A 288,358-nucleotide genomic window follows, 5' to 3' on the forward strand; every position below is an offset into this window, starting at 1 on the left:
GTGTACTGTGCTGTGTATTGTACTGTGTATATGTGTAAACGTGGCAAACTGAAATGAATTTGTCAGCCTTTTTGAGCTTTCCAACTGACTTTATATCACCAGCCAAACCAACCGAAACAAGCAGACATAAAACTGACTTATGTCAGTTATACATGCATGATGCTTGATGCCACTCTTGTGCTTCTGTTCAAGTGTACCTAATGTTGTCGCCAGTCAATAATCCAGAAGGGGGTGTGGTTTAAATGGAAATGAGCAGTCTTTTTATAGTAATAATCTGCATTATTTTAAGTCAAGAAATTGACATGGATTGATCAGAAGTTGCTATATGTATTGTTTATTATTAAGTTATGCGTACTGTGGTGTGTACTGTACTGTGTATGTGTGTAAACATGGCAAACTGAAATAAATTTGTCAGCCTTGTTGACTGTATTTTTCTCAAAAGTACAGCTTGTAGTACTCAGCAGCTTTCCAACTGACTTTATATCACCAGCAAAACCAACCAAAGCAAGCAGACATGAAAAAAAACACACCGTCAGTGACTGATGCACAGTCGTGCCCACTGTCTTCTTTAATTCCCCATGTATGTTTTGAAACAAGTTTAAGATTTCAAGGTACATACTGTAATGTATTGAGAGGAGAGTCATGTTTTAGCATGCTTATGTCAGTCATACATGCATGATGCTTGATGCCGCTCTTGTGCTACTGTGCAAATGTACCTAATGTTGTGGCCAGTCGATGCAGGTTACCTTTACTATTGTCCGTGTCCTGCTAACTGAAAATTAACAAAATTCTTATATTGTAGGTAGCGCACCTGTTTTATTTTTAAGGGGGTCATGCTGTCCCAATTGAGTTGTTGAGTGTCTGCATAGCGCTGTGCACTGCACGTGTTACGGAACTAGTTTACCAAGTAAAAACTAGAGGCAAGCTGAAGAAAACCTAATAATGTGGAGGCATCGTGACAAACCCAGAGCCATTTTTAACTTCCCAATTGCACCGTGTATGTGAATGAGGCACCGCTGAGCTCCTTTGAGCTCCTCTGCAAGCAGCTGTACTGAACCTCAAGCAAAATTTCACATAAAACAAATGGTATCACTTTATAATAAGCTACACAAAGTAGGGTAGCTTCTGAGGAAGTAATGAAGAATGAGCAGAGTAGTTTTTGAGGAACTAAGGTACATACATTTAGAGTAGTGGTTAGGGTTGGTTCGTTACTCATTAACTACTTTAATTTTGTGTACCTTATTGTAAAGTGTTACAAAGAAATATTTTTGTTCAAAGGAAAATACATTTTTACTAAAATGTTTATTAAAAGTTTATTAACCCTTAGATGCATAAGTGGGTCAAAAATGATGTTTTCTTGAAATATCTTCGTAATGAAATTTTTTTTTATCATTTCATATTCCTGGTATTCCTCAAAAAACATCTTTTTGATATCATGCCAGTCACATTTTTAACTTACCTTTTATACATTTTAAGATTTTTTTGGTTTTGTGTTACTACCCCAACCTTCCACAAGTGGGTCAAAAATGACCTGGTCAGGTTGTTTTCTTGAAATATCTTCGTAATGAAAATTTTTTATCATTTCATATTCCAGGTATTCCTCAAAAAAACATGTTTTTGATATCATGCCATTCACATTTTTAACTTACCTTTTATACATTTTAAGAATTTTTTGTTTTTGTCTTACTACCCCAACCTTTCATAAGTGGGTCAAAAATGACCTGGTCAGGTTGTTTTCTTGAAATATTTTTGTAATGAAATTTTTTTTATCATTTCATATTCCAGGTATTCCTCGAAAAACATGTTTTTGATATCATGCCATTCACATTTTTAACTTACTTTTTATACATTTTAAGACATTTTTGTTTTTGTCTTACTACCCCAACCTTGCATAAGTGGGTCAAAAATGACCCGGTCAGGTTGTTTTCTTGAAATATCTTCGTAATGAAAATTTTTTAGCATTTCATATTCCAGGTATTCCTCAAAAAACATGTTTTTGATATCATGTCATTCACATTTTTAACTTAACCTTTATGTAACACACAAAGGATCCTCACATATTCCATTGTTGTACGGGGTCATTTTCTTTTTCAAAGATGTAAAAAAGTGAAAAATGAAGATGTTTCTAACATGAAATCATTCTTGTGTGGTCCTAAATATAATACTAAATATCATACAAGTGATTATTCCTAACCAAAATGGAAAAATTGGCATAAAAACGCATTGATTCTAGTATGGGTCATTTTTGACCCACTTATGGAAGAGTGTAGGGTCCAGTCACTCGTGCATCTAAGGGGTAAAAGGAAAAAAGGGGTAAAAGGTTTGTGCAAACAGAACAGAAGTTTTTTGTCGGGTATCACACATTGCAAATCCACATATTACACGGACTGCTGTGTATTTAGTATGGACTACAAAACACTGCGCTGCAAAAACAACATGAATAATTGCACTTTCAACATGTTATGCTATTCATTTTCACAATCACTGAGTGATTACGTGTCATTATTTCCTATTCAGTGTTATTTTCGAGACCTTTCCCTCACATCCACCAGTTTTTGCCACAAAAAGAGCCCTACTTTTTATTATTTTAAATGAATTTCTGAGTATTGAGCGTGATTGCAGGAGATTGCAAGGCCCTTGCAGGAGAGACCTACTGGTCAATGCTCATTAACGCTTGGAATGTGAAATCTCCCGAAACATTTACTGATGATTAAAACCAGAAATCAGAAATATGAAGATTGGGCGAGTCAGTCAATCAGCAGCAGTCTTACTGCTTCTTCCATTTAATTTGTAATAGTTTGTGTGGGTGTATTTTCATTTTATCATAGCAAGATGCTGATGTACACAAGTATTACATATAACATGCATTTACATTTTGGGTGTTGTTTTAATAAAAAAGTACATTCGAGCTTCTAATGCAACGGTTCAAATCCAGCCCATGAGCAACATCAGACCAGGCTTCACTTTGGAGTGATGAAGTTATTGAAGCACATTCCTGAAAAGAGTGCTCTTAATAGATAAAGAATCTTCAAATAACATTTTGACAGTAGTCTGTAGTCTCTCTGTGAAATAAAGGATCTTTGTCTAGCATTTTTGCAGTAGGCATGGTGCTGTCATATACAAGAACTTTAACTCGTGTTTTTGCCGCAGATCCCTGAAAACAGCAGACTATTTTTGTCTTGGATCTTTGGTGAGTGATCTTTGACTAGCGCCTTTGTAGTACCTCCTTAAAAACAGCAGAGCTCTGCTGTCACTAGAGCATCTTTGATCAACGTCTTTGTAGTATGTGCCTAAAACTCCAAAGTACTCCTGTCATATGGAGGATCTTTGACTCACTAGCATTTTTGCAGTAAATTCCTGAAAAAAGTAGAGCCTTCCTGTTATATAGAGGATCTTTGATGAGTGTTGTGGTCAGTCCAGAAAAACAGCAGAGCTCTCCTGTTACATAGAGGATCTTTGATCAGCGTCTTTGTAGTATGTGCCTAAAACCCAAAGTACTCCTGTTATATTGAGAATCTTTGATGAGTGTTGTTGTGGTCAGTCCAGAAAAACAGCAGAGCTCTCCTGTCACATAGAGGATCTTTGAGCAGCATCTTTGCAGCATTTGCTTAAAAACCACAAAGTACTCCTGTCATATGGAGGATCTTTGTCTGATTAGCAAGATTTCTAAAAACAGCAAAAAACTCCTGTCACTTAGAGGATCTCTGTAGTATGTGCTGAAGTCAAAACAGCATAGCGCACCTATATATTATATAAAGGATGCTCCAATTGCATTTTGTAGTAGTTCTTTGGAAACAGAAGAGTACTATGTCATATAGAGAATCTTTGACTATCGTTTCTTTTGTCGGTTCTTCAAAACAGCAGAGCACTCCTGTTATATGATGAGTCTTTGATTGGTGTTATTGTAGTAGGTATTGTGGCTGCAACATGCAACACCATTAAGTAGAAAATGCATGGGTCAGTCCGTAGTGGGAACCATACGACAACACTTTGTGTGTTGACTCCATCGTTGACATCTTTTCATGGGTTTTTGCTCTCTGCCGGGAGCACTTGTTTGCCTGTCAATCAGTCCCATATTTCCGGGGCTTATATTTGCAGAGCTCGCTCCCAATTAAACGGCAGTAGCAAAGAAGCGTGACATGTATCAAAAATAATGCACCGGCTGAAATGGGGAGGGAAGCTACGGCTAAATCTTTCATTTCGGCATGTGATGTGGACAGAATGAGGCGAGGGCCGCTCAACCGTGAGGGAAAGACAAAGCTTGCGTGGCCTCGTTGGCTTAGATGGATGACCTCCCAGAAAATAGCCAGTAGCCGGCTAACACGTACCGCTGTAGCCTTTGAAATCAGTCGTAAACCAGGTTAAAAGCTGTTTGTACATGCTAGCTAGGAGGCTATTTAATGAAGCTCAAACATTTTTTTTCCAGCACTATACAAACACAAACCCTTAAGCAAGTCAATTTAACAGAAATAAAATTGTGCTGTTTGGATACTCTGAGGGCACAAGACAGAAACCTTACCAGTAATCGGTTTTGTCATCCAAAAGCCCAATTCCCTTTTCAGGAACAGCGAGTACAGCAGCTGAAGCAGAAATAAAGACCATGTATGACAAACATCCTGATCGACATATTCAGCTTAATATCACAGGGAAAAACTAAATGATGTTCCTCATAATAAATAATAAAACATTTCGGTGGCGAGGAACCACATGTTTGAACTGATTTCACTCAAATTTCACAGACATGTACGTACATTCCAGGCCCATAAGGATGTTTGTGTTATAACCCTGAAAAGGGGGAAATATGTGAATAAGGATGGCCGGACACGATGTCTCCCTCTGGCATCCTCATCCAGAATGCTTTTATTTTATTTTATTTATTTCACACACAAAAAAAAAAAAACATGTATGTCAAGCAGACATTAGTCATTTTGTTTCCTACAAGTAGACCTGCACAGCAAATCAACAAGACAACAAACAGTGTCCCTTTATACTTTTTAAGACAACTCAAACACAAAATATTCGCATGTTATTTTAAAACATCCAAAGAACATGTACTGTACATGTCTACCTAAACAATACACATATTAAACATAAACCATCCCATTACCCTCCTAACAGACGTCGGTTAGCTAGCTTACAGTACCATGTAGCATCTACAACGTGGTACCAAAATATGTCTCAAAAAGTTTCCGCAATCCACCAAACATGCTTAAAAATGCTCACATGTTGCAGCTCAGCAATGAGTACATTTAATGCCAGTGACTTACCTGAAAAGGGGGAAATATGTGAATGAATGGCCAGAGACGATGTCTCTCTCTGGCATCCTCATCCAAAATGGAGTGCGGCCAAGAGCTCCCCCTTTTGGCCTTAGCAGACATAGGCAATCGATCCCCGATTAACTGATTCAGACTGCATTGTAAATCAATTATAAATAGAGGTGACCCTTTTTAGTAAGCACCTTGCAACACAAACAATATATCACATATGCCAAGTTTTGTAATGATTTTTGGAAAATCAGTGCAAAACTTTCCACAGAATTCCCGCCCATGCTGCGAACGTTATGGTGTTGTTAATAATAGCTAACATAGCTTAATAATTGCTTACAAATTTAATTCCACAGTCCATGTCACGCCCTGTGTGGGTTCGTGCGTGACAGTGTGTCTATGTTCTCTGTCTGGGCTTTGGTTTCCGTTTTGAACTCTTATTTTGTATTGGACTTCCTCTTTTGCCTCGTCTGCCTTCGTTGCCATGGTCACCCACACCTGTCCCTAATTTGTCCTCTATTTAGTTCAGGTGTGCCCTTCTCCCTTTGTTGGATCATTGTATTGTTTGTCCGTCAGCTACCTGAGTTGCCCTGTTTTTCTGTTGCTATTAAGGCACAGAATAAATATTATTTACCTGCACTTGGTCCTGTTCTCTGCATCCTGGGGTCGAACCGTAAAGCAATGAAGCCGAACCGCGACAGAATGATCCAACCATGTGACGACGACCTCGCGGAGAATGATTTTCGGACCTGGCAGCATCTCAAAGCCTTGGAAGAGGAGGAGATGGCGAGACCGCCATGGGAACTGGAGGAGATGGCGTGGTTTTATCCCGGACACACCGACGACACTCCAGACCGGCCGCGACGCCGACGCAAGCCGCGGCTCCGGAAGGCGAAGCCACGCTCGTTCTCCCCTCCATGCAAAGCCAAGGTGCACCCGCCCTCCTGCCCTGCCGGTCTCGACGAGCCCGACGGAGATCTCGAGTTCGACAAGTGGACCCGGCAGTTTTTCAAGGCGTTGGAGCGGACGTGTGCGATGTACACGCCGGAGGAGCTGGAGACTATGGTATGGGGGCCGGACTACACGCTAGTGCCGAGGGCTTCACGCGCTGCACACCCTCCGACGCGGCGGCGTCGCCAGCGCACGGCACGTCGCCAGGAGGTGTGGCCGCCCTCTTCCGCCTCGCCATGTCACGCCACTGCACAGCACTACCCTCTCGCTGTTGCCGAGTCGCAGCCCGTCGTGCGTTCCCCGACGGCTCCCGTGGCAAGTGGCGAGGCTCCCCGGATTCCTCCAGTCCCCAAGCCACGCAGCCCCAGGGGTTTCCAAGACCCGGCTCCCGTGCCAAGCGGCGCGGCCTCACAGATTCCTCCAGTTCCCAAGCCACGCAGCCCCAGGGGTTTCCAAGACCCGGCTCCCGTACCAAGCTGCGTGGCCTCACAGATTCCTCTAGTTCCCAAGCCACGCAGCCCCTGGGGTTCCCAAGACCCGGCTCCCGTGCCAAGCTGCGTGGCCTCTCAGATTCCTCCAGTGCCCAAGCCACGCAGCCCCTGGGGTTCCCAAGACCCGGCTCCCGTGCCAAGCTGCGTGGCCTCACAGATTCCTCCAGTTCCCAAGCCACGCAGCCCCTGGGGTTCCCAAGACCCGGCTCCCGTGCCAAGCTGCGTGGCCTCAGAGATCCCTCCCGTCCCAAAGCCGCGCAGCCTCAAGGTTCCCCAAAACCCGGCTCCCGTGTCAAGCTGCGTGACCCCCCGGATTCCCCCTGTGCCCAAGCCGCGCAGCCCCAAGCCCCAGCATTCCTTGGCTCCCGTGTGCAGCGGCTTGATGCTCCAGACCCCTCCAGAGCCCAAACTCCGCCTGCGGTCCCTTTTAGACCTGGTCCGGGCAGCAGAGCAGGCGGAAATCAAGACCCTCCTCCAGGTCCCCCTCCTCCCGTCCCTGGTTCCACGTCCAGCGGCAGACGGCGTCTGGGATCCGCCTTCGAGAGGGGGGGCTAGTACCACCTGCTGGGCTATGCTGGAAGCACAGCCCAGCCTGCCTATGGAGAGGGGGGAAGGCGCCACCTGCAGGGGGAGTGAGGAGGCACAGCCCACTCCACCTGCAAGACGAGGAGCAGGGCTTGCTGGAGCAGATGAAGAGGCTCTGGCTTGGACGCCTGCTGCTTTGCCGTCGCCGCGTCAGGGCCGGACGCCTGCATCTTCGCCGTCGCCGCGTCAGGGCCGGACGCCTGCATCTTCGCCGTCGCCGCGTCAGGGCCGGACGCCTGCATCTTCGCCGTCGCCGCGTCAGGGCCGGACAGCCTCTAGACTTTCTGCCGGAGACCTGGTTCTACACCCAGGGCGCCCGCCTGAGGATGCCTACCTCGCGCTTGGTCGAGGGCGCCCCCCGGAGGGTGTATACCGACCCAACCATTCCCTCCATCACTTGGAGGGGTCTTGCTGGTTCCGCCGGGCCTGCCGCCCCGGCCGGCCCCCAGAAGGGTCCCGTCTGCGACCCACCTCCGGTCCCCCCACCACCCATCCCTCTTTGACTGAGAATTGTTTTGGACGTCTGGGATCCGTCCTTGAGGGGGGTGTACTGTCACGCCCTGTGTGGGTTCGTGCGTGACAGTGTGTCTATGTTCTCTGTCTGGGCTTTGGTTTCCGTTTTGAACTCTTATTTTGTATTGGACTTCCTCTTTTGCCTCGTCTGCCTTCGTTGCCATGGTCACCCACACCTGTCCCTAATTTGTCCTCTATTTAGTTCAGGTGTGCCCTTCTCCCTTTGTTGGATCATTGTATTGTTTGTCCGTCAGCTACCTGAGTTGCCCTGTTTTTCTGTTGCTATTAAGGCACAGAATAAATATTATTTACCTGCACTTGGTCCTGTTCTCTGCATCCTGGGGTCGAACCGTAAAGCAATGAAGCCGAACCGCGACAGTCCATACTCTATAGATGCATGTTTGGACCATGTTTCATGTTCCAACATGCAACAGTTGCAGAGGAGAAGCGATTACCAATTTGCCATAAGAATATGTAATAATAAGCTGGTTGAACAGTACGAAAGTGACAGCGGTGTACTTTTTGGTGTATTATAATAATAATAATAATAATAATAATACATTTTATTTGTATAGCGTGTTTCAAAATACTCAAAGACACTTTACAGAAGAATGGAGTTGAATAAAAGCAAGTAAATAGAGGAAAAGATACATTAAAATACAACATTCATTGGTTAATACACAGTTAAAACATGAGAAAAAGCGAGGCGGGGCACAGCAGTAAGATATAAAAAGTTAGACATTACAAACAGATTTAAAGAGGTGGGTTTTTAGTTGTTTTTTCAAACTGGGAAGGTATCGTTACAGATTTTAAACTGGACATATTATATGAAAGAATCCCGCAAAACCGGCTGCTCAACAAATATTTCTTTATTAATATGATACGTGTTATCCAGTATATTTTTATTTAATAAAAGAAATAATTTTATTTATTTGACCTGTCAAAATATTTTCGGAACCTTATACCGTTTTAGTGGCGGGAAAAATGGAGCGCGGTTGAGAAGAAAAAAGTTGAGAATCTGTAGTTTGGGCTTCCTTTATCCCCCTACTTTCATTTCAATCCTGAATCAACCCTGACTCAACCCTGAATAATAATAATAATAATAATAATAATAATAATAATAATAATAATAATAATAATAATAATAATAATAATAATAATAATAATAATAATAATAATAATTAATCATTAATGCCCTGTGAACACAGCATTTCGTCTATGTACTGTTTATAGGACAAAGGTGGGCCGCTGACATTTTTTAGATTTTCAAGTGGGCCCTGAGTTGCTAAAGTTTGTGAACCCCTGGTTTAGAAGTTAATAAACAATATAAGAGCTGATAATAAATGGTGATATTGCCCACTGCCGAGTGCAAATATAGACTTCCGGTTTGTGCCGCCAACTTTAAAGGAGTTTATAAACAGCAATTTATCTTTTTTAAATGTCGGCTTTTAACATACAGCGTTGGATCCCGAGTCCGATCTGGAAGTAATAATAGTCAATAAACATTCTCTACAATTACTATATCGAACTTTTATCGAGCCATATATTGTTTATGGCATTGAAATCTGGGGGCACGCCTACAAAACCATTGCAAAACCAATTTACATGATGCAAAAGAGAGTAATAAGGAAAATCAGTAAAGCTGCTTACCAAGCACCAACAAGTCAATTTTTTTTAAATCGCAAATTGTCAAATTTTATGATCTAATTGATTTAAAAACACGCATATGATGTATGAGGTAAATAAAAACATGCTCCCAAATGTTGTAAATGAGGTGTTGTGTGCATGTATGTATATATATATGTATATATATATATATATATATATATATATATATATATATATATATATATATATATATATGTAGATATTGTAAGTATATTGTATTGTAAGTATATATGTGAGAAACAATAATGTTACATAGTATGCATGTCTGAAATAAATTGAGAAGAAGTAGAGACTCTACAGTCTGAAGTTTTTTTCTAACCGTGTCACAAATTACTGCAGGCACGTTATCAAATGTTTATTGTCTCACAAATTTGTCAATTATTTTATTGTCAACATTTTTGCTAGACCAAATAAACCTCTAATGTAGTAATGTATAATAATAAATGATATGTCTTTTACTGTGTTAAGTTGTGGATTGGTGTTTGGCGATGCCTTTCGGTGAACACACACAATTTTGCACTGTTGCATTCGTATTTATTTTACAGACCAAACATCTCAGTGAGTGTTGACTGTTGGTGCATAGTTGTTGTTTTTTTTTACCCAGATGGGAAAACTGGGTCTGTTTGACATGAGCAAGTTTGTTTGCCATTTATGTTGCTGTCACTTTTGACTAAATTTAGTATACGGGCTCGTTTGTGTTGATGGACTCACCTTGCTCATTAATATTCCGAAATGGGGGATGTGCAAGCATCTTTTTCCCTCCTAACTTCTACTACGTTACCTTGCATTGCTCTTAGCTGTGTGTGTATGCTATCTGTCCCGCCCCGACAAAGTGACTGTATGACTGGTAAGAGGTGTCACTGTGTTTTCCATTGTTCCATGAAGCATCTCGGTGCTGAACCAATGCACAGAGCAAAGACTCTTCCGGTGACAGACACACACGCACGCACATGGCAATATATGGAGGCGGGCAAAATTATACAGTTTTGTTTTTTTCATATGTTATGTGATTAATTAATTCAATCAATATAGCAAGATTTCCTGTCATGTTTTAGTCTTGCAAACATCCCAATTCATTAGTGGTAAGTATTTTCCATTTTATACTTTAAGTGTGTGAGCCATAACCGATCCATCATCTGTGTGCGCTTCAAATTTCGGGGCTCTACTCTTTCACAGTTTGTCAAAAATATATCTAGTAATAAATCATTGTTTAGTGGCTGTATCGTTGAATATGGCCTTGTATTAATTTTTAAAAAAAGCATATTTCAGTACATTTCTGTTTTTTGGATGCCTAAATTAAACATAAAATAGTAAATGAATTAAACACAAATAGAGTGCATTCAGATTTAAAGACGTGATGATATGTAATATTCTACAATGGTCACTAGGTTACATTGATGTTAATGTTAATGTTACATTGATGAGACAAAAGCCAATATGGTAATGGTAATGGTAATGGTAATGGTAATGGTAATGGTAATGGTAATGGTAATGGTAATGATTTTATTTCATTTGAACATGCATCAGATTACAATTGAATGCATCACATAATCAGTTCACAGTTCCACATGTCCAAAAGGAGTAGGAAGAAGCAAAGCTTATTAAATCCTACCCCTGCATCTGGTACTTTTACAATCAGTAACTGTTACATTTGTTCACTTCCTGCTTTCCATAATACAGTTTAAGTTTTGTTTTTTTTTTTTTTAATAATGTACCACATACCGAAGTACAAGGTGATATGAGCATCCAATGCCATAATGGGTACCATAGTAAGTGTCAATATAGTGATATATATAGCACATCATGACTGGTTCAAGACTCTTCATCCTTGTATTTAGCAAACATCAACTGCTTGTATTGTTTCTTGAATTGGCTCATCGTTGTGCATTGTTTGATTTCCTTACTCAATCCATTCCATAGTTTGATTCCACATACTGAAATGCTATGGCTAGCATAACGTAGTCCTAGCATAGAAGTGTTTCATTTAGTTCTTCCCTGAGATCATATCTCTCCTCTCTTGTCGAGAAGTATTGGATGACATTTTTAGCTAATTGGTTGTTTTTAGCCTTATGCATTATTTTAGCTGTTTGAAGATGAACTATATCAGCAAGTTGAAGTATTTGTGATTTTAGAAATAAGGAGTTAGTATGTTCTCTGTAGGCGGCATTATGAATTATCCTTACTGACTTTTTTTGCAGTACATTTAGCGAGTGAAGATTGCTTTTATAGTTATTAGCCCATATTTCCACACAATAAGTAAGATATGGTAGAACCAGAGAGCAATAAAGAGTGTGGAGTGATTTCTGATTGAGAACAAATTTTGCTTTGTTCAATATTGAAATATTTCTGGCCACCTTATGTTGTATATTTGTAATATGAGGTTTCCAGCTCATATTTTCATCTATTGTGATCCCCAGAAATTTATTTTCGTTCACCCTTTCAATGTCTAAACCGTCTTATGTGTAGACATTCTCATGTGTGTGTGCATGTTTGCAGTAATGAAAAGAAAAACCTGATAGTATACTGATAGCAACATCAGCGTGGTTCTGCACCACAGGTCATCATGTTAATGAATGCATCCACACTCCATGAGATCTGCAACTGCTTCTGGCAAGTTCCATCTGCCACAATAAAATGTACCACAGTCATGCAGCACTTCTGGCTATCAAATACATTATTCCAAATCAAATAAGAGCGGTATTATTTGCACAGGGCCTCCACTGGTGCACCGAGCACAATCTGTTTCATTCTTTTAAAAGTAGGCCAGCGAAACACGTTTGAAATTGGGATTAATTTTTCTCGATGTGTTGTCATGTTTTCATGACTGGCAGATTATCGCGGGCCCACACTTAAGCACCTTAACTTTGCTCGGGCAATTTAGCCGCATTATGAGCCTCAATGAACGCGAGATGGAAGGGAGTGTTGATGCATGAGAGGTGCAGCGGGAGCGGAGTCAGGATGTGACATTAGGCTTTGGCCATCATGCTTCTTCATGATGGTGCACAGCTGTAAAGCGCACACCACGCAGGCTTATCACCATCACGACACTTGGAATGGAGGCCGCTTCAGACTGCACGCCACATTTTCAGATATCCCATTCCACTCTGGAGTTAACTTGGGGAACATTAAGTACGGTACAGAGGTCCCACATGGGACTCACACAGCCAGAGTTTGAAAACCTGCATGTTTATTGGAAGAGGCTCTTAAATTGGGCAACCATAGCCAACCAACACTGAAATCACAGTGAGCTTGTCGGTGGGGGCTCACTAGACCTGTGCCGCGGCACACTAGTGTACCTTGAGAAACCGTCAGGTGTGCCGTGAGGAATTATCCAATATCACTTTTTATAATTAACATTTATTAATCATCATTTGCAAATATTATGTCAATAGCCATTATGTCAATAGTATACATGGACCCAAATATTCCAATTGCATTTGGTTTATTTGCTCAAATGGAAAGAATTGAACAGGGATGGAATATTCCTTTAACCAATCCGATTGAGGTATCTTGTACCCGCTCAAACGGAAAGTTGTCAGGGTGCCTTCTTCTTCGCGGTGTTTTTCTTCTTCTGTTGTTTATTGGCGGTTGGCAAGCAGCTTTCGTATGCATTAGCGCCATCTGTGAAACAGAATCTAAACCCTTCTATACGCCATTCACAAGTGCAGTTTTATTAAAAAAGAAAATATATATCTATATAAAACATGTCCTGAGTTTAATTATACAATATTAGCAAGATTGAATTTGATCTTTTCCTGTTTAAATTTATCCCGGGTGCGTTCTTTCAGCACATGCTCAGATATGACGTAACACGCAGATCCAGACGTTCTTCACTTTTAAAAATGGAGGCCAGCAATCGGCACTGGACTAAGCAAAGTTTGCTTTTGATTCAAACTAAATTTCAAGACTGGACAGACGAAAAACTGGCAATACGGAGTTATTCCAACAAGTGAAAGAAAAACTCGGGGAAGCTGGTATCACGTGATGTTGATGTTTACGTTTTTCTGGGCATGCTCTATTGACAATTTTGTTTGATTTTCACGGCGCATGCAGACAAGAGATTGGAATATTCCTTTCTATGGATACCATTGTTTCCCGAAAGGTCATTCGGAAAGAGAAAAAGTGGTGATGTAAAAACGTGGCTACTGTGGAGTGTCTGTGGTGTAAAGACTGGCAGAGCAATGTAATATTGGTCCGTGTGGCAACACCTACCTTGTTCCTCCCATAGACTTATTGATGCACGTGTGAGGTCGTGGTGACATTTTGGAACATTTTTGGTTAGTGGTGTGCCACAAGATTTTTACAATGTAAAAAAAAAACGTACCGTGGCTCAAAAAAGGTTGAAAATCACTGCGCTAGACCAAACACTAACTGCATCACGACAGCAAGATAAAAATGTCAGCACAACATGGCGGACAGAAGGCTTGCAGCAGCTTGAGAAAAGCAGAGAAAAGTGTTTGATTTTGCATCATTAGAACGTACCTAAATCTCCCTCAAGTGTTTTTAATCACAGCAAATGAAGACATCATCTGGTGCCTTGAACTGCCCCCCCCTTCCCCATCCTTCCCCTCCAGTACAAAGTGCAATCCCACCGAGCGCTTGATGCTCCGCCACAGGCGAGTCAGCTGTTGGCCTCTTTTTTCTTTCCTTTTTTTTTTTTTTTTAAATGGCCTACTTACTTTAGAATGGAGGTCTGTGGAACCTGGGGATGAAGACACCTGCATCTGCGCATGGCCTTAAACTCTCGTTGCATGAGGGAGCTGCAGCTGTGCGTACGTTTGGGCCACTTTGGACTCCCGTCACCGACACGCGTGGATGAGCTTTTAATGGCAGTTTGCTTCGTTTCACCAAACACGTCCTCATTATGAGCATCTTTTGACGTTATTGTTGAAAGATGGGACACCTGTCAGGGCTCTACATTAAAAACCAAAATGACTTGCCCATGGGGAATCCTTAAGGTGAGAACTACTTGCCCAAACTTGCCCCATGTAAAATAAAACGACTGCCATAATGATATCATCTCATTTTGTGGCATCACATGAGAATCTCAAATAAAGATGAAATGATTATCATTTCTTGTGGTTGTTTTCCTACATAGATCATGACGTTGCATGGAAATCTGGATTGTCAAGAGACTTCTAGGCACTTTGCCTTTTAGAAGTTGTGCACCACAATGAAACATTATTGAATAGACACATTTGTGTACTAGTAAAGTGTTTTTAATCCAGAAAAAAAATGCTCAATAGTCAAACAATAATTTGTGAAGCAAAGGTGAGAAAAATACACAGAGAAATGGAAGCGCTAGATTTTGTAGCTTGTGCAAAATCAGCACTTATTGGATCTAATCGGTGGTGTTTCATTGTGACCACTTCAAATTGTCACAGCAATGTGATTCACTCACCTGTGCCATCATTTGATTTGCTGCCGCTAATAAAATACTTGTTTAGGAGGCACTGGTTCATCACTTTTTGCTGTTTTCCTTCACAAGTTGTTGAAGAATTAGACCATGTTGGCAGGGACGCCATGATAGATGTTTTCCTAGTCAAACCATCGCTGATTGGTTGATCGCCAACAAGAACGGGTGTGGGTAAAACGCGGACCGCGGTCTAAATAAACGATTTTGATTGGTCCATTTCAAGATTTGCAAGATTTGGTTTGCAAATTACCACCGGAATTCCGCAGTCCGTGTTTTACCAACACCCAACAAGAACCGCGTTTAAAAAAAACCCTTGGCAGTATGGCATGCCAAAGTGCACTTGCCCGATGGGAATATCACTGATTAGATTTACTTGCCCCAATTTGTTTTAACTTGCCCCGGGCCATCGGTACATCGTTATTGTCCAGCCCTGCCTGTTTACCTCTTGTTCACTTTGGAAAAAAATAAAAAATAAAAAAAAAATAAAAAAACTGTTTTTAAATCATTGGCATGGTTGTCGCTATTTGTACATGTGTTTATGTGTTGTGTTTGAATTGAATTATGTATAAAAAATGTTTTTCATATTGTGTTAAAATCTGTACACCTGTTAAATGATGATGTTATTGCCCTTCGACAGGTGATACTCATCAAAACAAGTCGCCCCCTAACTCTGATAAAACATTCCACTGTTCTCAAATATCTTAATTTTTATTTTTCTGCACATAATAAGATGAAAAATAAATAAACAAATCAAGAATAAAGAAAATCAATCAGTAATAAATAAATAAATATAATAATAATAATAATAAAAACTTAAGAAACCACATATAGTTGGTGGGTAGACAAATTATTTTTTTCAGATTAAAATGAACAAAGCATTATTAGAGCCCTGTAGACATGACAAAACACGACTATAGTCACATTTATACTCTTTTTATTTACAACATATTGCGCAACTGCAGGGTCTTGAGACACATGCTAACTCGCAAACTAGAGAGCTAGCAATCTAAATGGTAGCCTTCAAGTTATTTCCTTTAAACTTAAATAGCCAAAAACTTACCACTTCCACATGGATAGGGAGGATAACTATTAACAGTTATTTAACCTTTAACATGAACATTAATCAAACGTAATAATTTTTTCTGGGTACATGATACCATACAGCATCCATATCAAACTTGCGCGGGACACACTAACATTAAACTTTCATATCAAGGCGGGGGTTTCAAACTAGTGTCCTGCGGGCCACATTTGGCGTGACCCTTGTGAGGAAAAAGTGGTAGAAAACAAATGACTGAATGAATGGCTCTGCTTGATTTGTGCATACTGTGACAGTAGTGTTAGCAACACTACTCGCTAAAATGCAAACATTATGCTAGGTTAGCTTATTGGCTGAAGAAAAACTAAATGATCAAACTTATAGCCCTCATGTTTGTAGCTGACTTTATATATTGAACTCCAGGCAAAGACTTTTTCTGTTGTTGTTTTTCCCTTATTGATGTTGCGAAATTCTTCAACTTTCAAAGACAGTCTGCTGTTTTCTGAAGCAATGGATGTAAACACAGAGATAGCATAAAAAAAGCCTCTGTAGTTTTTATATGTCATCTTTTAATGTCACCACAAATTTAAGATGACTTTTTATTCCTAATCTGGGAGCGTGAAGGTGGACTTTTGTCCTTGCTTTCATGTGTGGCGCCCGGCCTCTTTTGTAATAGCTTCTCTAATGTGAAACCAAGTTATCTCTCAAGAGCAGAGCTCACCTGGCTCCCGGGGGGAAATAAAAAACAACAAAAAAACACACACTGATAAGCATAATGCACGCCGTTTTAAAAGGGGGCTTTTCGTGGCTGCACAGCAGTAAACCCAAAAGTCACATTTCAGATGTATGATCCACCACAATGTCATTATTTTTATCGTTGATATTTCCTTTAATTTTCGGATCATTTCAAAGCCTCAACAAGCCACGGCGCGTCTCGGAGCTAATGTTTAATCTTCTTTTGACTTTATTGAGCAGCAAATGGAGCTGTGGTGATATTCCAGTGTGGGATCATTTATTAAAAACAGGCCATATATGAGCTGAATTTAATATTGGCTGCTTTTAATGTTGCTCCTTCATAAATGTTTATGACATGAAGAGCACATTGCTTTATTGCCCCTCGCGTCTCCAATGTGTCAGAATGAAGTTTGTGGGATATTTTTGTAACCTTAGATGGCTACTTTAGGGAGGGCAAAATATTAGGTATGATGCGGGGCTGCAAACGCCAGGAACATTAATAAAAATATTGTTGATTTAATACATCTCTGGTGGTGTGAGAAGGCGGGGAGTATTGTTTTGATGTATTTTTGTTGGTTATTTAGCAGGATTATGTAAAAATAAAGTACAGTATAGCTGACTTCCATGAAATATTCCGGATCTGGATGATCACTAAGACCTTGGGAAAATAATCTGTGGTCTGATGAGACAAAAAACTTTTTGGAAGGTGTGTGTACCATTACAAATAATGCCACATTTCAGAAAAAGGACATCATACCATGAGTAAAATATGGTGGTGGTAGTGTGATGGTCTGTGGCTGTCTGTGATAAATGGAACCATGAATTCTGCTGTCTACTAAAAAATCTGTTGGTGACCTCAAGCTGTAACCAACTTGGGTTCTGCAGCAGATCAATGATCCAAAACACACCAGCAAGTCCACCTCTGAATGGCTGAAGAAAAACAACATGAAGACTTCGGAGTGGCCTAGTCAAAGTCCTGACCTGAATCCTATTGAGATGCTGTGGCATGACCTTAAAAATCCCTCCAATGTGACTGAATGACAATTCTGATGTACGTAAAAAGTGATAATAAGATGAGTGAGTTCAAATTCCGCCACAGCGCTGTAAGAGACTCATTGCAAGTTATCACAAATACTTGATTGCAGTTGTTGCTGCAAAGGGTGACCCAGCCAGTTATTAGGTGTAGGGGGCAATCACTTTTTTCACACAGGGCCATGGAGGTTTCGATTTTCTCCCTTAATAATTTTTTTGTTTAAAAACTGCATTTTGTGTCCATTTGTGTTGTAACTCATATAACACAAATATTTTATATATATTTGTATATTTATTATACTTTAAGCTTTATATGATATAATGTAATATAATGTAATGTAATGTAATGTAATGTAATATAATATAATATAGCCCTGTGATTGGCTGTATAGTAATATAATATGTATTATTACATAATATAATATAGTATAATATAATATAATATAATCTTATAGTAATATAATATGTATTATTTATTTATATTCTATTTATTATATTCTCCCTTAATAATAAAACGTTTCGTTTAAAAAATGCATTATAATATAATATTTATGATTTATTTAGATTTATTATCTAATATTGATTATACTATTTTAAATTGTTTGATGATATGAAACATTTGAGTGTGACAAACAAAAAAATAAATCAGGAAAGGGCCAGGGGTGTTGTTTGGATACATTAGCATACAGTAACAAGAACAAAATGATCCAAAATGCATTCTGTGCCCGGCAAACACTCTTTTTAGTAGATAGATTGTTACTACTTAATATTGTGGTGTGAACAAAGTCATGCAAGATGCTAACTACCTCAGTCCAGCACCGCCTTGACAAAATTGTTTACATTGAGTTGACTGAGTCGACATGTGTCTACTGGCATGTTGACCCATGTGACATTGTCATGCCCGGTATTGAACACACCGCCGTCGCATCACGCATGTCTTGACGATGTTCGAAGCCGAGATATTAATGAAATGTGGAGATTGGCGTGCCGTCATGGTGGCATATGTCCTCTCTGTTCAACAAGCAGCCACTTTGCCAAAGGAGACGCTGATGCTGTTTTCTTTTCTGAGATCACCCTTTGAACGAGGTGTGTCACGCCACGTCGACCAACATGACATTTCTTTACTCGTGAAAAAGACTTTACATGATGGACACACTTGACAACTGAGAGTAAATACATATTTTACCAAACAGGTGTCAAAAGGAATCAATGACTCATAATAAGCAGCTTAGATGCTGAAGGTCACGAGTGTTACACTGCACCTTTTTGCACACTTTGTTGTGTAAATGCTGGCATTTTGTTCGAAGATGGCATTTTATTTGGACATCAAATGATGCCCTATGCCTATTTTGGGGAAAAAATAAACGCTGGCATATTAAAGTGTATTTGCCGATTTTTCTTGCAATTTAAAACTTAATTCCCTGCGACCCTCGTGAGGATAAGCGTTAGAAAATGAATGAATACAACTTAATTTGTTCTTATTCAAGATGCTAATAATGATAATTAAAAACAGCAATAAAAACCGAAAACATGAAAACCAAGGTAATTTTCCATAGGAAATAATGTGAATCAAATTAATCCATTCCTGCCGCAAAAAATATGAATAAATTTTTTACACTGTTTAATATAGTTTTTAATACGTGTGTCATAGGTTTGTATATATTTCATATATTGATATATTATACATTTTATTCATTCATTAATTTTCTACCCCTTATCTTCACCAGGGTCGCAGGGGTGCTGGAGCCTATCCCAGCTGTCTTCAGGCGAGAGGCGGGGTTTGCCTTGGACTGGTGGCCAGCCAATCACAGGGCACATATAGACAAACAACCATTCACACTCACATTCATACCTATGGACAATTTGGAGTCACCAATTAACCTAGCATGTTTTTGGAATGTGGGAGGAAACCGGAGTACCCGGAGAAAACCCACGCATGCACGGGGAGAACATGCAAACCCCACACAGAGATGGCCGAGGGTGGAATTGAACCCTGGTCTCCTAGCTAAATAATATAAAATAATATAAAAGCCAATATTTTGACCACAAATGCCACATTTATAGTGTTTATATAATATATATATTTTTTTCATACTAGAGACATTCAGTTCAATCCATTCATCCATTTTCTGTATGGTATGCTGGAGCCTACCCCAGCTGACATCGGGCGAGAGGCGGGGTACAGCCGAATCAAATCTTCCCGATCTCCTGACTGTGTGGCCGACATGCTAACTACTCATCAATTCGATTTGATTCCATTCCATCTGATTCCATTCCATTCCACCCATCCATGGGAAGGTGTGGGGGCGCAGACCGAAGTCCACAACCACTTCCTTGGTCTTTTTGGCATTTATGAGGGGTTGGTTTCGCTGGCTTCAGTTCACTAACTCCTGAATGAATTCTCTATACGGTCATCCCCGTCTATGATGAGTAAAAAAAAATAGAAAAGTGGAATAAAGCTTTATTCTCTGATGAGAAAAATGTAACCTTGACACTCCTGCTGGTGACCAACGTTCCTGGCATGACAAGGAGATCCCACCTAAGATGTTTCTTCAGGTAGTTCCCTTCCTGCTTTCTCCTCCATTGCCCAATCATCCAGTCCTGCCCCCCTTGTGGTTTTACCATATATTATGTAAGTTGGCTTGTACATGTGTATAAATGACATATTAAGGGCCTATTATTCGATTCCCTGTCCCTCACTGGCTTTTTCAACAGGACGCTCACTCTTTTGGACCATCCTGCATGTGCCCCTGATCAAAATCCAACCAAGAACATTTGGGGATGCATGGCAAGGGAAGTTTATAAAAATGGGCATCGGCTCCAGAGAGTGGATACCCTCCTTGAAGCCATCTCCACTACCTACATCTCCACAGGGGGAGACTCCACCTGTGGGTCTAAGTGCCCCCTAAGGTGACACTTTTTTTGAGGAGCATGAGGAAGCTCCCCGACGTCTTGGCATTATGGTATTTTAATGTTCCGCATTACTTATGTATCACCTTTGTCAGTGACAGAATTGGATGCTAAAAAACCTCCCATGTTGATTTAGAGGCAAATTGTCTCCTTTGGGAAAAATACATAATTATAAATAAAAAAAAGATCTGTTGTACAAGTTTAAAAATATCTAAATGTTACAACAACAATAAAACCCTCCGCATTTACTTTAAAGGGGACCTATTATGCTCATATTCGCACTTTGTATTGAATTGTGGACTCCTATAGAGCAGCTACACACAATAACCTGCACAATAAACTTGTTAGATCTTCCAGAATCTGCACCTATTCCAGCTGTATTCCACCCACGGCCCGCGTCCGGGCACACCAACTCCACTGTGATTTGTCACAAATCGGGGAGGAGGGCAGGCCTACAGCTTGTACCCGGGCACACCCATATAAGGAAGTCCGGATCACTGGGATCCGGCGGTTAGAGCCATCCCAAACTTCTTTAAGGGCTCACTTCTAAACCTTATCTGAAACTTTGGCATCGTTTAACATAAAAATGCAACATTCTAACTACATTTATAGGTCAGAAAAGTGAAAAAAGTATAATAGGTCCCCTTTAACGACAAAGATGCAACGCGTCTTAACTCTCATACAGCGTAAAAATATACCATCTTTAATGTAAAAGTATACAAATACGATAAGTTGTGCACTTTTTGTGCGATTTTAGTTGCCTATTTATCCCAAACTGTGACGTTCCGCTTTACCGTTCCACCCTTTATGAGATTTAAAGTACGTCTTTAACGCTAATGATGGCCAATAAGCTATAAAGGCACTGTTAGCTACCCTCGGCTCTGCATTGGTTTTGGCATCCAGAATTAATCCAAGCGTATCACGCTAACCGCTTGCCTCCCGACGGTACGAGCGGCCGCTCTCTGTACCAATTAGGAGCCGGTCCTGAGAGGAGCTCCTCATCTGCGATGTGCATCCTTCATGAGCTCGCAGCACGCGAGCCTTCCCTCCCCCAGTAGACCTTTACTAGGTAAGGCTTTTAACAACCACAACCATGCTAAAGTTCACATTTAGCTTTAAATCTGCATTTGGCTATTTCTCTTGCATCCAGCCGAAGAGTGTGCCAGCGGGGTTTGATTAGCATTCATTCATTCCTGTTTGATATTCATGCCGAGAATCAACAGTGGCTTTGTTTCAAATGCAACAGGGGACTCTAAACATAGGGAAGAAACAAAGCAAAATTTAGGGCAGCACAACAGCATACGCTAGTCATCGAAAAAACACTTATTTTGTACAATTTGGAATTTGGCCAACATTTTCTGAAGAAAAAAATTGTAGTTTTTACAGATACCAATACTCATCACATACATACATGTGTAAATGTCCCACTGGGTATATTAGGCGTCATCAATTTTTCTTGTGAAAGCTACTTTTACAAAATGAAAATGGACAAGAGTCATTTTTATAGCCTTTCTTTTCATAGTTTAAAGCCAATATTCTTTTTTTTTTTTTACCAGAACAAAACAAAATGCTGGTATCCACAACTCACCTTTTGTGTTTGTCAATGCATTTATTTCTAGTCTTCTCACATTATTAACTAAAAACCTGAATGAAAAGCAGGTTTATCCACCTCTGCCGAGTCGCTCCAGCCGCATCCGAAGCACAGATTCAGACGACTTTTTTTTCACACACACGTCACACATCATCTGGAGTCCGACGCAGCCCCGCACACAACCAAAGTTCCTCCTGCACTAACAGTGCTACATAGTGTCTGCATGCTCCCAAATTCGTATTGAGACAGTACTCATCCCCATATTTCCACCATATGTTGCTTATTGTGTGGAAATATGGGTAATAACTATAAAAGCAATCTTCACTCGCTAAATGTACTGCAAAAAAGGTCAGTAAGGATAATTCATAATGCCGCCTAGAGAGAACATACTAACTCCTTATTTCTAAAATCACAAATACTTCAACTTGCTGATATAGTTCATCTTCTAACAGCTAAAATAATGCATAAGGCTAAAAATAACCAATTACCTAAAAATGTCATCCAATACTTCTCTACAAGAGAGGAGAAATATGATCTCAGGGAAGAACTGAATGAAACACTTCTATGCTAGGACTACGTTATGCTAGCCATAGCATTTCAGTATGTGGAATCAAACTATGGAATGGATTGAGTAAGGAAATCAAACAATGCACAACGATGAGCCAATTCAAGAAACAATACAAGCAGTTGATGTTTGCTAAATACAAGGATGAAGAGTCTTGAACCAGTCATGATGTGCTATATATATCACTATATTGACACTTACTATGGTACCCATTATGGCATTGCATGCTCATATCACCTTGTACTTCGGCACGAGGTGCATTATTAAAAAAAAAAAAAACAACTTAAACTGTATTATGGAAAGCAGGAAGTGAACAAATGTAACAGTTACTGATTCAGCCGCTTTTAGCTGCTGCCTGATGGATGATCACATCGCAAGCCTCAAACTGTGGTTGATCAATCTGAGCACCCCTTGTAGCTGGTATACAGTAGAACATTCCAGAGAGTCTGAAAAGTGTCCTTTGTGTGTAGACAAATTCTGCTTTTCCAGTAAGCACCTTTGACAAAGTGATGAGATGCAGGGATGTGTGTGATTCCACTCAGCAGGTGATTGATTGATGCGGCTCAAACACTATTTAATCAGAGCAGGAGCCGGTAATGATAGAAAAAAGAAAACGTACCCCCCCTCCCTCTTCCCTTTTTCCTCCACCCCGTGAGACAAAAAGCTCACTCAATCACAATCAGACGGAGCTTAGCGCCACTGCTGGCCCCATTTTTCCAGTCTGAGAGGAAAGGAAATTACAATTTGGGTGGTACAGGTAGTAATGTGTCACTCATTGACTTTACTCTTCATTCATTTTTTTAAGCTAAACTGCAGCTGATGTACATTCATTTAATTGTTACATACATAAGGAGAATGGTACATGTATTTGGAATCCAATGTTTTAGTACAATACAGAGGCGTACTCATACATGGGAGCGTAGATATTAAGTGAGGGATAGGAGGTCTTTTTTGCACTTATATTGGCATCGTGAAAGAGTTTTTTTTTTTAAAGTTAATGAAATGTTATTTTGGATTTGCTGAGGTGTTGTGGTATATATATATATATATATATATATATATATATATATATATATATATATATATATATATATATATATATAGTATATATATGTACTGTAGTGCTAGGTTACCGATATATAATTCACCCCGGAACAATCGATAGGGGAGTGGTTGCCACCCTTAGGGGTGGCCGCGAGGGAGAGGGGTTTTCTCTTCCTGTTGTGGTTGCAAAGCGTACGGTTATGTCTCACGTAGCGAGGAGTGCAAGTTAATGTTTGTGAGAAGAATAAAGTTTTCTCCCAAGTTTGATACACCGCCTCAGACTCCAGTTCTTCGGCGCTTCAATATATTTTTTCATTTACTCTCATCTAATCTTTTTTATAAGTTTTTTGGGGAGAGAGCAGAATTCATGGTTCCATGGTGAGACCAGCGATGTTGTTTGGTCTAGAGACAGTGCCAGTGAGGAAAAGACAGTAAGCAGAGATGAGGATGCTGAGGTTCACATTGGGGATGACCATGATAGATAGGATCAGGAACGGACATGTCCAATTCGGACATGTCCAGAGGAGAAATAGTGAATATATTAGTAGAAGGATGCTGCGTTTAGAGCTGCCAGGTAGGAGGTGTAGAGGAAGACCAAAGTTTTATGGATGGTTTATGGATGTAGTGAAGGAGGACATGAGGGTAGTTGGTGTGAGAGAGACAGATGCAGATGGAGGAGATTGATTAGCTTTTGCAACTCCTGAAGGGAAAAGCCCAAAGAGAATGAAGAGAAGAATTCATGGTTCCATTTATCATAGCAAGTCTTTCTGGTCCTGAAGCAACAAAACAGCCCCAAACCATTGTACTACCACCACCATATTTTACTGTTGGTATAATGACACACATCTTCCAAAAGTTAAGACCACAGAGTATTTTCCCAAGGGTCTTGGGGATCCACAAGATGGCAAATTTGAGACGAGCCTTAATGTTATTATTGTTCAGCACCAGTGTTCATCTTGGAACTCTACCATGCAGGCACATTTTGCCCAGTGTCTATCTTATGGTAGAGTCATGAAAACCGACTTAAACTGAGGCAAGTAAGGCCTGTAGTTCTTTGGATGTGGTTGTGGGGTCTTTTGTGACCTCTTGGATGAGTCATTGCTGTGCTCCTTGGAAGATTTACCACTGTTCCATGTTTTTGCCATTTGTGGCTAATGGCTCTGACTGTTGTTTGCTGGAGTCCCAAAGCTTTAGAAATGGCTTTACAACCTTTTCCACACTGATAGATCTCAGTTAGTCGAGTTAAGTTATGTTCTGATAGGGGGCGATCACTTTTTCACACATGACTATATAAGTTTGTATTTTTTTCTCCATTTTTTTTCTCCATTAATAATAAAAAAGTGACACATTATTTGTTAGTTGTGTTGACATTGACTGATATTTATATTTGTTTGATGATCTAAAACATTTAAATGTGACAAACATGCAAAAAAACTAAGAAATCAGAAAGAGGGCAAACACTTTTTCACACCACTGTTTATATCTACACGTATTGCATTCCAAAATATCATAGTGGACCTTGGATCCTTCCATTTTCCACAATGTGGACCTTACTGGATAAATATGGATACACATGCGCTTAATCAAATCCTAACTGAACGTGATATATTACCTAATCACTCCTGCATCATCCGTTGTCTTTGAATGCAGACGCTCCGTACCTGTGATACATTTCCGAGAACATATTGTCCTCACTTTCTTTTTCCTGCTCCTTGATGATTTTGTCCAGATAGAACCCATTTGTTTTGAGCCGACTCTAACAGTCAAGCTCCATGCAGCTGCAGGCTTGTTGGACTTTTGTGGAGCAGAGACGATGCCTGCAGGAAGCTTCCACCAGGTTGGCACAGCGTGAATTGTTGAGTAATGATGGTGCCAGCAACAAAAAAGAAACAACGGGAGGGTTTGTCTTTTTTTTTTTTGTTTGTTTTAATTTTGGGCTGTTTTTTTCCCCCAGCAATGATAATGCAAGTTTTATCCTGTGGGCTTACAATAGTGTTGCTCACACTTCTAATGGGTTTGTTCTTGTGGAGCCGATAAGTGGAACCCCTTTGCCTCTACACGCCGCCGCCTCAAGCTAGCAATGCAGTGCAAACAGGAACATAATGAAGAGCATCTGTTGTCGAATGTCACCATCCCACCTTGATGGAGCGGCCCAATGAATAATAATGAAGGAGGGGAATGGCGTTCATTTACATCTTTGGGTTTTGGACACAGCATCAATTCGTAGTAGGGGTACAACAGTGCATGCATTGGGATTGCCAATAACATCACACGCCTATGCTTTGCTTTTCTGGTGAACTTCGTAAAGACAAGTGGAGAAGATGAAAGCAAAGTTATATTGAGGTATTGTGATGATAACATTCATTTTGGACTGACTTGTCCACAAAGGATGAAAGGGATATTGTTGTTTTATTTGAGGTATTGTGATGATAACATTCATTTTGGACTGACTTGTCCACAAAAAATAAAAGGGATATTGTTGTTTTATATGAAGATATGAAGCGGAATTACATCCTGTAAAATTATTTGCATTGTTTTTTTCTCTCTGGAGTATAAGTCACAGGAACAGCCAACCTATGAAAAAAAGTGTAACTTATATTCTGGAAAATACAGTGGGTGCAGTACTATAAATAACTAAAACAGAATGAATTAGACTACCTTGATGGTGTTAAAAATATACTATTACCAGGTCTAATTACGTAATTAATGAAGTTGTAGTAGTCGTAATAGTAGTTAAAAACCTATGATTTTATTTTTTGTGATTCTGAAATTGTTTTAAAAATAATCCACCCATTTTCTTCACCGCTTATCCTTATTAGGGTCGTGGGGTATGCTGGAGCCTATCCCAGCTGTCTTCGGGTACACCCTGGACTGGTGGCCAGCCAATCACAGGGCACATATAGACAAACAACCATTCACACTCACATTCATACCTATGGACAATTTGGAGTCGCCAATTAACCTAGCATGTTTTTGGAATGTGGGAGGAAACCGTAGTACAGCATCCTGACTGTGTGGCCGACATGTTAACCACTCAGTCACCATGCGGCCCTAAAAAAATAATCCTTTCATGAAAATAGCAATTCAATGATTGCAAAAACACGTACATTAGATGTGTTCAAGATTCTCAGCTGTCTTCAGAGTCTGCAAAAAACACGTATATTCGGTTCAATAATAACATTGCATTGTTTTTGTTTTTATTGATGTACTGTTTGGAAGATACGCATACAATTTGTGATTCACAGATAATACTGATCAAATACAGGAACTTTGGAGGTTGTCTCCTCAACTTTTTTTTCCTAGGTTGACGATGAATTATTTTTGACTAGTTGTAGTTCTGAAGTATGTCATATCATATGTCACATATCATATGTCATATCAGATGTCACGATATTACAACATGACCATAAATTGAAATCATGAGAATAAACCAGGAATTACGGTACATTTTGGTGTGCAGTATTTTTCATGAACTTAACATCATTCATTCATTCATTTTCTACCGCTTATCCTCACAAGGGCTGTGGGTGGTGCTGGAGCCTATCCCAGCTGTCTTCGGATTTGATACACTCTGGATTGGTCACCAGCCAATCACAGGGCACATACAGACAAACAACCATTCACACTCACATTCATACCTATGGACAATTTGGAGTGGCCAATTAACCTAGCATGTTTTTGGAATGTGGGAGGAAACCGGAGTACCCGGAGAAAACCCACACATGCACGGGGAGAACATGCAAACTCCACACAGAGATGGCCGAGAATGGAATTGAACTCGGGTCTCCTAGCTGTGAGGCCTGCATGCTAACCACTCGATCGCCGTGAAGCCCAACTTAACATCAGTTATCTTATATATTTTTTTATGGTGTGGTGGTGATTGAACAGTGCAAAACAAAAGGCAAGTTTTAAGTGAATTTTGACTCCCTTCTCAGGATTTTAGTCAGCAGGTTCAAGGAATATTTCATGAATTATTTCGTATTTATTACTTGAGAACACGCAAACTCAGAGATGCACAGGTGGAGATTTCAACAATGACTCCTGGCTTTACGGCCGACATGCTAACCACTCGTCCACCGTGTGACCTCATTACACCCCTAATATCCAAATCTCAATTTCAACTCTGTATTTATATTTAGTCTTTTGTTTATTCCTGCTCTCGTCATACTTGTAAATGCTTTTGGATTCCGTCTGCTGCTTTGGGAAAGCGGTGTCTTATTTGCCAGAAATGGTCTCTGTCTATAAATTACAAGCGTCGGACTGCATGTAAATCAAGTCATTTTTAATGGTCGGAAGGGGAGGGAGGGGTGAGCGACTGGCAAGCGCTCAATTTGATATTGATTACATTTCCATCTTGCAGGACAAGCTGGGGTATATATTTAATTCACCGTGTGTGTGAGTGCTTTAAATGATCATACTGTGTGTGTTGTTTTCTTTCCAGCCCATCCACGTCAAAGGCAACCTACTCTTACTTCTGGTTGCTTTCTTTCGACTTTTCACTTCCTACGTATTTTCCCTAGAGAAATTAAAAAACAATAAAAACTTCCCCAGCAAATATTGACAATCTTTGGGAAGAAATATGTGCAAAATAAAGCACATCTGTGTGTGTGTGTTGTTGGAGTGTAGCATCAGAAGGTGCAACAACACGTAACTCAACTCTTGGCAAAGTCACTGTGCCTATTTTTAGATGCGTTGGTTAATTATTCATGTCGTGTTTGCGGTGCATTGCCGGTGTCACGGTGGCAGGCGTCTTGTGTGACATCTTCACGGGGTAAGAGTGAAAGTGTCACTCATGTTGCTGTTATCGCCTCACCTGCTTTTGGAAGGGACCCAATATATGGATACATTTCCCTATAATAGTTTGTCGTAGTTTTCAAGTTGAAAACAGGCTTAGTACAGATATTTTGTACTTATTTGTTGTATTTTGTTTGCCAATGGAACTGCTGACTTGAAATACAGTTTGCACATTTACATAGACAACTCAATTCAGCCCGTTAATCCTGTTACCTGCACCGAGAATGTTTTTAAATTTGAATTTGTTTGTATGAATTACTTAATGCATTTATACTAACTAAACCGTTTTAAAGGCAAAGGCACAGCCAAGATTAAATAAATTGTATTTTTACAGACAAAGATGGCATTTCAGGAGGGTTTTTTTGCACTTTTGCAAACACTGTGGGAGAGTTTAGTAAAAATGCCATTATGTTTTATTTTAGTGGCATCACAAAGCAACAAAAACACCACAAAAGCAAGCTCATATTTTAAGCAGTAAGGTGAAATGTAATTAAAATATGCAGAATTTGCTGAGGTCTTTTGCTATACAGTGTTTTATTGTATTTTATTTCATTGTATTGGGGGGGTCCTTCAACACCCAAAACCACTGATTGACTGACAAAATACTTACAGTAAAATAAATAAATCTAGATAGCGATTTATACGTTTCATTGTAGGTTTTACGCTTTCTTTGTAGCACTTTGAGATTTCTGTAATGTAAAGTGCAATATAAATAAAATGTATTATTATTATTATTATTATTATTATTATTATTATTATTATTATTATTATTATTATTATTATTATTATTATTATTATTATTATTATTATTACGTATATGTACATATACACCAGAAATTACAGTAATTACTTAAGTTGCAGTACTTATATTATTTTATAATTTTGGGGGTCCTTTAACTTCCAAAACAAGTGACTGACAAGTTGATGGACAAATACCGTATTTTCTGAACTTTAAGTCGCTCCGGAGTATAAGTCGCACAAGGCCAGAAACATACACAAAAAAAACATACATAAGTCGCACTGCAGTATAAGTCACATTTTTTGCGGGTAATTTATTTTCCAAACTACTTGACCAAAACGGACATTACGTAGTTTTTGAAGCAGAGTTCTAACAATAAAAGAATAGAGAACAGGCTGAATAGGTGTAAGATATGCTAACACAATGGTTATTCAGCTACACAAAAAATAAACATGAACAGAAAAATTGTCCAGTGTTGATGTAACATAAACACTTTTCATTTATAAGTCACTCTGGAGTATAAGTCGCAGGAACAGCCAACCTATGAAAAAAGGTGCGACTTATAGTCTGGAAAATACAGTAGTTGCAGTACTATAAATAACTAAAACAGAATAAATTAAACTACCTTGATGGTGTTAAAAATATGGAATATTACCAAGTTTAATTAATTAATTTAATTAATGAAGTCGTAGTCGTAATAGTAGTTAAAACCTACAATATTATTTTGTGTAATCTGAAATTGTTTTAAAAAATAATTATCCATATTCTTTCCCGCTTATCCTCATTATGGTCGTGGGGTATGCTGGAGCCTATCCCAGCTGTCTTCGGGTACACCCTGGACTGGTGGCCAGCCAATCACAGGGCACATATAGACAAACAACCATTCACACTCACATTCATACCTATGGACAATTTGGAGTCGCCAATTAACCTAGCATGTTTTTGGAATGTGGGAGGAAACCGGAGTACAGTATCCTGACTGTGTGGCCAACATGCTAACCACTCAGTCACCGTGCGGCCCTAAAAAATAATCCTTTCATGAAAATAGCAATTCAGATTGCAAAAACAGGTACATGAGATGTGTTCAAGATTCTAAGTTGTCTTCAGAGTCCGCAAAAACACGTATATTTGGTTCAATAATAATATTGGTGCCTTGAGAAGTGTCCACGATGACCCCGCCTCCTGGCCGGTGTCAGCTCATATACGCCCCGCCTCCCTTTACATGGTAATTGCTGCAGATAAAACACTAAACAGCACGGGTGTTGATTGAAGGAAGGTGATTTCTTTCTCTGTTCAAGCACTCTGTGTCATCGTGACTTTATTTGCAAGCGACAAGCTTCTCTTTCAAGGTCGACAAGCTATTGTGTGATGTCGCTCGGCGTTAGAGTGACAAAAGGCTTTTAAGTTCAAATGACAGCATCATTCCGCCAATGTCATGTTTATCCTTTCAGGCTTTTTATCGCTAGTGGTGTACGGTAACGCAGATACTGCAGTCTGGTTATCTGACTTCACGTGACACGTGAAGTCGTAACATAACATATTTGATCAACAGGTTTGCCGGGCAGCGTACATGATTTGAAATTGACGATACAACCATGGGAGAATTCTGTACACCCGATATACATGTTGTATATTTCCATTTTCTACAAAATATTGAAATCTTATTTAAATTATTATGATATGATAGGTATGTTAAAAGGCGATATTTTAAAAAGATACATTGTCGTTTATTATCAACTCCTATACCTTTTGCAGCTAGCGGCACAAACCGGAAGTCCTTTTAAGTGCTCGCAAGTGTGACCAACCACAGCAGAGTGGGCGTGCCTGGAGCCGGGCCTTGGGTGGAATACATTAAAACAGATCGTTTTCGCAAAAACCACAAAATCCAAACAAATACAGCTGAATAGGTGCACATTCTGGAAGAACTAGAAAGCTTTATGTGCTGGTTATCATTTGTAGCTGTTCGATAAGAGTCCACAACTTGTCCAACAATAAAGGCCCCCCAAAAAGCATAACAGGCCCCAGGCCCCCAATGGAACATGACATTGAACTCCCATATTTATTTACTTTTTAAATTCTAAATAACTTAAGGTTGATCTGCCTGGCTACAAATGGCCTACAAATGGCCATGTATTGTAGCTTTAGTGACTGCAGCAATCAGCCCTTGAACACGTCCCAACTCGCATCCTCTCGTCTTCTGACCTTGAAGAGGTTGCGTTAGGTGAGCTCTTTGGAAATAGCTTCTTCCTGAGATCGGCATGAAATTCACCCTCCATGCCATCGGGGTGGGGGAAAAAGCCTCGGCCTGATCCCCTCTCGTGATCCGAGGTGGGAGGAGGCAGATAGCGAGCGGCTGACAACACCGGGGACTGGATGGCGCTTATTATCCTCTAGCACGGAAACATATCACGTCTTTGCCGGGGCACACACTGACCTCTATATTCCATCACTTAGCCTGCCCATGATAAGACGGAGGAGACAGCCCCTGACTTATTCATGCCAGGCCAATTGAAAGTGAATATGCGGCATGTCAGGGTCTCTGGGTCAGCGGTGTTGACATATGTCAGGTGTTCAATGAGAGTTGTGTTGATGAAGGTTAATCTGGACGCAAACATCTCTCTTCATTGTGATTGCCACCTTGAGTTGTTGATATATTGAACAAAAATCACTTTGGTTTGTTATACTGGATAACTGTTGTATAAGTCTAAGCTAACTTAATAATGTACCACAAGTTCTGTTCATTTCCTAAATGAATTATAGTTAATTTTATTCAATGGGAATTTGAATAAAAATTGCAAATTTACATTTTATGGTGATGTTATTTTTTTTTTTTAATTAAAATTGTATTTTATTTAGATTTTATTGGGATCAATGGTGGCTTTAAAAATCACGTTTTCATTTTAAACTTTTTATTTTGCAGAGATAGGGGCTTGCTATAAAAGTGAAACCAAAATGTGACATTTACATTTCACATTTAAATTTTATTGACTATCGCTCACTATGAAGTTGAAGTCAAAATTGTCATTTTAATGTATACCAATTGGCTATACAATTTTCATTCAACATTTAAATTCAATTTTGATTTAATAAAAATATGCTAGCAATTAAATTTGATTCAAATTTTCAAGAGAATTAAAATTGTGTTTTATTTTACAACCAATTGCTGTAAAATTTTTATTTTGATTTAACTGTATTATTAAATTTTGATTTAACTTTCCAGCAAATGCCATGTTCTCTAAAATTAATTAATCAAAATTAATTTAATTTCACATTTTTATTCAAATTAGAATGTAAAAAAACAGCCAATAATATTCTACGTCCAATTAACGCCCCTTTCTCTTTGTGCTTTTATGATCCATTGCTCATGTTAGCTTAGGCTTTTGTAACAGTTTTGTAGTAGCAACTTCATCTACTTCTGCAGGTGCTTTAAAATGTTGGTATGTAGTTGCTGTTAAACTCATGTTATCATGAGTCTCTTTGACCACATGGTCATTGATAAACAAGTATATTGCACACCATAGCAGCAACAGAACCAATGTTGTAACAGCAGTAAGAAGCAAACCGATCAGTCAGCATTAAAGGGGACCTATTATGCTTTTTCCACTTTTCTGACTTATGAATGTAGTTAGAATGTTGTATTCTCGTGTTAAACGATACCAAAGTTTCAGATAATGTTTGTGCATTTGGAAGTGAGCCCTGAAAGAAGTTTGGGATGGCTCAAAACGTAAAACTGCTCCTTTGTGATGTCACAGAAGGACGGACTTCCTTATATGGTTCATAGTTGGTAATGGTAATGGTTTTATTTCATTTGAACATGCATCAGATTACAATTGAATGCATCACATAATCAGTTCCCAGTTCCACATGTCCAAAAGGAGTAGGAAGAAGCAAAGCTTATTAAATCCTACCCCTCCATCTGGTACTTTTACAATCAGTAACTGTTACATTTGTTCACTTCCTGCTTTCCATAATACAGTTTAAGGTTTTTTTGTTGTTGTTGTTGTTTTTTTTTTAAATAATGCACCCCATACCGAAGTACGACGTGATATGACCATACATACGTTTTTTATTATTGTTAGTAGTAGTATTTTATTTATTTAAAAAAATATATTTTATTTTTGTCATGTAACAAAGTTAGGAGGTGATATGAGCATCCAATGCCATAATGGGTACCATAGTAAGTGTCAATATAGTGATATATATAGCACATCATGACTGGTTCAAGACTCTTCATCCTTGTATTTAGCAAACATCAACTGCTTGTATTGTTTCTTGAATTGGCTCATCGTTGTGCATTGTTTGATTTCCTTACTCAATCCATTCCATAGTTCGATTCCACATACTCAAATGCTTTGGCTAGCATAACGTAGTCCTAGCATAGAAGTGTTTCAAATGTACTTCTTCCCTGAGATCATATTTCTCCTCTCTTGTAGAGAAGTATTGGATGACATTTTTAGCTAATTGGTTGTTTTTAGCCTTATGCATTATTTTAGCTGTTTGAAGATGAACTATATCAGCAAGTTCAAGTATTTGTGATTTTAGAAATAAGGAGTTAGTATGTTCTCTGTAGGCGGCATTATGAATTATCCTTACTGACCTTTTTTGCAGTACATTTAGCGAGTGAAGATTGCTTTTATAGTTATTAGCCCATATTTCCCCACAATAAGTACGATATGGTAGAACCAGAGAGCAATAAAGAGTGTGGAGTGATTTCTGATTGAGAACAAGTTTTGCTTTGTTCAAGTTAGGAAGCACTTTGGTGTAGCGTGTGACCAATCATAGCAGAGTTGACATACCCGGAGGCGGGCTGGGGGTGGAATAAATTAAATAAAACCATTTTAGCAGGAAGCACAAATCAAAGGAAATGCAGCTGGAATAGGTGCAGATTCTGTAAAATCTAAAAAGTCTTCTATGTGGGTTATTGTGTGGAGCTGCTCTATGGGAGAAAACCAACTCAATACAAAGGGTCGAAAAATGAGCATAATAGGTCCCCTTTAGTAATGCTAATGCGAATGTAAACAACAGTACAGAAAGTGTAACATGCATGCCTTTCACACAGACACCTGAATGAAATGAACACATTTTAAAGCGCATGCAGAGGGAGATCTCCCTATGAATCTCCCTATCTCCAAATGTGAACTTCAAAATACTGTTTGGCCAACTTTTAATGGGTAGTTCATGAGTAATGTGCACGCAAACACACAGGAGGGAGTAATATCACTCTGCAGGAGGAAAGGTCATTTGTTGAGGCTATTAGATATCTGCAAGACAAACCAGTCGATGCTCACGCAGCCGCTAGGAACGAGCTTTACGGCTAATCGGCACACAGTTGCGTTTCTTCACTCAGCCCAAATGAAAAGATAAATTGCAACAAGAGGGCAGTCCATTAAATATATTGCAGTCATTGTTTTGTACATCAATACAAACAGATGTCTGCACGGTTGCATTAACTTCAGATGTTCTAATGACATTTTCATGCAGTTCAGTGGCTTGCTTTGCTCAACTGTAAAAAGTACCCAGGGCCTTGAACTGTACATATGCAGTACATCATGACTGAATCATATTCTACAATTTTTGTCATGTTTTCTCAAGGTAATCATACTCGATTGAAATACTGTATAATACATTATTTATTCTCTGTAGGCGGCATTATGAATTATCCTTACTGACCTTTTTTGCTTACTGACCTCTGTGCAATACTATGTGTATATTTTGGATATCTTGTATATATCTTGTATATATCTTGTTAAATTGTCTTTTTTACTCTACTTTTATATACTTTTTTTTAACTTGACTACTGCACTGAAAGGAGAAGCTCTCCAATCTCGTTGTACATCTTGTATAATGACAATAAAGGCCATTCCATTATAAGCCAAGACTTCCTGCTCCCTCGCTACTCTGTCCAGCTCCTCCTGGCGGGTTGGACGCCTCCCTGTGGAGCATCCAACCTTACCGGGGCCCCAAAGAGCTAATTTCTACTGCTTTCCTTTTAGTTTATTATGAAATACAAGGTTGTTTACTACCTGCCAAAAGCTTGCAGGCAAAAGTGTGTACAAACTTTCGATGGGCTGCACATTTCAGTTAATTTTTTTTTTCTAATTTTTTTGCACAAGATGCACCATATTGCTTAAGAAATCAGCTTAGACTCACACTGAATTATTTAACAGTCAACAAAATATTTTTGGGGTCTGTTTTTACCATGTCATTTCAGTGAATGCGGCAAAATGACACTCTGAATTCACTGCACATTGGTGAATGCGTGATGTGCTATCAGCCAGAGTGTCGGAGCATCTTCTCATGCCATCTGCCTGCATTTTCAAAGGTGCTAAAAAAAAAAGTATCATCCAGTATCATCCCCGAAATGAGCCCCCTTGAAAGTCACACTGGGCTTTCAGGGTTTTCTGAAGCGTAGCGAGTGCATCACATAATGACCAGTCACATCATTACCGTTTGGCGACTATAACATTAAGAGCTAGCAGAGCACACGTGGGAGCCAAGCCTGCTTTTCGGGGAGCTAAAATGGCTCGAACGATGTTTGAAATGACCACAGGAATATGCCTGAATGCTTTGCTGGGATTTGGAGGGAACACGTGGCCAGGTTTTGTGCCATGCAAGGAGAATTAGGCCAAATGTACTTGCTTTCAGTGTATTTTCCAGCATATTTAAATGTAGCAAATTGTACATCTGAGTTAAGAGTTACAAAGTGAGTGATGTTGTTATCTTCCTGTTTATTTACTCACACATACACACATTATAAAGCCGTTTTGGTGATGTTCGGAGTGAATGCATCTGGTGTTCTTGTCATGAGAATGGAATGGGAATGGGAGGAGAACTGGCGACTTGGCGTTGCATGGGCGTTCTATCGTAGTCAATGGGAATACTGGAAAGACATTCATTCATTCATTTTCTACCGCTTATCCTCACGAGGGTCGCGGGGGGTGCTGGAGCCTATCCCAGCTGTCTTCAGGCTAGAGGCGGGGTACACCCTGGACTGGTGGCCAGCCAATCACAGGGCACATATAGACAAACAACCATTCACACTCACATTCATACCTATGGACAATTTGGAGTCACCAATTAACCTAGCATGTTTTTGGAATGTGGGAGGAAACCGGAGTACCCGGAGAAAACCCACGCATGCACGGGGAGAACATGCAAACTCCACACAGAGATGGCCGAGGGTGGAATTGAACCCTCGTCTCCTAGCTGTGAGACGAGGGTTCTCGACCGCCATGCAGCCTTACGGGGGAGGACAGCGTGACTCAACATAAAACACGAGGAACGTAAAACAGGGCAAGGCAAAAAACTATTACAAAATACGTAAGTCTAACCACAGGAACTAATGCATAAAAGGGAACATAAACAAACCGCCATGCTGGCTAAGTCATATGGTTCGTGACAGAGCGAGAGTCAGACTCTGTGTGACTGTGTGGGGACGCTCCACTCTGCTTATTATTTTTGATAGCCCTACATATAATATATCAGTTATATTAAAATAAATGTGGATCTCTCCAATAAAAAGCATGTACTGTGGCAGGGCATATAGACAACCATACCCACTCACATTCATACCTATGGACAATGTGGAGTCACCAATTAACCTAGCATGTTTTTGGAATGTGGGAGGAAACCGGAGTACCCGGAGAAAACCCACACATGCACGGGGAGAACATGCAAACTCCACAACGGAGATTCGAACCCATGTCGTTCTGATCTCCTTACTGTGCGGCCTTCATTAAAACTAATTCCAAGTAAATATTACATACACTAATAATAATGTCTGCAGTGGAGAAATCCACAAGTCTTGAATGCAACCTTTCTTCTGCTGGTTGCCAATTAACCACGCCCGCCACCGCGTCCTGCTGCTGGCGAGGCGATGCAAAGTTCAGCATTTGCACCACAAAGCTCCATTCTCCGCACGCCTTGCCATCCAATGCAACAGGAAAAGGAACAAAGAGGATTGATCTCACGCTACCTGTTCCTTCCGTGTAAACTATTGACTCTCACGCCGGGCCACAGGTCACAGGCAGGAAATGTCATTTAGACCACTGAGACCCACTGAGTCTTGCTAAAAGCCTCAGCAACACTCTTTCTATTTCATTACTTGACAACCCTCATGTTTCAGTTATCTTATCAAGGGACATTACTGAAGAATAGTAAACTTGGAAATACTATAGAGTCATTGTACAGCTTATATGGCAGAATCAATGTATTACCCATGGAAAATGAGTCAACACACAGTCATTATTGACAGAGCATATTATTAGTACTTTGATTTTTGCTTTTCTTCACATTTTTGCTGCTGTGGGTTTTCCCCCCCAAATATTTCACCTTCCGTCTTAAAAAAAAAATCCACATAAATTTTCTTCAAGTAGTATTATGATTTTATTCCCATTGAAGTCTGAGTTATTCCCATCATATTGTATATTTTTTCCAACCACATTTTTTTTTAAATTCCAAATGTATTTTGTTTTGTGTTTCAAAATATTACAGCTTTTTTAAAAAAAAAAAAATATGAGGCTTTAAAATAAAAAAAAAGAGATTATTCTAAAAAAAAAAAAAATTCAATCCACTAATTCAGTGTTTCCGCTCTAAATTGGATTTTGGAGTGTAATTCTTATTCTATTTCATGAGGCTGTTTTTCATACCATGTTTGAAATGTATACAAGACAGGCGGGCGGTCCTTGGGTTCCAAACAACATATTTTTTCTTTGATAAATACACTCTATGTTCATAAAATTACATTATTTTCCCTCAGTATATTACAAGTTTATTCTTCCTAAATTGCAACTTTTTCTCTTAATATTTTGACTTTATTCTTGCATTATTACAGCTTTTTTTACATGCTGTTGTGTTTGTTGTCTACCATACCGTATCCTTGGTGTGTTCTGTGTCCAACTTCATCTTTAGTTCTTGAAACCATAATGGGAAATTAATGGTAGCTCTGCGTGGCCATCACTTGATTTATCAACATTTATATTTAATGCACCAGATGGAAATCTTTAGCCAATTCCCAATTTAATTTCCCTGTGTAACCTCAACAAAAATGTCAGGAAGGACACCCCCGCCCCACTCTCTGTATATTAAATTACAGAGCGCATGAATGTTTTATTGAACGAGAAAATATTGAAATTCCAACTGCCTCTCTCCAGTCGAGTTTGTTCTCGCAGTCCTGTGCTCTTAAATTGATTTCACGCTTTGTGGCTATCTGCATAGGAAATAATGTGCGGCGTTATTAACCAAGGGAAAGGGAGGAGAAAATGTCTCCTAAAGCTGCAAGAGCCTCCTCGCTTCAAATTAGCTTTGTTGTTGTTGTTGTTGTTGGTATTGCTGCTGTTGTGGTGTTTTAATGGCGTGTTTCTCCTCGGGACCCTGACATTTGAACAATCCCGGTCTTTACCGAGGGTGCTTGTGCTGTTTTCTTGCTGAGTCATAAGCGCTGACCTCAACATTGTTCCCACCAAAGTTCTCAGCCTGGGGAATGGGACTTTAATGGCGCCTAATCCTATTAGCCCAAACTTTCTATTAATGGCAATTGAAACTCTTTTAATTCTACATTTGCTCATTGCCTCTGCGGAGTCGCAATATCGCCATTAAAAGGTAGCAGTCTTTCACTTCTGGTAATACCAGTTTGTTCCTCTAGAGGCAAAAGTGAGTCATTAATATTGCATTCTGAACAATCCTTCCAAACCATGGATTGTGTTCAGTTTGGAAAATGATATCATTTGTCAGTGCCAATCATTATAAATTATATATACCAGAGGTCTCAAACACGCGGCCCGCGGGCCAAATGTGGCCCGCAGGACACTAGTTTGAGGCCCCCGCCCGTTAGTGCGGCCCACGCAAGTTTGATATGGATGCTGTATGGTATCATGTACCCAGAAAAAATTATTACGTTTGATTAATGTTCATGTTAAAGGTTAAATAACTGTTAATAGTTATCCTCCCTATCCATGTGGAAGTGGTAAGTTTTTGGCTTTTTAAGTTTAAAGGAAATAACTTGGAGGCTACCGTTTAGGTCGCTAGCTCTCTAGTTTGCGAGTTAGCATGTGTCTCAAGACCCTGCAGTTGCGCAATATGTTGTAAATAAAAAGAGTATAAATGTGACTATAGTCATGTTTTGTCATGTCTACAGGGCTCTAATAATGCTTTGTTCATTTTAATCTGAAAAAAATAATTTGTCTACCCACCAACTATATGTGGTTTCTTAAGTTTTTATTATTTGCTGTTTTATTGTTATTATTATTATATTTATTTATTACTGATTGATTGATTTTCTTTATTCTTGATTTATATATTTATTTTTCATCTTATTTTGTGTAGAAAAATATAAAGTAAGATATTTGAGAACAGTAGAAAATCGGAACCAAAGCAAAGTTTATTCATTTTTCTGTTTTTAATAAATGCGTTTTTTTTTGTTTTTTTTTTTGGAAAACCTGATGCGGCCCAGCCTCGCCCAGACCCTAGTTCCAGTGGCCCCCAGGTAAATTGAGTTTGAGACCCCTGATATATATATAGTGCAGCCCCAGAAATGTGCAAGTCTCACAAATTTTTGCTAAAAAAAAAAGTTATAATAATTTTCCTGGTAGAAAACTCACATCAAATTTATCCTAACTTGGAAATAATTCATAAATACATGATATTACAAGTAAAATGTATATACATGTACCAGCTCAAAATTTTCACATGTTTATTTTTGTGTTTTGCCAAGTGCCATACTTTGTTTGATGGGCCTTTAACGCAAAATAGTTGTGTGCTGCGAAAGTGAATTTTATATATAAGCTTAATAGCTTAGCTTAATAAATCTATTGTTTCCTTTGTTATATTACATTATTATTCATTACTGAGTACCTATACAAAAGCAAACATGTAGAAAAAGTTATTTAATCGTAACAAAAGGTGCTCACAGTGGAGAAAAATATAATTACAAAAGGTCACCGGGAAGCTAAAAGTACAAACAAAAGAAAAAAGTAGCAAAATAAAAAATACTAGATGTCTCAACTTCTTACAGGAAAAGTAGACGGCAAGGAATACATCTACACAAGACAAGGCAAGAAAAACAAGGCAACAATCTGGCAAGGAACAATCACAGTAGCTCTAATCGGTGATTGTTTGTAGGTGTACAATCCAACAACAATATAAACTAAACGTCGGATATCAAGAGTATAACACCTCCTTGTTTACTTCTCTGATGACCTTTTCAACATATTTTCCATGTGCCGTGTTGTGGATCGCTTTTTTGTACAAGATACACATTTGACCCTTCTGGTGGCTCAAATGTGAAAAAAAAATACAAAAAGTGCACTTACAGTAGATACAAGCAATGTATGAGCAAAACCCACAAACAACTATGACACACAGTTGTAGTGTAAAGCAAAAAAAAACTAATTAACAAAAGACTGAGCAAAGCCAAAAACAAAACATAAAGCACAAGCATACAAGGCAAGAGCTAGACTGGAAAAACACAGGCAGGGAACAGGGACAAGAAAGCAGTCCGGCGTCAGAGTGCAGTCAGGAGTGTGCTTAAGAAGGCCTCATGGGAAATGCCAAACAGGCAGCAGTGGCTCTGCCCAAGAACTCCAAAAAAAGGCCCAATGCAGAGCCAAAAGAGAGAGCAGCAGCACAGGCCACAAAACACAATTGTGACAATTATGTTCGAAAAACGAAATTATTAATGAAAAAACATGTATTTTCACATTGGTTAGGACTCAAGAATCAAAGCGTCTCATCCTTTGCAAGTTTCACAAGTTATATTCATTCATTCATTCATTTTCTAACGCTTTTCCTCACGAGGGTCGCGGGGGTGCTGGAGCCTAACCCAGCTGTCTTTGGGCGAGAGGCGGGGTACATCTATGGACAATTTGGAGTCATCAATTAACCTAGCATGCACAGGGAGAACATGCAAACTCCACACAGAGATGGCCGAGGGTGGAATTGAACCCTGGTCTCCTAGCAGTGAGGTCTGCGCGCTAACCACTTGACCGCCGTGCTAAGTCAAATATGTTTTGAGTTTATGGTTCCTTATTTAAGATCACATAGCATGGATGCAGCCAGGAAATCTGGTGCCTCCACTACCCCCACCTTTCCACTTATATGGCACCCCTGGCCAATATCACTCACTATAAATACATTGAAAAATGTACAGTACTGGAGGTAGCAGAGATGGGGATGCTGAGGTTCTCATTGGGAGTGACCAGGATGGATAGGATCAGGAAGAAGTACATCAGATGGACATTACATGTTAGAGGCCTTGGAGATAAAGTCAGTTATCGGCCAGACTGAGATGGTTGGGACATGTCCAGAGAAGAGATAGTGGATATATTGGTAGAAGGATGCTGCCAGGTAGGAGGAGTAGAGGAAGACCAAAGAGGAGGTTTATGGATGTAGTGAAGGAGGACATGATTTGCTGTGGCGACCCCTGAAGGGAAAAGCCCAAAGAGAAAGAAGAGAATAATTCATGGTTCCATTTATCATCGCAAGTCTTTCTGGTCCTGAAGCAACAAAACAGCCCCAAACCATCATACTACCACCACCATATTTTACTGTTGGTATGATGTTCTTGTTCCAGATGTAATGGGACTGGCTAAAGCGTGTATGTGTACGTTTTCTACTTGTACACATGCGGACAAACGACATTAAAAATACGTTTCTGATCAAAATCGTTACAGGTTTCAAAGTGGTATCGCCATCTACTGGCGTGGCATGCATATTACAGCGCCATGTGCACAATGCTATTGTGTCGATTTAACCACGGGCTACATAAATACCAGTAACAGTGTGTTGTGAGGAATATGGTAATAGTGACAATCAAGTGTACGACAGTGTCTGCAGTTTAGGGACCAATTGCAAAGGGAATATCGCAGAGCAAACCCAACAGCCATCAGTCAGCTTGTTGTGTTGCGTGGCCTCTGGCTGCAGCAGCAGAGAGAACTAATGAAAATAAAAGCCCTGACAGCTTGAGAGCTGGCAGCCACGTTCCTGGTAGAGGAAATCAAAGCTGTCATCTGAAGGAGCACTTGGGCGGCGGTGGTGATTGGAAATCGGGCACAGAGCTCCAATCAAACCTTTTGACCAACATGTGTCCATCAGTTTTAGCCCTCATCGACTTTTTGTGGGTATATTTTGAATTTTTCTTCTTCCTGAGCCGCCATGTTAACTTGTTGTTAGCTTGGCGGCGTGTTTATCTTTCTGTGGGATTTATGTAATCCAAATGCAATAATGTTGTGTACAGATGTAATGATAATTTAAAAGGCACGCTGTTCTATTTAATTTCATGCCAAACAAGTTAATGAGAGGGTCTAATCTCGGAAGAAGGCAATTACATTTACAACGAGTCCCCGCTTTGAACCACGACAGCGTTCCAATAATGACGAGCGCAACATCAGCCGCGGTCGACTCTCTTATGTAAGCTAATAGACACTAATATTGCACTGAAATAATGGATTAAGAATGGTAATGGTTTGATTTATTTCAAACGTTCCTAACAAAGTAACATGAAGGCGAATCATGTTTACACTTGCACGAGTCAACATTCCGAAAAAAGGAGTAAGAGCTCATTAAATCTGACCTCTTTGCCGTATTGCAGCAATTACTGATAGTTTGTTCATTTCCTGTATACTGGAGATAAAAAAGCAATATATATATATATATATATATATATATATATATATATATATATATATATATATATATAATTTATGATAATAATACATGGAAAAAAATTCAATAAATGAATAGAGAGAAAAGAGGAATACAATGAGTAAAAAAATGAGAAAAACATTGATAATGTATACAGTATACTTTGTGCTTCAAATTTAACTTTTCAAAAATATATTAACTGTATAATAAATCATCACAGTTTAATGCATATTTATCACACAAAAAAAATTCTAGCATAAAAAATGGTTACATGAAGTAAAATACAAAAATAAAGCATTCAGAAGAAGAATTTAAATATGGCATGTAGTATTCTACACTGGTCACTGGGTGTCAGTAATGTTACTGTAATTTTAAGTGAGACACACAAGCACCAGGCTTGATTGCCAGAACAACATGCTTCTATTGCAGGTTTGAAATATCGCACAACAGGCACAATAATCCCTAACATCAGCTTCTGTTGTGACCGTGACCCTCACCAAGCTAAAACTCAACTCTGAACCCTGACATGACTTCCTGTCTGACCCCCACTCACCTCCCCTGGTACCGTAACACATTTGCAGCAACACATATGAGCACAATCACGTGACCACAATAATAATGTCCTTATGGGTCATTACTAGAGTCAACTTAGGGGTGTTATGAGATGAGACCATGCACAAGATTGGATCAACACTTTTGGAGACAAGAAATACCAGTGATCTGATAATAATAGAGTTGTCAAAGGTAATAATTATTTTTTTTAATTACAGTGCATTTTTTGGGTAAAAACAGTCACACAGAGTTTGACGCTCTTTTAGAACTTTATTCTGATTTAAACACATTACACAGCAGTGCAATACCAGCACCATATGTGTTTCCAACTCACAAACAAGGTTTAAGATATAGTTGCAAAAGGTGATTAATCATGATTAATTAATTTGCAAACTGTGATTAATCAGATTTTTAAATCATTGACACCCCATATAATTAAAAATATACAGTATATATATTAATTCATTAATTCATTTTCTACTGCTTTTTCCTCACAAGGGGGTGCTGGAGCCTATCCCAGCTGTCTTCGGGCGAGAAGCGGGTACATATAGACAAACAACCATTCACACTCATATTCATACCTATGGACAATTTGGAGTCACCAATTAACCTAGCATGTTTTTGGAATGTGGGAGGAAACCGGAGTATCCGGAGAAAACCCACGCATGCACGGGGAGAACATGCAAACTCCACACAGAGATGGCTGAGGGTGGAATTGAACCCTGGTCTCCTAGCTGAGAGGTCTGACCACTATACCACCGTGCCGCCACAGTATATATATATATTTTTTTTTAATTAATAAATATTGAAAGACATTATTCTTTGTGTTGTCATTAGTTATTAGTAACATTTTAGCTTTTAGTAGTTACATTGTGCCCTTTTACTCATTTTTCCACCTTTACTGGGTTTTTAGTTTGTTTCTGCAATGAGACACGTTCCCCAGGAAGGTGAGCGTGCATTAGTGAGGTGTTACTCGCTGATGTCATTTCCAGAAATTATGCTTTTTCGCGTTGAGATCATCACAGCTGTAATTTCTGCAAATTTCCTGTTTGCTTTTAAAAAACAATGTAGAACATAATTACAAATAATATATAACACAGTATTTAAGCAAAGTTGATAGATCATGGCAGTGAGCCTTTAAGGGTGAAGTTGATTTGAGCATTGTTTAAAAGATAGTTAGATAGTTATCATATATAATATAATATATATATATAATCTTGCGTTATCATGTTGGTGTTTGGCAAGATGTCAAAGCACCACCAGAAAATAGAAAATTACATGGTTCGTTTTGCTTCAGTGACATTGCAGAGAAATTTGCAGGCCATATGTTGCCTGCAAGGAAAGACATCCCAATTTTCCTTGCACCAGTTTCTCCTGGGAATGCAGCGCTCAAAGTGAGAGGACAGCAAAGAAAGAAGCAAGAAAAAGCTAAAACGTTGGCCATAATGGAGCTGCTTTGTCCCCTGTAGACCACATAGTCACTGTGACTGACATTGGCCCTCGGCCTGCCATGTCTGACATAGCAAACTCAAGGTCGTACTGGATGGAATCACCAGCAGAAAGTTTCAAAAGACCTCTGCCAAGGCTGAAAATAGTTTGTTTGCTAATACATTGCCTCAACAAAAAAAATGCATAATTTGCATCAATATTTTTAAGTCATGATAACATCTTGGAATAATTGTCATTTTAAATTGGGCATTTTCACTGGGAAATTTGGTCAAGGTGGAAAATGAAGTTATCTAAGTAATTTGATTTTTTTAAATTACATTTTTAAAAATTATTTAAATAATTAATTTATTTGATTTTAACTTTTAATAGGGAAATCATCTTTCACTGTATTTTTCACAGCCCTCAGTACTTCAAGCAACATTTTCCTATCTCCTCAGTCAAATTAGAAAACGAAAAAAAAAACACAAGCAGTGACACAACGAGCCGATACAAATATGTATATATATGTCTATATGATGATGCAACTCTACAATAGAAGAGAGGATGTTTTGTGCAGTTTTAAGACGGAAAAAGGACCACAAAGTGGGAGAATTTTATTTTATTTTTATAAGAACTTGGCCTGCAACTTTCCCATAGAAATACACGCTGCACAGCAAACAGGAAGTCTGTGTGCCTTGATAAATCTGTCAAAATCACCAAAAATGGACAGTACTGAGAGGAACGGTTTTTGATATCACAACCATATCCTCATAAAATGGTGTCTTTTTTGTTTTTAAAAATAATCACATAAGAAAACATCATTTAGTTTATTCTCATTCCATTTCTCTACTAATCCAAACACTGCAATTACAACAATGGCATTGCACTGATTTAGAACAATGCAAATGTATGTACATGTGCCCTAAATATCATATCCTTTCCAAATGCCTGTGAGCAAGAAACAGATTGTGAGGCAGCTCCAAGGTGTCCACATTAAACATTGTGGTGTATTTAATTTCAAATGGAGCATGAAGTACTATTCTGACCCAGTGAAGCAGCATACAGGCTGGCCGACAACACGGAGAAGCCAATAAGAAGTGCAGCAAACAGCTTTGGACCACACTCACACAAGCTCTCACCTCCAACGCTCTCACCGCTGACAAGCTCACCACTGCAAGATCATTTACCGAGTGGAGGAGCCTGAAAATTACTACCTACTAATTCACGGCTACCAAAGTGCTCAGTTTGATATAAAAAAGCACTTTGCTGCGTCATCTGAAGCCGGAGTGAAACCAAGTTTTTGTGCAATATTTGAGTATCTTTTACCATTTTAAAATCAGCTTGTCAGAGGTCTTGCAGTACAACGGAACCTCATTTAGCATCATTAGTCCCTTCCTGAAGATCCTATTTTCCAATGTAAAGTGTGCTTTAAAACGTTCCTGGATGCAGACAGGGATCCGAATCACCCCCCAAATTTAATCAGTTCTTCCAGATAACATTCCCAACAATTCCTGAGAATTTCACCCAAATTGGTTTTATTTCATTTGAACATGCATCAGATTACAATTGAATGCATCACATAATCAGTTCACAGTTCCACATGTCCAAAAGGAGTAGGAAGAAGCAAAGCTTATTAAATCCTACCCCTCCATCTGGTACTTTTACAATCAGTAACTGTTACATTTGTTCACTTCATGCTTTCCATAATACAGTTTAAGGTTTTTTTATTTATTTTTTGTACCTCGTACCGAAGTAGGAGGTGATATGAGCATCCAATGACATAATGGGTACCATAGTAAGTGTCAATATAATGATATATATAGCACATCATGACTGGTTCAAGACTCTTCATCCTTGTATTTAGCAAACATCAACTGCTTGTATTGTTTCTTGAATTGGCTCATCGTTGTGCATTGTTTGATTTCCTTACTCAATCCATTCCATAGTTTGATTCCACATACTGAAATGCTATGGCTAGCATAACGTAGTCCTAGCATAGAAGTGTTTCAAATGTACTTCTTCCCTTCATTTGGAAATTCATTTCCAAATGTCTCTGATTATTTTCAACACAAACAAACAGATAAATGCCGGTGCTTTGCGGAAGTAATAATGCATATCCAATGAATCCGTCACGGTCACGCAATTTTGATAGCATGCTCATAGATGTCTAAGATGGATTTTACGAACTGGACTTATGCGTTATATTAATAAGACAATAAGATGCACACCATATTGTATGCCAAAGGTTGCCGACCCATCAATTGCGATTGACCTGAACAAGCCCAGATCGCCAGCCCCGGCCGAGTCCAACGGATGGTTCGCACATCGGCCAGCTCCAGCCGCGACAAAACTACCTCTCTCCTCTCAACTACAATCGCTCTCAGTGCAGCTCGGAGCAGCATCATCAGTCGGGAAGACTTCCTGATCTCTGGCCACCTCTTGTGTCTCTGGTCTGCCCCTGGGGCCACCTCTCAGCAAGATATGCCCAGAACACCTCACCAGGGAAAACCCTCCAGCAAAAATGGTAAAAACAGGGTAAAAGGAACCATGAGAACAATTAACAACCAATAAATACACAAAGATGGATCAAAGATGTATTTTTTAAAAACCTTTCTGAAAATATGAAAAATATACAAAAAGCCAATATAATTACATACAATTCTGTGCTTACATTTTTTGATGTACACATTAATCTTTCATTATAAAATAGAGAATGCAATTCTATAAAACTCATCATTCTTCATTCTCGTCATTCTTACAGTATTCTGGAGGATCGTAGAAGGTGCGTTCGATGACCATCAAAAAAAGTAGGTTAAATCGGAAAGGTGCATTCAGGCAAATCTTGAATAATAATCCTTTCTGAATGTTTCTAAAAAGCTTTTTTTACTCACAAACATTTAGAATTGAAAAATAAAAATATCATAAAAAACAAATCTTATTTTGAGCTGACTTTGTTTGTGTCAGTTTAAGAGGTCTCACTTGCTCACATTTTGGATTTGCTGAACGTTTGTGGGCAACTTTAAGAGCTAATATGCCAACAATAAAGAAAAATAGTAATACAAAAATATGCTTGTTGACTGTATTGCTTTAAATAATGGCCCAACGTTTTGAAATTGATATCCTTTTACATAAAATTTATAATGTAATTTAATGCGATTAATTCTGAGTTAACTGCAGATAAAATGTGATTAATCTCAATCCGATATTTTAATTGATTGACAGTCCTGTTTTTTTAATAAAAATTTGTTAGCTACATTGAGTTTTATATAAATGGGAATAAATATTGGAAATATGTAATATTGCTTTATTGAAAAAATAATATAGTTTTAAATCCCACAGTTTTGTATGTTTATGGTGTTTGCGACCTGTCCCACTTTGCTTCACGGTCCTTGAACACATCATGTAACTTTCTCCCATGCTGCATTTTTCTTTTTTCCTCATATTTGGTCCAAAATGCTGATACTATGTGAGAATACATAAAGGTAAGATTTGATGTTGTTATATTTGCTCGTTGCACATCCTCATGGTACTGTAATTCATGCAAGCATGCACATCAAACAGCAAAACAGCTAGCTAGCTAGCTAGCTACTGTATGTGGGAAAGTATAAAGGTAAGATTTGCTGACCATATTAAGTGCTAATGTGCATATTGGTTCGGTACACAACTTCTCTGAAAGACAAACTTCAGGCTGGTGGATGGTGACTTGTATTCATTTTGTCCTTTAAATTTGATGTTGTTCTTGTCATAGTAATACATAGTAATACATAATAAATATCATTAATTAGATTCCTGTAATGTACGTATGATTTTCTGATGTGTTGAGGACTAGCTAATGTCTGCTGATGCTAGCGCTGCTAGCCCTGAATTGACAGAACCTCCATCATAGCTGTCCTCGGTTATGCCTGCCAATAACTAGAAGTTTGTACCCAAATTTTAGCTCAGAGTTCCAAACAAAAAGTCTAAAAAAGGTTAGTTGGGACACTCAGGAGCCAAGATATCATCGATTGGATTACTTTGACACAAAAATGTAACGGCTTCCATATGTCCCCACGCATCTAAAGTAATGTGTCAATCCTGCTAATTGACTAGTGACTACTAATCAAACACTTACAACAGTTGCATTGCACTAATTTAGAACAAAGTAAGGGCATGTACATATTCCCCGAATATCATATCCTTTCCAAATGCCTGTGAGCAAGGCAGCCCCAAAGTGTCCACATTACACAGTGTAGTCTATTTACGTTGAAATGGAGCATGAAGTACTATTCTGACCCAGTGAAGCAGCAGACAGGCTGGCCGACAACACGGAGAAGCCAATACGAAGTGCAGCAAACAGCTTTAGACCAGACCCACACAAGCTCTCACCTCCAACGTTCTTGCCACTAACAAGCTCACCAATGCAAGATCATTTACTGAGAGCAGAAGCCTGAAGATTACTACCTACTAATATTCACAGGCACAAAATCTCTTTGTTTGATGGAGCAGATCACTTTGCTCTGTCATCTGAAGCCTGGGTGCAAAATATATAATAATATATTAATATAAATATATATTAATATATAGAATGCAATATTGAGTATTTTTCAAAATGTTTAAATCATTATGGGAACCTCGTTTAGCATCATCCAATCCATTCCTGAAGGTCTGACTAAAAAACGAAAACATACTCCAATCAGATCATATTGTTCCAGAAAAAAAAATGGAAATCCAACACTCAAAATGACTTTCGGTTCTGATTTAGTTTTGTGATAACAAAATGTTAATTTATTCCCAAAATGTATGTTAACGCCGTGAGACTGTCTCAATCTGCATCGTTGCCTGTGTGACAGTTTTGTTTTGTTTCAGTCTTAGTTTCTGCCTTCATGCCCTTATTTTGTATTGCTCTGTTCTGTTTTCCATTGCTTTGCATTATCTTAGTTCAGGTGTGCGCTCCTTTGGTTGTTGGTGCATTGAGCATTTTAGGTGCTGCATGCCAGTGATCCGCTTGATCTACACTCCTTTTGTAAATAAAAGAAGAGTTTTTACCTGCACTTGGCCGTCATCTCTGCATCCTGGGGTCGCACCGCAATGATGACATGCCGTGCCGTGACAGAGACAAAACTGTCACGGATTCATTTTGTATGGTGCTTATTTTCACTGGGGTCGCAGCGGTATGCTCGAGTCTATCCCAGCTGATTTCAGGCGAGAGGCAGGATACACCCTGGACTGGTCGATTTCTTGCACTTTGGAATTCTGGAATTGTACAATATTAATATCCCCCCCCCCCCCCCCCCCACACACACACATATACACCCACCTTTATTAGCATATACACCATATTTTAGCATATTTTTTTAGCATACCCAAGCAAAATTTTGCTGCATGCTTTGAATGGGATGAAGTAGTGCCATCTGGTGGACAATTTAAAAAAATATAAATAGAAGACCAGTAGTTAAAACAGTAAAACCTAACTGGAAGGATTGCCTTGGTTTATTTTCATATAAATGTAGTGTCAAAAATGATTTTCAATGTGACATTATTTTTTGTGCAGCTTGCTAATTTAACAAAATTGTTCATTCAAAAATGTTTAAATTTTCAAAATGTGCTCTGAATTTCTAGGGCTTTACAGGAGTAACTGGATTTGTATTCACATAAAGAACATTTTCTTTGTGCTGTGTTGCAACCAGTGTAAACGCTTTGAGGTGTGGAGGTGAATGTCATCTCATCCCTGCAGAATTTCACAGAAATTAGTAGCGGCTGAGGCGCCTCAGATCAATCAGGATGAAGAGGAACACACACACGTCGCTCGTCACATTTTAAAAGCATCGCCCGAGGCCCACTGACGAGACCATTTCACAGCACCTCCATTTGTCAACTGTCTTGACGAGAAAAGAGTGGGTCCAATCCCAAAGAACTGTAAAACACCTTCTTCAGTTAATACAAAACAATAAAAACATTCCCGCTGTGCTTTTTGGAGTCATGAGGCAGATAAAAATGCAGCAAACACTGTTATCCACCCGTCAAACTCATGGAGAAAAACAAGTTTGAGTGGTGCAAAGCCGACGTCCTTCCTGTCCATCGGTTGGTCTTGACATGTTTTGTCAGGGCCCCATTTGCAAACGCCTTTCTCTTTGCAATTGCTCCACTCAACACCGAAGCACTCAAGTATGCGGCCGTCAGAGTGACAGACAAACGGTACTTGAGCACAAAGTCTCAATAAAATGCTTGCTATGTGGGGTTTACTGGTTGAGGTGCTAGTGAAGATAATATCCTCACGTTGGAGGCTTGTTCGCAGATGTTCCAGGGTGGATCTTTCAATTGCATTTAATGTACCAATCAACTTGGGATTTGAACAGGACATTTACTGGTTCTGCCACGGGAAATTATTTAAATGGCAGAGCAACCAGAAAAAAAGGACAAAATACTGTGATTTCTCATTGACAGGGATTGTATCAGATAGGGATGTTCTGATCGGGTTTTTATGCTGCCAATCCTAATAATCCATAAGTGCAATTGGCCGAGACCAATGCAGATTTTTTTTACACAATTTTGGGTTCTCAAGAATGAGACTGGAACATTACTTTTATGATAAAGACAATGGAAAATATTTATAAATTGCAATTGGGGCATGTAGGCCACACAGTCAGGACATCGGGAAGACCTGGGTTCGATTCTCTGCATGGAGTTTGCATGTTTTCTCCGGGTACTCCGGTTTCCTCCCACATTCCAAAAACATGCTAGGTTAATTAGTGACTCCAAATTGTCCATAGGTATGAATGTGAGTGTGAATGGTTGTTTGTCTATATGTGCCCTGTGATTGGCTGGTGACCAGTCCGAGTTGTACCCAGCCTCTCGCCCGAAGACAGCTGGGATAGACTCCAGCATACACCCAGGGCGATGGAATATATTATTGTAATCTACTATTTTGGATACATTGTATGCTTCTGCACTCTGTGGGGATGCTAGTGGCCCCGCCTCCACCCACTGATACAAAAAGACTTTATGAACCAAAAAGCTCACTCTGTTCATGTTGTTGTTCTGTGGAACAAACATACCAAGGTGCTGAAACCAACCATCTTCTGTTCGCTCAATTTTAATATTTCTGGGGTCAACTACTCTATGTACAAACACTACACGGTCTCCCAAAAAAAAGGAGGAAACAAAACAGTGAGTTTAGTTGAACTTGATTCTACTATTTTAACAATGCACTTTTAATTCATTTTCTCCCACAAATCCATCAAAGTCCTTATCTTCTGTATCTGAATTGAACAGCAGAGCGATTTCGCCATCAAACATGCCAGGTTCCCTCTCATCATTGTCGGAGTCAGTCAGGTTGTCAGGTGGCTGTTCAGCAATGATGCCAAAGTTAGGACAAAAGTTAACGCAGATACCTTAGCCCTAGTATCCCCAATCCATTCACATACGATGGCGTAACTCGCCCGGCGCTGCCTCCGTGTTCGCCATCTGTCAACCATCATGCTCACGCCACTCGTAATTTCATATTTGGACGCCCTGTTTAAACAATGTCCAGCAGTTGGAGTTCTTTTATTAATCCTCCTGGAATGATGGCAAGCTCTGAATTAATTTGCTTCACTTGGTTTTTCACAGTAGCGGAGAGATAGGCGCAATGTTGATTTGCAGCCCGGGAGACGTGGCGGAGGTTAAGCCACTGTACGTAAGCATACTGTACGTATTGCAATTGTACAACTGTAATACATAACAGCTTACAACCATTGTAACCACATTTATCAAAATAGACAATGTATGAAATATACATATGAAATAGAAATAATGTGCGATGTTTGAACCGCAATGTAGCAAGGAGGCAACTGTGGGTTTGAGGTTCAGCAATAGGGTTAGCATTATTTTAAGCACACATATCCAAATATGGCATTTTCTGTGAAAAAATATAGTCCTTAAGAAAAGTGTCTTACTTAGGATTTATTTCCATTTATTTTTTTTAATAGAACATAACACCTCTTGACACTTCTTTTTCTCTGGGGCCGATTTATACATTTGATTTTTCTTTAAGTGTCTAATTCGTTAAGTAGAAGTGTCTTAACATGATGAAGGTCTCTATCTTCAACTCTTAATTAATTTCCAGAGCAGCCATCCATCCCCACTGTGCTGTAAAGAAGCAACCTGAGTTACATCCCGTGTCTCTTCTTATATATTTTCTCCCGACAACCAGTGTGTAGATTTTCTTTATGTCTGCATGATGAAATAGGCATCATACCAAAGCCGCCGTGTGCGGTCCAGTGATGCATCGCTGCAGGACGGATGAAGGTTAATCTTGTGTGCTCCCTCTGCATTATTTAGCAACATCTCTGTGTTGTATCCCAACCTACACAAAATAGATGAAAAAACACTACAATTTTTAATTTAATTTAATGAATATGCATTGTGTCAAATGACTTTGTGCGCTTTAATTCGAGTGTGCTAGCTATGGAATTTGAATTACTATTACCATTATTAGTAAGTACTATTATTATTAATGTACTTGGACAATCAAACAAGACACATCGCTTTAATTAACTAGGCGATTAAATGAGCATATAGTTAGCTCTAAAGGTGTTGTACCTTTGAACCCAGATAGCTTGTCCTGTGGGAGGTACTCCGGAAGTACGGGATAGCGCTACTACCTGCCATCGGGTCTTTGCAGCATCCTCGTTCGCCCGGCAATAAGTCAAGAAAAGTCAAGCCTCTGAACGTTGGCCTCCGCCAAGGTTGCCTTTTTCACAGATTCTGTAATATTCATGGACAGAATTTCTAGGTGAAGCCAATGCATCGAGAGAGTACAGTTCAGGGGGTCTTAGGATCTCATCTCTGCTATTTAAGGATGATATGGTCCTGATGGCCTCTTCGGGCTGTGACCTTCAGCGTTTACTGGGTTTGCAGCTGAGTGTAAAGCTTCTGGGATGAGGTCCTGCCCCTGGTGGAGGATTTCAAGTATCTCGGGGTCTGTCTCGTTCATGACTGAGGGAAGGTTGAAACGTGAGGTCGGCGACTGCAGCAATGTGGTTGCAGCGGACCGTCGTGGTGCAAAGAGAGCTGATCCAGATCCAGATGTCAATGGATGTTCCCACCCTCGCCTATGGCTATGGGCTTTTGGAAAGAACCAGATCACGGATACAAGTGGCTGAAATGAGTTTCCTTAAGTAGGGTGGCTGGACTCAGAGTAGACCTTGAGAGGAGCCAGTTGAGGTGGAGCTGGCATCTAGTCCAGATGCCTCCAGGACACCTTGGTCATGTGCTCAGTCGGGAGAAGGCCCAGGGAAAGACCTCGTACAGACTGGAAGGTTTATGTCTTACAGCTGGTCTGGGAGTGCTTTTGTGTCCTCCGGGAGGCGCTGGAGGAGTTGGCTGAGGACCGGGAAGCCGGGACTCCCCTACTGAAACTACTACTCGTGCAACCCGGACGCGGATAAGTGGAGGGAAATGGATGGATGAATGGAAATTCAGAGGCTGGGAGTGTGAGAGTGTTGCAGAGTGACAAGGGAGGAGGTGAGATAACCACATAAGCAATGAGGATTGGCTCAGGTTTTAGTAAAATTGCGTCTTCAGCGAACATGGACGGGCAGTTGTTTAGAGCACAGAAGCAATGAGAATTGGCTAAGGTTTAATGGGTGTCAGTGGGTGTTCCCACCCTCAGCTATGGCCATGAGCTTTTGGAAAGAACCAGATCATGGATACAAGTAGGGTGGCTGGACTCAGAGTAGACCTCGAGAGGAGCCAATTGAGGTGGGGCTGGCGTCTAGTCTGGATGCCTCCAGGACACCTTGGTGAGGTGTTCCGGGCATGCGTCTTCAGTCAATCACCCACTAATAGGGAACGTGAGCTGGGTTTAGACCGTTGTGATGATGTGTCGTTGCAACCAATTCTGCCAGTTATCAGTGAACTTGGGTGGGCGGGTGTTTAGAGCATGTCTAAAGTGCGATAGAGCATAGCGAGAGATGGCTAGTGAGGAGGACTCTAGAAGACAACATTTGCCAAATGGAAGTACAGACACTACTTTAACCTCGTTGATGTCAAAGGTAAATTGTGCATTATGTCCCCCCCCAAAAAATTTGTCCATGTCTTGTGTGAGCAACTCAAACCCACAGAAACACCAACTGTATAGTGGGGCGACTCCAATAAATGCAAACCTCTGTAATGGTACCCGTCGTTGTGTGTGTGTGTTACTTTTACTGGTAATTACTTACTTTTGTAGTGGAGTAACTCTAGTTAGTACCTCAGTTACTTTTTTTAGAACTAGTAACTATAACTAATTACTTTTTTAAAGTAACATGCCCAACACTGGTTAGAAAGCCCTTTCCCACAGATGCACAACACTCTCCTGTTGAAGCAAAAGCTAATCTGCTAACACAGTTTACATATAATGCTACGACTTCTACAACACAATAACAATGTTGCACACGCAACTCACGTTCGTCCGGTAGGTCCACAATTCCATTGTGCATCAGATAAGCTTTGCTTCTTCTAACTCCTTTTTGGACATGTGGAACTGTGAATGGTAACATGATGTATTCCAATGTAACATGCATGTACGTTAGGGTGCATCAAATTTGAATAGGAAATTTTTAATTCATAATATCAATTTGGCTGACATTCCATTTTTTTTCTAATGAACATAAAAATGTCTTTTGCAAAGTTTTGAGGAAATCCATTGAGATTTAGGGGTGCCACCTCACACATAAACTTTTGTAAAATTTCGGAAAATGTGCAATTTCTAGTCTAATTGCCAAAAAAATTGACGTGGAAATGTTGAGTACAATGAACGTCTATACAGCATGATTTTCTATAGGGTTATCAAAGGGGGCCCAGACCAAAGACCAAGCTGTGACTGCTAGTCTGAAAGGAGCTAGTTGTTGAGGGCAGCATCTTAGGAGAGCTGGTGGGTTGTGCTGCACAGTGACTAAAATAATAAATGGACAAGTGTATATCACATTATGTAGGACTACAGTACCACTCTCAATAAATATGAAGCATCAGTAATACTTTCTACACTATATTACTGTTGTTGATGTTATGCTTGCTCAGCTATTAGCTAACTGTCATTAGCAAACTGTAGCTAGCTAATGTTAGCTACAGTAGAGGCAATGAGCACTAAATACCTATAAATATGACTACAAATCATTCAAATTACAAAGACAAAACCACAGATTTGCTAGTAATATGTAATAGGAGTATGAATACCATCCAAAACATAAAGATCACCGAAGAGTTCTTGAGCTGCAGTCTTTGCTGACCTCAAATCTCCATGGCGACCATTGAACTGTTCACCACTTTATTCCACAAAAACAGATGTATGGTGGCACCCCTAAATATTTCAAAATAAAATTCAATCATTACCAAAAATGAAAATCAAAGCCCTAAATCTAAGCACCAGCCTAGGCCTCACACTACCTCACCAGCGGCATTCATTTTTAATGGGAACAAACTTAGGACCACAACTCAGGAACTGAAGATTTCGACAGCTTTGCGGGTGAGCTCATTGGAAAACGCTACCCAATTATAAATATGAAAATAAAAATCTGAAACCTAACCTTACCACACCAGCTGTTGAAAATGCAGTACCAAAAAAAGACGTTTGAAATGAAACCCTTATCCTAGCCCAAAAACCAATCCCAATCTTAACCCTAACAAAAACCCCTTCATCCGTCCATGAAATGCAGTGCATCTTATTACCTGTTACTCTAAATAACGTCATCTTTCTCATTAAAAAAGCTCCGGCAATAAGAGCTTCTCCCTTACAGAGGTCATTAACAAGCACTAACACAAGAAACCCTTCTTTTCTGTCTGTGTGTCTCTTTACTACAGCCCAGCCAGCTCTGGCAAAAGCAGTCTCCATGGAAACAAGAACATAACTTGGCAAGGCGATGCTGAATAGGATGTTGACACACACACACACACACAAAAAGAAGGCAGACAGGTATATATTTGCAGACAACAAAGAGTGGACTCACACATTGAATTGAAGATAATTAAGACCTCACTGCTCACACAACTGACCAGCCTTGGTACATGAATATTAAAAAAACATAACACAAAACTACATCCTTGCATTGACTCACCATGAATTAATTTCGTCCCAATCCATGCACAGCCTTTCATTTTAATAGAATATATTTTTCCAGTATGAAAGTCATCCCACATAAGTTGTGTTTCAAAGTTAAAAGGCAAAGAAAAATAATCCATTCAGAGCACTACGAGGGTTTTCAAGGGCTTGCTTTGTCATTTTCTCACACTCATTCTTCTCCTTGTTGCTCCTTTTATGAAACTCAACGTTGCGTTCTGCAAAAGTGAGAGGAAAAATCATTGCGGTTGTATGGGGAAACAAACACAGCTTCAGGTTGGATGTAGTGCAGGGGTGTCAAACATACGGCCCGCGGGCCGGAACCGGCCCCCAAGGAGGTTCGATCAGGCCCGCAGGATAATTTGAAAGTGGAAAAAATGCATAAAAGACATGGAATTAATATTTTTAATTCGCTGCAATTCATGGATTATCCGCTAAGGGGCGCACTCTTTCCATCAGAGTAGAAGACAAGCCGCATCACTGAGACAGACTGAAAACAGCAGACGGTATCAATGCGCCATCTGCTGCTTGTTACGACGTTGTTAATACCTTGGTCACCCTCATTAGCCAAAATGTCGTTATCCAAACGGAGAAAAGTAGATAAGGAGTGTAGAATTTTCAAAGAAAAATGGACCACGTCCTATTTATTTACAGAGATGCACGGAAAACCTCTGTGCTTGGTGTGTTTGCAACAAGTTTCGGTATTGAAGGAATATAATATTCGACGCCACTACGAGACTCATCACAGCGAAAAACTACCAGGGTACCCCAAATTAACAGCCCTGGCTGCTAAAATTTTGTGCATGTTTGGGACAACCTACCTTTGTGAACAAATTGTCTCAGTGATGAATATCAATAAAACAAAAATGCGTTCAAGGCTCACAAACAAGCACTTAAATGACATTCTGAAAGTGACAGCTAGTCAGGACATTACACCTGGTGTTGATGCACTTGTACAGGCCAAAAGATGCCAAGTTTCAGGAACAAATACAAGTCCAGACTAGACTAACACCTTTAAAATGCTGCCTTAGATACTGTTTGCATTGAAAGAATACAGCTCTGTGAAGATGAATCCTTACTGTGGTGATTTAAAAAATGTGCACTTTAATGTTAGTCAGCAGCTTCAAAACAAAAGTTGTGTGATGGAATTCTACTGTTCATACAACTCCATACATTTTCAGTATATATTGTATGTGTATGTATGTTTCATGTATGAAGTTTACAGATTTACAGGACAGGCGAACACTTTCTTCATTACACATTTAAAATCACTCTCCTTAGTTTGCGTTGGTGTACGCAGGGATTACATTTAGATTTTATATGCGTATGTGTAAGTGGTTTAAAAATCCCTTTCTTTAAAAGTCTCATTTAATCTGAAAGTGCATTACTATATTTTTCAGTACCAATTAAAGTTTTGTGCCTTTGTACAATCAGTGGGATCAGTTGCAATGCATATTTGTGAATGATAAAAGTAAATTGCACATTTGTCTAAGGAAATATGAGGTGTTTCATTAAATGTTTTGTAAAAGGATAGTTCATTAAATTTCAATATTTTCCTAATGTTCTTGTGCTTCTTTACACCAAAACAAAGGAAAGACATGATATTTTGGTTATTTATAGCAGAGTATGGTATAATTTTAATGGTCCGGCCCACTTGACATCTCCCTAGGCCGTATGTGGCCCACGATGCAAAATGAGTTTGACACCCCTGATGTAGTGGCTCTTAAAAGAAGAAAAGTTATCATTAAGGCCTCTACTCACGTTGAGAGTCTGCATGCACAAATGGTAATAATACTAATAATACTACTAATAATTCATTTACACCACGGTGCTATGAATCTAAATGATCTAGAGATGCAGGGCCTATAATTAGCAGCCAATTAGAACGGGGCGCACAAACACCTCTAATAGAATAAGCAGCGTTTTCAACGCAAGCCATCATTATTTCTAATGAATGTGTGAATGCACTTTGATGAGGCACAGCTGTGTTTTGTTTAGCACCAAAACGCGACTCATCGGCACTCGTTGCCATCGGAAAAATATATTTGTTTAATTTTAGCTCGTAGATGAATAAACAAGGCCACATCCTGGACGTGGAGTGATGCAAAGCCCGGGATGGTGAAAAGTAATCAAGACGACCTTGAGTTGATTTACTGCTGCTCAGGGACTGTAATTCACCTGGCGGTGTTCGCCATTGAGTCCTCCCTCGAGTCAGTCAATAATTTCAATTGACCAATTAGACTCCACGAATAGGGTTGACACTCGGGAATTACATGCTACACTCACGTAATGCATATGGAAATGTACTGCTGTACCACTAACAATGATAGAATCCAGTTCTTCTCAAATAGCGGGGCGGGGTGTGGGGTGCGGTGGACTGTGGGGGGTTGTGGGGTGCCTGAGAGGAAAGGAGGATTTTCAATATTAGTGTAGACCTGCCAACAAGTCTGAATTTGTCATACTCAGCGTGCAATTATATACGCTTCATTGCGCTCCATTTTGTAGCATTTTGCTGATTTCAGTAGTAGTACAGTCGTAGTAGTAATAATAGTCTTGGCTTTATTTTTAGAAAATAATGAATTAATTAGTCTATTATTAGTCAAAACATATTGAAATACCAATGATATGTAGTTTTCTGGTCTATAAGCGGCAATAATGACAGAAAACGCTGAGATTTTACCTTAACACTGCATGAAGTCAGGAAGTCAGCACTGTTGCCAACCTTTAACGAAGAAAAGTAACTAGTGGCTGCTGTAGAAGCCGCTAAATGATGTCATTGTCTAATTTGTGTATCATTGCACCCTGCAAAACATGCCACAAAAATGTCTTTAAAAATCTTTAGATTGGTGCGCCCATTTGGGAGCTGAGCACTTGCAAAATTTGGGGATGAGTACCGCCTCAGTACAGATTGGGGAGCATGCAGACACTAGCACTTTCAGTGCAGGAGGAACTTTTGTTGTGTGCGGGGGCTGCGTCAGGCACGGATGACGTGTGACACGCGGGCCCCCTGCAACCACTTCTGACTCTGTGAGAATGGTGGGTGCACGTCAGTCTCGGCACTTCCCCGTTTTAGTTGTCCAAAGAGAGTGCACAGCTGCATCTGCGATTCGGCTGCATCTGCGAGTCCAAAGGCACCGCATGCATCTGGCGGGGCCCAGCAGATGCCGGCAAACCTGCTTTTCATTCAGGTTTTCAGTTGATAATGTGAGAAGACTAGAAATAAATGCATTGTGTTTTACAAACAAAGTCCAACAGGATATAGCGAAAAATATTCACCTCCTCTCCCATGTGGAAGTGGTAAGTCTTTGGCTTCTTAAATTTAGAAGAAAAAGTTAAATGATTAACTTGCTAGCTCTTATTGTCGGTCTCCAATCTAAAGCATAAAAAAAAAATCATCTCAAAAGTAACACATTTTTTGAGTTTATTGGAAAAAGAAAGACATGTGGAAATACAGTACAGTGATCGCTCGTTAATCGCTAATTGTTAAACGGTCCCTGACTGGACAGTGAATTTCCGCAAAGTAAGATTTATAAATACAGTACATTTGTAGAGCATAGGATACCTGTTTACAACCTTCTAAATATAGTTTTCAACATTATTAGAGCCTTCTATACAAGAAATAACACCCCTATAGTCACTTTCATATGGCCTATTACGCAATATATTTATATTTATATATTACTAGGCTCCAGCACCCCCCGCGACCCTCGTAATGATAAGCGGTAGAAAATGAGTGAATGAATGAATGAATGAATATTAATATATTCATATTTATATTCATATTTACCCAAACATACCTCCAATTTGCTTAAATATGATACAGAAAATGGGTGGATGTTTTTTTTAGCAATAATAGGCCATATTCAACCACGAAACAGCATAATTCATTATTTATCAATTCATATATTTGTTCAAAACCTGTAATCATTTTAGCCAAAAAAATTAACTTGTTTTTAAAAAATAAACTAAATGAATTGTGTCGTTTTACTCAAATAAAACACAACTTAGAGGTATTTGCTTTTTTATTGGACTGTGACAATAAATATGTCCAAATGTTGTGACTTTTTACCCCAAAAACAAAACAGCAAAGTCATCAATCATCATGTTCATATGTTGCGCAACTCTGATTGTGCTATGTGAGTGTGGTGTGTGTCAAGGAGACTTTCTATCAAATTGGACTGAAAATGTACTGAGCTAACTCCAAATTGTCCATAGGTATGAATGTGAGTGTGAATGGTTGTTTGTCTATATGTGCCCTGTGATTGGCTGGCCACCAGTCCAGGGTGTACCCCGCCTCTCACCCAAAGAAAGCCGGGATAGGCTCCAGCATACCCGCTGTGAGGATAAGAATGAATGGGAAAACCCCCAAAGAAACTTGTTGTTTTTTAATGTCACAGCAACAATAAGTGCAACGTAGTCAAGATAATCATCCAAACACGGCAGGACAAAAAAAGTCCAAACAAACCTGCAGCTGTCTGGTTAAAATGCTGACAAATGGACACATCAGCGCGGCGCGCCGCCTCCATCAGATCAGCTCGTCCATCTTGTTAGTCAGCCGTCCCATCAAATATCTGCTAGCTGATGTCCTTGAGGCGGGTAGGAAGCAGCCAAATGACGGTGAGAGCGGCAAGGTGAAGCCATATTTAGAGTTCATTATCAACATGTTTATGTAATTATTTATGTGCTGATGATTTTGTAGTGCTCCTAAATAAAAAAAAACAACAAAAAAAAACAGTTTGCCAGGAGCGCTTGTGTTTCAAAAAGATGCTCTTAATGGCCAACAGATGCCATCTTTTGGCTGTGGCGATTTCCCCCCGAATTGGGGACTCATGACTCTTTCATGGGCTTGTTAAATAAATAAGGAGGGTAAATTGAGGCGCCAGCAGAGATGTGGGCCGTGGCACGGGGCCCGGCAGGAAAAACTGTTCTCAGCAGATTGCCTCTTTGGACCTGGTCCTGCTAGACCAACACCGGGCCAAGACTACAAAAGAAGACGGGAGTCAGGTGGTCACACAATACTACGCCATCCAGTACAAAATGTAGGATTTAGCAAGCAAATGTCATTATCACTTAGCTAAGGCTTGTTACTTTATACTGCCTTAGTTTGTTTATAATTTCCTGTGTGGTTTTCCTGCATTTGTGGGTTTTCTCCGGGTATTCCAAAAACATGCTAGGTTAATTGGCGACTCCAAATTGTCCATAGTTATGAATGTGAGTGTGAGGTATGTAGAGGTATATGCTTTTTATATGACAATAAATATGTCCAAATGTTGTGACTTTTTACCCCAAAAACAAACAGTAAAGTCATCAATCATCATGTTCATATGTTGCGCAACTCTGATTGTAAAGTCATCAATCATCATGTTCATATGTTGCGCAACTCTGATTGTGCTATGTGAGTGTGGTGTGCGTCAAGGAGACTTTCTATGAAAGGACTGAAAATGTACTGAGCTAACTCCAAATTGTCCATAGGTATGAATGTGAGTGTGAATGGTTGTTTGTCTATATGTGCCCTGTGATTGGCTGGCCACCAGTCCAGGGTGTACCTCGCCTCTTGTCCAAAGACAGCTGGGATAGGCTCCAGCTTACCCCCACGACCCTTGGAAGGATAAGCGGATAAACTTTATTTACACCAAGAAATTCAGTTTTTTCCAAGGTGTGTCAAAATGTTGCCTTCACTGCTTCTACTAAAGTGGTTCTACTGTGGTTATCATTGATGATGATTAAAATGTTAATTGTATCATAGCTGCAGTAAGTTGTCGTCTTCATTGCCATTATTCAACTTCAACTTCTTAGCATTTCCCCCAAATAGGACTGCTAGCGGCAGACTCGATCAGGTTGTCAGATTCGTTGGCAGTATGATTTGATTTTCAAGCTGATCTCATCGCTAAGTCGTCCCTTTGGACTTCTACTACTTCAAGTTATACATTGACTTGTTTCCAAATATGGGTTTATACATACTGTATGCGTATAAACACCACTTCAGATGAGTTAAGGGAGCAACCGGAGGTGTGTGTGTGTGTGTGTGTCTGTTGAGAATCCATCAGCCTGTTTCTGACCTAGAATTTTAACTACACATCTAATATGTGAGGAGGGGATGCTTCCATCGCTCCCCCAAGGCTCCAAACACACCAAGAATAGCTGCATCTGGTTTTAAGTCACATGACAAACGAGTGCTCTTTGATAGCAGTTTGGAGAGGAAGGGAAAAAAAAAAGGGAATGTGGGAAAAATCCCAAAGGAATCTGGAGACAGGACGAGGCAGAAAGGTTGCAAAAGGAATAAAGCAATCTATTTAATTAACGCGGTGAAGCGTCTTGTTTGATGACACTTTTAGACGTTTGCCTTGCACTTAATTATGTTGTTTTACAAAAAAAAAATGTTTACTCAAAAAGGAAGTGACTAACATTCACTCATCTGCACACAGAAAATGCTCATTATGTATTCACTCTTCAAGCTCTGTGATTGGCCAATCACACACGGCGACAGCCTCTCCTTAGATGGCGTGAACAGATACAGATAGTGGTGTACTTGCTCATCCCTAATATTTAATGTATTTAGCCTGTGATTTAATTTTTGTTTTGTTTTGACACTGCACTCTTTATGGTGACCTATTATAGTCATTTTTGGGCTTTGTATTGCGTTGTGGACTCATGTAGAGCAGCTACAAACGGTAACCTACACAGAGAGCTTTCTAGATCTTCCAGATTGCGCGCATCTTTTTCTGCAGGGTTTCCATTGACGTCCTGTCTGTTTAATTTACTCCACCCCTGGCCCCTCCTCTAGTTACACCCACTCCTCTGTGATTCGTCACACTCCCAAAGACGACTGAGGACTTACGGATATGTCGGTCTGTGTTTACCGAGTGCAGGCAATCTGCAGGAATCTGGCCCGAATATAGCTGGGATAGGCTCCAGCACCTCCGTGACCCGTGAAGATAAGCGGTAGAAAATGAATGAATGAATGAATGAAGCCCATCCCAGCTGATTTTGTCAGAGAGGTGGAGCACAGCCTTGACTGTTCGCCAGCCAATCACAAGCATAAGGCACACGGCGTCTAAGCTGCATTATTCATGATTACTTTTATTATTTAACAACAACTGTGTTCTTGGTTAATCAAAATTTTAATGCACCTTTAAGGAATTGAAAGTGAGGTTTCAGCTTTTGTTGGAATATCTTTGCGTGCACAATTATTCGGCAACACAAAGAAAAAAACATAAATATGTCAAAAATATGACTTTGTTTGCATTTTTAAGTCATAATGATAAACAAACAACACAAACTTTGCAAATAAATATTTCTGACATTTCCAAAAATAAATCAGTGACCAATATAGCCACCCTTATCTTCAATGACACGGAAAAGCCTTCCATCCATGGAGTCTGTCATTTGAGTCTTGATCATTTAAAGCGAGGAAAGCCTGATATGACAGCACTCCAGGATTGTGAATTCCTGGGAGCTTCACGTTTGATTTTTCTAAAAAAACATGCTAGGTTAATAGGCGACTCCAAATTGTCCATAGGTATGAATGTGAGTGTGAATGGTTGTTTGTCTATATGTGCCCTGTGATTGGCTGGCGACCAGCATACAGTGATGATAAGCGGCATAGAAAATGGGTGGATTGATGGATATTATTAACTATTAACTATATTTTAATAACTGATAAAAAATCCAAATGTTCTTTAGGATGTTGTCTTTTATCTATGTACCACTGTAGACTACACCCAGATTAAGAAATGCCTAAATATAAGATATCATTTTAAATGTACCTATTAAAGTGTTTGTATGTACAGAGTTCCTTCGTTTATCACAGGTGATAAGTCACTTCTAGCCTCAAACTTTGTTTGAATTGTAATCATCAATCTAGTAGTTTGGACCCAATAAATTATTAAGTGACTCTCGGGTATTCGCTCCTCTGCCGTGCTTCCTCCTGGCGTCTTTCGGCTGTAGTATCCTTGTTAAAACATACTGTATTGCTCCTGTCATCGTCCTCCTCCTTGAACCGAAGATTCATTTAGTTGGCAAACTGCTTCTTCTTCTGTTGTTTGTTGGCGCAAAGAAGATTGTTTGACAACTATTGTCGACTGTGTGTTGCTAATGAGCTACTATGGCAGGTAACCACACTGAGAGGAGGTGGAGCTGCACACGTCTTCAATACGGCTATACAACACCCTCTACTGGTAGCAGTAGTAAATACAGTAACAGAACACCAATAGATATAATACACCCCAAGGCGCAGAACACAATGCATTGATGAGACGACAGCCGCACAGGAAGTACTGTACAGAAACCAGAATAAAGGAACAATATACACTCTCCATAGTGATATGCCTATCGATACTGAAAAATTGCTAAGTTTAGCTCTTACCGGCTCTTTGTGCCCTAAAATGGATGCTTAATATTGATACTTTCAATACTTCAGTCAATCCAGGTAATGTTCGGCCGATGTAACGATGAGCGATCGTCGACAAAGCCATGTGTGAATTGTGTTTCTTATAGTAGTTCTTATTATAACATTAAGAATGACAAGAGATGTAATTCATTTATTCATTTAAAAATGCATTAATGTAACTAGCAATGTAAGTACGACAACAGAAAAATCATATAAAGTATGTGAAAAAGGTATTTTTAACAATCCAAAAATAATAAATATAATAAATAATAAATAAATAATAAAATAAATGATTATTACTTTTCTTTTCTTAAGAAAAATAATAATCATTTATGCTAAATGCAAAATACATGATTATTACTTGTCTTTTCTTAAGAAAAGTAATAATCATTTATTTTATTATTTATTAATTATTTATTATATTTATTATTGTTTTGATTTTTAAAAATACCTTTTTCACATACTTTATATGATTTTGATTTTTCTGTTGTCGTACTTTAGCTAGTTACATTAATGCATTTTTAAATGAATAAATGAATTACATGTCTTGTCATTCTTAATGTTATAATATGAAATACACTACTTTTGAAAATGTACCTGAGACATTAGATTAATTTGCAATAAGTATCGACTCGGAAACAAAATCAGTATCTCACATCACAACTTGTTTTATTATCATTATTTATTACTCGTTTTATTATGTCAACTATATTGGATAATGTGTGCGTAAAAGTGACTATAGGGGTGTTATTTTATGCCAGGATGTCTCTAACAATAAATGCATGTAGAAAGTCGGAAACTGGTTTTCAATGCTTTAACTACAAAAATATAGATTTTAAAAATAAGGGATGAATGCAAGGTCCAAAAGCATCAATTGCAATAAATAAGGGATCCATTTGTTGTTTAAAGAGTGTTTATGTAACCATAATAATATTGAAAATGATAATCAACTTGTATTTAGTGGTGAAAAAGGGTTTGTGTCTACGACTGACCCTGGAACTGATCATTTCTAATGTAATGAGTGTAAGTTTAAAATGAAGAAAGGAGCGGCGCGTGTTTAGAAAATTCCATAGATGTTTTAATACAACATACCATATTGTCAACAATTGAACATCAACAAGATTTTGTTAATTAAAAAAAAAACAAAAAACAAAAACAAATCTGCATATTACCTTTATTGCACAGAACAATTTGAATTTTATTTTCCATATATTTCTTTTTTTGTTTTGGGGAGTCTTTTTTTCCAGTAAAAAGTTGGCTTGGACTACATGTTCCATATAGTCCCGGGTCAAAAGGAGGAAAAAAACAGCATGAAATGGGAAAAAAAAAGACAACCCGAGGTTGACTGAGGAGCAAAGGACGCCGTGTAAAGTACCCACACCTCCAACAAACAAAGAGAGCATTCAGAAGCCGTGAGCTGCATCCACTCTGTTGTTGTTTTTTTTTTTTCTTTTCTCCTTTATGCAAAAGGGATTACACCAAAGCTGCTGCAGATTGCATCCACGGCTCAAACCATCTGTGTCACTGCCTCCATCTGCATATTCATTGGCAGCGCCCTTGTCCGTAATGTGGGTCCATTATCAAGAACTTTGCCTTCATCCTCGCATACGCTTGCAAAGGCCAGATGTCCACAGTGCACACAATACGCATAGGAGGTCCACCACCATACTGGACACGTTGTCTCCTCCCAACCTTTCACCTGTAAATTAATATTCCCATGATTTGATGAGAGGAGGGATATTTCATGAAACCGAAAAACAACAAGCTTGACGAGCACATTTAACCCCTAAAAATGTGAGCATTGCAACTATGACTCTTTATAGTCATATTGAACATAAAATATTATTCATATGATAATGCACGTTGTTTTTGATATGAAAAATGCGAAAAGCACCATGTTTGACAGCAGAACACATAAGTGCTTTCTTTTACTGACTTCAACCGAACATTTTCAGAATCCACGAGCGTGTAATCAGTTGTTGGTATTCAAATTTGGCAAAAAGTAACCCCCTCATTACTGCCTGAATGTTTTATGTACTCAATTACTCTCAACATTATATCATTTATTATTTATGTATGTGTATTGCATTTACGTTTCTTGTATTTATTCTGTTATATACTGTTATCTATTTACGCTGCACTCGCTTAACTTACTAAAAATAACAAAAATTTAATATTTGTTGTAAAACATTCTCTCAGCATAATTTATGCCAATAAAATAATACATTTTCGAAATAAACAATAAGAGAGAAGCCGTGAAATTCAAGGGATTACTGTATCACTAAAGAGATATATTTTCCCAATCCTGTGTGGACTTATGCAGTACCGATCAAAAGTTTAGACACACATTCCCATTATAAAAGCATGGGAAGGTGTCTTCAAACTTTTTAAATGTGTGTAAAGAGTGATAGGTTGACAGAGAGCGAGAGAGAGAGAGAGAGAGAGAGAGCGCTCAACTTGCATCACTGCCGATTTAGTTTTTCCAATCATTTCCAAAATAAGCGTCCGTTTCTTCTCAAATGTACTTTACTGATGGCGGCGCTGCTCCAGATCAATGGTTGTGACACTGATGGATCACGGAGCAATAATGGCCATAAAGTAGGACAAAGCATTCACAGTTCAAACATGATGAAGTGTATTGACGATGCTGTATAAATGTGCTCATCAGCCCATATCAAAGTAATGCATTTCTTGACATGTGGCCTCAAGGAACGGGGAGAAATATTCAAATAAAATCAAACAGCAAACGGCCAAACCATCTAGCTCTTGTAAATCTTCAAGCTTGGGGGTGTCATCAATTCTGTTTTTGCCATTTTTGAGCCACCGCAACATGGAGTGTTTATAACTAACATGACTTTCAATAAAAGTGGCCCACGAGCCGCAGCAGCCCCCGCTTTCGTTGCCTCACAACCACTTTTTCCTCAGTCAGTGAACACACCGGGAACCAGTTTTTGTCATTGAAAATCCTTTAAATCATTTTCATGTTAAACTTGCGTGGCGCGTCCACTGTGCTGCTGCTCATGCCGGCATCCGATTTGCGTGGCACGTACTCAATCTCGATGTTGTGCTTGGTGTTGCCCTTGCCTCTGCTCCACAGGAAAAGCAGCACCAAGCAGAACAAAACCACGCCCAGAAAGGAAATGAACCCCATTGTGGTGGCGATGATCAGGGTCTTTATGTCAAAGGGGAACGGGACGTTGGCTCGCGTGTCGTTGCCACCGGTATCCGCAGGCTGGTTGGAGATAAAGGCAAAGGTCTTGTTGGGCTGGAAGGGCCAATCGGGCGAGTAGCTGTGGATGTGCAGGTGAGCCAGGGCGGTGTCATTGCCGCCGGCGTTGCTAGCTATGCACACGTAAGTGCCATTGTCCTGGATCTGAGCGTAGCGGACCTCCAGGGTGCCATCGGGCAGCACAGAGACCCGTCCAATGGTTTTGGTGGTGATGAACTTCTTCTGCGGGGAAAGCCACATAATCACCGGCGCAGGATCACCGTCAGCCTCGCAGGAGAAATGAACAATGGCGCCCTCGTCAACAAACTGCTGCTGCGCCTTGCGATCCCTGATCCTGGACTTGCGACAGGTGAAGTAGTTGGGTTGCAGCACGTCCGGAAAGTCTTTGAATTCTTTGCCTTGGACAAACTCGGGGGAAGCGCAGGTGGGCTGCTGCCGGTTGAAGTTGAGCCTCCAGCGCCGCCGGAAGACCCACAAGAGGCGGCAGTCGCAGGCCAAGGGGTTGTCATACAACGCCAGAGTCTCCAGGTTTCCCACCGAATGGAACGCAGATTCTTCTAAAGTGCTGAGAGAGTTCCCAGACACATTGAGGATCTTCAGGTAGTTTAGACCGCGGAAAGAGTAGGGCTCAATCATGGCGAGTCGGCCTCCGACCAGGTGGAACTCCTGAAGACGAAGCAAGTCGTGGAGCCTATTCCCATCAATGGTGTGAATGGGGTTGTAGGAAAGATTGAGAAAGCGCAAGTAGACCAGGTGCCGCAGGGCTACGTAAGGGATGGTGGTCAGGTTAGCATTGGCGATGGTCAGAGAAGTCAGGTTTAATCCGTACAAGCAGTTCGGAGTCATTGTATCCAAATATGGCCAGTTGGCAATCTTCAGCACCTTCAGCCGGTAGAGACGTTTGAAGGAGTAATCCCGTATAATGTTGATGTTGAGGTGCTGCAGCCTGAGCGTGATCAGACTGTGGAGGTGGGTGAACGCCTCTGTAGGCACAGAGGACAGGTTGCACTTCTCAAGACTCAGGTGCTCCAGGCTACTCAGTCCATGAAAAGCCCGGTGGGAGATGAACACCAGATCGTTGTCGCCCACCTCCAACGAGCGCAAATTGTATAAATCCTGGAACATGTAGTCCAGCAGGATGACAATCTTGTTCTCGCTTATGTCCAGCTGGGTGAGATTGCTCAGGCCCGTGAAGACCCCGAGCTGGATCAGCTTTAGCTTGTTGCTGCGCAGCCCCAATGTCCGCAAGCCGTAGAGATTGTTGAAGGCGCCGGGTTCGATGGTGGAGATGGTGTTCTCACTCAGCTCCAAGTGCTCCAGGGTGGGGAAGCTGGCAAACTCGTCCGGGTTGATGGTCCTTATCCGGTTCTTGCCAAGGTCCAGCAGCCGCGTTTCTGCAGGGATCCCCTCTGGAACCGTCATCAGCTTCTTACGGTGGCACAACACAGAGCGTTCTTGGACGTTGCACTCACAGCGGGACGGGCAGCCAGTGGCCGAGCCCGACAGCACAGTGCCCAGCATCAAGATGAGAATGGGCTGCCAGCACGCCACCAGGAAGCTGTGCCCAGTCGCTTCCCGAGCCGCCATCTTATCGGTTACCTGGGGAAACAAGAAGACAACATGGCGTACGTTAGAAAACTACGGACAAACGGAGCACTCAAGTAGAACCTGAAAGAAGACTTCTAGTTAGTTTTGATGCAAAAGTAAGTAGTAGGTGTCTTTGGATCTTGTTTATGAGCACCAAATGTGTCTCCCTTATATGTTTGCTCCACTTTTGAAGCTGCAGATTTTCATGACATAACCTCCTGGACATGATACCGCCTCTGACCCACCCCTAACTGGATGAGCTGTAAGCATGATCAGGTAGTTTTTCTCCACTCTCCAGCATGTGAGTGTAATGTTAGCACTTTCGCTCACATAGCTATGATAGTGTTGCTAATGCTTAGTTCATCTTGTCTCACTCTTTAATGTCATATGTCACTAATATGATGCTGTTGGACAAGGGCAGAGTTACAGTGCATAATAAAAAAAGAATAATAAATAAAATAATAAAATAATAAAATAATAAAATAATAAAATAATAAAATAATAAAATAATAAAATAATAAAATAAAAACAAAAAATAAAATATAATATTATAATATAATATAATAAACATAAAAATATATATAAAATATAAAATAAAAATAAAATACATAATAAAATAAAAACACACACACACACAGCTCATTGGCATTAAAGCTAGAGACATACAAAACGGCTGCTCGTTGGACAAGGGCAGAGTTACAGTGCATAATAAAAAAAATAATAATGAAATAAAATAAAATAAAAAAAAAAAATATATATATATATATATATAATATTATAATATTATAATATAATAAACATAAAACATATATAAAATATAAACTAAAAATAAAATACATAATAAAATAAAAACACACACACACAGCTCATTAGCATTAAAGCTAGAGACACACAAAACGGCTGCTCGTTGGACAAGGGCAGAGTTACAGTACATAATAAAAAAATAATAATAATAATAAAATAAAAACAAAAAAATAAAATATAATATTATAATATAATATTATAATATAATAATATAATAAACATAAAAAATATATAAAATAAAAATAAAATACATACTAAAATAAAAACACACACACACAGCTCATTAGCATTAAAGCTACAGACACACAAAACAGCTGCTCGTTGGACAAGGGCAGAGTTACAGTGCATGAATAAAATAAAATAATAAAATAAAAACAACATAAAATATAATATAATATTATAATATAATAATATAATAAACATAAAAAATATATAAAATAAAAATAAAATACATAATAAAAGAAAAACACACACAAACAGCTCATTAGCATTAAAGCTACAGACACACAAAATGGCTGCTCCTAGCAGGGCTTACTAGACGCACTTTAAATGTGGTAAATTCCAAACACTACAATATATGAGTGTTAGTTCCTCATCAGTCCGTTTTATAGGTTAACTCCAAGAGAAAGGACTGTTATAAGACTCCCAGTTGCAAAAATAAAAAGACAAGACAGGAAAAAGATCCTGTGAATGCAACGTTTGAAAATCAAAGCCAGCAATCCACCTTGCATGGCACCATTATTATTGCTTTTCCTCAGGGCCATTTCTACTGCACACCTTGCAGGTGATCAATCAGCACCTGCTATCACCTTAATAAGTCGGGACTTGGTGTCGGGGGAGGGGGTGCAGCTGCAAGTAGAATTAACATTTTTCAGCCCGCAATCCAATTCCCGCTGTGCATTTTGGTGGTGTGTTCCACCGCTGCAGCCGTCTTACTTCAACTATGAATTTGATATGTGGTGAAGGAGAAGGGGCTGGGGTGGGGTGAGTTTGGGGGGGTTGGGACCGAAGCAGGAATAGCAGAAGGATGGGGGTGGTAAACATTACGTACAGAATGTGCTTTGGCTGACACTTGACCCATATGATCTTTTAACATCTGAAACAGGCCATTCATCACAGTGGAATACATTAAAATCTCATTTCAGTGGCATCTGTTAACGTATCCAACCCCCTGCAATTACATCTCCATTACATTACCACCAGTTGTGTGGAAATAGCCCCCATGGAATTAGTTGCATTGCAGAAAACTCTACTAAAGGACCAGTGTGACATTCTTGTGGATATTTTTCTTTTTAATTGTCATTTCTTAATTTGACACCATTTTCAGTGTATGCAGTTTCTTTTTATTGCATAGAAAAAGAAATGTTTATATTATCGTTGTTGCTAGATTTTTAGGTTTTTGATATTTTTATTTACATTGTGTTTGTAGATTAACATTTCAGAAACAAAATAACTACATGAAATAGAACTACAGAAATACATTTAATACAAAAGATGAGTAAAATTATAGGATAAAAGCACATTTTAAATAATATTTTTATTGTTGATGTCATTTCATAATATAAACATGTTTATAGAAACATTTTGATTTATTATTATTATATAAATTTTGCAATCACTTTTAATTTGTGTGTATCCTTAGAATATAAATTAAAGCACTAATTGTAAATACAAATATTTGTGTAAAAATACATTTTAGATCAGAACATTTTAATTTGATTATATAAATAAAAAAAAATTTGTGTAAAATATATTACTATTATTGTTGAATAATTGTTTTATGAAAACACGTTAAATCATTTTTATTGTGGATTTGTATACTGTAAATTTAAAATAAAATGGTGCAAAGATAAAATATAATTGAAATGTAATTGTATAATTATGCTGTAAAATACATTTTAAATAATTAATTTTTTTATGTTGTTTTATATCATTATTATGTATTAAATACATTTTAAATTATTTAAAATTTAATATATTTGCTACATTATCATCATTATTATTGTATATTTTAATTTTATAATTTTTATAAGGCCTAAAAACATTACAAAAACATAGAAAGCAGCAGTACACTAAGAAATATAAATACAAAAAAAATATGCCGTCACATAATTTGTTATTTTTACATTTCCAAAATGTGTAATTTGACAATTTTAAGAAACACAACACACAAGTATGCCAATTGTGGCTGCTAGCATTGTGCTAATAACTCGAACGACCGGAGAGCTCATGCGCTAAAAGAGATTCCGTTGATTATTAAGACGACAGTTGATGATGATATCTGTAATCACGTCATACTGACAGGACAGCCAATGCTTCCGGTCACACACTACATCACTTTTTATTTGCTAAGCCGCATCGATCGGCAGTAAAAGGGAGTGGCCTCGTCGCAGGTTCCACTCCATCAGCTTCTGTCCGGCCTTGCATATTGGCTACAAGTCAATCAGATGCTATTACGTCCGACTCCATTACCGCTGACACTGAAACTCAATCGGGGCCAATGACGGCGTGGTAATCCACCCTGCTGGTAAAGCTCCGCGCCTGCAAATTCAGCAGCTCGCGTTCCTCCACATGATCACAAGATAATGCCGCGGCTCCACCGGGAAGCCTGAGGCACACGAGCGCTAAAGACGGGGCGTGAAGAACGGCGTCAACAATGGCAGCTCTGTCTTCTTATTTAATGATTTAGTGCTATCGCTCGCTTGCAGGCACGTCCGATGAATGAAGTTCTGCCTTCCAATCAAACACCAGGAGAATACTGTTAATTAAAGGTGAAGAGAGACTTCCCTCCAAGGAAAGGATACGCTTCAGGAACAGTGAGGATGTGTTCACGTGTCGTACTCTAGTACACACATACGTAGAAAACAGCCATCACCCGCTTTGGTGAGTTTAGGTAGCGTTCACACTGATAACTCAGACAGTGTATGAAAACCGAGACATAGTTTTACCAATAATTTTCCATCAAAAAACAAACATGAACAATATATATAAAAATCAAGCCCAATTCACGGTACAACCAGTAGATATTGGTAAAGCAAACTGTCCATCACTCAAATATCATTCTCTTCAAGCAAATAATCTAATGAAATATATTGCAAATACTGAGTAATACCTAATGAATAAATAAAATGAAAAAAATGAACAATTTATTTGTATTTTATTTATTTGTTTCCAACCTGAACGAGCATCTATCAGTCAATGTATTTATTTCCTTCAAAAAGACACATTACTTTTCCCTCTGTGTGCAGCATTAGTAAACATCAATAGTTATGACACAAACTCCATCCATTTCCATCTTTTTTTTTTTTTGAGGCGGTGATATGAATCATCCGACAACAATAACCAGCAGCCAAGTGCTAAGTAACATATTGACCTGACGTCAAGCGGATTTCAATTTGCTCCATTCCGCCTGCTTTCCGCATGTAATTGTCCCACATAATTAAAGTGTAAGCGTGGGCTCTTCAAAGACTCCACCACTGGCCTAAGCTTTGGTTTACCTGTCATGATACATTACTTTCAAGTCGCGCTCAACGCCATCATTAAATACCTGTAAGCTTGTCGCTATCTATGGCACAATAGCGTTAAAAGCCTCTCAAGCTCATTGTCCTTCAGAGCAGCTTAGTCAGCTGCAAGGCTGCACTTGAATGGACTCACCTGTGTTTCATTTATCCTTTGTCTTACACACACTGAGCGTGTGCAAAATATGGACACTTCATTTGGTACACCTGTGCAATCTGGACAGGGACGGGGGACCTTTTTCATATGGGTCCTTACCAGGAATAGGGAATATGTATGCCGTGATTTAAAAAAGTCTTTTATCAGAATCAAATAAAAATGAAAATAAATTAATAGGTAATTTACCAGAAATAAATACAATTAAAAATGAAAAAAAATGTATTATTTACCAGAAAAATAACAATTAAAAAAATTAAAAACTGAATTTACCAGAAATAAACACAACTAAAACAAAACTAAAATAAAAAAAACTAAAAGTGTCATCTTTAGCAGATGCTTTATCTTCAACATTTATTCTAGCGTCTTCTCCGAAGTTTACTGCAGGCATGTGATCAAAACTGGTACTAACGAGCAAAGAACCTGCACAGGAAGTCAGACCTTTGCTGAGGTGAAGTGGAGGTGAGGTTAGGGGAGCAACATGTTGCATTGACATGGTGAACAGAGTTGCTTTCAGGACAACAGCTGGGCCTCGGTTGGAATTCTGCACCTTGTTGCACCAACCGGCTTCTTGTCCCGGATTAGGGCTTTGGTGTCCATCTGTCGGGCATCAGCTTACATTTAAGCTCTGCCATTTCACAGGCAGCCTCCAGCCAGTCATTCCACCAGGGAAGTAGGCAAGCTTAGCCACCGATGATACTTTGGGAAATGCGTCTGTGTTTCAATAAGAATTCCCAAAATCCAAACAAATTTATCCTCAGGATCTCAAAGCTGCACTCTTCAAAATCAATTTTCAACAATTTGAGCTATGCTCCATAAACAAGCAAATTTACAAATACAGATTCATATCTCACGTCTGTGGGTCATACGAGAGCTATACCCCAAATTCGATGATTACATCAAGATACCCATCATCGTGAACCATATCATCATTTTTAAAACAAAACCAAATATTTTCTAAATCCAATAACAACTTTTTGATCAAGGTTACAAAGCCGCATCCAGCTCATGATCTGATATTATCTAATTCATTATCAAATGAAACAATTTTTTATTAAAATCAACCACAATGTTCTAAGTTATGGTCCCGTTCTATAAATGATCTGTTACCAACCTGTTGCCAACCTTTAACTATCATATATTTGTCAACCATACCACTATAACTACAATATGTTAAGTATTAGTGTGGAACATTATATTTGTCTACAAATGGCTGAACTGTGAACAGCAAACTGACCTTATTGACCAACTTGGACGGGGGTCAATAACGCGAATAATCGTCAAAATCATCGTTGTTACTGTTCAGCTGTCTTGGGTTAAACATCCTTGAACATCCTTGAACAACCATGATAATGCGAATAATTGTCAAAATCATCGTCAAATGAAACAATTTTTATTAAAATCCAACACAACTTTCTCAGTTATGGTCCCGTTTTATAAATGATCTGTTACCAACCTGTTACCAACCTTTAACTGTCATATATTTGTCAACCATACCACTATAACTACAATATGTTGCATATTAGTGTGGAACAGCAAACTGACCTTATTGACCAACTTGGACGGGGGTCAATAACGCGAATAATCGTCAAAATCGTCGTTGTTATTGTTCAGCTGTCTTAGGTTAAACATCCTTGAACATCCTTGACAACCATGATAACGTGAATAATCGTCAAAATCGTCGTTACTGTTCAGCTGTCTTAGGTTAAACATCCTTGAACATCCTTGACAACCATGATAACGCGAATAATTGTCAAAATCGCCGTTGTTACTGTTCAGCTGTCTTAGGTTAAACATCCTTGAACATCCTTGACAACCATGATAACGTGAATAATCGTCAAAATCGTCGTTACTGTTCAGCTGTCTTAGGTTAAACATCCTTGAACATCCTTGACAACCATGATAACGCGAATAATCGTCAAAATCGTCGTTGTTACTGTTCAGCTGTCTGAGGTTAAACATCCTTGAACATCCTTGACAACCATGATAACGCGAATAATCGTCAAAATCGTCGTTGTTACTGTTCAGCTGTCTTAGGTTAAACATCCTTGAACATCCTTGACAACAATGATAACGCGAATAATCGTCAAAACCGTCGTTGTTACTGTTCAGCTGTCTGAGGTTAAACATCCTTGAACATCCTTGACAACCATGATAACGCGAATAATCATCAAAATCGTCGTTGTTACTGTTCAGCTGTCTTAGGTTAAACATCCTTGAACATCCTTGACAACCATGATAACGCGAATAATCGTCAAAATCGTTGTTGTTACTGTTCAGCTGTCTGAGGTTAAACATCCTTGAACATCCTTGACAACCATGATAACAGGATTGTTATAAGTTATAAATAAACGGTCTCTCAATCATGGTATTACACATATTATAGAGATCTGTGACACTGACGAAGTGTCAATTTTTTTAAGGCAGAATTTTGGAAGGATTTGCTCTTCAATAGCTGTGACTGCAGCTAAAGTGTCTTTTCAGCAAATGCTAACAAGCCTTGGTTTGGTTGTAAATAATAAAATGTTTTATGTGCTATGAAGACCGATGGCAACATTGCCGAGCCGCTGGGAGCCATCTTGATTTTAACAATGACTGGCATGGAGTGTCTCGTCTCACGTGGTTGCCAAGAAAAATGTCCTTTTTGCTTCTCGCGTTTGAAAAAAAAAAAGAGCAGTAAATGGTTTGGTAGAGGGAGCCAAGTGAGGCCTTTGTTTACGCCGTCGTTATCTTATTTATAAGCGTGTGTTTGCTGCAAGTAATCACTAAGAAACATGTAGAGTTAAAACGCTTGTTAGCTTGTTGATGAAAATCTGCCTGCTGGCTCGCTAAAAACATGTGAGACATGCTGACGAGGAAAGCAATGTCGTGTTTTAAAACCATCTGGGTCAGCCTTGCTTCCAACAGTGGAACCTCTGAAGTCCGTTACCCCTGAGGTCCGACAATTTCATAATCCAACTAACATTTCAGGAAAAATAGGCCTATAAAGTCACACAAAGTTACACTGGTAATAACATGGCAGATGTAGCGCATGCAGACAGATAACCATTCACACCTACTGGCAATTTACACGATCCAATTAACTTAATCTGCATGTATTAGGTCAGTGGGAGGAGGCCAGAGGGAGTGCACAGGCAAGAGCGATGGTGTGAGCATCCATCCAAACATTTGTACTACCACCAAGAAGGCTTCTGTACACATTTTCATAAAATGAGCCCAACAGTGCACAAGATTAAATTTCACAAGCATGGGGTCATTCCAAGGCACTTTCACCAATGAAGGTTATTAGTCTGACACACAATTGTGTTGGGGTGGTTCAAACCTGGGGCCGTTAACTCATTCAATGAATGCCATGTTGTTATGTGGTTCACTATGACCTATTATTAAAGAAAATATGCATAATTAAGTACATTGTGAGTCCAATGGTCGCTAGGTGTCTACCAGCAATGTGGCTGCAATGTTCAGTGAGACACACAAGCACCAGATTTGATCACCTGGTTGCAGGCACAATAATCCTTAATTCGGGCTACTGTTGAGGCCGTAATCCAAGCCCAGCAAAAAACTAAACTCTGAAACTCCAAAGTCACTTCCTGTCCGCCTCTTCACTCAGCTCCCCTAGTACCGGAACACATTTTAACATACACGAGCATGAGTCTATTTATGGTAATGGTAATGGTTTTATTTCATTTGAACATGCATCAGATTACAATTGAATGCATCACATAATCAGTTCCCAGTTACACATGTCCAAAAGGAGTAGGAAGAAGCAAAGCTTATTAAATCCTACCCCTCCATCTGGTACTTTTACAATCAGTAACTGTTACATTTGTTCACTTCCTGCTTTCCATAATGCAGTTTAAGGTATTTTTTTTAAATTTTTTATATATTTTTAATTTAATTTTTTTTAATAATGCACCTCGTACCAAAGTACAAGGTGATATGAGCATCCAATGCCATAATGGGTACCATAGTAAGTGTCAATATAGTAATATATATAGCACATCATGACTGGTTCAAGACTCTTCATCCTTGTATTTAGCAAACATCAACTGCTTGTATTGTTTCTTGAATTGGCTCATCGTTGTGCATTGTTTGATTTCCTTAATCAATCCATTCCATAGTTTGATTCCACATACTGAAATGCTATGGCTTTTTAACGTAGTCCTAGCATAGAAGTGTTTCAAATGTGCTTCTTCCCTGAGATCATATTTCTCCTCTCTTCTAGAGAAGTATTGGATGACATTTTTAGCTAATTGCTTATTTTTTAGCTTTATGCATTATTTTAGCTGTTAGAAGATGAACTACATCAGCAAGTTGAAGTATTTGTGATTTTAGAAATAAGGAGTTAGTATGTTCTCTGTAGGCGGCATTATGAATTATCCTTACTGACCTTTTTTGCAGTACATTTAGCGAGTGAAGATTGCTTTTATAGTTATTAGCCCATATTTCCACACAATAAGTAAGATATGGTAGAACCAGAGAGCAATAAAGAGTGTGGAGTGATTTCTGATTGAGAACAAGTTTTGTTTTGTTCAATACTGAAATATTTCTGGCCACCTTATGTTGTATATTTGTAATATGAGGTTTCAAGCTCATATTTTCATCTATTGTGATCCCCAGAAATTTATTTTCGTTCACCCTTTGGATGACATTTTTAGCTAATTGGTTGGTTTTTAGGTAATTTATGACTTATGTTTTTAAATTTTTTTGTGTGTCTGGAATGGATTAATTTGATCTGATATTATTTATCATGGGAAAAAAAACGTCCTCAGTTGTCATCCATTTTGGTGTGTCCTGTCATGATAAATGTATCCACCAAATGTAACAATCGAAGAAACATTGTTTCTCATCAGACATATCGTATTCATAACAATATCAACTGTGTTCTTTGTGTATTTTTATCACAAACCGTGATGATGTCATCAGCAGTTCACTGGAATTCTTTGCTAACTTACACAGTTACCCCACATCTCTTTACTATAATAGGCTATAGAGTTTTCTGTAAACATTGTTGGCTTTTATGGAAAAAAAATGATTGGATTTAATGTTTTGGTAAGATTTGGACCTTATGGATTAATTACATTAACCAAGGTTCCACTGTTTATATTTTTCCAGTAAAACATCTTTTTAGAACCCAGGCCGTTTGTTGTGGAGACAAACAGCAAGAAGTGCTCGTCAGCGGTCCTTCCAGGTATTATTGGCATGTGTCCCAGATATTTTATGTTATGCGCTCGCCGGGTGCTCATATTTGATTTGTTTGCACCGTGACTTCTTAAATCTTCCATTAAAAAAAAACCCAAAACACTTGTGTGTTCAACGATCCGACGTCATTCCCATTCAGGCGGGAATCCACCGACACTGAACAGATGAAAAGGAGAGATGAAGCTTCCTTGTGATGATATGGAGTATTCTACACTGGTCGCTCTGTGTCACTAGGAGTTACTGTAATGTTCAGTGAGACACACAAGCACCAGAGTTGATCACCAGAAGAATGTTTTATTGCCTGGTTGTAGGCACAACAATCCCTTACACAGGCCACTGTTACGGCCATGCAGAGCAAAAACTAAAGTCTGAACCCGCGACATCACTTCCTGTTGGTCCCTTCACTCAGCTCCTCTAGCATCGGAACACATTTCAACATACACAAGCATGAGTCTATTTATGTCTTAAATTGCTTATTTTCTGTTTTTTTTGCCTACTATTTTGGATATGAGGAATATAAATCTGACTATAGGGGTGTTATGTCATGTCTAGAGGGCTCTAATAATGTTAAAAACAGAATTCAGAAGATCATAAACAGACTTTCCATGCTATACAAATATTCAATTCATCAATAAGGAAACCGATTTCACAGATATTCACTTAGTACAGTGGGTTCAGGGTTAGGATTGGGGTTACGCAAACAGTGATGCGGCTAATTTGGGGTCATGTTCTGCTCTCGTGGCGTCTCGTGTGCTTCAGAGGAGTCACTTTGCAGTCATTCATGCACTCGCTCTCATCATCAGGGGTTGGAGCAGCATGAAATGTTTCTTTTTTTTGTGTGCTTTATAAATTAAACATTGACCATGACCTATAAATCTGGTATCGGAGGTATTGATATTTCAGTATTGATTCGTATAATATTACTCATTATGGAGAACGCGTGGAGAGGTGCCTGTGATGCGGCTTTCAAATTGAAGCCGATCGATCTAGTGGCTTTTGCTCAGCTGTGTCGGTGGAGTGGTGTTGGGAGGTCCGCTGTCGCTGGTGGGCTTTGGGGGGCTGGACTGCTGCGTGCAAAACAGCCTCGGGGGCTCATTGACTCGAGGCTGGGAGCGACAACAAAAGAAATCGTTGGCGTGTGTGCTGAGGGAATTTTGGGGCTGTTCGGTTCCGGCGAGGAATGTAACGATTGTCGGTGTTAATGATTAACCGCATTAAAACTCTGAACGCGCGGCACGGCGGTCGTGTGGTTAGCGCGCAGACCTCACAGCTAGGAGACCAGTGTTCAATTCCACCCTCGGCCATCTCTGTGTGGAGTTTGCATGTTCTCCCTGTGCATGCGTGGGTTTTCTCCGGGTACTCCGGTTTCCTCCCACATTCCAAAAACATGCTAGGTTAATTGTTGACTCCAAATTGTCCATAGGTATGAATGTGAGTGTGAATGGTTGTTTGTCTATATGTGCCCTGTGATTGGCTGGCCACCAGTCCAGGGTGTACCCGCCTCTCGCGGTAGAAAATGAATGAATGAAAACTCTGAACGGTTTGTATTACCGTTTCAAATTAAAATGAAAGTAATATCAGAGAGTAGTATCAGTACTTATAAACCCTTGACCACTGAAACTGTTCATTAGCATCCATGAGCTACCTTTTGTAACTCTTGTTTCTCTCAATGCACCAACTCCGATGTAAACAAAAGTTCTTGCTCACAAAAATGACATTATAAAAATACTTACTGTATTCCATACTTAAGAAATGATTTAAAATGATGCGTGAAGAAGGAAAAAGAAGCCAAAAACCTACCACTTCCACATGAACTAGGAGGAGAACTTTTGTTCACTCGATCATGACGGACTTCATGCAGTGTCATGTCTCAATAATGGAATTTACTAATAATGGATTCATTACTGACGCCTAATTGACGTCCGGCAATATATTTTGACTAATAATAGTCAAATTTTGACATACATTTTTGAATAAACCGCAATATTACAGGGGAGGCGACTGTACTAAATATCCCATGTTACGATCTTTTCATTTAATGGGGTTTTTATTAAAATCAGAAATAATAGTATTAAATAATAATAAAGGAATGAAACACATTGATTTCTATTGTTGAAATCGGCACATACGCACACAAACAAGACTTCTTGCCCTCCATCTTGAGTCTTTCATGAAATCTGTTCTGTTTAGAGGACAACCATGAAGGTGAAGTTCCATTAGAGAAAAGGCCAGCAAAGAATTTCATGCACTGTGGCGGCGTGAGCACACCTTCTACACGGCGAGGAGAAACCATTTTGACTCAACTTGGAAAATATGAAGCCTTAGTATTTTCCCAAACACTTGTTGATTTATGAGGCTAACATGTTGTATCAAAGTGCCACAACAAAGTCATTCCAATTTGCTGCTGGAGAATTTATCTCCTCGGATAGAAATGGGCTGAGACCAAAAGCAGTTTCCTCAGTGCCGGAGGGGCGTTTAAGAATCGCTCATAAGCCCGCTGAAGCTCTTCTGATAGATTGTGCTTCTGCACAATGACACAACAAAATGTGTGTGTTTTTTTTCTGTGATGGTTTATTATTTAACCTTCTACACACTTAGCAGCAGGTCAAGCTCACACATTGTGGTCCAGCATAATGAGTGTTGCCCCCCCACGGCATACGGTGCAAAATGTGACTCATGCTGACTGACTGTGAATGCAAGCAAAATGTTGAGGCAATCAAAGGCTTTGTAAATGAGTTGTAAGAAAGGCCACAGTCGGCTGGGCCATCGATTAAGAATGGATTTTTTTCCCCTGTAAAACACACTGCTGTTGACTTGGTCATGTCAGCGATACAACAGACAGAAACCACGACAGGCTGAACAAAATACAAGAACAAACCAGCCTGTAACTTTTTAATCCCCGGATAAACACACCAGCTAATGTGTTTTCACATACTGTATTTAGTAGATAAAATTCATTTTTCACTAACTGTAGTGCAATTATGGATGTGTCAACATGATTAATCGTCATTTATTAGTAAATTCCCTAACCACATTCCTATCGAAAAGTCCCAATTAATTTCAATAAATGAGCAAAATTACTATTTATAATCAGGACCTTGAAGGCGAAACAATTGCAAGTTTGGAAATAACTAAACAGCAGTTCCTAAAAATTGTGGTCGAGTGGTTAGCGTGCAGACCTCACAGCTCCGAGACCAGGGTTCAATTCCACCCTCGGCCATCTCTGTGTGGCGTTTGCATGTATGAGTTTTCTCCGGGTACTCCAGTTTCCTCCCACATTCCAAAAACATGCTAGGTTAATTGGCCACTCCAAATTGTCCATAGGTATGAATGTGAGTGTGAATGGTTGTTTGTCTATATGTGCCCTGTGATTGGCTGGCCACCAGTCCAGGGTGTGCCCCGCCTCTTGCCTGAAGACAGCTGGGATAGGCTCCAGCACCCCCGCGACCCTCGTGAGGAAAAAGCGGTAGAGTGAATGAACTATGGGGAGAGTGAACCATCAATTCGATAAGGGAAGGTTTTTGTGAATGTTCTGAACTTCTGTGTCAATGATGGTAATGGTAATGGTTTTATTTCATTTGAACATGCATCAGATTACAATTGAATGCATCCCATAATCAGTTCCCAGTTCCACATGTCCAAAAGGAGTAGGAAGAAGCAAAGTTTATTAAATCCTACCCCTCCATCTGGTACTTTTACAATCAGTAACTGTTACATTTGTTCACTTCCTGCTTTCCATAATACAGTTTAAGGTTTTTTTTTGTTTTGTTTTTTAATAATGTACCTTGTATCAAAGTACAAGGTGATATGAGCATCCAATGACATAATGGGTACCATAGTAAGTGTCAATATAGTGATATATATAGCACATCATGACTGGTTCAAGACTCTTCATCCTTGTATTTAGCAAACATCAACTGCTTGTATTGTTTCTTGAATTGGCTCATCGTTGTGCATTGTTTGATTTCCTTACTCAATCCATTCCATAGTTTGATTCCACATACTGAAATGCTATGGCTAGCATAACGTAGTCCTAGCATAGAAGTGTTTCAAATGTACTTCTTCCCTGAGATCATATTTCTCCTCTCTTGTAGAGAAGTATTGGATGACATTTTTAGCTAATTGGTTATTTTTAGCCTTATGCATTATTTTAGCTGTTTGAAGATGAACTATATCAGCAAGTTGAAGTATTTGTGATTTTAGAAATAAGGAGTTAGTATGTTCTCTGTAGGCGGCATTATGAATTATCCTTACTGACCTTTTTTGCAGTACATTTAGTGAGTGAAGATTGCTTTTATAGTTATTTATAGTTATTTATACATATGTATTCAAAGTAAATAAAAAATAACGGACTTGTTTCTAAGTAAATAAAATTCTTAAGGCAGACTGGAATCCTGGAACTCATGTCACAAAACCATTAATATTTTCTAATAAAAATGTAAATAAATGCAATCACTGATAAACACAGTGACTCAAAGAAGTAACAAAGTAAACCATTTTTTAAAAACTTGTAATGTTACGAGTCGGCATGGGCCGGGTTCCGGTTTCAAGGTACGATATTGTATATGATGGTATGAAACCACCAACATTGAATGTCATGTGAGATATGGTAGAACGTCAGAACCGGGCTTAGATGTCGAAACCACAGTTGTGAGCTTTCTTGTACCAGCACGGCCAGGCTGTACTGACATCCAACTTGAGGATGACAATTTCAGACGATGTTTACAGCTCCCGCTTTGATGTCATGCTATTCGCAAAGCTAATGCGGCTATCTGTGTAACCTTCAGGCTTCTCCCCATTTTCCCAGTTAGAGGCGTAGTTATTAGGACTTTTACTTCAACGAGTCAAAAAATGAGCTACATTGCGAGCTACTGAGAGACTGATGGTGACGTTGAGTGATTGCTTTATGTATGACCTCTGAGCAGCCACCTGGACCCCCTCTAACTTTAAGGGGGCGAGTGACGCCATTTGCAGCTGTGGAGTGATGGAAACGGCGGTGAGATTGTGATAAAAGGAGCAGGTGAGAATCAAAGGGCTCAGAGCGATGAAATGAAATGGTGTTTGACCTTGGCGGACGCTGGCATGGTGACGGCCTGCCGCTGAAGTGCAAAGTAGTTTTGGAACCTGTGAGATGTACTCAGCGGGGGGGGGGGCTAACAGGGGGTGGGATCAGGTGGGCGGAGGCCATTCAAGCAGTCCAGTCCCAACAAATAAAATAATATTTGAGCAGTATGCAGTGGAATGAGGTGGCATATGGTATCACTTTCACTGCGCATGAAGTGATTGCTCCGGATGGGAGGTAATGGGCTCTGTAAATTGCCAGAGCCGGCCGTATGCCACATTAAGATCCTCAGGAGTAATCTTACCCCATAACACAACCCTTCCCAACCCCTCAGCCCTCAACCTGGGCAGCATATGCAAATGAGGGATAAATAATTCAACTAGTTTAACATTTCCTCACACTGCAGGCCGCGCCATGTTGGTGGTAATATGTAAAAAAAGAGTGTAAAGTGCATTTACCTTAACTAGTCCACCAGCTGCTGCTGTATGCGGATGTTTTGGTATTGTGATATTACTATGATTAGACATACAGGCAGTCTTCAGCTTACTGCATTCCGTGTTTGATGTTTTATGATTAGGAACGTGTTCCCTTCAGTTATTAAAAACGGCCCATAAACACCAGACTCGCTCCAGAAGCAGTTACAGCACACTTGATGGCCGCGATCGTCATTAAGGATGACCATCGCACTGTAACATCTACCCAGACGTTGTAAGGATGATAAGTTGAGCATCAACAATGACTTTACTGCAGGGGTCTCAAACACGTGGCCCGACACTAGTTTGAGGCCCCGGCCTTAATATGAAAGTTTAATGTTAGTGCGGCCCGCGCAAGTTTGATATGGATGCTGTATGGTATCATGTACCCAGAAAAAATTATTATGTTTGATTCATGTTCATGTTAAAGGTTAAATAACTGTTAATAGTTATCCTCCCTATCCGTGTGGAAGTGGTAAGTTTTTGGCTATTTAAGTTTAAAGGAAATAACTTGAAGGCTACCGTTTAGGTCGCTAGCTCTCTAGTTTGCGAGTTAGCATGTGTCTCTAGACCCTGCAGTTGCGCAATATGTTGTAAATAAAAAGAGTATAAATGTGACTATAGTCGTGTTTTGTCATGTCTACAGGGCTCTAATAATGCTTTGTTCATTTTTATCTGAAAAAAAATAATTTGTCTACCCACCAACTATATGTGGTTTCTTTAGTTTTTATTATTTGCCGTTTTATTTCTATTATTATATTTATTTATTACTGATTGATTGATTTTCTTTATTCTTGATTTGTTTATTTATTTTTCATCTTATTTTGTGCAGAAAAATAAAAATTAAGATATTTGAGAACAGTGGAATGTTTTATCAGAGCTTTTATTGTAGAAAATCGGAACCAAAGCACTGAAAAAGTTTGTATATTTTTTTGTTTTTAATAAATGCGTTTTTTGTTTTTTTGTGGAAAACCTGATGCGGCCCAGCCTTGCCCAGACCCTAGCTCCAGTGGCCCCCAGGTAAATTGAGTTTGAGACCCCTGCTGTACAGTATAGATGAATGAATAAATATGATCAGTATTTGTAAGTATTGGGGTGTTAGAAACACTGCTACTCATACATATATCGGTATCGGACTCGGAAATTGAGACTTGGATAATATCGGCATCTCAGTTTTTTTTGGCAAAAAAAGCCAATTTCGGACATGCCTCACCTGTGACCTCCACTAAGAACCAACTGTTATCAAAAGGAAAATTGATTAGTCTATAATTTACATCCGAGGGACTCTACTTGAGCATAGATTAGCAAAAAAAAAAAAGGGGGTTTCCATTTTAAACATGGTGGTTCGCCATGTGTGGATACGTGACAGCCGTACTTCGTTATAAATGTCACACAAGTCACACTGCGATGGCGGCTAACATGACAAGACTACAAAAGAGAAAGGAATTATATTTTCAAAAATGTGCACGCACGAGCGTATCATCGGCCTTGTCAGCATGCATTCCCCTTTTGTGGCCACACAAAGAGAAAAAGACAAAGTCGTTCTCATTAGCGGAGGTATGAGTGGCACGCCGCATCGCACTCCTCCTCGGCTCTCTGCACGTCGAGCTTGGACGGCTATCAGGATCTAATTAGGTTCTAGAGTGCCGCATGCAGCAGAATCACTCCCAAAGATTCCGGAACTTTTTTGTGGCTGAGTGTTGACAAGGGATTTGCAGCGTCTTCGCCAATGCGGCGAGGTGACCTTGTCATGGATCCACTTGTGGCATGTGAAATACCTAGATCGTTTTTTGCCAGAGAAAAAAAAAAAAAAAAGAACTGGGATTAGCCTGACTAGCACGATTTGGATTCCTCTATCTTTACGACCTCCGCTACTGGGAGCCTGAGATAGGAAACGAGGAGGAGGATACAAGGACAGCTTAGACAAGACAATTTGCCTTTAATTGCTTCCATGTCCCGTGAGGCCTGTTGCTTAAGCGCTCCAAAAACTGTTGTTGTTTTCGTGCTCATAATCTTTGATTATATGAAGGTCAGCTTTTTTTTTTTTTTCTTTAACTAAGCATCTTATGACGGGGAATTTAGAGCAGGTGGAGATGAGACAGCGCAAGGCTGAATTGGTGAAACCAAGCTGGCCTTTCGCAGCTACTTTGCTCTCCAATCTTATTCATTCGTTGGCCTTTGAATTGGTTAGTTTTTATCCTTCAGTACAGCTTAGTCCTCATTTCCCAGTCTATATCAATAGTGTCATTATGCGGGGTTTTATCTGGCTAATTAAGGCTTCATCTTTCTGGGCGATCTCTCCGAGGACATGGATTAAGCTCCTATATCTCTGCACTGGAGCCACGGCGGGGTCGGCGAGGCCTGCTTGCTCCGCCATGTTGAATGTGGATTGATAGCACTGCTGCTGCTACTGTTCTCGTTTCATTTGACTTGAAAATGCAATTGTTGATCTAAGGAAGGCCCTAAGGCAGTGGCTCACAATTATTTTCTGTCATGTTCCCCCAGGGAACACATTTTTTTTCACGCAGTTCTTCAAAGTATGTTATGCATATTATTAGGAAATGATAATATTTTTGTATCAATTTTTTTTTTAAATTTACATTTAACTGTAGTTTGTGCACACCTGCAAAAAAAAGGGATTCAAACCAAATTGGATTGAACAAACTGTACCTATAGATTTGTCCCATCCATCCATCCATTTTCTATGCCGCTTATCCTTAGATTTGTCCTAATATCAAATATCATAACATCACTACTATTAACAAAACATTATTTTTTTAAATAGCGGTGGCTGAGAAGTACACAGTACAAAAGTTGCTTGATTTTGCCCTCGGATCATCTCTGGTAATTTTTCCGCACTTTCTGGTGATAGGAACAAACTTTGTAGCGATACTGTCATTTCAGGGCTCATAATGTTTTCTTTTCCCCTCATTGCCGCGCATTTGGTTCAACTAGCACGTTGGGTTGGGCGATATGTACCAAAACTTGTATCCCGATATATTTAGGTAGAATATCGATGTACAATATATACCCCAATATTTTGTCCATAAACTGAATTTAGACAAAAGTCAGTTTTATTAAAATGTTCATTCATTTTCTACCGCTTTTTCCTCACGAGGGTCGCGGGGGGTGCTGGAGCCTATCCCAGCTGTCTTCGAGCTGGACTGGTCGCCAGCCAATCACAGGGCACATATAGACAAACAACCATTCACACTCACATTCATACCTATGGACAATTTGGAGTGGCCAATTAACCTAGCATGTTTTTGGAATGTGGGAGGAAACCGGAGTACCCGGAGAAAACCCACGCATGCACGGGGAGAACATGCAAACCACACAGAGATGGCCGAGGGTGGAATTGAACCCTGGTCTCCTAGCTGTGAGGTCTGTGCGCTAACCGCTCGACCGCCGTGCCGCTAAAATGTAAAAAATCTTATCAAAATAAACTACTATATATTTTTTTAAATAAATATAGAACAAGTTCAATCTTCAGTACAATCATGCTGCAGTCATGGTCGTCTCTGCCGCAGAGTTAGCGCTGTTAGCACTTCCATCGCACGTTCCCCATGATGACAGACGGTAAGCATGGTTTATACCGTCTTTATACAGCAACCTTTATACTATCTTTTTCGCTCTTCACTCGCGATATGCAGCCTCTCCTCCTTTGTATCTCCGAGGGAAACACGTGTAGCAGCGTAGCGAAGGGGTGCTCAAAACTAACAGCCGCTCCCGAGTGTAAACAATGGAGCAAGCGGCAAGCTGCAAACGTAACAAGATGAACACCCATAAGGGGTCCATATGGCGCCAAAAACCTATAAGGAAGTCGTAAATAAAGCACTATTAAACACTACAAACGCTGCAGGATACACAGAGCTGCCGTAACTAGCTTGCACTCAGGCAGCTCCATCTTGAAACATGAGACCTCTGCATCAAATCCAATCTATGTCGATATGAATTATATGCTTGTTTTTGATATTTGGAATGCGGAAGGAATAACATAACAAATTGCACATGATCACAAGCTAAATTATACAGGCTAAAGTATACAATAGTAGTTACTCCAATGTGTTACAACCAAAAGACAACCTCAAGCAATGCAAATTTGACTATTTAATTATAAACATATTATATAAACATCATTTTAGCCACACTACAAAACCTTAAACAGCGTTTTTACGGTCTTGCATTTCTTTTTCTTGTAGCTCCACGGTGCCAAGCAAGCAAACGCCTCACCATGCCACCCTGTCAGCTCGATAACCTGAAATCTGACCTACCATTTCCTCTTCCTGCAATTTCCCTGTCTTCTTCCCACAGTCTAGTTTTTAGCCTCCCTGTCTTTTCGCCGCACGTCTCCACCGGACAAGGAGACATGAGTAGCTGTTATGGGTATTAAACAGGGAGCTAAACGGTCAGTTTTTCGTCAATTAAAAGCCATACGTCCTTTACATTACCCCCTAAAGCAAAGCCTTTGTGGTCCTGAATTGCATAATAAATGAAAGAGGAAAATGCAATTGAAGGGAGGTCGCCATGGACTTGAAACACGTCCAGATGAAGTTTTTAATCCAAGGTTCACTCTTTTACAATTTGGTGTATTTGAATACAATGGCTGAATGAATGAATTATGAGCGAATAAGCCTCTTTAAAATACACTTTAAAGAGGCTTAAAGTACACAACCGAATGTGATCCAATACAAAATATGCCTGCATAAAAATAATGGTCAATGAAATAAATCATTAAAAACAAAGAAATTGTAATAGGTAGGAACCTTGCATTTAAAAAAAAAATTGAAAAACATATCCATATTTTTATTGGTTGTTTCACATCTATTTTTTTTAAATAAAACTAACATTCAAGAACTCAATCAGTTGTGGTGTTTAGATTTTTATGTTGTTTTCATACTTTTTCCCCAAAACATAGTTTTTTACTTTTTCAACTGAATAACATACTAGTCTTAATGGGGACTACTCTTAATTTGGGATTTTTGGTCTTTTGGCTTATTTATTTCCATTGTTATTTATTTATTTATTTTTTGTCTATTGATGTTCTGTTTGCTAAGCGACAATTCTGATTACTTGTATTTCTATTCTGCTTGATTTCTGATTTATGCTTGTTTTTTTTCCACATTCCTTAAGCTTCCAAGACCTTGTTTTTTCAATGTAATAACACATTAATTAATTACTAAATGTGCAAAATTTGTGAAGTTATTACTTTATTATTGACTGTCCTTTTGTTTGCTTCTGTTCTCCAGTTAAGCCTGTATGCTGCTTTTTTGTACTTTTATTAGGATCCCACCCATTTTTGTGTTTATTCACATTTATTTAATTTTTCAATCAATACTAGTCTTAGTGACAAAATAAAAAAATAATTCTGAACATATTTCTAATAATTGTTTATGTGATTTATGTCTCTTCTTTCATTATTTTATTTGGTCTTTTGTTGTTTTGTTTGTTTCTATTCCTCTTTGACAGTCTTGAAGTGCTTTATAAGTCAAAAAAATATTATCATTGTTGAAATATTCTAACCAGCTCTAAATATGGTGCAGTGCTGCACACTACAACAATAATTCACATATTATTGAATTGATACCTCACTAACAATAAAAAAACAGCATGACTGTATTTAATAAAGGCAGGGCTTTTGTCCTCCATTGGCTTTCGTTAGATGCTACAGGCGTATATATCTGCATGTCTGTTGGTCGTCACTGCCATCATCACTTCACTGTAGAGCCTCTATAAGCCTACTTAGAACCTTGGAGAGCTTGTTTTAAAGTGTTTAGAGCCCTGAACTTGCACTTCCAACTAGGCCATCACCCACATTTCTATGCGCAAGCACTACAGTACATCCGAGAGATGGGCCACGGATGAGCATCTTGTTCCTACTTGTGGAAAATATCACTATCTGGGGGTGCAAGTGGAGCCACTGTGGTACTCGAAAGTGTGCTCATATGGATGGAACTGATGACATGTCATTCGAATAAACCTGATATATTTCTGTAAATTGTTTTAGAATTAGAATTATACTTTGTTGTGATGAAATTTACATATTTTGTTAAATCAATTGATTGTATTGTGTCCGTGTTCCTAATGAATATCCATGGTCATTCATTGGTCTGCCTGCATACAAACATCCCCTATGGAACACTGGATGAACAACATTAGTATGCAAAAGCAACACCTCCTCAACCCTTGACCTTTGCCTTCTTTTTCAACAATCAATGTTGTGTTTTTTAATGATGCACCCCTTGAGGAGTGCCAGGTGTATATATGGCAGTGTTTGCATGGAAACACTTTATGAATAATGCCCACGTTGGAGGACACTGCAGTCAAATGAAAGGTACTTTAATACATCAATCCTTGAGAACGAGTAATATGAAGACAGTCAAGGCTCAACATAAACGCTGCTACATTCATTAAATAAAATTACAGTCTGATGGCTGTAGACTACATTGGTGATATCCCCTATGGGCCTATGTTCAAAATGCTGTGGAAGATTAATATAATCATTCATTCATTCATTTTCTACCGCTTTTTCATCACGAGGGTCGCGGGGGTGCTGGAGCCTATCCCAGCTGTCTTCGGGCAAGAGGCGGGGTACACCCCGGACTGGTCGCCAGCCAATCACAGGGCACATGTAGACAAACAACCATTCACACTCACATTCATACCTATGGACAATTTGGAGTGGCCAATTAACCTAGCATGTTTTTGGAATGTGGGAGGAAACCGGAGTACCCGGAGAAAACCCACGCATGCACGGGGAGAACATGCAAACTCCACACAGAGATGGCCGAGGGTGGAATTGAACCCGGGTCTCCTAGCTGTGAGGTCTGCGCGCTAACCACACGACCACCGTGCCGCCCTAATATAATCATCATAATCATAAATATAATCATTAGACAAATTAACCGATAGACAAACGGTCAATGACAGTGAGTTGCTAAGTCATGTCCGTGCCACATTTGGTTGATGGTGGCCTTGCTTCTCAACCAATCTTGCTCAAATTTGACACGCATGTGCTTGTCAGTCCCCTAGAGAAGGGTATGAAATTTCGTAGTGATTCGGCAAGACGCCCTAAAGTTAAAGTTAGTGAGAGCATATTGAGCTTGTCTGTGAAATTCCAAGTCAATGTGACGTCTGACATTATAAAAATATTGCCAATGTGTAGTGTATTTGTCAGAAAAATATTAGCACTGTGGACAGGAAAGGTGCATGTTTTGACATTTTCACTTCCATTTTCATGTGGTTGAGGAGTTAGCGTTCACAAACATGTCACAATCATGTCACTACCATTGTATATATTAATTCATTTTACCCTCTTAGTGATTGCATTTGTAATTACACCTACAACCCCCGCCCTCTCAGCCACTTTCAGTAAAAAGCAGGTCACAATGTGATGGAGTTATTTATAACCGCCATTAAGAATTGCAACTTGATTGCTCAGGTCTGACGAACATTCGTTTCGACCACAATGGTACTTAGAGGAAACAAATTGAACATAAATACAGTGGGAACTCTTAAAAATGGCCCTGGCGTCCAATAATGACAAATATGAAAGACAAAAAAACTTTGGACTTTGCACCATCTTCATGCATAGCTCAGTGAAAATGAAAGGATTCAGTGTTGTTGTTTTGCTTTTTCTTTGGAGGTGCCACCTTGCATATTATCATGAAAAAATGTAACACAGATTGTTGTTTTTACATTTTACAGCAGTGGTTAACTTCTTTTTACACTTTACACCAACATAATGTTTGACATGGAGCCAACACTGAGTCGATCATGGAAGTTCAACATGGCGTCCAACCTGGGCTCAATCATGAAGTTTATCATGATGTCCAAAATGAGATCAGACATTAAGACCAACATGAAGTCAATCATGAAGACCAACATAAAGTCCTACATGATGTCCAGTTTGAGGTCCAACATGAAGTCTGACATGAGGTCCAACATGACGTCTACAAAGGGATTGATCGTGAAGTTCAACATGACATCCAACATAAGGTCGGACAGGAATTCCTTCATGAGGTCTGACCTGAGGTCCAACACGAAGTCCACAATGTGATCAATCATGAAATCTAAAATAAAATCAACATGATGAGGTCCAACAGGAAGACCAATATGAAGTGAAACAAATATGGGATCCTGCATGACGTCCAGCATGAAGATAAACATGAAGTCAAAGACCAACATGGAGGTCTCATGGGGTCCGACATGAAGTCCACAAAGGCATCAATCAAGAAGTCCAACATGACGTCCTCAATTGGATAACCCATGAAGATGAACATGAAGTCAAAGACCAAAATGGAGGTCTCATGGGGTCCGACATGAAGTCCACCAAGGCATCAATCAAGACGTCCAACATGACGTCCTCAATTGGATAACCCATGAAGACCAACATGAGGTCAATCACCAATATGAGGTCAATCATGAAGTCCTACATGACATCCAACATGAAGATAAACTTGAAGTCAAATGACAACCAACATGGAGTCCTATGTGAAGTCGGATCAATCATGAAGTCCAACATGACGTCCAACGTGAAGTCCACAATGGGGTCAAACAAGAAGTCCAACATGAGGTCCGACACAGAATTCTATAAATTGTTTTTGCAGTATTGGCTCCATAGAAGCAAAGAGTAAAACCTTCTGGGGAATCATTAATGTCCCCTGCACATGAACCTGCAATATAAATTAATAATTCAAAAATGTCAGCTTTGGATTAGCGTATACAATAATTATGTTAATGCCTGCAACATCACAGGGAAATATTTGATTCCAGAAAGGCACGCTGATGAAGGTGAAGCAGGGGGCAACGCTGCATTCCAGAGCACAGAACATTCAGGATGAATCAACAGCTATTTACCGAGGAGGCTTTTGTTAAGCGACGCACGTCTCGTCCGGAGCTCGGGAGTGTGAACTTTTGATTCGTCAACCCCAAAAGGATAAAGCACAAAGCTGCGACACTGCCAGAGGAGTTCAAGTCACAAAGAGATTTGTTATTTATTTCGGGGTGCCAAAAGAAATTCTAATGACAACCAGGTGCTGCAGCTGTTTAAAAAGGGGGAAAAATCTTGCAATATTCATTCATTCATTTTCTACCGCATTTTCCTCACGAGGGTCGTGGGGGGTGCTGGAGCCTATCCCAGCTGTCTTGTGGCGAGAGGCGGGGTACACCCTGGACTGGTGGCCAGCCAATCACAGGGCACATATAGACAAACAACCATTCACACTCACATTCATACCTATGGACAATTTGGAGTGGCCAATTAACCTAGCATGTTTTTGGAATGTGGGAGGAAACCGGAGTACCTGGAGAAAACCCACGCATGCACGGGGAGAACATGCAAACTCCACACAGAGATGGCCGAGGGTGGAATTGACCCTGTTCTCCTAGCTGTGAGGTCTGCGCGCTAACCACTTGACCGCCGTGCCGCCCACTATTGAATCAGTCACACCTAATTCAATATGGTGCGCTTTTGTATTGTTAAAGGTATAGTGCAGATTTTTTTTTTTTTGTGCATCATCTGCAAGGAAAGGTTTTCGAAAAAAAAAAAAAAACAAAACAAAAAAAAAAAAATTCAAAGACGCCACAAATCTGCCGGTTTAGACTTCGCCAGGGAGCATCAAACACGGGACATTGAAAGTTTTATTCTCTGATGTGAAAAAATGTAACCTTGCTGGTCCCGATGGTTTCCAACTACCCGGCACCCCATCATGATCTGAGGTGCTTTTTCATTCAGTGGAACACTGGAGCTCAAGGTGGTGCAGGGTCGTCAAACAGTCTTGCAGCGGGCATCCCTCATGACTGAGGGCCCTGGTCTGTGTGGTTACAGCTGGGTTCTTCAACAGGACAACGCTGCAGACCAAGGACTTCTTCTGGGAGAATAACATCACAGTTTTGGACCATCCTGCATGTTCTTCTGATTTTAAATCCCATAGAGAACATTTGAGGATGGATGGCAAGGGAAGTTTATAAAAATGGCCATCAATTCCACACAGTTGATGCCCTTCGTCAAGTCATCTTCACCACTTGGAGCAATGTTCCCAATAGCCTCCTGGAAACACTCACACCAAGCATACCCAAAGCAGTTTTTGAAGTAATTAACAGTAACGGTGGTGCTACTCATTACTGAGTATTACTGAGAAATGTTTCTGTTCTGGTTTGGAGAGTTTTTTGTGTTTTTGTGAGTGACGGTGTTGAACTTTTGATCAGCTGATAAACAACCTATTTCAGGTTGTTGTTTTCAATGAATGACTTCTTTGAATATAGTTTTTTTTTTTTTTTCGTTTCACTCCCCCTTCTTGCTTTTGCATATTGTAGCTCTACTTCATCTACCTCATTAAGATCTGAAAGTAAAAGGTAAATTGTAGCTATTTTTCATCTGGTCTTCAACAAGATTTTGATCAGGTCTGCATTCGCGTCACGGTCCAAAACATAACCAGCGACTAGACTTTGAAGTCGTCCTGTTCGGACATTCATAAAGACAAGGTTGTTTTTTTTCTGGAGGAACATACAGATGAAAACAACGCAAGTGAGTTGAAGGAGTTTCTCCAGGAATGGGACTTTGATGAGAAGAACCAAGTCTGTGTAACTACTATCAGACGACCTCGATGTTGTGAAAGCAGCGACCCACAACTGGAATAGACTGGCTTGCTTTAGACACTCTCTATCCAGTGCCATTGATAAGCACGGTGGACGAGTGGTTAGCGTGCAGACCTCACAGCTAGGAGACCAGGGTTCAATTCCACCCTCGGGCATCTCTGTGTGGAGTTTGCATGTTCTCCCCGTGCATACGTGGGTTTTCTCCGGGTACTCCGGTTTCCTCCTACATTCCAAAAACATGCTAGGTTAATTGGTGACTCCAAATTGTCCATAGGTATGAATGTGAGTGTGAATGGTTGTTTGCCTATATGTGCCCTGTGATTGGCTTGCCACCAGTCCAGGGTGTACCCCGCCTCTAGCCCCAAGACAGCTGGGATAGGCTCCAGCACCCCCGTGACCCTCGTGAGGAAAAAGCGGTAGAAAATGAATGAATGAATGTCATCTTGTGATACATCCCAAAAATATCATACTACCTACTAAGATCCATATCGCAGAATCCTAATTTCTTATGGGAACAATTGATTCCGTTAAAGTTTGTTTTGGTTAGAATTGGACCTTCTGGCATGAAGTAATGATGCTAAACAAGGTTCCACTAATAAGGCATACAGTAGACGCATTCAAAGACAAGATAATGATGTGTAGTATTCTACACTGGTCACTAGGTGTCAGTAATGTCACATTGATATGACAAATTGCGGTACAAAAATATGAAGTAATAAAAAGGTACTACCAATGCCAGTGTGTGAGTCTATATTATGTCTTATTGACTTATATGACTTATGTGTTATTTTCTTTTATTATGTCTACTATACTGGGTTATATGAGTTTAAAGGTGACTATAAAGGTGTTATGTTACTATGTTACTGCAAAACTATTACATTTCATAAATAGGACAATTCACTTAATACGGTTGGATTTGGAACCAATTAACCATGAGGGATTGCTGTACAGCATCTAAACAATTAGTATTCATCGGGGAAAAAAAAGATTAATCAATATTTTTTCCAAATAATTGATCAAGGACCTAAAGTTGACTGCCCATCCGTAGTTGTCTTAAAAACAATTTTGTCAGGTGAAAATAAGAGCGAAGAACAGCATAACAGGAAGTTATTGATAGTTTGTATGTAGATTATTTTTCCAAATAAATTAAAATTAAAATTTGCTAACATTTTACTCAATGTTACCAATTAACAACTTTGTTTAAAAATTCTCCAAGTTCAAATGCACAAGCACAACAGAATAATGTCAGAGCAGATAAATTGTTGTGAAGAAACAGTCAACATTTCAAAATAGACCAGACCCCGGGCTTAAGTTGACTTGTTACTGCACTTTAGTAAGCCAGTAAAAGTTTATTGACGTGAACGTTAGATGGCATCAAATCCACACATCACATGAAAAATCCCTCTCAAGTAGTCGGTCAATAATAGATGAACCTGCTTATCCATACATGAGACTGAAAATGTAGAATTAATTGAACATGACAAACGCACAACCTTCTTTCAACCGCTATTCTAAGCACCGGTTTCAAAGTAACAGTTTCGATTGCTGTGTGTATTTTTTGACCCCCCCCCCCCCCCCCCCACGCTAATAAGACTAACCAACCATTATTTTTTGCTACTTTAGACCATCACTAGGAAACACTAAGAGCCTGGGTGGTTGCATAATAGAGGCGTTATTATCACAGGGCACATATAGACAAACAACCATTCACACTCACATTCATACCTATGGACAATTTGTAGTTAGCGCAGTACATTTTCAGTCCAATAGCTTTACATAGAAAGTCTCCTTGACACACACCACACTCACATAGCATAATCAGAGTTGTGCAACATATGAACATGATGATTGATGACTTTACTGTTTTGTTTTTGGGGTAAAAAGTCACAACATTTGGACATATTTATTGTCACAGTCCAATAAAAAGCATATACCTCTAAGTTGTGTTTTATCCGAGTAAAACGAAACTCATTGAGTTTATTTTTTTGGCTAAAATGATTACAGGTTTTGAATAAATATATGAATTGATAAATAATGAATTATGCTGTTTCCTGGTTGCGTGTGGCGTTATTACTAAAAAAACATCCACCCATTTTCTGTATCATATTTAAGCAAATTGGAGGTATGTTTGGGTAAATATAAGCATATTAACATTCATTCATTCATTTTCTACCACTTATCCTCACGAGGGTCGCGGGGGTGCTGGAGCCTATCCCAGCTTTCTTCGGTAAAGAGGCGGGGTATACCCTGGACTGGTGGCCAGCCAATCACAGGGCACATATAGACAAACAACCATTCACACTCACATTCATACCTATGGACAATTTGGAGTCACCAATTAACCTAGCATGTTTTTGGAATGTGGGCGGAAACCGGAATACCCGGAGAAAACCCACGCATGCACGGAGAGGACACGCAAACTCCACACAGAGATGGCCGAGGGTGGAATTGAACCCTGGTCTCCTAGCTGTGAGGTCTGCGCGCTAACCGCTCGTCCGCCGTGGAGCCCTCTGGTTGTACAATAATTACAAATTTTTTAATCAGATTAATTTGTTTTAAGTTGAATTAATCCTGATTAGTTGACAATATCAACCATGTCTGAATGATTAACAATTTTCCTGTATAAAATTAACATAAATTGTATTTTATTATCAACATACGGGGTCAGTTACAAAGTATTTCATGAGGTCCAACATGGATCACATCATGGGTCTCAAAAGTCCATAAACGACAGAGGTCATAAAGTCAGTCACCATGTCCTACATCTGTTCAATCATCACATCTGACACAAGGGCCAACAAGACATTCAACATGTCTAAAAAAGGGGGTCCAAAATGAAGTCTAACAGGAACACCAAAATCAAAACCAAGACCAATATGAAGTCCAACTTGAAGGCCAATCATGAAACCCAACATGAAGTCAATCATGAAGCTCAACCATCCAGCATGGGGTCATTTGAGAGTTGACTTACAGCAAAAATTGCTTGGAACCTTACCCAGGTTTAATTCCAGATCAAAGCAAGTGCAAGCCGACAACAGTTTGAATAAAATGAAACGTGAAGCATCTCAAACCAAACTGGTGCGTCACCTTCGTATATATTATGGCATCATCCTGCCTGCTCAACACCCATGAGAACCTCCAAGAGGGACCACCATCTTCATTGCATATGCACTGTGACAACATTTCGGCGTATGAGAGGTGTCATGGCTCCTTCAACTGGGGAGCTAATAAACACCTCATCCATGCAGGAGGTGTCAACTTTACACCCGGGATGACAGCGTTTCCAGGAGAACCTCACCCTGCACCGATACTAGTCACTTTTTTTGTTTTCAACATGGCTTCCTCTATCGCCATGGGGCTCTGTATTGATCAACAGGTTGTAATTTGATGGAGGGCATTGGGAGCAGCTACGTAAGAAGGCCCCGGGATAACGAAAGAACATGACGCAGATTTTTGATTCCCGGATTCCTATCGACGACCCGCCACCAAGGTCGCCATCCGTAGGTTTGGTTCCATACACCAAGCGGCCCAAAGCACCTTAGGGGGAGGGTGGAAAGGGGGCGTCGTGGTGGTTTGGCCATGATTGATCTTCTCCGTTGGAACATGCAGCTTTTTAAAAACTCTCTTTTTTTTATTGCATGCAACTTTACAGATGCCACACCCTTTCTGGCCAAGAGGATCATTACACCTGGCAACGCGAGAGCCCAGATTACATGCTGCCTCTCTTCTTTCCTTCATCTCCTTCGTCCTCGCCTCCTATCCTCTCCCGGAGGCTATTTATAACCCAACAGCACTTTATGAATGTCCGCAGGCGCTGCATTACACAGCCTTGTGATACTCTTGCTGCATCTTCTACACATAAAAAAACAAAGATCCTACAGGACCAAAGTGATGCTCACTCGAACAGAGTAGAGTTGATTATTCCAGTTTGTGTTTTAGGACATTTGGACATTAATAATAATTATAATAATAATAATAACAATGCAAGATGGAGCCCTTTTAGCAGATCTTTGTATGACGATGCATATATGTCATTTTTTTCTCAGTCGTGGTCAATTCTAATGAGGTTAGTTTATAAATAAGAAATAAAGACGGATCATTGTTGATTTCACCTGCAGAGGACGCGCCTTACCACAGCGCAAGTGTCCATCGTGGGACTTTCTTCTGTAGCCTGAGCATGCAAATATATATATATATATATATATATATATATATATATATATATATATATATATATATATATATATATATATATATATATATATATATATATATATATATATATATATATATAAAGTGAAGTCATTAAATTTGATTATCGACACGCGTGGAACTCACCTGCTTTGCTCCTCACTGCGTCCACTGCCGAGCATCCTCTCGCATTTCCACACCGTGCGACAGCAACTCCGAGCAGCCCACGGAGAGGCACAAACACGCACACGCGCGCATGCACTACCTCAAGTCCTGAATAAGCATGTGTGGACGGAGGGGAAAAAAAGCGGGAAAAGATAGCAATAAACCAAAGACGAGATAGTGAGCATCCGTTTCCACGCCTGCAAGCTCCCGAACGCTCCGTCCCGCAATGAGGAGGAATGCAAATGGAAGATGGAATGGATGGAAGGGAGGGAGGGAGAGAGGGAGAGAGGGAGGATCCACTCCCACGCACGACGCGCACACACGCGCACTAATGAAGAGAGCCGTCCTGTCTCAAGTGCATGCATTTTTATCCCCCCCCCCCAAAAAAATACATTTTGTCGTTGTGTGTGTGCGCGTGGGTGTGTGCGCATCATTTACACGTCTCAAGGAGGACAGCCAGTGCGTGTCACGTTGTTCTCTCAGCTGAGCAAATAAAGCAATAAAATCAGATTTAAGTGTGAGCGAAAGATGAAGCAGGTTGCAGTTCCACCAGTGAAAGCAAGGTCGCGCTGTGGGCTTCATTTAGTGCTCAACATCCACTGCTGCTGGATCTTAATAATAATAAAGTAGGGACAGTTTTCAATAAGCATGATCAATTATCATTATCATTGGCAGCAAAGTGGATGTTGCTTGGAAATGTGTTTTTATTTGGTGTTTTCAAAACTATAACTGCTTTAATATGTTGAAAATTGTGTTGTTTTTTTTGCAACAAACTGCAATCTGACTGAAAATAGATGGAAAAAAAATAAACATGCATGCTAGGATAATTGATGACTCCAAATTGTCCGTAGATATGAATGTGAGTGTGAATGGTTGTTTGTCTATATGAGCCCTGTGATTGGCTGGCGACCAGTCCAGGGTTTACTCCACCTCTCGCCCGAAGACAGCTGGGATAGGCTCCAGCACACCAGCGACCCTTGTGAGGATAAGCGGTAGAAAATGTATGAATGAATTATTTAGTTAGAATTTGTTCATCTAGGGCAGCACGGCGGACGAGTGGTTAGCACGCAGACCTCACAGCTAGGAGGACTAGAGTTCGATTCCACCCTCGGCCATCTCTGTGTGGAGTTTGCATGTTCTCCCCGTGCATGCATGGGTTTTCTCCGGGTACTCCGGTTTCCTCCCACATTCCAAAAACATGCTAGGTTAATTGGCCACTCCAAATTGTCCATAGGTATGAATGTGAGTGTGAATGGTTGTTTGTCTATATGTGCCCTGTGATTGGCTGGCCACCAGTCCAGGGTGTACCCCGCCTCTTTCCCGAAGACAGCTGGGATAGGCTCCAGCACACCAGCGACCCTTGTGAGGATAAACGGATAAGCTGTGCACCCTCATTGGATAGCCGAAATGGGGAAGTGCCGAGACTGACGTGCACCCACCACAGAGTCAGAAGTGGTGGCAGTGATGGCACACGTCATCCATAACCCGACGCGGCCCGAAAGTTCCTCCTGAACTAAAAGTGCTACATTGTGTTTGCATGCTCCCAAATCCATCCTGATTTGGTACTCATCTCAAAATTTTGCCCACACTTGCAAGTACAGCAAATTGGGACTTGGGCTTTACCACACATTGCAAGCCACAAACTCACCCACCCTGCCAAGTACTCGCCCCCAAATGCCGCACCAATTTTTGTCACGATCGGTCTTCACCCCCCTCGTGACAGCTTAGTTTTCCTCTGTTCCTCGTTCACGCCCTTATTTTGTATTCACTTCCTCTCTTGCTCTGTTCTGTTTTCCGTTCCTTTCAATTATCTCCCGCACCTGTTTCCTATTTCCTGTTGCCTATTTAGTTCAGGTGCGCGCTCCCTTCGTTGTCGGTTCATTGTCATTGCTGAGTTGGTCGTTGGTGCGTCATTCTGCTGCATAGTGTAAATAAATATATTTTTACATGCATTTGGGTCCTTATCTCTGCATCCTGGGGTCGAACCGCAAAACTCACAAGCCGGAACGTGACAATTTTAAGCCTTTTTTATGTATCGCTATAACAAAGACAAGAAGTCCCACACAATGATCGGCCGATATCGACACCATGTTTTTTCACTGATATGGTCCGATTCACAGATCGTTGGCTGATCGATTGGAGCACCCCTAATATTGCTATTTACTTGTATATTGCTGCTAATCAATCTGCCTCCCATTAGCTACCTATCTATCATCTAAATATCTAAAAAAATATGTCTGTTTCTGGCAGCACGGCGGTCTAGTGGTTAGCGCACAGGCCTCATAGCTAGGAGACCAGGGTTCAATTACACCCTCGGCCATCTCTGTGTGGAGTTTGCATGTTCTCCCCGTGCATGCGTGGGTTTTCTCCGGGTACTCCGGTTTCCTCCCACATTCCAAAAACATGCTAGGTTAATTGGCCACTCCAAATTGTCCATAGGTATGAATGTGAGTGTGAATGGTTGTTTGTCTATATGTGCCCTGTGATTGGCTGGCCACCAGTCCAGGGTGTCCGAAGACAGCTGGGATAGGCTCCAGCACGCCAGCGACCCTCGTAAGGATAAGCGGTAGAAAATGAATGAATGAATTATTAAGTTGAATTTGTTCATCTATTCATGTGTCTACCAGCCGTTCATCATATCTGACTTCATTCAGTCAACCTGTCTATTCGGCTATCATCCATCCATCGAGCTATCAAACTATTCATGGGTTGATTCATCCAGCTAGGTATCAGTTAATTCACATATGGCTCCATGCATCCATGCATCAAGTGAAAAATTTCTGTTTCACTTTGCTGCCTGGCAGTGAATGTCATGAAGCTTTTTAGTAATGGCGACTACTTTGCAGCACGAGCATGATGGGAGGTTGGAGGGAGGACAGTAAATTGGGAGCCACTCCTGGGCTGTTGGTTAACAGCGGCAAGCCTCTGCTCCACTCCGGAATCATTAGTGGCGCAGCACATGCAGCCGGGGTCAGGCCAGTGTGAGTTCAGCAAGAAACACAATAAATTAGTCCTCATTACACACAGAAAAGATGTGTGTCACCAGCTAAAAGTAGAACCAAAGAAGGCCAATGATACAAGAGGAGTCAATAGATATTGAGAAGCAATGGCTAATTGATTTTTCTCCTCTTTTTATTTTTTTTTATAGATTTTTGTATCATTCTAATTCATGACTGATGAAGGGTGCATTAGTTTCAGCCACAGTTGGGAATAAAAACACACAATAATGTTTCCATTCAGTTTAGCTGGACACTTGTATGGCAGACTATGTACAGGTACAGCGTCATACCTAGCTATTGAAATTACAGTACTTTTACTTTATTGTAGTTTTATTAGACAGCACTAAACTTAATTTAACCTTGTATGTCAGTTGACCGACATGATTCTTATCCATCAAAAGTTGAGTAGTTTTGCTTTTTTGTAGTTTATTCTCCTGCAATAAACTTAGTTTAAGTTTGTTGTATTTTTCTAAATACACAACTGAAAAGTAAAGCAATTTCACTGAAGTTTTACAGCAGTAAACGTAACTTTACACTTACACGCCAGTTTATCCACAGTTGTCTTTCAAACGTTGATTAGTTTTACTTTCTTTTAGTTTTATTACACAGCGGTAAACTTACTTTTAGACTTATATGATCATATATTTACAGCTATCATACAGTTGTGTGAAAAAAACATTTGCCTCCTTTTATGAGTGAAGGGAAAAAAAAACAATCCAAATCTACATGACCCTAAGAACTGGTTGGGCCACCCCGAGAAGCAACAACTGCAATCAAGCATTTGCGATAACTTGCAATGAGGAATTTTGGGCCACTCATCTTTTTTTCAGCATGAAAAGTAGGATTCAAAAGTAGGATTGAGTAGGATTGAAGTCAGGACTTTGACTAGGCCACTGCAAAGTCTTGATGTAGTTTTTATTCAGCCATTCAGAGATGGACTTGCTGGTGTGTTGTGGATCATTATCCTGCTGTCAAGTCAAGTGAGGCCTGCAGTTCTTGGGATGTTGTGGGTTTTTCTGGTGACCTCTTCAATGAGTCGTGGCTGCACTGTAACTTTTTTTCGGGGGGCAATCACCATGTAGGTTTGGATTTTTTTCTCCCTTAATAATAAAGAGATTATTATTTTATTATTAGTTGTGTGGCAAAAATGCTGAAAAAGAGGTAATCAGGTTAAATATTTGCACCGGTTAAATGCTATTTAAAACCTTTCTTGTACAGTTTAACTATAGAATAGAGAAATTCAGAGGAGCGGAAGCTGTTCTAGTTATTTTTATCCCACGATCAATTGGACTTTTATGAAAACCCTATCCAGTGGGATGGACATGGCATTTGAAAATGGCGTTGAAAGGTTTCCAACAAGTTCACTTTTTTTCCGCTGGAAGCTGAGTCATCATTGCCCGCAGACAGAGAAAAAGGGAGCGAAAAATAAAAAATAAAACAAACCCACGTCCGAGTCTTTGTTATCTAACACACTTGTCGTGTCCATATGTCACTTAGGCTTTCCTTCACACTGCACAACAGAGGATTGTGCAAGTAAAGTGTTTGTCTTGCAGTGTTAAACTGCAGCGTCTGTGCATCTGCAAGCGGTTTCCTTTCCTTTCCTTTTTTCTCCCCTTCATCTTTCTGCACGGACCCTCAGAGCAAGGGAAGGCATTCAGGCGTCACAGCTACATGTAAATGTCATCAGCATCAGTTCACGCATGGCCAAGATACTCTTCACTGCCACTTCACTGTTTGTTCTCTACACTTTAGGACCCCCCCTGCCATCCTCTACTGTCTGTGAAACTATTCCTATATGGTGGGGATGGGGGTCCACTTTTTTCCGGATCACTAAGCAGACCTGAGAGGAGCAGATGTTGAAATCCGCAGATACTCAGGATTAAAGTCTCTTCAGGTCGCAGTAACATCAGCAGAACAAGAACGAAACAAAGAAGAAAAACATACTTTTACAAAGACAAACTTTTCTATACGTGAAAAAAGTGGTACTATATCCCCAGATTAAAATCATTTGGAGGAGAAGTGTGCAAAAATAATAATAATAATAATAAAATAAAAAATTATATATATGTATATATATATATATATATATATATATATATATATGTGTGTGTGTGTGTGTGTGTGTGTGTGTGTATTGTAAAAAGTCATAATTTTACAAGCAATAAGGTGCATTTACAGAAAATTTGACATGACTCATCATATACAAATACTAATAATAAATAATTCATGAAAAGAGCTTTAAATTGTGTGAAAAATGTTCAGTTGTTCTGAAAAATATATTTTGCCTGCCTGTTAGGAGGGCAAGTAAAACACATTTGTTGGTAGTTAAAATAATAAGTTGGAATTTAAGGGGAAGAAAACAACTGAAAACATCAATTACAATATGATTTTACATAACATCTATACAAATGTCTTCATAGACGAACTACATTGAAGCCGTAAAATTAAGTTCATGGTTGAATAAGCTAAATTGTAAAATTCTAAACAATCTAAATGTATAGACTATTAATTATAATAATAATATAAACGCAAGATTATTATACATACAATATATTATGCCTTATATTATACATTATACATTATTATACATACAATATATACAAGATTATTGATACTAGTACTACACACTAATGTACACAGTACACCAATGAAATGTGTTTCTGGGACTAAATGCATTTGGGGAAACATGTTTTTTTATTTTAAACTTATATTGTTACTTGAATTGTATATTTCTTAGCTACCTTTTGAGTGTTAATTTGTTGTGTGATGATTTTAGTTTATATATATATATATATATATATATATATATATATATATATATATATATATATATATGATATACACAGTTATGTTGCTCATGTTTATGTAAGAGCCAAAATTAACAAATAATTAACAATAATAATTAATAATTTTTTAAAAGGATGGTTGAATACATTTTCCCATTACTGTATATATGTATACATATATTCATATATATATATATATATATATATATATATATATATATATTGTCATATTATAATATATCAGACTATATATGTGTATATATCATTTTTCAGCAATCCAACAAACATTACCACTTTATTCTTTTTATTTTTATCTTTGTTGTCATAATTCTAAGACCCAATGTAATCCATACTTTTTCAATTCAGTATTGCTGCCATATTGTATGTTGTTAATGAAAAGAAGAAACTAAACAAAAAGATGTTTGTGAGGACGCCTTTTCTCTCTTCTGTCTCTTCCACTAAGAGCAGCAAAGAGCAGCAACAATGGAGAGGGCCTCCACGGGTTTTTAAAGCATCAATAATTCATTTACTTGGCTGTGTTTCTTAGCACTGACACGCACACTCGTCCTTCATGCCCTCCCACACAGGGACTGAAGGCTGTCACTCACGCGGACACCATAAAGCGATGAGGTGATAAAGCGTCCATTTGCTTGTTATCAGAGAACATCGTCCCGCCGTTCCTGAGCAGGTTGCAAAAGGAGGTGCCAGGCTATCATCATTGCGCTTGGCCTCTTTGATAAGCCAGAAGTCTCGAACAGGCAAGCCTCCGATCTATTCTCATTTAAACACAAGTCAGTCTATTATTTTAAAACAGACGGGCCACAGCCAAACAATTTCAAACTCCATCCAGAAACACGTCATGCGCACTTCAGCTTAATACACTTTTATCTTCTTTTCCAAATGACATTCTTGCAGATAAGGACGACTTTCCTTCCCTCACAGTTGGAAAGCAATGAAAATTTAACTTCAAATTGGTATTCAACTGCTGATCGTGTGGATTTACTTTGGATTATAATTTGATTACTTCAGCTTGCATCAGCGTACGTTCCGGAACTGACGTGTGGTCAAGCCAATACAACATATAGAACTTTCTTGAATATTATTGGGGCGGCACGTGCATGCGTGGGTTTTCTCCGGGTACTCCGGTTTCCTCCCACATCCAAAAAACCTGCTAGGTTAATTGGCCACTCCAAATTGTCCATAGGTATGAATGTGAGTGTGAATGGTTGTTTGTCTATATGTGCCCTGTGATTGGCTGGCGACCAGTCCAGGGTGTACCCCGCCTCTCGCCCGAAGACAGCTGGGATAGGCTCCAGTATCCCAGTGACCCTCGTGAGAAAAAGCGGTAGAAAATGAATGAATGAATGAATATTATTGGGTGTTACAAGGTGTGTCTATGGCCTGACTATAATGACTGATGGAGTGATGACGAGAAACCACTCGTGACCTGATCTTTGAACTAACATCTTTCTTTTTTAATTAGATATTGGAGAGTCATCTTTGAAAATGTCAAGACGCTGGCTTGAAAATGATGACTGGTAGAGTACCGAATAGAAACAGCTAATGATATGTGCTTTGATCTTTGTTGTCGAGCTCCACATGTAATTCACAATCAGCAGATTACTTCCTTAAATATCAGATAATAATTTATGTATGTTCGAACAAAAATGCCACAAATTTGAAGATGATCAATAAAAACGGTAGGTAGAGTGCCGAAGAGAAACCATCCAACCCCCTTAATTAGATATTGAATTAAATAGATTTGAAGAAGATGAGTTGACTGAAGTCTCATGATTTGAGCCTTAATCTTGGTTGCCTAGTACCAGATATTATTCATATGCAACAATAACCTCGAAAATGTAAAACAGCTAGGTTTTAAAATGGTGACTGCTAGAGTCTCGAAGAGAAAGCACTCATGATCTCATCTATGAACTTGTTTGCCCATATTCTAAACTAACAGTTTCCCTCCTTAATGAGATGTTGAAGAGTAATCGCTGGAAATCTGAAGAAGATGGGCTAAAAAAGATGACGGGTTAAGTGGCGAAGAGAAACTGCTAATGATTTTAGCCTTGATCTTGGTGGCCTATTACAAGATCTCATTCAAAATATCACACAATCTTTAGTTTCAAGTAACTTGCTTAAAAATGACCGTGTAGTCCTCATGATAAACATAGTTTTGCGTTTTTTTTTTTTAAGGCTACAGCATCAAAATAGGTACAGTATTTCCCATGACACCCGTTGTTAAATGGTGACTGGTAGAGTGCGGAAGAGAAAAAGCACATGCGCAATAAGAAAAAAAACATTTCAAGTCAATATGAACAGCTTTCTTCATCAAATATTGTGTGAAAGAGTGAGGTGCCTCGACAAATCAGCAGCAAGGCCTCATTTTTAATTGAGATTTTTGCGACCATCATGTCAGGTGAATGTATGTCAATATTGCTATAAAGGAGTCAGACTGTGAACACTCACTGACAACATGATTCTGGTTTCCTGTTGCTAGGATATAAACACAACACAGCAAACATATCGTCTGTGTGGAAAATTGCACCCAATGCTTTAAACATAGCAGCGTGTGAACTCGCACCTGAAAAAAGATGCAGTGCAAAATAGCAGCACAATGCACGTCGCCGTGGTAACTGGCAGCCAGTCTATCTTCACCCTTCCTGAGCCCTTGTGGCCTTTTTTTTTTTTTTTAATCCTCTTTTAAAGCACTGTATTTTAGCACCGCCTTACTGTATTACTTTGGTCACACTAAAAAGAGATTTTGATGATAATAGATTGTCCTTGAACTTAAGTAAAACTAAAATCATGCTGTTTGGTAACAGCAGAAAGGACACACACCAGCAAATACAAATAGACGGTGTGGACATTGAAAGGGTGAACGAAAATACATTTCTGGGAATCACAATAGATGAAAATATGAGCTGGAAATCTCATATTACAAATATACAACATGAGGTGGCCAGAAATATTTCAGTATTGAACAAAGCAAAACTTGTTCTCAATCAGAAATCACTCCACACTCTGTATTGCTCTCTGGTTCTACCATATCTTACTTATTGTGTGGAAATATGGGCTAATAACTATAAAAGCAATCTTCACTCGCTAAATGTACTGCAAAAAAGGCCAGTAAGGATAATTCATAATGCCGCCTACAGAGAACATACTAACTCCTTATTTCTAAAATCACAAATACTTCAACTTGCTGATATAGTTCATCTTCAAACAGCTAAAATAATGCATAAGGCTAAAAATAACCAATTAGCTAAAAATGTCATCCAATACTTCTCTACAAGAGAGGAGAAATATGATCTCAGGGAAGAAGTACATTAGAAACACTTCTATGCTAGGACTACGTTATGCGAGCCATAGCATTTCAGTATGTGAAATCAAACTATGGAATGGATTGAGTAAGGAAATCAAACAATGCACAACGATGAGCCAATTCAAGAAACAATACAAGCAGTTGATGTTTGCTAAATACAAGGATGAAGAGTCTTGAACCAGTCATGATGTGCTATATATATCACTATATTGACACTTACTATGGTACCCATTATGGCATTGGATGCTCATATCACCTCATACTTCGGTACGAGGTGCATTATTAAAAGAAAACAATAACAAAAAAAAACTTAAACTGTATTATGGAAAGCAGGAAGTGAACAAATGTAGCAGTTAGTGATTGTAAAAGTACCAGATGGAGGGGTAGGATTTAATAAGCTTTGCTTCTTCCTACTCCTTTTGGACATGTGGAACTGTGAACTGATTATGGGATGCACTCAATTGTAATCTGATGCATGTTCAAATGAAATAAAACCATTACCATTACCATTACCATAGTGTACCAGTGAGAGCGGACAACATAAGTGGTGTTGCTGCTGTTGTTATTGAAGGAACTAGCATAAGTATGTGCATCAATGCACATCGAAATTAAGTTTTGGTAGTCTTTGAAATCATCAAACTACTACTGATTCATCCGAATATGAGGCTTTATTGTTGGTTGTATGTATTTTTGTATTTCAGATACTATTAAGAAGGGAGTGGTGGAGACGTGTCTTTATTTGCTCCTGATTGCTTTTGTCGCTTATGGCTTTTTTTCCACCTTTAAAGCATTCAAATTTGACCCCAAGTCTTGGAGATGATTTAATTTATTTTCTTTTAAGTGAACCAAGACTTTTTGAATGACTTGAAAAAAAAAAAAATCCAACATATCTAACGAGCCAGTGACTACTACTCTCTCAACATGACCAGAGGAGTAATCCAAACCAAGTCTCCTTGTGAAAGCTGTCGGATATATCAGCAAGAAATGTCTGCACTACAAGAAAGGATTTTTGCCTTGGAAACCAAAAAAAAAAGACTTCATGAAACGCTCCCTGTGGAATCCATTGGTTAGATGTCCACATGTACCTCCAAAGAAAAAGTTGATACATCCAAACTTAATGATACAGAAAACTGCCAAGTGTCAAGGTCAAAGATACCCTGGTGTTTGGAGGCATTAACGTGAACAGAATAGCTACTTGCAGATCTCCAAGTGCCACTGTCTCTGACATCTTGGCATCCTTGGCACCAGGATCCAAAAAAGGATCCAACCACAGCCGCTCCTCCAGAATCCAGACCACCGGTTTCAGCACCTCTGGAGAGGGAGCGCGAGAGAAGACCTCCTGCCTCGCCACCCAAAGATCCAGCGAAGGATTAAGCCACAGCTCCCACAACTGTGCCTCCGGAATTCAGACATTTTAGATGCAGCAGCTCCTCCCCCACCTTCACCACAGGCCTGGGACCCGGCATGATACATCTACACCCTTCAGAGATGCTTCACTACTCTCCCTGTCTCCACCATCGCCCATGAGATTTCCTCACCGTTTGGAAAGTTTTGGTGAAATCAGGGATTAAAATGGTTCCCCTCAATGGTTCCCTTTCCCTCCTCAGCCTATTCCATCAACCAAGGACCCCCAGCTCGGCCTTCACCATGGGCGCCCTCATGTAATCCTGAGGCCCAGAGAGGGAGTGTTGTTGCCTTAAACAATAACTACTGTCAAACCACGTTGATTAGTAAGAGACTATCTGATCAAAGCAATCTAATCCACATCGCCCAGTTCAACTCCAGTTCATCTTAAACATGACGTGCTCCATGTCAGATCTTTAAGTAGTAAATCATTTTTAATTATTGATTTGATATCCTTTTACAATCTTTATTTTATGTTTTAACTTGGCTGGACAAAAACACAGCTAATGCTGTACTGATTGAGTCTAGTCTTTGTATCTGAAACCAGAGGGGTGGGGGTGCGGTGCCATATTTAGGGACACTATACTCACAAAAATTTGGCTTTTTTTCTTCTTTTCAGTATCTTTGAGAAAAAGCAAGGAACAACTTGCCGCATTCTCCTTCCTGCTGTGGTTGCCTACCAATGTGAGGCGTTCAGGCGCACTTGTTATTTTGATTGTTAGGCGCAAGTTGTTATTCAAAAACAGGAAAATTTAAACAGGAAAAGATCAAATTCAATCTTGCTAATATTTTGTAATTAAACTCAGGACATGGTTTATATAGATATATATTTTCTTTTTTAATAAAACTGGACTTGTGAATGGCGTATAGAAGGGTTTAGATTCTGTTCCACAGATGGCGGTAATGCACACGAAAGCTGCTTGCCAACCGCCAATAAACAACAGAAGAAGAAAAACACCACGAAGAAGAAGGCACCCTGACAACTTTCCGTTTGAGCGAACACAAGATACCTCAATCGGATTGGTTAAAGGAATATTCCATCCCTGTTCAATTCTTTCCGTTTGAGCAAATAAACCAAATGCAATTGGAATATTTGGGTCCATGTATACTATTGACATAATGGCTATTGACATAATATTTGCAAATGATGATTAATAAATGTTAATGTTAAATTAATGTATAAAAAGTGATATTGGATAATTCCTCACGGCACACCTGACGCTTTCTCAAGGTACACTAGTGTGCCGCGGCACAGTGGTTGAAAATCACTGAGATAATGGAAACTTTAAACTCAAAAGCAGGATCAAAACTAGCAAACTACTGTCAGTGCTGCTCCAGCAATGGTGCATTCAGGTGCATCACATAACTCCTCGGAGACACGTTGATGCTGCATAAAGGGACACTTGTAAATCCCAACAAACACACTTACACATGCACATGCAATCCAAGGTACGTGATATTTACAAAATCAACCACTTGTCGCTCATACAACTGTTCTATGATTGTTAAATTTTTCTCTTCAATTTGGTATGAAATGAATATGCAGACTTAAACCATAGCCAAGACAACACCCGAGTGGCTCAAATTAAGTCCATTCAAATTAAATCGATTCACAGGGAAGAATACCAACATCAGGGTTGAATAAAAGATATCACCAATATGTCACCAATCAAAAATACACATTTTTGACCGGGAATTACTATAACATGAATGAATCAATGAATTATGTTCAGTATTTCAAGGTAATTATAAGAATTATTATAACCATAATAAGGTTTATGTTTTTGAACTTTGCAGAAGTAGGGGGTACACGGCTGTAGTAAAATGTTTGGGAACCACTGCTCTACAGATATTAAACTCCAAAAGCAGCTAAAATTAAGATTTATTCATCAAAACCACACAAGTCTGCTGATCAAGAACGCAAAAAAATATATATATTGTTTATCAAGTGCCCCCTACTGGATGGACATTACAGCAGTTGTCCCCAATGCAAATTTTGCCATTACACAACAACAACATAATACATAAACAATGTTCTATGCTAATACAGTAGTTGCAGTGAAGCTAATGTGAAACAAACCCTTCGTCCCTCCTACACACAAGCTGACAATCGTGCAGTTGCTTGTGTTGCAGAGGAGAGCGCCAGTGTGTTTGACTCAATGGCGTTTCAATAGCAGAGGTCCTGAATGAACATTGTAACGTGCACAAAGTGAGTCAAGGTGCACTGAAATTGCATTTGGCCTTGTCGACATCCAATTGTATCGCTGCACGCAGGAAACGCTTGAAAGCCAATATAACAAACAAATACACTAATAGCATTCTCCCACGCACAAACACAATGGGAGGGTTGGTATACAGTGTAGCATTGTTGGGGATAAAAGCATTTTTGTAGATATGTTTTAGTGTTACAAATGTGTTAAAGTGACAGTAATCATGACAGTAATAACATCGATTTGATGCTCTAGCAGCACATTGATGGCAATCGCAGTGACATAACTACAACACACATCAAATATCTCTATCATGTGATCATTTCTCAAAATGCACCCCAGCATTCGAAATATGTACTGTATACTGTAGGTACTACATCGGTTTGGCTGGCATGCAATGCTAACTCGCAAACTAGAGAGCTAGCAACCTAAACGGTAGCCTCCAAGTTATTTCCTTTGAACTTAAACAGCCAAAAACTTACCACTTCCACACGGATAGGGAGGATAACTATTAACAGTTATTTAACCTTTAACATGAACATTAATCAAACGTAATAATTTTTTCTGGGTACATGATACCATACAGCATCCATATCAAACTTGCGCGGGCCGCACTAACATTAAACTTTCATATCAAGGCGGGGGCCTCAAACTAGTGTCCTGCGGGCCACATTTGGCCGCGTGTTTGAGACCCCTGGTCTAGGTACAGGGGAACAATTACAGGAGTTGTACACATGCCATATATATGTACGTACGTCATCATTGTTATTATTCATCCTCATCATCAGCAAAGGGCTACTGCGGTGAAAAGACGCGCCTGCAGAGGGCGTGTATTTAAGAAGGCTCATCCGGCACGCCGGGGGGGTTGGTGGAAGAAAAAAAAAGGTACTGATGTCACACGCCGACGGGACCCTGAGAGCCGGCGTTCGAGCCACGAGGACCAAATCTGTCAAGCGTCCATCGGATGGGATTTCCTTTTCCCTTCTCTCGGCTTGAGTTTTTGGACTTTGCGCAAGGTTCCGGACACAGGGATTAACGCCAGGTGGACTGACAGGTGGATGCAAGTCCGTGAGTGGAACTGCAGCTTTCACCTCTGTCTTGAGGACTAACTTTGACTCTTCGGGGAACTTTGGGACACTTTCGGAGTGGGGGGTAAACGTTCGGGATTAAGTTGGTGTTTCATGGTTGTCTTTGTTAGCAGGTGAGAAGTTTAGTTAGGTTGGTTAGGTTAGTTAGTTAGGTTGGGAGGGGATGATATGCGGGTTTGGTTTGGAGTCATTAAACTGCCGTTGTGGAGGCAAACGATAGTGTTTCCTTTTTCTTACAGCTGATATCCGCTCCCCCCCACAACCTTCTTGTTTGCGTTGTAGCCTTGTTACCTCTATAGGAGGGTGCGATCGTTACAACATAAGTATATACACTGCTGATCAAAATTTTAAGACCAGTTGAAAAACTGCAGGAATTTACATTTTGCACTGTTGGTTCTTAAGGAGGTTGAAAATAGAGCAGTTTATTGCAAAAGCATTAAAAGTGAAATAGGCTGTTCATCAGCCTATCAAAGGTTTTGGATCATAGCTAAAAAAAAACAAAAAACGAAACCCTCTTAAAATACTAATAACATTTTCAAAAAAGGAGTTAGTTAAGAGAACCTGTGTCATTCTTGTTAATAACCTCAAAAATTGATCTGAGCATGAGGCGAGTGAGAAGACTGTGATGAAGATGGCTTCCCGGAGGGCATCCATTGTCTTGTAAACTTCCCTTGCCATCCATCCCCAAAATGTCTCAATTGAATTTAGATCATGGGAAAACACAGGATGATGACAATTCCCAAACTCTGAAAAAAGTCTTTTGTCAGGCAAGCACTTTGAACTGCATTGTTGTCCTGTTGACAAAGCCAGTCATTACTACACACTCATTGAGGGATGCCCCCTGCAACATCTCCGCATAGCCAGCTGCCAGACTCCCACGCACAACCTGAAGCGCCATTGTTCCGTTGAAGGAAAAAACAACCCAAATCTTGACGCCGTATGGAAAAAACATCTGAGGCGGGATCTCCTTGTCATGCCAGGAACATTGGGAAATCTACATTACTAAACTGGTCGAGAGAATGCCATGTTTGCGTCCGACTGAACCGCAGTCTTTATGACCACGGCGGGTGGCTATCACCGCTGTGCTCTGGTTTTCCTGAGCTCTGTGCTTCCCGCTGTTTTCAAATCTAATCAGTCATGTTACGCAGTACATCGTTCTGAAGTCTGTTGACTGTGAATTACAGCCACCTTAGTCCACCAACAATTGACATATGTTCATACAGTGTGGACAGTGAGGAAGTGAGCTACATAAAAGATGTAAAAACATTGGCCATATGTGGACAGCACACTGCATTATCAAACCTTATACAGATTTTGGAATCTAACCTTGTCTATCTGTGTAGCCAACCAGTTAAACAGTTCCCAAAAGGAGACAACAGAAGTAGGTCTTTATTCTTTGGCCGTTATGGTATTTTGTGAAAATGTGACACAAATACAGAAGTTGAACGAGAATAGTACATGTTTGGGTTACATGTACATTGAGTTAGCAACAGAGGGAACAAAATGAAAGCTACACATACAAAAATACAAAGACAAATCTAGCTTAGCCTACTAGCGCTACTCTAGCTAACATTACACAAGACTGATGAATATTAACAAACACAAACTGTACTGACAGACGGTGCTTTTAGCTGTAGAGGAAAGGAAACACTGGGTTGCAGAACTGGAAATCGAACATGAAGAACACTTTCATGAGGAGGAACAGCCCTGCGTGCTGGGAACTTCTCCTAAGCATCTGAGCTCTGCCTTTGTTTGTCCATGTTCATTTCTTCAGGGGCACTGCCAAAATTACTGCCGCAGTTGGAGCATATTTTTCTGGCGGGGCCCCTAATGGTGAAGAACCTTCGTTGGACGCTGATGAATCAGCTGGAAGTCATAGCCTCGATCACTTCCATGCATGTGCACTGCCCTAGAAGACGTGCACAAAAACATCACAGCCCTTCGTTTGGAGTTGGAAAGTCCTCCTCTTGGGTATCATGAGATGCAGAGTTCTCTTCTTTGGGCCCCTGCTATGGAGAAGGAAGGATGTGAGCAACTTGTTATCTGCAATTCTGTTAGGTCGTGGAGAGACTCTCTCCAGCTGATCCACTCAGTCTCCATGTGATTGAATGGCTTCTGATTATCGGCAACCTGGAAGGTGAAGGAATCTGTGCGTGTATTCCATGACAAACCCAGGCTATGTCGAACAGGTGGGTCGCCAACAAAGAGGTCCAAGTCTCCTGGTCCTGTGGGGAGAATGCACTAATAACAGCAGGACAATTTGAAAAGAGGTAGGTACCAATGCTCTTGTCAGTCTCGTAAGGGTGGTGCGACTTCTGCATGTTCTACGTTGAACGGGTTCTCCATGAACTCTCGAAAGTGAGTCTCCATCTGAGGAAGTTTTTCCAGAGTCCGCTGGAGTGATAGCAGCTGATCTTGTGCTTGTTTCCTGTTGTCAGGCCGCCGTGGTTTTGGAAAGGTAAGGGCCCCGAACCAGCTCTTTGAGCTATCTTGCCGGAATTCACAGTTCATGATCTGAATGAATCTGGTGTCTTTTAACGATGATGTAAGTCAGTGGCCGTTCGCCGTCTGTGCAAAGATGTATGGAGGTAGGTGCTGGTCGGTATTGATGCGTAGATGAGTGACTGAACTTCTCCTTGACTCTGATTTGGCTAGTGCATGGCTGTGGAGAGATTTGTACGACCATTCTCTAGCACGCATGTTTTGTAGCTGTTGATTTCAGATGGTGTATGGGCAGCGCAAAGACATACATCACCAATGTCGACCCATCCTAGAACTAGTCACGGGCAAGTGGGGCATTGACTGGACCTCTGATCTGGTCACAAACTTTGTGTATCCTCAATATATATCTGCCCAGCAAGAGGTTTATGCTCGTATGCGAATCAAGTGGAGGTATTTCATTGGCGATTCGCTTCAGATGAATGTGGTGGCTGGCTGCATCTGGAGTAGGTATCTCAGAGCGGTTATCAGGAATTTTGTTGCACCCAAAATGTGTTGGGAGGGGAATGCTCAGACATTGATCCATTGATTCCACCATGTACCCACTGGTTCTTCTCCCTGCAGTCTCTTTAAGCGGGGTAAGACGTAGGGTAAAACGTTCAAGAGGTCAAAGAACTCAGACCGTATAAGGGAGCAATTGCTCTGTTCGTCTTAGACTGCATACATTTTTTTGGACTCCTCTCTGTGTCCACTTGGGTATACATTGACAAGGCATATTTGGGTGCATGCTCTCTTGCTGAATCCTTTACCACACATTTGATGTCCTGCTTGGAAGTGGGATCCTGAACATCTGCTCTGTCTTCCTCTCCACAGTACTCTGAAGTGGGGGTGGACGCTTTAGATTTCCAGACAGTGACTGCTGATGAGTGGCTTTCCTATAACTTTTTACACATGAACCCTGACAAAACTGAGATGTTGATTATTGGCCCTGCTAAACAGGGTTGCCTGTTTAAGGACACCACTCTGAGTTTTGATAAAAGCATCATTACCCAATGTGAGTCTGTAAAAAATCTGGGTGTGATATTGGATCTGACTCTTTTTAAAAGCATATTAAGAATGTTACTGAAACAGCATTCTTTCATCTTCGCAACATCGCTGAGATATGGCCTATTCTAATCACTTCTGATGCAGAGTCCCTAGTCCATGCATTTGTCTTGATGTCAGTTGCCCCAATTTTTTTTTGATCATGATATTGTAGTGGTAGGTTACTGGGACATAATTCACCCTGGAACGATCGATAGGGGAGGGGTTGCCACCCGGAGGGGTGGGCACAAGGGACGGGGGTTTTCCGCTTCCTGTTGTGGTTGAGAGACGGGGCTTTCATGTCTCACGTAGCACAGAGTGCAAGTTAATGTTTGCAAGAAAAATAAAGTTTTCTCCCAAATTTGACACTCCGCCTCAGACTCCAGTTCTTCGGCGCTTCAATATTTTTTTTTTAAACTTATTTTTTTATTGTTTTGTTTTTTGTTAACAATTACAAATTAAAAAGTGAATTTTGTGTAACAAAAGCAAAATGTGAAAGTCCATAGCTGCAAATTAGCGACTGAATCAACAGCGCCTCTGCTGTTTGCAGTACTGTACTCCATTTTAGAACATTTCTTCAAGTGGCGGTTAATCAACAAGCGATCACATGAAATATTAATCTGCAAATTGAACCAGAAAGTAATAAATAAATAAATAAATTGCATTTAACTTGCTGTATGTGTTGCAAAAAGTCTTAATCATGCGAAAGAAACAAACACATAGAATGTCAGGCAATGATGAGAAGTTCTCAGTCCTTCTAACCTTCCAGATATTGTGCTCATGGCCTCTGGAACATGACTTTGTTTTATTTCCATTTATTTTTCCATCTTCCGAGACATCATCTATCGCAGGCTTGCTCGCCTGTCAACTTACAGCCCAGACAACAACAGGCTTCCTGACACCACAGCCTCTTGTAAAAGATGTCGCCAGTGGACATGGACAAACACACAAACACTGAAACGCATCCACATTTAATCTGTCCCTGCATCAAATTCCATCCCATTGTTGTCCATGCAGCACAGCAGGGTGACAAGAGAGTATTGTCTAGTGGTGCTCACTAGTAATCACTATTTCAGGTGCTCCGTGGGGTCAACCGTTATTCCGTGCTATAATATTCCAAATGGTCGGAAGCGTCCAATCACTTTATAGCTGACAACGGAGGTTTTAGTAACCACTGGACAACCAAATCCGTGCTGAACTATTGAGTGATTGCATGCTGGGGAAAGAAGTTCTAATCTCATTTTCCGCTGTGGTGTGCTCCTGTACAGTCTGGCTGGAAATGACAACAGTGGCGCCCCCTACGAGTTGTGTTCAAAATACCTTGTGATACATGTCAGCATAGTAATACAGACTTGAATGCGGCCATGTTTTTCAAGCAATCTTGCTGAAATTTTACATGGCATGTGCTTGGCTGTCCTCTGAAGGTGTGTACTGAATTTTGGGGTGATTCTGCTAACCTCCCTTCAGTGGATGTTTTTGTAGAGCGCAATGACCTGTTGTAAATAAATATGCTGTCAGAGTTAATGCAGTTCACATTTCACATTCACATCACACACTTTATAGACACTATACAAGAACCCCTTCATCCAGCGTCACCGATGCCTCAGGGTTTATTTGCCAGTGCGGGACTAATGCAGTTCATGCATTTAATGTTGTCACTAAAAAACATGAGTCATGGAAAAATGATGGCTCCAAAGTGCCTTGGCGGCTTCCTTCCTTAGTTTTGAAAAACAAAAATCGCTCAAGTGTCGACTTTATCATTTCTTTGCCATTTCATGCCATTTTTTGCATGGTCATTTGCGGCTTGTTCCGGTTTCATCGTTTCAATCCTACCAAGGAATACTGCAATAAAAAAGATTCGAAGAGAGGGTATATCATTTAAAATATTTGTTTGCACACACACACAAAAAATTGTATAATCAATACAAGAAGTAATATTTGTGGCATAAAAAATATATATAGAAGAAGAAGAATGCTGAAACAAATTGGTATAATTTCTGCTGAATTTATTTATGCCAAATTCATTAATACGTTACTGTCTTACATGTCATTATTATATACATTTATTTACTTCCAGGGATGTTGACTTTTTGCCGATATCCGATATGCTTATTCTGTCCAACTGTCCAACGATTCCGGTATCAACCGATGCTGGTATGTGTAACATTACATATAATTGTTGTAATAATATCTGCGTTTCTTGTGCATTGATTTATGTGATTTTTGTAAAAAATCCATTCATTTTTAGTTAAAGATGTATCTTTTAAAATACATGAATTTGCTAATTATAATTCAGGTTCTATTCTATTTTCTATGTTCTTATTTTTTTGCATTAAAACTACTCATTAAACTACAATATGATTTGAGTGTTAGATGCTAATTGTTTTTTTCATTTTTATTCATGTACCCCCTACGGCAATTGACGTACCCCTCTGGGTACGTGTACACCACTGACGTACAGTATGTACGCTGGCAGGGGTAAACCAATCAGTGAACATGACGTAATATGTACAGAGATATTTTTGCCCAAGGTTATTATCATATTATGAAAATCTCATACCGGCCCATGTCTGCTGCTGAGATATGGAGATTGTGTAGGATTAAATAAACTCTGCTTCTTCCGACTCCTTTTCAGATGTTGAATTGTGGTGTTCTTGAATGCAACTTGATTGTTGGAAATATACAAAACCATTACCAAATCAAGTCCCCTGGCATGTCAGCACATGACAAACTGTCATCAACAGAGCTAAATTATTCGCCGTCTCTGGTGCATTAGCGCACCACCAAGCTATCAAGAAGCCATTACTTCTTTAAACGCCATCTCCTTTTCTTTGGCAAATGACGGGCAGCTGTTTAAACCGTTGCACGTTTCCTCCGTGACATCTGGGCTTGGCAGAACGCTGAACGCCGAGCATGCCATGCCTCATTTGAACCAGGCGGCCGCTGACTCCGGGAATGTTTCATCAATGTCACTTTGTTTCCTGAAGGCGAGTGCCATTAACCCGGAGTGCACTCGACTCGTCCGATATCGGCGTTACACGCTGGTTCCGTCCGGGTTTGTACTTTGGAGAGCGTCCTCTGGAGGAAAGTAAAATCAGCCATTTCAGCAGGAGCCCCAAAGCCCCTGATCAGCCATAGTCATTATGAAGGCAGCACAGGAGGAAATTAGGTGATGTTATTAAAAGAGCTGCAAGGTTTCAAAATAGGGATGGCTCCTTCCAAGTCCAAAGGGTGCGCTGGTTAAAGTTAGAAGTCTTTCATTTGTATCATTGGATGTATTCTGCTTTAAACGTAAAGTGGGACGTTGTCTTTACTGTTATCATTACAATTACTGTGTTTGTTTTCAAGGCAATTACACTAAACTGATTCAAACTAACGTTTTTACATACACACTGTCCAACATAATATACCGTGTTTTCCGGACTATAAGTCGCACTTTTTTCATAGGTTGGCTGTTCCTGCGATTTATACTCCAGAGCGACTTATAAATGAAAAAAATGTTTATGTTACATAAACACTGGACAATTTTTCTGTTCATGTTTATTTTTTGTGTAGCTAACCATTGTGTTAGCATATCTTACACCTATTCAGTCTGTTCTCTATTCTTTTATTGTTAGAATTTGGCTTCCAAGAGAACGTAATGTCTGTTTTGGTCAAGTAGTTTGGAAAATAAATTACCCGCAAAAATGCGACTTATGTATGTTTTGTTTTTTTTACCTAATTATGCATTTTTGGCCTTGTGCGACTTACAGTCCAGAAAATACGGTATGTTATATATCACATACAACAATGTAGAATTAAAGAGTGGGACAGAAAAACACATACATGAGCAACCCCAGCATAGCTATGTGATGCTAATGTGCTAGCATTACCTTCACATTTTAACAGCAACATTATGCTAGGTTAGCCTATTAGCAAAGAAAATGATTTAACTTACAGTTCCCATGTTTGTATCTGACTGATGGACAATTGTACGGCTTCAGGCATTACTTTAAGATGACTAGTAAAGCCTCTTTTGTTTTTCTTTTTTTGTTCCAAACATGTCTATATTGATGAGTATTCATTCATGGGTGAAGCAGTGTGATTCTGGCGGCATCAAATGGGGTATGTGGCATGGTGGTACAGTACAACTAATTCACTCACATATAAAAATTAAACAGTGCGAGTAGAAAAAATGAAAAGGGAGCATTTGTGTGGTTACATTTTTCATGCAAGTGCATTTTTCAACCCTTTTATTCGCATTTTACTCCTGAAATAAGTCCATACAAAGTGAATAAAACTAGATTTTCACACATCTGCATATAAATCTACATGTCTGCTACATATAAACACACAAAAGTACAGAAAATTGGTACCAGTATCGATTCCCAGTTACCGGGTATTCACTGCTCTCAGTGAAGTGGTGGGCAAATACCAATGATACGTGTATTGAACCGTTCGATACAGAGGTCACGGTTCAGTATGCATGTGTATTGAACAATATGTAACACAGCAGCACAGTTCTGGTTGCCACCTTGCTAATCGTGTCATTTCTCCTCCTTTGCTGCAGCAGCTACTCATCACTGTGGCAGGCATGCTCAAACTGGCTTCCTACAGCACCTACGGCTATCGTGACCCGGTGAACCACAGTGTACAGACGGGGAAGCAGCCCTCCATGGTCAGGCAAGGCGCATTAATGTGGGATACGCCATGCTGCTGTGGGGAGAACCACAGTGTCGTCCGATGCCGGAGCAGCCACTGTCTTGGATGGCCAGTGTACAAAGAAACGTGGGAAACGTGAGATATGAGAAACGTAAGAATACCACCTTAATACCCTTGCAACTATAAATTGGTAGAGGTACGTAGGGTAATCATACATACATATAGAGTTAATAATTATCATTATTATTGTTATTAATTATTATTAATTATTACTTTACAAAAAATAGTAAGACACCATTGCTTCAAAAATTGAGTTTGCAACAGTTGGTTGTTAATGATAAAACAAAGAAAGGTAGTGATTTAAAATACTCATTTAAAAACATTAAAAACATTATCTACATACATCAATACATAATAAAATAATAAAATATAATAATAATAATAATAATAATAATAATAATAATTATTATTATTATTATTATTATTATTATTATTATTTTATATAATATAATATATAATATAATAATAATAATAATAATAATAATAATTATTATATATTATATATTATTATTATTATTATTATTATTATTGTTGTTGTTGTTGTTGTTATTATTATTATTATTATTATTATTATTATTATTATTATTATTATTATTATTATTATTATTATTATTATTATTATTATTATTATTATTATTATAAATAACAAAAACATAATAAAATGTTATCATAATTTAAAAAATCCAAAAATTGTTACAACTATAATGATGAAAATGTTAATATTAAGGATGATTATAATAAGGGTGATAATATAAATGTTAATAAGGTAATAATCATAAAGATTATAACAATAATGATAATAATGATAATGATAATATCATTAAAAACAAATAATAATCATGTAAAACAATAATAACATTACAATGATAATAATAACAGGGGAAAACAAGACTGTGGCATGAACATGATTATATCTTGCAAAAAGGGGTAGGCATTTATAAGCTTTTGCTTCAGCCTACTCCTTTTGGGCTTGTGATCAGATACGTAGTTGAATACAAATGTAAATAATGGAAAGTTATATTTTGATTGATGTAAGAAATGCACTGTAATGTTTCATATATTTGCCCAAATAAAAGTAATTACTAATAATCAATTATTATTATTATTAAATTTAATTAATTAAATAAATTATTTAATTTAAAAAAAAAAAAAAAACTTGTGACACACGGACTCTTCCCCTGGCTTGCCCGTGCATCCTGGCTGCGTCCAAGAGACAAAGACACATACGTTATCACTGCTAGATCATTAGTAAAAGGTCACTTTTGCATGAAAGGCGACCTTTAACCAATTTCTCTCCACATATATCTTTAGTAAGGATAAACAATCCAAATTCGGATTAGGTGTATCAAGTGTACTCCCCCTCTATAGTTTTTTGTGTAATTTTGATGAACACATACCAAGGAAAAAACTACCTCTTTGTTGGGCGTAAAAATGCCTACATTGGTCATGTTTAAGTACCTTGACATTGTTCTTGCAATAGCTGTTTCTTTCAATGAGCTTATTTGTAACACCCCACAGTCATGTCTCAGTTCATTTACGACAACACATGTTGCCCGGCTGTCAGTCAAACCGCACTGCTTCTGTCCACGTGTGGTCTGGACACACCAACCCAAGTCGATGTTCTATCTCTCAAGTTCTTTCAGAGTTTGGAGGTCACCAGGTGAAACGCTGCAAAATTACAGTCCTTTTCAATCGACTGTGGTTTTCAAAGAAGTTATTTTAGTTGATTCATTTTCAGAGATAGATGCATCCCGGATACAAGAAGAGGAGCAATTTCACAGGAGAACAAACAGAGCAAATAAAACCATTTAACCTCTTGCACCTCTGCTACCCTGCGGAGGCAAACCGCAAATACATAAATGTTTGGACGTATCAATGTAATCCCCACACACATATATGGAGGGATGGAATTTGGACACCTGACGGAAGCTACCAGAGAAGACTTTATTTAAATATTTATTATTGATGTAGTCGTTAAACTGCAATGCATCATACTAAGAGTAAAACTGCACATTATTTTTTTTGTAGCCAGCTGTCAAGGACAAATCTGCAGCTCACTACAAAATAGACGAGGTACAATTTTATCAAACTTGCACACAGGGAGACACTGATCAATATGCCCTGAACAGACGGCTTCTTGAGTATAGTATGTCTACCAGAGAATGAACGTCAGACTCACATGCCCAGACACTAAAGGCTATTTGAATCGAGTACATAGACATCTACACAAAGGTTACATGTATTTGATGGATTCTTGTATGTATGCATCGTAACCTTACTCTGAATTCCTGCGTGGTGCACATTGAAAAAGAAAACAAAGAAGTGTTTATTTCATCATGCAAACTGTGTAATCCTCAAAAGAGGCACCGACCGCCGGAGCGCACCTCAATCCAATGCGTATGCGCCGCGATGGAAGCCTGTCTTTGCTTGTAGCAGGAACACAGCTTGGAGACAGTCACTTACCATAGACAGACAGTTAACCATATTCCTCCCTGTGAAATATGCAAACCAGGGATGTCCATTGTGTGGATTGCATTTTTATGGTACATTGTAGAGACAAAATATGTCTACTATGTTTCCTGTGTTATTACTTTTTTGAAAAACGTACCATAGGGGGCGGCACGGCGGTCGAGTGGTTAGCGCGCAGACCTCACAACTAGGAGACCAGGGTTCAATTCCACCCTCGGCCACCTCTGTGTGGAGTTTGCATGTTCTCCCCGTGCATGCGTGGGTTTTTTCTCCAGGTACTCCGGTTTACTCCCACATTCCAAAAACATGTGCACATGCTCCAAATTGTCCATAGGTATGAATGTGAGTGTGAATGGTTGTTTGTCTGTATGTGCCCTGTGATTGGCTGGCCACCAGTCCAGGGTCTACCCCGCCTCTCGCCCGAAGACAGCTGTGACCCTCGTGAGGAAAAAAGCGGTAGAAAATGAATGAATGAATGAATGAATGAATGTCCCATATGGTGGTGCTGTTATTACACCACAAAGTCGGATTAACTCAGAATGTCAAATCACTGACTTACCTTTCAAGTATTTAACCGAATCACCACAAAATTCGGTACACATCTTTGGGGGGGCAGTGAAGCTTGTGTGTGTAAAATGTGAAAAAGATTAAAAAGATTAAGTAAAACCAAAAAAAAGTAAAGTAAAAATATGTCCGACATCCAAAAAATGTCTTTGTAAGGGAAAGGGTGGGGCTTTACAAGTAACTGTCCGTAAGTCATTGAGTATTTGTCTAATGATGACAAAACTTTGAGGATGTCTGTATTACAGTACATGAATATTAGCATGTCTTCCAAAGCATTTTCACCACCACCCATAGGGGGTGCCACATATGTCACTTCAACACCGCACTCTATTATAGCGCTATTTATAGGAACTCCAATATAAACAAGTTTTAATAAGGGCCACCCTTTGAAATCTCCAGACTTTGAATCTAATTGCTGTTTAAGGCACTTTTGTCTAAATGTTTCTCTCAAAGTCGGCGAGTAATCACCAAGGAAAGATTAGAAGCTATGCTACGCGTTCCGCTATGCCTCTATTTTGCAAATGATCCATTACTCTTGCCACTTTTCAATGATCTCCCGTCTGCTGATCATTAAAGCACCACCTTTTGGCTGGAATGTCGTCAGAGGGATGCACATGGCCTGCATCCACACACACACGCACGAAGGTATTGGGAAACCATCCTTCACGTAGCCCAGAAACAACACCCAACAAATCGTCTCTCAATAGGCAGTAAATGACTCCTTGGCAATCGATGGTGGTTTCTTGAGTTGCAACACATTTGTTAGTGGCACTTGCTGCAGCTTGTTTGTCACACAGCTGCTTCACTCATATGAGGATTCCCCCCCCCTTGGAAATTACCCCAACCTAAAATACAGGCCTGATCGAAGATCAAACATTACATATAAAGTTCTCGCACTGAACGTATAAATCTCCAAGGATGGTGTCAGTGTGCTGGGAAAGCTGGGTTTGCACATACCCGACTGCCCTGCCACTTTTAATAGATTGTTTTTTTTTTTTTTTTGGGGGGGGGGGCGATATATCTTTGGAGCCGTCCAACGAGCCAACGCTGGGACACTTCATTAAACAGATGTGCAGCAACGTGCCAATGCCCTGACTAATTGACAATGTAAAGTAAGCTTCCTGTCTTAGATTCACTTTGCCATGCAGGAACAAAGTCTAGCAGGCCTGTTAGATCGAAGTACTAAAAAAAAAACAAAAACAAAAACAACTCATGCAGCAATGACACCTTTCTTAAAAACAACAGCGCACTCCTAACATACAGTATTTAAAATCCTTCACTGTTATTTTTAAGGAACCTGCTGCAAAAAAGGCTTGTAATCCTGTGATGCAGTATAAAGGACATTTGACTTTGAGTAGTCGATTCCGAAAAACAGCAGAAGAGCATTCATGTCAAATAAAATATCTTGGAAGTAAATTCCTTAAAACAGAAAAGCACTCCTATGATATCAGGATCTTTGATAAATGTTTTTGCAGTATACGTTCCTGTCACCTAGAGAATATGTGACAAGCATTTTTGCTGTAGGTCCCTAAAAACAGCAGCGAACCCCCGTTTTATAGATTATATTTGACTACATTTGACTATGTTTTCAGTCAAGAGCTTTTTGACAAGCATTTTTACAGTAGGTCCTTTAAAAACAGTGGCATGATCCTATCATCTACAGCAGGGGTGCTCATTAAGTCGATCGCGAGCTACCGGTCGATCGCGGAGGTGGTACTGGTCGATCGCTGGTCGATCGCGGCGTGACATTAAAAAAATATCATCCTAGCATCAATGCCGTCACTTGATTGATATACAGGGCAGCCATTCAGATGACAACTGAATGTTGCCCTTCGGGCGACCAATCAAATCAAACAACGTCTCTAAGTGCAGCAGAACTTACGATGTCAGCCTATCATCCATCCCCGTTACTTGATTGACATACAGGACAACCAATCAGATGACAACTGAATTTTGACCTTTAGGTCACCGCTCATGCGTAAACAACGATGCAAAGTGCTAAGCTAGTCGGCGAATTGCGAGATTTTAAGCCCTCGCTAAAGTTTATGGTCACTAAAATGAGTGAAGGAGCTGGACCAAGTAAAAAGGCAAAAACATATCACTTCCATACGGAATGGGAGGTGGACTTTTTTTCCACAATGTCTTTTTCGAAGTGCGTTTGCCTGGCTAACCTGGCTATCAGCAGCTACTGTCCGGACTATGCATCCCGGGCTGGTTCAATTCAGTGCAAGTCATCAAAGTAAACTCAGGTAATTACAAAACATGTTAATAGTTAATTATGTGTGTTTTGCAATATTGGCTCATTTGGTTATGTAAGTTACATCAACATACATTGTACGTACAAATAATCCTCAATACATTTGAAAATAAATAGATGTTTTGCATTTTTGTAGTGGGTAGATCATTTTGACTCGGTCATTTTAAAAGTAGCTCGCATGCTGAAAAAGTGTGAGCACCCCTGATCTACAGGATCTTAGTAGATTACTAAAAATTGCCGACGGCTCCTGTCATATTCAGGATCTTTTATTGAAATTTTTATCAAAAGTCCCTAAAGACCGCTCCAGACATATAGAGAATCTTCGACTTGCATTTTTGCTGGAGGTTCTTAAAAACAACAGAGCACTCCTAACATACAGTATTTAAAATCCTTGACTGTTATTTTCAAGGAACCTGCTGCAAAAAATGCTTGTGTTCCTGTCATGCAGTATAAAGGACATTTGACTTTGAGTAGTCAATTCCAAAAAAGAGCAGATTTCTAAAAATAGAAGAGCATTCATGTCAAATAAAAGATCTTGGACTAATGCTTTTGAAGTAAATTCCTAAAACAAAAAAGCACTCCTATAATATCAGGATATTTGATTAATATTTTTGCAGTATGGGTTCCTGTCACCTAGAGAATATGTGACAAGCATTTTTGCTGTACATCCCTAAAAACAGCAGAGAACTCCTGTTTTGTAGAGGATATTTGACTAGCATGTTTTCAATCAAGAGCTTCTGTCATAGAGAGAATTTTTGACAAGCATTTTTGCAGTAGGTCCTTTAAAAACAGTGGCATGATCCTATCATCTACAGGATCTTTAGCAATTTTGCAGTAGATTACTAAAAACTGCAGACGGCTCCTGTCATATTCAGGATCTTTTATTGACATTTTTGCAGTAAGTCCCTAAAAGACCGCTCCAGACATATAGAGAATCTTCGACTAGCATTTTTGCTGGAGGTTCTTAAAAACATCAGAGTGACCGTGTCATATAGAGGATCTTTGATGGCCGGTTTTGCAGTAGATTCCTAAAAACATCAGAATGCTCCTGTCTTATTGAACAGTGATTGTCAATTTATGGGTTGTGAAAATTGGATCTTTGCCTGGGAAAAACATAACAATAATGCACCAATGTCTGTGAATGCAACTCACGCTCTTGTCTGTGCTATTTGGTTGCTGCACTGCCAGGAGGTGCATGCCTTGGCAGCTATTTACTATGTAACCGATATTCCCTATGAATATAAGCTATTGGAAACGTTTCAGATGAAAAAAAAAAACACTTGTCATTGAGTGTTGATGGTGGGTCCCGCAATCAGAGGATCTTCAACTAGGTCCTTAAAAACAGCAGAGTAATAGTGTCAGACAGAGGAGCTATGAATAGCATTTTTGCAGCGGATTCTTAAAAAGAGCAGTGGGCTCCTGTCATATAAATGATATTTGACAGACAATTTTGCAGTAGGTTCTTAAAAAAAGCAGAGGGCTCCTGTCATATAAAGGATCTTCAACTGGCATTTCTGCAATCGGTCCTAATAAATCATGTCACATTGCGTCTTATAGAATCTATGAGCATTAACATTTTGCGTTTAGTTTATTTGCTTTGTTAAAGAATGTTGACCCTTCGAAAAACAGTTTATGTTCTGCATTTTGTGCGGTGGATGACCTTCATCGGGGTCCTATATTACGTCCAATAGTGCAAAGACAAATTTGACTCATTGAACACAGCATTGTTGACGCGATTAAGTGTTGGTTCTCAAGGTCACCCTTTCCTTTTATCATGTCAACTTCACAAAAGCAAGATTTGCATAAGCCATTTTTTGTGTTGTTAACCTTGACAACAGCCACCCTGACATTACATGAATATTACCTGACATTTGCTTGTCTGTCAATAAGCGAAGGTAAGGGAGACAAGTTGAAAAAATAGCACAAACAGACCTTGGGGAGGCCAGACATTTATGTCAGTTGGGGGGTGGGCTGTGAACATGTTTCATTGTTAACCTTTTAGGTGCCAGAGTTGTTTAGAGAAAATATTCCATTTTTATATTACCATTACTATTCCAAATGGTTGTAGCTTGAAAATGGTTGCAGATAAATGCATACTGTAAATGAGAAAAGTCATCAGTATGACCCAACGTTTATGATGGAAGTAAATTCACTCATCTAATTTGGATTTGGACGTCACCAGGCTCATTCACTTGTCATAGTCTTCCTCATCTCTCACACCAAAACAGGCATCATTATCATAATGTATAGCGGGATATTGATCACTGCTGCTTTCGACCAAATTATAAGTATATTTTCTCCTTTCTTTGAGGTGATTGGTAAGTAAATAAGTTTTATGTCTATAGCGCTTTTCACAGACAAAGTCACAAAGCGCTTCATAACATAAAAACCTTGTGCATATATAAAATACAGTCAGCAAATATGAGTCAGAATATAAGTTAAAATGCTTGTCTAAACAAGTCTTTAGATCAGTGGTCTCAAACACGCGGCCCGCGGGCCAAATGTGGCCCGCAGGACACTAGTTTAAGGCCCCCGCCTTGATATGAAAGTTTAATGTTAGTGCGGCCCGCGCAAGTTTGATATGGATGCTGTATGGTATCATGTACCCAGAAAAAATTATTGCGTTTGATTAATGTTCATGTTAAAGGTTAAATAACTGTTAATAGTTATCCTCCCTATCCGTGTGGAAGTGGTAAGTTTAAAGGAAATAACTTGAAGGCTACCGTTGAGGTCGCTAGCTCTCTAGTTTGCGAGTTAGCATGTGTCTCAAGACCCTGCAGTTGCGCAATATGTTGTAAATAAAAAGAGTACAAATGTGACTATAGTCGTGTTTTGTCATGTCTACAGGGCTCTAATAATGCTTTGTTCATTTTAATCTGAAAAAAATAATTTGTCTACCCACCAACTATATGTGGTTTCTTAAGTTTTTATTATTTGCCGTTTTATTATTATTATTATATTTATTTATTACTGATTGATTGATTTTCTTTATTGTTGATTTGTTTATTTATTTTTCATCTTATTTTGTGCAGAAAAATAAAAATTAAGATATTTGAGAACAGTGGAATGTTTTATCAGAGCTTTTATTGTAGAAAATTGGAACCAAAGCACTGAAAAAGTTTGGATATTTTTCTGTTTTTAATAAATGCGTTTTTTTTTTTTTTGGAAAACCTGATGCGGCCCAGCCTTGCCCAGACCCTAGCTCCAGTGGCCCCCAGGTAAATTGAGTTTGAGACCCCTGCTTTAGATCCTTTTTAAAGGCCTCCACTGAGTCCAAAGAACACACAGGTTGAGAGAAAGTTCATTCCAAAGCCAGTGCGCAATTGCTTTGAATGATCTCCTCGAGTTTTAAAGGAAGTCCGTGGAACCATTAACAAATGCTGCCCAGACGACCTTCGATGGTGACCTTAGACCTGAGGTGTAGGGCTTGATAAGATCGCATAGGTATGCAGAGCCCTGACAATGGATGGCTCGGAAAGTAAGCACCAACATTTTATATTGGACACGGTATACAACAGGGATTTTAGCACAGGTGTAATGTGGGCCCTCCTGCTGGTGTTGGTCAGGAGCCTCGCTGCAGCATTTTGGACTAGAGACAGTTCCAGTAGTCCAACCGCAAGGACACAAATGCATGAATTATTATTTCAAGGTCACTTTTAGAAACCATGGACCTGAGGTTAACAATATTGTGCAACTGAAAGAAACCGTTTTTTTGCCAGCTGCCTGGAATGATGTTCTAGTGGCATGCAAGATCACTCCCAGGTTTCTCAGTTTTGTTTTAGCAGAGAGGCTCAGATCACCTAAATGCTGTTTAACAGTAGGGATAGCAGCATCTGGAGAAATGACAATGACATGATGGTTGCGGCACAAGCGTGGAGGTGCGCCCACGGAAGTGCAGGCCAGATGCATTTCATCATCTGATTGGACTTTCCCAAGTTTCATCCAGAGGAGGGGAGGGTTGACTGTGTAGTGTTTTTCTTTGTAAATGTTGTTAAATGTAATATAGGTGTTAAAATATACATAAATTAAAACCTAAATGAAGTCACATTGAAATTATTTTGTAACATAAAGGAAGGGTTTTGGAAAATATAAATATGGTACCTTTTATAGAAACTGTGACTGAACATCTGATGGATAACATACAGTAGTATAGCGGTCAGATTATAAACCTTGATAAAGATTATAAACATTCTATTGTATCACATTGTTATACTGTCTTAACATTTGCCTATCATATTAACATATTTAATTTGGAATACAAGAAGTAAATAAATGTAATTAAATATAAATAATGTGGGGTTGGCGGCACAGCGGTCCGGTGGTTAGCGTGCAGACCTCACAGCTCTGTGTGGAGTTTGCATGTTCTCCCCGTGCATGCATGGGTTTTCTCCGGGTACTCCGGTTTCCTCCCACATTCCAAAAACATGCTAGGTTAATTGGTGACTCCAAATTGTCCATAGGTATGAATGTGAGTGTGAATGGTTGTTTGTCTATTTGTGCCCTGTGATTGGCTGGCCACCAGTCCAGGGTGTACCCCGCCTCTCGCCCGAAGACAGCTGGGATAGGCTCCAGCACCCCCCTCGTGAGGAAAAAGTGGTAGAAAATGAATGGATGAATGAATAATGTGGGGTTGGATTCAATTAGCTGTGCTTCTTCCCGCTCCTTTTTGGACATGTGGAACTGTGAATTGTACTATGTGATGTTTTCCAATGTAACTTGTATGCATGTTTAAAAAAAATGCAATCATTACCGTAACCTTTATTATATTCCAAAAACGGGTATAGGAATTGCTTAATGCTGCTAACTTTCATACAGTAGAGGTTAAAGACCTTGGTAGAGATAATAAACAGCAAGACAGGTGCAATTTTGCACCATTGAAACGGTGTCTTGGCGTTGGATAGTTATCAAGTGCATCAGGCACAAACCACAGAGTTGACGCCGTTATAGCTCATGTTGCTGACCTTGGCTTAAGGCGTCCAAACAAGCTTTCATGGCCCAATCCCAGAGACATATTGGCCGGATACAAACACCTACAACCTTGTGTACGTGCTGGGAAAGGAGGACAATTCAGGAGAAACTGTATTTGAGCGAGGCTGTGTGGAACCACGGGTTTTTTACCGACATAGTTTAGACACAAGCTTAGCTTCATCCTTTTAATGGATCAAATATTCATAAAGCACACACGCACATGCTTGTAAATGGAGTCCAGTCAAATGGATTCATGGGAAACAGTAGAATAGATGGACCGGTAGTTAGGTCAATAGACAGGTAGGTGGGACGGACAGACAGACTATTTGATATTCACACAGTCAGGAGATCTGGAACAGCTGGGTTCAAATCTCTGTTGTGCATCATGTCAGTGTGGAGTTTTCATGTTGTCCCGATGCACCCACTGATTAAAATTCGGTCCCTATTCCTTTGTAAAAAAAATGCATTGTACTGAACAGGGGCGGCACGGTGGACAAGTGGTTAGCGCGCAGAGCTCACAGCTAGGAGACCAGGGTTCAATTCCACCCTCGGCCATCTCTGCGTGGAGTTTGCATGTTCTCTCGTGGGTTTTCTCCGGGTACTCCAGTTTCCTCCAAAAAATATATTAGGTTAATTGGCGACTCCAAATTGTCCATAGGTATGAATGTGAGTGTGAATGGTTGTTTGTCTATATGTGCCCTGTGATTGGCTGGCGACCAGTCCAGGGTGTACCCCGCCTCTCGCCCGAAGACAGCTGGGATAGAAAACCACACACAAAATATTTATGGTGGGATCAATAGATAGGAAAACATATTGAGAACATAACAAAAGGGGGCTTTGGAATGAACCAAGGGGTACACTCGTATATACTGACACAGTATAATAGTTCCCGTAACATTTATATTTGAGAGTAAACTATGAATTCCGAACGACTGCTAAATTTTTGTCACCAGCCACTCCACATGACCCACATTGGTAATGTTTGTAAATTGGGATTCAATTAGGCTAGTTAGTCGTATTCCATAAAGCATTTACATAACACGGAAAACACATTCTCATCAACATGCAGCCTGCCAAAAGGCAATTTGGAAAGCAAGGCTTTAAATTAAAAGTTGTCGTCTAAGAAATGCATTTGTTAGACAGCCGCGGCACCGAGACAAGAAAATGCAATAAACAAACAAGTGCGCTAATTTGGCAACATGGCAGGAAGCACGGACCCCGCTTGCTGCAGAGTCACGGAAATAGTGCACACCCGGTAAACAAGCTTCATACTGAAAAACTAGTAGCATGGTGCATGGTATTCATAAACAAGCTTTAAGTGCAAATCTTAATAAAATACTTACACCTCATTGTCATTGTCAACAGTCATGCAGGTTTATGACAAAAAAAAATTCAAATTTTGTTGCTCACGTCTCCTCACGAGTCGTCCATGTTTGTCAAGCCATCTGTTGATTAAAGACATGAACTCATCCCGCACACCCTGACCTTCATTTTCCTGATGCTTAGCAATCACTTTAAAAGGACAAGCTCACCACCACTTTATACACGGGAGGGAAAAAGATGAAACTTTTTACAAGAGAAAGTTCTCACTCAGTTATAAATCCTACAAGCGGCTAGAACGCTGAACTATTTGATAGCTCCAATCCTCTCATTCTTACTCTCTCCAGGCCGTCTATTGTGACTTTTCATTCACTTAGCAAACACACTTTTCTTTGCACTTTTTTCTTCGCACTTTTCTTTGTGTAATTATAGCAGCGTGAGATCCTCGCACAACGACATTTCAGATGAATGAGCGTTGAATATCCATTGACTGTGCAGCAAAAGCACACATCATAAACCCTGCAGATTAATTCACTGGGACGCTTTAATAGCACTCACAATAATGAGCACACACACACACAGAAAAGTAGCAATCATTGTTAGAAAGTGGATGTTAACATTAGAATTCAACCATAAACACTTACGTATGTGAATGCTTGTTGCTATGGCAACCCAAGTGGTCAAGAAGTGCGTCAAATGGTTAATGTAAATCCGAGTGATGTACAGCATTGACATTCATCTGCTCAAATCCCACCTGGAGAATGAAACGGAACAGGCTCAACTTGTTACATAACATTCCAAATAAACAGCATAGCATTTCTAACACATAACGGACCTTTGACTAGCGTTGTGCTCAATCGCAGGGCATTTATAGACAAACAATCATTCACGCTTACGTTCATACCTGGAGGACATTTGAAATCATCAATGAGTACGTTCCTAAAAACAGTAAAGCTCCTCTGTCATATAAATGATCTCTGATAGTTACTTTTGCAGAATAGGGTTCTTTAAAACAGCAATAAAAAATAAATAACAAAAATAAAAAAGGATGACGAGTCTTGAACCAGTCATGATATGCTATATATGTCACTATATTGACACTTACTATGGTACCCATTATGTCATTGGATGGTCATATAACCTCATACTTCGGTACGAGGTGCATTATTAAAAAATAAAAAATAAAATAAAAAAATTAAAAATTAAAAATTTAAACCCCCCCAAACCCTTAAACTTTATTATAGAAAGCAGGAAGTGAACAAATGTAACAGTTACTGATTGTAAAAGTACCAGGTGGAGGGGTAGGATTTAATAAGCTTTGCTTCTTCCTACTCCTTTTGGACATGTGGAACTGGGAACTGATTATGGGATGCACTCAATTGTAATCTGATGCATGTTCATATGAAATAAAACCATTACCATTACCATTACCATTACCATTACCAAAAACATAGAGGATCTTTGACAAGCCTTTTGTAGTAGTTTCTTAAAATCAGTCATTTGCATTAAGTTGTTATAAACACATATTTCCTGATCTTCAAACAGAATTTTTGTAGTAGGTTCTTAAAAACAGCCAAGCTCCCCTGTCATATAGAGGATCTTTGGCATGTGTTTTGGCAGTGGTCCTGTCCTATAGAGGATTTAGCAGTATCGCTTATTTAAAAACAGCAAAACTCTCATGTCATAAAGAGGATCTTTGACCACCCTTTTTGCAGTGGGAGCTTAAATGCAACAAAGCCCTCCGGTCGTAAAAAAAAAATATCTATAAGTGGCATTGTTGCTGTTTAAAAAAACAGCAAATCTTTCCTGTCAAATAAATTATCTTTGAACTGACTTTTTTTGTAGTAGGTTCTTTAAAAATAGCAAAGCTCCCCTGTCATGTGCAGGAGCTTTTATTGGCGTTTGTGGCAGTAGAGTATTTCTGTCATATGTAGAGTATTTTTGACTTGTGTTTTTGCAGTATATCCTTTTATAAACAACATTTGAAAGGGTATAGAGGATGGACAGATGACTGTGGGAGGTTATATTTGTCACATCATATTCTATGAATATATTGTATATTGCACCGCTGTTAATGCACCAAGTAAATTAGAAGTGAACTTAATGAAATGCAGTAGGTTTTTAAAAATAGTAGCCTTTTCATACAAATAATCTTTGACATATTTGATACCCATTGTTGCATTGTGCTTTTTGACTAGCTTTTTTAACAAAACACCGGGAGGATTTTTGACTAGTGTATACATATTACCATGTAAAATATGAAGTTCTGAGTCTTGCTTTGACTTTATGTATACAGAAAGAATAACATTAACAATTATGTATAATACTGTACAGTGCACACCGCCTGTGTTCTTGCTTCCAAACAGTCTTTTATTTGTGACTTTGTCACAACAAAGAGTATAAGCGTACAAAATCCCCCACATGATAGAAGTGTGGCCCCGGCATCTTTTGGAAGTCTGACCTTGGCTTCTTGTTTGGAGTTCTGCAGCGTGGATTAGGGAGAAATCTTTGGCAAACACACGTTTTGCTCCAAGAGATCTATGCCTGCTTTCCTCCTGCAGCTTTACTACGCCAAATGCAAAACAAGGCGAGTTCTGAATCGTGCAATCTTTTTGCTATTGACAGCGCTGTGGGAAGTAGGGGGTGGGTGTCTTATCATGTTTCAACCCTGCCAAAAGTAGGTCAAGCTGAAAGTTCTGTTTGAAGAAAGGACGTGCAAAAGTCAAGCTATGCTCATAGGCAATGTGATGTACCCGTCAAAAACTAAGCATTTTGCGCTTTGTATTACTATTGCATTCAAGCACAAATCACTGGTTTATCATTGCTATGGCAACCCTGCTTCATCAATGTACAGTACCTTTCATGCAAAGTAAAAATATTAGAGGTGCTCCAATCGATCGGCTACAGATCGGTATCGGACGACATTAATGAAAAACAACTGCATCAACATCGGCCAATACTTGCTTTAAAATGCCGATCCCCTTCGCAGACAACATGTCTGTCATGAGTGGGACTTCCTGTCTTTCTGAGAGTGACTAAGAAAAAAAATGGTTTGCTGTGGTGGCGCTTTGAAAACTTTCGACTGGTGCGGCGTTTGGGACCGAATGCTTGGCAAGGTGTGGTGCGTTTGAGGCTGGCAATGTGTTTCAGATCTCCATCTAAAATCACTTATGATAATCACCAACACGTATATAGGATTTTCAACGTGTCTTCGGGCGAGAGGAGGGGTACACCCTGGACTGGTCGCCAGCCAATCACAGGGCACATATAGACAAACAACCATTCACACTCACATTCATACCTATGGACAATTAAGAGTCGCCAATTAACCTAGCATGTTTTTGGAATGTGGGAGGAAACCGGAGTACCCGGAGAAAACCCACGCATGCACGGGGAGAACATGCAAACTCCACACAGAGATGGCCAAGGGTGGAATTGAACCCTGGTCTCCTAGCTGTGAGGTCTGCGTGCTAACCACTCAACCGCCGTGCCACCCTATGTTATAATTGACGTGCTTTATTTTTGAATATTCAGTTTTACAGTGCAAGTAGGCAAAAATCTAAGTCACCACTTCCAAGAGGTGCGTGATAAGAAGCCTGAGCTCGCCAGCGTGTAATGCGACCGAGTTGCATTTAACAGAAGAAGAGTGTCAACAACCTCCCTTTCCCAAAGCATTTCCAACACTTCGGGTCAGCGCCGACCGGCTGTGGTCTAGCAGCTCCGTGTTAGAACATTAGCACACGGCGTGAAAGAGCTTTCCAAAGATCTCATAATCACTGAAGCACATTTTTGCAGCAAGCACTAAGGGTGCTAATGCTTTGATTGGTTTCGCACACCCTAGATGCTTCAACAGCTTATCGCAGCGTAATGATATCATTATGGTTTGGACTTTTTTTTTCTTTAATCTATTGGTCCAAGTCTTAGTTTATCTCTAACACAAAGAAACATCACATGTTTACACGCAATGCAACATGCCCAAAAAGGACTTGGAAGAAGCATGAAACAGCAGGCATGCTGAACTGAAAAAGAGCTCTAATTGTAGCTGCAGAAAGAGAATGTGGAAAGACCAGGAAGGAGGCATGAACTAGAAAAAAGGAAGCACACAGAGGTACATGGGGACATCGCTTGGATTTCCAAGGGAAGACCCAAGAGGCAACAGAAATGACTTGAAATTTCACTGACTTGCTCCAAGAGGTGGTGGAAAAGTTGAGAGGGTCGCCAAGCTTTAGATCAGGGGTCTCAAACATGCGGCCCGCGGGCCAAATGTGGCCCGCAGGACACTAGTTTGAGGGCCCCCGCCTTGATATGAAAGTTTAATGTTAGTGCGGCCCGCGCAAGTTTGATATGGATGCTGTATGGTATCATGTACCCAGAAAAAATTATTACGTTTGATTAATGTTCATGTTTAAAGGAAATAACTTGAAGGCTACCGTTTAGGTCGCTAGCTCTCTAGTTTGCGAGTTAGCATGTGTCTCAAGACCCTGCAGTTGCGCAATATGTTGTAAATAAAAAGAGTATAAATGTGACTATAGTCGTGTTTTGTCATGTCTACAGGGCTCTAATAATGCTCTGTTCATTTTAATCTGAAAAAAATAATTTGTCTACCCACCAACTATATGTGTTTTCTTAAGTTTTTATTATTTGACGTTTTATTATTATTATTATTATTATTATTATTATTATTATTATTATTATTATTATTATTATTATTATTATTATTATTATTATTATATTTATTTATTTATTACTGATTGATTGATTTTCTTTATTCTTGATTTGTGTATTTTTCATCTTATTATGTGTAGAAAAATAAAAAGTAAGATATTTGAGAACAGTGGAATGTTTTATCTGAGCTTTTCTTGTAGCAAATTGGAACCAAAGCGAAGTTTTTTTTAATTTTTTGTTTTTAATAAATGCGTTTTTTTTTGTTTGGAAAACCTGATGCGAAAAAGTGGAGGGTATAGCAGAAGCATTGAAGACTATTATATTATATATATTTATTAATCCCTAACCCTAATATTTAATATAATACATATTTATTAATATTTTTATTAAATTTGTATTTTTTTTTTTAACCTGATGCGGCCCAGTCTCACCCAGACCCGAGGTCCAGTGGCCCCCAAGTAAATTGAGTTTGAGACCCCTGCTTTAGATTCTCCTTGGTACTATTGCCAGGCAAAGGCTGTTTTTTTTGTCTGCCTTGTCCTCCTCAGCTTCTGTTTCACATTTATGTCTGCTTCTTGGGAGATACATTGCAATGCTGAATGTACAATCAGTAGCTGTACCAAAAAAGTTTGAACCAAAAAAATCTGAATCCGAATACATGTGCCATTACACCTGTAATATACATTAATATATGCTTACAAAAAGCAGCAAATCCTTTGGGACAATGTTTTGCATGGGATGTTTGAACACCCGTTGCTTGCTACTCCCACTCCCTCGCATGAATAGAACCCCCACAACAAAGCAGTTAATACCAGACCATCTGCAATGAATGTAGGAATAAACAATGGCCCACCTGTAGCCTTAGGCGAGGTCATAAATGAAACATTTTCATTGCGCAAGCTTCCTATTGCGTTGCAAAGGGCACATTTTATAACATAGCACGGCCCCGCTGACAACTCTTGATGTAACCCAAACACTGGCATCAAATCTGAACATCAACTCATTGGTGAGAATCAGGAGGTGGCGTGCAGCACTGAGAAGAGAGATACTCATGAACCTCTACTTTTAAACTTCATAATAACGCAGGAAAATTCTATTTGATATCATTTTGAGAGTATAAATTTGAACTTGTTGCAGAATTTACCCATGGGATCAATTATTCATGTATCTAAGGTTGTTTTTTTTATTGTAAGGGAAAGATTTAGAATTTGACATCATCCATCTGTGTAAAGTATATTTCATATTTATGCCTGCATTCTCTCAACTATTGAAGTAGTGTGATGTACCATTCAAAACAAGTATACATGTAATACAGATATGCTCCATTTTATAATCATTCAAAAAATGTGTCCTTTCGACAATTAGCCGGTGCCCATGCATACAATGATGTTTTACTTGATGGCAGCCATGGTTTTCAGCTGCTTCTGCTTGTCACTTCCCTTAAAGCAGGGGTCTCAAACTCAATTTACCTGGGGGCCACTGGAGCTAGGGTCTGGGCGAGATTGGGCTGCATCAGGTTTTCCAAAAAAAAACAAAAAACGCATTTATTAAAAACAGAAAAATGAATAAACTTTAATAAAAAAGCTAAAAAGCTCTGATAAAACATTCCACTGTTCTCAAATATCTTAATTTTTATTTTTCTGCACAAAATAAGATGAAAAATAAATAAACAAATCAAGAATAAAGAAACTCAATCAATCAGTAATAAATAAATATAATAATAATAATAAAACGGCAAATAATAAACACTTAAGAAACCACATATAGTTGGTGGGTTTTCAGATTAAAGTGAACAAAGCATTATTAGAGCCCTGTAGACATGACAAAACACGACTATAGTCACATTTATACTCTTTTTATTTACAACATATTGCGCAACTGCAGGGTCTTGAGACACATGCTAACTCGCAAACTAGAGAGCTAGCGACCTAAACAGTAGCCTTCAAGTTATTTCCTTTAAACTTAAATAGCCAAAAACTTGCCACTTCCACACGGATAGGGAGGACAACTATTAACAGTTATTTAACCTTTAACATGAACATTAATCAAACGTAATAATTTTTTCTGGGTACATGATACCATACAGCATCCATATCAAACTTGCACGGGCCGCACTAACTTTAAACTTTCATATCAAGGCGGGGGCTTCAAACTAGTGTCCTGCGGGCCACATTTGGGCGTTACGAGACAAGACGAAACACATTGGGTCTCTGAGAACAAATAAAATTAAAAAAAGCTCCAAAAATAGTACAATAACTGTGCAATTAACATGCAATAACCGTGCAATAAAGACACCACTGACCTAGTCAACATATACATAACTGTATATAGTGTATACAGTTTCTGATTAGTATTTGTATTACCCTGTTTTTGCACTTTATCTGCTCTTGTGTTCTTCATACTATACTCTTGTGTCCTTTTGATAATTAGTCCTTGGGACTAATAAAGGCACATCTTAGCTTATCTCGTTAGCATTACTTTAAAGAAAAGTACAATGAGAAATATACAAATATATGACAATACATTGCAATGTACTAATTTAATTTCTACTACGTTACCATGCGTTGTTCGTCTGCACTGTATGTATGCTAGCGGGCCTCCGGGGGCAGATCTGCGCTAACATTGAAAGTCCTCCCTGCCTCAGTTGACCTCGCCTCCCCCAATGGGACATGCCCCACTGTTTGAGAAAAACGGCATCATGTGTGTCGGTCCCTATAAATGCACATGTCTGACATGAGGTATCCATTAACTTGTGTTTTATGTGTAGTTACTTGTCTAAAAGCGATAGATAGTTGAGCCTGTTTAGACTGTTTTCTGTTTCCTGAGCAGTACAACTTGAATCGACTTAAATCACACTTTGTCTACCTCTGGTGTGTAACTTGTAGATTACACCTCTTTTCCGACCCGTGGACGGAGGTGTCTTTCCAGGTCACTTGACAGGACCTTACTCAATTTCAATTGAAGAACCCTGTTCTATAGTATTTTCCCTTGACAAGATATACCATCCTCACTTTTGTGAGCTACTGTAGCTACGAAAGCACCTTTAGTCACCTCAAAGCAGCACGTCATTGATATTCCATTCACTCATTAAGCCCCAGGAACCCATTTTCATCCAGATTTACTCGTCCTCATTACCCTCATTTTCCAGCATGCCATTGTCAGATTAATGCCTCCGTTGTTCACCTTGTTTCAGCATCTTCTCAAACTGTATGTGTGCTGATTACCAGGATACTAAATGCAACCTTTTTTTTCCAGCACAGCTTAGCTCTGACCCTGCAAGGGCAAGAAAAGCAAGGACAAAGCAAGAGTAGCCCTATTAGGTTGATGCGTTGCAGAAATATGTCCAGTGGACTGTAACTATCTCCCTGTGGATGACCGAGACCGAGACATTTTCTCTTTCCAAGGGGATGAACATTGCAGGGGGAAAAGTGCCATCACTTTAGCTGCTTTGTGTCAATGGCTGCAAAATGGCCAATTTCCTGTCCAGGGTGTGTGTTTTCACGTTTTTATCATCCCCACCGTCATAGTTATTTAGTCGCACTTAGGCCCATCAGTCATCGGAGCGGCGTCAAGGGGAGGCTGACGTGCAGTAAAACTGACGGACGGCCTACCGCATGAGTGAAGATGTATGGGACAGGAACAAGAGGGAGATAGTCTTTTTTTTTAATACATTATTATATTTTAGTACCATCATATGGTCAGAGGTGATACGCCATGTTTCTGACTGAGAAGATCTTTGTGTTCATCTTTGAGATACTGTTTTGATGCTTTGTTTGATCAAACTGTAGGATACTTCCGATACCAAGGCTAGTATTATTTTAGCAAAGTATGCAAGTTGCAAATTATCTTAAACATAACACTGTAACAACTTTAACAACTATCTGCATTTTCAGATGATTCATAATTATTTCGTATCATAAAAACACACCAAAATCAACCCAAAGATACAAAAACGATAATATCAGATTCAAGATGGCAGCATCAACAAAAAAAGGCTGCGTTATGATTTACCGCTAGAGTGGAGCGCTGTTGACTTACAGGAAGTAAGTGTCCGGCCTGCTGGTTCTAAAGCGCAGCTGCTCCGGCTCGCCGTGCAGAAGAGGAGAGGCGTGTGATGATGTGAGGTGTACTCGCCTTAATCCACATCCCCCCGTGGTGTCATGGCCTCTCCCAGCAATAAGATACCTGCAAAAGGACACGCGACATTAAACTCTGTGCTTTTGCATGCACGTCCTGTTAGCCTTCTTCTTCGGAACCACTGCACACCAAAGGGTGAAAAGTTGTCAAATCAAGTGTTATTATATTTCTAACATGGCCACCACCAAGCAAAACATATTTGCAGGGTCGCAAACTGGAGTTGACAGCTAATTGTCCATAATTCATTCATTCATTTTCTATCGCTTTTTCCTCACAAGGGTCGCGGGGGTGCTGGAGCCTATCCCAGCTGTCTTCGGGCGAGAGGCGGGGTACACCCTGGACTGGTCGCCAGCCAATCACAGGGCACATATAGACAAACAACCATTCACACTCACATTCATACCTATGGACAATTTGGAGTGGCCAATTAACCTAGCATGTTTTTGGAATGTGGGAGGAAACCGGAGTACCCGGAGAAAACCCACGCATGCACGGGGAGAACATGCAAACTCCACACAGAGATGGCCCAGGATGGGATTGAACTCAGGTCTCCTAGCTGTGAGGTCTGTGTGCTAACCACTCTACCACCGTGCAACCTATTTTTTTTTCTGAAAAATACAACACATAATGTTGTTTTGTTTATATAGTTATTTGGATGGACTGGGAAAGCGTAGTTTAATGTGCTTTCAGAAACACCAACTGTAACTTTATAGTTTATCCCAATTACCGCAAAAATACACTGCATACTGTTATCACACCTTAGAAGTCGGAGTGGCTTGTTATTTATCACACAATGATGCTCTACAAAACACACACTGTTTGTGACGCATTTGAAATCACAAAATGTGATACAAATCTTTTTGGGACTGACAAGCATGTGTGTAAAATTTGAGCAAGAAAAACATGGCCACCCTCAAGCAAAATGTCTTTGCAGGGTCATCATTATGATAAAACTTTGGCAATATGTATTGCATGTATGCTGGCATGCATCCCATAGCATTTTGACCACAACGTCAAAGTCATCTCCACTCATATCTGTATATTGAAGCTATACAGTGGATACGCCCTCATGGCCAAAGTATAACAACAACACAGCAGTCTTAACGCGTGTCTGCAGCCAGAGCTAAACAGTGTGCTGCAATGTGACATTTGGGCTGCAGCACAGATGCTAGCAAAGCTCTGCAGCCAGATATCATGCTCGGAAAAGTAATTGTTGCGCCACTAATGAGGCAGATGAAGGGTGGAACATCTTGCCCAGGAAGAAAAAAGGTGTCTCTATTAGTGGCGGCAAATTACTCACACACAGATGTTCAGACATTTACTTCTAGAGTAAGGGTTGGTGTTTCCAGGGAGGGGGGCGATATTCATGCCTATGTCAAATTTAACTGAGGTTCTTTCATATCCGAGATGTAAGATCTTTTTTGCATCATCGAAAATACGATTGTATCTCTTTCGCTTTAAAAATCCTCTCTGTGATAAATGAATAATTCAAGTGTGGCCGTGGCCAAACCCCCTTCCTCGCAACGACATATTTTTACATTTCCAAAGCATGATAGTCTCACACCCGCAGAGAGTGAAGTGGAGCATGTGCTTATTACTGAAGACAAGTTGAGATGTGAGCAAAGAAGACGTTTCAACACCGTATTCACCCGCTAATAGCATGCAAATTGTAGGCAGCGTTGTTGCAGACCCTCAATTTAGTTCATTTTATGTTTCAGAGTGAAATTTCTTTGAGAGAAATATTTAGAAGAAGACGTGCACCACAACAAAGATTCATTCATTCATTCATTTTCTACCGCTTTTTCCTCACGAGGGTCGCGGGGGGTGCTGGAGCCTATCCCAGCTGTCTTCGGACGAGAGGCGGGGTACACCCTGGACTGATCGCCAGCCAATCACAGGGCACATATAGACAACTCACACTCACATTCATACCTATGGACAATTTTTGGAGTGGCCAATTAACCTAGCATGTTTTTGGAATGTGGGAGGAAACCAGAGTACCTTTAATTTACATTTGCATGTTTTAACAAATGTTCACCTTTTTATGTGCAGTAGTTCAGGAGTTCACCCTAAAATTACAGCAGGTGTGTGGAGCCGTGTGAGGTATTTTAAGGCAAGGGTCAAATTTTGGGGTTTAATAACAAAGCCACTATGTGGTGTGTTTGTCAGATAAATAATGCACAGGCAACACAGAAGTGGTTTTAATATATAGTATACGCCCTTATGTGCAGCAGTTCACCAGTAGAAGGTTGTCCTCATTTCTTCACATATTTAAAAGTATCTTTAAAGACTTTTATGCAAAAAAAACAACATTGAATTCACTTGAAAATGCAGTGATTTTGTCCATGTTAGACCATAAATCACAGCAGCACTCCATGAGCGGTGCATTTAAGCACATCTCTGTGTTGTGTTCAAGCACTAAAAAGTAAGATGTGTCAGTTCCACAGATGCTGAAATTGCAAATGCATTTTTTTGCTTTGCACACGGAAGCTGCTCGAGCGAAAACTTGGAAGTGTCGGCTCCTCGTCAGGTGAGTATTTTAAGAAGCGAGCAGAGCGTCTGATGAGGGGATCGGCATGTTGCCCCGCACCTCCACCCTCCCCACTTGAAAGCCTTCAGCTTGGCCATGCAAAAATTATTCCTGCCACTCCGTCACAATGACGGAACCTCAGAGAATATCAGTCTTGCTTGCTGGTGCTTCTTGTATGTATGCAGAATAGCAAGTAGTTACCACACCATTCTGATGCTAAGCTGACATTTTAACACCACATAATAGACAAGAAAAATGGTGCACGTATTTATACCACACCAAACAATAATGGAGGAATTCGTCTTTGTAAGAAACTGTAGCTGTAACAGTTTCTGGCAGCACTCATGCAGCCCCAGACCTTGACAGTACCACCACCATGCTTGACTGTAGGCAAGACACAATTCCCTTTCTCCTCGCTTGTGTTGCCAGCTTCCTCAAAAAGAATCACAGCTCCTCACATTCTGGCAGCACTCGTGCATCCCCGCATCATCATGTTTGACGTCAGGCCAGTCACAATTATCTTGCTACTACCTTGTGTTGCCAGCTACATATTTTGACGATTATTCCCCTCAGTGAACCACAGCTCCCCTGTTGCCGGAAGCACTTGTGCAGTCCCAGACAAGGCTTGGCTGCAGGCAAGATGCAATTATCTTAGTAGTCACTAATGTTGCCAGCTATTTGTATTCGTCTTTATAAGAAACTGCAGCTGTAACAGTTCCTGGCAGCACTCATGCAGCCCCAGACCTTGACAGTACCACAACCATGCTTGACTGTAGGCAAGACACAATTCCCTTTTTCCTCGCCTGTGTTGCCAACTATTTAGACAGTAATTCCTCAAAAAAAAAAAAAAATCACAGCTCCTCACGTTCTGGCAGCACTCATGCATCCCCACATCATCATGTTTGACTTCAGGCCAGTCACAATTATCTTGCTACTACCTTGTGCTGCCAGCTATTTTGACAATTATTTCCCTCAGTGAACCACAGCTCCCCTGTTGCCGGAAGCACTTGTGCAGTCCCAGACAAGGCTTGGCTGCAGGCAAGACGCAATTATCTTAGTAGTCACTAATGTTGCCAGCTATTTGTACAATAATTCTTCGAAAAGAAGTGCAGATTTGCCAGCAGCACTTGTGCAGTCCTATGCAAGAGTATTACAGCTACAGTAACTTGTTATATCATGTGATGCACCAATGATGCATGTATTATACATACAGAAATATATATTGACACAATGCAGAAGTGGGGTACACCTATTGATGGAAAAGTAGACTTTCTTAAATGATGATGACGGCAACAATTGGACCCATGACGGGTGACTCATGTGGTGTGTTACATAACAAATGTATGCCTAAGCAAATTGGAGCTCAGTGGCAGCAAAGCTCCTGAAGAAAAACAAGTTCTCCGTTTCTATCATGAGCTTCCCGTATCACCTCGCCGAGCTCCGGTCTTTGCCAGTGAGCGCTTGAGACTTTGATTCCCGCCCCCCTCCAACACCACCACCACGTGTCTGTGACAAGATTAGGCTATCTCTCCGTGTGCACATGGATGACTGACTCCTTGGGGCCGGTGGCATCGCTCTCGCACCCCCACCCATCTTCCACCCCCGTCCCTAGGCAGCAAACATTTCTATTTTCAACAGGATTAGCTCTCACCACGAGCCATGCAAGAAAACGCAGCATCGCCAGGGCGGCGGCAATGCCGCCCCCACTACGGCCCAAGGTGGCGGGGAGAACGAGGCGTTGGCCTCGGTGACTAATAGGAGTCCTGCGGAGTTAGTTAGTTTACACTACTGTGGCTTCATGCGCCTCCAAGCTCTTGGCAACAACCATGACTGGGACATTTTTGTGCTCGAAAATGCCTTGGAAGACATGCTAGCATACGTACATGTAATACTCAAAGTTTTTGTTGAATGACTTATGGACAATTTGTTGCTAAATCCTACCCATGGCTCTGCAAAGGCAGGCATGTTTTTTCAACCAATTTTACTCAAATTTGAGTATTTGTATGACCATCACTTTAAATTCTATTGACTATGAAAAACAGAAACCCACCAATGAAATCAATCCACTTTTTTTGGAAAATGTTGCTACTACAAACCTGAAATATCTGTTATATCAATTAAGACAGTCAGTGCAGGTAAAATGGATTTATTAATCTCAGAAACGAGTAAAAAAAACACAAGCAAAGCAGACAACTGCTGTACGGGGATCAAACAAACACAAAATTACAAACAACCAAATTAGCAACATGTGCATGTAATAAGAAACGTAAAAGCTCACTGAGAACAGTACAGAACAACACAGGAAGTATAACAAAATAAGAGCAGGAAACCACAACTAAGACATAAAAGTAAAAATAAACTGACCAGCAAATTAAAGCACAGATTGTGACACTTTCCTTTACAACAGGCACAATAACCCTATTGTTGTGGCTGGAACCCATGGAAAAATAAAATGAATGTAAACTTTATGTCCGCCTGCCAGTCAGCTCCTGCAGCACTGGAGCACATTTAAAGCAGCACACACAAGCATGAGTCTTAAATGCCTTATTTTCTCTTATTATGTCTGTTATATGGGGTATATTGCCTTTATACGAGTGTAAAGGCAATAAACAGGTTTTTCTATGCTCCTTATTTCACTTATCATGGTTCGGTCTGGAACCAATTAACCGCGACAAACGAGGGATTACTGTAGTCAATTTGTATTGAGTGCGTGACTGCTAAACACAGTGACCCTCCAAGGGCCTGGCAATTTGATTCACTCATTATTTATCTTTGTTGAAATATCTCAAATTTAATATTCAGTGATATATTTGGGTGTCTGGAACAAATTATTTTGATTAATATTACAGTCTATGAGAAAAACTTGCCTGTGTTTATTGTCATTGTTTATTAATTACTTGTGAGAATCCCGGTAATAAAACACACAAATGTAGTTTTGCAGGTAAGCAAGTATGCTCTTTTTTTGACTCTGGGATTATTTTGCGTCTTGGCAATTTATTTCTCGAATCAAATGTCAAGTTATTAGTAACAACTTACATTTCTGCTGATGACAGTAAAGATCTCTGTCAAATAATAATAAAAAAAGTGCCAGATTCCGAAATACTTTACTAAAAACTTAAGTGCAAAGCTTTTTCTTATCTCCCCAGAAGAAGCGACAGTGTGTCAGTGCGTTCTCCATTACACCAATATTTCCTCCTTTATCTGCCCTCAGTAATCCTTAACCCACAAGTCTTCAAACAAGAGATTTCTTTCTTCTTTTTTTTTTTGCAAAGGCAGATTCTGGGTCGATGAGGGACTCCTGCATAGAACAGGAGTTAGAGTTTCTGGTTTAGTCCCGTGGTATCTTTTTTTGTTTTTTTTTCAAATGCAGATTCCGGTCGATGAGGGATTCGTGCACGGAACAGGAGTTAGAGATTTCCTGTTCTTGTCTCTCAACAATTAACAGCGAGAAGATGCCTCCCAGCAAGACACTTAACCTTCACTGCACTCTCGGGATTCTTCATTGACCTGCTTGCTACTGTGCTCGTAGCCATCAGGTCTTTTTGGGGAACTATTTGAATAGCAAACCTTGCCCAAGTACTGAAGTGAATTTTTAATTATCTGTACAATGAGGAGGGGGAGAAAAAAAGTCATTTCCTCGGACAGCCGTTTACTTCTCTTGTTTACGAGAAGAAATGAATTACTGCTCTGGCGTTTGTTGTAATTAAAGCAGCTTGTCTCCCAGGGCAACGCCGTGTATCACTGATGGACTCTTTGATAAATGACTACAAGTGGCAGCAAAGAAATGAATAAATACTCAAGGAAATGAAAGGCAGAAATTAAGTTAGTCAGGGTTTTCAACAATGGAAATTGATGTGCAGTCCCAAGTAAATATAACGAAAATTAAAGGTGACGTGCGGTCAAGGAAAGCAGACGAAGCAGTAATCAGTAATCACTCACTCATCCGACTGGGATAAGTGAAGTTCCGCCAAGTAGGATTCCTTAATTATCAATGAAATCTTTTTGTAGTTTGTAGTTAACCCTAACCCCCTAACCCTAACCTATAAAACTAACCTGAACCCTAACCCTAATCCTAACCCTAACCCTAACCCTAACCCTAACCCTAACCCTAACCCTACCCTCACCCCCTAACCCTAACCCTAGGGATGTCACTATCCAATATTAATATTGGATATCAAATCAAATCAACTTTATTTTTACTTTACAAAGTGCTTTACAGAATTAAAAACAATTACCACAATTAAAAGGAAAAACAATTACTAAGAAAGCCCCTCCCTCCCACCCTCCATACTAGACACACACACACCCACCCACACACAATCACACACAGTAGGGAGACACAAGGAAACGGCACCTTTGGGGCCGTCCACACTGGGAGGAGCCGCAGGCCGTGCCACCGGGGGACCAGCACCCGGGCCCCCCAACTCCGACAGACGGGTGGACCCCCACATCAAAGGGAGGAACCCCCAGCCGGCCAGGTTGAAGGGACCCAAGGACACCCCCCCCCCCCCCTCAGCAGACCCGACACAGTCCCCAGTGTGGAGGACCCCCCCTGAGGAAACACTGGAGTTAAAAGCTAAAAACTAAAAGCATAAAATAGGACTAAAAAGATAAAAACATAAGAAAAGTTTGAAAATATTAATTGCCTGATTAAAAAGGTGTGTCTTTAATCCTTTTTTAAAAATTGTAACTTTAAAACTGGTGTAACGTGCTCCCGCCCTCGGGCCTATTGGGCCTATATCATCAAAAAAAGGAGTGTTGGATTATATCGGCCTCCATCGCAAATATCAAATATGGGCCCTCACATCCAGACTCCTCCCCAGCATGTCTATCAGCAGTGCCCGGTAGAAAAACAGTTATTCTCATACCTACAGTTGCTGATGACGACATGAAGCTTTCCCCACAGTCCACACTACATCATAAGAAATACAAGTACGCATGATTTGTGCTGATACCGGTTTGATATTGGCATCAAACGATATTTAATGCTGCAATATCTATATAAGGATAAAAAAAAATAAAAACAACAGAGCCAGAGAGCCATGAAAGCTACATAATTTAAAATGTGAAATATTTCAAGGGCAGCTGGCATATTGCAATAGAAAATAAATAGATTAAAACACATAAGAAAGGTTTATAGTTTGAATGTTATATTTAACATTGTGATTTCTGGAATGTTTTACTTTAAAATGTCATCATAAAACATTTTAATAAATAAAGCTGTTTATGACCTTCTGAATGCATTTTTAACATTATTAGAGCCCTCCACACATGAAATTGTATGTTTCATGTGTTAACATTTTTGGGTGTCTGGAGCAGATCAATTGGATTTACATTATTTTGTATGGGACAATTTGCATTGGCCCGAGTTCAATCCCACTCTCGGCCATCTCTGTGTGGAGTTTGCATGTTGCATGTGGATTAATGACGTTAACCAAGGCACCACTGTTTGTTAAAGTGGACCTATTGTGCTTTTTACACTTTTCTGACCTATAAATGTACTTAGAATATTGTATTTTGTGTCAAACAATGCCAAAGTTTCAGATAATGAGGTTTGTGTATTTGGAAGTGAGCCCTGAAAGAAGTTTGGGATGGCTCAAAACACTCGGTTTGAAAAGTCTTGGTAAAACTGACCCTTTGTGATGTCACAGAGGGGCGGACTTCCTTATATATAAACTATTTTCCCACCACAATATGTGGCTCTACCCTAGTTTTTTTACACACTGGTAGTCCCGCAAAACACAATACACGATACCGATACTGTGGAAAACCTAATGCTAAAATGCTAACGCTACTTAGCATTGAAAGACATCTTCAAGTAACCTTTTTTTCTTGAGAAACTTTGGACTGTACAGTCTCCAGATTCGGGATTCAACACATATGGCTTATTTTAAAAAGATAAATTGCCACATATCAACTCCTATAAAGTGCTTTCTCTGCTGGTTATTGTGTGCAGCTGCTCTATAGGAGTCCACAACTCAAAGGGCTGAAAAATGAGCAAAATAGGCCCCATTTAATAGAAGTGATGTCATGGTATTTGGTAAGGAGGACAAATTGACAGGTAGAGTTTGTCAAATCAAACTGAATCCATTTTACCTCCAGGTGTGGACAAACTAGAATTAAGCTTAAATGTTAAAAAAATAACAAAATATTGTGCATCGCTAACAACTAAATTAACTTGATACTAATTTTGGCCATTATTTAGATACTAGTAGTTTGATGAATACAAAATGTAAACGTCATCCAAATTGAAAAACAGACCTGTGTTCTGTGCATGACTACGAATGTTCCCCATTGCTACACAAAGACAATGGGAATTTTTTTTTCTTCACATATAAAGGCTGGGGAGCATTGTGCAGACCTGTAACAATCGTGCAGGTATTTGAATGTTAATGCAATTTTGATAGACTTGTGTAGCACCAACCCATTGTCAGCCTACAATGGAAGCAAACAAGTCTGCCGGCCCCGTGAGACGATGAAAACCCTCCGACATGCTAAAGCAATTATGAGCTGCCAGAGCCTTTCACGGTTCACGACTCCTGCTACCCCCCCATTCTCATCCCCCACCTCGTAGCCTCCAAGAGGTGTCTGCATTCATTTTCATGACTTCATTTGAAAGTACAACCCAATCAAGGTAATTAGAGGGAGCCTGGCAAAGTTTGGGCGATGGTCAGCGTCTGTGCAGAGGAGCGGCACTGCACTTGGCTGCCGTCGCATTTGTTCCGTCGCTAATTAGGAGGGCAGCGTTTTAACTGGACCCTGATAAAAGAGGTGTCAGGGGACAGAAGCAGCAGCAGGTCAAGTCCAGTTTAATTAAAGGATAAGCAATGAATCAATTAATCAGTGGAAGGACTTGGGGAAGATTCCAAGAACTGATATTTTTATGTTATTGTCACCAAGCGTTTAAGTTGAAGTGGGCTGCATTACAGATGCATCCAAGGATGTTCATGATCATCAGTTGACAGTTGACATCCTTGTATGTGCAATTTGCTTAGAGCAGTGTTTTTCAGCGTTTTTTGAGCCACGGCACATTTTTTACATGGAAAAATCTTGTGGCACACCACTAACCAAAAATGTTCCAAAATGTCACCACGACCTCACACGTGCATCAAAAAGTCTATGGGAGGAACAAGGTAGGTGTTGCCACACGGACCAATATTACATTGCTCTGCCAGTCTTTACACCACAGACACTCCACAGTAGCCACGTTTTTACATCACCACTTTTTCTCTTTCCGAATGACCTTTCGGGAAACAATGGTATCCATGGAAAGGAATATTCCAATCTCTTGTCTACATGCGCCGTGAAAATCAACCCGAATAGTCAATAGGGCATGCCCAGTAAAACGTAAACATCAACATCACGTGATACCGGCTTCCCCAAGTTTTTCTTTCACTTGTTGGAATAACTCCGTATTGCCAGTTTTTCGTCTGTCCAGTCTTGAAATTTAGTTTGAATCAAAAACAAACTTTGCTTAGTCCAGTGCCGATTGCTGGCCTCCATTTTTAAAAGTGAAGAACGTCTGGATCTGCGTGTTACGTCATATCTGAGCATGCGCTGAAAGAACGCACCCGGGATAAATTTAAACAGGAAAAGATCAAATTCAATCTTGCTAATATTTTATAATTAAACTCAGGACATGTTTTATATAGATATATATTTTCTTTTTTAATAAAACTGCACTTGTGAATAAAGTATAGAAGGGTTTAGATTCTGTTCCACAGATGGCGCTAATGAATACGAAAGCTGCTTGCCAACCGCCAATAAACAACAGAAGAAGAAAAACACCACGAAGAAGAAGGCCCCCTGACAACTTTCCGTTTGAGCGGGTACAAGATACCTCAATCGGATTGGTTAAAGGAATATTCCATCCCTGTTCAATTCTTTCCGTTTGAGCAAATAAACCAAATGCAATTGGAATATTTGGGTCCATGTATACTATTGACATAATGGCTATTGACATAATATTTGCAAATGATGATTAATAAATGTTAATTATAAAAAGTGATATTGAATAATTCCTCACCTGACGGTTTCTCAAGGTACACTAGTGTGCCGCGGCACAGTGGTTGAAAATCACTGGCTTAGAGGAAGTGTTGGTGCATCACATAAGTCATCCAAATCTCGAAGAAATGAAGTTCTTCTTGAATATATTTTGGAAGACTAACACACAAGGCCAGATTTTATACTGTCATTCTCGCGACAGCAGTCCTTTGACTGACATCGTGACATCTACACCTAGCTCTGGCTGTCGTCACCTTGAAACGTTTCCATCCCAAAGGTCAAAACAATACGTGGCTTTCCGCTGACTCAGCATCCATCACCGCTATCGCCACTATATCACATGCCGCTTTTGTTACTTTCAATTCCCCCATCCTGCCCATTATATATGGTCTGGTTTATTTGTTTGTTTAACAAGTACATGAAGGAACAACATATCCTGACATTTTCACGGTTCTTAATGTTTGAAATGGATTATGCAATAAGGATAGTACTACCCTTTCTCAATTTATATTTCTGATAATTCAGTATCTTTAATATTTTGACACTTTGCTTAAATTTTGTTCACTTTGTGTGTGACAAGGAGGGATTTTGTTGGGGAAAAAAATCAATAAGCAAATAGGACTTTAAAAAGAAAGCATATACCTTGGGCAGTATTAAGGAAAAGGAAGAAATGAATAATAAAAATAAATAATGTAAAAATAAAAGCAGTGAATAAGAGACAAGCTGAGACGAAAGAATGTACAAGATTGGGTCTATTAGAACGAGATGACATTTTACTATTAAATTGAATTCATCCATTCATTCCATTCATTTTCTATGCTGCTTAGCCTCACTAGGGTCGCGGGGATGCTTGGCACTGGCGTAGCACATCCTGCGTAGTGGTAAATTGGCTGACAGATACGTCACCAAAACTTCATAGAAAGGTTTTGCAGAGTGTCCGAGTCATTTCAATGCAGTAAACAATCACAGCACACACTATTTACTTTAACCGTCTGAACCAACATGTACATTGGGAAAATGGGAACTCAACATGACGGCAGCTGAAAGTATGATGCCAACGAAGTATGTATTCTCATCAACTTATCTCAGACAAAAAGAAAATAATGAGAAACGTTAGTTTAACAAATGTAAATAAGTCAGTGTCTTAAGGATTTACCTGTGATTTCCCATAATTCTCTCTTTTAATCTGAATCAGGACCGGTTCTAGTTTTTTTTAATTTTTCTTTGCTCGGTTGGGGGGCTCAGATAAGAGGATGTTGTTATCACCGATTGTTCATTGTTTTCCTTGTGAAGCCCTTTGAGGCCCTTCTGTGATTAAGGGCTATATAAATAAACTTGACTTGATTTGACTTGACTACGAAAATAGAGTCCTTTAACTGAATAATTTCATGAGCTGCACGGTTAGCATGTTGGCCACATAGTCAGGAGATCTGGAAGATCTGAGTTCGTACCTCCGTTTCTGTGTGGAGTGCATGTTCTCCCAGTGTGTGTGTGGGTTTCCTCTGACGTTCCAAAAATAGGCATGGCTGGGTTAACTGGGGACTCGATATTGTCCATATGTGTGAATGAATAAATCGGCATAGACAAACAATGAATTTAAGTAATTTATGTATATAATTTAAGCAATACCTTATTGTCGTTAATAAATGAAAGTTCATCTTGTGATTGTTGCATACTTCACAGTATATTATGAATGTAGACATGAAATTGCTGCTTGTTGTTTGAATCAACTGCATCAAGTTTTTATGAGTTCATCTTTTGTTTTGAAAATGTCATCCTCATATTTGTCCAGTTCCTTAATGTCTTTGGGAAAAAGGTTGTTTGGCTTCCTCCAGGCCTCCTTTCAAGGCCTTGAATTTTAAGGCCCTTGCTTCCTTAAGTCTCATTCTTTCTTTCCAATGTCAGTGTTGCATTTTGCCAGGTGAAAACAAAACTCAGCAGCAGCTGATTCAGCAGCAGGTAAAGCTCATGTATGGTCTTTGGAGGTGATTTATGGTCAACTCCCAGCATCCTTCGCATTTACGTCTGGAACAGGAACATTCGCTAGAATGCAAAGGTGCAATGAGTTCCCAAACTGAAAACGTTAATTGAAGGACATGAAGTCAAGTGGTTTTGCTATCAAAATGTAGATTTAACCTTTGGGAGAACACAATGCCCCGGGAGTGCTTATTTGATTAGCATAAGGTAGATACGTAAGTACATTGAGTGGTGTTTAAGGGCCTGGAGATATTAATGTGTGATGGGGTGATTTTGATCAGGGCTTTTGATCTGTTTTACAAGTAATTTCAAAGAAAAGACACAATGCCACAAATGATTCATTCATTCATTTTCTACCGCTTACCATCACGAGGGTCGCGGAGGTGCTGGAGCCTATCCCAGCTGTCTTCAGGCGAGAGGCGGGATAAACTCTGGACCAGTCACAAGCCAATCACAGGGCACATATAGACAAACAACCATTCACACTCACATTCATACCTATGGACAATTTGGAGTTGCCGATTAACCTAGCATGTTTTTGGAATGTGGGAGGAAACCGGAGTACCCGGAGAAAACCCACGCATGCACGGGGAGAACATGCACACAGAGATGGCTAAAGGTGGAATTGAACCCGGGTCTCCTAGCACTGTGACCCGCGCGCTAACTACTCGTTTACATTATGTATACATAATACGTTATGGTAATGGTATCGTCTAATTCCAAGTTATTTTAAGAAATATTGTATGTTCAAGATGAGTAGGAAGAAGCAGAGTTTATTTAATTCTAATATTATTCTAAATTACTAATAATCATATATAATTATAATTCTAATAATAAAATTATAATTAAAAATAATTATAATAATCTAATAATCGTCATCCTAATCCCAGCATGCCCAGAATGAAACCAGAATAGTATAATTCTTTCTAATTTTTGTTATGTTATGTTTTGTTATATAATATAAATAAAAATATAAATATATCATATTTTGGTTAATCTGTAGCAAATGGGGGGTGGCTTCATTTAATTTGATTAATTAATATTAATTAAGTAATTATTAGAATCAATTAGAATCAAATTATTTATAAATTTTCATAAATTATTTTTATTGCACAAAACAGCACAAACAAAGAGGGGGAAAAATTGACTATTTTGGTTTTATTCTAAGCATGTCAAAGGGGTGATTATCTAATCGGTGGATACTTAATTATCTAATAACTCACAATGTATGACATCAGCAAATAGTCATTTCAATTCCACAGAATAGCACAAACACAACAAAAACAAATGGGACTATTTTGGTTTAATTTGGAGAAAATAGGCTGGGTGAACTTATGACTGGCCTAAAAAGTCATCTGTAATAACTCAAAAACAAAAGCGTGTAAACTCATTAACAAAAGTGTAGATTTTCATTGTCACTACACCATTAGCGTAGTTCTTGGGTGTAACAATGTTATCAATAATAATAACAATGTCTCTCTAGTTTGGTTAATATGCAAGTCACATTATTAAAATATAACTTTTTTTTAAAACTCCAAAGCAGTCAATGCCTCACCAGCGATGAACCTGACCACATGCCACTGATAATAGATCCATGTATCGATCAACTATCAAGATATTGGGGAGGTGACTCGCTGATGGATTATCCAGCATGGATTTTAGTCCCAGAGTACAAGCTTGAAGTGAATCATGAAAGCAATCTGATCCTATCTCAGATGGGGTGCACGTGCGGGTCTACCCCACACAGGGGACCCTCCATTCTCCTCTCAATAGAGCCTTATCTAAGACACGCATCTGATAAACTCTTGAAAGGACTCTCAGGGTTTGGCCCATATGGATCGAGTGCAAGCAGACCGGTGGAGGAGGAGGAGGCGGCTGGATTCATTTCTCTCTCTCACAGGGAGATAAGCGCCGTTTGTCAGCCTGATTGACGTATCAAAGAAAGGCAGCCTATGCCATTGGGGTTGTTGTCGGGTTGGGGGTGACTTCTAAAAAGGCTTACACCAGACTGCTTTCTGATGTAAACAAGCAGGGATGTGTGCTGTTTTTAGCCCCCAAAGCGCCATTGACAAAAAGAGGATGAAGGTATATCTTATTTTCAAATCAAAAGTCTGTTGTTTTTTTTTTTTCTCCAACAGACCCACTGGAATCATCTGTTGTTTTTCTCTTCACTCTCTTTAGCGAGCGAAGCACAGAGACACGACGCTAGCTCTGAATGCTGATTAACTAAGCGAAGGCGTGAGAAGCTTGGAGGAATCGTAGCTGTCATCTGGAAAAAGTGTTTATCTGCAGAGGCTTGTTGACCTCCAGGCATCACAAGTGAATAAAAAGATGGTCCAGTAAATAAGCAGCAAGAGGAATGCTGTCATGCAGCGTTACAGAGATCCTGATGTAGCTTGAGAGGAATCTTCTCACATATTAGCACCCCTGTTCCCTTCCCACTTCCAGACACCTGATGGATTCCCTGATGACAAACACCTGACACCTGAGGCACCGCTGCATTTCATCATTCAAGAACCTGTCACAGACCACCGCAGTACCTCCATTGCATTTTTTTCACCCAGGATAGATTAACGGAAAAGAGTCAATGCATTGTCATTGTTGTCTAAATATTTGGCAACACAAGATAATTGTATTTTATTATTATATATATCATTTATTATTATTACAGCGGAACATCAGTCAACATATGCCTCATTTAGCGTATTTTTTTAGATTACTAATTACTAATTCATAATTAACAAAAGTGTTAATTTTCATTGCACAAAACAGCAAACGATTGGGACTATTTGAGTTTTGCATGGGAGTATAATAAATCCAAAATACTTTGGATCCTGCACCAGACTCCTTAGACTAGAGCTGTCCTATCTAGTCAGACTAGATTTTGAGCATGAACTGATGAAGCTTGCTCGGATGAGAGGCTTAACGTCATCTAAGACAACCTGAGCAGTCCAGTCACGGATGATTCAATGCCCTGACAATTATTGCAAATGTTGTTGTGAAATCTGAGGAGAACGTATACGTCACATTAGCAAGAGAGTTTGGAAAGGGAGGAGCGGGGCAGCATCTTGATGCAATCGAGGCTTTATCGGTCTCAATTACTTATTATTTTTATTTTTATTTTTATTTTTATTTTTATTTTTATTTTTATTTTTATTTTTATTTTTATTTTTATTTTTATTTTTATTTTTATTTTTATTTTTACAGCGGAACGTCGGTCAACATATGCCCCTTTTAGCGTATTTTTTTTTAGATTACCTCAAAGCGTACGCAAAACTTTTTTGACTGCCATGATGGAGGATTGTTTATCCAAGGTCACCACAATGTCATCTGAATTTGTGCTTTTCCTGGAGAAGGACAGGGCACCTGTACTTCATATACAAATAAAAGTTAATGCCCTAATGTTTTTTCAGATCATAAAAAGAAGCAGAGCTTGGAGGAGGGCATAGAGTGTATCTTGCCTACAGCCATGCCCATATAAGGAAGCTCACTCCTCTGTGACATCACAAAAGAACAGTTTTGGAAGGCCCTCTGAAACCAAGCGTTTTGAGCCATCCCAAACTTCATTCAGGGCTCACTTCCAAATGCACAAACCTCATTATCTGAAACTTTGGCATCGTTTAACACGAGAATACAACATTCTAACCACATTTATAGGTCAGAAAAGTGGAAAAAAAAACATAAAAGTCCCTTTAAGAGAGGACAACTGCACTATTTTTGTTTGCCCTTCATCGACAATCCTTATGTGAGACATGAACACACGTTTCGCTTTTATGTATGTTCTAAAGATATAATAACAACTGAATAAAGGAAGATAATTAATTCAACAACCTGTCACAGACCACCACAGTACCTCCATTGCATTTTTTCACCCAGGATAGATTTACGGACACGAGTCAATGCATTGTCATTGTTGTCTAAATATTTGGCAACACAAGATAATTGTGCCTTCCAGACAGTAAAGCATGATAGTAGTGTCTGGGAGCTGCACGAGTGCTGCCAACAACTCGGGATCTGCGGTTCATCGAGGGTTTGATATCTGGCAACACAAGTGTCAACTCAAGTATGGTGGTGGTAACTTTTTGTGGATCGTTTCACATGTTGTGGCATATACTGTATCTCGTAAAAAGGGCAGTACTATAGAAAGTAAAGTTTGATATACTTGAGAAAAGTCAGTGTACAGCTTGTACAGTAACATAGTTTGAATATGTGCTGACAATGACTAGCCATTATTGTCTATAGAGCTGCCAACACAAGCGAGTAACTGGATAATTATCTTGACTACAGTCAAGCACGGTGGTGGTAGCATCACAGTCTGCACGGGTGCTGATGGTCCTGAGGGTGCTGTGGTTCACTGAGGAGAAACATGGATTCCAACATGTACTGTGGCATAGTGAAGCACAGCATGATATCCTCGGAACCTTCTTGAGCTTAACTCATTCAATGCCAAAAATGTCTAAAAAGTAACGTTGACTGCCAAAGATGTCTTTCCGCATCTTTTCCTTTTTTTTCGTGTGAGCTACAGATCAAAGTCTTATGGATCTTATGTGTGAATTTCACAGTTGTAAGCAATGTAGTGAACTTAACTGTTACCCCAGCAGGGGGCATCTTCCTCCAATTGGCAGCAACAGCTTGGATATAAAAGAATATAAAAGAAGACAGACGTTGCTGAAATGTGTGCTGACAGAGGGAAATGGCTACAGATCCAGCAGAGACAAAAGTACAGGCAGCTTCCACTGGCACAGAGTTTGGGTGGCTGATAGCGAAGACGTTGGTGACACCGTTGTTGTTTGTCTATAAATAGTTTCCACAGTTTACACACATCTGTAAATAGTTCAAACACATGGAAACATCTGTAAATAGATGTTTATTATGTGCTATGTTTTGTGTTATGTACTAAATCTGTGAATCTTTTCCCATCACAGCAAATCAACCACCTCAAAATACTAAATCTGTGAATAAATGTAGTTATTTTGTCATCAAAATCTTAAGTTATTTTTGTTTCATTGCGGTAAACAACTGTCCAGATGTTTGAGGTGTCTGTTTTTCAGTTTTTTGGTCAAAATCTGGTGTTTTCGCTAAAACCACCCTATATACAGACAAGCTATAAAGACCCAAAAATGGTAAAAATAAACTTTTTTTCTGATGAAAGAAGAGAGTCTAAAGTTTTTACATGGTTTCAATGTTTATGTAATGTAGTCATACTCAATATTATGTGGGTCTGAATAGTTCAGCAAAAAATGCCCAAAACTCAAAATAGTATGGGGGTCGCTTCTCTCAAACTGGCTGGCGGTGAATGAGTAAATGAGGCGTAACAGAATGTAGGTAATCATCAATTGTTTTCCCTGTACACACTTTCTTCCAAGACCTTGCTGACTTATTAACTTTTGGTGAGAAAACACAGAGATGGTAGTGTCACAGTTGTCCAGTTGGCACTGGGGGAACTGTGGTTCACTGAGGTGAAACATGAATTCCAACATGTATTGTGGCATAGTGAAGCATTGAGCTTAATTGTCGTCCTTTGACACACTTTGTTCCTTGGGAACTTATTAACAATGTTTCCCTGGTAGCTTGATGTGTTTTGGCAAGAAAATTGTGCCTTGCTTACAGTCAAACACAGAGGTGATAATGTCTCCGGGGTCCAGCCGGCACCAGGGGAGCTGCGGTTCACTGAGGTGAAATATGAATTCCAAAATGTACAGTAACATTGTAAAGCAGAGCATGATCCCCTTCCTTGTCCAAATATATTGGATTGGCAACAGTCTAACACTTGCTAGCAGCATCCCAGTCTGCACAAGTGCTGATGCAGCTGGGGGTGCTGTGGTTCACTAAGGTGAAACAAGAATTCCAACACATACATGATCCCCCTTGCCTATAGTCCAGCACAGTGTTGGTAGTGTGACAGCACGTGAACACATGAGTCCAGTCCGACTCAACTCCACGCCCAAGAGGATCAAGGCACGGCTAGATAACAATAATACTCACGCTAAATATTCACACAAAGAACACAATTTGGATATGTTCGCTGTGAGATATATTCACTTGTGATTTATTTAGACCAGGGGTCTTAAACACGTGGCCCGCGGGCCAAATGTGGCCCGCAGGACACTAGTTTGAGGCCCCCGCCTTGATATGAAAGTTTAATGTTAGTGCGGCCCGCGCAAGTTTTATATGGATGCTGTATGGTATCATGTACCCAGAAAAAATTATTACATTTGATTAATGTTCATGTTAAAGGTTAAATAACTGTTAATAGTTATCCTCCCTATCCGTGTGGAAGTGGTAAGTTTTTGGCTATTTAAGTTTAAAGGAAATAACTTGAAGGCTACCGTTTAGGTCGCTAGAACAGTGGAATGTTTTATCAGAGCTTTTATTGTAGAAAATCGGAACCAAAGCACTGAAAAAGTTTGTATATTTTTCTGTTTTTAATAAATGTGTTGGGTTTTTTTTGAAAACCAGCCTTGCCCAGACCCTAGCTCCAGTGGCCCACAGGTAAATAGAGTTTGAGACCCCTGATTTAGACAATGACGGCTGTGTTGCAATACAAGTTTTACGCTGACTACTCTAAAGTATAAGTTCACTTTCTAAAATACAGTCATTTGAAAAGATTTAGTATATAATCAAAAAACTATTTGAAGCATAACTGATATAAATTGTTGTAAATACTTCACACCGGGGCAGTGTGTCCTTGAAATGGGAATCAAACAACGGTCCCACGCGGCAAAGTTCCCCTGCTCCCTCAGCACACATTCTTGTGATTAATCAACCTTATCGGATTTCCTCATTTGCACATAAACTAGATGATATTTCACAGCAGAGAAACAAATGAACAGCATGAATAGAGGAAGTGCTCAGTCAAGCAATGGTGTTGTTACCGCCGTTGGCCTTTAGGGGTGCTAGAGATCACATAGAACTCCATTATAATCCTGTCAGCTCTATGTTCTTTTCCATCCCTTCTAGCTACATGTTTGTATCCTTGTTTCCCTTTAACCTGCGTCTTGAAACCACTTCACTGCTCATCACAAGCACGAGCGTCAAGGTGACCGTTGAGGTGTCAAAAATGTGCTGAACTGGTCTCAAATCAAATCACACACGGCCAAGCCAAAGCATCTCAGATCGATGCACTTCCAAGTGCCAGAGATTGATTTTTATCGATCGGAGCTTTTGCGTCATAAATCAATTTTTTGTTGTTTTTTTTTTTAATCTGTATAGTCATGTTTAATGTTTGTCAAAGTAAACATGACTCAACAAGGATGAGCAGTTTGGGAACAGCTAACATCATCTTACCTTGAAAATCAGATAAACAAAACGGCTGATGATGCAATGACATGCAAATAAGTTCTCTCTAAGCGACGAAGAACACAGAACTTCTCGTAGCATAGGTGAGCTTTTGGGATAGACATTCATTCATTCATTCATTCATTCATTCATTCATTTTCTACCGCTTAGTATGTTATTGAGGCAAAATGGAGAGCAATACTGGCTCCGACCAGCAGAGGAGCTGTTGATGCAGCTTCAATTAGTTCGCTGTTTTAAGAAGAAGAACGTGACATCATACTGGATACAAGTATGTAATGAAGAACTACTCTAAATCCACACTGTGGAACTACTCCTCAACATTGGCATAGAAGCAGGAGTTCAGAACATTTAATGCTTTTTCCACTTTTAAATGATGCCAAAGTTTCAGATAATGAAGTTTTCACTTTTGGAAGTGAGCCGTGAAAGAAATTTGTGATGGCGCTGAAGGCTTGTTTTCAGAGTTTTTTTTAAAGACTGGCTCCCTGTGACATCACAAGGAGCCGGGCTTCCTTATATAGGACTCCACTGAAGGCCAGAAACGCTCTAGGACTGCCCTCCCGAGAGCTCTTCTTTGCTGTTACAGTACATTTGTTCCCAGGATACCTTTCTACGAGGCAAGCTCAGGCAGAAGTTGTTGGGAGTTGGTGAATACCAGCAAGAGAAAAATATTTTAATCTCTCAACGGCATTTCACACAGGACGTGAACGTGAAATATCTGCCACACCAAAAGCAGCAAGCGCTCACTGGGAAAAGTGCATAGGTCAGTTTAAATGTTTTCTACTCTGTGTTGAAGAAAACAAAGCAATTCAAAAAACAAACAAACATGAAAATAATAATAAAACATCAGTTGCTTATTTTTGTATTCTTGACTATGGTTTACACCCCCCTAAAATCAAAACACAAAAAATAATAAGCAAGTAGTTAAATACATTTATCTTGTGTTAAAAATAAATAACATAAAAATAAACACACATACATGAAGATAAAATAAAAAAAGTCAGTTACAAATTACTTTATTTACTTATAGTTTGTTTGGTCAAGAAAAGAATACAAATCCAATTTTATAAAAATCTGAAAATAATATTAAAAAACAGTTGCTGAATTATGATTATCATTATTCAATTATTATTTTTATACTATTTTATGGTTAAACAAAATATATTAATTTTAATATAGTAAACAACAAAAAAGTAACAATTCAGTTGAGGAAGTTATTTAGCTCTATTTAGCGCTATTGTAATACATGTACACACCCCCAAGATATGAATTAGTAAAATATAAAAATAGCAATAAAAGTTGCTTCATAATCAATTATTTACCCTATATTTTCCTAGTCTGTTTATCCTAGTCTGTTCCAAGGTGACATAAAACTGTGACATAAAAATTAATTAATTTTTCTTTTAGTTTAAATCAAATTTCTAAAATACAAAAACAATTAAAAAAATGTTTTGAATAAGTTATTCAGTCCTAAACATTTTTATTTAAGACAAAAATATAATAAAATGTCAGTCAGTGGTATAGTTTTGCATTCAGTGACTGCAAAGAGCTTTTAAAAGATGACTATATTCGACCATGCTTTTGATCTTTTTAAGCTAAAAAAGAGCCATATTGTTGCCTACAACAACCTGGCAAGAAAAGCATGTGGAGCATTTCTCCTCGGCCAGCCTTCCGACTTTACTCTTCCCCAGTCTGCTTGTGAAAAGCTTGAGGGAGCTCGAGCAAGGAGGGAAAGCGAGATATTTTTAGCAGGTGTGACAAGGCTTGCTGTAAATAATTACCCTAGTTGCTGTTGCGGCTGCCAGCCCATTGGATCAGAGGAGCGCTCGGCGTCAAAAAAGGAAGCTAACGCACGGCGGCGTCACAGAGCGTCACATCCACGCAGGCCCTCGGGTGACGTGGGACCGACCGGAGACGGGTTGACTTGCCTGGAGCGTAATTAGAACACGGTAGTTATAAAGAAAGATGGGTGCATTATTAGTTATGTTTGTGTTTGAGACCAAGTTCATGACTAGACAGGACAGCGTGTTTATCAAAAATTGCTTTTAATGAAACAGCTCCTGACTTGTAAACTTTCCGGCAAGCTCAAAGATATAAATTTGTACACGAGTAACCCTCGTTATACTTGCAACAACTCCCCGAGGCCGCGGCTGCAAACTAGAATAAGATCTTAGCGCAGTTGTGGATTTGTATAAGGATAAAAGAAGAGGAAGTTTCCCCACTAGAAGGTCACCGCCAGTTTGGCTGTTGTGACAACATGCAGCAATGCTCATTCATAATGAATCAATTAAAAGGGGTCAGAGGAGGTGCGTTTGCTATTTGGGTTCATTTTACTGGGGGAGTTTGGAAGGGCAAACACTGAGTTTATGCAAGTAATTACATTCAAATGTGCATCTTTAACTGTAGTTTAGCCAACTGTTACAGTGGATTGGAGTACTACTTTGTAATATTCATTCATTCATTTTCTACCGCTTATCCTCATGAGGGTCACGGGGGTGCTGGAGCCTATCCCAGCTGTCTTCGGTACACCCTGGACTGGTTGTCAATTAACCTAGCATGTTTTTGGAATGTGGGAGGAAACCGGAGTAACCGTAGAAAACACACGCATGTACGGGGAGAACATGCAAACTCCACGCAGAGATGGCCGAGGGTGGAATTGAACTCGGGTTTCCTAGCTGTGAGGTCTGCGCGCTAACCACTCAATCACCATGCAGCCAATTCGCAAATAATTCATGTAAATCTTATTCAGTCAATGGTGCTGTCAGTAAAAGCCCACCGGTGACATCAGTTTTTCTGTTTTGTCCCGATTAAATAAAATACAATAAATAAAAATTAAGTTTCCAAGTATAAAAAAGAAAAACAAAAAGGCTACAAAAATGTTATTAAAAATAATGACTCAATTGACTCTAAAATCCCATATGTCAAGGGCAAATCTGCTGCTGGCTCCAAAATCGATGAGAGTTGTATGATAACAATGATACTAGGTATGCTTGAATAAAACTTGCATTCAAATTGGTACAACCTGTGGAAACCTAGGGAAAATGTTCCAATATTTATGCTGAAATGTTAGTTAATATAGGAAATCACATATGCAAGGGTTTGGGGGAAGACTCACATGCCTCGACAGCCAAGGCTATTTGAATGAGGTGATAAGCATGTGGAGGACTTGCTTTGGAAAGGATGGGGTTGTGGGTTTCATTTCATTTGAACATGCATCAGATTCCAATTGAGTGCATCCCATAATCAGTTCCCAGTTCCACATGTCCAAAAGGAGTAGGAAGAAGCAAAGCTTATTAAATCCTACCCCTCCATCTGGTACTTTTACAATCAGTAACTGTTACATTTGTTCAATTCCTGCTTTCATAATACAGTTTAAGGTTTTTTTTTTGTTGTTTTGTTTTTTTTAATAATGCACCTTGTACCGAACTACAAGGTGATATGACCATCCAATGACATAATGGGTACCATAGCCATGGGTACCATAGGTGTGCCTTGTGTATTGTATCATGTTCACTAAGTTATCTGTTCCTGTCTGGATGCAACTATTTACTAATCCGGCACAGTGTGGATGCAACTTTTTTTCAACAGTAAAAATAAAATCCTCCAAAAGTTCCCATGTGGACAGGGCCTTATTCTTCTTTTTTTTTTTTTTTCTTCAGCTTCTCTTTGAAAACTTGAAGCTGCTGTCTGGGATACTGCAGAATAGACAATGAGGTTTTGAACAGAGAAGTAGTGTAGTTGCATTGAACATTTGTAGACTGGATGTCTCTACTTGGACACGTTGGCAAGGTAGAAGAAATATTTCAGGGAGTGAGCATCATACTAGATCATAATATTGCTTTGGAATGTTGAGCTATTATACGTACAAAAATAGGGGTTGCCTACAGCCACGGCCAGTGTTTTTCATTAGAATTTGTCATTGAAAGATAAACTTTTCAAAGCAATCTCTGAAACGACGAGAGATGTACAAAAATACCCTTTTTTCCCTTTTCCAATTTGTCTTCTCTACCTGCTCCGCAGCTGTTACCTTTCCAAGAAGCCTCGCCATGACTAATTGCTTCAACGATGACAATTCACCGCGATGGAAGGCACCGCCACTTTTCAGCTTTTGTTTTGAAAGTCGAGAAGAGATGAAGCGGCGGCATCAAAACAAAAGACGTAAATAATGACAAAGCCGAGGAGAAACAAAGCAGAGACGGAGACGGGGTGGAGGACGAGGTAAGAGAGAAGAAAGCTGCCGGGTGGACAGACAGATACTTGATGGAAGACGGTTGTCCCATCGCTCATTACTGTTGTGCACCATCAACTATTTATCCAAAGAGGAAAGCTCAGGGGTTTAAATCAAGGGTTATCAAGTTTAGCATGCTGGGAAACGGGAGTACTTCTCCCTTCCCAGCATGCTTTGCAGCACTTGTTTCGTAAAAAAGTCCTCAAGTTAAGTGTTTAGAGGTAACATAGTTATTTATTATCCCCCACTAGTACTAAGTGTCCAGTGTATGACCCACAATGTTGGGAAACCAGATTATTTGATGCAGCTCTACCTCTAGTGGCCCCCAGTTGTATAAAACTGCCAGGCTGACTTTATTATTTTGGATGGAATGTCATGTAGGAGGCAGTAATGGAGCATTCAAGCATGGAAAACATGGCGGAAGAGGCGGCATGATGACTACCGGCCAAGATGATTGGGTGTTTGGACGGTCCCCAGAACACCTACTCTCCAAAATTAAGCAACAATGTGCAATAGAAATATTAAATGCTGAATAAAAAGATAACCGCTGAGCTTTTGTTGATTTTACTTCAATAAATACAAACATGTGAGGAGCATCAATGACAAGAAGCGCCTCCGTATTACATTTTGGTCTTTTTTGACTCACAGAATATGGATGTTCAGTAATTTATGGTGTACTAGAAGCACCACTGCTTAAGCCGAACTAGACTGCACACATCCAGGATGCACGTCATAAAACGAGTCTGTGAGGACCAGATAGCTCTGTATTTGACAGGAGCCAATCATGACCTATGAAAAAACTAATGACTGACTCATGGTGTCATTTTACAAGCAACACTAAATTCGTCACACAGAAACTTAACACTCAAAAGGAATACTTATAAAATACACAAATACCAATACGAGATAAAATATTTATGCTTTTTGCTTTTCATTCCTGCAAAGCATTTCATTGGTTCTGGCTGCTGGGGTGCTGCAATGATGTTAGCCTCCCTCTTGGCTCTGGGCTCCTACGGCTCTCTCTGGAGGACAGAGGCAGTACGGTGGGGCCCCGGCAGCCATAACCAATGAAATGCTTTGCTGGGACGAAATACTTTTCTTATTTTAAACTTGTATTTGAATTGTATATTTCTTAGCTACCCTTTTGAGGGCATCATTCATGTGTGATGCATTTTTTAAGATGACACCTTGATTTAAACTGTTATATTGAGTAATGACCTCCTGCTTTTTCCAATGCGTTGACAAGCTCGTCACGAGTTCACTTATAGCTAGTGATTGATTCCTGCTGAAGAAAAACCTAGCATTTAATTGCTAGGTTGCTAAGATTAAATAGCCATAAATTAAACAGAGGCGCGTCTGACTTTTAAAGATTGTGAGAAGTACACTTTTGGGGCACCTCTGATACATTTTTAAAAATGGGCTTAAAAAAAGGCTATAGGATGGGTCCTTTAAATATTTCCTAGACATTTATTAGAGGTTTGTATTGTGTCAGGCAGCATGACGTGAAGCTGGCCATGGCAAACATGTTTTATGACGTGCAAGTTGCTGATGGCAGCTGCAGTGTATCAAGTCTGCAGCCTTCTACTAAAATTGGATTAATGAATAAGAATCATAAAGAATGTACGTCTGCATGGTAATATAATGAGCAGACATTCACGCTTGAAGTCCCTTGATGACACCAAGTCGTCAATAAAGTCATGCAAATGAAGACAAAACAGCAATAAGTGTTTTTTTTTTACAATTAATTACATTTTGTAGGAGAATTGAAAGTGGGAGAAAAACTTTTAAACATCCTTTCATTATGAATTCATGAGTTTGGTTTGGGGTGTGCAGCTTCAGGGCATCCTGCTGCTCGCTGTGCTTGGCCGCCACGAAGCCACGGGAGGTCTTCACACGGCCGCCGTTTACCGCCATGTATCGATTTCATCTGTCATGATTCACAGGGGCAACAAGCGGCAGATTAACATTTTCCCAACGCAAAGCCTTGTCCTTGGGTCCGGGGACGAGGGCCGGTGAGCTCCATGACATAAAGTGGAGTTTACGGCCTGCTGTTATTTTAGATTGATGATGGCCGGTGCGGACGTGGGCACGCAGAAGCGATATGGCAGCCCACGCCGGCGGTATTTACATGCAACATATCGATTTCAGATCGCTGCTGGTGAGTTTTAATTATCAACAAGGCAGAGTTGGAGTTATGCGGGAGGCAGCGGGGGATCCCACCAGGAAAGCAGCATGGTACATCTATAAGCGCTAACAGCTACTATCGGAATCACATAATACATTTTTTTAAAGGCCGCTTGTGTTATTGATGCAGAAATGCATGAAGAGATGATAGTATTTTTTATTGCAAGGTTTATATGCCGTGCTGGGGTGTCCAAAGACAAGACTGTTGCGGAAACTGGCCATAAAATGCCAAATATAGATACCAACATTTGTGCTTTGCAGTTCCAATTTTCCGGCTTCACCCTATCATGATTTTGAATATACAGTAATACTTCATAAATCGGCTGCACGGTGGGTGTGTGGTTAGTGAGCAGGCCACACAGCTAGGAGACCTGATTTGTGTGGAGTTTGCTTGTTCTCCTTTTCTCCAGGTACTCCGGTTTCCTCCCACATTCCAAAAACATGCTAGGTTAATTGGTGACTCCAAATTGTCCATAGGTATGAATGTGAGTGTGAATGGTTGTTTGTCTATATGTGCCCTGTGATTGGCTGGCCACCAGTCCAGGGTGTACCCCGCCTCTCACCCGAAGACAGCTGGGATAGGCTCCAGCATACCCACGACCATTGTGAGGATAAGCGGTACAAAATGAATGGTAATGGTAATGGTAATGGTTTTATTTCATTTGAACATGCATCAGATTACAATTGAATGCATCCCATAATCAGGAGTAGGAAGAAGCAAAGCTTATTAAATCCTACCCCTCCATCTGGTACTTTTACAATCAGTAACTGTTACATTTGTTCACTTCCTGCTTTCCATAATACAGTATAAGGTTTTTTTTATTTTTTTTTTAATAATGTACCTCGTACCGAAGTACGAGGTGATATAATGGGTACCATAGTAAGTGTCAATATAGTGATATATATAGCACATCATGACTGGTTCAAGACTCTTCATCCTTGTATTAAGCAAACATCAACTGCTTGTATTGTTTCTTGAATTGGCTCATCGTTGTGCATTGTTTGATTTCCTTACTCAATCCATTCCATAGTTTGATTCCACATACTGAAATGCTATGGCTTTTTAACATAGTCCTAGCATAGAAGTGTTTCAAATGTAACACTCATCATAAGAATCTGAATGAATGAATACTAAACACATTTTATGTTTTAAAGCATAAAAATGTCTAAATGAAGTAAAATATGAGGCAATGTGTAGAATTTTGCATATGCATATGTAGTATTTTACACTGGTCACTAGGAGTCAGTAATGTTTCCTTGACAAAAAAAAATAGCCACCAGAGGAAGTACTGTATGAAATGCCAATGAAACCAATGAACTGCTTTGCTGGGACGAAATACTTTTCTTATTTTAAACTTGTATTTGAATTGTATATTTCTTAGCTACCTTTTGAGGGCATCATTCCTGTGTGATGCATTTTTTAAGATGACAAAAAAAAAAAATAGCCACCAGAGGAAGTACTGTACAAAAACGGAATTTAAAAAAGAAACCCAATGCTAACATGCATGAGTGGTCAGGGTGTCAAACATGTACCATGGAGGGCCGAGACACTGCAGGTTTTCCTAAAGCAGGAAATTTTAATGATCAATTTCCTTTAATTTGAGGAAAGGCTCTCATCAATGAAATCACCTGCTGGAGAGAAAACCTGGAGTGTCTTGGCACGAGTTTGGCATATGTGGTGTACATTATGTCTGATATGTATTGTTTTCTCTTATTTTGTCTACTATAGTGGGTAATATGAATGCAAATGTAACTATAGGGGTGTTATTTTATGTCTACAGGGCTCTAACATGTTAAAAACCTTATAATACATAATAATGCTGTTGTGATAGAGAACGCTCATTAGTCGAGTATAATGTACAAAAATTTCACACCACTATTTAAAAGAGCATAAAGCTAGAAAATTAACCAGCCAGCTGTTCTAAAAGTCCAAGTAGAAGTTAACTTCTGTCATGTATTGTCATTTCGCTAATCATAGACAAGATCTAAACCACAAAGAGAATGTGGCGTTAATTGTGAGAAGGCGATAATATAGAGAGGATGTTATGTTAAAGTGTTAAAAACAGTGTTAAAAACATTTTCTGTGTACACAAAAAGCATCTTACATGTAAATGGAGTATCATCAATAGTTCTACTCCAACAGCTGAGGAGTGAAACGTTTTAAAGTGCATGCAGATGTAGATCGTCTGCTGCTGGGATGCTGATGCTCCAATTTAGAGTCAGTCTGCTACAACTGCACTGTTATGGTCGGGAGTTTTTCACAAGCCGTATGCATAGTAATGTCATCTCTGTAATCATGCAAATGTTTCTATTTAAGACGAGAGCAGGCGTATTCTAAATAAGCAACCGGCATAGAATCATTTTTAAATAGCGGCCAACCGCGCAGATAATTACACAGCCTCTGCTCACTGGGCTCATCCCATCCAAAGTGTGTCAAACCTGTAATTAGAAATTACCACGCCTTGGAAAATAATCTGAAAGTACAGCGATGTCCTGCGGTTATAATGCTCGCTAATTATCAAACAATGACAATAATGTACATTGGCATGCCAGCCAATCGGATGGCTTTACATTAGGCAGTGGAAGAAGCAGAAGAGGAAGTAGAAAGTAAAAATGGAGAATAATTACAATGAAATGAAGAAGGAAGGGAAAGGCAAAGAAGAAGGAAACAAGGAGACAAGGAATGAGAAGAAGATAGAGAAGGATAAAGAAGAAGCAGGGGAATTAGAAGAAGAGGAAAAAGAAACTAGAGAGGGACAAGAAGAAGTATGAGGAGAAGAAGAAGAAATAGAAGAACATGGAGAGGGAAAGAAGAAGGATGGGGAGAAGGAGAGAAGAAAGAGAAGAAGATGGAAAGCCAAATGAGAAGCAGAAGAAGAGGAAGGAAACAATGAAGCCAAAGAAGATGTAAATAAGGAAGTAGAAGAAACGTGAGGCAGAAGAAGTATTGCAAGGAGAAGACGACACAAGCCAAAGTTGGGACAGAGGTGCTGACAAGGAACTGTAAAGTTATAATCCAGGATTTTCATTAGTGAAAGTTCAGAGCCACCTTTTGCCCCACCCCTCATTGCTGGGCCGCCTGGTTGCCACGGAAACAAGAGAAGAGGAAGACGTGAGTGCTGAGACTTTCTGTGAACGCTAAGACCGGCCATGTCTTACAGCGGCGTGATTATGTGGCTTTCTTTCTTCAATAAAAGCACAATGAATGCAAACAGGATGAATGAGGGCTGGTCCTGCTGGCCTACAATACAATACAATGCAACATTAGCATGCTAGCATTGTTTGGGAATATCACAGGAAATATTAGCTCACTGTAGTACCCACACTCAATGCAATGTGTCTTTTGGAAATAATGGAAATAATCTGCCACCATCATAAAATCTCATTAAATGTACAGGCCATGTATTAAATAGCATTCTTTCAAGTGTAAAAGTAAGTGAGCGTATTTTCAAAAATGCAATAACAGTTCTTTGGCATGTGTTGAAATGCATGTATAAATGTAAAACCTAAGTCAGGGGTGTCCAGAGTGTGGTCCCAATGCCATTTCTAGCCACCACTGTTTTTTATTGGCCCTTGACACATTCTAAACATATAATTAAGCAAGAAAAATTTTACAAATATTACAAAAACAATGTACAAAAAAGTAACCATACAAGAAAATGTCTTCATTTCTGTGGTGATATCATGAAGTTATTTTAAAAGGTTGCATCATTTTAGTAGCATGGAGGTGAAATATTCAATATTTTTTTTATATGGTAATATTAGGAAAAACAACCAAAACTGTAAATAAAGTTGTAAATTGGGGAACATTAAGTTACAGAAAAAAATATTATGTTACAACAATAAACTGAAAACATCACAAGAATAAAGTCATTTAAAAAATCAAACAGGAGACATAGAAAATAAAGTCAAATTTAGTGAAAAAAGTAATTAAAAAATTACAATTACAAAAAATAACAATTGTTTTTTTAATGTCATAATATGAGAAAACAAAATTAAAGTTATTTTTTGAAAAATTAGTTTGCAGAAAATGTTATAATATTATTGGAACCCAAATTGTCAAATGTTCTCCTTGTGCATGCGTGGGTTTTCTCCAGGTACTCTGGTTTTCTCCCACATTCCAAAAACATGCTAGGTTAATTGGTGACTCCAAATTGTCCATAGGTATGAATGTGAGTGTGAATGGTTGTTTGTCTATATGTGCCCTGTGATTGGCTGGCGACCAGTCCAGGGTGTACCCCGCCTCTCGCCCGAAGACAGCTGGGATAGGCTCCAGCACCCCCGCGACCCTTGTGAGGAAAAAGCGGTAGAAAATGGATGAATGAATGAAAAAAAAGTAGTAGACATGGAAAATAAAGTAAAATTTAGTGAAAAAAGTTGTATTGATTTCATTTAAAAAATTAAAATTACAAAAAAATAACAATTGTTTTTTTTCTCATAATATGAGAAAGAAAACAAAATTAAAGATTTTTTTGAAAAATTAGGTTGCAGAAAATGTAACGCAAATTGTCCATAGGTATGAATGTGAGTGTGAATGGTTGTTTGTCTATATGTGCCCTGTGATTGGCTGGCGACCAGTTCAGGGTGTTTCCCGCCTCTCGCCTAAATACAGCTGGGATGGAAAATGGAGTAATAAAGTAAAAATATCATGTGGATATTGATTGAATTGTTTGATTGGATTTTATGGGAATAAAATCATAATATTATGAAAAGAACATGCTGAACGAAGATGGAAGAAATTTGAAATATTTAGAATATTAACAAAAAAATGGGGTAAAAAAAGCAAAGATCGTGCTTTTCTACTGGTGCATTTTTTTTCTTGATCTATATATAACATCTTAGCATATAGTGTCCCTTGCATTCTCTGATTTTCAGTACTGAATGTGGACCTGGCTGGAAAAAGCCTGAAGCATCATAAAGAGCAACATCAAGCAATTTGATTGGACGTTTCGTGAGCGCTATGATCTCCCGGCAACGCCTGTGACATCAGTGATTTACTACTATCCATATATCTTGTTCTTGATGTTCATTTTCTCTGGCACACGTTAGCATTAGCATCTTGATAATAGCACATATAGAGGTTGTGATGTCAGCGGTTAGCATGCACCAATAAAGAGTTGTGTTTGTGTGTTCCAGCGTGCACAGCAGAGTTGCTGCTGCATGCCAGTGTTGAGCGTGCACACTCACGTGGATGACAAGTTCAAAAGTGGACTTTTGCTGCCTCTCTTGTAAATAATTGAAACTCTGCTCTTGTTCTGCAGTCTTTCCAGCGCCTGCTTTTGTCTTTAATTAAGAACTTATGGACCTGCTGGAGTGCTGGAGCTCTCCAAAGATGCATCAAAATTTCAATGATGAAGAATGTGCTGTACACAGCAAGAGAAGGTGTCACATTGGATGAGTGTATTAAAGTGGGACCTCCGATTCCGAGGTAAATGCTTGTATGTGTTGGGGAAAATAGGCCTCAAAAGTTGCAACCAAGCACTTTATATAATAATTCCATGTTGACTGCTTTCATTTGTCTATAATATGCACATGTTGTTCCCTTAATTGCCCCTTTGGGCATAAATGAGGAAACTGATTGATTGACTCAAAACAGAAGCGACGGTAATACACTTGACAGAAAACCAATAAACCACCATAGGTTAGGAAACTGTGCTATGGCACTCTCCATTTTACTGTTTTAAACACTGGTGAGCTTTTAATTATTATTTTTTACATTTCTAGAAGTTAAAGTGAAAGTGATACTGCCTGCAAAATAAAAAAAATATTTTTTTTAACTTGGAGTGGACTAATTTCTGTAATTTTTGATCAGGAAAAATAATAATTACATTAAATGGAGGTTGAGCATTCATTCATTCATTCATTCATTTTCAACCGCTTTTTCCTCACTAGGGGGTGCTGGAGCCTATCCCAGGCGGGGTACACCCTGGACTGGTCGGCAGCCAATCACAGGGCACATATAGACAAACAACCATTCACACTCACATTCATACCTATGGACAATTTGGAGTCGCTAATTAACCTAGCATGTTTTTGGAATGTGGGAGGAAAACCCATGCATGCACGGGGAGAACATGCAAACTCCACACAGAGATGGGTGGAATTGAACCCTGGTCTCCTAACTGTGAGGTATGCGTGCTAACCACTCGATCACCGTGCAGCCCTGGAGGTTGAGCAGTACATTATAATAATGATTATAATAGGATTATATATGACAAATATAAAGAGGAAGTTTATATCCAGTGGCTGAAATGCAAACAAGCATTGAAGTAGTTAAAGGTATTCATCACTGTCATGATCTCTCCATGGCAAAGGCAAAAATGCTTTCTCTCTGTGACCACAGTCAATTAATTGAACTGTATAAGCAAGGCCTCAAACTGACACAAAAAGATGAGAACAGGACGGCCTTCTAAGAAACAGGTGCAATAAATGTACAGCATTCTCACACACACACACACACACACACACACTGACCTTTCCAAGACAAAGTGTCATATATATATGAGCTCCATGTCGCAGCATGCTCAACATAATTCAACATCCTTGACCTATGACCGGACGGTCACCAGGTAAGGACGAGGAGCGCCCTTTTCGCCAACCGTTCCCATTAGCATAACTACCTGCACCTGTAGCAAGTAATTAGTCCAATAACCTTGGCAGAATGAGGCGTGACTAATTGTGCTTTGCACTCACCGCTTTAGGGCGGAAGCAGTTTTTGCGGTCATGCTCTTTTGTGTGAATAAAAGTCATTGCATTCACGGAACGCTACAACAAAACAAAAGGAATACAGATACAACCTTCGTGGCGGTGGTGTCGTTACCACTGGTGCCTCACAGTAAAACGGTCCCAGCTTTGATTCCAGCATGGTCCTACCGACCGTTTGGTGGAAGCCACAGTTTGGATAACAGCAAACATGCATGGTTAATAAACAACTAACAAGAGGCTGGTAATTACCTGGTTACATGGTTTATGGTTTATATACTGTACATGCTGGAACAAGCAAATTCATGATGACATTTAATAGTTAGGGTATTTTGCTGTACTTCAGCAAAATACTGCTAAACCAGGGGTCTCAATTTACTCAATTTACTTGGGGGCCACTGGAGCTAGGGTCTGGGCGAGACTGGGCCGCATCAGGTTTTCCAAAAAAAACAAAAAACAAAACGCATTTATTAAAAACTGAAAAATGAATAAACTTTGCTTTGGTTTCGATTTTCTACAATAAAAGCTCTGATAAAACATTCCACTGTTCTCAAATATCTTAATTTTTATTTTTCTGCACAAAATAAGATGAAAAATAAATAAACAAATCAAGAATAAAGAAAATCAATCAATCAGTAACAAATAAATGTAATAATAATAATAAAATGGCAAATAATAAAAACTTAAGAAACCACATATAGTTGGTGGGTAGACAAATTATTTTTTTCAGATAAAAATGAACAAAGCATTATTAGAGCCCTATAGACATGACAAAACACGACTATAGTCACATTTATACTCTTTTTATTTACAACATATTGCGCAACTGCTGGGTCTTGAGATGCTAACTCGCAAACTAGAGAGCTAGCGACCTAAACGGTAGCCTTCAAGTTATTTCCTTTAAACTTAAATAGCCCAAAACTTACCACTTCCACACGGATAGGGAGGTTAACTATTAACAGTTATTTAACCTTTAACATGAACATTAATCAAACGTAATAATTTTTTTATGGGTACATGATACCATACAGCATCCATATCAAACTTGCGCGGTAGGGTAGGATAACAGTATGGGCGGGGCAAAATCATGTTAATTGTGTCCGGTGTGCACACAGCTTTAAGCTGTCATTTCAACATTAAACTTTCATATCAAGGCGGGGGCCTCAAACTAGTGTCCTGCGGGCCACATTTGGCCCGCGGGCCGCATGTTTGAGACCCGTTTTAAACATTCCTGGAACTTCCTTGCTGGGTGCAATGATTTCACGTAGCAAGATAGAAAAAGGATGCTACACCCAGCAGTAACTGTTCCAAACTCAAAAACACAGTAGCCTCCCGGTAGTGACTCTTCTGCAGCAGATATCTGCAGCTGTGCATCACACAGACCTACTCACTGTATTTCCCCCTACTGCAAAAGCCCATAAACATAGCACACACCCGTGTAGCAAAGGAATAACACGTACAAGAAGGCAAGGTGTAGTCACGGACATCGGGTCATTAGTTTTAGTTTTTCGTTTTTTTTTCCCAGTTGTAGACCCATGATCTACTGACCCACTTTTGGGTCCCGACCCACCAGTTGAAAATCACTGGCATATGTCCACCCTCTTTTGTCATTATAGCTAAAAGGGAACTGCACTTTTTGGGGGAATTTTGCCCATCATTCCCAATCCTTATGTGAAACATGATCACATATGTCTTTCCCTTTTCTGTGCATTCTAGCGCGAGAAAATTCGTTAATATGAGCTAGCTAACAATGGACGTTATGGGAAATACATGTTTAGACACTAAACAAACACTAAACACTAAAGCACAGTTTCATTTACAGTACATAACTACTTGGCTGCACAGTGTACGAGTGGTTAGCGCGCAGGCCACACAGCTAGGAGATCCGAGTTCGATTCCACCTCCATCTCTGTGTGGAGTTTGCATGTTCTCCTTGTGCATGCGTGGGTTTTCTCCAGGTACTCCGGTTTTCTCCCACATTCCAAAAACATGCTAGGTTAATTGGTGACTCCAAATTGTCCATAGGTATGAATGTGAGTGTGAATGGTTGTTTGTCTATATGTGCCCTGTGATTGGCTGGCGACCAGTCCAGTGTGTACCCCGCCTCTCGCCCGAAGACAGCTGGGATAGGCTCCATAAGCGGTAGAAAATGAATGAATGAATGAATGAACTACTGAGTTGTATATTAACCAAGCTACATTGACATTATTATTGTAGCAGTTAACATGAAAAAATATTTTTAGCTAACTGCTAGTCACAGCATCATTCACAGACAGAAGAGTGGATACATAGCTCTCTATTTCACTACAAAGACTCAAAAAGATGTTCGTTTGGCGTCAGCCGTCACTAAGGACCGCAGCACACGTCTTGTGCTGGAAGACACAGCCATCCCAATGAGAGCGGACATCGTAAGTGTTGATGTATCGAATCTGCTGTTGTTGTTGACAGAACTAGCTTAAGTACGTATGTGTATCAATGCTCCCTGGGAAAGGAGTTTCGGTTTTAAATCATCACTGCAACTATTACATGTTATCATCAGTGTACGTGTTAATGCATGATCACAGCATGGATATCAAATGATGCAACGTTGTTAGAGGTTTCTGTTTTTTTTGGTGGGCTTCATCGTCGAAATTGGTATGTCCCAATGACGTCCCTTGTTAGCTAGCTCATATTAATTTTCTTCTTGTGTTATAATGGACAGAAAAGAGAAACAAATATGTGTATGTTCATGTTTCACATAAGGAATGTGAATGATGGGCAAAGTGTGAAATGGAGCATCTCTGCTTTGTCGTGTCAAGGCTCTTTGGCGAAGCCTTTGCATGTACGTGATCTCTTACACTTACGCCTACAGCAAAGTATCTCCTGCCTGAGGGATGGATTTGAATATAAACAAACCTGTGCATGTCAATGAGGGGCCTCGAGTCCTGTAAACCTGATGAGAATTTAGCAGGCGGCCATTAAAACCTCACCTGTGAGCGTGTCAAGGGTAGCTACGATGACGATGGCGGCGGTAAATCTACTTGTCAGCCAGCAGAGGGAGGGACTATACGGCTGCATGTTGCATACAGGATCACTTTGGCCATGGCGGGTCCACACCTTAGCGTGGCGGAGGACCATGAATAAATAAACATGAAAGCAAGAAGCATGCTGGATCAGAACAGATTGGTGACTAAAGCATGTGGCGATGCTCTCCTTTCATTACATTCAAACACTTTTCAATCAAGATTCCAAGAATGATACACCTTAAAAAGGTCATGCTAACTTAACATGAGTGTTTCCATTAAGAAGTAGCGCCGTTCTTGTGTTTCCATTAAGGATGAGTGGGTAATCAATTATTTAGTCAATCATTAAAGGATTATGTCCAGTGTGTGCTATTGATTGTCTAGTAATGACATCTTCAATCAGTCAAAGCTACGTTTGTACAAGACATACACAATACTGCAAGATATACACCAAACAAGTACACAACATGCAGAATGTATGCAATATCATATTTTCTTAATATACATTTATCCATTTAAAGTTTAGCATTTAGAATTAAAATGCTTCATCGTTTTATGATTTTATTGTTGTAAAATTATGACTCTTAATATTAGGAATTTATTCTTATAATTATCCCAATATTGCCAAATACTGCTATGTAATTTTTCTAAAATTATTACTTTATTTTCTCATATTCTCAGAATATTAATCCAACCCAAAAACAAAAAATGACTCCCTTTTTTAACGTTTTTTTGTTGGGTATATATTTGTCACGCCCTGTGTGGGTTCCCAGGTGACAGTTTGTCTATGTTCCCTGTCTGGGCTTTGGTTTCCTTTTTGGATACTCTTATTTTGTATTGGACTTCCTGTTTTCCCGTCTGCCTTGGTTGAACTTATGTCCCACACCTGTCCCTAATTTGTGCTGTCTATTTAGTTCAGGTGTGTGCCTCTCCCTGCATGGGATCATTATCGTTTGTCTGTCTACTCCCTGAGATGCTTTTTTTCTGCTGCTGCAATTTTCGCAATGAATAAATATTTACGTGCATTTGGTCCTGCTTTCTGCATCCTGGGGTCGAACCTTAAAGCTCTCGAGCCGACCGTGACAATTTTCACTTTATGCAGTACTATGCAGCTGGAATTAATCATTAGCCACATTTACATGGACCCAAATATTCCAATTCCATTCGGGTTATTTGCTCAAACGGAAAGAATCGAACTTTTGTATACACCTCATTCCGAAAGAAAAGTGCCAATCCGAATGAACATATAATCAGATTCACAGGGGTGGAATATTCCTTTCCCCAAACCGTTTGAGGTATCTTTTACCCGCTCAATCGCAGACGTCTCTCAGGTTTTGAAAATGGCGGTGAGCAGTCATCACTGGACTACATCGGAAAGTTAGTTTTTGATACAAACTTTAAAAGAACTGAATGTAATTGCAAGACTGGACGGCCGAAAAACTCGCCGAAGAACCACTCGCTCCCACCAATCTTTGCTGCGGACTTTCATCCACAGCTTTCGGGTACTCTGTGGTTGCATAGGCCAGTGTTTTTCAACCTTTTTTGAGCCATGGCACGTTTTTTGCATTGAAATTTAGTTTGAATCAAAAACAAACTTTGCTTAGTCCAGTGCCGATTGCTGGCCTCCATTTTTAAAAGTGAAGAACGTCTGGATCTGCGTGTTACGTCATATCTGAGCATGCGCTGAAAGAACGCACCCGGGATAAATTTAAACAGGAAAAGATCAAATTCAATCTTGCTAATATTTTATGATTAAACTCAGGACATGTTTTATATAGATATATATTTTCTTTTTTAATAAAACTGGACTTGTGAATGGCGTATAGAAGGGTTTAGATTCTGTTCCACAGATGGCGGTAATTCACACGAAAGCTGCTTGCCAACCGCCAATAAACAACAGAAGAAGAAAAACACCACGAAGACAACTTTCCGTTTGAGCGGGTACAAGATACCTCAATCGGATTGGAATATTCCATCCCTGTTCAATTCCCGTTTGAGCAAATAAACCAAATGCAATTGGAATATTTGGGTCCATGTATACTATTGACATAATGGCTATTGACATAATATTTGCAAATGATGATTAATAAATGTTAATTATAAAAAGTGATATTGGATAATTCCTCAAGGCACACCTGACGGTTTCTCAAGGTACACTAGTGTGCCGCGGCACAGTGGTTGAAAATCACTGGCATAGGCAACACAGAAAAACATGAATCTCAAATCAATCCCATTCCCTCTACGCCTCTTCTTCGCTGTCATTTTCCGCAGGATCGCATGGGTTTCAAGTTGCTGCTTTAAAAAAAAGCGTAGCAACTGTCCCAACAACCGTGGTAATAACACTCTCGTCCGCAATCTTCGATGAATCACGTGATGTTGTTTACGTTTTACTGCGCATGCCCCATTGATTATTCTGTTTGATTATAGTGGTGCATGTAGACAGGAGATTGGAATATTCCTTTCCATGTATACACTGTTTTGTGATACGTCATTCGGAAAGATTCCAACGTAAACATGGCTATTTTCTCATAATATTAAGCCTTTTTTTCTTGTGCTACTTTGTAGGTCCTTATCCTGGGTGAGATGTCCGCTTATCCTCACGGGGTTCGCGGGCATGCTGCAGCCTACCCCAGCGGGCGAGAGGGCAGGGTACACCCTGGACTGGTCGCTGTGTGAAATGTACTATACTAAAATGTGTATTTATTCTGGAATATACAGCAAAAACAGATATTGTATAATTCGCCAAGGAGGGCTGAGTTGGTGAAAATTTCTGACCTAAAACTGTCAGGAGCATGTGGAGAATTAAAGCGGCAGGCATACAAAGTAAAACATTTAAAGTTTGTCAAAGTATTTTTAAACTTCACTTCAGAGTGCTAAAGTGATTCAGCAGTCAGGGAAGGCGAGGAGACAAACACGATTTTAGTCGTGTATCCTTCCTCCCTTGTTTTCATTTCATTTATGCCTCATTGAACGACTCGTCTCTCCGCCACCGTGCAGCTGTGCCTCCATCTTTAGCGATTTAAGCAGATGTTAACAGCGCACGCATAAATCGGCACAGCAGGTAAATTGATGTTGTTTGCAGATCAAAAAGGCAGCGCAGAGCCGACCCTCGACTGACAAAAATGTTTAGGCAAGGACAAGATCCATGGCAGCTTTGTATCACTCCTGATTATACTCCACGACTATTTTAGGCTATTTTTTGTTGTTTACTTCCTGCCTGCCACGTTGAGTGATGACATCACAAGGTTCAAACTCACTAATCGCTTCCTCTTTTCAGGTTGCAAAAGTTGTTTTCTTGAAGGCAATGAAGTGCAGTTTCTGTTGCACACAGTCGCAGTTCACAGTCACGGTGTTAGCAGTTGTGTACACTCACACTTGTCATGTTTTTGTTGGGTTGGGTTCAAAGCGGAGGCTTTGTTTGACGTTGCAGCTAATTGGATGCTTTTGACGTCTCCAGTCAACGTGTATTCCCTCCATAAGACCGTAAAGTCCACACAGGCCTAGAATGTCCCTCCCATACATTTTAGATCACAGTGAGAACGTTTTCCATTACAGATGCAAAGCGACCTGCTTTCACACAAAGTTCATCTCATTCCGCTTGCAAATTAAATGTCTGCCTCGGTTTTTACAGCACCGCCAGTCGCCGCCGGTCCATCGATGGAATATCAATAATATGCCCACTTTTGGAAACTCCTTAGGGGTGTTGGCATTCAGAACCTGCATTGGGCTGTAGGCAACATGTGGCACAATGTGTGTGTCTATTTACAACCTATGTCTCATAGTAACGTATGTATTTATTATTTTGTTTACTATTACATTTTTATGTTTATTAAGACTTTTGAATCACATAACCAAACACAGTAGAGTGTTCTGACTGAATGGCATTTCATAACATGCAGAAAAACAGTTTGCAAACGATAGTTTTCTACTTTATAGTCAAACTACATTGGCCATTTTCATTTTGTAAAAGTAGCTTTCACAAGAAAACTGCATATACTGCATGTATGTGATCGGTATCAGTATATGAGTATTTCACTCTGTATCTTAATATTTAAGCAAATGAAAGTAATGTTTTGCTTTGGTTGAGAATATCCATGTGCACAATTATTAGGCATAAATATGACCCATGTCACTCTTTTATTTTCATGTTTTAAAGTCAGAATGATAAACAAACAAATAAACATTTGTCAAAATAAATCAGTGACCAATCAGTGGCCACCCTTCTTTCCATGCATCAACGGAGTCATGTCATTTTCTTCAATTTGATGATGATGTTTTTGTCCGGCAGCAACCAAAGCCTCTCAGAAATTGTTGTACTGGCTTCCTTCATTATAAATATGACGTTTAATAAGAAGGGGCCGTCATGTCATTATTTTTATCATCTTGAAAGGAAACTCTTTTTTTATGCAGGACAATGCTTCATCTCATGGATCAAAGTGTTCCTCTGCAGGTAGCTAGTAAAGCCCTTAAAGGAAAACTGCACACGTCTTTTGTTGTTTTTCTGTGCGTTCTAAAGAGAGAAAAACTGTTAACATGAGGGAGCTAACAATGTACATCATTGCACACACCTATTTCTAGTATAAACTCAACAACATTTTATGGTTTTATATACATACATGCTTTGACCTTGCACTAACAGATACATTCATGATTATATGTAATACTTACAGTATTTTGATTATTTTGAACATTCCCGGAACATTTTTCCTGGGTACATTGATAGCGACATTGAAAGCATGTGTTTGTTTGTTAGTACTAATCATGGCAGACTTTGTGAGAGATGCCGCCAACGACTACTTTTGGACAAATGAGGATCCAGAACTTTATCTTTTTGAGCCTGAATATACAGAGGATGAGCTACAGGTTTTAGAAGCTGAGCCTCCTATAAGAGAGAGTGAAACTTTGTAGCAGATGGGTGGCAAGTCATTACACCAGCATGACTCCATGGTGGAAATGTGGTGCTTCCCTAGCCTTGCCGACAAAAAGGGACATACAGTGTATTGATGGAAAGGCTATTGGGCACCATGATATTGATTGTGATGCATGGATCACATATTACGATAATATCACAATACAGTCCATCTAGCAGTGTGTAAACAAAGAATGGAATACGCGCTAATTACTTAAATTGTGGGGGGCGCGAGAGATTGTGTCAACACGCCAGCATCTTCCTAGTTTGGTTTATGTGCAGTCATTATGTCAGTTGCGTTTTTGGGGGGCTTTGTAGTCAAAATACTGTAGGTGTTTCCTGTTATGTACATTGTTAGCTAGCTGTTTTTTTTAACTGTTTTCATCTCTTTAGAATGCACATCCTTATGTTTCACAAAAGTATTGTGGATTATGGGCAAAGCTCCCCCCAAAAATAGGTGTGTCCTGTTATGTACATTGTTAGCTAGCTGTTTTGTTTTGGTTTTTTTTAGCTGTTTTTGTCTCTTTAGAATGCATATCCTTATGTTTCACAAAAGTATTGTGGATAATGGGCACCCCCCCCCCCCCAGAAAAAAAAAAGAAATAGGTGTGTCTTATTATGTACATTGTTAGCTAGCTGTTTTTTTTTAGCTGTTTTCATCTCTTTAGAATGCACATCCTTATGTTTCACAAAAGTATTGTGGATGATGGGCAAAGCTCCCCCCAAAAATAGGTGTGTCCTGTTATGTACATTGTTAGCTAGCTGTTTTTTTAAGCTGTTTTCATCTCTTTAGAATGCACATCCTGATGTTTCACAAAAGTATTGTGGATGATGGGCAACCCCCCCCCCCAAAAAAAAAAAAAATAGGTGTGTCCTGTTATGTACATTGTTAGCTAGCAGTGTTATTTTTTAGCTGTTTTCATCTCTTTAGAATGCACATCCTTATGTTTCACAAAAGTATTGTGGATGATGGGCAAAGCTCCCCCCAAAAATAGGTGTGTCCTGTTATGTACACTGTTAGCTAGCTGGTTTATTTAGCTGTTTTCATCTCTTTAGAATGCACATCCTTATGTTTCACAAAAGTATTGTGGATGATGGGCAACCCCCCCCAAAAAAAAAAATAAAATAGGTGTGTCCTGTTATGTACATTGTTAGCTAGCTGTTTTTTTTTAGCTGTTTTCATCTCTTTAAAATGTACATCCTTATGTTTCACAAAAGTATTGTGGAAGATAGGCACCCCCCCCCCAAAAAAAAAAATAGGTGTGTCCTGTTATGTACATTGTTAGCTAGCTGTTTTTTTTTAGCTGTTTTCATCTCTTTAAAATGTACATCCTTATGTTTCACAAAAGTATTGTGGAAGATAGGCACCCCCCCCCCCCCAAAAAAAAATAGGTGTGTCCTGTTATGTACATTGTTAGCTAGCTGGTTTTTTTTTTTTAGCTGTTTTCATCTCTATAGAATGCACATCCTTATGTTTCACAAAAGTATTGTGGATGATGGGCAAACTTCCCCCCCAAAAATAGCAGTTTTCCACTAGCTAGACAAGCAGTGGAGCATTTTGATGCATGAGATGGTGCATTCTCCTGCATAAAAATCATGGTCTTCTTGAAAGGTGCAAACTTTTCCCTGTACCACTGTGTGAAGAAAGTGACTTCAAGAAACTGGCAGTAGGTTTGGGAGTTGAGTTTGAGTCCATCTTCAACTTGAAAAGTCTCAAACAAGCTCACCTTTAAAAATTCCAGCCCATGCCAGGACCCACCTACACTTTTCGGGTGTCTGAGTGGGAGAGCACTAGAGAATAATTGCTTCCTGGTAGCTTCAGGTTGGGGTTTTCTTAAATCTTTGGCAGTTCATTCGCATCTTTTTCTCATTTCTTTTGGGCGTTTGCAACAAAACCTTTGCTGGTTCTGTGGTCACTTCCGAATATGTCAGCAATTTCGAAAGTGCTGCATCCCTCGGTCACATTTCTTTGCTGGCCTGTTTTGCCAGAGAAAAGCAGCAGCCTATTAGTGTTGATCTCCTAAAGCCACATATACATATCACCCGGTATGCTTAAATCCAATAGACATTCAAAGTGATTCAGCTTGGAGTTGGAAATTATGTATTAAAATGACAGTTTGGTCAAAATATTTACTTGGCAAACAATTGCGCATGCAGTGTAATGCATGTCATAGTTATGTCACATAGCTATGCATTTAGCATCATATTCATAACAGATTTGAATTTGCAATAATCAGCCAAAGAAATGTCACTATTTTGATGAATGCAGGTAGTCAGGCCATGCTTATTTTTGACTAAATATCCTCAAAAAAGCCAAACTCAACCAAACACGTGATCAACACAGACATTGCAACCGAAGGCAAAAGTCCCCCGAGGTGGCACAAAACCTGCAAAGTTCAACACGACCACCCACATGGCACATCTAAAGCACCCCACAAAAAGCAACAAAGGATGGTTGGGCATCGTCTGAATTTTGATTCTGGTTACTAACGAAGCGTGCAGACCTCACAGCTAGGAGACCAGGGTTCAATTCCACCCTTGGCTATCTCTGTGTGGAGTTTGCATGTTCTCCCCGTGCATGCGTGGGTTTTGTCCAGGTACTCCGGTTTCCTCCCACATTCCAAAAACATGCTAGGTTAATTGACCACTCCAAACTGTCCATCGGTATGAATGTGAGTGTGAATGGTTGTTTGTCTATATGTGCCCTGTGATTGACTGGCGACCAGTCCAGGGTGTACCCCGCCTCTCGCCCGAAGACAGCTGGGATAGGCTCCAGCACCCCCGCGAGCCTTGTGAGGAAAAGCGGTAGAAAATGAATGAATGAATGAATGGTTCCTAATGATTCTCAATATGGATGTTTTTAAAAGGCAGGGTCATAAAAGTTTGCATGGTTTAAATAACGGTTCTTTTTGGATAAAATGTCTGAACTTCTCCATGAACCTGTTTGGATATTAACTTTTAATCGACTTTACTATGACTTTCTTACAGTGCTATTTTCAACCAGTTTATATTGCAAATATCAAAGCAACTTGAATATAAATGATGATGACAAAGATGTTTACTTTTGAAAAGTAGTTAATTCCTTTGCTGCCTCAATGTTGGCGTAAGCTATTTTATGCTACCGATACCGATCCCGATAATCCATGAGTGAAATCGTCTGATCTCAATACCGATCACATACCTGCAGTATAAATGTACGGAGGATCACATCCCCGGCCTCAAACTCAGTGTTCAGGCCCAAATGCTGAATTTTTTAAAGCACCACCCTGTGAGATATTTTTGAAGTACATATTTCAGTCTCACAAAGAATGGAAGTCACACACACGGCAGACATGCTTGTTCTGAAAGCAGAGCTGATCGGCGGAGGGGATCAGCGTTGTAAAGCAAGCATCAACCAATGTCCCATACCGTCCTTTTTCAAAGATATCGGCCGATACCGATCTGTGGCCGATCGATCGGAGCACCCCTAATAAAAGTATGTATGATTTGTGCTGATATCCGTATCAGCCAATACCCAAGGCCGCATTGTATGTATTGGAAGTGACAGTTAAGGTACAGTTAAGGTATTTCTGGTGGCCACAGCTTGACTTTGGAACAGATGATTTCTAATACTGTGCATACTCCTATGAGAGCAAATGTTTTGAAATACAAATTGGAACATCTGGTAGATGTTGTACTGTATTTAGATATATCGGTCTATGTTTTCAAGGACGGTGCGTGTGAGTGACTGAGTAAAGGTGGAAGGAGCGAACGCTCTGGGAGTGTTGCAGTGTGTCAGACACACAGGGGAGCCCAGTGAAAAGGTCTGAACTAAATATGTATTACTTCTGATTGATCTCCAGCTGTGAGGATGCGGATGTAGGAGGTGGGGGTGGGGGGCAGCTTTGTTAGGAGCCATGTCAGGATTTAATAGTGATGTGAGGCCACGCTGCACAAACATGGCGCCGATACATCACACAGGGCCTGAATGGGATTGTGTTCATGTGCCAAACACCGAGACGACACTAATACTAGCCGAGGAGGCGTGTTAAATAATGTCAAGACAATTTAGTCAGCTTGTTTTGTTTTTTGTTTTTTAACAGTCTGGAAGAAACGTTTGTAATTAACTTTCAGTCATGTTGCACTAACCGAATTCGCTCTTGGGACCATTTCACTGATTGTACGCGTTTTATGACTATAAACAACACTATTGGGTGGTAGACAACATACAGCAAATGCTCCGTCTAACAAGTCTATTCAATTAACTGCAGAGTTTCCAATAGTCGCCGGATGCGTTGTCTAAAATTTCCAGAGTCCCTATAGGTCAAAATGGCAGTAAATGCATTTGAGTTTTCAAACTACCAAGGTATGTCATTTTGACTGCTTTCAAAATTTGCAATATCATAACTTGGTTTAAAAAAAACCTATGGAGCATTAGGACCCTGACTTTTCCTAAATATGTAGATATTTTACTCTAACATTGTTTCATCATTAAAATGTAAAAACAAAACAAAAGAGATATGAGCATTACTACCTGGAATTCTAGTAGTTTCAGAATTCTGGTAGACAGAGTGTTAATGATGGCCGGGCAGTTTACTCCTTACCGCTATAACAACATTGGTTCTGGTGCTGCTGTCTTGTGCAATACAGTATACTACACTGCAATTACCTCAAAAGTTAGTGTTTATATGGAATTCAACACCTTTCCAATGTTACTTGGTTGTGTCAAAGAGTCAGAAGAGCAAGCAGTAAATAGCAATTCAGTGTCAGTATCAGTGTCCTAACTGTGTAATGGAAAAAAAGCAGTTGTCTGTGTAGCATTATAGAGTGTGCATACAGGGAGTGAGGTGCAAATTACAAGCTCACCACGACTAGAGTTACTAATACCCATTTCCCACCACAATCAGTGGGTCTACCAAATTTTTTTAAACACTGGTAGTCCCGCAAAAAAAAATAATGCTGTAGAAAACGCTAAAATGCTAAAGCTACGTGCCATTGAGAAACGTCTTGAAGTATCCTCTTTTCTTGAGAAACTTCAGACTGTCCAGTCTCTACTTCCGGATCTGATTCCAACACATATGGTTATATTTTAAAAGCGGACATTTTAAAAAGATTTGCAGTTATTAACTCCGATATCTTCAATTCCACCCTCGGCCATCTCTGTGTGGAGTTAGCATGTTAGCATAGGTTTTCTCCGGGTTCTCCGGTTTCCTCCCACATTCCAAAAACATGCTTGGTTAATCGGTGACTCCAAATTGTCCATAGGTATGAATGTGAGTGTGAATGGTTGTTTGTCTATATGTGCCCTGTGATTGGCTGGCCACCGTCCATGGTGTGCCCTGCCTCTCGCCCGAAGACAGCTGGGATAGGCCCCAGCACCCCACCCCCCACCGACCCTCATGAGGATCAGCGGCAGAAAATGCATGAATGAATGAACTCCTATACCATTGATCAAGTCCGACAAAGTTGGGTTCGCTTCATGTCTACAGGGCAAAACCCGTATTTAGAAAGTCATAAACATGTTTTCTATGTTCTAACTATGAAAATATGAAATTACCAATTAACCACAATAAAATAGGTCTGACTGTATAGAATTTTCAAAAATCCTCATGTCTGACTAGTGAACCCGCTCATACCATCATCAAGATGGGATCACACATAGTGATACAGGGATTCCTATAATGTTAATACAGGTGAAGCCATTTGCTTCTGACAAAAGGTGTGAAACTACCTTAATATTTAATACTACTATACAATGCTATGATGATTCAGATCTTCCAACTAAGTGCTATCTTTTATGAAATAAACACAGAATTATGTCTCTAAATCAGGGGTCTCAAACTCGCGGCCCGCGGGCCAAATGCGGCCCGCAAGACTCTAGTTTGAGGCCCCCACCTTGATACCAAAGTTTAATGTTGAAATGACAGCTTAAAGCTGTGTGCACACCGGACACAATTAACATGATTTTGCCCCGCCCATACTGTTAGCCTACCCTGTTACTCCGCCCTGTTTTGCTTTGGATTAGCAATGAAGCTAAAGGCTTATGACGCTGGGTACAAATAAATGCAGGAAATGATTTGGAATAAAACGGAAAATACACGTCAAGATAAAGCATCTCATCAAACATGTTGTTAAAGTTACGACGCTGCTCCCAGATGGAACTGAGTACGATGCTAACTTGCTAATTGGGTCAAATTATTAAGTTTCATTAATGTTCATGTTAAAGGTTAAATAACTGTTAATACTGTACATTTGAATCTGAAAAAAATAATTTCTCTGCCAACTGTATGTGGTTTATTACGTTTTTCTTATTTGCTGTTTTATTATTATTTTACTTATTTATTACTAATTGATTGATTTATTGTCTTTATTCTTAATTTGTTTATTTATTTTTTTAATCTTATTTTGTGTGTAGAAAAATAAAAATTAAGATATTTGAGAACAGTGGAATGTTTTATCAGATATTTTGGTGTGGAAAACCGGAACCAAAGTACTGAAAAAGTGTAGGGTATAGCAGAAGCAAAAGCATTGGAGATTGTTTATTTTTTATTTTTTTTCCAGTTTTTAATAAATGCGTTTTTTTGTTTTTTTTTTTTTAAACATGATGCGGCCCGGCTTCACCCAGAATCTAGCTCCGGTGGCCCCCAGGTAAATTGAGTTTGAGACCCCTGCTCTAAATGAAAGGATACAGCAAACCTTCAAACCTTACAAAAAGGTAAGCAACCCAAGATAACCCAAGATAATCCTTATCAAGTGCCTTAACGTGGCTCCCATATGAAAATGCATCCAAACACGGACCTGACTGCACAGAGTAACTTCAGAAGTCAAAGTGCGCTCTATATGATATAATAATTCAGGCTGAATAAAAGACACGAGAGCATGATTAGTGGATGCTAACGAGGCCTGCCGACTGCAGCCAGAGACAAATTGTTGTTGATGTGCAATAAGAGCACCAAGTGATGAGAGAACTGGGGAAACAAAAGCCGGAGCAGCAGTTTTTCATGTGGAAGCTCCCGCTGTCTGATCAGCACATGCTAATGATGCACTATTCGTTTTAGGTAAGTTCATATTGCTCGCACTTCTCATATTCATCATACAGAGGAAGACTTTATTATAAGAAAATCAACTTTAATCAAACATGAATGGTTCGGTGGGTTTAGAGTGGAAGATATGCATGTCTCTTGTGCGAGTTTGTTTTGGTGAATTTTGTGCGTACAACAATCCGTGAAGGAGTTCCTCAGGGTTTTCTACTCAGCCCACCAAGTTTCAACCTAAGTGTTATGGAAAGTAGTAGGCCCCCAAAATATTCTTGAGTTTGAGCATCCGATTGATTGTTGGAAGATCCTTGGCCCAAATGAAAGTTGTTACTGGTGCCGAGTACAGTCCAATACGGCATCTGTGTGAGAAGGCTTTTCAGCTCACTCTTTTGACCCATCTTGTGTGTTCCCTGATCTAAATCCAATTGAGAACATTTGTGGATGGATGGCAAGGGATGTTTACAAAATGAGCATCAGTTCCAGACAGTGGATGCCCTCTGTGAAGCCATCTTCACCACCTGGAGAAACATTCCCACTAAGCCTCCCGGAAACAAGGAGATCAAGCATATCAAGCATACCCAAACCAATTTTTGAGGTGATTAACAAGAATGACACAGCTACTCAGTACTGAGACTTAAAACAAAATCTAATTTCTATTTTAGGGGGATTTCTGGGGGTTTTGAGCTTTGGTCTTAAACTTTAAAATCAATTAAGGATTAATTGGCTATAGTTATTCAATTAAGAGAATAGTTTAAATACAGTCCCCTCCAAAAGTATCGGAACATTCATTCATTCATTTTCTACCGTTTTTTCCTCGCAACGAGGGTCACGGGGATGCTGGAGCCTATCCCAGCTGTCTTGGGGCGAGAGTCGGGGTACACCCGGGACTCGTCGCCAGCCAATCACAGGGCACATATAGACAAACAACCATTCACACTCACATTCATACCTATGGACAATTTGGAGTCGACAATTAACCTAGCATGTTTTTGGACGGGGAGAACATGCAAACTCCACATAGAGATGGCCGAGGGTGGAATTGAACCCTAGTCTCCTAGCTGTGAGGTCTGCGCACTAACCACTCGACCGCCGTGCTGCCTAGTATTGGAACAGTGAGGCAAATTCCATTATTTTTGCATTTGGGTTTGACACCAAAAGATCAACATGAGAGCAGCATTTCAAAAGCAACATTTCAGCTTTTATTTCCAGGTTTTTACATCTGGATGTGATAATCAACTTAGAATTTAGCATTATTTGTAAAGGAACACCACATTTTAGGTGAGCTAAAGTATTGGAACAGGCAGACAAATAATTAAATAAATAAATTTATTATTGAAATTAATTATTATTGTTTATTAATTGATTTGTATTATTATTCAATTACAGTGACTAAGACAACTGCATCAATCCATTCTTCTTTTGTGATGCTTTTCAAGGCTTTTTCAGTCTTTTTAGTTATACCTTCACTCCTGCCCTCTGGAAATTGTTGCTGAGTTATGAATGAATAAATGAATTGTGAATTCACTGTAATGGGAAAATTAATGACATTACACTTTACTTTTACTGTGAAAATATCAAAATATTTACTGTATATATGCATATACTGTAATACAATAATCAAAGACTATCATTAGAAAGATATAAACAAATAGTGTGTTGGCCCTTGATCTTATCTCGTTTCCGTCACTTGTAAATTCCAGATGACAATGCGCCAAGCGAGATGCCCCCCAGGAGGTGCTAAAATGTGCAGAAGCTCCCATGCACACCCACTCGGACGCCATTAAGTGTGATTCTGTGTGACTAATGTGCCAAGTTCATTTCATGCATCATGGTCAATCATGAAGCTGCGTCCAGTAGTGACCATTATTTGCTATAACAACCCGCACAATAATTGCCTTGGAAAGTTGGGAGGATAAAATGAGTTGTTAGCCGTGCATTTTGGCAGTGGGCATTGTTGCCATGGGTGGGGGTCCAATTCAGAGTCTCTCTTGGACAGCAATGGACTCTCGCTCACCGCGGCCAAGTGGGATAGAAGAGTGAGTGATCGTCGCACTTGGCTGCTTCCTTCATGCTGGTGAGTCTAAGCTGCTGTGAGCTGGAGGCAGGAGTGCTAACTTGCCAATGGAGACATCACGTAGCAACAGCTATAGAACTGATTCATCTTGGGACATTCATTTCCTTGCATGCACCCGCCTCATCTTATAGCTACAAACACATTAAACTATATTAAAAGAGTGGTGCTGCATATTTCTATGACTATTCAGTAGCCATAGGGCTGGGCGATATATACATCCATCCATCCATTTTCTATACCGCTTACCCTCACGAGGGTTGCAGGCATGCTGGAGCCTATCCCAGCTGTCTTTGGGCAAGAGCTGGGGTACACCCTGGACTGGTCGCCAGCCAATCACAGGGCACATATAGACAAACAACCATTCACACTCACATACCTGGACAATTTTTGAGATGCTAATTAATAAGAAAGTTCACGCTCTGCATTGACTTCAGCACCCTCGTTCCGTAAAACAACAGCATGAACGGAGTGAGCCATTTTGGCAGTCACACTCTGTCTTTGGGGTGGAGGCGGGGCCATGAGCCTACCACTAGCAAAAGGTACAATGAGGCCACATTACTTGCTTGTCTCAAACTGTTGAAAAATGTGCATAATAGTTCCCTTTTAAGACATCAGGTGATTGAATATCGTATGAAAAACAAACTAAAGTATCACTTAAAACAACAAAGTTCCCATTATTCAGTATCTGAATAATGCTTTTTGGCTTCTCTCCTATACTCAGCAGCAGGGCCATCCCTGATCACATTTCAACCATAGTCAGCAAGCATAGATGTATTCCATTTTCACTGATATCTTTTCTTCACAGCTGCAAAGTCCTGGTGGAGTCGTTCCCCGTGCTCATCACTTACTTCTCTACAGTTCAATAGAAAGTATTCTAAATGGGAATGCAAAAAATAATTGCTTCATTGCAGACAATAGCTTTGTAGGACTTCAGGTTTGCCACCAGCTGCTTATAATGATCTGCCTTGCAGTTTCCTAGAAACTCTGGTGCAAAAGTTAATGAAACTTTTCTACTTGCATGCATTTCTGCAAATAAAAACAAAACATTTTATGTCAAAACTCTAGACTGGTTGCTTGTAGACACAATGTAAGTTCTGATAAACTGTTTTGCCTTTTTGCCTTTCCCTACATTTCCTATTTTGACCCAATACTGTATCTTGGAAATAATAGCCAATGGATGGATGGATATTGTCCTATTAACCTCATAGAGAAACCATCAAAAAGTGGTCATTGTTACACATTATAACCCAGTATATCAAACTAATACTATTGCATTTTGTTCCAAAAAGGCTGTTGTGTGTGTGTTAGCAAACCCCTTGTCCAAAAGGAACAGTCCATCATAACTAAAAACAGAAGGTTCGAAATGGAAATTGAAAAAAAGTCTTCCACAAAGTTTCATGAAAGTGAAGGTTTTTGTGTTACTGTTCTCTAACAAAGATAAATCATAACCCCTTTGGTAGAGGTAATAAAGCTGAGATAACGCCTCAATTGGATCAGCAAGAGAAAGATTCCTCTAAATCGTTCCCAAATTGCAGTCTGAAAAAAAAAAATCCATCTTGATGCTCCAATTAGGGTTTTAATCTTGACGGCAAAATGAGGACGCTGTGTAATCCTGGATGCTTTCTCATCCATTAGCAAAGCCAAAACGCAATAAAGACACGTCTACTCCTAACCGCTGCACACAAAAGGTTGAAACTTTGTCCAAATATGCAACCCCTACTCTGTTGCCTGTGATATTATTTTTTTCTGAGAAATAATTACATAAAGCATAAAGGTTAGCCACCACACAGTAAATCGGATTGACTTGAAATTTCACACACAGCTCAAAGCACTCTACAAAACACCCAATCAAACTCTACGGTGTTTATCAGAATCATTGTGAAAAAAATCTGAACTAATATGTATTTGTATTTGTATTAGGGATGTGAACAATGCGATCGGATATCCACTTACAGCAGGGAAGGGGTTTCCACGCTCGGAGGAAACCTCCTGTATCGATAGTAATTAGCCATAAATCTTTAGATTAATCAATTGTGGAGACATGCACCAGGTACTGCAAGAGAAGCAATCGGTTGTTAGTATATTAGAAACAATGTGAGAGATTTGTCACACATGCTCCATAACTTGCCATGGCTGAAGATGAGAATGCTAACCGTCGGCTATCTAGCAAGCTACCAGGATGCTATGCAGCGAGCCTGGGCTAGCTACGAGCACACAAAAATATTGTTCAAAATTTAGGCTGGATTAGCCCATTGTGAAACAGGTTACGTTAGCTCGTGGCCAGTAGGGATGTAAATCTCTTTGAGCTCATGTGATTCGATTAGAATCTAAATGCACAGGTAACGATACAATTCAAAAACAATATTTTTCCAAAAATATTGTTCCAAATTTAGGCTGGATTAGCCCATTGTGAAACAGGTTACTTTAGCTGGTCACCAGCTAGCTAAAGTAACCTGTTTCACAATGGGCTAGCTAGTGGAACGATACGATTCAAAAACAATATTTTTCCAAAATTATTCTTCCAAATTTAGGCTGGATTAGCCCATTGTGAAACAGGTTACTTTAGCTGGTCGCCAGCTCGCTTGAGTAACCTGTTTCACAATGGGCTAGCTAATGGAACAATACGATTCAAAAACAATATTTTTCAAGAGAGCTGACTTGGGCTCGGATATCTAGACCGGATGCCTCCCGGACGCCTCCCTGGTGAGGTGTTCCGGGCATGCCCAGCCGGGAAAAGGCCCCGGGGCAGACCTAGGACACGCTGGAGGCATTATGTCTCACAGCTGGCCTGGGAACGCGTTGGTGTCCTCCCGGTGGAGCTGGAGGAGGTGGCCGGGGACCGGGAAGTCTGGGCATCCCTACTAAGACTGCTGGCCCCACAACCCGGACCCGGATAAGCAGAGGAAAATGGATGGATGGTTGAAAAACATGGCTACCATCAATTAACCGTCCATAAGTCATGATTGTAAAACTTTTGAGGATATCTGTATTACATGTATGCTAGCATGTATTCCAAATAATTTTGACCACAACCCATAGAGGGTGTCAAAGTTCTGTAAAAAAAAAAAATCAGAATTCGCCATGTATTCCTATTCACTATTGCTGAATTGCTACACACAAAAGGTTGGGAAATGTGTCGAGACATGCACCCCAATGATTCTGTTATAAACCCGAAAGTCGAACTGACTTGAAATGTCTCAGTCAGCTCAATTCACTCTATAGTATAAAACATCCTATGTAACTTCAGTGTGTTTAGCTGAATCACCATGAAATTTCATATACATCATTAGGCGACTGACAAGCACATGTGTGTAAAATGTGAACAAGATTATTTGAAAAAAAAACATGGCCGCCACTGATGTTTTGACATGAGTGTATTTCCAATAAAGCAAAGGAATTGACAATGCAAAAAGGGTCCAAAAAGGTTCAATCCAGATTAGATTCATCTTTTATTATCTTTCCATCCTGTGGTGCTGATATCATGTGTTTCCTCCTGCAGTGAAATGGGAAATGTGATAAATATTGATGCTAGTCAGAGTGCATGCGTGGTCAGATGGAGGCCGAAAAATATCACATTTCGAGTAAGCCGACTCCTGAGCCCTAAAAGCACTTTCCTAGGTATGTTAGTACCCACTTGCCTCCTTCTCCCACCTCCCACTTTTACCATCATGTCCACCTTTGGTCCTCCTGTCAACTTCACTTCTTTACCTTCCAATGCTAATCTCATTCCTTTCTCTTTCAATAAAACCATTTTTTTTTTCTCTCACAACGGCTCAAATCCTCACACCCTCCCCTCCGTCCCTGTAGATTCTGCAGAGATGAACGGAGAATTGATAACGAGATAGGAGAACGTAGAGATGAAAAAGATGCTCATCCGGCATACGGGGACGGGAATAGCATCAACAGTGAGTGAGGCTGATAAAATGACGGATAAAAGGCAAAAGAGGGAGGCGAGTGCAGTACACTAAAGGAGGTATTGTCAGCAGTGTGATCATTAGAAAAAGCCAACAATACATGACTAATGGGATGATTCTCCATTCAAAATCTGGGAATTATCAGTCATAAAAGTCCCTGCAGAAGTTGCCTCCATGTAGGACATGTCCCATGCATCCACATACCATCCCTATTCTGGGATTGTGTCCTCAGTAGGTGGCACCGCTTCATTCAAAGTGCACTTCTACCCTCCTAGTGTGCTTTGACAAGTAAGAAGAAAGGAGTGAGGAGGCGGCATCCTTACCGGATTCTTCAGTTGACGAGTATCCAGGAATGGCCTGCTTCATTTCATGCTGAGAATGCTGCTGCTTAAATCCACGGTGCTGAGGAGGAAGAGGAGGAGGAGAGACTCCATTAGGGGTGGATGTGATGAAGATAGGAGGTGGGAATCATATGCAGGGATCCGAGTCGGGAGCACTTCAGCGCGGTCGTGTCCAGGGCGGCTGCTGTTGCCACATGTGCGCGCACAGCACATGCGCTTTGCACTGCGACGGACGACACACACAAACACACACGCTGGGAAAAGAAGGAGGGGTGTTGCTGTGGGGAAGGTGGAGGAGGGAGGAGCTGCAGTGTGTGATGAGAGATTGGGAGATGGATGATGGGAGGGAGCAGGGAGGTGGAGTGAGGTGTGTGTGTGTGGGGGGGTCTCTCCTAGTTTCTGCAATCAGAGCTACACAATAACAGATCCGAGTTGTAATGTTGTGTTTTCTTTGCGTGTTTAACACAGCAAAGATCCATCCTGAAATGAGCATGATGATGTGGAGCATCATGGTCTGCATGAGTGCTGACGGTATTGGCGAGTTGTGGTTTATTGAAGAAGGTACATTGTGAAGAAGGTAAATAGAATGCAAGTCAATACAATCCAGACAGGAAGTAGGCCATTTTGGTTTGAACTAGGGATGCTCCAATCAGGGTTTTATGCTGAGGAATTGAGTCCGAGGCCGATATACCCATACCGAGCACTGACTGCCGACCAGTCCAGGGTGTACCCTGAAGTCAGCTGGGATAGGCTCCAGCATTCCCACAACACCAGTAGATGAACTGATGGATGGAGTTCAACATTCATTCATTTTTTACCGTTTTTCCTCACAAGGGTCGTGGGGTGCTAGAGCCTATCCCAGCTGTCTTTGGGCGAGAGGCGGGGTACACCCTGGTCGCCAGCCAATCACAGGGCACATATAGACAAACAACCATTCACACTCACATTCATACCTATGGACAATTTTGGAGTCCCCAATTAACCTAGCATGTTTTTGGAATGTGGGAGGAAACCGGAGTACCCGGAGAAAACTGAACATGCAAACTCCACACAGAGATGGCAGAGGGTGGAATTGAACCCTGGTCTCCTAGCTGTGAGGTCTGCGCGCTAACCACTCGACCGCCGTGCCACCCGGAGTTCAACATAACAAAGTAAATAATCAAATTTTACATCTTTATTAAATAGATATCTGTCCTTCTCAATGTTAAACGGAATAAATTGAGTGTCCACGTTGCAAACTTCCATCACTATTAGTGATGTCAACTATTTATGTTTTATTTACTGGAAACATTTCAATTTTACAGTACTTTGTTTCCCAGGCACATCTCCACTCAACCAGTGTGGCCATCGTCTTTTTGCTATTTTGTGCTCATTTGTCATTAAATAAAAGGCATAAAGTCTGAATTGAACAGTTAAAATAAACAACTAAGAGTTGATATGTTTGCTCACCGTTTGTGAGCTTTAGCTTTAGCTCCAAAATGAGCCATCACTGAACAACCAGAGACAAATAGTGTTTTGAGGAATACTTAGTATAATGACAACAGATAATAAAATTGTTCAGTGACACCAATACTGTTTTCATTATTAAAAAAAAAACAAGTTTCGTCATTTTCATGTAGGCTTACCCTGCTGAAAAAAAACAGCATAGACCAGCATGGAAATTATGCTGGTGTATGCCGGTTTGGCTGGTGGACCATGTTGCTCTATGCTGGTTTAGCTGGTTTAGATCAGCATATTTTCCATGCTGATCGATGCTGGTGGACCAGCATAGACCTTGTGGAAGATCTGACAGAAGTTTAGCAGTACAGAGAGTAGCTAATAGCAGATTCTGTGTGAATGTTCACTGCATGTGTTCTCTGCTTCTTAATAAAATGATTGAAGTGCATTGAGTTTCTCCTTAACCAAAGAGGCAGTCAGTCAGTAACATTACATTGATGAGAAAATACCCACAGCAGGAAGCACGCTGTCAATGTCTTAAATGGCAGATTTTCTGTTATAATGTCTACTGTGTTGGGTAATACAAGTGTAAATGGGACTATAGGGGTGTTATATCATGTTCACAGGGCTACAGAGACATCAACAAGAAGGATTACTGTGGTAAAAATAGATTGTAATGTTACAAAACACATTTTGAATGTCATAAACAGGTTTTCATAGCTGTAACTATCTCAATATTCCATTTATAAATACTGAATCCTACTTTGCAGAAATTCACTTATCGCAGTTGGTCTGGAACCAATTAACCGTGATTAACGAGGGGTTATATTTTCCTTTAGACAACGTAGCTAGAGTTTGTGTGTCTTGCAACATGAGGTGGCCAGAAATATTTCAGTATTGAACAAAGCAAAACTTCTCAATCAGAAATCACTCCACACTCTTTATTGCTCTCTGGTTCTACCATATCTTACTTATTGTGTGGAAATATGGGCTAATAACTATAAAAGCAATCTTCACTCGCTAAAATGTACTGCAAAAAAGGTCAGTAAGGATAATTCATAATGCCGCCTACAGAGAACATACTAACTCCTTATTTCTAAAATCACAATGCACTATGTACAACGATGAGCCAATTCAAGAAACAATACAAGCAGTTGATGTTTGCTAAATACAAGGATGAAGAGTCTTGAACCAGTCATGATGTGCTATATATATCACTATATTGACACTTACTATGGTACCCATTATGGCATTGGATGCTCATATCACCTTGTACTTCGCTACAAGGTACATTATTAAAAAAAAAACTAAAAAAAAACCTTAAACTGTATTATGGAAAGCAGGAAGTGAACAAATGTAACCGTTACTGATTGTAAAAGTACCAGATGGAGGGGTAGGATTTAATAAGCTTTGCTTCTTCCTACTCCTTTTGGACATGTGGAACTGTGAACTGATTATGTGATGCACTCAATTGTAATCTGATGCATGTTCAAATGAAATAAAACCATTACCATTACTTTTACATGAATATTGACTACACATTTTCCTGTTGTAAAACTAAAAAAAATGCCCAAAAATATGCTCTGTTGGATGGCGTTGTTGCATCTTTTAGGAGAGATCGGGGTCTTCTTCAAAGGCTCTTAAACAGGACTGGCCTATCGCAAGACCTGAATTTGCAAACGCTAACGTTTCATCATTCATCCAAATCCCAATCTTCCAGTTTACTATGCATTTATTCCAGTCTTCATCCTGTCTGCATGCATCGGGGGGAGGGTCTCCTGCCCCTTAATGCCACCCATGCTCCTCACCTCTGCCTCTAAGTGTTGGCTGATTTAGTGCATGAATCATCAAGTGTGGGATTATACTCCAGTGAGTCATGTCAAGCTCAGGGATGCCCGCTGTGTGTTTCAAAGCATGTGTTGGCAGGAGAATTTTTCCATGGATAAGAGTGGATGGAGGAGATGCTGTTGAGAGCAAAGACTCAGGGCTAAAAATACCATCTCCCATTTTCACCTTCACTAAACTTGCCTCAGGAAGTCACTGAGTATTTTCCATCCGCTTTATCAACAATACGGAAATGCTCACGTTGGCTTAGAGCTAAAAACAACAGGTACTGTGTTAATATTTGCAGAGAAATAATATATTCAATGCTGATGACAAAAATGACCCCTCAGCGAAGACCCCAAACGGTGCTGAGCTGACAAGCCAACAAAGTGTGAAGAAGACATATTGACTGTTTTACAGCAGGCCATGTGCACGGAATATTATTAACGCACAGTTCCACTTCGTCTAACTGCATTATTTCAGCATTTTTAGATGTATTGACTATGTGAAATGTGCTGTTTTTTTTATAATGCATAGGCATGCATTGATGGAACTCATTTTGTCCCTACCATCGGCCCTTTAATTAAAGGGGACCTATTATACTGTTCCACTTTTCTGACCTATAAATGTTGTTAGAATGTTGTATTGTCGTGTTAAACGATGCCAATGTTTCAAATCATGAGGTTTGCGCATTTTGAAGTGAGCCCTGAAAAAAGTCTGGGATGTCTCCAAACGCTTGTTTCAGGGTTTGTTTGTTTTTTGGCTCCCTGTATATGGGCGTGTCACGGTACGCCTGCCCTCCTCCTGCTGCCCTCTTTTGAGAAAGATTTCACAGTGTTAGCATTGTGTTTATTTTGTGCAAGTACCTGACCTGCATGCATGCAAATTACAAGCTGACCAATGTCTGAAAAACGGATAGTCCTGTAAAAAATATGTAATGACCACATTTCAACTATCGATGTTGTGCCAAGTTTGTCTGCACTTAGTAAACGCAGCACCTTTGTCTTTGACAAAGTGTGTCCGAAAATGAGTGCTCCTCCTCGTGCAGGCGAGAGGGACGCATCACCCTCGTGTCCCGGTTCTCCCAAGCTCCACAGCACCAGCGGTGCTTTTGACAAAGTGTGTCCAACAATGAGTGCTCCTCCTCTGGCAGGTGAGGTGGAGACAACGCCCTCACGTCCGGCTTCTCCTAAGCTCCACCGCACCAGAGGTGCCTGCGTTACCACTCTGAATTCATACATGGTAAGTCAGGGGTTTCCAAACAGTAGCTCCTAATTCACTTTCAGGTAGTTATTAAGTATCAACAAGTATACCGACAAAATTAGAAAGTGGGATTCCGTAGTAATCCAGAAATACTCCGGAGCGCCTGGAAGTGTGACCAATCACAGCGGAGTGGGCGTGCCACAAAATTAAAACAGACTGTTCCGGAAATCCTGTTACGATCCTCAAGCTAGCCTGTGTGACAGTTTAGTTGGTTTCTGCTTCTATGCCTTGGTTCCTGTTTCATGCTCTTGTTTTGGTAGCATTTCCTGTTTTGTCTGCCTGCTTTGCTTTTCCCTTTTCACTCACACCTGTTGTTATTTGTGTTCCCCTCCTATTTAGTTCAGGTGCGTGCACCCTCGTTTGTTGTTGCATTGTTTGTTGTAGCTCCCCACGCTACTCCAACAGTCTTCGCTCGTATCCTGCTGCTGTATATCAGCTACCTCTATTAAAATAGACTTTTTATCTGCACTTGGGTGTCCTGCTCGCTGCATATCGGGGTCGTGTCACAATGCCGAAGCCAAGACGTAACAAATCCAAGGAAATACAGTGAGAATAGGTGCAGATTCTGGAAGATCTAGAACGCTTTCTGTGTGTCGCTGCCCTATAGGAGTCCACATCTCAATACAAAGGATCGAAAATTAGCATTTTAATAAAATGTGTATTCTTCTATTTACGTGATTTCCAATGGGAATAATTGTTTTTGGACAAATCTGTGGATTTTCTAAATTATTACTACTTGCGCCACAAAATTGGCAAAGTAGCCTAAAGTTACAATGGGGTTGCAAACTATTCCGACATTAGGAAAGTCAAACTTTGAGGTCACCATGTGGTGTATTGAGAAATAGCAGCACACACAACACAGTAGTGGTGCTGATGTGTTGAACAAGTTTTCGCCCTTTTGTGTGCAGCACTTCAGGAGTAGAAGGGTTCCATCATGACTGTAAGGAAATAATTATGATTCTTGAAATGTTGATTTACTTGTGTCATCCAAAAGTGCTTTAAAGAGTATTTCTGTCTAAAGTAAGTTAAACAAAAATGACTGTTGTCGATTGTTTACACTAAGAGGCGGCTATACGGTATGCCATGTTGCTTAGTCAGCTTCCAGATGCACTGCGGCTGCACACACACCTTAACACATACCCACACACACACACACACACACGGTGCTGACAAAGCACCTTGTTAGGATTAGCTTGCACTGTTGAAGAGGAGATTTTGGGTGCAGCTGTCCACCGTTTTGCCTCATCATTAACACTCCATCACGGTGGAGCAAGTGTCTTAAGTAACGAGAACAAAGGAAGGTGGTGCAGACATCTGGATCAGGTCCTTCCAGGAGTCTCCCTCAGCGTCCTGACGTTAGCTTGACCTCTTAGCCTACCATTTTAATAATCCACAAAATGTGACCCATACATATTTATAAAGACCTCATTATGCCATCCGTCACGGTAATCATTATCCTGGGGACTATTACTTTTTTTTTTTTTTTTTGGCACGGCACTGCCTTTCAATGACCAAGCACAAAGAGCTGCACTCGCTTACCTCCACCAAGAAAATTATTTTTAAATTATTTTTTCTTGCATGTCTACACTTTTTAAGCACAACATAAGAAAACAAAAAACTCTACAGGTGATGTTTAAAGTCACATGACTAACCATCATCCAAGTGTAATAAGAAGTTAACCACACACAAAACAATACAACAAGAAAGTATCTCGGGCATTTCATCCTTTGGACAACAGTTAGGTGCCATGCAAGTGTAACAAATAAATTAACTGATCTGAATGGTAAAAAGGCAAAAACAACAAAATGCAGAACACTTTTTTTATTGACACGCAAGTGTAAAAAGAAGTTAACCACCATTGTTAGCAGTAAAGCGTCTTTAGAAGATGAAGGCACCGTGCAAACGAGTGACTCCAGTTCGAGCCACAATCTGATTTTACTCATTAATTCCTGATTAGTTCTTCCTTAGTTCCTCAGTAACTACTCCAAATGTATGTGCCTTAGTTCATCAGTAACTACTCCAAATGTATGTGCCTTAGTTCATCAGTAACTACTCCAAATGTATGTGCCTTAGTTCATCTGTAACTACTCCAAATGTATGTGCCTTAGTTCATCAGTAACTACTCCAAATGTATGTGCCTTAGTTCCTCAGTAACTACTCCAAATGTATGTGCCTTAGTTCATCAGTAACTACTCCAAATGTATGTGCCTTACTTCCTCAGTAATTACTCCAAATGTATGTGCCAGAGTTCCTCAGTAACTACTCCAAATGTATGTGCCTTAGTTCATCTGTAACTACTCCAAATGTATGTGCCTTAGTTCATCAGTAACTACTCCAAATGTATGTGCCTTAGTTCATCAGTAACTACTCCAAATGTATGTGCCTTAGTTCATCTGTAACTACTCCAAATGTATGTGCCTTAGTTCATCAGTAACTACTCCAAATGTATGTGCCTTAGTTCCTCAGTAACTACTCCAAATGTATGTGCCTTAGTTCATCAGCAACTACTCCAAATGTATGTGCCTTAGTTCATCAGTAACTACTCCAAATGTATGTGCCTTAGTTCCTCAGTAACTACTCCAAATGTATGTGCCTTAGTTCATCAGTAACTACTCCAAATGTATGTGCCTTAGTTCATCAGTAACTACTCCAAATGTATGTGCCTTAGTTCATCAGTAACTACTCTATTCATTAGTTCCTCTTCAGTTCTTAACTAGTTCCTCAGTAAGTACTCTAAATTTACTGTATGTGCCTTAAGTCATTAGGTACTCATATGTTGTGTACCTTGTATTAGTTGTGTATCTTGTTGTAAAGTGAGACCGTGTTTTGAAAGTTTAATCTCAAGTCTGCAATAAAGACATGCAAGTCCAAATCAAGTCTTTCCTCACAACAAGACAAGTCAAGCCCGACGTCATTGGCATGAAATTTTCGAGTCCTGACAGGTCATAAGCGCTGTTTAGTGTCACCCAAATAAAATAGCATGACCTTGTAATTTGCACATGCAAATTAAATTCTCCTCGGTAGCAAGGTGACACATCACTGTTATGCACTGCCACTCTCCACCTGATGCTCACAGAAATGTAATCCACACCCTCGTTGTTTGTCCTTAAACCTGACTAAACCTATTAATTGATGCATTTCAAACAGATGCAGATTATGTTGGAAAATTTGGTGTCTTGTCCGAAATGACAAAACGACATTAGTTGAATACTTTCAATGGGGACACATTTTACTCAACACAATGACTGAAAATCTTGAAAAGTATTTCAAGTCATCAGACTGAAGTCGGAGTCGGGTCCAAAGTAGGGATCGACCGATTTTTTGGGGGCCGATGCCGATATCGATTTTTTTTTTTTGCTTATACACACAAGGGTTGTTGGGGTGCGGGAGCCTATCACAGCTGTCTTCGGGTGAGAGGCGGGGTACACGCTGGACTGGTGGCCAGCCAATCACAGGGCACATATAGACAAACAACCATTCACACTCACATTCATACCTATGGACAATTTGGAGTCAATTAACCTAGCATGTTTTTGGAATGTGGAGGAACATGCAAACTCCACACAGAGATGGCATTAATGGAATTTAACTAGCTGTGAGGCCTGCGCGCTAATCACTCATCCACCGTGCAGCTATGTTATTAGTCGTTTCATCACACAAAACACTAATGCATAAGAGTGTCAGTGTTAGTAGATTGCTATATATTGTCAAATATTTTATTTTTATATTTTTATTGTACACTTTGTAATATTAAAATGTCATACACCCAATCTTGTGTCGAGGGGTGCTCCGAGCATGGTATCGAGATTGGCTATTACTTGCTTTAAAAAGCAAATGCCGGCCCGCCGATCAGCTCCGTCCCCTTTGCAGCTTTCAAAACAACCATGTGCCGTGTGTGGGACTTCATGTCTTTGTGAGACCCTGCAAAGCGTGCTTCCAAAAATGTCTCACCATAGGGGCGTCATTTGGGGGCGAACACTTGGCAGGGTGTGGTGAGTTTGAGGGTCCTGATGTGATTATTTGTCAGGCAGCGGCTAAAGCCCCAGTCCCGACCCACTGTACTTGCAAGTGTGGGCAAAATTTGGGGATAAGCACCGCCTCACATGCATACACTATGTAGTACTTTTCGTGCCGGAGGAAGTTTTGTTGTGTGCGGGGCTGCGTCAGGGCTACGGATGACCTGTGATGCATGTGACCCTTGCAACATCTTCTGACTCCGTGGTGGGTGCACATCAGTCTCGGCACCCACAATTCAGCTGTCTAATGAGCATGGACGTCGGGATCGGTATCAGCAGCATAAAACCCTGATCGGAGCATAGTCTTGTCTCGTGGCACCTCAAACTGCACTAAAAGCGCACAACAAAAGCAGCCTTATTTTCTGTTATCCAGTTACAAAGATAAGTACATTTACACATTTACAGTGGCTTTCCACGTATGGTGGTGCTGTTGTGTCATCATTACATATCCTTACAGTTTGCTTCACGTTAATCCCAATAGGATGAGGATTACTTTTGGCAAAACAAAACCGACAGGAGTTTCATGCACATCCGATTTGGAATAAAAACAACTCTTTGAGCTTTCACTACAACCCCAGCAAACAAAGACAAGAATAAAAACATCACAGAAAAGCAGCATTCAAGACATGCAAAGAGGGAACAAAAAACTGTGTGGATTGACGCTGCCTTTAATCGTCGCTGAAATATGAATATCAGGTGTGAAATGAGCAGGGCTACTGTATATGCATGAATGAGAGAAGTTTATCATTTTACTGATGGTAATGGTTGTTTTCAGTGATTAAGTGCTCGACAATATCAGTATATATCATTAAAAGGTCACTGATATGATTTATCAACTTTACTTCAATATGTTGAATAGTAAATTGAATAAATTAGTAAATTGAATAGTAATAGTGAACGTGAATAGTAAATTCTTCAAAATTACATTCATTTGACGTGGCAGGAGACAGTTGTCTTCTTGAGCAGAGCAAACAAACGTGAGGATGGACGAGACATGGTATGTTTACAGTAATTATAAAGATTTGAGCAGTATATCAATAGATTTCAAGTAGGAAGCATCTGGAAATGAAATCGAGAACTTGTAGGACAGGAAATGAAGTTGCATTCATTCATACCACTGACGATGGAACGAGTCTGATGCGGAGGTGCATGGAGATGAAGATTGATCGGCCTCAAACCCAGAATGGAGTGTAAATAATGCTGAGAATATTGGTATATCGATTATCGTCAAAAAAGCCAATATCGGACATCACTAGTAACAATGTAATACATTTTTGTGTCAGAACGTAATAATGGTGCATTTTGGAATAATTGCCTCATATTGTAATACAATTCATGAACACATTTTGTAATAAATATTGTCACATTTTGTCACCTGTCACATATCATACCATGTCACATTTGGTAATAACTTGTTAAATATTCCAAACAGAATTACAAAATGCCATTCATCCATTCCCCTCCGCTTATTTGGGTCGCAGGGGCAGCAGTCTCAGTAGGGAAGTCCAGACGTTCCGGTCCTCGGAAACCCCCTCCAGCTCCACCGAAAGGACACAAAAGCATTCCCAGGCCAGCTGTGAGACATAATCCCTCCAGTGTGTCCAAGATCTTCCCCCAGGGCCTTCTCCCTCCTGGGCATGCCCCATCAGGGAGGCGTCCGGGAGGCATTCGGTCTCGATGCAGCTCTACTCTGATCCCCTCTGAGGTCCTCACCTTATCTCTTACGGTGAGTACAGCTACTCTACGGTGGAAACTAATTTCAGCCGCCTGTATCCACGATCTTGTTCTTTCGGTCACAACCGAAAGCTCCTGACCAGAGGTGAGGGTTGGAACATAGTAGATCGACTGGGATATTGAAAGCGTTGTCTTTCAGCTCAGCTCTCTTTTCACCACGACGGTCCAGTACAGTGACTGCATACAGTGACACTGCGTCGATCCGCCTGTCGAAGTCATGATCCCACCTTCCCTTACTCGTGAACAAGACCCCGAGATACTTAAACTCCTGCACCTGGGGCAGGGCCTCTTTCCCAACCCAGGGAGCACTCCACGAACCATGGCCTCTGATTTCGAGGTGTTAAGTCTCCTCCCAGAAACTTCACACTCAGATGCAAACCGTCCCAGTAAATGCTGAAGGTCGCAGCCCGAAGAGGCCATCAGGACCACATCTTCTGCAAATAGCAGAGATGAGATTCTAAGGCCCCCGAACCGGACTCCCTCAACGCCTTGGCTTCGCCGAGAAATTCTGTCCATGAAAATTGTGAACAGAATCTGTAAAAAAGGCAACCTTGGCAGAGGCCAGCGTTCACAGAAAACAGGCTGGACTTACTGCAGGCAATGCGAACCAAGCTCTTGCCCCGTTTGTACAAGGACCCAATGGAAAGTAGTAGCACGCCACCAATCCCGTACTCCTGAAGCACCCCCAAAGGACACTGCGAGGGACACAGTGGAATGTCTTTTTCAAGTCCACAGAGCACATGTACACCAGTTTGGCAAACTCCCATGCTCCCTACAGCAGCCCCAAGAGGGTGTGGAGCTGGTACAGTGTTCAGCGACCAGGACGAAAACAGCATTGACACTCTTGTAGCTGAGGTTCGACCAGCGGTCGTACCCGAGCTCTCCCTTTACCTTGACCATCGCTGGAGCTGTGTGCTGCTTGGTCTGACTGGTACCCGTCAGCTGCTTCAGTTCAGGAGTCCCACAAGCCATCCATGCTCGATAGGACTTCTTCAGTTTGATGGCAGCCCTGATCTCTGGTGTCCACCATCGGCACGCCATGACTGGTACCAACCACCTTGGGGCCACAGCGCCAATTGGCTGCCTCAGCACGGAATATAGCCCATTCGGACTGAATACCCCAGTCTTCCCCAGGGTTTTCGAAAGGGAGATGTGTGATTTCTTTCGGGCTTTGAACAAGACCCTGAGATACTTAAACTCCTCCACCTGCGGCAGGATCTCATTGCCAACCCAGAGGGAGCACTCCATGCTTTTCCGACTGAGAACCAATGCCTCTGATTTGAAGGTACTGAGTCTCATCCCAGAAGCTTCACACTCAGATGCAAACCGTCCCAGTAAACGCTGGGGTAAACGGGTGAAGATCCGACCACCAGGCGCTTGCCTGTGAGCCCCTGCCCTGGGCCTGGCTCCAGGGTAAGGCTCTTGTGTCCCACGCCCGGGTGAGTTGCGGTCTCTCCTCTTGTTTTTCTTCATATGGGTATTCTGAATCACGCTGGGTCCAGCGCTCTTAGCATCACTCGACACTTAAACCCCTCTATCGCGATAAGCTGGTTATTCACGAAGGAGATTACAAAATGTGTTCAAGAATTTTATTACGAAATGAGACATTATTAGATAATGAAATGAAAACGTATTAGATTATTACATATTGCAGCATTATTACATAGAATTTACAGTATTTAAGTAAAGTTGATCAATCATGTCAGTCTGCCTACTGCAGTCAACTGTTATATTAGTTGTTGCCATGACAGTGCACTACAATATTGAGTCGGAATTATCCAATATTTTCATGATAAGGATTGTGGCATACTTTGCTAGATGCCAGCTCCCCCTCTGGGCTATGTGAACGTTTCATCACATCCTTTGCTTCAAAGACACGTGACAGCATGGCGTATAAAGTCAGATGACTCTTAAAGGCACCCTTCCTTTGAAAGCTTACAGTGATAACTGAAGGTTATCCGCCCAATAGAGCCGCTGCCGTAATTGACATTTAGCCATGAAATGCCTGTCACCGATGAATGCTAAAGGGTGGGTAGCTAATTAGCGCCCAGCCCAGTGTCAATAGCGTCATCTGCTCTATTGGAAATGTCACATTGGCGCTGCTGGAGGTGCTGCGTAACGTGTAGCGCGTGGCAGCGCATCACGTCAGCAGATAGCACATGTGACCACAACAGAAACATGCACGTTATTGTCGCAGTACCTTTTGCGAGAATGTCATGAAATGACGGCATGAACAAATTGTCATGTACTTCTCATAGAAGCTGTAGGACAGGGGTGTCCAAAGTGCAGTAATTTTGCAAGAGGCGGCACGGCAACTCGTGGTTAGCGCGCAGACCTCACACCTAGGAGACGAGGGTTCAATTCCACCTTCGGCCATCTCTGTGTGGAATTTGCACGTTCTCCCCGTGCATGCATGGGTTTTCTCCGGGTCCTTCGGTTTCCTCCCACATTCCAAAAACATGCTAGGTTAATTGGTGACTCCAAATTGTCCATAGGTATGAATGTTAGTGTGAATGGTTGTTTGTCTATATGTGCCCTGTGATTGGCTGGCCACCAGTCCAGGGTGTACCGCGCCTCTCGCCCAAAGACAGCTGGGATAGGCTCCAGCACCCCCCGCGACCCTCGTGAGGAAAAAGCGGTAGAAAATGAATGAATGAATGAATGAATGAATTTTGCAAGAATAAAGTCACAATTTTTTCGAGAAAAAGTTGTAGTTTAAACATCAGAATATGATATAGTAAATATATAATATATATTAGATAGATAGATAGATAGATAGACTCCCTTTATTGTCATTGCACAAAAACACAGTAGTGAAATTGCCAACGAAATGTCATTGCCTGGCTCCCATATAATAACAGACACAAAAGAAGATAAGTAATAATAAAGTATATATATATATATATATATATATATATATATATATATATATATATATATATATATATATATATATATATATATATATATATATAAATAAGTAATAAGTAATAATAAATAATAATAATAATGTGGAGAATAAATAGATAGAATAGACACCAAATGTGAACAACATAATGTAAAGTGCAGCGTGAACAGTAAATTGCCCAAATAATTTAAATAATTTAAATAAATAATAATAATGTGAGTAAAGGTAGAGGGGCTTATTTGGCATTCAGCAGTCTGATGGCCAGGGGGAAGTAGCTGTCTCTGAACCTGGTCGTCCTACAGCGGATGCTGCAGAGCCTTCTCCCCGATGCCAGGCGAGAGAACAGTCCATGCTGGGGGTGTGTGGGGTCAGAGCAGATCCGATGGGCTCTAGATACACACCGGTTGTTTGCTATATCCTTAATGGGGGGGAGCTGGGTCCCGATGATCTTCTCCGCTGTCCTCACCACTCTCTGCAGTAACGTCCAGTCCGAGGCCTTGCAGCTCCCAGACCAGACGGAGATGCAGTTGGTCAGCAGGCCCTCGATAGTCCCTCTGTAGAAGGTGGTAAGGATAGGAGGGGAGAGGGAGGCTCTTTTCATCCGCCACAGGAAGTGCAGTCGCTGCTGTGCCTTCTTCGCCAGAGCGGAGGTGTGGAGTGACCAGCCGAGGTTGTCCGTGATATGCACCCCCAAGTACTTGGTTGTGTTCACAACTTCTACGGCTGTGTCGTTGATGCTGAGTGGAGTGTGGCTGGGTCTGGATCTCCTGAGTCGGCGATGATCTCCTTTGTTTTGTCAACATTCAGGATCAGGTTGTTCGCCTTGCACCAATCCACAAGGTGTCGCACATATATTGTTATTATTCTAATAAGTATATTAATATTCTAATATTTGCCGTGGGCGGGCTCCTTTCTGGCTGCTGGGGGCGCGTCCATGCCTGCTGGTGTGTGGTCCTCGGTGCCCTTCTGCCCTATCGGTCTCTCCCTGGTCCCGGGGTTGGCTCCCCTTCAGTCTGCCGACATGTAGACATGCAGACATACACGCCTCCAGAGATACCTGTACACACATACTGTACATATACACACAGAGTAAATAAGTACTTCGCCACACAAGTCACGACTTATCCATCATGATGATGTCAGCAATGAGATTGTAGTTATTACAATTGTGTATCACTGTCATGGTTCATATCTTCATTTCTACTATTACCACTAATATGTTTGAATTTTTCATGTCAGTAATATCACTGTGACTGTTTAATACTTTGTCCTCTCTATTGTGATCCTTTATAACCATTATAGACATTTGCTGATGTAGTCCTGTTTGTTTCTGTTGTTCTGTTATTGTCATTACGACTGTTGGTGCTGTTGTTTTTGTCTCTCTTTGTATTGTCCCCATCTTGTCCCCGCACTTCCTCCTTTGTTTTCTTTTTTCTTCTTTTCTATCCCCTCCTGTTCCAAATTTGCATCATAAAAACATAAAATAAATAACTCCATATCTCAGTTTCTCTCGCTCAAACTGTATACTATGTATATACGTATATTAGGGTGCATCAAATTTGAATGGGAAATTTTAATTTCATAATATCAATTTGGCTGGCATTTCATTTTTTTCTAATGAACATAAAAATGTCTTCTGCAAAGTTTTGAGGAAATCCATTGAGATTTAGGGGTGCCACCTCACACATAAACTTTTGTAAAATTTCAGAAAATGTGCAATTTCTAGTCTAATTGCCAAAAAGTTGACCTGGAAATGTTGAGTACAATGAACTTCTATACAACATCATTTTTATAGGGTTATTAAAGTAAATATATTTGTTTTCTCTTTGGGCAGATTGGGCATTTCTCAGAATTCAACTTGCAAAATTCTCCATTCATTTGTCCTATTGAAAAAATGAATGGCGGTAAATGGGACCAAATTAGGAACACTCAGAGACTTATTTATAAATATTTCCCACAAGGCATCGGTTGAGGTTTTACTGTTTATGACTTCTTTGACACTTTCTTGAGCTTCATGCATCTCCCTGGGTTGATGCTGTGCATGATTGCATGGAGGTGAGGTTCTATTGTTCCATTGTTAGAGCTCTACCAGTCTTTTTGCTCAGTGAGGTTCTTTAGTTCATTGGTGCTAACATTATTACTATACAACTATTGTATTAATAAGCATCATACATACCTACGTAATTTCCTTGTCAATGAGCCTTTGGCTCATCATTATGTTTGTGTAACATGAGTTACGTTACCTTACTTATCATTTTATTATTTGTGTATTTTGGATTCTATTTATGTTTTTACAGTACCACAACATAAAGCCTTATAAGACCACCATTACAAACTCTGATTGAAGTAAATCCACCAAACAGAGGACAACCTGCGGTGTTCTTTGACTTGAACACACTTTTATACCTTTGACCGCTGCAAAGCAGTGCATCCTTGGAGACATCCTCACCATGCCGAGAACCCTTTCCGTTTCACACGTAATATTGACGATGGTTCAATGGTTCATTCATGGTTCATTCATTACAGGTAATGTTTGATAGAGCACTGATAGATAGATAAATTATCATCCTATATATCTTTTATTCCACTCTGATGTTGGCATTCTTTGCTTTGAATGGATTTCATTTGAATAGACATAATTGGACCTTGACTTCACTTTCGCTATGGTAAGTCTGCATATTAATTTCAATTTTAACAAAGTTTCAAAGTTTTTTCAAAGTTTAACAATCACGATGAAGTAGTAGCTTTGCAACAGTTTGTTTAACATTGATCATATGTTAGAAGTAAAACATTCGGTAACAATGTCTTATCGTTGTATGAGCAACAAGTGGTTGGTTTTGTAAATATCACAAACTTGGCTATTTATATACGTATGTATACAGGGTCAGGCAAAATGATCTAACACATTTGTCGGTTAAATAAAAGGCAAATAAAGTAAAGAAATAATTTCTTTTTTTATTATTTTACTTATAATGCATTTTTTTCCATATAATTCTATTTTGCTTTGTTTCTTTATAATGCTGTTGTTGTTTTCCGTTTCTTTTTCAGTTGCTCCTATGAATTGGACTGGTGAGCATCGCGCTTTTATTGTGGAAATAAATAAATTCCACTAAGATGACTATCTCATGAAGCTACCCCATTGAAAGAAACCTTTCTCTCAATGAGTTTCATGAGGGTTTGCAGCGCTATCAATAAGCTACTATGAGGAGTCTAAAATATAATACATGGTAATACAGTTATTTCGCACTTTTTGTGAAATACATAATTCCATGTGTGTTCATTCACAATTTTGAGGTCCTCAGTGAGAATTTAGAAAATACATTGTATGTGTGTCCTCCATGGAAAAAATTATTAGACCACCCTTTAGTTTATTGACCCATTTCAATGCCTGGTACAACTAAAGGTACATTTGTTCGGACACTTATTAATGATGATAACAAATACAACTCTTAAGAGCTTAATTTAAGAGGTGATATCTAGCAACTTCCAAGCTTTTCTTTATAATAACCAAAATCTTATTACATAAATAACTCCAGCTATTTTTGTTGTAATTCTTTCTTGTGGGTTTATTGTTGATTTGCTGCTAGGGTAGTTGAGATATTGATGTGTTGTCACGGTTCATTGCACATGTGTTGGTCTCATGTGGACTAAATACATATTGCAGAATAATCAGTGGGGGTCTGCATAGTTGGCGCATTGACCCAAAAAAAAGGCCAGCGTTGTTACTCCAGTGAACGGCATCATGCTGCATCTATAACGTGAACAACATGTCATATCAAGCCAGGCGTATGCTTGTTCCTTGTCAAGACAAAAAGACATTCTGCAGCCTCCAATCAAATAAGGCCGGGATGTGATGCATTAAAACCTCTACTGCGAGGATTGGTCCACCAGAAGAAGCCTCATTTATTTTATAACACGGAGGAATAAAAACTATGAATAACTTCATTTCTCCATGGCTCCTCGGGAGGCCAAACGGTGCCGGAGTGGTAAAAAAAAAAAAAAAAAACAAGGCCAAAGAATGAACCTCTGCCTTGAATCTAATGATAACAGTAACATAAACAAGCAATTACTATTCAACCTTGACCATGCTGAGACCTGTGTGTTATGTTATCACATGATGCACACTTCACTTGATTTTATTTTCCAATTAATGGGCCTGAGATATGAAAGGCATTATCAGTAATTGCAAGGCCATTTACTGCTTAAAGTGGAATTATTAACGTCCAATTCCCTAAGCCCCGCCTCCCTTAATTGCTTTTACAGTAAAGAGCTGTGAACAATGGCCGCTTTTATACATTTACACGCATGTAGAAAGGAACACCCAATAAACCCCATGAATTAAGCCTTCAGTGTAATGATTATTGACATTTCCTTTTCTGTCCTGTTTCTTTTTTGTGTGTGCAAGTGGGGGAACGGGGTGGGTGGAGGTGTAGCACATTCTATGCAGACCATTTGCATAACAATCCCTGGCCTTTGGTTGACATTTAATATAGCCTCGGAATTAGAAACAGCCCAAATAACGAGATGAGAAATACCAAGAGTGTCACGTAAAAAAAGGTTCGCCTGCAATGAACCGCCACATGTTTTTTTGAAATTGTGTCTAAATGTCTAAATACAACTAAAGCACAAGGAAATGTAAAGCTTATGTTAAATACAGCCAGTTCATTAGGTACACCTGTACTATGTAAGTTGTGGAAAAGTAATCTAGCATCTCCGTCACTTGTTCTGTCTAGTCTTGGAGAAAGAGGCTCTCAAAAGCTTTAAAAAAACAAAACAAAATTGGACACGCCCCATGCTGTGCATATGCTCACATGAAGCTATATTACAGCTGAAAAAAATTTAACTTGACTAATATTTTTTAATTATGCAAGGTGTATAGAAGAGCAGGTTGTCATATACAGCGGTATGAAAAAGTTTGGGCACCCATGATAATTTTCAATTTATATATCGCTAGTTGTTGGGATCAGAAATTTCAGTTAAATATTGCATATAGCAGACCAACGCAGCCATAGATGAGAAGTGAAATTTAAGTTTATAGGATTTACAAGAAGTGTGCAATAATTATTTAAACAAAAGTAGGATAGTGCATAAATTTGGGCACCAAAACAGAAAAATTATATCAATATTTAGTAGATCCTCCTTTTGCAGAAATAAATGCTTCCTATAGCTTCAAATGAGGGTCTGGATTTTGGTTGAAGGTATTCTTTCCAAAACATCTCCAGTTGAGTCAGCCTTCTTTTAATCACACAACAGACTTTCAATAGTATTTAGGTCTGGGGACTGAGATGGGCATTCCAGAACCTTGTACTTGTTCCTCTGCATGAAAGCCTTAGTAGGGTCATTGTCTTGTTGAGACCTTCAACTTGTGCAAGATTTCCAGTACCTGCGCTGGCCACACAGCCCCACAGCATGATGGAACCACCACCAAATGTTACTGTGGGTAGCAAGTGTTTGTCTTGGAATGCTGTGTTCTTCATCCACCATGATTCTGTTTGTGGCATGTGCACCATCTGCACCAAGATCATGTTGTAGGTCTTTGGAGCTGGTCTGTGGTGGAGTTTTACTGTTCTCACCATCCTTCACCTCTGCTTATCTGAGATTTTTCTTGGCGTGCCACTCCGGGCCTTAACAAGAACTGTGCCTGAGCTTTGTTCATGAGTATTCATGAAAACATAATAAATGTAACCCGACAACAGCCACCACTCATCCGAGGATTGTTTAGAAAATAAAAGCAGACTTCATTGAGACATTTTTTTTAATTAACACAATTGACCAGCAAATAACAGATTATTTTGTATTTACTCTATGACTCAAATTAACATGACTGTGGACTGTAATTTGTGAGTAGCACAGTCCTCTGGTGAATATATGCAATAACAAGAGGTTTATCAATTACCTACATCTACTCCAAAAATTGCAAGATAATCAATTTTACATCACAATAAAGAGCAGCAATAGATTAACAATAAAATACAAACACATCCTCCTTTTTTACACAGTCATTGTGCTGCAGAAGATGATGGGACAACACAAAATGCAGAACACTCTGTGCTTTCACTTTTAAGTCCCAAAATACTAGAAACCCCCAGAAAAAGTCATGTCATGTGTCATGTGTCATCAAGGGGAGGTCATCATTTTCATTAATAAATCAATGGATATTTGGATGGACTATTTCATTTTGACTTGATGGATACAATAATATTTCAAAAGTGAGTTGATGCTCATTGGATTAATACCGCCAATACTGTTTGGGGACCAGCACAGCTCATTAACATTAAAACTACATTTGGTACTGTACAGTAATGTCTGTCTAATTCCCAGCATCAAGGCGAGGTTTTGGACCACACACTTCCATCCCACTATTGTCACTACTGTGACCTCTGAGATGCATTGGTGAGAAATATGATATGAGCGTCTCATAAGAGCAAAACAAAATGCCAGGTTTCCATAGTAACTGAGTGAATGTGTGCGAATGTGAAGATCGGCTTGTTGGTGATGAGTGAAGCCATAAATATTCATATGTGTGGTATGTGAGACATAGCGGTGCCATTTCACTTAGAGGCACAACAACCCGGTTTGATGTTTGCCAGCACGCTACCTTATATGATGGTTACATTCAAAATACAAAGTGCACCAATACAACCAAACCTCAGACATACTCCAAACCTCTGAAACCATTTCTCAGCGAAAAAAACTGAATTGAAATATATAAATAGAAATCATGTGTTGCAGGGCTGGAAGTTGACCTCTGTATGGTGTACAAATTAAATGTTCCATAAAAAATTAGACCATAACCGATATGGGATGAGGGTGGATAAACAATGCATACGAGCATTGATATACACAGGATATATACATGAACATACATAAACAAACATTCTGATAATATTCAAAAGAACTTTGTTGTCACGTCTTGGCTTGGTGCTGATGAGGCGACGACCCCACGACGCAGAGAGCATTCAACTAAGCAGAAACAAACGCAGACAGGAATAGCAATGCTCCAACACCCGGCAGACGCCAAAGGCTTCACTAAATAATCAAACACAAATGAAAGGCAGGTGTGAAGGAACAGGGAGCAAAAAGCTCAGGCAAAACAGGAAGAACTCCAAAATAAGTGTATGAAAACAGGAACTAGGTTAAGTGGTTAGCATGTAGGCCAAACAGTCAGGAGATCGGGAAGACCTGGGTTCGAATCTGCGCTTGGGCATCTCTGTGTGGAGTTTACATGTGGGTTTTCTCCGGGTACTCCGGTTTCCTCCAACATTCCAAAAACATGCTAGGTTAATTGGCCACTCCAAATTGTCCATAGGTATGAATGTGAGTGTGAATGGTTGTTTGTCTATATGTACCCTGTGATTGGCTGGCCACCAGTCCAGGGTGTACCCCACCTCTTGTACCCCCCGCAAACCTGATGAGGATACGTTCGTAAAACTTGCATGAAAAAATTTTATGTTCTCTTTGACAAGCCCTGGCAGCTTTTTCCTGTTATTTCCTGTGTTTTCGTGTTTTACAAAGTCACAGCTTAACTTATTGTCTGTGTGTCCGTGTGACAGAGACACTTTTACCACTTTGCTACGTCGGCCACTTGTTCTATGGTTATCATCACACCTTTCTTCTTTTTCTCATAGATGGTACACAGAAACTATAATAACTCATTCGCTACGAAAGACGTAATTATTCATTCATTCATTTTCTACCGCTTATCCTCACAAGCGTCACATTTAGACAAACAACCATTCACACTCACATTCATACCTATGGACAATTTGGAGTGGCCAATTAACCCAGCATGTTTTTGGAATGTGGGAGGAAACCGGAATACCCAGAGAAAACCCACGCATGAGAACATGCAAACTCCACACAGAGATGGCTGAGGGTAGAATTGAACTCGGGTCTCCTAGCTGTGAGGCCTGCGCTCTAACCACTCATCTCCCGTGCAGCCAAGACGTATTTATATGTTTTTTGTTTTTTTATAACCCAACCGCTTTGCTTGTAAAGACTTATTCATACGTCTTCTATGTTTTTTTTGTGTTAGAGGCAAAAAGACGTGATGACACAACTTTACAATAAAAGATGGTATGTTTGGTGAAGTATTAAGATGGAAAAAATGGGCACAAGGGTGCAGAAATGCCTTTTGACTTGAGTTTGCCCGCAACTTCCCCATAGTATAACGCAGCACAGGGGCAACCAGTAAGTGAAACGGCACAGAGTTTTGTTGCATTGAAAAAATTTCACGTTGAGGGGAAATTTGAATGCATTCACATAAACATATATGGCTACATTTGTGTTAAAGTAATGGTAATGGTTTTATTTCATTTGAACATGCATCAGATTACAATTGAGTGCATCCCATAATCAGTTCCCAGTTCCACATGTCCAAAAGGAGTAGGAAGAAGCAAAGCTTATTAAATCCTACCCCTCCATCTGGTCCTTTTACAATCAGTAACTGTTACATTTGTTCACTTCCTGCTTTCCATAATACAGTTTAGGTTTTTTTTCGTTTTTTTTTTTTTAATAATGCACCTCGTACCGAAGTACGAGGTGATATGACCATACAATGACATAATGGGTACCATAGTAACTGTCAATATAGTGATATCCTTGTATTTAGCAAACATCAACTGCTGAAGTGAAACGTATGCCTGTGATGTATCTTTTCACAAAAGCTGTTTTTCTCCCTGCTTTTGAAAAATGGCTGGGAATTAATATGTTTAAAAAAAAACACTTATGTCTGAATCTCTATGTTGCGCAACTATCTGGACATTTCATACAGACAATTCAGCCACTGCAGTTTTTTTTTGTTTTTTTGTTGGTGTTTCCCTCTCAGCCTGTGAATGCTCACAGGCTCCGGTGTCACATCGGCCTGGGCAGCTCCGACGTCAAGCCGGCGATGCCTCAAGATACCTGTCCTATCGCCGTGTCCTTGTTTCCCCCGTAACGTCAATAGGAGGAGAAGTCTTGTCCTGTTGGACCATTCGTCGCAAGGCTGTTGTTGGTCAGAACTGTTCCCAGAGCACCCACTTGCAAGATGCCCCCCCCCTTGGATGTCGACTGACATGTATGTGCCTCTGCACTTACTGAGCTTTTTACTGATGTCGCTTTTACTGACAGCCAACGACACGTCAATAAATGGGTTCCTTATCAGCCACACTAAATAGGCAGGATTAAAATACCAGTTGGGAGTTTGTTATAACATTACGGCAATTCAAGATACATGAAATTATATAAGACTCAATAATCACCAATTTATTCCTATATCTCCATTTGTGTCCCCCCTTAACTGGTAATTAAAGTAGTGTATATCATTCACAAAAAAATTACTATTCAATCCAATATGACCATAAAATAATTACTGATAATTTCTCAATAGCTGTGTACATAACCGATTACCGATTCTACGTTAGTCGAGAATGTAAATAAAAATAAAAATACCGCAGTAGCCACAGCCGTAGGAGAATGTGCCACAGAAAATACATTTAGCTACAGCTACTGGTAGCTTATGAGGTACTATTTGGAACCCCATGACTTAACATGTATGAACTCAAATGGCTCAGGAGAAGCTGGACGTGAGGGTGCTGCCCCCACCTCACCTACCTGAGGAGGAGCACTCATTGTTGGACACACTTTGTCAGAGGTACCACTGGTGCCGTGGAGCTCAGAAGCAGGACTTTGAAGTCGCCGCATTTACTAAGTGTAGACAATCTTGGCACAACATCGATAAAGGGAATATGGTCATTACATATTTTTTGTGGAAATACCCTTATACCAGATATCAGATATCGGCTTATGATTAAATGCATGCAGGTAAGCCGCTCCCTGTATGAACACGCTATAATGCTACACCGACAACCTCTAATCATCACGGAAATCTTCCACAAAAAAGTGCAGCAGAACTGGGAGGAGGTCAGGCGTACCCTGGCACGCCCATATAAGGAAGTCAGGCTCTCTGTGACATCACAGGGAGCTAGTATTAGAAAAAACTCTCTGAAATTGAGCGTTAAGAGCCATCCCAAATTTCTTTCAGGGCTCACTCACAAATTCACAAACCTCGTTATCTGAAACTTTGGCATTGTTTAACACAATAATACAACATTTATAGGTCCCCCCATGGGTACCCTTTAAACTGTGGTGTAGCACGGGACGACTGGAGTAAAATGAGTCCTGTTTTTATATCCATTGTTAAAAATAGTGTGAAAGTTGTCAAAAAAAGAAGGGTTTTTTTTTTTTACATTTACATTGAATTAGTTGAAAATTGCAACATATATGGCCTTTGACTTAAGCTGCACTGCGGATAGCGGATTTGTAGTGATTAATGGAAGCTCGGAACTCCTTCAAAATAGGTGCCATGATGACATCCGCGTATTCCATTACTCTCGTCCCACTTTTCATCCTCGGCATTCAAAACTGCGAGGCCCACCCGACGTGGGGTTTCGTCTCCGTGCCAGAGACGCTTGGCTGCAAGCGTTTGCATCCAAAAGCAAATGGAGACAGATGGAGGGACGAGGATGTTTAGACAAGCCGCTCTCTTATCGCCTTTGGAAAGACGAGGTAGTCGCTTGTCATCGCCGTGTACAAATTACCGCTTACAACCCAAAGGAGATGCCAGTCACAGCGCCGCCGTCGTGCTGATGTGACGAGCAAGCGAGGCTTTGATCAGGAATGGATCAACAAGACAAGCATCTCCCCTCCCCTCTATGAATTTATGGTGGGCTTTTTTTTAAATGTAAAATTGTCTTCAATGACTTGATAGGGAATTCACTGTAATGGCTTGTTGGCGCCAATGAGGCTTTTGGATTGACGAGGCTTGGCAGTGTCTCTTGCTTGATTAGCATTACAATGAAGTATCTCACACACATGCAGGAGATGCTTGTTTTCATAGCACCTCACCTCAGATACTTACAAATACTGATTCGATTTGGAGGAATGTTTACCAGTAAGATTCAAGGTCCCCTATTATGCCAAAAAATTAATGATGTTGTAATATTCATCTGTTTATGAGTGTCAAACATGACAAAAATCTATCATCTCCCTCACTTGTTTACTTTACTTTTGCCAGAAGAGGCACTCATGATCCCTGATGATGCCTTCAACTCACCCCAGGTATGTGCTGACTACTTCATAGTAGAAAAAAAAATCAGGCTTTGCTACAAATCTTAAAATAATGCATGGAGCATACAGTCATGAATCACACCCTGACCTCGGAAAAGATTTTTAAAGGAGCCAAAAACTCAAAATCATCATGAAAATATGCAGATAGATGATTTTACCTAATTTACCGATCCATTTACGTTCCTATACGCTCACCTATGGTCATGCGCTTTAGGTAGAGACCGAAAGAACTCCATCACATGTGCAAAATCATTTTTCTCCACTCTCCCTTTGACATAAAGTGAGAAGGATCCAGGAGAAACCGCTACTCTACTGCATGGAGAGGAGCCAGAAGAACCAGCCACAGAAATGAAATAAGTAATATTCAGTCATCCTGTAGCGCCGCTGATGCTTCACTGAAGAAGATTCAGATTAGTCAGGTTTTGGGATTAGTATTCAAGCCGGTTGCCAGCTCCCAACGGAGCTGCTCCGGTCATGTCCGACAGGTGTGAGACCCACAAGACACTGGGGGGATTATAAAGATTTCCTGGCATGGGAACGCCTGGAGGTTCACCCCCAGGAAGACATGGAGGGTGTTGCTGGGAACACCTGCGCTTACGCAACAGTCTGTTGCAACCTCCAACCAATTTCATGAGAAAATATACGGCTGGATTATAGCTGGCACACAGGAAGACAAGTGGAATGGAACAGACAGGGTGCAGAAACTTATTGATGACTGGGTGGGGTTACTCTGGCGTCATGTCTGCTGGGAAAGGGTCAACATGCCATAGTGCTTTCGTGTCTCGGGAATCTTTTCATAACAATTCAGTCAGCATAGCTGGGCAATAACGATATAATTTTCAAAAAATAAAATAAAAAGGCAGGTATAAGGAGCCTTTTTTTAATGTGGTTGTGTGGAGTGGAATGTGGAGTATAGGTCTGACATGGGAGTGACACCTGCACATCAGAGAAAACAAATAAATACAATACAAATGAATAAATAAAAAAATACTTTTTATTTATAAATAAATAAATACTTTTTATTCATTTGTAAATGAATAAAATAAATTATTTTTATTTTTTGCTTTCATTTTTATTTATATTTATGTCAGCATGTAACTATAAAGATAAATACAAAATGAAAACAAATAACTTAAATTAACATGATTTATTTATTTTATTGGAATCAAATAAATGTATGCAAAAATATATTTCATATAATAATAATAATAATAATAATAATAATAATAATAATAATAATAATAATAATAATAATAATAGAGAGAGAATAGAGTTGTGGACTCCTATAAAGCAGCTACACACAATAACGCACACAGAAAACTCTCTAGATCTTCTAGAATCTCCACCTATTCCAGCTGTATTTCCTTGGATTTGTGCTTCCTCCCAAAACAGTCTGTTTTAATTTATTCCACCCTCGACCCGCCTCCGGACATGCCCACTCCGCTGTGATTGGTCACACGCCGAAAGTGCTTCTGAACTACGAACAAACTTTCTAACATAGTGGGTATAGGAGTTGATAATAAAAGAATAAATAGCTAATTGAAAAGTATTTAGGAGTAGGGTTGGGCATCGAGAATCGATTGGAAGCGGTTCTGACATTCCGATTGTCCCAGAACAGTTCCGGTCCCTTCATTCGGTGATTGGCCAGTGCCATAACATCAAAGAAAATAGAAGCAGATCTTGGGGGCAGGCAGAGAGTGTATCGCGCCTACTACGGCCACACCCATAAGGAAGCCAGCTCCTCTGTGACATCACAAATGAACAACTTTGCAACGCCCTCCGGAACCGAGCCATTTGTTTGGTTTGAGCCATCCCAGGCATCTTTAAGGGCTCACTTCCAAACGCGCGAACCTCATTATCTGAAATCTTTGTCATCATTTAACACGAGAATACATATATACATACAATAACTACATTTATAAAGGCATAAAAGGTCCCCTTTTTAAATTAAAAAATAAATGACATAAAATATATACAAATAAATATATACAAATACAAAATAAAAAGGGAATAAAAAATAGTTTAAAATAAATGTAGATACATTATAGATAAACAAAAGAAAAAAACAAAATGCAAGTGCATCTGACAGTAATTATTTGAAAATGTGTCATTGAAGCTTTCATTTTTACATTTACCATTTAAGTCTCTGTTTTCATTTAGCTTTGCCTCTAGTGTTGCAACAATTTCTGAGAAAAAACACTGAATGAGTGCAAGGATGTAAAGTGCTCCTTCCAATACATTGACATGAATGCATCACTAGTCCCACACATGAAGCTTATCTGTGTCTGTTACTAGACATGCAAATGATATCATATTATTTATTTGATGAGAGTCGGAACATGTGAAGCCCCTCCAAAGTAAGCTTGGAAAACATGACTCATCACAGCACAGTAGGCCAGAGGTAACGGTAATTATATATGCTGATTATTAAAGTATAGCTTACACTAATAGCAGCTTTAATTATGGCTCAATCAGCACCTGACCTTCTGTAAGCAAATGTTGACACATGGTTGCAATTCACTCTCACAATCACACATACACACAAGCGCGCACACACACACACACACACACACACAAAATGAACCGAATAACAAAGCATGAATGCTTTTTCTAGCTGTGACCTTTCATTATTAAAAGTCATTAGCAGCTTGAGGACTTTTCTACTGCCAATGTGTGAAGTTGGTGAGTTGGCATTTGACAGCAAGAAGATAAGTGCTGCTTTAAAAAAGTAAATAAAGATGTCTGCAGATGCAATCTGTGGCCTGGTCTGGCCTTTAAAAGTTAAATATGAGTTGTCTGAGGCAGACGAGAACTCTCCTCGATATTCTATTTATCCTCTTTACATCAATCAAATTTGAAGTCAATAAATACATTTCGAGATGGTCGTCCTTTTTCAAGAAGTTATTTGCAAAAAATAACGTTTCAGCATTTTTGTCACATAGAGGATCTTTGACTAGTGTTTTTGTAGTAGGACCTTAAAAACAGCAGAGCACCCCTGTCATGTAAAGTGGTGGTTCACGGTGGCTTTCACAGTCACGTACCCCTTCGGACATCTGACTGGACCATTTCCCCAAATGGCGAAAACATGGAACAGTGGTAAACCTTCCCACGAGTGGCCGGACCAGCCAAAATGACCCCAAGACTGCAGCGACGACTACGCAAAGGGGTCACAAAAGACCCCACAAGAACATCCAAAGAACTACAGGCCTCACTTGCCTCAGTTTAAATCAGTGTGACAATGACTCCAACATAAGATAGACACTGGGAGTTGCGCAATATGTTGTAAATAAAAAGAGTATAAATGTGACTATAGTCGTGTTTTGTCATGTCTACAGGGCTCTAATTTTGCTTTGTTAATTTCAATCTGAAAAAAATAATTTGTCTACCCACCAACTATATGTCTCAAGACCCTGCACCAACTGCAGGGTCTTGAGACACATGCTAACTCGCAAACTAGAGAGCTAGCGACCTAAACAGTAGCCTTCAAGTTATTTCCTTTAAATTAAATAGCCAAAAACGTACCACTTCCACATAGATAGGGAGGGCAACTATTAACAGTTATTTAACCTTTAACATGAACATTAATCAAACGTAATAATTTTTTCTGGGTACATGATACCATACAGCATCCATATCAAACTTGCACGGGCCGCACTAACATTAAACTTTCATATCAAGGTGGGGGGCTCAAACTAGTGTCCTGCGGGCCACATTTGGCCCGCGAGCCGCGTGTTTGAGACCACTGGTTTAATGTTTTTGCGAATGACTAAAAACAGCAGAGTGGTCTGATCAGTGGTTTCATTCATTTTCCCTTAAAAAACTGCAAAGCTTTCCTGTCATATAGATGATCTTTGATCTATTTCCTTCAGTATTACTACATTGTATTCACTACAGTACAGTCCACAGGCAACCAGTCCATCGGGGCCTTACCAGAGCGAGCCAGTACTGGCACCACCCCTCACTCCGCCTGGTGACACAAAAGATGACACACGGACCAACAAGTGTTGTCGTCCAGTGCCTGGCCCACCCCCTACTCTGCACTCACTCCTCCAGGCCATGGAAGCTCTTTGATGGTCTCACAGGCGACATATGTGAGGATGATTAGCATACGCTTGTTGGGTTATGGCGTCCCAGATGTCGCCGCGGGACAAGTCGGGTCGGCTGGGGGGCGGGTGTAATTGATCCTGAGCGCACCAAGTGACACAAACATATTGTGAAGTCATGTCAGCAGACTCGCATCTTGCTAACGCTAGTCAGCGGACGCGCACTTGTTGCCGTTAATCTTCATGCTAACATTAGCTGTCAACAGTAGCTACTAACTCACTGGTGTTAAACTGAAGGCTCGGGGCCAGGCCGGCCATATCATTTTATGTGACCTGCATAACCTTAGAAATAATGCATAATCAAAATTAACAATGTTACTATTTTTTCATGATTTTTAAAAATATTTATTATTATATTTACATTATTTCTTGTATATAATATTAAGGAAAACATTTTAAATTAAAATTTGTTTTAATTTTAAATTAATTATACATCAGTTGTATAAAGCCATCTCTTATTTATAGCAGTTAATTGCAAAAAACATTAAATTAATATATATCCGCGATATGGGATTCAATTTTTATAAATAGACTGTTTTTGTTTTTAGAGCATAAAAAATATGTTCCAAAATGTTTAAATATATCTGTTTTTTAACATTATTAGAGCCCAGCAGATATGAAATACCACCGCAATAGTGACCTCTCAACTCCTATTATTTATTGTTTACGCCACATCGAACAAGCTTCTGCTGCAGCGACTCAAAACAGCAGGTAGCTAGTAAGCTAGCTAACCAGTTAGCCTTAAAAATAAATTTCTTCGAAACTTAAGAAGCCCAAAACTTACCACTTCCACACATAATGAGAGGACATTTTTTCACTCTGTTATGTCGGACATGCCATGATTGACTCAATGACTTAATGTAGTGTTAAGGGAAAGTAATGTAAGGTAATGTCCCATCATTGTTTTGTCATTACCTAGTTACCAGAATACTATATATCGCGTGTATTTTGATATGTTTGACTAAATAATAACAGACCATAGTCTACCAAGAAGCAGTGATCATTTATTATTTTTTTACTGACAAAAAAGGCAACATATTAATATTGCGACGGATGACTGTAAATTTCTGCTTGGCGAATTGACTTCTTGTTTCCATGTACATTTGTTGATAGAAAATGAAAATCATAATGATATGTGTAATAATGTCATGACCATTTATATGGCTCAAACCCCTGACTGTGATGGTAATGAAAACGAGTTTGACACCCCTGCACTAACTGGCTAACAGCTACATGTGCCATCCCGTGTTGTGATATGTCAAGCATTTCTTTTTATTTTACAGCTTGTATTGCAATGTTCTCATTTTTTCATTTTTCAGGAGGATCTATTTTGTGCTTTTTTTCAGAATGTTATTTTAAGAAGGTGAGGAATTCAACTTGGAGCCAAAGACTTTAAAAAAACAGGTTTTTCCCGTCGGCTGTTGTGTTTTTGTGCGGAATGTTCTCTTCTTGAAATAAGAGTGCATGCGGTGTTCTTCAAGGCTAACAGTAAGGTACCTTTGACACAGGTGAGGAAGTGCAGGGTGGACAACGTGTCTGAGAGCAGCAGGTAGGAGTGACCCACAGGGAGTGGAGTCGGGCTTCAGAGCGGATTAAGACTCACCGACGGCCGCGAGGAGGACTTGCTGACCCGACCTCAGCCGACTGCAGCCTCAGCCATAGAGCGTCCTGTCAACTACTGGAAATCATGCAAAGCTAATTTTATTACTGCAGTCTTTTTCTTTACCACCATCACTGTGTGCACAATATATGTACCTCATGTTAAACAAAGGATTTTTGACTAGTGTTTTAGTGTTTTTGGAATACTTGCTTAAAAACAGTAAATCCCTATCCCAGCTGTCTTCGGGCGAGAGGCGGGATACACCTTGGACTGGTGGCCAGCCAATCACAGGGCGCATATAGACAAACAACCATTCACACTCACATTCATACCTATGGACAATTTGGAGTCGCCAATTAACCTAGCATGTTTTTGGAATGTGGGAGGAACCGGAGTAACATCGTTGTTTAGACATTTTGTCAAAAAATGCACTCCCCCCGTTTTCTTTTTTTTTCTTTTCTATCCCCTCCTGCTCCGGTCGGACCACTCCAAATTTGCAAAACAACAAAACATCATTCATTCATTCATTTTCTACCGCTTATCCTCACGAGGGTCGCGTGTGTTGCTGGAGCCTTCCCCAGAGTTTTTTTTTTTTTTTTTGGGAAAACCTGATGCGGCCCAGCCTTGCCCAAACCCTAGCTCCAGTGGCCCCCAGGTAAATTGAGTTTGAGACCCCTGGTCTAGAGTTTTGGCTGTTTTTGTGTACATTATTGTAGTGTACTAAAAAGCTTGTTGTCAAATCAAGGATCTTGGACCAGTGCTTAGAAACAACAAATGGGTTATATAGAGGATCTTTGACACTGAATTGTTATGTGCAAGTGTACCACATAAAAAAAGTAAAATACTTCTCCTTTCTCCTTCATCCCACAAACAAACATTTAATGCATTAAAAAACAGAAATCAATGTTTGCTCCCCCGTAGGCTGTACAGCAACACGACGCGGCGCCATGTTTAACCTTCGACCCCCTCCCGAGTCTGACTCAGCAGCGACTATGCCTCCTCTGGATGTTGTGAAATGTCACACTGGGCAACATCTGCCGCTTCAGTCATGTGCAGCACAGTGAAGGACGGAGGACGCGTTAACACGCATGAGAGAGCGCAATGAGAGCTGATCATGGAAAACACAGCCGCCATATGCTACGTTATGCTAACGGGCTACATTTGCTAAAAACTAATGCTACTCCAGTGTGCAAGGACACAGTCAGTGATGTAAATCAATGATTAGCACAGCAGCTTTTTATATCGCTAGAAGAGACAAGTGGCTCACAAAGACAAGTTGGACATAAAACAGTAGCATACAACATGCATAATATTGGTGGACCAGCCAGAAGCCAGGACACTTCTCATGTTGTATCATCACCACCGATTTTTATTTCCTCTCTAAACCACGTCGCCGCACACTTTCCAATGGAGGTGGACTAAATGCATCGGGAGGGGCCTTGTTCCATGCTAATTCAGCGGCCCCGTGTGTATGCTCGTTTTCCTTCCAGCCTCCATAATTAATTGGCCTTGATGAGCACAGAGAAGATGCTAATTGGTCGATTAGGGATCTCTTTGACTGGATGCTTTAACACGAGCATGAAACAACATTTTCATTCATTTCATTTGTTGAGTACCGGTACTTCCATGAAGAAAGAAAGCAAAAAATTATACAGTTTTTTGTATAAAATAAGGCTGCAGTAATTTCTTACTCGATTCATATGAAGCTTTTTGTCTCAATTAATCGAGTAATCAGCTAGGCCCTGGAAGTTATGGCTCGGGACTTGTTTACAATTTTTTGCTTACCATCATGGCAGCCAAACCAATGCAGGGCATACTACAGAAGTGGACAGTACTGTTAAATTCTCTTGTCCTTGGTTAACACTTGTCATAACCTCTGCTGAGCTCATTTCTAGCTCTTTTCGATGTGGGGGGAAAAAAATTGTGCACAAAAAAAAACATATCAGTCACCTGAAATGCCAGCGCTGCAGCTTTTAGTACAAAATATTACCCAGAGCCCCTCCGTGATGTCATAAGGGCTGCCCTGGTCATGTGCCCGAATACAGTGCACCTCCCTGGGCCACTCCAGGTGGCTCCTCTTGTGCTATGAGCCACATCACTTTCATGCCGACTGTCCACACGCCAACGTTAGCTTCGCCTGCAGATGTGCTTTGGCTGTGGACGCCGCAGTATTGAACTTTTCTGCCATCGTTTTCTGCTTGAATATGGAAAAAAAGGACAGGGAGGTAACAGAGGAGGCACCACACCAGTTAATTAATGAATGTCCCCACCAGGACATGCAGAGGACGGACAGATGGGGAGAGTCGCCCCACATCACGTGATCAGCGTTGGTGTACGTTTCGACCGGCCGCTGATGGGACCCGTTGGGTCTTAGCGTGCGGCGATGAGCGATTAATCAGCACGAGACGGACTACATGAGTAAGCAATTCACTTTCCGGTGAGCGCGGCAGAAAGATCCTGACGAAGCAAATGTGCAACCGTGACATCATTTATCTTCCTGTTTGTTGGAGGTGGAGCCTGTAAATGTCTTAATGAACACTTTGGAGAGCAGAGGCTAGAGCTTTGGTTACAAAATGAGACACCGAGGAATAAAACAATAATAATAACAATAATATTATTGCATGATCCTAGCATGATGCTATCCACAATTTCAAAGAAAAGAATGATGATAAAAATGATAAGTTAATTTATGCCGATGCCTAGTTATTTAAAATAGACTGTGTAAAATAGACTGCAGATAAAGGAACTACAGTTCCCATGATGCTTTGAAGTAGTGAATAGATCTGGAATAGCCAGAGATACCTGTATAGTTATGACGAAGTTATGAAGCATACATAAGTATTGTCGTGGAGGAAGTTTAATCAGGACAATTTGTCAGAAACGGTTTTCTGCAAAAGGAGCCTATCTCAGCCAGGCAATCACAGGGCACATATAGACAAACAACCATTCACACTCACATTCATACCTATGGACAATTTGGAGTCACCAATTAACCTAGCATGTTTTTGGAATGTGGGAGGAAACTGGAGTACCCGGAGAAAACCCACGCATGCACAGGGAGAACATGCAAACTCCGTAAAGAATTGGCCGAGAGCGGAATTGAACTCGGGTCTCCTAGCTGTGAGGTCTGCGCGCTAACCACTCGTCCACCGTGCAGCCATATTGAGGATCTTTGACAGCAATTCCTAACATCAATGCTTTTTGCCGAAAACTCCCGTCATATCAAGAATCTTCAGAAGATTACTAACTCAATACTCTTGTCATATAAAGGATCTTTGATTGGTGTTTTTACAACATATTTCTAATAGCAGAGCATTTCTCTCATATAGAGGATCTTTGACTGGCATTTGTGGAGTAGGTCATTTAAAGCAGCAGAGTAGCGGCGTCATATAAATGATAAAGAGTTAGGGCAGTAGGTCATTAAAAACAACATCGCCGTCCTGTCATTTTTGCAGCAGATTACAAAAAAAAACAACAGTGATCTTTCTATAGAAAACATCTTTAGCTAACATTTTTACCATAGATCATTTAAAACAGCAGAGCTCTCCTGTCTTATAGTTTAAAATTGCTGAAATTTCCCCTTGTGGGAATAATAAAGTCATATCTATATTTAATGACTGTTATTTCAGCACATTACTAAAAACAGCATTGCTCCTGTCATATAGATGATCTTTGAATGGCCTTTTTGCAGCAGATTCCTATAAAAGGCATTGCGGCTGCCTTAAAAATAGCATCGCTCATGTCACGAATAGGATCTTTGACTAGCATTCTTTAAAACAGCAGAGTACTCCTGTCATACTAAAGATTTCTAATAGCAGAGCATTTCTCTCATATAGAGGATCTTTGACTGGCATTTGTGGAGTAGGTCATTTAAAGCAGCAGAGTAGCGGCGTCATATAAATGATCTTTGACAGTCGCCAATTAACCTAGCATGTTTTTGGCTCATCATCCATGTTGATGAGTTCACTTTATTTGGTTTTTTTGTGTGAATATTCCTGCATAGGAGTGTGGGAATTTTGCTTTGTAAGCATCTTTTTTCCTCCTAATTTGTATTGTTACCTTGCAGTGCTCCTTGCAAAGAGTGATTGGCTGGTGACCAGGGTGACCAGTCCAGGGTGTACCCCGCCTCTTGCCTAAAGACAGCCGGGATAGGCTCCAGCACCCCCGCGACCCTTTTGATGATAAGCGGTCGAAAATTAATGAATGAATGAATGACAATCTGAACACCTTTCGTGGTTCCGCATAAGAACTGTGTCAGTACTGACAGATGTTAACTTTGCTGACGCCTATTTTGGGGTCCTTTAAACTCATCAGGTTTTCACACAAACACATCTAGTTATTCCAACATGTTAAATAAATTCCATGTTTCTGCTACGATATGAGTGTGAGATGTCTCTCCAATCTAAAAGTGGAACTGTTAAGTTAAAGTATTAGCAGGAGCAAGAAGGTGCTGATGGAATTGAAAGTGAAGCTGTTTTGTTACGAGTTTCATTAGTGTCTCCGATGGAGTCGATATTTCTTTAACATAAACACAAACTGATTTAGTGTCCATTAACTTGGTTTTAATTGAAAGCCGGAGAATCGCAACTTAGCGAGACTTCTTCAATCCATTTAGAGCAAGTGCTTCACTCACTTTAGCACTGAAAAAGCTACGAGTTCTACAAGTAAAAGGGTTACAAATGGACCATTTGAAGGTCACAGCGAGGCTTTCCAATAAGTTAAGTGCTCCCCAAGGTGTCGCTAGAATCATCCCCTGTTCTGGAACCATGATTTCTTACAATGAAGCAAAATTAGAATGACAGAGCTGGTCCAGGGGGGATGGAGTCCTGTAGGGTGGCAATTTGGATCCAAAATGTATTGTGAGGATTACCATAGAAGTGACCTTCATCCCTGCAAGGTACCAGTTAAGAAGCCTGAGCAGCATACGAGGTGTTAAGATGCCTTTCCAATGCAATGTAGCCCAAATCACACACAGGGAGTGCTTTTGTAAAGCTCTACATAACCTGAGCGTCACCCCAACCACGAGCATGAGCAGGTAATCCACCATTTAGCGTCTGAGTTGGAAATTTCTTCTGCCGCCGTATACTTTCCCACAATGACGTGTCGACAGACACTTTTTGTTAAGAAGGGCACAGAGGAGAAAGACGTCCGTTTCAGAGAGATCAGATACCAAAGTTATCATTTTCAGATTTTATGATGTGGACTCTGTATTGGTTTGTTGTGGTGAAGAGGGAGCTGAGTCTGCTTAATTCATTCAATATGACGTAGTTATACATTTTTATAAACATGAATACCCGATCCCAACAATGTATTTGTGCAGAGGGAGGACGTAAAAGAGTGTGGAGGAATAATAAAATTGTAAATAGTTCATGGTGTTGGATTTGTAAACAAAGGGTTATTTATTTTGATGTAAATTTATTTGTGTTGTTTTTTTTCTTTATACTTATTTTTTGGTTGGGACACATAGTATTGTTGATGTAAATGCCCTGGCATGCTAAACAGGACATATGGATGCCCGACCCGGGGACGAAGGAGGTAAGATCCCCCTGGGAGGGGCTGGGAGATGGAACAAATTGTTTTTATATTCTGCTATATTTACCAGCTTAGCTTTCACCAATCTTCTTTTTTTGGCTTTTCCCTTAAGGGGCGCCACAGCAAATCAATCTCCTCCCTCCAACCTGTCTTCTGCATCTGCAACCTCATGTCCTCCTTCACTACATCCATAAACCTCGTCTTTGGTCTTCCTCTACGCCTCCTACCTGGTCGGGCTAAACGCAGCATCCTTCTACCAATATATTCACTATCTCTCCTCTGGACATGTCCCAAACATCTCAGTCTGTAACATGTAATGTCCCTCTGATGTACTCCTTCCTGATCCTATCCATCCTGGTCACTCCCAATGAGAACCTCAGCATCCTCATCTCTGCTACCTCCAGTTCTGCTTCCTGTCTTTTCCTCAGTGGCACTGTATGTAGACCAAACAACATGGCTGGTCTCACCACAGTTTTGTATACCTTTCCTTTCATTTTAGCTGAAACTCTTCTATCGCAAAAAAGCTTGTTAAATGCAGCATACTTCTACCAATATATCTATCTCTCCTCTGGACATGTCCCAACCATCTCAGTCTGGCCAATAACTGACTTTATCTCCAAGGCCTCTAACATGTAATGTCCCTCTGATGTACTCCTTCCTGATCCTATCCATCCTGGTCACTCCCAATGAGAACCTCAGCATCCTCATCTCTGCTACCTCCAGTTCTGCTTCCTGTCTCTAGACCAAACAACATGGCTGATCTCACCACAGTTTTGTATACCTTTTCTTTCATTTTATCTGAAACTCTTCTATCGCAAAAAAAACTTGTGAAACACAGCAGGAGAGAGCTAAGCACTTCCAACATATTCTCTCTTACATATTTGTCATTTCTGCATCTCTTTTGCTATCACTTAACACTAGTTCATGACTTTGGTCCAATTGAGCTCAAGTGAACCGAAACCACACAAGACACACTTGACCAAACAAACCAACGAATTAGTGCCTGGCAGGGACACAGAGCCGCAACGATAGATAAATATTATGTGAAAACCAAAGGATCCCATTAAAAATGTTACCATACATAAACTGAAATCATAAAATGCTCTAAATGTGGACACGCGCCTGATCCAAGCCATTCACACACTGCGATCATCATGAAAGATGAAGACAGTATCCTTGAACATGTGAAAGGGTCTGCTACTATAACAGCATAGAGGTGTAGTGGTTAGATTGAGATTTTTTTTTCCTCCCAAAAAGCCTTTTTCTCTCTCCCTCATTTGCTACACCCCTTCCAGTGTGAAATACAACCACAGGTGTTAATTTAGGTGTAAGTTCCAACTAACACTAAAACTAGACTCACAACTCATACGTAGATTGAGGACATTCTGTACTTTCCTGTACATTCTCAGCCAGCTTGTGTTGGCAATATATTCAAATGACAAATACTCCTACTTGACTATGTGAGAAATTAACAACTGAATGTTGGAGAATCCCTTAAAATCCGACACATCCACTATGACACCCCAAATATCTTGAATTCAGTGTGGCTTTTCCTTGGGTATAAAAACCATTGCCAGTGTCAACACTATTAAAGATGCTGCAAGTCCATTAGACCAGTGTTTTTCAACCTTTTTTGAGCCACGGCACGTTTCTTACATTGGAAAAATCTTGTGGCACACCACTAACCAAAAATGTTCCAAAATGTCACCACGACCTCACACGTGCATCAATAAGTCTATGGGAGGAACAAGGTAGGTGTTGCCACAAGGACCAATATTACATTGCTCTGCCAGTCTTTACACCACAGACACTCCACAGTAGCCACGTTTTTACATCACCACTTTTTCTCTTTCCGAATGACCTTTCGGGAAACAATGGTATCCATAGAAAGGAATATTCCAATCTCTTGTCTACATGCGCCGTGAATATCAAACAGAATAGTCAATAGGGCATGCCCAGTAAAACGTAAACATCAACATCACGTGATACCGGCTTCCCCCAAGTTTTTCTTTCACTTGTTGAAATAATTTCATATTGCCAGTTTTTCGTTTGTCCAGTCTTGAAATTTAGTTTGAATCAAAAACAAACTTTGCTTAGTCCAGTGCCGATTGCTGGCCTCCATTTTTAAAAGTGAAGAACGTCTGGATCTGCGTGTTACGTCATATCTGAGCATGCGCTGAAAGAACGCACCCGGGATTAATTTAAACAGGAAAAGATCAAATTCAATCTTGCTAATATTTTATAATTAAACTCAGGACATGTTTTTTATATATATATATATTTTTTTTTTTAAAATAAAACTGCACTTGTGAATAAAGTATAGAAGGGTTTAGATTCTGTTTCACAGATGGCGGTAATGCATACGAAAGCTGCTTGCCAACCGCCAATAAACAACAGAAGAAGAAAAACACCACGAAGAAGAAGGCACCCTGACAACTTACCGTTTGAGCGGGTACAAGATACCTCAATCGGATTGGTTAAAGGAATATTCCATCCCTGTTCAATTCTTTCCGTTTGAGCAAATAAACCAAATGCAATTGGAATATTTGGGTCCATGTATACTATTGACATAATGGCTATTGACATAATATTTGGAAATGATGATTAATAAATGTTAATTATAAAAAGTGATATTGGACAATTCCTCACGGCACACCTGACGCTTTCTCAAGGTACACTTGAGACTGTGGCAAAACCTGTGGTGACCTGTGGCAATAAAATCCACTCCAGCTGGGTACAGGTTGTTCCGGTTGCCTGATGGCATCAATAGTAATAAATAAAGGCTCGCAGAAAATATACAAGATCTGCTTCTGGGGCCTTGTTAACCCAATGTAACATAACTTTGAGCGAATGTCAATGAAGTATCGCAGAGCGGTCTCACACAATGTCACAATTGTTGATATAAAAATGCATTTTTTTTTCTTTGCCTCCCGCCTGGCAAAAGGTCACGCCTGATTAAGTCTCTCAGCTATTTTCTGTATCTGTGTCCTCACTGATGTGTGGGCGCCAATGACAAAAACAGAAAATGGAGAAAAATCAACCCCCCGCTGCTCCTCCAAGGACTGCTCACGACTGATGGCAGAAAATGAAATTATTGTTTATGACTGTCGTGGTATTGTACGCTGTTACGCCTTTACGACGGCCACTTTACTTGAAGTGAGGCTAATTAATCATGCATGATGCCATCGTAAAAAAAAGCCTTTGGGAGTAATAAACGTTTATTGGAATGCTTAAAGCGGGTCATGACATGTTTATGACAACTTACATCCCTGTTGTTAAACGTCTGCATTGTAAAAGCTTGTCATTTCACATTAAAATAACACATTGATGGTGCACTGGATTGGGACAAAGTAGCTGATGATGCCTTAAAGGAGACCTATTGTGCTTTTTCACACTTTTCTGACATATAAATGTAGTTAAACGATGACAAAATTTCAGATAATGAGGTTTGCGTATTTCGATGTGAGCCTTGAAAGACGTTTGGGATGGCTCAAAACGCTCCGTTTCTGAAGGCGTGGTAAAACTCTCCCTTTGTGATGTCACAGAGGGATGGATTCCTTATATGGTTCATATTTAGGAAGCACTTGGCGTGTGACCGATCACAGGGGTGGGCCATGGGTGGAATAAATTAAAACAGACCATTTTGTCAGGGAAGCACAAATACAGGAAATACAGCTGGAATAGATGCTGATTCTGTAAAATCAAAAAAGCTTTTTGTGCGGGTTATTGTGTGTAGCTGCTCTATAGGAGAACACAACTCTATACAAAGGGACAAAAAATTAGCATAATAGGTCCCCTTTAAGTATATTTCTGCCCGTGGTGGGAAAAGTCAATGTTTTGCAAGTCTCAAGTAATCCTACTTCTGAAATAATGACGTTCAAGTCCACGTCAAGCCTTAAGTCAACACAAGACAGGTAAAGTCATCGACTTTATTTTTTTATTTATATATCACATCACATCTTTCAATCCTTGTGCTTTAAGATGATTTTAAATAAACCTTACGACTGTACCTAGTAACGAAAACTCGGGATGAGCGAGTATCTGTATTTGTTCACCCATCTAAATCTTTCCTCCCACATTCCAAAAACATGTTAGGTTAATTGGTGACTCCAAATTGTCTATAGGTATGAATGTGAGTGTGAATGGTTGTTTGTCTATATGTGGCCTGTGATTGGCTGGCGACCAGTCCGATCAAGTCTGGTGCTTGTGTGTCTCACCGATCCTTACAATAACATTACTGACACCTAGTGACCAGTGTAGTTTTGTTATATGTATCATATGTAAAATTTGCATAAATAATAATAATGTGGTGGTTAGCGCGCAGGCCTCACAGCTAGGAGACCCGAGTTTGATTCCACCCTTGGGCATGTGTGGGTTTTCTCTGGGTACTCTGGTTTCCTCCCACATTCCAAAAACATGCTAGGTTAATTGGAGACTCCAAATTGTCCATAGGTATGTATGTGAGTGTGAATGGTTGTTTGTCTATATGTGCCCTGTGATTGGCTGGCCACCAGTCCAGGGTGTACCTTGCCTCTCGCCCGAAGACAGCTGGGATAGGCTCCAGCACCCCCCGCGACCCTCGTGGGAAAAAAACGGTAGAAAATGAATGAATGAATGTTAACCTCTTGACATCCATTGCAGCCTGGTCATCCTAGAAGGGCGATTCCTCCATCTGCGGTGCCTTTTTCCTTAATGGGTTTTGAGTTTTTCCTTGCCTTGATGGGGGTCCAGATCAGGGATGTCGTCTATTGTCTATCATCTACTGTTATCTACTGCCGCCTGCTTGTTAAGCCCTTTGAGGCTCCTTTGTGATTAAGGGCTATATAAATAAACTTGACTTGACACTGAGGGGTGCTGCCAGCGGGGACCCCGATAACTGTAATTCTATTCTGTCTGATTTACTGTTAATCCCATTCTAGTCTGTTTAAGATATTCCCAATACATTTTGCAAATCTTATACCAGTTTGTGAGTCTTTCTCATAACAGGAGCGTAAACAAAGTGAAATTGGCTTAACTTTAATTTTACTAAAGTAGCCCTTTTGGCTTTATTAGGGTGAGGAAAAATTTCCAACACACACATGCACATTATAAAGCTGTTTTTGTGCTGTTGAGAGAGTCTCTAATTTATTGTAATGAGAATGAGGAAATGTCATTCCCAGGATGAACACACAAGAGACGTGTGTGAGTTGGAAATACATACAGTATTTGGTGTTGGAATTGTACCGCTGTTGATGTGTTCAGGTCACACTGACGTTAGAAAAGGGTGTCAGACTCTGTGTAACTGTGTGGGGACCCTCCACTGTGATTTTGTTTGCTGCCGTAACAGAGAAGCATGCTTACTCTGGTGGCTTGTGTTAATTACACACTCACACTTTAATGCAACTAATGAATAGTTCATGTTGATGTATTGATACTATACCATGAAATGTAATTATACAATACAGTGTGATATTAGTACTTTTTACAAGCTTCTTTACAGTTTGGGTGCGACAAATCGGAACCATGATGTATGGTCATTTCTGTCAATACACGATCATTACATCAATCAAATATTGAAATTTAGCATGTTAAATGATATTATATTATTGTTGGCACAATATTTGCGACTCCTCTGCTATTCCCTCTCCTAGTTTTTCTTGATGGTGGTCATGTATTTCAAACAAACCTCAAATTTTGGACACATATGCTTGTGAGTCCCCTAACGGCATTTACCAAATCTCATGGTGATTCGGCTCAACACTGTAAAGTTACAATGGATGTCTTAAAGAGCACATTGAGCTGTGCCAGATCGTTCAAGTTAATCTGACTGATGGGGTCAAAAAATAAGGTTTAGTACCACGACCCATGTGATGAATTTGTCAGATAAATAATAGCACAGCTGCACGGTGGAGAGTGGTTAGCACGCAGCTAGGAGACCTGAATTCAATCCCACCCTCTGTGTGGAGTTTGCATGTTCTCCCCGTGCATGCGTGGGTTTTCTCCGGGTACTCCGGTTTCCTCCCACATTCCAAAAACATGCTAGGTTAATTGGCGAGTGTGAATGGTTGTTTGTCTATATGGCGACCAGTCCAGGGTGTACCCCGAAGACAGCTGGGATAGGCTCCAGCACCCCCTCCACGACCCTCGTGAGGATAAGTGGTAGAAAATGAATGCTATGAAATAATGAAATGAATCATAGCACATTCGTTACAATAGGCATGTTTGGACATATTTAGTCATTAAACAAACGGTCAATGACTTATGGGCAGTTAGTGGGTAAGTCTGTAAGGTACATAAAAGATAAGGTAACATGGTTTAAAAAAAACTGTTTAAAATGCATAAATATGTTTAGAGCATTTAAGAGTAGTCATAGTTTATGTCATACATATAAAATTCAGTTGTAAAAGAAAAAAAGACACCCTACTATTTTTTTTTATATGTTTGTGTCGAAACCAAATCTCCATTGTTGGCGTTTGGGTGTAATACTGCAAGGTCCACTAGGGGGTGCTAGCAGCGATGGTGGTATAGGTTAGGTGACAAAACGACAGAGGAAGAATAAATCCTGAGGGTGAATATATACGTCAAGTCATCGTGGATTGTCTTCCTTATTCTGTACCACAGGTTAGTACAAAGTAGACATAATTTATATTTTATCGGCTGTAAAGAGTTTATAAAGTTGCTAGAGTAAACAGCTGACTGCTAAATGTTTATTACAAAATGTGTTGTAGAGCATTTGAACATAAGCGAAATGGCTAATGCTAGCCAGCTTTAATGTACAGTTAATAGCATGAAGCAGGCTAACTGAAAAATGTGAAATGTGTCTGGAAACAAATTGGTAATTGTTGATGTTATCATCTTTTGATATCTGAAGTGTTGTTATTTTTGAGAGGAAGAATAAATACTGAGGGTGAATATACGTCAAGTCATCGTGGATTGTCTTCCTTATTCTGTACCACAGGATTTTCAAGGCATACAACCCCTCCAGGTGGTGGAGGGGCAACAAGTCCAAAGATTATTTTTTTTTTTATGGTGGCCATGTTTTTTAACTAGTCTTGCTCACATTTTACACACATGTGCTTGTATACGGAATTATGTGGTGATTCAACTTAACACTCCAAAGTTACAATGGGTGTTTTATGGTAGCACACATTGAGAAACTTCGAGTCAATCCAACAAATGACGTTGAATAACAGCGCCACCATGTGGTGTATCCGTCAGAAATTTAACAGCACACGCAGCATGGTAGGTGTTCATATTTTTACCTTTTTGTGTGGTTCAGTTGGAGTGTGCAACACAAGCAAACAAATGATGTGTCCTGATTTTGTCACATTTGTGCATGACAGTATATCTCCCTCATGTTTTGATGCCGATTCTAGTTCAACACACGATTATGATGCTATTGGAAGCTAACAACGGTTGCTATTCTGACAGCAAGAGTCAATCAATGAGACGCACTTGGTGGGTTGACTCATTACTTGGGATGCATTGATTACCCAGAAGCTAATCAGTGCTGGACTAGTTGGTGTGTTGGGTTTTATAGATCCTAAGTCCTGCTGGAAGCATGTTGTTTGATTTTCAATACTGATTATGAATATAAAAGAAGTGAACATTCATCAAATGAAGTATCTTGGTGAGGCGATGATGATGATAGGGTGCATGGTGGAAATGTGTGTGTTTTTTTTAAAGCCATACATTCAAGCTGCAGATACGAGCTTGGGGAGCCGTTCACTGCCGTCTTAAATTATTAAGATGCTTTTGTCTCGGCGGGGCAGCAAAGTAAGTGTTGTAGCTTCACTTGAGATAAATCTTGGCTGCTTCAGAACAAGGTTCTCCGGCATTTGCAGCTAATGCCAGTAAAATAGAGCAGTAAAAATAAAGGCTGACGGCCAGTCTTTCCTTGTTACTTTTTTATTTTGGGTTTCCTGCTTGTTTGCTCCTACTGAGCATTTCATTTGCTGAGACTCCTGAGGTACACATTTGCTGTGGAGAGAACAGATTGCCCATTAAGTATAGAAAAAACAGGATGGATTAGTAAGTCATCTAAATCTGTTTCAAGCCTGGCTTTTTACAACAATTTTTTCTTTGCATGTGCATGGTGTCCAAACAAAGAATCCCGTCCATTGTTGACTCATTATTGTGGTGTTATTCATGAGTCCAACTGTGTTGGTAATGTGTATTTATTACAAAACTTGCTCCCAACTCTGAAAGGAACTCTATAAGGATGATTCTTAGTGGGGAGAGGGCAGACATTTGCCAGAGGAACCAGGAGCAGAGGGTGATGTTTCCCTTTTCAATCTTTTTGATTCAATCAATCACACTTTCAATTAAATCTAAGACAGTGAATCTGAAACCGACGGATGCCTGGTGAGTTTTGTTTTGAAAAATCTGTACACAAACACAACAAATGCTCCTTCCTCAACAACGGTCATCAGTATCAGATTTATATATATTGTATTGATTTCTGCACATAAAACTATCATTATTCTCTCTAAAATGTGTTTTGTGTTAATACGGTATTTTTGGGTGCCTGTGGGGGAAATTGATTTTTCAACGGACTGTTTGAAACAAATTAACAACAAAAACTGAGGTACCCCTGTATTATATAGTAATCTCTAAGTGGTGTCTACGTGTCCTTGTTAACTTTCTACTGGTCACATTTTTTGATGTCATCCAAACCTTCATGCATTTATGGTTGTCAGAAGTTTATCAAAAGCAAGAAACTGACTGATTGTGGTTTAATTCTGATTTCTACCATTGAAGAGAAATTGGTCAAGAGGATTGTCGGGAAAATGTGATTTGTTATTGCATTTAAAATTATTATTTTTATATTTTTGTTTATATTTTATATGCATTTTACGAAATGTGTCCATTGCTAATTTGAGTTTACTAATATTAGATATAATTTGGTCATTTACAATAATAACCAATTTGTTAGCATGATACATAAAAATAAACTCTCTACTGTGTTGGTTCTGTAGCAGAATGGAGAGTGTGTGAACCCTCCTGTCAATCATTCAGTCTCTGTCTCAGTGGGTGGAGGCGGCTGCTAGCCTGCTAGCCTGCTAGCCTGCTAGCCTGCTAGCAAAACACGACCCCATGCCAATTTCAGCCTGTTCTTGATGAAGGAAGTGTATATGCATAATGAGATGACGTTTGCATTGACACACAATGTGAACTTGAGAGTATTTCAGGTTTATTTCTCCTTTTTTTGTTGACATTCAGACAATAACGAAAGTAACACTGATGTAAAATCGTAAATATTGTGAATATTGTGAATATTGTGATTTTTATTTAAGTCCAACTTTTGCTAAAAGACAGTCCATTTTATTTCCATATATTTTTTAAATTTTTTGTTTGTTTAATTTATTATGTTGTTTGTTTTATTCAAAAGCTCTTGACAGTCCAATTACAATGTTAAATATAATGTTAAATACAATGTTAAAATTAAAGTTTATTGCTTTTGAAATGGTGAACACACATTATTATGACACATTATTATACTATCATTACTATAATAACAAAATGACTATCATTTTTAAATATTATCGTTTAACGGCAATAATTTGTAGGACAATTATAGCCCAGCAAACATCTGTTCGTTTGTACGTCTGCTCTCACAGTCACATGAATGTCACACTGACTTTCTATAATTATCAGGCTCTGATTAACCTAAATTATGTCCTTGCACTTGATAAAGTATGTGTCTAGGCATGTGAGTCTGTCTGTCACTGGCTCTGTCTCTCACTGGAGGAGGAGCACCTTCCCCTGCATAACTATTTTGACATGAATATTCAGACATTTTCTCTAGAAGGCATCTGTTCAGGTTGTATTGATTTATCTCTGTGCATGCAAGTTTTATTAAATTGTACCCTTCGTTATTCTCAAAGAACTTGTCTTGTCTTTTATCTTGTTTGAAGCCAGCAGGAAATGTTCTTCTCACATGGCTACAGCCTTATCTTAGTAAGTGATCTACAAGTCAAAGTGGCTAAAAAAGGAGAATATGATGGAACATTTATGCTAGCGAAAAAGTCAAAACCAGAACCTGCAGTGCAAAGCTGGTCAACAGAGACATAATCGTCCACTTGTTAGTGTAGAGCAGATTATTAATGTACTTTTGGCAGCACCCTCCTTGATATTTCCTCTCATTAAGACCTTTGTTGGAGTTGGCCAAAGAGGGTTAGATTGGAGCAGCTTGTGGCTTTGCTGCCAAGTGAAGACCACCTGGCTCGTCGCCCCCGCTGCACCAAAGCGGCTCCGCCAATGCCAGATAGGCACGGCCCCGCAGTGCTGGAATCTCCACCGCCGAGTCCAAAAATGGGGCTTGAAGATCCTCCTCCCTCTTCCCTAAGCAGCTTTCTCATTCATCTGTCATGCAGCATCCAAAGCAAGTGTGGGAATTCTCCAGCAAGCTGTAGCCTAATGACACACTCACATATGGAAGTTGTACGTCCCCCCCCACCCCCCTCCCCGGTGGAGAAGTACTCTCGACAAGCAAGGTGTTCCTGCGAGACAAAGACAAAGCTATCTCCTCTGCAGCATCCAGCAAGCCAACAAACCAGCTCTTGACAGATAATCCATTTTGTGGCCAAAGAATCAGCCACCTGATGGGAATTCAGCAATCCGTACTTTCTTTCTGCGGGGAAGAGAAACTCTTACCATTCAAGGACCAAATAAATGTTGCTCATCGCAATTTTACAGCTGGAATGTACGTATGAAATGCCGACACTGCATCTAAAGCTATCTTGGAGCGGCTCGAGTGAGGCTGCGACTACACGGCATTAAAAAAAAAAAAAGATATATATATATATTTATTTATTTATTTACTTATTTATGCATTTTTTTCAACTGAAACATTATAACATGTACATAACCGTACTGCAACATGACGGTTGTTCATTCATTCATTCATACCAGAGTCGCAGATGTGCTGGAGCCTATCCCAGCTGTCTTCAGGCGAGGGGTCGGGTACACCCTGGACTGGTGGCCAGCCAATCACAGGGCACATATAGACAAACAACCATTCACACTCACATTCATACCTATGGATCATTTGGAGTGGCCAATTAACCTAGCATGTTTTTGGAATGTGGGAGGAAACCGGAGTACCCGGAGAAAACCCACGGGGGACAACATGCAAACTCGAGGGTGGAATCGAACCTGTGGCATGCACGCTAACCACTTAAGCGCCATGCAGCCCTCATGCCAGTTTTCTATATTCAAATTAATGGACCAATTCACTGAACCACAGCATCTGCAAAGGAAATGAACAACTTGGTCTCTACTTAACTTTCACAGATAGCTCTAGGCAACCTCCTGATGTTTTTTTTTTTTTATTAAATGAGACATAATATTGTTTTTTCAAATTTTCTGACATATAGATGTAGTATTAAATGATGTCTAAGTTTCCGATAATGAGGTTTGTGCATTTGGAAATGAGCCCAGAAAGACATGAAGGATGGGTCTGAACAATCGGTTTCAGAAAGTTACGGTAAGTCACCTACTGAATGGGGGTGCCCGGATACAAGCTGTTTCCACCGTGTCAAGATTGTCCTCACCAACATGCGTTACCACTCTTTGAGTTCAGACACAGAAAGCCAAGCAGTAGTACCGGTATCTCCTAACCACTTTTCATGTAGCTCTCCAAAGGGTGTATTCATTTATTATCAACTCCTATACTGACAAAATTAGAAAGTGGGGTTCGGCAGTAGTCTGGAAGTCCTCAGGAGTGTGATCAATTACAGCAGGAGTTTGCATGTTCTCCCCGTGCATGCGTGTGTTTTAACATTTCCTATTTTGTACAACAGATCTTGAATGCATCACAGTAGAACTAAATGTGAAACTTAAAAAAGAAATTATCTGACAATGCCACAATAAAAACACATTTTCATCAATCATCTTCAATTAAACGTACTGTCAAAAATTGATATTTTTATGGAGATTTTCTGCAGAACTTCAAATTGGGAGTCATTTTCCAAGTAGGAAGCAAATACTTTCCTCATATTCCTAAATCCCTGTCTTGGCAGAACAATCCCTGAGCTGGTATATATGTCTCCAGTATTTGTTTGTTTGTTTTGAAGTCGTCTCTCTGCCTTGCCAAGTCTCCACGCTTGAACCGGGGCGTCCATGTGACAGCGCTTTCTCACGTGGCTATGATGAATTGGCCTAATGCCATGCAAATATTAATCACATTGTCACCACAGCTGAGCGGGGGAACGGCTCAGTAGCACCGGCGTCACCGAGGCTCGTTTATCAAGGCCTTCCGCGCTTACCCTCCTGCTCGCTGTCTCCAAAACACAAGCTGTCGATGCTGCTGATGCTCACAATACATCTGCAGACGTGCAATTTGATTGCTTTGCTTCTACCTGGAAAGATGGACATCTGCAAATATGTGTTGTTTAAGATTTTCTGTTCTACTGGTTTATCTCTGTAGTCAGAGTGGGCATGGTATAAACCGGAAGTGGGTGTGGTTTAACAGGAAATGTATGGGGCTTACACCCATACATTATTCTTAAATCAAGTCTGAAATCCCTGAGATCATATTTCTCCTCTCTTGTAGAGAAGTATTGGATGACATTTTTAGCTAATTGCTTATTTTTAGCCTTATGCATTATTTTAGCTGTTTGAAGATGAACTATATCAGCAAGTTGAAGTATTTGTGATTTTAGAAATAAGGAGTTAGTATGTTCTCTGTAAGCGGCATTATGAATTATCCTTACTGACCTTTTTTGCAGTACATTTAGTGAGTGAAGATTGCTTTTATAGTTATTATCCCATATTTCCACACAATAAGTTAGATATGGTAGAACCAGAGAGCAATAATGAGTGTGGAGTGATTTCTGATTGAGAACAAATTTTGCTTTGTTCAATATTGAAATATTTCTGGCCACCTTATGTTGTATATTTGTAATATGAGATTTCCAGCTCATATTTTCATCTATTGTGATCCCCAGAAATGTATTTTCCTTCACCCTTTCAATGTCCACACCGTCTATTTGTATTTGCTGGTGCGTGTCCTTTCTGCTGTTACCAAACAGCATGATTTTAGTTTTACTTAGGTTCAAGGACAATCTATTATCATCAAACCATCTTTTTAGTGTGACCATTTCTTTTCTGACCTTTCTAATTATTTTGTCTGTATTCCCTACAGAACAAAAAGCAGTGGTATCATCCGCAAATAATACTAGCTTTAAGTATTTTGTGACTTTGGAGATATCATTGATGTACAAGTTGAACAGTTTTGGTCCCAGTATTGACCCCTGGGGAACTCCGAATATATGAACTTGCAGATGTGTATTCTCCTAGTTGTACGTATTGCTTCCTGTCAGCTAAGTAGCTTTTGACCCAGTTCAGAACTAATCCTTTTATTCCGTACCTTTCTAATTTAGTTATTAGGATGTCATGATTGATTGTATCAAAGGCTTTTGTCAGATCCATGAATACTGCGGCTGCAAACTTCCTCTGATCTATAGCGTCAGTGATTTCCTCTGTAATTTTGATCAGTGGCATGGAGGTAGAAATATTAGCTGTGTATCCATACTGACTTTCTGATAGTAATTCGTTCGCACTAATAAATTTATCCAGCCTATCGTTGAATAGCTTCTCAATAATTTTGGAGAATTGTGGTAGTAAGATAGTTTGTAAATTGGTGTTTGTCACCATTTTTAAAAATTGGAACAACCTTCGCTGTTTTCATTTCTTGGGGAAATCTTCCAGTCTGAAAAGGTAAATTACTGATGTACATAAGCGGTTCTCCGATCTCGTTGACTACCATTTTTATAGTGTCCAAAAAGTAAAGTAAAGTAAAATTATGTGTTTTTTAATACAAAAAATGTCTACATATTTTGCTCATTGGTAAAAATATACTGATGAACTATGAAATACCAAGTCCAATATTTAAAAAATAATTGTAATCTATTTGTTCCATTCATTTATTACTTCCATGTGTGTCATTTTGCGACTATGGGGAAAAGCTAAACCTAGCCGTCCATTTGAGGTTCGGTAGAATTCTTCAAAAGCTGGACTCAACGCCTTCTTACTTTCCGGGTGATCTTCCTTTCTCAGAAATGGTGATCAATAACCTGCGCTCCTCCTGCTGCGTAATCAACCTGACATTGCAGGTGGAACTCCGTCCGCCAGCAGAACCCCAGGGCACTAGAGAGACTTGTGATGATCTATCTCAGTCCATATCAGCCCCATGCAGTCCACAGCATGAAGTCAGCGCCGTTTGACATTTGCAGCATTACTTCCCATAAACACTCTTTGCTGGCCTGAGAGGGAGGGTGTCATTACCACCTTCAAGGATGTCCTCCTCCCCTTTACTTGGTGGTTTCCATTCAGGGCATTTTTCAGTGCTGAAGACAGTTGTTGAAGCAATAATATGCCTCGAGGCCTTTTATAGCCAAATATAATCCTAAAAGTCCCATATTATAGTATAGTTCATCAACTTTCAATTCTCAAAGGTGTCGCAATGGTGTATTGGAAATGTGTTGTTCTAACTTTAGACAGCTTAAAAGGGTTTTTAGTAAGACTTCTGGTCATTTTGTGTATGTGTAGCTTTAAAGGGGACCTATTATGCTCATTTTTAGGGCCTTTGTATTGAGTTGTGGCCTCCTATAGAGCAGCTACAAACAATAACCAGCACAGAAAGCTTCTTCCAGAATCTGCACCTATTCTTTTATTTCTTTGGATTTTGTGCTTTCCGTGAAAACGGAATGCCCCGGACTCTGCCTTTGGGAGCGGCTACTCCTGCCGTACAATCTGGCCATGGCCAACACATTTCCCAAAAATTGCATAGCCCGTGTGTGTAGTAACACACACATCGGGATGCAACTCACGATTTTAGTTAATGCAAAAAAGGTCAGTAAGGATAATTCATAATGCCGCCTACAGAGAACATACTAACTCCTTATTTCTAAAATCACAAATACTTCAACTTGCTGATATAGTTCATCTTCAAACAGCTAAAATAATGCATAAAGCTAAAAACATCCAATTACCTAAAAACGTCATCCAATACTTCTCTACAAGAGAGGAGAAATATGATCTCAGGGAAGAAGTACATTTGAAACACTTCTATGCTAGGACTACGTTAAAAAAGCCATAGCATTTCAGTATGTGGAATCAAACTATGGAATGGATTGAGTAAGGAAATCAAACAATGCACAACGATGAGCCAATTCAAGAAACAATACAAGCAGTTGATGTTTGTTAAATACAAGGATGAAGACTCTTGAACCAGTCATGATGTGCTATATATATCACTATATTGACACTTACTATGGTACCCATTATGTCATTGGATGCTCATATCGTCTCGTACTTTGGTACGAGGTGCATTATTAAAAAAAAAATAAAATAAACCTTACACTGTATTATGGAAAGCAGGAAGTGAACAAATGCAACAGTTACTGATTGTAAAAGTACCAGATGGAGGGGTAGGATTTAATATGCTTTGCTTCTTCCTACTCCTTTTGGACATGTGGAACTGTGAACTGATTATGGGATGCACTCAATTGTAATCTGATGCATGTTCAAATGTAAAACCATTTCTATTACCATTACCATTACCATTACCAACACATCAGTCTTAAATCACACATTCTCCTTAATGCTACACTTTCTGATTTTCCGTTATTGTGGTTGTGAGTTATCCGAGTGGAGCAGAACAAGAACCAACAAGGTGTGAGTGAAGTGAACTTCCAGCTGACAGCTAAACCTGAGTATTTATTACCTGGCTGATCCGGTGGAAGCCTCCAATTCTGCCTAATTGGACCCTCTGTGTTCTCAGGCTCTGTGGGCTTTAATCTGTCCTAGCAGTGTGGTGCAGGGTCACGCACTACAGCTTGGTGTGGAGGACTGGAGAGCATCCAGGGGGCATCGTTATCACTACCCACTGTTTGTTCTCTGGTGGTAAAGGAAGAAGGTGCACCCTCATTAACACTTAAAAGGCCATATTGTGCTACAGCGTGATGGCGCCCGCATAAGCTTGATGTGCACCACCAAAAAAAAGGCTAACTTTAGAGCTAAGATTAGTCGACTTTGTTTTCCCCATTTCGTTTGGTGAAAGCAATATTTTAAACCCGCCAAAACGAAACAAACAATAGTTACAAATTAATTTGCAAATAATATCTCCTCTCCCCAGATGTCTGCTTGTCACTTCAGTTGCCATCCATGGTCCCAACCTTCTAAACACAGAATGCTTTTTAACATTATTAGAGCCCTCTAGATATGAAATAGCACCCCTATAGTCACCATTATACTTCCAATATCCATGTAGTCAACATTATAAGAGAAAATAAGCTGTTTAAGAATGAATAAGACTCATGCTCGTATGTGAAGCTGTATCTTCGAATCTATGAACTATGGCATCAGATAATATGATAACACAGTAATATGGAAGTGGCAGTGAACGAGGGACTGGAGATTTTGTCCGAAATAGGCGAAATCCGTTATAAAAAATCCGATATATGCAATGAATTTTTATTGGAAATGCATTACAGAAAAATTGGTTCTTTTTTATCTGTCCGTTGTGAGCGAATTTCCGATATATCCGAGTCCGATATATCCGAGGTTTACTGTAATTGAATGGTTAATTGTTAATTTACAATAATTTTGTATCCAGATACAATAATGTGTACTCTAATAGTTTCCAGTAGTAGAGGTCGAGATTGATCAAGTTCAGCTAGATATAATATAATATTGTCTGCATACAACGCTAATTTATGTACCTCACTTCCAGTTTGAATCCCCTTTATAGTGTTGTTTTGTCTAATTGCCAATGCCAATACTTCTATTGAGCGAACAGCAATGGGGATAAAGGGCCTCCCTGACGGGTTCCTCTTAGGATTATAAATGAGCTTGCAACATTCCATTAGTGTTAACTCTGGAGGATATCCATAAATTGCTTTCTAATCCCAATCCAAAACAATTTCAAATCTCAAACTAAAAATAACAAATTTACCAAATCAAAGTCCAGTTACCATTGTCAGTAGTTGATAGTACAGCTTCTTTATTATTCTTTTGCACATAGTTCATTATTATATGTATTGTCCGATAATGGTATAAATCCACATTGAACCGGATCAATTATATCTGCAATACACTTTTTCAGCCTAATGCCTAAGATAGCTGCTATTATTTTATGATCCGTGACTCCTCCCTTGTGCATTAATACTATTAACGATGGTAGTTTGAGCCCATTTTCCTGATTGTAATGCAGTAATTCACACTCACATTCACACCTATGGACAATTGCATTTTCAAACGCCACACAGAGATGCCAACTTCCCCATCTCCTGACTGTGTGGCCAACTTGCTAACCACTCGTCCACAGTGCGGCCCTATATGCCAGTTTTTTAAGAGAATTTATCGAAGTTACCAAGAGTTTCTGTTGCTTTTCTTCCCTTCTCTATTCAGTAAGTGAATTATCCGCCAAGCAGGCAAGCAGGAGTGAGCTTCACCTGTGTACCAAATCGCAGAGCGTGAACCCCCCCCCCCCGCCCCCCCAGGAAGGGGACACACTCCGATGTCGCCTGGCAGCATCTCACCTTTCGGGTGACACATGCATGGGTGTTCAAAGTGTGGAACATGGCTCATTACAGAAATAAAAGAAACAAAAACCCAGCAAAAGCGAGGAAATAGAACAAAAAGGTATAATGTATCAAAGAAAAAGTTAAAATGTTGATATAATTAATGAAAACAAGGATTTAAGTGTGACTTCTTTATTATAGTTTAGTTTTTTTTTTAATCATAAATATCAAAAGCCATCTGTACAGCCCTGTGGTAATTAGACAGCATTGTTTCACTATCAGCTGGAACTATTAATGCTGACATCCGTATTGAAAAACTTGCATTTCAAGAAATGCTGCAAATGTTTGTCAGACAGTACCAACTGCCAGTGAACAAATACATGTAACATCTTTACAGGGTATATGGATAATGTACGAATATGTTTGAATTTTTGTTTCATTTAGCCATTTTTATGCTTGAAAATGCTTAATTCAGGCAAAAAAGTATGTACACAACCACAAAACAGCCACAGTCACACATTCAGAAGTAGTGAATATAAGCATAGCATAATGATGTCTTTACTCACCTCACACACACAAGATGACTGTTTTTATATTTACTTATACACATTTCTCTCAAGGTTAAGTAAATAAAATGTTTATGTCATAAAACATTGACAACATCTAAACAAAGAGATTGTATTCATTTTGACAGCTCAGGTTTTAGCATCTCTGTCATCTTAATGCAAGGTTTTCTCCTCTTGCTGCCTCAGCGTCCTTGCTGCAAGGATAATGACAAACACAAAAGGACATTTTGGGCAAATAAAGTTGCTCTTTCAGCAGTTGGAGCTTGGGTGAAAAGTGTCTTCAAGAAGAACGTCAACGCTCCACTGACTACACGAGTGCTGTCCGTGAAGCCAGTGGAGCGTTTGCCATTTATTTCTTCTAAGCTTGTAGGGGACAAATCGTTTTTCCTCGCCGTCTGATGCCCAATTTCGACACAAAAATCACACATTTCACGGGTTTTTATGGCTTTTACTTTCACAAATAAATGCATCATTTGACCCCGGAATGCGAGACGTGCACAGCGAAAACCACAGGATGTCCAGATATGACAAAGTAAGCGCTGAAGCAGCAGGAAGCCTTTGTTTTGACTCCTTTTAGAAATGCCTAATAAGTAAATGTTGCGTGAACAATACTGTTGCCATGACGACCAAGACATCTTAAATGTTATTTGTGCCAGTATATGCCAGAATAATCTTAAATATGATGCTCTAAAAACTATAACTGCTATAAAAATACCATCATGTTGTATCTACTAGATGAGGCAATTTCACTCCTATTTGCGTGTCAAATCTGAAATTAAATATAAAATGAATGATTCATGATGTTAATATATTCACAAAATGAGGATCGAACTAGCAACCATCAGGTTGTAAAATTAACATTGAATGTCATTTAATTTTCAATTAGAAAAATGTTCAATTATGGAAAAAGTGGGAGTGAAAACATGACAAAAAACAGATGTTGGAATGTAAAAATGGAGAAATGTACATATATATATGTTGAATGATGACACAAGGACTGGGGATCAAACCAGTAACCATGGAAGCAACCAACTCGATTTCCTGAGCCATGATGTTGAGAAATGTGGGAGGAGTTAGCAGATTTTTCTTGGTATTCACACAAATTGCGAGTAGTATCAGTAGTATTAGTTTACTCAAAAAGCCGCATGTCAAAGAAAAGTCCCCCCCTGCAAACAAGGGTCATTCTTAGATTAATTGATGACAGGTCGAATGCTGCCAGGATGCTCTTGAATGACCACAAACTACACAGTAGACATGTTTAGGCTGAGCTTTAATCATGTGTGAGCTGGCCTATATAAGCGCTAAGTCTCATTCGCCTCTGACGTGCGAAGGCGCCACACAAAGCAACGCATTGACAACGGCGACGTTCTACGCTGCTCAGCCACGGTGGACTTCTTCTGTATCTAATTGGACATCTCCCAACTCCCCAGCAGATTGTTGTTCTCCTGTGAAGGGGGGGGGGGGTTGTTTTATGTTTGTTTTTTTAGCCCCAAATATAAGCAGCATGATGATGAACCTTCAGTGCCATTATGGTCTGACTCACTGACAGCTCTGCATGAAAACTGTCCACCTTAAGGCCAGGACGAATAATACACTTGAACATAGAAAGAAATATCCACTGGTAGCAGCTTAATTTAATTATTTTCATCATTAATTTCTATTATATTTTTTTAGTTTGTATTCACTATTTTATAGCCACTGAATTTTGTACTTTGTAATTTTGTATTATAACATTCCATATTTTATAGTTGATATTTTAGTATTTAATTATATGTGTCTTCTGATGCGGCCAGCACAAATAATACACTTGAACATAGAAAGAAATATCCACTGATAGCAGCTTAATTTAATATTTAATTATGTTCATCATTAATTTCTATTACACTTTTTTTTGTTTGTATTTTATTGTATTTTTATACTATTTCATGGCCACTGAATTTTGTACTTTGAATTTTGTATTGTAATGATAAGATTCAATATTTTATAGTTGATATTTTAGTATTTAATTAGAGTGTAATTATTATTACCGTATTTTCCGCACTATAAGATGTACTTAAAAGCTTTTAATTTTCTGAAAAATCAACAATGCGTCTTCAAATGCGGCCAGCACAAATAATACACTTGAACATAAAAATAAATATCCTCTGGTAGCAGCTTAATTTAATATTTTATTATTTTCATCATTAATTTCTATAATACTTTTTTTAGTTTGTATTTTATTGTATTTTTATACTATTTTATGGCCACTGAATTTTGTACTTAGAATTTTGTATTGTAATTATAAGAGTCAATATTTTATAGTTATTTTAGTATTTAATTATAGTGTAATTATTATTACCGTATTATCCGCACTATAAGATGTACTTAAAAGCTTTTAATTTTCTGAAAAATGACCAATGCATCTTCTAATGCGGCCAGCACAAATAATTAGATTAGATTCAACTTTATTGTTATTGCTCATGTCACTTGTACAGGGCAACAAAATGCAGTTAGCATCCAACCAGAAGTGCAATTTTTATAAGTACATTAGTATGGAATACACTTGAACATAGAAAGAAATATCATATAATATCATATAATGATAGCAGCTTAATTTAATTATTTTCATCATTAACTTCTATTATATATTTTTTTAGTTTGTATTCACTATTTTATGGCCACTGAATTTTATACTTATAATTTTGTATTGTAATTATAACATTCAATATTTTATAGTTGTAATTTTAGTATTTAATTAGAGTGTAATTATTATTACCGTATTTTCCGCACTATAAGATGTACTTAAAAGCTTTTAATTTTCTGAAAAATCAACAATGCGTCTTCTAATGCGGTGCGCCTTATGTATGCACTGAGTTCCAAAATCTGTAAAAATTTTGTGGCACTCCTTTAGTAAGCGCTCTGCTTGATTGACTGTCAGACAGACACAGCGATTAACCAATCAGAGATCATGACTACTTACAGTGCAGAAAACTATAGCATTTTTTATTACCATACTGTGTTTAATGTACTTAAACTTGTAAATTATTATTAAATTATTATCATTACTAGTTATTCTTATTAGTTTATGTGTATTATTCCTATACAACTTTGAAAAAACATCTTATGGGTTATTCCCTTCTACAATATTTACAACATTTTTGAACGTTTCAGCTCTGGAGTGCACCCTCCCCTGCTTGTCTAACCTCTAATTTTACACAATTATTATTTTTTTTTTAATAAGGCCTTGCAATACTGCAACAATAGAAGGTCTAAATATTGGAAATATCTGTGGTGAAGGATCCAGGGTTCAAGTGTATGTGTGTGTTGGTGAAAGATGACAATGTGCTAAAGTGGAATATTTGCAGAGGATACTCTTGAGTATCGAACAATGGCGTGTCACAACATGTTGCAGCGTCGGGAGCCCATGTCAGTTTTAAGAACAGCTGCTACATGTCGCTTGTCATCTTTTTCACACGTGGAAATTTGTTTGTCTTCCTGGCATGTGTGTGTTATGTGTGTGTGTGTGTGTGCGTACAGGGACCAAATCACATGTACAGGATGTCCACCCACGCAAAACATATCATTGCTGAAGACTGACAACTGTGTACAGTATGTCGCAAAGTATTCGATAAAAACACCCCAAACTGCTTTTAGCACAGCTTTAGCACCACAAACAAAAAGTTTCCCAAATCCCAGGGAGGATTTGCAGCCCGTGGCATAGGTTTATTTTATGCCCCGCAGCATATTGTCAAATATAATATGGAGAGGCGGAGTACACCCTGGACTGGTGGCCAGCCAATCACAGGGCACATATAGACAAACAACCATTCACACTCACATTCATACCTATCAACATTTTGAAGTGGCCAATTAATCTAGCATGTTTTTGGAATGTGGGAGGAAACCGGAGTACCCGGAGAAAACCCACGCATGCACAGGGAGAACATGCAAACTCCACACAGAGATGGCCGAGGGTGGACTTGAACCCTCGTCTGTGTGCTAAGCACTAGACCGCCGTGCTGCCCAGTTTTATAGTTATCTTTATTTTGTTCATTCACTTATATATTAGATTCATTTGTTCATTTTCTACCGCTTATCCTCACAATGGTTGCAGGGCTGCTGGAGCCTATCCCAGCTGTCTTCGGGCGAGAGGCGGGGTACACCCTGGACTGGTGGCCAGCCAATCACAGGGCACATATAGACAAACAACCATTCACACTCACATTCATACCTATGGACAATTTGGAGTGGCCAATTAACCTATCATGTTTTTGGAATGTGGGAGGAAACCGGAGTACCCGGAGAAAACCCATGCTAACATGCTAACTCCACACAGAGATGGCCGAGGGTGGGATTGAAGGATTATGAGTTGATAAATGCAAATCTTTTTTAAAAAACCCGCTTTTAAAATATAACCATATGTGTTGGAATCAGATCCGGAAGTAGAGACTGGACAATCTGAAGTATCTCGAGAAAAGAGGATACTTCAAGACGTTTCTCAATGGCAAGTAGCTTTAGCATTTTAGCGTTAGGTTTTCAACAGCATCATTTTTTTTGCGGGACTACCAGTGTTTAAAAAACTTTGGTAGACCCACTGATTGTGGTGGGAAATGGCTGTTAGTAACTCCAGACGTGATGAGCTTATAATTTGCTCCTCACTCCCTGTATGCACATTCTATAATGCTACACAGACAACTGCTTTTGTTCCATTACTCTGTTAGGACACTGATACTGACACTGAATTGCTACTTTTCAGGTAATTGCAGTGTAGTATACCCACGCATGCACGGGGAGAACATGCAAACTCCACACAGAGATGGCCAAGGGTGGGGTTGAACTCGGGTCTCCTGGGTGTGAGGTCTGCACACTAACCACTTTCCCGCCGTGCAGCCTATATATTAGATATCGGATGTAATTGTTTTCAATATATTATATTGATTTTGGATTATATATTGGACACTACATTGTTCATAAGAGAGTAAACACTGAATTTTCGATTAAATGATATTATCGGTCACCAATAATTATCGGCCCCTTATCAGCATAAAATCAGATATCAACTGATATTGGCATCAGGATCTTCTCTAGTGAAAGCTGCTCTAGCACCAACGCCGCAAAATTGCAATTGTGCTAAAATTTTACATTTATTTGTATTCAGTGTGGGCGGCACGGTGGTCTAGGGGTTAGCGCGCACAGCTACGAGACCAGGGTTCAATCCCACCCTCAGGCATCTCTGTGTGGAGTTTGCATGTTCTCCCCGTGCATGCATGGGTTTTCTCCGGGTACTCCGGTTTCCTCCCACATTCCAAAAACATGCTAGGTTAATTGGTGACTCCAAATTGTCCATAGGTATGAATGTGAGTGTGAATGGTTGTTTGTCTATATGTGCCCTTTGATTGGCTGGCGACCAGTCCAGGGTGTACCCAGCCTTACGCCCGAAGACAGCTGGGATAGGCTCCAGCACCCCCCGCGACCCTCGTGAGGAAAAAGCGGTAGAAAATGAATGAATGAATGAATGTATTCAGTGTTAAAAAATATTATATGGCTCTCATGAAAATGTATTTTTAAAAATGTGGCTTTCATGGCTCTGAGCCAACAATGTTCCCGATCCCTGTACTGAACAGTGTAGAATACTACGATATATATCATAAAATGTCTTTGAAGGTGTCTTCTGAATGCCTTAAATTTGTAAGATTGTTTACTAAACCATTTTTGATCTTGAACATACTTAATATAATTTAGGGCAGGGGTCAGCAACCCGCGGCTCCAGAGCCGCATGTGGCTCTCCAGCCTCTTTGTTGCGGCTCCCTTTGCAATGCTTGAATATTTTTTAGCACCCGTGTGGTGAAAATGCACGTCTTTGTTATGAGTTTACAAAAATCCAACTTTGTGTGAGACCATGAATGCATCCTGACTGAGTTCTGACTGGTGACTGAATGAGCAGACAGGATGCTATCCAGTTCTCTCTGACAGGTTAACATGAAGGGAAATGAGTAATACTTTGAGTTATTTGAGTTATTAATTATTATTAATGAGTTATTTGACGATTCTAAAAAATAAATTAGAGCTCATTTAAAAACAAAAGTTTATCTCCAGTACTAGCAAGAGTACTCCAACTCGTCTTTTTTTTTTCCTCCAATGTTGTTTTAAACATACAACGTTTTGCGGCTCCAGGCTATTTTTCTTTAGTGGGCAAGTGGGTGAAATGGCTCTTTTCATAGTAAAGGTTGCCGACCCCTGATTTAGGGGGACAAAAACACATAAAATATGTATTTAGTTTGATTAACAACCACAAAACAGCATGATTCATTCATATGTTTTTGAAAAAAACATGAGATAAAGCCACAAAATTCAAAGCCCAGAGTGGAGAGGGATGACTGTACTTTTGTTAAGTATATTTCACACATGACAGTACACTGATGGCACATGATATTCCTAATGAAGGAAATGGAAATCATAAAGCTACATGAATACGTTTAGGAGCAATGATGCGTCTTGTCACTCTTCTTGTCTCTCGTAGCTTCGTCTGGGAAAAATCCCCAAAGTGTTTAAAATCAGTCCCCAATTATGCAAGCTCATGAATCTTAAACTGTCAGTCTCCCAGCGCACCACCAGGAAATTATGAGCACACACACACAAACGTCTAACATGTCGCAGCGGCGTGACCCACATTTCATTGTGAGCCTCAAGAGAGGAAAAGTGTATCCAATGTGTAAATGTCTAAGCAGGATAAATATTCATCTGTGGCCTCTCAAGCCAGAAAATTTATTTACAACAGGAGACTCCGCCCGAGGTGGCAAACATGCGGCTTGAGCGACTCATTAACTTGCCAAAACGGAAGAGAATGCAGGAGACAGTACGTTATATCATTGGTGTTTGCTCTTCACTCTCTCACACATAAAAGACTTGATAATCTTGACACACGTTCCTTGGTTCCAGACGTTCTCACAGGTCCATGCTCAAAAGAAGTAGGTCACTGTGGTCAAGGTCAGAGCAATGTCAAATACATCAAACACTCAAAATATGATTTTATTTTATTTTTTTTTACTGCAATTGTCTGCAAACATGATGGACATAAAATAGATACTTAAGTATTTTTGATTGCAAGTCATGCCCATCCATCCACCCATCCATTTCCTATGCTGCGTATCCTCACTGGGGTCTCTGGGATGCTGGCGCCTGAGCTTACCCAGTTGATCAACAAAAAGGTCAAAAATGAAAATCATGTGTCAAATTACAGTATTTAAAGAAGATTTTCCAAATCTATAAGTCTGTTGTTAATAAACATTACACAATAGGATGGCAAGCAACAAATGTGGTTTTGTCAGCACTACCCAAAAATCTAAATTAAACAAATCACATTGAGTCATACAGTATATGGTAATGGTAATGGTTTTATTTCATTTGAACATGCATCAGATTACAATTGAGTGCGTCCCATAATCAGTTCACAGTTCCACATGTCCAAAAGGAGTAGGAAGAAGCAAAGCTTATTAAATCCTACCCCTCCATCTGGTACTTTTACAATCAGTAACTGTTACATTTGTTCACTTCCTGCTTTCCATAATACCGTTTAAGGTTTTTTTTTTGTTTTTTTTTTAATAATGCATCTCGTACCGAAGTACAAGGTGATATGAGCATCCAATGCCATAATGGGTACCATAGTAAGTGTCAATATAGTGATATATATAGCACATCATGACTGGTTCAAGACTCTTCATCCTTGTATTTAGCAAACATCAACTGCTTGTATTGTTTCTTGAATTGGCTCATCGTTGTGCATTGTTTGATTTCCTTACTCAATCCATTCCATAGTTTGATTCCACATACTGAAATGCTATGGCTAGCATAACGTAGTCCTAGCATAGAAGTGTTTCAAATGTACTTCTTCCCTGAGATCATATTTCTCCTCTCTTGTAGAGAAGTATTGGATGACATTTTTAGGTAATTGGTTGTTTTTAGCCTTATGCATTATTTTAGCTGTTTGAAGATGAACTATATCAGCAAGTTGAAGTATTTGTGATTTTAGAAATAAGGAGTTAGTATGTTCTCTGTAGGCGGCATTATGAATTATCCTTACTGACCTTTTTTGCAGTACATTTAGTGAGTGAAGATTGCTTTTATAGTTATTACCCATATTTCCACACAATAAGTAAGATATGGTAGAAGCAGAGAGCAATAAAGAGAACAAATTTTGCTTTGTTCAATACTGAAATATTCCTGGCCACCTTTTGTTGTATATTTGTAATATGAGGTTTCCAGCTCATATTTTCATCTATTGTGATCCCCAGAAATGTATTTTCGTTCACCCTTTCAATGTCCACACCGTCTATTTGTATTTGCTGGTGCGTGTCCTTTCTGCTGATACCAAACAGCATGATTTTAGTTTTATTTAGGTTCAAGAACAATCTATTATCATCAAACCATCTTTTTTAGTGTGACCATTTCTTCTCTGACCTTTCTAATGTTTTCGTCTGTATTCCCTCCAGAACAAAAAGCAGTGGTATCATCCGCAAATAATACCAGCTTTAAGTATTTTGTTACTTTGGAGATATCATTGATGTACAAGTTGATGTACAAGTTGAACAGTTTTGGCCCCAGTATTGACCCCTGGGGAACTCAAATTAATATCAAAGTATATCAAATTAAAGGTCTTGATGATGGCTTCAGTGATTTATAACTGTATTGTCATATACCCACATACGATGACATAATAACTAGTCACTAGTCATCGCTCAAAAATCCAAACCACACCAAGTCATACCTCAAATTAAAGTTAATAATGAGAACATTTCCAATATGTACATAATTCACTGATACACTCTAATATATTGAGCTAGTTACCAAAAAACCTGTTATATGTGTGTTCAAAGTTCATTTTATTCATGTTGTATATGACAGCTTGGGAGCATGGACATCCATTTGTCATGTGAGTCTTTGCAATGTGCTGGGTTGTTCTTTTTTTTTTTTTTTAGCTTTATGAACACATATTAAAATAAACTGTCCAGTCAGCGTTTAGTCAAGTATGCCATATAGCAAAAAGCGAATGACTATGCACCCTACCACCCCCTTCACCCGCCATCCCTTTTGTCTTTAATTGCATTTATACGCCCCGGTCATCATGCTCCTCTTTTGATAATTGAGGGAAAGCCATTCATTATCATAAAGAATGTTCCCTTATGATTTTGCACTTAAGAACAGTATTTCTTTTTGTCGCTCGTTCTAGACTGACTGCAGCACGATTAAAGTCGAGTCAGCCAGAGGGTGATTAATCTTCAGTCGTCTGTAATGAATGAATGAATTAGTTTTATATTTCTAATGTAATGATATGATACCTGGATGCCCAGCTGCTGCATGTGTGTCAAATGTGACATAATTGAATTTGATCTATCACATATACAACACCCGGGCGCCTTCCAATGCCAAAATTTGTGTAAAATCTTAAAGGGGACCTATTATGCTAATTATTCGGCCCTTTGTATTGACTTGTGGACTCCAATAGTGCAGCTACACACAATAACCAGCACAGCGCTTTCCAGCGCTTCCAGAATCTGCACCTATCCAGCTGTATTTCTTTGGATTTTGTGGTTCCCGCGTGGTTGCATAGTAAGAGTTCCGGTTGTTGCTGCTAACTGGATAGTTGATAAACGTTATAAGAGTTGATAATAAACAGCGATTGCACTCACTCTGATGTGTTGGTCACAATTCTGAGTGCATAGAAAGACTTCCGGTTTGTGCCACCAACTTTATAGGAACCGATAAACAGTATAGGAGTTGAAAATAAACAGCGACTTATCTTTTTAAAATGTCAGCTTTTAACATACAGCCATATGTGTCCAAAATCCGATCCAGAAGTGGAGACCGGACAGTCTGAAGTTCCTCAAGAAAAGAGGTCATTCAAGGTGTCTCTCAATGGTAAGTTGGTAAGTAGCTTTAGCATTTTAGCGTTTTCTACAGCATTGGTAATGTGTTTTGCGGGACTATCTGTCATGATTGTGTTCTGTCGCTCTGCTGCCGCCTGCTGCCGCCTGCTGCCCACACCTGATTCCAATCAACCTCCTGACTACTTAAGCTCTGCTCACCGATGTACAAATCGCCAGATTGTACCTCAAGCTTCCTCAAGTCACTGTCTGCTGCTCGTCTTCCGCCAAGTTTCCCTTATTCCCTTGCTCTCTGGCTTTTAATCAGTATTTGCGTAAGTACTTGCCCATTGGTTTTCTTGCCACGATGTATTTTGTTTCCACCTTGTTTGTTTTTATTTTGACCTTTTGTTATCGACCTGCTTCTGCATCTTGGGTTCCAGACCAGTATTATGGTTCTTGACACTACCAGTGTGCAAAAAAAATTAAAAAACCAAAAGCCACTAATTGTGGTGGGAAAAAACAATTATCCACTCTATGCTATGAATAAGCTTTCTCTATGCTATAATGCTACACAGACAAGCGCTTTTGCTTTGTGACTTACACTAAAATAAAGACACTGATAAACGTTTACTTACTGCTTCCTCTTCTGACTCTTCCACATGACCAAGTCATGTTGGAAAGGCGTAGGGCTTCAGCAAGTTTGTCGGCTAATCCAACTGCATACTGGCCTACGTTCACAAACAGTCCGGTGTGAAATGGCGTTGACAGATTAAAATGCATTTGTTTTACTGGTAGGGAATCAGAAACGCCAACCATTTGTGCCTGATGGTGGGAAATGTAAACAAATGTGGTATTCCCTTTCGAGTCATTGCTAGCAAGTGAACAGCTGAGCAGCGCTTGGCAGAGGAAGCAGAGCTTGAGGGAGGGCAGTTTATGTACTATAAGGAAGTCCTCTGTGACATCACAAAGGGGCAGTTTGACCACACCTTTTGAAACAGAGTGTTTTGAGCCATCCCGAACTTCATTCAGGTCTCACTTCCAAATATGCAAACTTCATTATCTGAAACTTTGGCATGGTTTAACACGAGAATACAACATTCTAACTACATTTATGGGTCAGAAAAGGGGAAAAGGCATAACAGGCCCATTTTAAAAACATTCAGAGGAAAAAGGCATTCTGCTCAAAATGCGGCCCAAAATCTACCGTTGCATTGCTGTGCTTGCATTTGTATTTATGTCAACAACATGATTGTGTATTCTGCTAGGTCAGTGTTGCAGGGGCGGGGTGGGGAGGCTGATCTACATCGTAGAGAAAAACATTGTGAATTATGAATCATATGCAGTACTGTATGTGTTAAATATGTGGAAAATACCTCTACTGAAGGCAAAAATACTTATTATTATCATACTTTATATGAATTTCTACAGGGTATTGTGATCAGTGTTGTTGTTTTCTGGACGGGCATCAAGTGGTTTCACAGCAGCTCCATCATGTGACCCCAATGTCTTCCATTCTGCCTCGTAATTGGATGCTAATTCTGTTTTGTTGGTGTTGCTCAGAGCCTAATTAAGGGGCCTCACTGTCGGCCATATGACAACACGTGCAATGTTTACCATGTTTGTTGACGCTCATGCGTGGGGAAAACCCGCCACCTAAAATCAATATGTAAATATAGAGTCGATCCATCATTTGCACTTGCTTAAAGAAGCGCATTATTGTTTATACTGTAACAAATTCAACATGTAAACATTGTTGCTAGCCTCCCTATGACTCTTTTGCATACACCCACAATTAAAAAAAATATTATTTGCAGCTACATTATTGCTACAGTAGCACCTTAGTCCTGATAGGTCTGTGCTAAATGAGAGTAACATCGACTAACTGATGCACAAACAACAACAGCCAACAAGAGACACCACGCCTGTCACAAGCATTTCAAAGTCTCATCCGTATTCATCACGGTGTCTTAATGCCTTTCACCAAGCACGTGCATCACATGTGAAGAGGCGCATTTATCATCATGTTTGTCTTACAACATTAATTTTTTTTATTTTTCACATTATCATGCTGATACTATGGGGGCCAACCTAGAGGACATCCCACGCCAACATACATAGATGTGCTGAGCAGTGATGCAGGAGTGGAGAGGTCTGTGGAACAAATACTAGTGGGATGCACATTATGGAGGGTGGATGCAATTAGACCTAGAGAGACATTGCTAAAGAGTACAAAAGGTTTTTTAGAAAAAGAATGTAATTATGTGACTCCATTGTCCATAGGTATGAATGTGAGTGTGAATGGTTGTTTGTCTATATGTGCCCTGTGATTGGCTGGCCACCAGTCCAGGGTGTACCCCGCCTCTCGCCCGAAGACAGCTGGGATAGGCTCCAGCACCCCCACGACCTTCGTGAGGAAAAAGCGGTAGAAAATGAATGAATGAATGAATGTAATTATGTGACTCCATTGTCCATAGGTATGAATGTGAGTGTGAATGGTGATTGGCTGGCGACCAGTTCAGGGTGTACCCTGCCTCTCGCCCAACTTCAGCTGGGATAGGCTCCAGCATACCGGTGGCCTTAGTGAGGATAAGCGGCATAGAAAATAGATGGATGGATGGAAAATCAAAATGATCAAACCCACATATTTCTATGTTTATTTCCACATTCCACGTTCCAAGTGTCTTTTTAGGATATGTAGCGAAGCCTTGAGTTTTTTTTTTAAAGCTGTCCTATGTCAATTTATATGTTTGTAGTAGGCTTAGATTTATTATGTAAATTAATAATACACCAAAGAGCGATCATTTAATAAATAAGATTTGTTTTGAAAAACTGTTATCGAGCCAGGGAGCGGTAATCAAACTGTAATATGTCAAGATTATAGCACGTAATCTTGTACATATTGTAACAGTTTTACAATATTTGATTCTGATGTGAGTACAATAAGACCACATCAGTCCTAATTGTCATTGAAATAAAATAATAATAATTAAAATAACCCCGCAACCCTTGTGAGGAAAAGCGGTAGAAAATGAATGAATGAATGAATAATTAAAATACTAATCCTGGACAAGTTCCATACAGCATGGTGGCCTTGTGGTTAGCACTAGATGAGCGAGTGCACCACTATCTGTATCTGTACTGGGACATCGTGGCCATATCATGTGTTTTAGTATCACTATCACTAAATGACGCCTGCTATAAGCAAAGGCTGATGGCAGGCTTCCACAGTGGTGCACACACACAAGGTTGCAGTGCGCTCTGACAACAAGTCTCTTGTGAAGATTACACAGTAGATGCACGACGAAAGAAACACTATCACTTTCTCTTTTAATGTGCACCACTTGGGAATTCTGAGTTACGATGCATCCATCCACCCAGCCGTTTTCCTATGCCGCTTATCCAGTTATGATGCATAGAAATGAAAAAAGTATTTTTAGAGCATGACTGTGACAGTATTTGCATCACAGACAGCAGTCATCCTAGCAGGTTAAGGCATGGCTCCACAATTGACTGCTGTAACCTACATTACATACCCAATGAGTTATTATTATTTAGAAATGAACTTTATTCATAACAACTACAGAACAGTATTCAAACCCAATGAGGATTTCTCTTTAATTGGGGACCTACTATGCTTTTTGTTGTCTGTGTAGCATTATACAGTGTGCAACAGGGAGCATCTTACCCGCATGCATGCAAATTAGCTCACTGATGTCTGGAATTGTGAATAGCCTTTTCCACCACAATCAGCGGATCTACCCAAGTTTTGTTTAAACATGGGTAGTCTCGCAAAAATCGTTGACCAAATGACCAAATTTACCCTACCAATGTTGTGCCAAGATTGTATGCACTCAATAAATGCGAACCAACGTTACCACTTTTTGACTTCATACACAGTAATTCACGGGCCTCTGGCAGTAGCTGGCAGTAGCTCGTACCCAGGGTACGGGTAAAGGTACGGGTTTGTTAATTTATCAACGCTTACACCCACAAAATTATAAATTGGGTTTCGGCAGTAGTCAAGAAGTTCTCAGTACCACTTGGCATGATTCTTAACCATATATTAATCAGTTGATTATTAGGTCCATCCCTCATGTTCACCTTGTTGCCCAAAGCTTAGCCAAAATCACATGCAAAAATGTACTCTATACGGCCTGGTGCACATTTTATTCTTTGTTGCAGATGAGTGTCACATTAACAAGCACACTAAATCCCCACCATCCCTTTTCTTTACAGCAAGTCATAATCCTGAATGTCACGTTCTTTGTACAACGCCTAGCTGTCCGTATTCCAAAGCTCGAGCACTCAAATGTGAAGCACTTCTCAAGCACAAGTGCCTGTGCATCTCCCCCTATGATTAAAACAGAAAGGAGGGGGTTTAATTAAGCGCTTAAATATTCAATCATCACTCCCATTACTGAAACCAAGAAGCCTTCAGTATGGATTTAACAAAGCCAGTAAACAGTGCATGCCTGCTGGTGGAAGATAGTCTGGAAGCAGTGTGTACTCTCAACCAATACACACCAACGCCATCAACTCTTGCTAGCAATTCAACACAACGTTTATGTGACGGCGCTACAACAACTGTGACATTGGTAAACAACGTCAACCGTGGCGGTTCCCTGAGAAGACATTTGCGTGCATGGTAGCATAGCTATAGTTTTATTGAAATTGCATAACAATATCACAGTCAATAAAAATAATAATGCATTGGAATTTATATAGCTTTGAAAATACCCAAAACACTGACATGAGTCATCAACTTTGCTTAAATGTGTTACATATTGTTTGTAATTATGTTCTACATCATTACATTTTTGAACGTGAATGGCAAAGTCGTAAAAATTACATTCAGAAATCATGGCCGCAGACGAACTAGCTAGGGAAAACAAACATAACGGTGTACGAGACATTTACAGTGATTATAACAAAAATTTGCCAATGTGTCAATTGTATTTCAGAAGAAAGAAACATTGGGAGATGAAATAGAGAACTAGCAGAGCATGGACTTAAGACCTATGACATGGTGATGAAGATTCAAAACACAGAATGCTCTGTATGTTGCTTATACTTTAATTGTTGTTTTAAATTGGCCCATAATTAATTTTATAGCCTTTGATTGTATATATGGCCGCTTGTCAAATGTCAATGTTTTCTGCCGTTGTTTGTTGATACCAATTTTGATGTAGTGGCCGTTCTTTGTTGCCTGGTATTTTCCCATGTACCGGCAGAATAGCATCATTTTAAAAAATGCATTTCCCATACTTTTAAGCCAAATGTTTCTTGTAAAGGTGTTCATCAGTGAAATGATCACTGCAAAGAACAGCTTGAAACCCAAGCCAATTTGAGGAAGTAATTCTTCTTCTTCGTTAATGACGCTCACTCTGCCAATATGGAGACGAAGACGTTCTCCTTTTCACTGCTGTTTATGTGCGTTTAAATCTCTGGGAGGACGCCAAGACCTTTTCTGGGGCAGTTAGCATTCGCAAGAAGTGTGTCTATTATGGGACGTGTTGATGCTCAGGGGGGCTTCTGGCTGGATCCTCTGAGTTTCCACACGGAGCTTGGAGGCAGCCAGGAGAAAATTTGAGAGGAATGAACAAGTGAGAGCACGTCTCCCTTAGCTTTGTGGGACCCTCATCGGCTGCCGTAGTCTCCACCAGCCAAAGCTACTATTTCCACATTGCTTTTGATTCATTATTTAGTGGTAGCTCTGGCGGGAAAAGGTTGGGAATCAGAGGACCAAAAGTCATCGAGGAGGTGTCACCGGCTTTATACAATTTTTATGGGGAATTTTTATTTCTTGACCCTATTTTTACTACCTCCCCAAAGCAAACTTTTACATCAAAACACGCAAATGGAAAATGCAGTTCCTGCTCGGGACCCAGACTGACTGCAATACTTGGTGACTTAAAATGCATGCATATATACAGCAGGTTTTCACATAGGTTACCATCCAAGACCACCAATGAATTACAAAAATTGGCGATATCAATACTCAAATCCTCGCAGCCAGGAGTCATATGAAAAGGACAGTAAAATATTCAGTGCAGGCAATACTCATACGATATCACCACCAAGCTTAACAATTTTGCTACTTGTGTCTCCAGCTATTTAGACTCCTTTTCAATACATTGCAAATCCATACTGCAGCACAAACTGTACACTGAGTACTATAATGTCACACTGTATACTCTCTATGAAAATGGTAATTTATGAGCATTTCTGCACGATTTCAGTGATGGTCGTCCATTCAGCTGTGCTCAGCGTTACATTAGCAGTTAAGCTGTAGATTTGAAGCAACGGTTGCGAAAACGGGAATTTTAATTCCCGCCAAAGCATGCTGAGCTCCGTGAGGTTCGTATCGCACCCAATCTCTAAAACCCCACGGCACCCTCCATTCTATAGAGGATTTGATTGTGTAATTCAACATCACGGATCCTTGTCTGCTCGCTGTCACGTGCTAATGCATGTAAAGCCAGTGTTGCCATTTCCATGAATGTATGCTGATGCATGGTAAAACATGGAAATAGAGCAGATAGAGCTGCGCCGCAGTATGCGCTCACAAATCCGCCCGAGCTCAATTTTCAACATGAACTTGGTGATTTGCTGGGCTGGGATGTCACATTGCAACAATCTAAGCGGAAATTAGTCAAGGAAAGAGCGTTTTAACCTACTGCACAAACGCTTGTCAAAGATCAACTATACTCTGCTGTTTTTCCGTTTCACCAGTCAAAGATCTGCTATATGACAATAGTCAAAATCCTCAATATGACACGTACACTGTAATATTTTAGCAATTTACAAACAGCAATTAAAGATCCTTCATATGGTCTGCTGTCTTTAAGGACCTACTGCAAAAACAGTAGTCAAAGATCCACGATATGCATCAGCACTTTCCTGTTTTTAGAATCGATTGGAAAACCCTGAGTTCAAGAACCTCGATATGACAGAAGCATGCTGCTATTTTTAAGGACCTCCCGAGAGTCATCGATCCTCAGCAGCACTTAAGAATTTTAAAGAATTTTTTAAGAGTTATCTGCAAAAATGTAAGTCAAAGAGCCTCGCTTTGAGCCTCTACTTTTAAGGACCTTCTGCCAAAACCATTTACTCTTTTTAGGAATTTTCTGGAAAAATGTGAGTCAAAGATCCTCTACATGACAGGAGCTCTTTTTAAGGACCTTTGCCACAACACAAATCACACATCTTCTATATGACTTCTATGTGATTTGCTGACAAATTGGAACAATTTGCTTTTTTCAGGAATTATCCGGAAAAACCTTGTCAAATATCCTCTAAATCAGGGGTCTCAAACTCAATTTACCTGGGGGCCACCGGAGCTAGGTTCTGGGTGAAGCCGGGCCGCATCAGGTTTTAAAAAAAAAAACCCAAAACGCTGGAAAAAAATCAATAAAAAAACTATCTTCAATGCTTTTGCTTCTGCTATACCCTACACTTTTTCAGTACTTTGGTTCCAGTTTTCCACACCAAAATATCTGATAAAACATTCCACTGTTCTCAAATATCTTAATTTTTATTTTTCTATACACAAAATTATAAAAAAAATAAATAAACAAATTAAGAATAAAGACAATAAATCAATCAGTAATAAATAAGTAAAATAATAATAAAACAGCAAATAAGAAAAACTCAAGAAACCACATACAGTTGGTAGAGAAATTATTTTTTTCAGATTCAAATGTACAGTATTAACAGTTATTTAACCTTTAACATGAACATTAATGAAACTTAATAATTTTACCCAATTAGCAAGTTAGCATCGTACTCAGTTCCATCATGTTTAACAACATGTTTGATGAGATGCTTTATCTTGACGTGTATTTTCCGTTTTATTCCAAATCATTTCCTGCATTTATTTGTACCCAGCGTCATAAGCCTTTAGCTTCATTGCTAATCCAAAGCAAAATAGGGTGGGGTAACAGGGTAGGGTAACAGAATGGGCGGGGCAAAATCATGTTAATTGTGTCCGGTGTGCACACAGCTTTAAGCTGTCATTTCAACATTAAACTTTGGTATCAAGGTGGGGGCCTCAAACTAGCGTCTCGCGGGCCGCATTTGGCCCCCTGCTCTAAATGGTATAAGCTTTTAAAGATCGTACCGCAAAAAGCTAGTCTAAATTCTCTACATGACAGGAATGTAGTTCTATTTTTATGGACTGTAAAAAGGCAAGTCTAGGATCTTGTATATGACGGGAGTAATTTGCTTTCCTTGAGGAATAGAAGCAAAAGCAAGTAAAAGATCCTCGAAATGACTGCAGTATTCGGCTGTTTTTAGGAATCATTCGGAAAAATGCCACACAAACACATATATTTTTAAAAAGGCACATTTGCCCCGATGTAAAAAAAATCTCCATCCACACAATGATGTTTTAAAACTATTCCCGTCCACACGGATATGCATCAGGCTGTAAGTAAAGGGGCACTGCTGCCATGGACCTTTATCCAAAGTGCACCCTAACAAAGATGGCAATTCACAGGAGAAGACATATATAGACCGCCAGCGAACTAGCATTACTTTTCAGTTGCTTATTTGACATTCATCAGCAAAAGTTATAATGATGTTTTCATGCAATGATGATTGCATGTTTATTTCTACCATATGATTTCACTTCACCACATCAAAAGTGTGTCATCTTTTTGTTGTTTCCAAAAGGTGCGTACGCCAACTACCGGGGGTGCACATTCTCACGCAAAGTTTATTTTCATAAATCACAACCTTTGTGTAGGAAGTTGTGTACGCAACTTTCAAACCCCGTTTTGTGCATATGCAAGTTTTATAAGTGAGGCCCCTGATATTTTGCTGATTACTAAAGAACGGAAAAAGGAAAGAAAAAGAAAAACTTTTTATTCTGATGCAAGATTAGAGTCTAACCTTTCATTTGGTATATACCATACTATACTATATAGACCTATATGACCTGTGTGCCTTCAAAAATCAGTCAAAATTATCAAAAATGTCCGGTACAGAGAGGGCCGTCTTTTGAAAAATGGCTGGGATTGAGTTAAATGAAAAGTCGCTAATTAACCTAGCATGTTTTTGGAATGTGGGAGGAAACCGGAGTACCTGGAGAAAAACTCTTGGAGAACATGCAAACTCCACACAGAGATGGCTTGAGGCTTGCGCGCTAACCACTCGACCGCCGTGCAGCCTTGATGAAACATGTTCTTTATTAAAATGTAGCAGATGTTCATGATTACTATGAAGTTGTGAAGTGTAGTTCATTTTATCGGTCAAGAAAGAACCCCATCAGTTGTGATGCTGATATAATTGTGTGTATGTCAAATTGTCCTTGTTCAATTGCCTCCACGACTGTACAGAACAGGCATATAACACAGGGACGCTTTCAACAATTCCATTCTAACATTCCTAAGAAAATCTTCCAAAATAATAATATACTTGTGAAAGTTGTCCCACCAGTTAGAGGTCCACTTGGGTCTGGTCCCAAATTTGAGGGCGCCTTTGAGGGCGAGATAGTCGTCGCTGGTTTGGAAAGCAAAACAGTAGTAGTTACCTCCTCCGGAGCCCACAATGGCATCTTTGTTCATCAATGCGGCGATATTTTGTCATTGCACACATTAAAACTAATGTGGAAATATCGGGACATAATTGTTACGCAAAAGGTTCTCCCCGTGCATGCGTGGGTTTTCTCCGGGTACTCCGGTTTCCTCCCACATTCCAAAAACATGCTAGGTTAACTGGTGACTCCAAATTGTCCATAGGTATGAATGTGAGTGTGAATGGTTGTTTGTCTATATGTACCCTGTGATTGGCTGGCGGCCAGTCCAGGGTGTACCCCGCCTCTCGCCCGAAGACAGCTGGGATAGGCTCCAGCACCCTCGCGACCCTCGTGAGGATAAACAGTAGAAAATAAATGAATGAATGAATGTTACGCAAAAGCCCTGTCTACAACGTCCATACATAATTTTCCAAAAACACAGTTTTTAATGACAAAATCCTCTGTTGGTGCATGAATGAGAGGCCAAAATACGTAGAAAAATATGTTTTAAAACACATATTTTAGACAGGACCTAAATGACAGGACTGGTGTGCTATTTTCAAGGACTGCAAAAAGGCTACTCAAAGATCCTCTATATGACAGCAGAATAGGAAGGCAAAGAGTGAAAGTGACCTGGTTATCTACATACAAGAGGGACCCCACATCACCCCCTATCCTGCCCCACCATCTTCTCCATGGGGGGTAACAGCGGCAGTCCTCAAAGTGACACAATCTAATTCTCAGCACATGAGTCATGGGGGGGCCTCAGGAAGAGAAAAGGGGACGGGCAGCACAATTAGCAAGAAAGTTTTTTTTTTTTTTGTCCTTGTGGCTTCTCCTCACATCAGCAGCCAGCTCCAGCGAGCAGGTTAAAGGTCAGCTGTGTGGAAAGTGTGCCAATTCGACCGTCTCTCGAGGGAAGAAGACGAGGGCTTTTCAGAAAATATCCACACTGCTTTTACCTGAACGCTAGCTAGCTTGCTAGCTTTCATGAGACGTCCTCCCACGGTCTCACACACGTACACAAATCTTCACGTCGTCTTTCTTCGTGTTCTTTGTTCACGTCTTTTATAGTTTTGTTCCCCCATCTGTGTACCCCCCCCCCCCTGAAAAGCACTTTGTAAACTTTTGTTTGTGCGACATGACATGAAGATGTTTGTCTTGCTTACTTGTCAAACTAGGACGGCGTACAAACCACAAACTGAGCTAAAACATAATTTTTGAAAACTAAAAATGGGAAAAAGTAGTGAACTTGAACTAAGAAGATGCTAATTGCAGTAAACGAGCACGGTGTCACTTACGGCTCGTTAGTTGACTTGTAAATGTAAGACGGAATGTCGACGCAGGAGTCAAAATCTGACGCTGAGGAACACAGTTTGATAAAATGTTGTAATACTAGAACCTGTTTAGGAGCACCAAATGTGGGTAAAATGTGCCCCGCCCCACTTTTTCTCATGTTTTAACTGTGTATTAACGAATGAATGTTGTATTTTGGTGTGTCTTCTACTCTGTTTACTTGCTTTTATTCAACTCCATTCTTCTGTAAAGTGTCTTTGAGTATTTTGAAAAGCGCTATACAAATAAAATGTATTATTATTATTAAATCTATCATCTCTTTGTTTGTTTCACTTTTGAAAGAAGGGGTGAAACCTCATTCCTCATGGACATCATACTACACATCTTATAATAAAGCTACAACAAATAGGCTAACCTAGCATGATGTTGCTGTTAAGGTGACAGTGCAATGTTAGCAGTGTAGCATATACTATAGTCTTTATACTTTTCAGTTTAAGGCAAGTATACTTCAAGTGTACTTCACTGTACTATCCCCGAGTATATAAAACATAGTTTAGAAAAAGTAAACTTCAAGTATACTTCATCATTTTTAGTATAAAATAAAAAGTAAACTTCTTTTTGCTAAGGCATCACATAGCTATGCTAGTGTTGCTAAAGTTTGTATCCTCCTGCCCCACTGCTTAAAGTTATGTTTGTTACATTGGAGTAAAATGTGGATAAAGTACACAACAGCGCTTCTTGGAGAGACACACTGTGCACAATTAGCATTAAAGCTACAGGTAGTGAAAATCCCAGCATCAAGGAGATTTTGGACAACACGGTTACTTTAAATCAGGGGTCTCAAACACGCAGCCAAATGTGGCCCGCAGGACAGTAGTTTGAGGCCCCCACCTTGATATGAAAGTTTAATGTTAGTGCAACCTGCGCAAGTTTGATATGGATGCTGTATGGTATCATGTACCCAGAAAAAATTATTACATTTGATTAATGTTCATGTTAAAGGTTAAATAACTGTTAATAGTCATCCTCCCTATCCGTGTGGAAGTGGTAAGATTTTGGCTATTTAAGTTTAAAGGAAATAACTTGAAGGCTGCCGTTTAGGTCGCTAGCTCTCGAGTTTGCGAGTTAGCATGTGTCTCAAGACCCTGCAGTTGCGCAATATGTTGTAAATAAAAAGAGTATAAATGTGACTATAGTTGTATTTTGTCATGTCTACAGGGCTCTAATAATGCTTTGTTAATTTTAATCTGAAAATAATAATTTGTCTACCCACCAACTATGTGGTTTCTTAAGTTTTTATTATTTGCCGTTTTATTATTATTATTATTATATTTATTTATTACTGATTGATTGTCTTTATTCTTGATTTGTTTATTTATTTTTCATCTTATTTTGTGCAGAAAAAAAAAAAGATATTTGAGAACAGTGGAATGTTTTATCAGAGCTTTTCTTGTAGAAAATCGAAACCAAAGCAAAGTTTTTTCTTTTTTCTGTTTTTAATAAATGCGTTTTTTTGTTTTGTTTTTTTGGGGGGGAAACCTGATGCAGCCCAGTCTTGCCCAGATCCTACCTCCAGTGGCTTAAATTTAAACCTTAAATGCTGAAGAAAGTGTCCACACTAACCCAAATAGATATCCATGTCCATAGGCTATAAAGTATTAGTCTTCATAGCTTTTATTCCATCGTGGAGAGGTAAACATTTGATAAAAATAACCCTTTACATGATAAAAACATCATGTAAGAACACACACTGTATACCCTAAGCACTTTTCTGCATCATGTTGCAGTAAAGGTCAACTTTCTAAGAGGCACTCAGGCTCTTGTAGAAATGTCCTGTAAAAGGCATGTATAAAGTGGACCAAAAATGGGCAACTCATGCATCAAAGCTGCATCCGTAAGCTCCCTCAATCGCAAACCCTGCTAGCTGGCGAAGTCTTAAAGCCCAAACATCTTCATGTGTGCCTGAAGTGTGATGCTCACCTTCATTTAAACCTCATGTTCACTCCGAGCCTGGCAAAGTGACTGCTGGGCTAAGCACTCTCTCTCCACACAGACGTGCTCCTGGGGTGGAGACTTCTGCTAAATAGGACATGTCCAGTCAAAATATGCCAGCTGGCAGATCCTACCCAAGGCTTGAAGGGGATCTTCAGTAAAAACTTAAAGGATTTAATTATCAGACTGGAAAATGAGTGGAATCTTCTACTAATATGAGTCAGTTTAAGAAACAATCCAAAGTACTGTCAAATCTTGGTTTTTGAATGCACCACTTTTTGCACTGTCTCAGTTATTGTATGGTAACTCTTGTATTTTACCCTTTGGTACATTGAATCTTGTTATATTTATAAAGATGTGGACGAACAATACTCCCAGGTTTCTTGTTTGGTCAGCCATTTTGGATCATACACCCAACACTATATCCATTTCATATTTATTCATAATTATTTTGCATTGTTTTCTACATGTACAACTATAATTATCCTCAATAACATGTATTTTTGTTAATATTTTTGTTGCCTGGAAAAGATTAATTGGTTTTACATTATTTCCGATGGGACACTTTGTTTCATTTTTCATTTTGGAACATTTAAAAAAAAACGCTGTACTACGATATATGGAAGAAGAATAATGCTGATAACTGTAGAGTCTAATACAAATCATCCTGATTTCCTTCATCATTATTCCTTCAGAGGTATTTATTTATTTCTTTAATCTCATTTAAATTATTTTTCTAACTTATCAAATAATTATTTTAATATTATCTTATATTATTTGAGGAACCATCCATCCATCTTCTGTGCCGTGTATCCCCACTAGGGTTGCGGGGGTATGCTGGAGCCTATCCCAGCTGACTGCAGGCAAGAATTAAATGAAGAAGTGATAGGTAAACAGATTTTCAGAAATGTATGCCTTCTCTTAATTTGATCATAATTTTGCCACTGTGAATACATACAATTATACTGTACATAACCCTGACCCTATAATTTGCCTTTCTTTCAACAAAAATATGGTAAAATTTGGCATATTTCAGACATAAGTCTCGCTATGATTAATCCTGATTAATTAATTTGAAAACTGTAATTAATCTGATTATAAAGTGTCATCACCTGACAGCCCTAATTTTTTTCCAATGTATCTATGGTAACAATTCTTTTTTTTTTATTATTGTTTTTACTTGCTCTTTTCGCTTTTCAAGAGTATATTAACACATTCTCTATGACTTATTCTCTGCCTATTTGAGAACATGTTCAACATAGAAAGTGAAACTGTCAGTAATTGCTGAGACAAGGAAAAGTGGTAGGAATAATTAAGTGTTTCTTTTCTACTGACATGTTGTGCAGATGTCAACGCGTGATGTTTTTTTTAATGTAGCTTTGTTAAGCATGTTGGAAACCATTGCCAATAACATCTTTAAAAGAAAGAAAGATAGCAAACCTATTCAGTATATTGCTATAATGCACATACAATACATCTGCTTATATAATGTAAACAGATGGTGAGGAGTAACAGTGCAGTACACAAACATGTAGGAGCACAATGGTGGAAAAAAAAGTTGTCTCATGCTATTTTTACACCCACAGGATTCTGTATGTGGAGGTCACAGTAAAAAAAAAGAACATAGCTCCGAGTGCTCAACACAGAAAAGTAAAAACAGTGAAACCTCTACGGTCAAATACAATCCATTGCTCGGTCCACCTCTAATTTGTCTTGATGTCATATTTTCTTACTAGGAAATAATAGAATTGTAAAAAAAAAAAAAGTATCCCATGTCAAACTGTCGCCATAATTGTACAGACAATCATTTATGTAGCATTTCTTATTTTTCTCTTTTTTACCAGGCATATCTTTGCACTTCCAGTTCAATACTGGTCACAATAATTGGTGTGTGCTGTGAGGCTTTGAGATGTTGCTCCAAAGATTACTAAAGAAGATGACAGGCTTTTGCTTGCAGGGGAAGTTGTGGTGTAAATGTCTCCAGCAACTCATTCATGTCGCATATTCATCTACTGACATTTACAACAGCAACCTTCCTAAGAAGAGAGGGGGGGGCGGGGGGGGGGGGGGGTTATTCCCCAAATGCTCATCAGTGAAAATCAAACACAGTTGGACTTTCAAACCCCGCAGGCCACATTATAAGTCTAGAATTAAAAAAAGGAAAGAAGAAAAGGTGTCTTCCTACTGCTTGAATGCAGTGAGTCAGCTCCATTCAAGATCAAGTCAATGACAACCCAACTGAAGACAAAATCCATCCATTTTCTATGCCGCTTATCCTCACTAGGGTTGCGGGTATGCTGGTATGCTGAAGCCTATCCCAGCTGTTTTTAGACAGGAGGCTTAATACACCCTGGATTAGTTGCCAGCCAATCACAGGACACATATAGACAAACAACCATTCACACTCACATTCATACCTATGGACAATTTGGAGTCGCTAATTAACCTAGCATGTTTTTGGAATGTGGGAGGAAATGGGAGTACTCTGAGAAAACCCACACATGCACAGGGTGAACATTCCACACAGCGATGCCCGAGCAGGGAATCGAACCCAGCTTTTCCCGATCTCCGACATAGAAAATATATGGATGGATGTGAGTTTAAAACAGATTAATAAAAAGAGATAAAAATCGATGTATTATATTTCCCACACTTTGAAATCCGTTTACTCATTCTCTGAGCAATCTTGTTTTCCACTGATATTTTTGAGTGTCCACTTTCTCTGCTGAGCTTTCTCAAAAGCCTGGAAGATATCACGGAGAGCTGGAGTGGAGCAGACTTACTTAAATGATAAATATCTGTCAAGAAGCCCTTTCTGTCATGGGAGGAAGAGAAAGAAGAGAAAGACTGTGGCCCGAGGCGTTCTGTAACAGCGAGTGGGAAGCTGCTCATTCACAGCCTGTAGGACTCAAGTCGGAATATGAGAGAGACGCTCCGCACTTTTCCAACCACAACAAATTGAGAATTCCACTTAAAACACATCAAGATGATCTGCTTCATTCCACAGAGTGTGGGGGTGCAAGAAAAAAGATGATTGCTTGGCATGATTAAAAGACTTCAGAGGAAGAAGGAGCAACAACCCTTTACCGCTGCAGGACACAATATGATATATTATTTTAAAAATCAACCTTTGCAAAAACATTCATGCAGTTTTGTTTGACACTTAAACAGAGGTATCACTAGAAATATGTGACAAGATTGACTGTAATGATTGGCTATAGATGGAATGTTCCATTTTGGGGAATTCAGGCTGAAGTAGATTCCAAGTAGACAAATGACTTATACGAATTTAGAATAATTTTACAGCAGGTTTTGGAAAACAGAGGTATGAAAATCAATGTCTATGCCACACAGTAACCCATTTTTTAATTTTAGTTGTTGTTACTGTTGTTAATGTTATTAATCAAAGTGGATTTGTTGTATAGCATTTACTTTTCAATACATATGTAAGCAAATTTTACACATTTTTGCATAAAAATGGCTAAATAACTCAAGAAGGTTCAAGAAGAAGAAGAAGCTAAAACAGCTAAAATAATGCATAAGGCTAAAAACAACCAATTAGCTAAAAATGTCATCCAATACTTCTCTACAAGAGAGGAGCAATATGATCTCAGGGAAGAACTACATTTTAAACACTTATTATTATTATTATAATTATTATTAAATTATACATGCTTGTTTTTATTATAACTATTAAAGGACAACTGGACAGCAATGATGTAAACAGACAAAGACAAGTAGACAATAAAAAAGAACTTAGCTGTAATATTATTACTATATATTAAGGTAGAAGTGGTTTATTTGCTCTCCAAAAAATTGTGACAATAATATCTTTGGCCGTCACCTTGTGGGACAATAAATATTTGAAAACACACTTATATGTCGTAAAGATTCAGGCAACATGATCTGACATATTTGTAGGTTAAACTAGAGCTGGAAAACCTCATATTACAAATATACAACATAAGGTGGCCAGAAATATTTCAGTATTGAACAAAGCAAAATTTGTTCTCAATCAGAAATCACTCCACACTCTTTATTGCTCTCTGGTTCTACCATATCTTACTTATTGTGTGGAAATATGAGATAATAACTATAAAAGCAATCTTCACTCGCTAAATGTACTGCAAAAAAGGTCAGTAAGGATAATTCATAATGCCGCCTACAGAGAACATACTAACTCCTTATTTCTAAAATCACAAATACTTCAACTTGCTGATATAGTTCATCTTCAAACAGCTAAAATAATGCATAAGGCTAAAAATAACCAATTACCTAAAAATGTCATCCAATACTTCTCTACAAGAGAGGAGAAATATGATCTCAGGGAAGAACTACATTTGAAACACTTCTATGCTAGGACTACATTAAAAGCCATAGCATCAGATTACAATTGAGTGCATCCCATAATCAGTTCACAGTTCCACATGTCCACAAGGAGTAGGAAGAAAAAAATCCTACCCTTCCATCTGGTACTTTTACTGTTACATTTGTTCACTTCCTGCTTTCCATAATACAGTTTAAGGTTTTTTGTTTTTTTTTTAAATAATGTACCTCGTACCAAAGTACAAGGTGATATGAGCATCCAATGACATAATGGGTACCATAGTAAGTGTCAATATAGTGATATATATAGCACATCATGACTGGTTCAAGACTCTTCATCCTTGTATTTAGCAAACATCAACTGCTTGTATTGTTTCTTGAATTGGCTCATCGTTGTGCATTGTCCACATACTGAAATGATATGGCTGTGTTTCAAAATGTAGTTCTTCCCTGAGATCATATTTCTCCTCTCTTGTAGAGAAGTATTGGATGACATTTTTAGGTAATTGGTTATTTTTAGCCTTATGCATTATTTTAGCTGTTTGAAGATGAACTATATCAGCAAGTTGAAGTATTTGTGATTTTAGAAATAAGGAGTTAGTATGTTCTCTGTAGGCGGCATTATGAATTATCCTTACTGACCTTTTTTTGCAGTACTTTTAGCGAGTGAAGATTGCTTTTATAGTTATTAGCCCATATTTCCACACAATAAGTAAGATATGGTAGAACCAGAGAGCAATAAAGAGTGTGGAGTGATTTCTGATTGAGAACAAATTTTGCTTTGCTCAATACTGAAATATTTCTGTCCACCTTATGTTGTATATTTGGAATATGAGGTTTCCAGCTCCAGTTTAACGTAAAAATATGTCAGATCATGTTGCCTGAACCTGTATGACATATAAGTGTGTTTTCAAATATTTATTGTCCCACAAGGTGACAGCCAAAGATATTATTGTCACCATTTTTTGGAGAGCAAATAAACCACGTCTACCTTAATATATAGTAATAATATTACAGCTAAGTGCTTTTTTATTGTCTACTTGTCTTTTTCTGTTTACATCAGGGCTGTCCAGCTGTCCTTTAATAGTTATAATAAAAACAAGCATGTATCATTAAAAATATATATTATACATGAATGTATAAAATCAACTGAACACAAGAATCCCTGGTGGTGTAATGGTGCATTCTTTTGAGGGTGTGGGTTCGATTCCCAAACAGGGAAGGGGAGCAGCTCATGGTAAATTAATCCAAAACATGAACGCATTTAGGGTGGTGAGTACTGAACCATCACTGGTAAAATCCTCCATTTTGTTTACTGCTGTGGATGTAGTTTCCAGACATGCCCTTCTTGTGTAGCTAAATAAGGTCACCAAAGTATTAGAAGCAGCACTTTTCGACAATGATGGACAAAGACAAACATCACTGTGTGTCCATGCTTTGGTTCCGCCATTCTGTCTTTCTCCATTATCAGTGCAGCATCAGCTTATCGGTCCTGGCACAACATGTCTGCAAACGGGAACTTTCTGCATACGGAGCAGGATTAATCGGCCGGCCTCAAATTTGGTTCGGGGAGAGCGGCTCATGGGTGTCGAGGGCCGACGCTCGGCGCTCATCCTTCTTGGGTTTTTTTTTTATCTTTCCGCTTGCAGCCGCCACACGGGGATGGATGCCTATCTGGGACACACTTCCCTCCCAACAATCCTCTTGCTTAGCTTAGCATGATTCATGTCTAGAAAGAAAAATTTAATACTTTTGTCAATACTGTTTGTAAATAAAAGCACATAGGGAAAAAAAACAGGAGGCTTTATGGAATGCCACAACAAACAAACAAAAACACGCACGCACACACACACACACTGAGATTGTGTGTGTCCACTGCAGAGTGTGAATTAGATTGGATGAGACGCACAGACTGTGATAGAGGGACAAGGCGGTATCAATCAATCTGCCGCTAAATGCTACGGAAAATTCTATCTGAGCGTCTGACCTGCGGGGCACACATCTAATAAACAACTCGGTGGCCCTTTCGAGCCTCTGTTCAGTCCTAGTCTGTGCTCCCCCCAAACCACCCACCCACACACCAAAAATGTGTCCATATGTGAAACAACGTCAACACTGCAAACATGAAAGGAAGAACTGTGATGTTTTGCTTCTTCTTTGTCTGTTTTGTAACATTTCAAAATGAGAAAAACCCTCAAAAGGGGTGTTGTGTTAATCATTCCCAAGATAATCATCCTCAGTATTAACAGTGGTTAGCCTTTTTTTAAACTTGCATGGCTATTCACAATGTTAAAAAATGAGATGCATATATAACGCAAATAACTTCCACATTAAATGGGGATCACAATAGATGAAAATATGAGCTGGAAATACAAATATACAACATAAGGTGGCCAGAAATATTTCAGTATTGAACAAAGCAAAATTTGTTCTCAATCAGAAATCACTCCACACTCTTTATTGCTCTCTGGTTCTACCATATCTTACTTATTGTGTGGAAATATGGGCTAATAACTATAAAAGCAATCTTCACTCGCTAAATGCACTGCAAAAAAGGTCAGTAAGGATAATTCATAATGCCGCCTACAGAGAACATACTAACTCCTTATTTTTACAATCACAAATACTTCAACTTGCTGATATAGTTCATCTTCAAACAGCTAAAATAATGCATAAGGCTAAAAATAAACAATTAGCTAAAAATGTCATCCAATACTTCTCTACAAGAGAGGAGAAATATGATCTCAGGGAAGAAGTACATTTGAAACACTTCTATGCTAGGACTACGTTATGCTAGCCATAGCATTTCAGTATGTGGAATCAAACTATGGAATGGATTGAGTAAGGAAATCAAACAATGCACAACGATGAGCCAATTCAAGAAACAATACAAGCAGTTGATGTTTGCTAAATAGAAGGATGAAGAGTCTTGAACCAGTCATGATGTGCTATATATATCACTATATTGACACTTACTATGGTACCCATTATGGCATTGGATGCTCATATCACCTCCTACTTCGATACGAGGTGCATTATTAAAAAAAAATGAAAAAAAACCTTAAACTGTATTATGGAAAGCAGGAAGTGAACAAATGTAACAGTTAGTGATTGTAAAAGTACCAGATGGAGGGGTAGGATTTAATAAGCTTTGCTTCTTCCTACTCCTTTTGGACATGTGGAACTGGGAACTGATTATGGGATGCACTCAATTGTAATCTGATGCATGTTCAAATGAAATTAAACCATTACCATTACCAAATAAAAGGCAAATAAAGTAAAAAAAAACAAAAAGTGTTTTTATTTTCCAGAAGCACATATAAAGTGATTTTTTTCATATAATGCCATTTGGCTTTGTTTCTTTATAATGCCATTGTTTTTTGGTTTTTTTTCAATTGCAGCCATGAATTGGACTGGTGAGGATCACGCTTTAACGTTTATGAAAATAAACAAATCTGTAACTCCGTTTCCACTTCAATCTTGGTAGACATGATCCTGTACCAGCTTGAAACACGATCTTGTTATGGGTTACCAACTTCAGAGCTACTGGATCTACAATGAAACGGAAACCAACCGTCCGACCTCGCACCGCCAGAACTGACTACATTTTTAAAACACAATGAAACACTTCTTTGTTTCCTTTCTGTATTTGCCTTTTATTTAACCTACAAATGTGTCAGATCCTCACAGCTAGGAGACCAGGGTTCAATTCCACTCTCGGCCATCTCTGTGTGGGGTTTGCATGTTATCCCGTGCATGCGTGGGTTTTCTCCAGGTACTCCGGTTTCCTCCCACATTCCAAAAACATGCTAGTTAATTGGCAACTCCAAATTGTCCATAGGTATGAATGTGAGTGTGAATGGTTGTTTGTCTATATGTGCCCTGTGATTGGCTGGCCACCAGTCCAGGGTGTACGCGGCCTCTCGTCCGAAGACAACTGGGATAGGCTCCAGCACCCCCGCGACCCTCGTGAGGATAAGCGGTAGAAAATGAATGAATAAATGTGTCAGATCATTTTGCCTGACCCTGAATAATTAATGTTAAAAATCTTGTCTCGTCTTGTTGTCGTGAATTCAGTTTCGCGCATCATCACTGTGGCTTGCTTCAGAGAAGTTAATGATGTCATCAATACAAAATATATCAGTTACATACACACAAAGGCCATTTTTTCTGCTGAAAATGTGTTTTTTGTCAATGAGCGGTGAGTAGTTTTACTTTTTTTTATTTTTATTTGGTAAAAGTACATCTTTACATACACTACACAAGGGGCACAGATATTCTAGAAATGTAATTTATTTATTATCTGGTTGTGTACAACATGAAATTAAAAGAACAAAATCAGTACAGACTCATCATTGGTGCGAGTCTGAAGAGAAGATGATGGCATTGTTGTTTGATGTGTGGGTGACAGGCAGTGTGCTAACTAATTAACTTCAGGTTATGCGGTGAATAAATACTCACACTTAAACTCAAAACAGACATAATAACTTCATCAAACCTCACCTTGACGCTTTCACACACACACACACACAAACACACACATATGTACAGCATTTGAGTACAAGGATGAAGTGAAAGATGAACAGGAAAAGTTCTATATAATTTTCACTTTGTCTGCGTTGGTGTAATTGTAATTTGCTTTGCTTGGTGTTTTGCACTTCTTGTACACCGCACAAATTGTACCGATTGGAAAAAAAATTGAGTGTTTATTTCAAAGTGTGGCGCACCTGGATGGACAAGATGAGGTGTTTAATCCAACACGATGTACAGCTATAAAGAACACGACCTAAAACAAAAGGGCCACATGATTCACCGTCATTCCATCAGCTTGGTGCCGGAAACGACTCTCCCTGAGAATGGATATGATGCGTAATAAAGCCCAGGCACTGCAAACCATCACAGCCGGTAAGTGCCTTCCTTTTTGAACATAATGCAGAATACAAGAGAGATACACGTCATTCTATTAGGACAGTGATTTTCAACCACTGTGCCGCAGCACACTAGTGTACCTTGAGAAAGCGTCAGGTGTGCCGTGAGGAATTATCCGATATCACTTTTTATAATTAACATTTATTAATCATCATTTGCAAATATTATGTCAATAGCCATTATGTCAATAGTATACATGGACCCAAATATTCCAATTCACTTTGGTTTATTTGCTCAAACGGAAAGAATTGAACAGGGATGGAATATTCCTTTAACCAATCCGATTGAGGTATCTTGTACCCGCTCAAACCGAAAGTTGTCAGGGTGCCTTCTTCTTCGTGGTGTTTTTCTTCTTCTGTTGTTTATTGGCGGTTGGCAAGCAGCTTTCGTATGCATTACCGCCATCTGTGGAACAGAATCTAAACCCTTCCATACTTTATTCACAAGTGTAGTTTTATTAAAAAAGAAAATATATATCTATATAAAACATCTCCCGAGTTTAATTATAAAATATTAGCAAGATTGAATTTGATCTTTTCCTGTTTAAATTTATCCCGGGTGCGTTCTTTCAGCGCATGCTCAGATATGACGTAACACGCAGATCCAGACGTTCTTCACTTTTAAATATGGAGGCCAGCAATTGGCACTGGACTAAGCAAAGTTTGTTTTTGATTCAAACTAAATTTCAAGACTGGACAAACGAAAAACTGGCAATACGGAGTTATTCCAACAAGTGAAAGAAAAACTCAGGGAAGCCGGTATCACGTGATGTTGATGATACGGTGATACGTTTTACTGGGCATGCCCTATTGACTATTCTGGTTGATTTTCACGGCGCATGTAGACAAGAGATTGGAATATTACTTTCCATGGATACCATTGTTTCCCGAAAGGTCATTCGGAAAGAGAAAAAGTGGTGATGTAAAAACGTGGCTACTGTGGAGTGTCTGTGGTGTAAAGACTGGCAGAGCAATGTAATATTGGTCCGTGTGGCAACACCTACCTTGTTCCTCCCATAGACTTATTGATGCACGTGTGAGGTCGTGGTGACATTTTGGAACATTTTTGGTTAGTGGTGTGCCACAAGATTTTTCCAATGTAAAAAACGTGCCATGGCTCAAAAAAGGTTGAAAAACACTGTATTAGGAAGCCACAACTGTGTCCTCTGCACTGCCTTTCACTTTTTTTTTCTTCCTATCCTGCAGGCCGGGGTGACAGTCATTATGGATGTGCGAACCACTTACTGCTTCCACACGATACAATATTTATGAAACACTTAGCCGACGGTCTGGAGGTTAATATTTCATCCACAGATACGACGAAAGCGTACAAGCAGAACAGAGCGCCAAAGAGAACGCCTTTAAATACCTCACATACGCACTCGCTTCAATGTCGTCGTCTGCACGTTAGCGAGGGGGCTGATTAATGACAAGCCCCTCCTTGGCGGTGCACGCTGGGCAGGTTGGAGTCCACGGAATACGCGGGCCAGTGGCCTGAGGCGTGGAGGCGGACAGATTAGTTTCTCAATAAACAATCTGCCAGCGTCTGCCAGGGTGGATTTCAGCTGCAATTAGATGGCGTTAGCGGCCGTGTGACGTATGCGGATAGATTGCTTTTGGACTCCCCGACTGTATGGTAATTGTAATCCTTATCGTTTCCTCTCACGTGGCCGCTCTTCATAATGACGAGCCATTACAATAAATTTGAAGCAGCCAGGCGGGCCAATGAGCAGCTTAGTGCCATCCCATATTGATGGACACGTTTTTTTATAAAGGCAGATTGTCTGGGTTAGCTTAAGAACTACAAATGTTGTTACATCACAGCCAGAATAAATGTAGATTAATGCTTTTTCATGTATTTTTTTAGTACACTCTTGGGTACACACCTTTAGGGGAGTGTAAGATTGAGCAATATTGGTTGAAAAACATGGCTGCCAAAATGAGCAGCGACATGGGTGTCCAAAAACATTCTTACAGATTTTGGAACTCAGTGCCCACATAAGATGTACCGTCAATTTTTGAGAAAATGGTTCTGGTTCTACCATATCTTACTTATTGTGTGGAAATATGGGCTAATAACTATAAAAGCAATCTTCACTCGCTAAATGTACTGCAAAAAAGGTAGGTAAGGATAATTCATAATGCCGCCTACAGAGAATATAACTCCTTATTTGTAAAATCACAAGTACTTCAACTTGCTGATATAGTTCATCTTCAAACAGCTAAAATAATGCATAAGGCTAAAAACAACCAATTAGCTAAAAATGTCATATATCATATATCACTATATTGACACTTACTATGGTACCCATTATGTCATTGGATGCTCATATCACCTCCTACTTCGGTTTTCAAGTCTTCAAAATTAAAGGTTTTCAAGTGTGCCTGCAGAAAATACGGTTCATTCATAAGAAAACAGAACACCTATTTTTATCTGCATGCATTTGTTTGTGTAAGCTAATTTTAGTACTACTGAGCAATGCGCTCAACAAAATACCCACTGTAACTTCAGGTTGGTTGGCCAAATCACCACACCACATAACACTTCTAGGGAAGTGACAACACGTGCATACAATTTTAGCAAAAGTGTTTGGAAAACATAATCAAACATCATCGAGGCAGCTTACTTTGTTCGTAAGTCACTGAGCAAATATCTAAGGCAGTGGTCACCAGCTTTTTGAGCCCAAGATCCCTGGTCTTGGCCATGAACAACATTTATCATGACAATATCTATCTAATGTTCAGGTCCTGTTGTGGGAGGAGATTGTATGGATGTGATAATGCATTCATTTTTCCTACTGTTTTTAGGGGCCGCACGGTTGTGGAGTGGTTAACCATCAGGACATCATCTCTTGGGCATCACTGGAGAATTCCTCTGTATGTTCTCCCCATGCATGGGTTTTATCCGGGTCCTCTGATTTCCTCCACATTTCAACAATATGCATATTAATTAATTGCCGACTCCAAATTGTCCATAGGGCTGCACGGCAGACAGGTAGTCAGCACGCAGGCTACACAGTTAGGAGAACCGAGTTCAATTCCACCCTCGGCCATCTCTGTGTGGAGTTTGCATGTTCTCCCCGTGCATGCGTGGGTATTCTCCGGGTACTCCGGTTTCCTCCCACATTCCAAAAACATGCTAGGTTAATTGGTGACTCCAAATTGTCCATAGGTATGAATGTGAGTGTGAATGGTTGTTTGTCTATATGTGGCCTGTGATTGGCTGGCCACCAGCCCAGGGTGTACCGGTCCTCTTGCCTGAAGACTGGTGCTGGGATAGGCTCCAGCACCTCTGCGACCCTCGTGAGGATAAGTGGTAGAAAATGAATGAATGAAATTTGTGCATAGGTATGAATGTGAGTGTGAATGGTTGTTTGTCCTTTGTGTCCTGTGATTGGCTGGCCACCAGTCTAGGGTGTACCATAGACAGCTGGGATAGGCTCCGGCAGATCGCTAATGATAGGTTGGTGACCCCTGGTCTAAGGATTATAAAACTTTGAGGATGTCTGCATTACATTGCTAGCTTGTATTCCAAAGTATGGGGGTGGGGGGGCACAAATGAATGTAATGGCCAGTATAGGAGGCTTGAAAGCACAGTAAAATGGCAGACCAACTTTAACTGTAGGTTGGCACCATATTTCCACTGTATCAGTAAATTGTATTTTAATAAAAGAATCTGATTTGAGCAGCAAAACTGTGCAAACAACGTTGTTTGAGCGTGATCTTAGAAGGTAATACATCAGGAAACTGCAAACATGGCAAAGTTTGAGCATGAGATCAAGAAAGCACAAGCGTGAAATGAAAGTAACAGCTCTCCTGGCATCTTGCAGTAGTCAACAGTTGTCTGTAATGTAAAAAAACAAAAACAAAAAACACCAGGTTATATTTTATTGGCAAATTAACAGTAATTATGACTGAAAAGCACGGCGCTCTGTGGCATCACAACACATATACAACAACAGGAAAGGCTTGTACTCTGGGAAAACAAAGTGCCTTGTGGTTTTATAAGCTCATTAAAATGTGAAATCCATTCAGAGCAGCAGATCTTCTTAACAAGCCTACGAGGAGCCGGTCTAATCCAGCCACCGTTAAGAACTGAAATGTTTCACACATTCATTGGCAGGACAAAAAGTCTTGCATCGACTTAATGTTTTTTGTTTTTTTTTTGATGAGTGATGAATAAAATGCAGAGTTTGCTTCAACCCAGATCCTATCATTGTCCAATTCATGGCTAATGCTTAATATTGTGAATTGTGAAATTGAGAAATTTACACACATCCACCCAGTCCGACTCGTTGGTCTTAAAGTTTTCCCAAAAGATATTCATGCTTCCTACTCATCTTCACAACTTTTCTGCCAATTTATTATTCATTGCATCTTGGGGGCCGAAGGAAAATTAATTCCTTACATGAAGACATTTGCTGCCTCAATTTGCTGCAACTCAACAGCAGGAGGAGGGCATAAAAATAAACATGGTAACAAAAAGGATAAGGGATGCTTGTTTCCTGGACCATTGTTGTCACAACAGCAAGAAGCCACATTATCTATTAGTTACGAAGATAACATTCATGCAATAAAAGTGGAAAATGGTTACTATTTCAGCATTTAATCCACTCCCCTGAGATCTTATTATTCATAGAATTTTTGAAATGGACCAAATGCGAGTAGATCATTATTTGGGAATTAAAGGGACTTTCCTGAATAGACAAATGCAATACAGCACCCTAAAGGTACCATGTAGTATCTTACCATGTACGTACTGTCACATGACTACATTTCCTCCTTGTGGGTCCACATACGAATGCACTCTGATCTGACTGTGGTTTGTCTACAGTGGTAGTTCAATTTTCATATGCTCGATTTTGATGAGGATTCTGTTTTTGATGAAAATTATTGCCAAAAATATGTCTCACTTTTTTCAGACAGTCCCAGTTATTGTACAAACAAACAGTGCATCTGACAAACTAGTCTGTTTAGCGGAATTGAGAATTGAGTGCCCAAAAAAAGTGTGTTAAATTTAAAAATGGAAGTGTGTTCACGCGTTGCTGAATCATTCATTTATTCATTCATTCATTTTCTACCGCTTATCACGAGGGTCGCGGGGGATGTTGGAGCCTATCCCAGCTGTCTTTGGGCGAGAGGCGGGGTACACCCTGGACTGGTGGCCAGCCAATCACAGGGCACATATAGACAAACAACCATTCACACTCACATTCATACCTATGGACAATTTGGAGTGGCCAATTAACCTAGCATGTTTTTGGAATGTGGGAGGAAACCAGAGTACCCGGAGAAAACATGCAACCTTCACACAGAGATGGCCGAGGGTGGAATTGAACCCTGGTCTCCTAGCTGTGAGGTCTGCGCGCTAACCACAGTCCCAGAATTGGGACACTCTGGATAGATTCCGACCAGAGAATCATTTAATCATCTTCATTATGGGGCCGCACGGTGAACAGGTGGTGAGCATGTTGGCCACACAGTCATGAGATCGGGAAGACCTGGGTTCGATTCTCCAGGCATCTCTGTGTGGAGTTTGCATGTTCCCCTCATGCATGTGTGGATTTTCTCCCGGTACTCCGGTTTCCTCCCACATTCCAAAAACATGCTTGGTGACTCCAAATTGTCCATAGGTATGAATGTAAGTGTGAATGGTTGTTTGTCTATATATGCCCTATGATTGGCTGTGGACCCAGCCTGTCGCACAAAGTCAAGTGGCATAGGCTCCAGCATGCCCGCGACCCTCGTGAGGATCAGCGGTATAGAAAATGGATGGATGGGTTGGTTTATTTGTCCAGTTGATTTCATACATGTTTTTAAATTCAAATAAGGGTGGCGTTTTTTCGATAACTATTGCATGTTGCAGTATTGTATTGCAGTAAA

At 39.7% G+C, this 288,358-nt stretch overlaps 1 protein-coding gene and 1 long non-coding RNA gene across 4 annotated transcripts in view; both read right to left on the reverse strand.

Annotated features, from left to right (window-relative positions):
* Window positions 1-5,367, reverse strand: part of LOC131131606 (uncharacterized) — a 6,690-nt gene extending 1,323 nt beyond the window's left edge. The window contains exons 1-2 of the long non-coding RNA XR_009130214.1: window positions 5,268-5,367; window positions 4,520-4,580 (exon numbers count right to left, since the gene is read on the reverse strand). This is a non-coding gene — a long non-coding RNA (uncharacterized LOC131131606). The remainder of the gene's footprint in view (window positions 1-4,519; window positions 4,581-5,267) is intronic.
* Window positions 5,368-66,455: 61,088 nt separating this feature from the next.
* On the reverse strand, window positions 66,456-197,207 carry lingo1a (leucine rich repeat and Ig domain containing 1a). Of its 3 annotated transcripts, none has more exons than XM_058076684.1 (3): window positions 196,958-197,207; window positions 142,700-142,846; window positions 66,456-70,227 (listed from the first exon to the last, which is right to left on the reverse strand). In XM_058076684.1, exon 3 carries the CDS (start codon window positions 70,213-70,215, stop codon window positions 68,368-68,370), a length of 1,848 nt encoding a protein of 615 aa, XP_057932667.1. In that variant the 5' UTR covers window positions 70,216-70,227; window positions 142,700-142,846; window positions 196,958-197,207; the 3' UTR covers window positions 66,456-68,367. The 3 variants fall into 3 exon arrangements, with proteins under 3 accessions (XP_057932667.1, XP_057932669.1, XP_057932666.1); XM_058076686.1 differs by having other exon boundaries at window positions 142,673-142,846; XM_058076683.1 differs by lacking the exons at window positions 142,700-142,846; window positions 196,958-197,207 and adding an exon at window positions 100,366-100,654.
* Window positions 197,208-288,358: the final 91,151 nt, after the last annotated feature.

Source organism: Doryrhamphus excisus, chromosome 6, assembly GCF_030265055.1.
Source record: "Doryrhamphus excisus isolate RoL2022-K1 chromosome 6, RoL_Dexc_1.0, whole genome shotgun sequence".
Taxonomy (NCBI): Eukaryota; Metazoa; Chordata; class Actinopteri; order Syngnathiformes; family Syngnathidae; genus Doryrhamphus; species Doryrhamphus excisus.

What these genes read in the sequence shown, in the direction of transcription:
- lingo1a (XM_058076684.1), bottom strand. Translation starts at nt 70,215, where the DNA reads ATGGCGGCTCGGGAAGCGACTGGGCACAGCTTCCTGGTGGCGTGCTGG.